The sequence below is a fragment of the Mytilus californianus genome, unplaced genomic scaffold (genome assembly GCF_021869535.1).
Source record: "Mytilus californianus isolate M0D057914Y unplaced genomic scaffold, xbMytCali1.0.p SCAF_1, whole genome shotgun sequence".
In the NCBI taxonomy this organism is placed as follows: Eukaryota; Metazoa; Mollusca; class Bivalvia; order Mytilida; family Mytilidae; genus Mytilus; species Mytilus californianus.
The window spans coordinates 17,123,699-17,412,056 of NW_026262581.1; the positions used below are offsets into that span (position 1 = coordinate 17,123,699).

Consider the following 288,358-nt stretch of genomic DNA (forward strand, 5'->3'; position numbering starts at 1 on the left):
CATTTTTTTTATTCATAAATATATATGAAAAGGTTAATTGGCACAATTAAATTCCGAATTCCGAAAATTGGATTCAGGATTCTTTTGCCTTAATTTATGTATAATTGATACATTTTGAAGGCTGTACCTGAAGAGTTCTTATCCTAATTTTTACGGTGATTTTGTTTATAAAGCCCTTAAACTTAGTTACGATCCATGTAAACTAATTGATCCTTTGAATAAACCTATTCTTACAGTTTATCAATTTATCACAGTAGTAGAAAATATTGTTTTTATTGGTACTCAGATTGATTTTGTTTTTGTAGAAATAAAATATAACTAGATATATATTGTTGTATATATGTACAGCTATGAGAACTCATTATCATACATCTTGTCGATACTGTTTACTTATATTTTGGCTTTGCGCAAGGTCATGCGCTTCTCATACTGTTTATGACGTCTTTACACTAAATCCGTTGGATGTGTACTGATTAATACTTTAGTCTCGGAGAACATGGTTCATTTGTTAGTTGTAATTGGCTTTGATCTATATTTCAGTAACTGCGAGTACTCTTATTTCGGTGCTTTGTGTCTACTGATTTTATGTTAGTTATGTTGTGTCTACTGATTTTTACAGTTTGTTCTTATGTTGTGCTGTTACACCACTGTCTCAGGTAAGGGGAGGGTTGAGCGCTCACACACATGTTTAACCCCGCCACATTTGTATGTGCCTGTCCCAAGTCAGGAGCCTGTAGTTCAGTGGTCGTTGGTTCGTGTCTGTCGTATTTGTTTATGTTAAATTGTATTGTTATCAATTAGGATGTGACGGTGACCTATAATTGCTTTCATCCACTTCATTTGAATTATGTTGGATAGTTTTCTCATTGGCAATCATACCATTAACAGGGGCAGTCTTGTGGATACAAGTATAAATCTAAAATTCAAAATGACACTGAAACCTTTATCCAAAGTTTTGCTATTTGTTATCAACATAATTAAAAACAAATGATATATGTGGCATAAAATTCTTTGAAAACCAAATTAATACGCATGATACAAAACAAAAAAATAGAAATATTTACAACGGCAATATAAATACCATCCTATGAAAAATATCTCAAAGCTAAAAAAATAAAGAACACTGTTACAATGTAAAATTACCGGGGACAGTCTCTTAATAGATATAAAAAACTTAAAATGACATTAAAATTAGAAGAAACTAAAATTGAGTCAACGTAATAAAGCAATTGAACTTACCGTAATAAAAATAGTAAAGTTACTTCTTCGAACCAAATATCTGTCTTTCAATATCAATTTTTACTTAAAATAAATGTTCTGTAACAGTTGATAATATGAAATTTAAAAATAAATATGAACATCCAATCAACATGAGTTTCGTGGTAGTCTTGCCGTAGATTTGTATAAAAGAAGGTTAGGGTTAAATTTTGATATGAGCATTAACATAAAAGCATAAAGTTTATCTAACTAAATGCCAACTCAAAGTACCACATTGAAATGAACAAGCGGGAACGTTCTACGAAATTCGCCCAAATCGCCGGAGTTACTTATATGACCTCACCTTAAGTGAGCTATGTACTAGCTGAAGATGATCCATAAACTGTGATTCCTAAATGTAAATGAATAAGTCTGCGATAAGATCAGGACAGTAAGTCCCATCGCAAAAACATTCGTATAACGGTCTTCTTTACATAACATGTAAGCAAAAAATTATTTACTCTTTCTATTCGCATGTCCAATCGATATTTTTTTGGAAGTTTTATTATTAAAAAAAATGTATTGTTGCAATTACAGATGTATAGTGACACTCAATATTTATAGAACTTTCAAAGAAACAAATAACAGTTGATCAAATATGAATTTTTTTTATTATGAAGTAGTGTAATATACAGAGTAGAAAAACCATATCTTCTAACCTTCAATGGAACGTATCTTATCCAGTTAACCCTTTTTGCGTCTCCCTTTATCAATTACTTAAATGGGCTTCAAAGGCAACTCTCTACATGTGATATTTACACCATTTAACTGATTAATTGCACCAAAAACACGTTACGACAATTAAATAAAGATTGCATAGATATAGTTCACTATGTAAATTTATACTCTGACGTTTCCGTCTGAGTTCTGAAATATCGAATAGTTTATTAAACTATAATTAGAAATATATCTAACTTCAATATATATTTCAATATTATTGATTTTCGTTTGCGTAAGGTTCAGTGACAAACATTTAATGTGTATGTCAGGACGGCATATTCCAATACTCATCATTACTTATACTAAAGTAACACTAATGGTAGTATTGTGTATTTTGTGTGAATGTTTCATTTAAAAGTTGTAAAATATTCTTTATTTGTTGCTGGACGTTCATTGGCAAATATTGTACTTGTACTTGAAACGAAAACAAACTTAAAGCATTCTAATTTGCTATATTGTAATTTCACGGTATTTGGTGGCTGTAACAATTTTTTCCACTAAAAATGAAGAGAGGACAGTAACTTAAAACAAACCCGGGAACAGAATGTTTTTATAATCATTTTAAAATTAATTACAGATAAAAGATGGATCCACCAGACCAAGGAAATTGCAATCTCCCTGACAACTTACTCAATACCTTACAACGAACTGTCAACAACACATCAGATGAAGTCTTACACCTACAAAACCAATTGAAAGCATTTTCCCTTCTGCAAAGCCATCAGCTGAACCCATCATGTCCAATCCATTTGGGTTTGATTTAAAGGAGCCATTACAACAAAAAGTAGCCGCCTCTCTGCTTGAACTTGGTCGTAATCATCATGAACCATGTATTCCTTCACTGGTAACTTCACTACAGAACATTGGTTGGAATGTACGCATACAGAACTGGTCCGTATCAACTATCCACAGCCAAATGACAATAGCAACATCTTTACCACACTGTATCTCAACCAGTAAGTTGCTGTACCTACAAACATCCCAGAATTTGCTACGCCCTCTAGCACCACTCACATGTCAAGAACTTATGCTGGCTCCAGAACATCTGTGACATCAACACAATGCAATTGTCCAAATTCATCAGAAGTTACTACTATTTTTTCCTGCTGTCAAGACTGTATAGATGCTCTTACATTAACCAACATGTTAATAAACCACAAGCTTTCCCGACTAAATGAGATTTGTACTACTATACAAGACATGCTGAATACATCTGTTTTACAGAAAAGCAAACTGATTCAATATCTAGGTAACCAATGTAAAAACCAGATCAGCATCCACAGACAGGTTTCTCAACTGATGATATCAGGGTTCGATGGTATTTATGCTTGCTCTTCCGTTCACTCCACTCAACAACATACCCTAATGTCATCAACCAATACTACGTCGACATCATTGAGACCTGCATTCAATTTGCCTTCATTTACCTCATCCATCAGCGCTGAACAAGGCTTGATGAGAACAAGTAATTTGAACAACAAATCTCCAATACAACTGATGTTAACGAACAACCAACAGTCAACCGGTACAGAAAAAACCACTGTAACACCTTCAAATAAACAAACACCAGATAATCCACCAATACTGACTCCTCATCTACCTGTTCATATCACTATTGATACTCCAGCATCTATCTCACAATCACCTCCGGTTCTGACTCCACAGCTACCTGTTCAGATTACTATAGATACTCCAGCCTCTATCTCACTATCACCTCCGGTTCTGACTCCACAAGTTTGTACAAAGTCTACTTTTGATCTGCGTAATGCAACACCATCATCTTGCAACTACTCTAAGTCACTCAAGTCTACTCTTGAAGATCACATGGAACGAATCCAAAAAAGTGAAATTTCCAACGCCTACAGCATCCTACAAGATTCGGCGTCATCTCAAATTTCTACAGCATAAATGTCACCAGTGCTCTGTAGAAAACGTCTCTTTATCGGTGACGACAGCGATTATGTGGAGCAAATCAAGGTTGTAAAGCGTGCACATTCATCAACCAACGAACCAATTCATAGTCTAACCGATTACTGTATATGTACTTTTTTTCGCGTGTACTTATTTTCGCGCAATCGGTATTGGCGATGAATTCGCGTGTATTTAATTTCGCGGATGTGCCGTAAATATCAAAACATTAATAACGGATTTTCTTTATTAAGTCAATAAAGTGAACAAGAGTTTCGATTTAACAAGGTAAATAGCCTTGAGGCATTAAAGTTCAAAGGGGGTAGAATTTATTTTATAAAATGATTTTTAAAATGATTTCCGATGTATGTGTGCATAAATAAACTATGACATTTGAAACCTTATTACCAGTCAATACATACTTGTGTTCAAAAAAGTTTTGTATTTGTAAATATGTTTATTAAATATTTAAATTTTCATTAATTAAGTCTTAATTTGTTAAACAAAATATAAACTTATGAAAAAAGGACAGTGTAATTGTTTACAAAATAAACAAAGATTACTACTATTTAATCAACAAAACAGTAGGAAAGAGATTATTCTCCGATTAAATTGCAGTTACACAATAAAACTGTCAGATCGGCTTGGGTCATTATTTGTTACCTTTTATCCTTAATTAATTTTCTGTATGGATCACTGGTGTTGTTTTAACAGTTTCACTGTTCAAATGAGGTCATGTTAAGGGAAACCAGGTGAACGTTGTAAACTCCCGAGAAGATTATAGGTTTTGAAGGTTTTACATTTATCTAAGCTGCATTTGTATTCGCGTGTATTTATTTTCGCGGAAATATACCTACCGCGAAATTCGTGAAAATAAGTACACCGCGAAAAAACGTACATATACAGTATCTATCATGACTAGCTGGTATGATTGTAGGGCATAGCTCGTTCAAGGTGACAGACGATTGGCCAAGTTACAAAAGCCGTCAGAATATGGTTAACCTGTGGAACATCAAGCCATTTTATCTAAAGAGAAGCCTGAATCTCTACATATTACACTTGTATGCCCTCTACTGCGGCACAGAAAAACCAGCCTATGACGTTACTTCAAACAGGGTTTCGGAAGAAGTTTTGTCAGAAGTGTTAGAAAAGAACAGCTCACCTACATTTTTTGCACGAGATTTAGTTTGGCGTGTGCTTACTTTACGAGAGGTTTATCAGCTTCACCATGGAAAAGATAGTTTCAGCATAGTAATGTCAGCTGTTAAAAGAGCTACAATTGATAACTTCAATATCAGCGACAATTTCTGGGACACATCTTGCATTGATTTCATTCACAAATCAAACAACTACTTCTTCAAGAACAAACTCCGTTCTAAGGTGTTTCAGATGTTTCTACGTGGGAATCTTCCTAAAGTCGAACTTAGTCACGACAACAGCTACTGAAAGCTTACTTGACTGTCATACTTTTCTCACTCGGAAGTACATTTGAACGTCCGATTTAAATAGTCTTAACCTTGTATTAAGTACTTAGTATTTTTGTCACTACGTTGTCATTTAGTTACAGAAGAACTTTTTGTTTACCATGGGCTGTATAATGTGATAACGGCTTTTCTTGAATTAAACAAAAATATGTGGTATTTTTTAAAATTTATTTGAACATTTATGTATTTCTTGCATGCTGTGAATTACGTTGACGGTAACTTTACTTAAAGATAAAAGAGTACCAGTTGGTGCAGCAATTGTCAACTATTTGAAGTATCTAATGGATAAGATATTTTTAAAGTGGATATTAACAGATTATAAACAGCATGTTCATGTATACAAATAATAATCTAGTTGATGTTTTAGGTGTCAGGTAAATCATAACCTTGCAGTTGTTATCTTCTCTAAATTATGTTTAAAAAAAGAAATGGTAAAAGAAATGTAAATATTTGCATGAAAAGAATTCGGTTGGTGCTGTATGTGTATATTCATATAAAAATTATTTATTAAATGTGTTAGTTACAGTATATGTAATATATGTAGAAATGAAAATAAATATTTATGTAATATTCGACGTTATTTTTTTTGTTTACTTCATTTTCCTTTTCTTGGTCGATACTTGTGTCCCTCAATTATACCAGTACATGTATATTTATATATATATATCTATCATAAAAAATGAACACCAAATGCGAAACAGAATAAATGTCACCTAATCAAATGTAAATGTACTGGTAAACAGTGGGAAGATGCTTGGCGTCATTTGGCGACAATGAAAGACCCTCAAAGGCATTCAAATTCGTTAGACACCCCAGATTTACAGTAGTGAAAAATGTAATGGAACTAAACATACTAATATATATATGAGCCGGTATGGTATGATTGCAAATGAGACAACTCTCCACCAGAGTTGATGAAGTGGTAGTAAGCAATTATAGACCAGCGTGTAGCCTTCAACAATAAGAAAAAAAACCCATACCGTATACCAGTAGTCTACTATACAAGGCTCCGACATGAAAAATGTGATAGAATTCAAACGAGAAAACTAACGACCTAATTAATTTATAACAAAACAAATATAACAAACATGAATCAACGACAAACACTGTACTACAGGCTCCTGACATGGGACAGACACATGAAGAATGTACTACAGGCTCCTGACATGGGACAGACACATGAAGAATATACTACAGGCTCCTGACATGGGACAGACACATGAAGAATATACTACAGGCTCCTGACATGAATGGGACAGACACACGAAGAATGTACTCCGGCTTCTGACATAGGAAAGACACATGAAGAATGTAATATAAGCTCCTGACATGGGACAGACACATGAAGAATGTACTACAGTGTTTATTTCCCTACGTTTACTTCAGATTGCAGTTCGTTTTCTTTTATTTTATGATAAATTTTTTTATAAATATCGTAAAGGAATTTTGGCAGAATGTGATTTAAAAAAATATGCTATTAACTATATAAAATTCACTTTTGCATACAGAAATCAAACATAACAATGGAGATCAAGAAGTCGTTATTTCGACTACAGTGGGCTGTCCATTACCAAGGCGAAAGATAAAAAGACAGAGAGACAAAAACACAATATACCCAAGAACGTTAAATAGATTAGCATCGATAATAACTGAATTGAAGATCATTACTCCGAGAGGGTTTAGTTGGTATTACAGAAACGGGAACACAGTTTATATTGACTGTAACAATCTACGTTTCACATACATGATTCTAAACTAAACAAACAATGGTTTCGTAATTTAACTGAACATATGAAAATCCCATAATTTCATGGCTTTCATATATATTTCTCTTTTTCTCGAAGCACACATAAAAAAGACATGAAATTATAAAACTATTCGGAAAAAAATAAGGCTCTGACCTAGGAACCCCCATCTGGATCTGCAACTGCCTTCACACGCATCGTATTCTTTTTCATCAACCTCTTCCATTGGCCTCTCTCTGGTTACTTTTTTCATCACATACACTTACTCTTAAAATTTCACAATCGATACAAGCTATCAAGTACTAAATTGCAAGAGCATATCGATCCTGATTTCTGTTGGTCGCTTATCTATTCTTTGACCATTATGATAGTAACTTCCTATCGTCATATCTGTTATGCTAATTGTTAAAGGTTGTACGGTGACCTATTGTTGCTTACATTTCCGTCATTTGAACTCTAGTGGATAGTTGTCTCATTGGCAATCATAAAATCTTACATTCATTTTTTCTCCTTAGGGATAAATATCAGAAGGGAGGACTCCGATATTCCACATCGATCTCCATAGAATTAATTGGATACAAAAAGTTCATATGAAAAAGTAATTTTGATATTGCACAAGGTCACATATTTTCAGACTGTTTATGATGATTTCATTCAAAATCCATGTGATGTGTACCGATTGATTTTTTAGCCTGGGAAACATTTGTCATTGGCCTTGGACTACCTTTCAGTAACTACGAGTACTCTGAGGTTGGTACTTTGTTAGTTGATTTTGTGCTGTGTGTCGATGTGATGAGTCAAGCATTTTTCATCTGATTTTTACTGTGTGTTCTTATGTTGTGTTGATTACTGTCCCATGTGTTGGGAATGGTCGAGCGCTCTAGCCTCATCTACTATGTGTTATACAACACCGGTGTTCCCATATTCTTACAGCGCCAATATAGTCTAAGAATACACTAGAAATACAGTCAAGACGCACTGTCCTAGCGTTTTTGGTCATTTGTTTATTTAACACAAATTTAAGTTTAGATAAATTTTATTTGAGTCGGTATTTGTAGAAAACAACGAAAACATATATATGTATCAGCATTTATTTCTTTTGTTTTTGATTGCTCAAATCTCTTCAATTGCAAACACCAAAACAATTTAAAAAACAAATCAATTTCAATAAAAACATTACAAAACATTAACATTACATAAATTCTTATATCACAATATAACCCTCATTATTTAAGTGTTTGATTCTTTTTTTCTAATTTTTAATAAGATACCAATTTTTCTTCCTTTTTAAAAGAACCACGCAAATTATAAAGAAACTCACTGAATTCGTCTTTAAACAATTATAGCCTTTGTATGAGGTCGATATAACATCGTATTGACACCAACCAAAGGCTACATTTGTTATATTATTAATCAACAACTATCGCATGAACAATGTAAAATTTGGGATTTCTAGAATGTATTCTTAGTAACATGCTGTGCAATATGCTGTTTTTGACCTATGAAAAGCTAAACACAACAGTATTGGTGTGCAAACTGAGTAAATACAAATGTACATGTGATCAAGTTTTAACGAATCAAAAATCCTTAAAAATATTCAATTAATAATATAAGTGAATAACATTTTATCGATTACATATTAATAAAAGGATACCTTTTTATTTTCTTAATTTTTGGAAAGCAACATCTATCCCAAAATTAATGGATGCCCGTTCAGACCTCAAAAAAATATAATTTTGAATTTTATTACGGAATAAGATTAAATAATAAAAAAGAGTTATTTAGACAAAGTTTTCTAATTTGATCAAGGATTAAAATTAGTATCACATATTTATCAATTCATGATCACGAATATATGAGAATACGTCATCCCACATTTTTTAATTATTTACCACGGATTTAATCGATGATTTTAGATAAAACAGATTCTTTACCACGAATTTAATCCTAGATAACGATTTTGTAATTCGGTGTAACAAATTATACAATTCGTGAAAATAATTCCAGTCCATGATCAACATTTTTTTTTATTCGTGATTATTTGTTCTTCATATTTGCTATCATAAATTCAAACTATATCTATTGGAGGCCCAAAATGGGCTTCCATAAATCCCTTCGACATCAATATGAAGCGCTGGATAACATATCAATTTTATAAAAATATGTACTTTTTTTGAAAATGTTAAAATTATATGATCACGACTTTCTAATATTCAAATTCCTGTTGCATTTGACAAATTTTAGATTTTGACCTTTTGAGTGAAATAAATTTAACGTGAGGGTACCCAAATTGCACCTATTTTGAGTTTTTTTTTCACCTTAGTTTATTTTTGATCCAGACAAAAGTTTCCATTCTGTGTTTATTTTGTAGATGTATCATTATTTAATATATGGTTCCACCAATTCAATTTTGAATCCATATTGAATCATAGAAAAATGGGTTTGAACCGACCTCCAAACGATCCGTGATTCTGTAATGAGGAGGACCCAAATTGCATCCATGCTTAAATTAATATCCTTAAAAGTTGAATAACAGATATTTTGTTTTATGTCTTCAAATATTTAGAACATTTTTACATTAGTCTATGCTTACTATTCATTTTTTATGAAATGAATGCTTGTTACATATTTTATTTGCTAATTTTCAAAAGATGACTTTTTGTGGACGTCGCATGGCGACGTTTCCGTACATTTTACTTTTCCCAGTGAACACTTCATCTGTTGATATATACTGTGAACGTTTTGTGTATATTTAAATATATTTACCTATTTTGAAAGACATGCATAGTGTCAAATCATAAAAATACAAATTGTTTAGTCTCTAGGAAAACTTGTAAGATTTCCGCTGCTTTTTTGATATATAGGTGCAATTTGGATACTCGGTGCAATTTGGGTACCGCGACGTTAGAGGAAATAAGCCATACGTCTTTGTTGAATGCTACTGTGAATGTGATATAAATGTACCATGAACAATTACGAGCTTATATTTTAGCTTGCAGTTCTTCAAAAATAATATATGAAAAAAGAAAGAATAAAAAATTACTGAAACCAGTCCTCAAATAAAGACATTAAGCCGGATATTGTAAATTGTTAATTTGTTATGTACAATATTGCATTTCATTTTGCCCTGAAACGGACAGTCAAGATGCAAATACTTTATCCTGTTGTCTGGTCTGGTTTTGGCGTCTACAGGTAACCAGTAATACGATAAACTGGACGATATTCAGGACGAAAAGAACAGAAAACATACCACCAAACAGCAACTTTGTATTTTCATCTAGAAAAAGAAAGAACAATTATTTTCCAAAAATTAAATTGCAACGTTCGTCTTTACCAAGTCTACATGCTTGCAGCATGAAAAAATTTGATCAAAAACATCTTGAGAAGTAATAAAACATTGAATCAAGTTATTTGTCATCATCACAGGACTCAATTCGAACATACTTATAACTTAAAGTAAGCCAACAATACACCTTATCGCTATTTGTCCGCCATTACTGGACATCACAAAGGTTCCCGTAAAATGTTGACGTCATAATAGAAAACATCTAACGCCACAATCGAAAAGTGATTGTTGTATTACGTCAATAGTTCAAGAGGCGCAGATTTCCAAATAGTGATAGGGTCTATTTTAGAGGTAACTGTATTGTATTTGAAGCTTTGCGGACGTCCATCGGTAGTTTTACTGTCGCAAATTTAGTTTACCTGGCGACGCGCAAAGCTTCAAATACAATACAGTTATCTCTATTCTAATGCAAAATAAACAAATCATTCAATTTTAGTCATCATCCTAGTGTAAATTTTCATTTAACAAAAATTCGGCGAAATGATGTTATCTTTTTTAGATCCTAAACTAGGTGACGTCATAGGTATGCTTCCGGCATCAAACGTCAACGCCGGGCGTTTTCTGGCATCTTGTCCGCTTCAGAATGTAATAAAATTTGATAAAAAGAAGATTTATAGGTGCAAAATGTGAGTTTTTTGGCTTATTTTTGGAGAAATTACATGTCAATACATTCCGGAATTCAAAATGTGTGTTTTCTTACTTACAGACAGGGAGATAGAGAATTTTACGCTTATTGTCATCCAATCAGAACCATTGATACAAAATAATTGCATTATAATTGTATATAATGTACATGAATTCATTTCTTCAGGGTTTGTCTTCGTCTGATTTTGTCATGGACGAGTTGAACACTTTGTGCAGTTTGTTGTAATGTCCAGTATTTTTTGTAATGTTTGCCTATTTTTGTGTTTATGTCAGATATAAAGGAACTGTTTAAAGTACTACTGGGTTTAACTTGCAACGTCCATACCAGTACAGGTAGGAACGTCGTATTATCGGTATATTAAACGTCATTGGTGGGTCCTGAAAGTGATTCCGGGGTTAAAACACTTCTCTTTATTTGTTTTTTTTCCTTTATAATTACACAAAACTCGACAAAATGTGCAGGAATCCTCGGGGGTCCACTTCAATACTTAATTGATAGGGGGTGCCGCTGGGGTTCTGTTACCCCAATTTTTTCATATAATTTAGATTTTAAAAATGTATACCTTTTCATATATTGCGGAGGTAAAAATGTTACCTTTTCCCATATTCTTTGGGTTTCATGTGGTGTGTAATTAATGTATGAGTGGAATACCATGACAAACGAGACGATTTTAATTTTAAAATTATAAATTTCCCCCACCTTAGTAGCAATATACCAACTTCACCTGCATATGGGATATACATTTCCCAACTTATTCGATATTCAAGAGCTTGCAGCTCCTACTCAGACTTTGTAAAACGTCACCAGTGTCTGAGCAGAAAGTTGATGAACCAGGGGTATGTCAAAGAACGTCTCGTCCTTTTTCTAAAAAAGTTCATCGGAAGGTACCAAGACCTTGTTGGTAAATATTCCGTATCAACTTCACAAATAATACATGATGGTCTTGAAGTATAGATTCTGCATACTGACGTTGTTTATCATCTTAACAACGTGTAATATTGTTCTTTCATTTGTCTTTGTTCTATTATTAATATTACTTTTACTGTTTGGTTTGTTTTCTGTGATATCCATTTGACGTGGCTAGGTACTTATACATCCCGTCAATGTGTTTGTATTATCTTTCATTTTTGCTGGTGTGTTTTGTATATGCGACTTTTTGTGTTTCTGTGGTTCTTATAACGTGACTCTGTACTTTAAAAGATCCCGTCATTATGTTATTGTTCTATTATTTGTCATTATGTTATTGTTCTATTAAAAATTTGAAAATACTTTGAACGACAAACGACAAATTTATTTTACTCCCGTAGTGGTATTAACCATATGTGGATTCTTAAAAATTCTAAAGAACTTCTGGACAATTTTAAATCTCGGTCTATTTCTGAAATTAATTCTAACATAACTTTTGATTTTTTAACCCTGTATACCAACATTCCCCATGTGAAATTATAAAATTGTTTTGAATAAACATTGAATGACAAAATTTCTTCTTATGTGACGTTTACATTTTCTGACGTCAGACACGCGAAGCAATGAATGTGGTTTTCAATTTGATAGATGCTTTTGTGCTTTTTTGTAAATAATTGTTTGTTTTGATATTGTAACACAGTGATGACTGCTGTACCCATATTTTGACAATTTTATTTATAATGTCTGTTTTGTTCACGCATCGTTGTAAATATAACGGAATTTGATAAGACTGTCGTACAAGTGAGAGGTTTAGCGCTATAAAACCAGGTTCAATCCACCATTTTCTACATTTGAAAATGCCAGTACCAAGTCAGGAATATGACAGTTGTTGTCCATTCGTTTGATGTGTTTTGTCATTTGATTTTGCCATGTGATTAGGGACTTTCCGATTGAATTTTCCTCGGAGTTCAGTATTTTTGTGATTTTACCTTATACCAAAGTGTCAAAAGAGAGAAAATTGGTTGATAAAAACACAGCCGGGAACACCAAGAAAGATAACAGACAAAGAAGTTATGGGAATTTATTGACCTTATAATATATTTCTGATAGTTTTCCCGACATATTCACATATTTGTTAACCTTGAAAAGGTGACGTATTCCAGCGGCACGTCCTATAACCTTGTATATATGAAGTAACCCCCCCCCCCCCCCGAGAGGAATCCTCATTTCTGGTTCAGTTATTAATATTTTATTAAAAAATAAGATGCAGGCAAGAATATTCATGAAAATCTGAAACCCTTTTCCTTCCCCCTCAACCCGCTTATTATATCTGCTACGTTATATCTGTCCACATAAAATATATAGGATTTGATGACACACTGATATAAATGAACAAATTTGTTTTGCTTTTATCAACTTGTAAACAAACAAAATGTCGACTATCCCAATAAACCAAATCAAACCCAGACCGTAGCACTTCATCTGTTCGAGGAAGAGGCAACTTTTTAATGCATCTGACAAAGAGAACAAATCCACGACCACGCTCACAACAAGAAAACAAGAAAAAAAGAAATTTACCAAGTTATTTTTAAGAAACAAAGATAACCTTTAAAATGATACAGTTTATTAAACGTAATCTTATGAACCAAAATGTCCCCTATTATATAAATATATTCTACCAGTAACCATAATAAAAGGAATTTCTCTTCAAATTTAAAATACTCAAAAAAGCCCATTGCCATGTAGCGTCGATGAAAAAAAAAAGTTGAAAGGTTTTGTAGTGTGAATTCATTTGCATCGCTTGCATTTCCTATCATGATTTCCTTGATAGAGGGCTGCTACTCACAAGGAAGCTATTAAACCAAGAGTTCCAAGTGGTGAAGTTGAAATCATCCCTTCGTAAATTTTACGGACGCCATCACGAGTTGGTTGACCGTTATGGAATATCTGTTTCACAGATGACGACAGATATGTTTCAATTGTAGTAACCACAATCCCGTCCTCTTTTCCTCGAACGTGACCTACATACTTATACTTATCACCGGGGTTGTACTTAAATGAACAACACGACGGGTGCCACATGTGGAGCAGGAGGTTTTGTGTACAGTTGTCTGTCTTTTGATCTTTTCCTATTTTTGCCATGGTGTTGTCAGTTTATTTTCGACTTATGAGTTTGAATGTCCCTTTGGGATCTTTCGCCTCTCTTTCAGAAGGTAACGATATGTGTAAATTCAGCCCGGGTTAATATTCAAAGTCGTTTAAAATAACTTAAACTATAAAAAATGTTATACTTTGTAAACATTCATATTTACCTTTATCTGATTCACTTTGTTCATCTTTGACAACATGATCATTGATGTTTTCCACAGGGTCATTTGTATCACTCACGTCCGATACATCGTCGTTACCGAGGTAACTTCCACATTTTGGTAAACCAGATGGTGGTTTAGGGATACTTGTGAAGGACTCGTTCAAGACCAGCGCCATTCCATTGTTAGAATGCATATCAATGTGGCAATGTAGAAACCAAATTCCAGGAATTGTAGCTGGAAACCTTACAACAACGTATCCTCCACTGGGTACAATTACAGTGTTTTTTAATACCGCCCCTTGTTGTACAATACCTGGGACATTTCCATTCAACCATGATGAATTGCTCCAAGTGGCACTGTTACACATACTCATTCCTGGTTTGGGTTTTCCCCTACAGTCGACATCATAGTTATCTTGAATTAATGCTCCTGTAATTTGATTAAATACGCCATATCCAACCTTCAATACCATGAAGGCATGCCCGTGCATATGTACCGGGTGGTCATCAACTCGTCCTTGACCCATATTAAGGAATGTCATCTGAATTGTGTCGCCCGAATTAATTGTCAAAGAGTTCATACATTCGCATAGTTTTTCCTCCCCACATTCCTGATCTGAACATTGATGTGTTAATTCGTCGGGTTGTGTAAGTGCGGAAACAACTGGTAGCTTAAACTGTCGTCCATTTATGGAAGCAGGTCCGTTTTCTCCATTATAGCCAGGAAGAGCAAAATTGAGAAAATACTCTTTAAATTTTCCTTTAACCGGAAGGGGAGTTGGAATATTAAGCACAGCACGGAGCTCGGTCAGTCGAGTACAGTTTACATTTGTATTTTCAGGGTAAAAGGGAAACGGGCAATTTACAACTATGCATTTGTTTGTAGACGTACAGTTGGACTTTGAGGATGTAGGTTCTGATAACGTGGCTCCTTCATACTGCAATATAGCCTCAGCCTTGGTCGTATATCTCCTCTCTAAAGTTTCAGCACGTATCATATATGTTTCTATTGGCTGGTTAGCTTCCAAAATAAAATTGAATCGTTCACCCGGAGCTATGACAAATGACTCTGCTACGACTGGTACAGTTTCAAAACCATCAGCCCCAACAATTGTTAAGTTATGTTGATCAACTGATACTCTCCATGGATAGAGAGCACCAGGTCCAATAACCCTAAATAAGTATTGTTTTCCTTTTGTAACTTTAAATGTTTCAAGCGGCGAACCGTTATGAGATGTATTTCTCCAGAATCGTCCACGTCCATTTATAAGCCCTGCATGAGTTCTATAGGGCGCGAATAGAGTCATGTCAAGTTGCATTGAAGGAAGTAGTTTCTTTCGATTTTTGTACACGCTTCCTTCGACATCGAACAAAATATCAGTATCTGAACCATATTCATGGTTCCATTCAAAAACTTGCATTATATGTTCTTCAAGCTGATTTTTATTTGATATTTTTGGCCTTATTATAAATGCACCAAATAAACCATTCAATCTTTGGTTTCCCATGTGTGAGTGGTACCAGAATGTTCCTGGTGGATTAGCTGTGAATTTATATTTAAAGGTTTGTCCCGGTGTTATTGGGCATTGTGTAATATAAGGTGGACCATCCATCCACGGAGTATCTTTCATGTCTACACCGTGCCAATGAATCGACACCGCTTCAGACAACTGATTGTTATGTACATTGATAATGACTGTTTGTCCCTCATATACTATTATTGGGGGACCAGGGAGGCTTCCGTTTGCGGCAACTACCAGTCTACCAGACGAGCCTTCCCATCCATCTGCTGTAATTATTTCATTCATGTTGACCGGAGAGGCGTTTGATGTGTCGGTGACATTATAAAGGAACAGATTGCCGTTATACGGATAGACAGGACCATCTGCTGACATCATTGCTATTTTATAATGTATGTTGAGGGATGTTTCACAGATCTTTGCATGAGGATCACATTCAAATGCAGTACTGAATGTTGCAAAGAGAAGAAATAGCAGTAGCTTCATGATGTCGATTCTGAAAAGTGCAAATTTAGAAAAAAAATGAATGGGAAATCACAGATAGAGGATCATTAAGTGCCAGTCTTTGTAAGAATCATGCAATTTAGAAGAATATCAAAACATGGCCGAAAAAAAAACCCGCCGACCTTACTATCCTATTTTAAAGTTACTCTCATCTCGAACGGTTAGAAATGCAAATTACGGAGCTAGCTCCCCTTAATTGTGAATTTCTAATGCATTTCAACCAAATTATATCTTGATTTATCAGATCAGGTTAGAGAAACGAATGTTATATTCATGCACAATTGAACATGTTGAACTTGAATTAATGCAAACTTCAGCGGGTTTTTGTTTGTCATGGTTTCACCACTGCCTGAATCTTAGGCAGATTGGCACTTAAAATATCATGTACTCCCTTAAATATGTGATGGTCTGTAAAATGTGCCCTCTGCTTTCCTTTTAATTATCTTAATATAATGAATTTATTCTTGAATTGATTTTACTCTGTTACCTATAGATTGAGAGTATAAAACGTTTAAATTTAAATTCTGGATAATTTAAGTTTTTATGGCAAGCTGAAGCCGTTGTGGAATTTATTCCCTATTTATTGATATCAAAAACTAATTTTTTAGTATTAAAAAATGTTACGATATTTTTTTTTATATTAAAAATTCGATTTATTAATATTACAAATTTTGTAATATTAAAAAATCATTTTTTTAATATTATAAATATTCAGTTGGATTTATTGATATTAATAAATGAATTTTTAATATTAAAAAATATGCTGATTTTTTTAATATTAAAAAATCAACATCAATATTACCTTAACGTTTAATATCAGGCAAAATAATCATGATCTGCCAAACGCTCTAACGATGAATATGAGACAAGTCGGTCAGGAGAAATTTGGACCGATCATGTTATTAATAAGTAAACTCGAACCATCTTATATCAACCCAGACAACTATTTAAAGAAATTTTTGACTATTAAGTGATTATTAACTATTAAATGTTAAATTTTACATAAAAGTATCAATTTAATGTTGCTGAATTTCCAAAAAAAAAAATAATAATTTAATCAATGTGAATCCAAATTTCTACTGATCTTTTTTTTAAATGAAACTTAATTTATTCCCCAAACACTAGTGAAGTGGATGCTGAATATGGTTTGTGATACACACCGTTATCATCATGATAACGCACAATTATACAAATAAAATTGATTAAAAAAGAGTTTTTTTTTAGATTGTTCTTATGTTGTGCTGTAATTCCACTGTCCATGGTTAGTGAGTTGAGCGCTCGCATACATGTTTAATGTTTAACCCCGCCATATTCTCGATGTGCCTGTCTAAGTCAGGAGCCTGTAGTTCAGTGGTTGTCGTTGGTTCATGTCTGTCATTTTTGTTTCGTGAATTATTTTGTTATTAATTATGCCGTTAGTTTTCTCAGTTACATTGTTTCATATTTTTTAAGTCGGGGCCTTTTATAGCCGACTATACGGTATGGATTTCTCTCATTGTTGATGGCCGTATGGTTGCCTATAATTGCTTGCATCCACTTTATTTGAACTTTGGTGAATAGTTGTCTCACATTTCCTAATATTTTATATTGCTATGAAAAAAATTAGATATGGACGTTATTTTTTTTTATAAGAGAAACAAGGTTACTTTAGGCATGGGACTAATAGTTTGTTTCCTTTTTGGTAATATAGCTCTTCAACTGTTTTAGTTTTTATACAGCCTTGGCTTTCAAATATTCTGCTTTGAGCGTTCCAGATGAAGGTGAATCAAGAAAAGCACTTCGGACGCATGAAATTTATAACGTGTTGTTTTCATCTTTTACAGCACTGGGTCGATACCTCTGCTGGCGGACTATCAGTCCCCAAGGGTATCATCAGCTCAGTAGTCAGTACTTCGGTACTGACATGGTTTATAACAAACCTTTCTAAAAATTATCCGTTGATAAATTTTGAAATTATTAGAAAGTAAGGTTTCAACTCCCTCAGGCAAAGTTGACTTAAGATGGATTTGGCTATTTTTTTTTTCTTTTAGGTCATTTTTGGTAAAATAGCTCTTCAACTGTTTCTGTTCTTATACAGCCTTGAGTTTCAAATACTCAGCTTAGAGCGTTCCTGATGAAGGTAAATCCAGAAAAGCGCTTCGGACGCATGAAATTTATAACCTGTTGTTTTCATTTTTTTTTTGCATAGTCCTGACTCCAGGTAATGGAAATCGTATTAAAATACTCTAAGCTGGCTCGGCCCTTTAACAGTGTGCAGTTTTTAACGCATGTTTCTAACGACGAGCGCGTGCTCTTCATCTTGGAAACGATGGCTTTGGGGGGTTTTCTTAAAAATAGTTTCGACGACATCGTTTATTCCGAATAAAATTGAGAATGGAAATGGAGAATATGTCAAAGAGACAACAACCCGACCAAAGAGCAGACAACAGCCGAAGACCACCAATGGGTCTTCAACGCAGCGAGGAAATCCTGCAAAAATGCAGCGGGGTTAAACATGTTTTGTGAGATCTCAACCCTCCCCCTATACCTCGGTAGAATAAAGAAACACATAGCAATACGCACAGTAAAACTCAGTTCAAAAGAAGTCCGAGTCCGATGTCAGAATAGGTAACAAAAGAAACTAAGCAAAATGACAATGATACATAAATGAACAAAGGACTACTAGCAGTTACTGACATGCCAGCTCCAGACCTCAATCAAACTGATTGAAAGATTATGTCTTCATCATATGAAAATCAAGTACAATCCCTCCCGTAAGGGGTTTAGTATCATACCATCATAAAATATATGAGAAGAACATAACCCGTATCATGCCAATAACTGGTTTTAGAATAAATGTGTTTATTTCCGTTGCAAAGACCATGTGAGTGAATCAATATTAATCCCAAAATATGCAATCATTAATGACTTGACAAAAGTATCGTAACTATATCCTTTCCGAATAAGTCTGTTTAAAGATTTGGATATCTTTTGCGGTGAATGCCGACATTTTTGTGCTTTGTAAAGAATATTATCATAAATATTGGATGTGAAATACCCGAACGTATAAGATGTCTGCATGTAGATTTATATTTACGAATGATGTCCTTGTACCAATGATAAAATTTAGTTAATGTTCTGACTAGTTTGTGATATCGAAAAACCCTGGTGTAATAATTTTTCAGTAATACAGAGATTTCTTTCGTTGAAATCAAATACGAAGTATATAAAATATTTTCCCACTACAAAATTTTGGTAATAATTAAAAATATTTTTCATTAAACAAAAATAGTTTTCAATATAACAATTTTCAAGTAAAATATTCCATACCTTACAGTCACGTACAACATTTTAATATTACACATTTACATTCTTTATCATATCATGGGCACGAATAAACACTTAAAAACTATGGAAAGCCAACGGGGTCAACATTCTTAATTCCTAAATTGTCAATTTGTAACTTGTAACTGTGTTTTTAAAAATTATTAATTGATAAATTGTCAATTTGCCACTTGTTACTTTGTAACTTAAAAATTCGTATATTGAAAATCTTGAAAATCTGTATTTGCAACTTTGAAATTCAACATTTGTAACTTTGAGGTTCTTTATTTGCGACTTTGTAGTTCATTAAATCTAACATTCGTATACTATTTCTTTTTTGCCATTCTTCATTCAACCACGTCACTTAAATACTCGCCATAGACACGCTGAAATTCGTATATTGATGTTTTGTAACTTGAAACATGTCGATTCGTTAAATGTCATCGTTGTATTATTTTAACGATCATTATGACGACAGATGGCGCTCAGTTTTCTTCTTCTGTGTATAAGCATCTTGTAAGTAGGAGCACCTCCATATGGAGTATATACCCTTAGTATTTTAAATCAATTATGTACAGCACATGCATATAAAAGAAAACAAATAGATAAATAACATTTTTGTTTTTATATGGCATATACACAGGAACTCGGTTTTATTTTGTTTTCTGAAGACGACATGTAGCGCTGCGTCCGAGAACGGAAACTACATCATTACTGGAAAACCCAGGTAACAAACGGTTTCTATTAATCCTAAAATGCGATTATTGAACCATTTGATTCTGACTGAGTGGGAAGGGCTGACAGATATATATATATATACATGCCTACTAAACTTTACTGGCCAAGAAGTAATGGTCGCCATTCGGTTTTTCGTCCTATAAAAATTTACAAAATGTGTTGCAGACAAAACTTCCCACAGGGTGTTCACCAAATATTCCCGATTCCCGATTCCCTCCCCTCAACTCCGGCTTCACTCCCCCTACTCCCGGGATCCCGCCCCTTGCCACCCCTCCTCACAGTTTGTCACCATTTTACAAATGTTGAATTTCAAAGTTGCAAATACAGATTTTCAATATACGAATTTTGAAATTACACAGTTACAAGTGGCAAATTGACAATTTACGAATTAAGAATTTTGACCCAGTTGGCTTTCCATATAAAACTACCACCATTTTCTAACCTGAAAGTTTTTTTTTAATTATTGCATTTGTTAGCGTAAAGAGGATATCTATCAACCTCTTTCATAACATAATTCGATGATTTCCGGAACTATTGTCCTATAACATATTACATCGGGGGCAATGTTTTCTATTCTGATATTTTCTTTTTACTAATTTTGTTATTTTGTTATTTTGTATTTTAACTATCAATGTGCCAACCGAGTTCCCATGTAAAAAAGAAAATATCAGCGTAAACACGTTAAAAATTGAATAAGAATGTGTTATATACTACCGAAACTCAAGCAACACATTTTACTAAATTAATTATTTGTTTTACACACACACACATAAAAAAACCCAAAAAACCTTTTTGTGTGTTTTTGCTGTGCATGCACTGATTTTGTTTCATTGATGTATACCCCATATCCTTTGTTTTTCTAATACTTCATTAAATTGCTGTTTTTCATCTTCAGTCATAAATGAAAATTGGTTAAATGTAAACCTGGACCTATTATTCAGACCTTGTTTATATATGATAAAATTGAGAATGGAAATGGGGAATGTGTCAAAGAGACAACAATACATATCGTCTATGCTGTTATCCCCCAATGTGGCATGTTTTGCAGAGAAGCGCTAAATCTTTTTTTCTGTGCAATATGTACAAAAGAACTTTCACGCATCTCTCCGACCTTTGTAAATGAAAGTTTACTTTGAAAAAATTTTCAAAGACAAATCTATTAATTTCATGGTGAAAAGATTTCTATTAAAACCTTGAATATCACAGTTGTCATCTCTGCACGACAAACACAATGTACCAAATTTGAAAATGGTGCCGAATATACAGACTTGTTGGTGTTGTTACGGTCAGAAATCACCTTTTAATTGTAGCCAACAAAAGACAAAAAACAAATAATAAATTTAACAAGATTGATTATACAATTTTACTAAAAATATTATACAAATTGAAATGTCAACTTAACTGTTAAAATATATGTCCGATCCTTAGTCTTTTCTTTATCCGGAATTCTTCTCTTAACTGTAACGAAATATGTCTAATAAGTCCACAATCTAGAATGATGTAGTTGACGTAAATAAAAGTGTCAACCCAACAACTCCAGAGATCTTTAAAAATCCAAGTATATTAATATCTGATCTGATCTGAAAGTCTAACTTTGGTGTCTGTATATATATATATATATATATATATATATATATAAAAGTCTAAATTGAAAACAACGTTCAAACCTATGATTGCGTTGGATAAAAACCACAATTTTTATACGTGTTCATGTAAAACAAATTTCTTGGTAGAGGGGTCTAAATACAGCACAAACAACAATTTCCAAAAGACCAAAAAAAGTGAAAAAGTCTATTTTAACAAAACGCATTTGACTAACAGGTCGAACAACTGATGTTCTTAAACCCTGCTGACTGCCATTGGCAATTGCCAAATAAATTGATCACAAGATCTAACAAAATGGATCTTAATATTAATTTAATACCAAACAGAAAACAATAAACTTGTGGAACAGATGGTATACAACAAACATGAGGTGCAAAAATTTGTACACCATATCCGGATTTCGACAGTTAATGTCTCTTCAGTGATGTTAGGGATCGAAACGGTATTTGGAAGGCCATATAATTTACCTCAATTACGAAAGACTCTTGAATTTGAAAGAGTCGAAATAGGATGAACGGATCATATAAACCCGAAGGAAAATACAATACAAGCCCAAACGAAAAAGTATATAAAAGTCTAAATTGAAAACAACGTTCAAACCTATGATTACGTTGGATAAAAACCGCAATTTTTATACGTGTGCATGTAAAACAAATTTCTTGGTAGAAGGGTCTAAATACAGCAGAAACAACAATTTCCAAAAGACCAAAAAAAAGTGAAAAAGTCTATTTTAACAAAACGCATTTGACTAACAGGTCGAACAACTGATGTTCTTAAACCCTGCTGACTGCCATTGGCGATTGCCAAATAAATTAATCACCAGATCTAACAAAATGGATCTTAATATTAATTTAATACCAAAGAGAAAACAATTAACTTGTGGAACAGATGGTATACCACAAACATGAGGTGCAAAAATTTGTACACCATATCCGGATTTCGACAGTTAATGTCTCTTCACTGATGTTAGGGATCGAAACGGTATTTGGAAGGCCATATAATTTACCTCAATTTACGAAAGACTCTTGAATTTTAAAGAGTCGAAATAGGATGAACGGATCATATAAACCCAATGGAAAATATAATACAAGCCCAAACGAAAAAATATATAAAAGCCTAATTGAAAACAACGTTCAAACCTATGATTGCGTTGGATAAAAACCGCAATTTTTATACGTGTGCATGTAAAACAAATTTCTTGGTAGAGGGGTCTAAATACAGCACAAACAACAATTTCCAAAAGACCAAAAAAAGTGAAAAAGTCTATTTTAACAAAACGCATTTGACTAACAGGTCGAACAACTGATGTTCTTAAACCCTGCTGACTGCCATTGGCGATTGCCAAATAAACGGATCTCCGATGTAATAAATAGATCTTAATTATAAATTTAATACTAAACAGAAAACAAAATACTTGCGGAAAAGATGATATACCGCAAACAAAAGGTGAAAAGGTTTTTGAACGACATTTCCGAATTTCGACAATTAAAGTCTCTTCAGTGATGTCAATAATCGAAACGGTATTTGGAAAGGCATACAATTTACCTTAATTTAGGATAGACTCTTGAATTTTGAGGAGTCAAAATAGGATGAACGGATCATATAAACCCGACGACAAATATAATACAAGCCCAAACGAAAAAACATAAACAAGTCTAAGTTGAAAACAACGTTCAAACCTATGATTGCGTTGGATAAAAACCGCAAATTTAATACGTGTTCATGCAAAATAAATTTCTTGTTAGAGGGGTCTAAATACAGCACAAACAACATTTTCCAAAAGACCAAAAAAGTGAAAAAGTATATTTTAACAAAACGCATTTGACTAACAGGTCGAACAAAAAATGTTCTTAAAACCTGCTGACTGCCATTGGCGATTGCCAAATAAACGGATCACCGATGTAATAAATGGATCTTAATTAAAAATTTAATACTAAGCAGAAAACAAAATACTTGCGGAAAAGATGATATACCGCAAACAAAAGGTGCAAAGGTGTTTGTACACCATATCCGGATCTCGACAATTAATGTCTCTTCAGTGATGTTAGGAATCGAAACGGTATTTGGAAAGCCATACAATTTACCTCAATTTAGGATAGACTCTTGAATTTTGAGGAGTCAAAATAGGATGAACGGATCATATAAACCCGAAGGCAAATATAATACAAGCCCAAACGAAAAAATATAAACAAGTCTAAATTGAAAACAACGTTCAAACCTATGATTGCGTTGGATAAAAACCGCAATTTTTATACGTGTGCATGCAAAACAAATTTCTTGTTAGAGGTGTCTAAATACAGCACAAACAACATTTTCCAAAAGACCAAAAAAGTGAAAAAGTATATTTTAACAAAACGCAATTGATTAACAGGTCGAACAACAAATGTTCTTAAACTCTGCTGACTGCCATTGGCGATTGCCAAATAAACGGATCACCGATGTAATAAATGGATCTTAATTAAAAATTTAATACTAAACAAAAAACAAAATATTTGCGGAAACGATGATATACCGCAAACAAAAGGTGCAAAGGTTTTTGTACACCATATCCGGATTTCGACAACTAATGTCTCATCAGTCATGTTAGGAATCGAAACGGTATTTGGAAAGCCATACAATTTACCTCAATTTAGGATAGACTCTTGAATTTTGAGGAGTCAAAATAGGATGAACGGATCATATAAACCCGAAGGCAAATATAATACAAGCCCAAACGAAAAAATATAAACAAGTCTTAATTGAAAACAATGTTCAAACCTATGATTGCGTTTGATAAAACCCGCAATTTTTAAACGTGTGCATGCAAAACAAATTTCTTGCTAGAGGGGTCTAAATACAGCACAAACAACATTTTTCAAAAGACCAAAAAAGTGAAAAAGTATATTTTAACAAAACGCATTTAACTTACAGGTCGAACAACAAATGTTCTTAAACCCTGCTGACTGCCACTGGCGATTGCCAAATAAACGGATCACCGATGTAATAAATGGATCTTAATTAAAAATTTTATACTAAACATAAAACAAAATACTATATATATAAGTCTAGAGATTTGCACAACGATACTAATATAAGATGGTATTATACGAAGATGTTGTTATCAAATCGTGTAGACAAATATTTCGGCTTAACAAATAGCCTTCTTTAGTGTCAATAATTATATATATATAGTTGTCACGTAAACTTCTAGAACACTGTAAAAGGGAAACTCCTGGAAAACTGTAGAACGAAAACTTCTAGAATATTGTAGATGTTAAATTACACATCGTAGATTATAATCATTCCAGAATTATTATGTAAGTCAAATGGAAAGTTCTAATCATTCCATCAGTTTCTAGGATTGTTCCAGTGATTTCTTAAATGCACAATTATAACATTATTTTGTAAACAAATAAATAAATAGTAAACACCCAAATTAGGTATCTCATAAGGCCACACAAAACAAATTAGGCCAAGATAAATAAACATGATAATTACAATATCATAAGAGTGTTACAAAGATATTTTCCTTTCAACCATGACAGCTGTTTTGTAACATCTTGTTAAAGGCGTCCTCACCCTTTTTCTTAAAAACTATGCTTACAAGCAAACGGTGTGGACTATTATTGTTTCAATACAAACAAGAAGTATATTAGGATAGATGACATATTTTTAAAGTTGTTACCACAGATTCCTAGATACATCTACATGTATGGTACATTTATGTAGTTGTAGTTTTCAACACATTGTTTTAGTCAACAAGAGTGCACAAGCTGAAATGTCTCACCTGCTTTACTTATGAATCATGATTCACAGATTGATTTTATGTTGATATTCCTAAAGATAAAGTTTAACTTTTACTCAAGTATCACAAACACTTGTGTGATCAATGATCCATGAAAATGAGGCCAAGGTCAGATAAACCAAGCCAGCCTTACAATCATTGTAGTTATAATGGAAGGATTGAAATTCCTTACCTTATTTGACTAATAAAAAACATACCTACAAATCGTTTATGTCGGCACAAGTATCGATCGGGTATTTAGTCGGTGGTATACATGAATGTTACGTTTTGAACTCTTCCTAAGCTTTAATATTGATATGAATGGATCTTTTTAAAGCTGTGCGAGGGACAATACGGAATATTTGACCACGTAGCTATCGCCAGAAGAGTAAAAATTTAACATCCAGTGGTGTTCCCACTTAATATTCTCTCTGAAAACTTGATAATATGATAAATTTTAATCTTCGAAAATGGATGCCGATTTAACTTATAAAGAACTATTTTTATTCTGCAAAAATATAGATCATATACATGTACATAATTTACCAGGTAAAAGTTAAAAATGCATTTTCAATATACTTACTACATGTAAACTGTATAAATGGTGATTAAATCCTAAACACAATTCTAATTACATTGTACATTGTTTGCGCATTGTTTAAACATGTGTAATTCCGTAACATAAGTGTTTATGATTTTTTTAGGATCATGTTTAGCTTTAAAATTAGTGTTTAAGTCCTAATACCTATAATTCTAAAATACATTTAAAAGTGTTTATATCTTTTAAACGGAGATTATTTGGCCCTGCAACTTCAGTCATGTTTCATTAACTTTGAAAATTTTGCATAATAAATGCACGATAAAATATTTTCATTTTCATTTCAACAATTGCATTTAACTATTAAAATTACATATAGACATTACAGATGATACATATGTCTGTGCTAACACTTTATTATTCTAGAGACACACTACCCTGACATTTTTTTTCAGCGGAAGTTAGAAGGTGGTAAATACCGTGCAATATTGATTTGAAAAACCAAAATTGATCGCCGGGCAGGGAATATTGAACATAGTGTCTGCTTCTTCATAAGCGTATAATTGGTTTATTATGTACTTACATCAATTTTCATCTATACGCAATTTTAGTGATACTTTGCCTGTACCATCGAACCTGTCGTGAATAATTGTCGATGTTTCTACTTTGTTTGAATGTTTTGTGCAATATTATCGTATTTTTTCATATGAAAAATCTATCGCATTTCGATTAGAAAAATATCGCATTGGAAACATTTTTCATAATAGAAGCATATCGCTATTCTATTAAGAAAACGTAGCATCATTATCCTATTACAAGTGACTATGGCATAGAATGCAATCGAATAAGTTCTACTGTTTTTGGTACATCACTCAAAGTATTTGGACACCTTAAAAATATAGATCGTTCAAAAATAGTTCTATTTAATGCAAATGCATATTTATGTGTATTTACTTGTATAAATACAACACACTTGGGAAAAAATGTTCAAAATACATGGCAAGTTGTCTATACGTCTGTCCTGTTAAATTCGTCTATGTTTTAAAAAGAATAAACAAGTACTTTCCGATGAATTTTATTCCTTCAAATGTAAAAAGTCGTCTGAGATTTCCCCACAATGCATCTCATTTACAAAAGAAAATATCGCTACTCCACATAAGAAACGGATTTCTCGATTCGCACTTTCCATAGACTGCTTCCTATGTTTGCATTATAACGTAAACTTTTGCGAAATAACCCAAACCTTTACGTTATAACGCACACCTCTGCAAACTAACGCAAACCTTTGCGTTATAACGCCAATTATTTTGATTATAATTAATCATTAAGTTTTAAATATTTTATAATCAAAAACTATATTGAATTTTCATTTTATGATCATCATATAATTTGAAAAAAGCAGAGTTTTGTAAATATTGACATTTGAATGTCCGCCTGCCAGAAAAAATTTGGTTGTAATTTAGTTAAGAGAAGGATCATGAACACAAGGCCAAATCATTATAATAAATATAGATAGGAATAAGAAAATACTTGTATCGCAATAATACACAAATAACGAAAACATTTTGTATCAGAAAATTATAAAAATTTAATGTCAAAATAGATATGTTAAAAGAAAATTTGAATTGAAGTGCCAAGATTTTGAAAATTTTAATTTTTTTATTTACGGGAAGTGGCAAAGTAGAGAAGAGCAAAAAAAATATATATAAAATGATCTTTCGGCTTTAAAATGAATGATTTTGAATAAGAAGGAATGTTGGTGTAAGAAATCGCTTGTTGAAATCTCATAATATAATAAAGGATCTTTGGTAAACAACCATAGGTTTTTAATTTCAATCTAGTGAGGTGAGGTAGCTATTCAAGATGTTTGGGTAGCAATTTAGAGTACATAATTATAATAATGAAAAGTCTTCATCTACTACATTTATTTCAATAGGGTAGCTTGTTTGGATCCACCCAATCTTACACAATGCTCAAACGACCGCTTACTTCGGAAGTTTCTTTCAATTCGGCTACATTAGAAGGGTTGATATTTTTCTTCGGAATTACTTCATTTACTCAATTGTCTTTGTAATATATATATATACACATGTATTAGTTTAAACATTATTTTATTTTTCAAAAGTGCACAAATAACAATTATACAATAGAAATACAGGGATTCTGAAACAAGAGGAACATATATAAATCCGTCTGCCTCGCAAAGGTTTGCATCATTTCGCAAAGGTTTGCGTTATTTCTCAAAAGTTTGCGTTATATCGCAAATATTTGTGTAATAACGCAAAGGTTTGCGTTGTAACGCAAACATAGGAAGAAATATATATATATATATATATATATATATATATATATATATATTCTACCACTGCATCAAGTGTGATACGATATTTATCCACTCGAGACAGTTAAATTTTCACATTTAAAACGCGAGACTCGCCGAGCGTTTTAAATATTTAAAATTTAACTGTCGAGAATAAATATCGTATTACACGAGATTTTGTGGTGGAATCTGTTTCTGTAATGATTTTCAAACAATATGCAGGCAAACTTATTCCGTCATTTCGAATGATCTGTAAAAAGATGTGTTCTTTCTATGTGACGTCATCAGGCATGGTCGCCTTTTTTATGCCGTCACAATAGGAAATTCAGAGGAAAGCAAGTAAATTCGACGTCTTAATCGGATTTTAACCAATGAAGAACTGAGATCAAACGAACCATACGTTGATTAATTTTTTTTTTATACAATGGGTGCAGAAAAGGATAAATTGACGAAGAATTAGAGAAATATATATATAGGTAAATTGAATGGCTTTCCAAATACCGTTTCGATTCCTAACATCACTGAAGAGACATTAATTGCCCCCACATGAAAATTATGAAACAATTCAATTGAGAAAACTAACGGCCTAATTTATAACAAAACAAGTAACGAAAAACAAATATGACAGACATAAACCAACGACAACCACTGAACTACAGGCTACTGACTTGGGACAGACACATAAAGAATGTGGCGGGGTTAAACATGTTTGTGAGCGCTCAACCCTTCCACTAACCTGGGACAGTGGTGTAACAGCACAACATAAGAGCAAACTATAAAAATCAGTTGAAAAAGGCTTAACTCATCAGATCGATACAATGAAGAAAAACATCAAACATAAACACAGACCGGACGTAGCAGGGTATTCAAAAGTTCATTTTGACATTTAGCAGTGGGCTAAAAACTGCTACATCAAAAATCATGAAACGTATAGTTACAATTAAAAAATATAGCGCAATTACATTAAAAAAACATCGCATCTACAATAAAATAGATAGCATTCAATTATTTATTTACAAAAGAAAAACGTAGCAGTTTAATTTTTACAAGGACATAAACTTTTGCTATTACTTTGATATTGAGCATATTTCAAGATTAATTTTCGTTTATATTTCATTGATAGATCAATAGTGTATATGTTCATAAAGAAATCTTCCCTTGTTGCCTGTTTAACTTGTCCACTTGACTTTTTCTCTTTAAACCGACCGTGAAAGGCTGGTAATAGGCTTCAGACCACAATTAATTCCTTTTCTTCGTGGTCAAGGAATGTAGTTCCCAACTATTATATGGGGTAGTTCTTCCTGAGTGTTCTGACTACTGTTTTCTTAGAAAAGTTTACTATTTAAGTGGTCCTATCAGTTGCATATATATTGAAATAAGTAAAACATGTGGGAAAAATTTATTGTTGAAATTGAAAGTAGTGATTTGGCCAAAATGAAAATAGGGTAGAAATTAGACTTCGTCATTTATTCAAGATTCAAATCCTACCATTGGAATGTTAATAGGGCTATCAAAAGAAAAATCAGAGATGGATTGTCCTGGGACAAGAATAATTTATAAAGGACTTTCCGTTTTGAATTTCACTTGAAGTTCGGTATTTTTGTTATTTCATTTTTTTACTACAACCAAATCGATGTCAAGTTTCTTCCTAGAAGAAACTTTACTGCTGGTGGATTATTCCTCGAGGGCATCATTAACTTGGTTTTTGACGTTTTTACCTATTAACTCTGTTTGTTTTGCTCACACATTGTTGTCAATATAATGGAATTCTATGCGACTGGCATAAGTGAGAGGTTAAGCTAGCTATAAAACCAGGTTCCACCATTGTCTACATAAGAAAATGCCTGTACCAAGTCAGGAATATGACAGTTGTTTTCCATTCGTTTGATGTGTTTGAGCTTTTGATTTTGCCAATTGTTAAGGGACTTTCCGTTTTGAATTTTCCTTGGAGTTCGGTATTTTTGTTGTTTTACTTTTTATTAGAATAATAATGGTCTATAAGCAGTTAAATTTATTGCATGTTTGACCCGGTGCAAATTTTTTAATTCAATTTGACTTTTACAAAGAAATGCATTGTAACCAATGAGAAGAATAATTGTGAAACGAGGCCAACAATCGATTTCACACGCTATTGTTTAAAGGTAATACATAAAACTCTTCTGTTTGTCGCGTGAATTAATTCCGGACGTATCTATATATTTTAATATCAAACATTTTTTTTATTGCAAAAAACATCTTTTTTCTCATTGAGTGTCTGCATATTTACAATTTCATATTAGAAAATATCGCGTCTCCACATAAGAAACGGTTTTCACGATTCGCACTTTCCAAAGACTGGTTACTGTTAGGTAATGCGGTTTTTGTTTAAAAATTGACGTGTTAAGCCATTTTCTATATATTGAAGATAATAAAAAAAATCTTACATCCTTTTTTCTCCTTTGGGATAAATATCAAAAGGGAGAACTTTGATATTCCACATCTCCATATAATTGGATACCAAAAGTTCATATGAAAAAGTAATTTTGGCATTGCACACGGTCACATATTTTCAGACTGTTTGATGATTTCATTCAATATCCATGTGATGTGTACGGATTGATTTTTTAGACTGGGAAACATTTGTAATTGGCCTTGGACTACCTTTCAGTAACTACGAGTACTCTGAGATTTGTACTTTGTTAGTTGTTTTTGTGCTGTGTGTCGATGTGATGAGTCTAGCATTTTTCATCTGATTTTTACTGTGTGTTCTTATGTTGTGTTGATTACTGTCACATGTGTTGGGAAGGGTCGAGCGCTCTAGCCTCATCTACTATGTCTTATACAACACCAGTGTTTCCATATTCTTACAGCGTCAATATAGTCTAAGAATAAACTAAAAAACGGTCAAGACGTATTGTCCTAGCGTTTTTGATCATTGTTTATTTTAAATAAATTTAAGTTTATATAAATTTTATTTGAGTCGGTATTTGTAGAAAAAACAAAAACAGATATATATCAAAATTAAATTCTTAAAAACCAAATGATTGCTCGAATCTCTTCAATTGCAAACACCAACACAACATAAACAATTCAATACAAAACATTACTTAAATTCTTATATCAAAAGATAACCCTCATCATTCAAGTGTTTGATTTTTTTTTCGAATTTTAGAATAAGATACCAATTTTGCATTCTTTTTTTGGAAGATCCATGCAAATTATATACAAACACACTGAAATCGTCATTATACAATTAAAGCCTTTGTATGAGGTCGATACGAGTTTATATCGCCGTAAGAGAAGCACATAGACTGAGGACGAAGCCCGAGGTCGATATGTTTCTCTAGGTCGATATAACATCGTATTGACCTCAACCAATGGCTACAATTGTTATATTATTAATCAACAACCATTGCATGAACAATGTAAAATTGGGGATTTCTAGAATGAATTTTTAGTAACATGCTGTATACCCTGTACAATATGCTGTTTTTGACCTACGGAAAGCTAAACACAACAGTATTGGTGTGCAAACTGAGTAAATACAAATGTACATGTGATCAAGTTTTAACGAATCACAAATCCTTAAAAATATTCAATTAAAAAAATGAATGCTTCTTTTTGAAATTTTATTGGGGTGTAAAAGTGTTGACCGAAGCACAATGTGTATGAAGCGCGTAAGCGCTTCATTCTTAAAATGTGTGCACGATCAACACTTTTACAACCCTATCAAATTACTAAAAGAAGCAAGCATTTCTTATAATAACATTTTTATGCTAAGACCATGAAAAAAAGGTTAATCAAGTTTTTCTTTTATTTACCTGTGCACTTTATTTGTTGAAGCACGTGTCATTACGAATGTAACATTTCATTTTGATATGAAGGTTAATTTTTGAATGACGGGCGATTGTTGTTAGCCAATCAAACTAACGGATTCTCGTGAAACATGCATGTAATGTAATTATTTAATAATATTAGTGAATAACATTTTACTGATTACATATTAATAAAAGGATGATACTATTTTATTTTCTTAATTTGGCAAGCAACGTCTATCCCAAAATCTATGGATGCCCGTTCAGGACCTCCAAAAATATGATTTTGAATTTTATCACGGAAAAAGTTCGTATTATAATGAATTATTTGCACAAAGTTTTCTAATTTGATCAAGGATTCATGACTATTTATACTTCGGATTTGTTATCATGAATTCAAACTATATCAATGCGAGGCCCTAAATGGGCTTCCAGAAATCCCTTCAACATGAATATGAAGCGCCGGACAACATGTCAATTTTATAAATATATGTACTATTGTTGAAAATGTTAAAATTATATGATAAAGACTCTCTAATTTTCAAATTCCTGTTGCATTTGACAAATTTTAGATTTTGGCCTTTTGAGTGAAATAAATTTAAAGGAAATAAGCCATACGTCTTTGTTGGATGCTACTGTGATATAAATGTACCATGAATTATTACGAGCTTATATTTTAGAAAAGCTTGCAGTTCTTCAAAAATAACATATAAAAAAAGAAAGAATAAAACAATAATGAAACCAGTCCTTAAATAAAAACATTAAGCCGGATATTGTAAATTGTTAATTTGCTATGTACAATATTGCATCTCATTATGCCCTGAAACGGACAGTCAAACTTTTATTATATTTACACAAACTCAAGATGCAAATACTTTATCCTTTTGTCTCTCCTGGTTTTGGCGTCTACAGGTAACCAGTAATACGATGAACTGGACGATATTCAGGACGAAAAGAACAGAAAACATACCACCAAACAGCAACGTTGTATTTTCATCTACAAACAGAAAGAACAATTAATTCCAAAAATTAAATTGCAACATTAGTCTTTAACAAGTCTACATGCTTGCACTATGAAAAAATTCGCTCTTACTCGGGCTCTCAAAAACATCATGAGAAGTAATCAAACTATTGAATCAAGTTATTTGTCATTATCACAGGACTCAATTTGCACATGATAATAACTGACAGTAAGCCAACAATCTGTATATAATGTACATGAAATTATTCTTTATGGTTTGTCTTCGTCTGATTTTTGTCATGGAGGAGTTGAACACTTTGTGCAGTTTGTTATAATGTCCAGTATTTTTTTTAATGTTTGCCTATTTTTGTGTATATGTCAGATATGAATAAAACTGTTTTATTCTCTACTTGGTTTAACTTGCAACGTCCATACCAGTAGGAACGTCGTATTATCGGTATATAGAACGTCACTGGTGGGTCCAGAGGGGATTCCGGGGTTAGAACACTTCTCTTTATTTTGGTCTTTTTTTTTATAATACACAAAACTCGACAAATTGTGCAGGAATCCTCATTTCTGGCTCAAGCTGCTACTAATATTAAAAAAAAATAAAATGCAGGCAAGAATTTTCATGAAAATCTTAAACCCTTTTCCTTCCCCCACGACCCGCCTATTGTATCTGCTACGTTATATCTGATATATAGGTTTTGATGAAATAATGAAAAAAAAAGAACAATTTTTTGATGCATTTACTAAATTGTAAATAAACAAAATGTCGGCTATCCCAATACACCATATCAAACCCAGGCCGTAGCACTTCACCTGTTCGAGGAATAATCAACTTTTTAATGCATCTGAGAAAGAGAAGAAATCCAAGACCACGCTCAAAACAAGAAAATAAGAAAAATGGATATTTACCAAGTTATTTTCATAGAAATAAAGATCATCTTTAAAAATGAAACATTTCATTGAAAGTACTCTTATGAACCAAAATGTCCCCAATAATATAACTATATTGTACCAATGACCATAATAAAAGGAATTTCCATATAAATTTAGAATACCCAATAAAGCCAATTGCCATGTAGCGTCGATGAAAAAGAGTTGGTTGACCGTTATCTGTTTAAAAGATGACGACAGATATGTATCAATTGTAGTAGCCACGATCTCGTTCTCTCTTCCCCGAATGTGACCTACAGAATTAGACTTATCACCGGGGTTGTACCTTCATGAGCAACACGACACATGTGGAGCAGGATCTGATTAATCTTCTGTAGCATCTGAGATCACACCAGTTTTTGGTGGGGTTCGTGTTGCCCAGTCTTTAGTTTTTTCTATCTTGAGTTTTGTGTAAAGTTGTGTCTTTTGGTCTTTTTCTTTTTTTGCCATAGCGTTGTCAGTTTATTTTCGACTTATGAGTTTGAATGTCCCTTTGATATCTTTCGCCTCTCTTTCAGAAAGTAATGATATGTGTAAATTCAGCCCGGGTTAATATTCAAAGTCGTATAAAATAATTTAAACCATAAAAAAATGTTACACTTTGCAAACATTCATATTTACCTTTATCTGATTCCCTTTGCTCATCTTTGACAACATGATCATTGATGTCTTCCACAGGGTCATTTGCATCACTCACGTCCGATACATCGTCGTTACCGAGGTAACTTCCACATTTTGGTAAACCAGGTGGTGGTTTAGGGATACTTGTGAAGGACTCGTTCAAGACCAGCGCCATTCCATCGTTAGAATGCATATCAATGTGGCAATGTAAAAACCAGATTCCAGGAATTGTAGCTAGAAACCTTACAACAACGTATCCTCCACTGGGTACAATTACAGTGTCTTTTAATACCGCCCCTTGTTGTACAATACTTGGGACATTTCCATTCAACCATGATGAATTGCTCCAAGTGGCACTGTTACACATACTACTTCCTGGTTTGGTATTTCCCCTACAGTCGACATCATAGTTATCTTGAATTAATGCTCCTGTAATTTGATTAAATACGCCATATCCAACCTTCAATACCATGAAGGCATGCCCGTGCATATGTACCGGGTGGTCATCAACTCGTCCTTGACCCATATTAAGGAATGTCATCTGAATTGTGTCGCCCGAATTAATTGTCAAAGAGTTCATACATTCGCATAGTTTTTCCTCCCCACATTCCTGATCTGAACATTGATGTGTTAATTCGTCGGGTTGTGTAAGTGCGGAAACAACTGGTAGCTTGAACTGTCGTCCATTTACGGAAGCCGGTCCTTCTTCGTTATAGCCAGGAAAAGCAAAATTGAGAAAATACTCTTTGAATTTTCCTTTAACTGGAAGGGGAGTTGGAATATTAAGCACAGTACGGAGCTCGGTCAGTCGAGTACAGTTTACATTTTCATTTTCAGGGTAAAAAGGAAACGGGCAATTTACAACTATGCATTTGTTTTCAGACGTACAGTTGGACTTTGAGGATGTAGGTTCTGATAACATTGCTCCTTGATACTGCAATATAGCCTCAGCCTTTGTCGTATATCTCCTATCTAAAGTTTCAGCACGTACCATATAGGTTCCTATTGGCTGGTCGGCTTTCAAAATAAAATTGAATCGTTCACCTGGAGCTATGACAAATGACTCTGCTACAACTGGTACAGTTTCATAACCATCAGCCCCAACAATTGTTAAGTTATGTTGATCAACTGATACTCTCCATGGATAGAGAGCACCAGGTCCAATAACCCTAAATAAGTATTGTTTTCCTTTTGTAACTTTAAATGTTTCAAGCGGCGAACCGTTATGAGATGTATTACTCCAGAATCGTCCACGTCCATTTATAAGCCCTGCATGAGTTCTATAGGGCGTAAATCGAGACATGTCAAGTTGCATTGAAGGAAGTAATTTTTTTCGGTTTTTGTACACACCTCCTTCCTCTTCGAACAAATCATCAGCATCTGAACCATATTCATGGTTCCATTCAAAAACTTGCATTATATGTTCTTCAAGCTGAATTTTATTTGATATTTTTGGCTTTATTATAAATGCACCAAATAAACCATTCAATCTTTGGTGGCCCATGTGTGAATGGTACCAGAATGTTCCTGGTGGATTAGCTGTGAATTTATATTTAAAGGTTTGTCCCGGTGTTATTGGGCATTGTGTAATATAAGGCGGACCATCCATCCATGGAGTATCTTTCATGTCTACGCCGTGCCAATGAATCGACACCGCTTCAGACAACTGCTTGTTATGTACATTGATAATGACTGTTTGTCCCTCATATACTATTATTGGAGGACCAGGGAGGCTTCCGTTTGCGGCAACTACCAGTCTACCAGACGAGCCTTCCCATCCATCTGCTGTAATTATGTCATCCAAGTTGACCGGGGAGGCGTTTGATGTGTCGATGACATTATAAAGGAACAGATTGCCGTTATATGGATAGACAGGACCATCTTCAGACATCATTGCTAGTTTATAATGTATGTTGAGGGATGTTTCACAGATCTTTGCATGGGGATCACATTCAAATGCAGTACTTAATGTTGCAAAAAGAAAAAATAGCAGTAGCTTCATGATGTCGATTCTGAAAAGTGCAAATTTACTTTAGAAGAAGAAAAAAAATATGAATGGGATATCATATATGGAGGATCATTAAAATATCATGTACTTCCTTAAATACGTGATGGTCTGTTAAATGTGCCCTCTGCTTTCCTATTAATAATCTAAATGACATGAATGTATTCTTGAATTGATTTCACTATATAGATTGAGAGTATAAAATGTCAGAAACCTGTTGTTCAGTGGTTGTCGTTTGTTGATGTGGTTCTTAAGTGTTTCTCGTTTCTCGTATTTTATAAAGATTAGACTGTTGGTTTTCCTGTTTGAATTGTTTTACACTAGTCATTTTGTGGCCCTTTATAGCTTTGCTGTTCAGTGTTCAGTGTGAGCCAAGGCTCCGTGTTGAAGGCCGTACTTTGACCTATAATTGTTTACTTTCTACGCATTGTGACTTGGATGGAGAGTTGTCTCATTGGCATGCACTCATACCACATCTTCTTATTTCTATTGAATTTGAAATGTAGTCTTCTTTCAATGACAGACCAAAAATTGCTCGTTGCTCGAGGCTATATCTCCTGTGAAGCCCGAATAACAATTATTTTATACTGGAGTGTCTAGATCAACACCAAATACCATTTTTATCTTTGTTTTCCTTCACAGGGGATATGGGCTCATACCCCTGTTAAGGTAACCAAGCAAATTGCAGGAATAACCAGGATATTTCACCCCAGTATAATGTGGCGTGGTCAATTACATCATAGAGTTGATGGTCAATACTTAATCAGTTTAATGATCATCTTCATTGATGTGACAGTTTATACGGTACATGTATAAGACCATAAAGCAGTGTGTTTAGTCTAAATTAAGAACAGATGTTAATAGCACGATCTTGTGAGAAACTTTATATTGATTGAGTGCGCATGTTTACTCTGTCCTAAGTCAGTAACATTCTAGTTTTGATAATGAAACATAGCTACATAAAGCAGTGTGTTTAGTCTAAATTAAGAACAGATGTTAATAGCACGATCTTGTGAGAAACTTTATATTGATTGAGTGCGCATGTTTACTCTGTCCTAAGTCAGTAACATTCTAGTTTTGATAATGAAACATAGCTACATAAAGCAGTGTGTTTAGTCTAAATTAAGAACAGATGTTAATAGCACGATCTTGTGAGAAACTTTATATTGATTGAGTGCGCATGTTTACTCTGTCCTAAGTCAGTAACATTCTAGTTTTGATAATGAAACATAGCTACATAAAGCAGTGTGTTTAGTCTAAATTAAGAACAGATGTTAATAGCACGATCTTGTGAGAAACTTTATATTGGTCAGTAGTTTTAAAGATGAGTTTAAAGTAATAAGTGGTATGCACGAATGTTATTTGGAAATTATAATCAGTGTGAACCTTTAAATAGATTATACATGTACTGTTATATGAAGATCTATAAACATTAAACATGTGAACATTAAATAGACTTAGTTATAGACAGTAGTGAGCTTATGAAGAAACATTACATTATAGCTGGTTCCCTACGCTAACGGGCAAAACATGGAATATTCGATCCGGGATACATAGATCCGAGAAATCGAAATACACAGAATAAACACCCGTTACAATAATATAACTCAGTAGGTAGAATATAGCTATACAGCTATGAACACTTATGGTTCTACATCCTGGTGATACCAGTTTTTGTACTTATATTTTATCATTGCACAATTAATGTCATGCTTTACTCAGACTTATACAAAAGGTTATTAATTTAACATTGTAGTGATATTTTTGAATATTTTCTTTATCTGTACTATAAAATATAGGAGATGTGGTATGATTGCCAATGAGACAACTATGCAGCAGATACCAAATGACGTAGATGTTCGCGATACCATTTGTTTTGTTTAATTTGATAATTTAAATCAAAATCTAATGAATTCAAACATTAATATGTATTGCTATATACAGTTATGAACACTCATTGTCCTACGTCCTGACAATAGTTAGAAGTCAAGGTTTTGCTTTTCTCAGACTATATTTATGACGTCTTTATACCAAATCCAATGGTTGTATACTGATTGATGATTTAGTTTGGGAAACTTTGTTTCTTCATTAGTTGAAATTGGCCTTTACTTAGATTTAGTAATTGCGAGATTTGTTAGCTAGCTACATTGTGTTTTTTTGTCTCTTTGTTAAGATTCTGTGTGTGTTTAGTGCCGACCTGATGAATCGAGCCTTTTTCAACATATTTCTATAGTTTGATTTAATGCTGTGCTGTTAAACAACTGTCCCAGGTTATGGGTGGCGGTTGAGCTCTCACAAAATGGTCCAACGAAGCCACATTATGTATGCACCTGTCCCAAGTCATGATGCCTGTAATGCAGTGGCTGTAGTTAGTTGCTGGCGGCCATATTGTTTTTTGTTTATTGTTCTTTAGCAAAAATCAAATATTTGGGCTCCTTTTTTGAATTGTTTCACAATTATACTGTCCTGCATAAGCTCGGTAAATATACTATTTCTTTTCTCTGTAGTAGCGAATAACAAATTAATCGTATGTTAGGTAATGCGGTTTTTATTTTAAAATTGACGTGTTAAGCCATTTTTTATATATTGAAGATTATAAAACATTTTACTGAAATAGTGCCTGTAGAAAGTAACATATCTTGTCTCCTATTTTTAAAATAACCCTGCGTAAAGTATGTTCATGATCTTAAAATATACACATGTCTTCACCGGGGCAAACTTTAATCAAATATACGCTGAATATTTACATATTTTACATCAAAATGATCATGCAATAACGAATTTGTTATATTTACATCATCAATTGTAGCTGGAACACATTCAATGTTCACGTCAAATTGTGTAATCCGCTATTAAATTTGAAAGACTCGTTCTTTTAGAATCTACACCGAGCTCGTTTTTGACAGCAAGATAAATATAATTATCATAAAGCTCGTCAATAACAAATCTCTGTTGTAATGAAATAAAAAAATAATACTGCATATATAAAGTGGACATTTGTGCGTGAAAATAACGAAAACAATTATTAATAAATTACAATTGTTAACTGTAGAGATCGTCAAATTGTGCGATATAGTCTAAGTGAAGTACCGGCAGGTAAGTACCGACAGGTGGCTGGACTAACAATAATACAAACGTTTGTTTAACTTACATTTTCCTTATTCTCTTTCAACCAAGCTCCGTAGTCATTACTAGCCTACAAACAAAATCTTATTTATTATATATAATTTAATTTCTTTCGTAATGCGCAGAGTCCTTATCTGATGACCTCCGTTTTGAACAGTTATAAGAAACCTTGAATTAAATTTTAAAGCTTGAATTTTTAAGTTGCCTGGAAGTTAGCCCCATGATGAAAGAATGTCGCTTACACAATTATTGAAGTTCAGATGTACTCAAATGACCCAATGACGATTAAATAACGTACTTTGGGTAGGTCGTAAACAAGAGAAAATGGAATCAACCCAGTAAGGTGGTAGTTGACTTTGGCTAATTAGGAACAGGGTAATTCAGTATTTCTAATAAGAACAAAATGTGAATTTTTTATCCTTGCTCTTATACAAATTCCTTTTCATCCATCTTTTGAAACTGTACAGCATTGCAATGACATTTAACAACCAGATATGGGAAGTTACAGCAACAAATAATTCCCGGCTCTAATATAATATATTTCTTCTGTGATGGGACGTAGAAATTTGTCGTAAAATCGTCAGAAAGCTCACGAGACAGTGTTTAGAAATTTATATATATTTATGTCAAATTAGATAACGAATATTTATCCATGATAGTATACCTTTGATAGTCAATTAGGTATTTTTTATAGTTTGTTTGTTTACTCTATACGCGAAGATACCACATAAGCTACTCAACAGATGTGTTTCACACATAGGGTGGAAACGTGTCCAAACGTGTACTTAAAATTACATTGCGTCCAATCATGACCAATTATATTTCCCCAAACTTTTAATATTCTCTTTGCTTTAATGTGTCCGAGTTCTTACCTCGCCCAACACGAATCTGCAAAAACGTACCAGACAAATTTTTAGCGAAATTGTGTTTCTATGTATCTGTTTTATTTCACTTAACAATACCAAAAGGAGATTGCGACTGTCCTAAGACAGGAACTTCCGTCAGTTTGCTTGAGTGCTAATTTTTATGCGACTGTTCCAAGTCAGGAACCTCATCAGTTTAAATGGAGCGCTCTTGAGTTTGATTGAGTGCGCATGATTACTCTGTCCTAAGTCAGTAACATTCTAGTTTTGATAAGTGCTCATGCTTACGCGACTATCCCAAGTCAGCAATCTCCTCAGTTTGGTTGAGTATTCAAGTTTACGCGAACTATAATTTATTGTATCGTAAATGACTTCCAACAACAAAACCACAATTTCTTATTGTTTGTGTAACTTTGGATTCATTCTAATAGATATAAGAAGAAGATGTAAGAAGATGTAGTATGAGTTGCCAATGAGACAACTCTCCATCCAAGTTACAATTTGTAAAAGTAAACCATTATAGATCAAAGTACGGCCTTCAACACGGAGCCTTGGCTTACAGCAAGATATAAAGAGCCCCAAAAATGACTAGTGTAAAACCATTCAAACAGGAAAACAAACGACACATGTGTTAAAGCAGTCTCATGTGTTAAAGCAGTCTCATGCGTTAAAGCAGTCTCATGTGTTAAAGCATTCTCATGTGTTAAAGCAGTCTCATGTGTTAAAGCATTCTCATGTTTTAAAGCAGTCTCATGTTCACTGTAGTCTACTTCAAAGGATTTCTTTTCATGGTTCATTAGACCACACACTTTTACTAATTTTTCTAATGCTATTGAAGGCGTGAATATATACGTGACTGAACATCTTATCATCCAGTAACAAACATCAGCTGTACAAACAATGCTGGATGAACAAAAAATGTAAAACCATATACAATTGAACCATCCAAAATATATATAACCAGGAACAGAAGTACTCAAAGACTCATTTTACTCTTACTGAGTCGCATAGAGCCAAACCCAGCCAGCGACAACAGCGATTTCCAGAAAACGGAATTTGCAGCTTGCGACACGTTGACAAGTCGACACACAGATATTTAAATGAAATGGCATCATCAGAATTGAGCACGGTAGGCAAAAGTGAAGACACATTGACTTGTCCATCCTATTCCAAACCAAAAAACTCTTCAACAAAATTTATTTTTTACCAAATACAGATGACAGCAAGTATTTTTAGCATTAAATACATCAACCAATCCATTAATGACAGACAGTTTAGCATTCATCCCGTCAACATCAGGATCAAGCATTAACTCCCAATAGTTTCTGTCAGTCCAGATATACCGGACTTCATCCCCAAAACCAACTAAAATCAAACCAGCCATCAAGAAACTATTCAGATTATTGAACCTCAATTCCCTAAGTCTTAAGAAAAAGGGAAAACTGCTGGAAGTAATTATTGAGTCAACTTACACAGACATAATAATGGTCATAGAAAATGGTTAGATTCAAACATCAAATCAGGTGAGGTTATACCAGATTACAGCCACTATCATATGGAACGCAGAGATGATCTACTCCTCCATAAAAACATGGTTAGATTCAAACATCAAATCAGGTGAGATTATACCAGATTACAGCCACTATCATATGGAACGCAGAGATGATCTACTCCTCCGTAGAAACATGGTTAGATTCAAACATCAAATCAGGTGAGATTATACCAGATTACAGCCACTATCATATGGAACGCAGAGATGATCTACTCCTCTATAGAAACATGGTTAGATTCAAACATCAAAGCAGGTGAGATTATACCAGATTACAGCCACTATCATATGGAACGCAGAGATGATCTACTCCTCCGTAGAAACATGGTTAGATTCAAACATCAAATCAGGTGAGATTATACCAGATTACAGCCACTATCATATGGAACGCAGAGATGTTCTACTCCTCCATAGAAACATGGTTAGATTCAAACATCAAATCAGGTGAGATTATACCAGATTACAGCCACTATCATATGGAACGCAGAGATGATCTACTCCTCTATAGAAACATGGTTAGATTCAAACATCAAAGCAGGTGAGATTATACCAGATTACAGCCACTATCATATGGAACGCAGAGATGATCTATTCCTCCATAGAAACATGGTTAGATTCAAACATCAAATCAGGTGAGATTATACCAGATTACAGCCACTATCATATGGAACGCAGAGATGATCTACTCCTCCATAGAAACATGGTTAGATTCAAACATCAAATCAGGTGAGATTATACCAGATTACAGCCACTATCATATGGAACGCAGAGATGATCTACTCCTCCGTAGAAACATGGTTAGATTCAAACATCAAATCAGGTGAGATTATACCAGATTACAGCCACTATCATATGGAACGCAGAGATGATCTACTCCTCTATAGAAACATGGTTAGATTCAAACATCAAAGCAGGTGAGATTATACCAGATTACAGCCACTATCATATGGAACGCAGAGATGATCTACTCCTCCGTAGAAACATGGTTAGATTCAAACATCAAATCAGGTGAGATTATACCAGATTACAGCCACTATCATATGGAACGCAGAGATGTTCTACTCCTCCATAGAAACATGGTTAGATTCAAACATCAAATCAGGTGAGATTATACCAGATTACAGCCACTATCATATGGAACGCAGAGATGATCTACTCCTCTATAGAAACATGGTTAGATTCAAACATCAAAGCAGGTGAGATTATACCAGATTACAGCCACTATCATATGGAACGCAGAGATGATCTATTCCTCCATAGAAACATGGTTAGATTCAAACATCAAATCAGGTGAGATTATACCAGATTACAGCCACTATCATATGGAACGCAGAGATGATCTACTCCTCCATAGAAACATGGTTAGATTCAAACATCAAATCAGGTGAGATTATACCAGATTACAGCCACTATCATATGGAACGCAGAGATGATCTACTCCTCCGTAGAAACATGGTTAGATTCAAACATCAAATCAGGTGAGATTATACCAGATTACTTCAACTATCATATGGAATGTAGAGATGATCTACTCCTCCATAGAAACATGGTTAGATTCAAACATCAAATCAGGTGAGATTATACCAGATTACCTCCACTATCATATGGAACGCAGAGATGATCTACTCCTCCGTATTTTTTTTTTTTTGCGATCTTATCGCCCCAAAAAGACTCATAGAAGAGTAATGATAGTAGCTAAACAAGCACTACAACCGGGGAACATCATAAAAGCACAGATATAGAACTGCGCACGATTGACCTAGAAGGGAAACAATGATTATACCTTTATTTTGGCATTCCACAAGGTCGTGTTTTTCTCTGACTGTTAATGACATCTTTACACTAAATCATTGGATGTTGGTTGTGTAATGATTGATATTTTAGACTTAGATACAGGTTTTTTTTTAATTAGTTGTTATTGGCTTTGAACTCGCTGTCAGTAACTGTTAGTAATGTCAAATCTTTACTTAGTGTCTTTCTTGTTGCGGGATGTATATATACGCTGCCACGTCCGGTATGTGTTTTCGTTAAATGTTTTCTGCTTTGTATCAATCTGATGAGTTCCGTACTCATGTTGTACTGTTACACCACTGTCCCAGAATAGGCGGAAGGGGGTTTGTGCCAGCAAACTAGTTTAACCCTGCCAAATTCTATATGTGCCTGTCCCAAGTTAGTAGTTTGTAGTTTAGTGGTTGTCATTAGTTCATGTCTGTCATATATGTTTTTCGTAAATTGTTTTGTTATAAATTAGGCCGTAAATTTTTCTCAATTGAATTGTTTCATATTTTTCATGTGGGGGCCTTTTATAGCCGACTATACGGTATGAGTTTTTCTCATTGTTGAAGGCTGTACGGTTGCCTGTAATTGCTTTTATCTGCTTCATTTGAAACTTGGTGAATAGTTGTCTCATTGGCAATCATACCACATCTCCTTATTCTTATATTATAGGTCCATTATATCGTCCTCCAGATAAAACAGACGACATTTAACAGAACAAAATTAAGGTCAAAATAAACACAATCAGAGCGATATATCAAAATGATATGTTCCTAATTGCAGGCTACTTCAACTGACCTGATATTAACTAGCGAGAACAGAGATTGTAGCTGACAACGGAATTAAACAAATTGTGGACTTTCAACGTATGAAGATAACACTTTGGATCTAATACTAACCTCTCATCCATCATTTAAATAATGACGCAAACCTTTACCATCAGACCATGAGATTGATCTACTAGATGTTAATGTAACCCACTAAAACCAAAACCAGTCAGAAAGTAAATATACATAGTTTACTCCTAACAACAACCATAATAGCTCTATTTCTCGTATCAAACATAAGCTAAAAGAACTCGCCAAGGAATTTGTTTTTGTCCCGGCTGATAAGGCTGCTAACAATATCATTATTGTTTGACGTAAATTTTACATTGAGGTTCTAAAAAAGGAAATCACGAATTCACCAACATTCCAACTGACTCCATTTTCGGAAAATGACATCTGTAACAAACATAAACTTTTACCTCTTAACAAGCAGAACCAAATACAATGAAAGTTCCAACTATGTACTGGCTTCCGAAGCTGCACAAAACTCCTTACAAATATAGATTTATTTCGTCTTCAAGCCATTGTTTCACTACTAAACTATCTATTCTACTTACTAGTACACTTGGTACAATCAAAAACCTGGTAATAAATTGTTCAAATAAGGCCTTTGAAAATAGTGGAATTAATTACTTTTGGAGTGTCAAAAATTCGTTGGAAGTACTTGATAAATTGCATGCTTATATTGATGATTTCGAATCTGTTCGAAGTTTTGATTTTTCTTCCCTATATACCACTTTGCCTCATAATCTTTTTAAGAAAAAAAGTCACACACCTGATTAAATGGGCATTTAAAAAGTCATGATCAGATTGCGAATATATATGTTCAAACTCTTTTAGGTCATTTTTTAGTAACAACAAACAAAAGAACTATGTCAATTGGACCTGCTTTGATACTATAACTGCCTTTGAACTTTACTAGATAACATTTTTGTTCGCTATGGAGATTCCGTATATCGTCAAGTTATTGGAATTCCCATGGGGCCTAACTGTGCACCACTTATTGCGGACCTGTTTCTGTATTGTTATGAGTTACAATTTATGACTAAAATCAGCAAAGACCCATCGAAACAACATCTGATTCAAAAATTTAATAACACTTTTAGATATTTAGATGATATATTGGCTCTCAATAATGACGACTTCAGTATGTACACTAAGGAGATTTATCCTGCCGAACTGACCTTAAATAAAGCTAATACTAACAATGAACACTGCCCTTTCCTGGATCTTGATATCTATATCTTTAACGGGAAGCTTAATACCAAAATTTATGACAAAAGAGGTGATTTTTCATTTCCTATTGTTAATTATACATTTTTAGATGGTGACGTTCCCTTATCACCACCTTATGGTGTTTATATATCTCAACTTGTTCGATTCGCTCGTGTATGTAACAACGTATTTGATTTTAACGAAAGAAATCTCTGTATTACTGAAAATTTATTACACCAGGGTTTTTGATATCACTAACTAGTCAAAACATTTACTAAATCTTATCATCGATACAAGGACATCATTCGTAAATATAGATTAACATGCAGACATCTTATACGTTCAGGTATTTCACATCCAATCTTTTGTGGTAATATTCTTTACAAAGCACAAAAAAGTCGGAATTCACCTCAAAAGCTAACCAAACCTCTAAACAGACTTATTCGGAAGGGATATAGTTACGATACTGTTGTCAAGTCATTAAGGATTGCATATTTTGGTATTAATATTGATTCACTCATAGGGTCTTTGCATCGGAAATAAACACATTTATTCTAAAACCAGTTGTTGGCATGATACGGGTTATGTTCTTCTCATATATTTTATGATGGTATGATACTAAACCCCTAACGGGAGGGATTGTACTTGATTTTCATATGACGAAGACATAATCTTTCAATCAGTTTAATTGAGGTCTGGAGCTGGCATGTCAGTAACTGCTAGTAGTCTTTTGTTAATTTATGTATCATTGTCATTTTGCTTAGTTTCTTTTGTTACCTATTCTGACATCGGACTCGGACTTCTTTTAAACTGAGTTTTACTGTGCGTATCGCTGTGTGTTTCTTTATTCTACATTGGCTAGAGGTATAGGGGGAGGTTGAGATCTCACAAAACATGTTTAACCCCGCCGCATTTATATATTGTCCCAAGTAAGGAGCCTCTGGCCTTTGTTAGTCTTGTGTGTTTTTTAATTTTAGTTCATTTATATGTTTTGGAGTTTAGTGTAACGTCCATTTTCACTGAACTAGTACACATTTTTATTTAGGGGCCAGCTGAGGACCACCTCCGGGTGCGGGATTTTCTCGCTGCGTTGAAGACCCATTTGTGTCTGCTCTTTGGCCGGTTGTTGTCTCTTTGACATATTCCCCATTTCCATTCTCAATTTTATATGGAAAAAAAACAGAAATATACAAAATAGAGGGAGACCTTAAAACTTTCATAACAAAATTCAAATCAATTAGAGACAGAAATGTTGAACATTTGTGACAGGCTTTCAAAACAGCCATAAAATATACTATAGAAAAGAGAGTACCGTTAACAATGATTAAAGGAACACACACCAATCCATGGATTAATTCAACCATTAGACACAAAATATAAAAGAAACGAAAAAGCACTCAAGAAGGCCAGAAAAACTAAAGAGAAGAGAGACATGGTTAGGTATAAGAGGCTACAACAAAAAGTACAATGGAAAATTAGGCAAGCAAATAAGAAGTACATGGAGGAAGTCAGCTCTGATTATAAAGACAATTGCAAAAAAAAAAATCTGGTCATATAAGAAGAGCAAAGACCAAGAATGGACGGGAGCAGCACCTTAAAAATATAAAATGGGATTTCTCCAAAGTAACAACAAACCTAACATTCTAAATGATCAATGTCAATCAGTATTTTCCAAAGAAAACTTTACTAACTTTCCAAATAAAGGGAGAAGTCCATATTCCACCATGAAGGATATTACAATAAGCACAAAGTACTAATGCAAATCGTGCACAGTTGGGGACGTACAGTATTATATGGATTACAATAGGTTTATTTGTTATACAGGTATATTCTATAATCCTGAAAGAATGTAATCCAAAACTCATGTAGAACTATTCAGGGTGCCTTTGCACCTCGTGCGAAGTAAGCTTTTAAAGTGATGTTTTTGAAATGTTCATATTTTTGTTTGTTGCTATTTTTATGCTTACCGCATTGACACAGCAAACAGCTTTTGTTCAGAGTTTTGTTAATTTGCTTATTTTAATCATTACCGTTTATTGTTTTTTTGCGCGTGTGGACTAAACTGTCAGATACGCTCATCAATATAAACATATGTTTAAAAACACGATGAGAACACATTTATTTATATTTTTATAAGTAAAACATTTGTTTATCATATTACACGAATAGTAAAACCTATGTACTAAAGTATTAACTTGATATATGGTCTGAATCTTCTTCTTGTTTTTATTTTTTCAGGGTATTTATTATTATCCTGATTTATGAACAGATATGAAACGAATCCATCTCAAAATATAAGCCTAGAAAGTTCTTCTACATGGATGCTGATGAATACCACAAACAACCCGATAAAACACAATTTAATTGATAACTTTAATAGCACATTTAAATAATCTTTAAATATTTTTTCTATATATGCTGGTTTCTACGAAAGCCTATTAGGGTCACAAAAAAAAAATATTTATCGCGTAATTACGAGATAAATATTTCGTAATTACGAGAAAACTATCGCGTAATTACGAGATAATTATCGCGTAATTACGAGAAAACTATCGCGTAATTACGAGATAATCCTTTTTTATCTCGTAATTACGAGATAAATATTTTTTTGTGTGACCCTAATAGGCTTTCGTAGGTTTCGATATCATAAATTGCTAATTTTCTTTTATAAATTTGGTCATAAGTTAAGAGACTTACTGTGGAAGTAGAATTCAAGTTGTCCGAGTTCGATATAAATGACGTTTTTGTATCAGGTTTGGTTTTTCAGTAGTACTGTCAGAACAACAAAAAAAACAATCTTTTGCATTATTTAACACTATTGACAAAGGTTGTTGCTATGCTGTTAGATCTAAACATTATGTATTTTGGGGATTTCTATTGATTTTGTTTGCTCTCTATAATACACATTCGAGGTTGAAATAAGACAGTACATATTTTAACTGGGTCAAACAGTCTGGATAAATAATTTAAAGTATAAAGGATTATTTTTTTGATTAATATTACAAGGATGCAGTGCATTGTGTATTTTCTATGGCGGTGTTAAATACAACATAGTTAGAAGCAATGGGTCGATATTAGATTGTCATTTTAAAAGAAATCTTCTAACTTACAGTACTTTTTTCTAGCATTCTTTGATACGGCAAATTTATCCTTTTGTGTGATTTTAACTTTAATGTACTAAGTATGTAACCGATGATAAAAATGAAAGATGATCATCCAAGATACATTGTCGTCCTCAACATGCATGAAATATTATTTGCCACTGGACGTTAAGCAACCAACAATCAATCAATCAATCCAAGATACATTGTAATAACTCAAAGCGTTACTTGAACTTGCCTTGAATTGAATCGAAGGTAAATAGAAAGTGTGCTTCTTTAGAATGAATTTTGTTTTCTATCTAATATGAGGATATACCTGGTCCTCATTGTTTTATGATACAACGGTTAAAAAGACATACTATCCAGTACAATACGCATAACATATACATTGGAATAAAACAGCTACTTCGAAGAGTAAAATGCAAATATTGCTTTGATCCAAAAAGAGCATTAATTGTAGATGTAAAGGAGACAAAAAAACTCATGAAATACTAGAATAAGTAGCATATCTAATAGACAATGCTTTTTGCTGTTATTTATTTTTGTTATTTATGACAAATGACAAAATGGAGGTCAAGCTCGGTTTTGATGATTTCTCTTTTACCGTTCAAGAGTTATGGTCCTTGATCTATTGGAAATAACACTTTATGTCGTTTCTGTGCTTTTACACAGAAACCATTTGTCCAATTCTTTTAAAATTTTGATATGTTGTTTCTGATAAAAAAAATGGAGGTCAAGTTCGATATTGATGATTATCACTTATGCCGTCCAGGAGTTGTGGTCCACGATAGATTGGAAAATAGGCATAGAATGTGGCAGGTAAAAATATGCTGAAAGCGTCTTCCAAAATACAGAAACCCCAGTTTGCTGTAAATTTGCCAGCTCATTCCTGGTTTTATCTCACCAGATTCTTGTTTCAAAGTTCACAGAAAAATCAATAAAGCTTCCATAAAATGCCTATACATTTTTCTTAAATTTGAACGCGCCGTGAAAAGGGTTCGTTATTCATGTGTTTCGTGAAATCGGTAAAAAGATCAACGTGCAAGACATTTTTAATTGTTCGTTCATCGTGAAATGGCCATTTTATTTCGCGTTCTTCCGTGCAGATACCCCCCCCCCCCCCTTTTACGCCCCTCACTTAATATCCCCCTCCCATCATATATATTATTTTCAACGCTTTTGTCTACATAAATTTGTCACGAACCGTAAAATACTGTAGGTTCCATAAGAATACAAGCTTCTTAGATGGATTTAAAGAAATAAAATGCATTTATCTATACTAGGGACAGTCGTTTGGTATAAAACGATTGACGTGAATATATGCGATGTACAGTTACCCCATAGATAAGTAAACATAAAAGACCAGACACAGTATTTATCATAAAAGTCCAAAGATGTCGTAAAATAGGTTTGCATCGTAGATTTAAAATATGTTAGTAATTAACTTCTAGGTGCAGTTCAAAGATTTTGAAAAGGGTGGGATACCATGACAACGTTAGGAGTGGCATTTAAAAAAAGTTTATGCATTTACCATATACGTAGCTGCTGCCCACCCCCAAAACTAAAAGAAAAGGAATAGATATAAAAATCCGGCTCTGACTTCATAAGTTGACGTCATTGTTAGAAAAACGCCGTTAAATATCATATATAAACGTTATGTAAAATTTCGTATGGGGACATACACATTTATTTATATACTGAATTTATGTTTTGGATGCTTTTTACCAATGTAACTAATGTATAAATTGAAAGTTAATCAATCATTTACCAATTTATAACTGTTTTCAGTTGGTTCCTTCAATTTCCTCGAGATTCAATTGAATACGTATTTGTGAAGAAGAGATTAACACTTTACTTTGGCTTCTTTTTGTTGCGGGCACTGAGCTATACATCCTATATAAGTCCTGAAGAAGTTTTACTTTATCGTTTGAAGTGAAAAATATTTGAATCTACATATGAAATTAATAAAAAAAAATCAAAATTCTCTGCTCTATAGATTTTCATGAATGGAGTCTTAAATATATCTATGATAAATGCACCGTATCAAATGCATATAATATATGATATATGAGAACAACTACTTATAAACTGTTAAACTATGTGGTGTAGAGACATGCATCATGAATCTAAGTTCTAAAAGCTTTCTTTCACAGACTCTATACTAAATTCATTACAACTTGTAATTTTTGATAATTAAGTTTTTGAATATTTTTTGTGATCACTTTGGTTTCAAAGACTTTCAGTACGCTAGTCGTAATCACTAAGCGGGCAAGACATTTCAACCAGTCTACGATTGTTTATAAATCTTCGAAACATAGATTCATGTATATGGCGACTATACCCTTCTTAAGTTCTTACCGTTATCGTCAAATTCAATATTTCTGAATTTATGTTTTGGATGCTTTTTACCATTACATATGGAATTTATATAATTTAAAGCTTTTAGCAAAGCAAGCGAACTAATCATAAACTTCAAAAAATTTTGGGGCCTTTTTTAGATTACTATGCTGTATGGATTTTGCTCAATGTTGAAGGCCGTACGGTGACCTGTAGTTGTTAACTTCAACGTCATTTGGTCCCTGGTGGAGATCATACCACATTTTCTTATTTTTATAAAATCATAGCCACTTAAGAGGGTGGTAAAGGGTTATTTTCGTGCAACGTGTTTTGCCATTTTTATTTCACGTGCAGCCGTGAAAAGGGTTCGTTATTCATGTGTTTCGTGAAATCGGTAAAAAGATCAACGTGCAAGACATTTTTAATTGTTCGTTCATCGTGAAATGGCAATTTTATTTCGCGTTCTTCGGTGCAGATACCCCCCCCCCCCCTTTTACGCCCCTCACTTAATACCCCCCTCCCATCATATATTATTTTCAACGCTTTTGTCTACATAAATTTGTCACGAACCGTAAAATACTGTAGGTTCCATAAGAATACAAGCTTCTTAGATGGATTTAAAGAAATAAAATGCATTTTTTTTTTAGAAATTTCTAATTTGTGGGCGGGGATGTTATATTTATCTTTTTAATACTGGTTAATGAAATCAATTCAGTGTGTACTGGCTGGTCATTATCGCGTATGATACGGTTTTGACACGCCTACATACCTGTTGAATATGCATGACTATAGATAAGAACAGCACGTGTAGCCTAAAACTGAGAGTTGAGTTGTAGATTTGTAGCATAACTGTACATATGTAGTTTTGAAAATACAAAATAGTTACAAAGATATAGTTTTTAAAAATTAATAATCCGAGCAAGTAAAACACGGATCTTTCATGGTAGAGGACCTAAAGTTATATTTTGAATTGTTATGTTTTGTATATTAATATTCTGATCGGTGAACTTTAATTGTTTAGAAAAACACTATGCACAACGGTAAGATACAACTTTAATTTCGTAGCAGTTGCTGAAATCAGTTCACAATGGCTTGTTTTTCTCCAGGAAGTATTAACGTTTTTTCTTTTGATTTACATGGATTTTTGCTGATTGTATAACATTTCGGAATCTGTTAATTAATATCGGAGGTGCTATCGTCGGACCAGCACGGTGATTAAAACAATTACGTGAGACATATTTGCTAACCATAATTTTTCAACTAATATATATAGTGGGAACTATATTAATAAAGCAGTGGGATTTCAATATTATCATGGAAGTGCATCTAAACAAGTGAGACATATTAGCCAACCATAACATTTCAGGAACTTTATATACAGCAACGGAATTTTCAATAGTATTATGGACATGTATCTTTATTATTTCTAAACTTTACATTTAACGATGGATTTGCATCTTCATATTAGAAGTAGGACGGCTTACCAAACACTCTGGAATTTTGCGCTTTATCTACTAGTGCCAAATTATTTCTAAATATGAAAAAACGATAACCGCTCAGCTGTTTAATATTGGATTAAGTGTATGTTTTTTTTAACCCGTTTGCTCCGATGATAATGTGATTTTATTTTTGTGTGTGAAAATTGTTTCGCCACAACCAACATTGTTTCATATGTTTCTTACTGATCTGTGTGTGAGAATTGCCTCGCCACAGCTAGTCAAGATGAAAAGTTTATACTTGTGTGTGAGAATTGCCTCGCCACAGCTAGTCAAGATAAAAAGTTTATTCTTGTGTGTGAGAATTGCCTCGCCACAAGATTCTGAAATTGAGTGTGTGAAAATTGTCTCGCCACTCCTTATAGATGTACCTTAAATTAATACCAAAACCCCAGATACCACAGATGACGATGGAAGAATATTTTTGTGATAATATTAAATAACTTTGACATTTTGTTGATATCATTTGTGTTAATTGATTTACATTGAACTGTTAGTGACATTTACTTCATTTGTGTATTATATTTGATCTTATTGAAATTTTTTTTGCATGCTTATATATAATTATATAGGGCTACACGTGACTGCATTTAGAAGTACTATTATATTTGTTGTTAATACTGAAATCGTGCTGATAAGGTTATATTTAAAAGTTATTTTTTGCTATTTGAGTGACTTATTGTATTAGGAATATTTGGTGAAATCAAATGATAGAAGAGGTAAAAAGTGTAATAGTGGCCAAAAATTGGTGGCCGGGATTTTGTTATAGTGGCCAAAAATTGGTGGCCAGGATTTTGTTAGAGGGGCCAAAAATTGATGGCCGGTATTTTGTTATAATGACCAAAAATTGGTGGCCGGGATTTGGTATAGTGGCCAAAAATTGGTGGCCGGGATTTCGTTATAGGGGTCAAAAATTGGTGGCCGGGATTTTGTTAAATGTTTAAACGTTGAACAACAGATGTAGTAGCGCAAAAGATGTTATGCTAGAAATAACCTTTGTTTTCATATATTAATATCTATTTTGACTGAATGTTGTGTGAATCTTTAAATCTACTGATCATAGAATATAATAGTGATTATGTGAGTGAATGATAATAGACTAGTTATTATTATTTGAAATATATTAAGAGTCACGGGTCTCTGCTAGTGTCATCACTTTGAAACATGTATGTTTAATTTGAAAGCTACAATTTATGCATCGCAGGTGTTCACTTGAGCAAAGTTGACAGTTGTAATCTGTCGTGCTCTTGGAAGTATCCGTTAGATAAACAAGTGAAAGTTTAATGGTCAAGATTTTACGACCGCTGGTATCGAACATCTGCGTCTGAATATTCACAGAGATATTAATGGTGTTGTGGTTTCTTGTGTAATGAGTTATAATGAGCTTTGGTGGTTAGATTTGTTGATTTGTAACCATAAAATTTATGCACACTTGTCATTTTGATAAATCAGATAAACAGAATTTCCGTTTCAAAAATTGAAAATAAAACTGTAAGTGAATTACACTGGTCATTAAGTTTAAACCATGATCATTGATTCTAATTAAAGAATGTTTTATAGTTTTCTGTTTTCATATACATTTTGACGTAATATTTTTTTTACTGCATATTTTAACGAAGAGAAGAAACCTTTTATTCTAGATCTTTCAAAACTTTCTTGTTTATTTTTAGTATCCACATTTCGCAGTTACTAAATTTAAAACATAGTATTTTAATGAGAACTTTTGGTTTTTTTTTTAATGTGTGTATATTAAAGTACAGTTTATTTGCATATAGATTGTTTCAGATTTTTTTTTAGTTATTATTCATAATTTTTATATTTACAGATTTCATCTACCAGTAAGAAATTTTTAGAAATTTCTAAATTGTGGGCGGGGATGTTATATTTATCTTTTTAATACTGGTTAATGAAATCAATACAGTGTGTACTGGCTGGTCATTATCGCGTATGATACGATTTTGACACGCCTACATACCTGTTGAATATGCATGACTATAGATAAGAACAGCACGTGTAGCCTAAAACTGAGAGTTGAGTTGTAGATTTGTAGCATAACTGTACATATGTAGTTTTGAAAATACAAAATAGTTACAAAGATATGGTTTTTAATATTAATAATCCGAGCAAGTAAAACACGGATCTTTCACTAAACTAGGGACAGTCGTTTGGTACAAAACGATTGACGTGAACATATGCGATGTACAGTTACTGCATAGATAAGTAAACATAAGAGACCAGACACAGTATTTATCATAAAAGTCCAAAGATGTCGTAAAATAGGTTTGCATCGTAGATTTAAAATATGTTAGTAATTAACTTTTAGGTGCAGTTCAAAGATTTTGAAAAGGGTGGGATACCATGACAACGTTAGGAGTGGCATTTAAAAAAAGTTTATGCATTTACCATATATGTAGCTGCTGCCCACCACCCCCAAAACTAAAAGAAAGGGAATTGATATAAAAATCCGCCTCTGACTTCATAAGTTGACGTCATTGTTAGAAAAACGCCGTTAAATATCATATATAAACGTTATGTAAAATTTCGTATGGGGACATACACATTTATTTATATACTGAATTTATGTTTTGGATGCTTTTTACCAATGTAACTAATGTATAAATTGAAAGTAAATCAATCATTTACCAATTTATAACTGTTTTCAGTTGGTTCCTTCAATTTCCTCGAGATTCAATTGAATACGTATTTGTGAAGAAGAGATTAACACTTTACCTTGGCTTCTTTTTGTTGCGGGCACTGAGCTATACATCCTATATAAGTCCTGAAGAAGTTTTACTTTATCGTTTGAAGTGAAAAATATTTGAATCTACATATGAAATAAATAAAAAAAAATCAAAATTCTCTGCTCTATAGATTTTCATGAATGGAGTCTTAAATATATCTATGATAAATGCACCGTATCAAATGCATATAATATATGATATATGAGAACAACTACTTATAAACTGTTAAACTATGTGGTGTAGAGGCATGCATCATGAATCTAAGTTCTAAAAGCTTTCTTTCACAGACTCTATACTAAATTCATTACAACTTGTAATTTTTGATAATTAAGTTTTTGAATATTTTTTGTGATCACTTTGGTTTCAAAGACTTTCAGTACGCTAGTCGTAATCACTAAGCGGGCAAGACATTTCAACCAGTCTACGATTGTTTATAAATCTTCGAAACACAGATTCATGTATATGGCGACTATACCTTTCTTTAATTCTTACCATAACGTCAAATTCAATATTTCTGAATTTATGTTTTGGATGCTTTTTACCATTACATATGGAATTTATATAATTTAAAGCTTTTAGCAAAGCAAGCGAACTAATCATAAACTTCAAAAAATGTTGGGGCCTTTTTTAGATTACTATGCTGTATGGATTTTGCTCAATGTTGAAGGCCGTACGGTGACCTGTAGTTGTTAACTTCAACGTCATTTGGTCTCTGGTGGAGATCATACCACATCTTCTTATTTTTATAAAATCATAGCCACTTAAGAGGGTGGTAAAGGGTTATTTTCGTGCAACGTGTTTTGCCATTTTTATTTCACGTGCAGCCGTGAAAAGGGTTCGTTATTCATGTGTTTCGTGAAATCGGTAAAAAGATCAACGTGCAAGACATTTTTAATTGTTCGTTCATCGTGAAATGGCAATTTTATTTCGCGTTCTTCGGTGCAGATACCCCCCCCCCCTTTTACGCCCCTCACTTAATACCCCTCTCCCATCATATATTATTTTCAACGCTTTTGTCTACATAAATTTGTCACGAACCGTAAAATACTGTAGGTTCCATAAGAATACAAGCTTCTTAGATGGATTAAAAGAAATAAAATGCATTTTTTTTAGAAATTTCTAATTTGTGGGCGGGGATGTTATATTTATCTTTTTAATACTGGTTAATGAAATCAATACAGTGTGTACTGGCTGGTCATTATCGCGTATGATACGATTTTGACACGCCTACATACCTGTTGAATATGCATGACTATAGATAAGAACAACACGTGTAGCCTAAAACTGAGAGTTGAGTTGTAGATTTGTAGCATAACTGTACATATGTAGTTTTGAAAATACAAAATAGTTACAAAGATATAGTTTTTAATATTAATAATCCGAGCAAGTAAAACACGGATCTTTCATGGTAGAGGACCTAAATTAAGTTATATTTTGAATTGTTAAGTTTTGTATATTAATATTCTGATCGGTGCACTTTAATTGTTTAAAAAAACACTATGCACAACGGCAAGATACAACTTTAATTTCGTAGCAGTTGCTGAAATCAGTTCACAATGGCTTGTTTTTCTCCAGGAAGTATTAACGTTTTTTCTTTTGATTAACATGGATTTTTGCTGATTGTATAACATTTCGGAATCTGTTAATTAATATCGGAGGTGCTATCGTCGGACCAGCACGGTGATTAAAACAATTACGTGAGACATATTTGCTAACCATAATTTTTCAACTAATATATATATTGGGAACTATATTAATAAAGCAGTGGGATTTCAATATTATCATGGAAGTGCATCTAAACAAGTGAGACATATTAGCTAACCATAACATTTCAGGAACTTTATATACAGCAACGGAATTTTCAATAGTATTATGGACATGTATCTTTATTATTTCTAAACTTTACATTTAACGATGGATTTGCATCTTCATATTAGAAGTAGGACGGCTTACCAAACACTCTGGAATTTTGCGCTTTATCTACTAGTGCCAAATTATTTCTAAATATGAAAAAACGATAACCGCTCAGCTGTTTAATATTGGATCAAGTGTATGTTTTTTTTTTAACCCATTTGCTCCGATGATAATGTGATTTTATTTTTGTGTGTGAAAATTGTTTCGCCACAACCAACATTGTTTCATATGTTTCTTACTGATCTGTGTGTGAGAATTGCCTCGCCACAGCTAGTCAAGATGAAAAGTTTATACTTGTGTGTGAGAATTGCCTCGCCACAGCTAGTCAAGATAAAAAGTTTATTCTTGTGTGTGAGAATTGCCTCGCCACAAGATTCTGAAATTGAGTGTGTGAAAATTGTCTCGCCACTCCTTATAGATGCACCTTAAATTAATACCAAAACCACGGATACCACAGATGACGATGAAAGAATATTTTTGTGATAATATTAAATAACTTTGACATTTTGTTGATATCATTTGTGTTAATTGATTTACATTGAACTGTTAGTGACATTTACTTCATTTGTGTATTATATTTGATCTTATTGAAATTTTTTTTGCATGCTTATATATAATTATATAGGGCTACACGTGACTGCATTTAGAAGTACTATTATATTTGTTGTTAATACTGAAATCGTGCTGATATGGTTATATTTAAAAGTTATTTTTTGCTATTTGAGTGACTTATTGTATTAGGAATATTTGGTGAAATCAAATGATAGAAGAGGTAAAAAGTGTAATAGTGGCCAAAAATTGGTGGCCGGGATTTTGTTATAGTGGCCAAAAATTGGTGGCCAGGATTTTGTTAGAGGGGCCAAAAATTGGTGGCCGGTAGATGTAGTAGCGCAAAAGATGTTATGCTAGAAATAACCTTTGTTTTCATATATTAATATCTATTTTGACTGAATGTTGTGTGAATCTTTAAATCTACTGATCATAGAATATAATAGTGATTATGTGAGTGAATGAGAATAGACTAGTTATTATTATTTGAAATATATTAAGAGTCACGGGTCTCTGCTAGTGTCATCACTTTGAAACATGTATGTTTAATTTGAAAGCTACAATTTATGCATCGCAGGTGTTCACTTGAGCAAAGTTGACAGTTGTAATCTGTCGTGCTCTTGGAAGTATCCGTTAGATAAACAAGTGAAAGTTTAATGGTCAAGATTTTACGACCTCTGGTATCGAACATCTGCGTCTGAATATTCACAGAGATATTAATGGTGTTGTGGTTTCTTGTATAATGAGTTATAATGAGCTTTGGTGGTTAGATTTGTTGATTTGTAACCATAAAATTTATGCACACTTGTCATTTTGATAAATCAGATAAACAGAATTTCCGTTTAAAAAATTGAAAATGAAACTGTAAGTGAATTACACTGGTCATTAAGTTTAAACCATGATCATTGATTCTAATTAAAAAATGTTTTATAGTTTTCTGTTTTCATACACATTTTGACGTAATATTTTTTTTACTGCATATTTTAACGAAGAAAAAGAAACCTTTTATTCTAGATCTTTCAAAACTTTCTTGTTTATTTTTAGTATCCACATTTCGCAGTTACTAAATTTAAAACATAGTATTTTAATGAGAACTTTTGGTTTTTTTTTTAATGTGTGTATATTAAAGTACAATTTATTTGCATAAATATTGTTTCAGATTTTTTTTTAGTTATTATTCATAATTTTTATATTTACAGATTTCATCTACCAGTGAGAAATTTTTAGAAATTTCTAAATTGTGGGCGGGGATGTTATATTTATCTTTTTAATACTGGTTAATGAAATCAATACAGTGTGTACTGGCTGGTCATTATCGCGTATGATACGATTTTGACACGCCTACATACCTGTTGAATATGCATGACTATAGATAAGAACAGCACGTGTAGCCTAAAACTGAGAGTTGAGTTGTAGATTTGTAGCATAACTGTACATATGTAGTTTTGAAAAAACAAAATAGTTACAAAGATATAGTTTTTAATATTAATAATCCGAGCAAGTAAAACACGGATCTTTCACTAAACTAGGGACAGTCGTTTGGTACAAAACGATTGACGTGAACATATGCGATGTACAGTTACTGCATAGATAAGTAAACATAAGAGACCAGACACAGTATTTATCATAAAAGTCCAAAGATGTCGTAAAATAGGTTTGCATCGTAGATTTAAAATATGTTAGTAATAAACTTTTAGGTGCAGTTCAAAGATTTTGAAAAGGGTGGGATACCATGACAATGTTAGGAGTGGTATTTAAAAAAAGTTTATGCATTTACCATATATGTAGCTGCTGCCCACCATCCCCAAAATTAAAAGGAAAGGAATAGATATAAAAATCCGCCTGACTTTAAAAGTTGACGTCATTGTTAGAAAAACGCCGTTAATTATCATATATAAACGTTATGTAAAATTTCGTATGGGGACATACACATTTATTTATATACTGAATTTATGTTTTGGATGCTTTTTACCAATGTAACTAATGTATAAATTGAAAGTAAATCAATCATTTACCAATTTATAACTGTTTTCAGTTGGTTCCTTCAATTTCCTCGAGATTCAATTGAATACGTATTTGTGAAGAAGAGATTAACACTTTACCTTGGCTTCTTTTTGTTGCGGGCACTGAGCTATACATCCTATATAAGTCCTGAAGAAGTTTTACTTTATCGTTTGAAGTGAAAAATATTTGAATCTACATATGAAATTGATACAAAAAAAATCAAAATTCTCTGCTCTATAGATTTTCATAAATGGAGATTAAAATATATCTATGATAAATGCACCGTATCAAATGCATACAATATATCATATATCAGAACAACTACTTATAAACTGTTAAACTATGTGGTGTAAAGACATGCATCATGAATCTAAGTTCTGAAAGCTTTCTTTGACAGACACTATACTAACTTCATTACAACTTGTAATTTTTGATAATTAAGTTTTTGAATATTTTTTGTGATCACTTTGGTTTCAAAGATTTTCAGTACGCTAGGCATAATCACTAAGCGGGCAAGACATTTCAGCCAGTCTACTATTGTTGATAAAGCTTCGGAACACAGATGCATGTATATGGCGACTATACCAGAATGAAAATTTGTGTACGTAAAGAAGATATAAAAATACAATATTGACTTATATTCATATTAATACATGATTTAGGACGTGTACCTGCTCCGCTTATACAGTTAAAACATCCCAAACATGGACGAAATGCTTAAGTTTATGGTACACATAAACTACTACTAGAGGGTGTTTAACAACCTTGACTACCCATGAGGGTTCGCACAGTCGGTCGACACATATGCGATATGGTATATAAAAATCTAATGATAATGGGTTCCCTAGATTTTAAGGCTTTCTGTTCTGTATGAGTATAGACATGTATCCAACTACTTGCAAACATGTTTCTTTTTATCAGAAACCTAATAGAATTGTGTACGTATACGAGTTTAAAAACAAAGTGCATCTTTTAACTGGGTCAAGCAGTCTATATAGATAATTTAAAGTGTAAAGCTCTTCAATGCATTTTTGAATCTAATTTTAGTCAATGAGTGTCCATAATTCAAAAGTACAGAAACTAGAATAAAGATAAACGAAAAGACGAAGAACCGTCTGTCATTTCATCTAATTTATATTTATAAACATTAAAAAAGTCTTATCCAATGTTAATTTGTTATTTAAATTGTACGTGTTGACAGGAAATGTTTATTTTCTATTTATAAAATGTTGAATTATTCAAAACATTAAGGTCTTCTATTCCGAGCCTATATTGGCTTAGTCGTATTTGGAACAACTTTTCGGAATTTCCGTATTTAATTTGGGCTTTTAACTGTTTTAACTCGAACGCCACTGATGAGTCTCGTGTAGACGAAACGCGCGTCTGTCGCACTTTAAAATTATCAGCCTGGTATCTTTGATGGTTTTTTTAAGATAAGAGTTATAGTTTCATCAGATTGTCTTTGCTGAAATTTAAAATTGAAGGAATGAGTGTTTTCACTGTTGTTAGATCTTAAATATTGTCTTCATCATTACAAACATTAATATTGTTTTCATCATTACAAACATTGATTTTGTTTTTGATAAATTAATACATACCTTAATATGTATGCTAAACAGTTTGTATTTACATTGTATCATAGATCAAATTTATTTGTTCAGTGTATGTTCACTGGTGTTAATATGTCTTTTGATAGAGTTAAACCATTTCAATTGATATTTTATAGTGTGTCTATCTATGTTGTGAAGTTACACTATTGTTTCAGATCAGGGTGAAGGTTTGGTACCATTAAAACGTTTAAACCCGCTGCAATTGTTTGCAACTGTCCAAAGTCAGGAATCTGATGTTCAGTAGTTGTCATTTGTTGATGTGGTTCATAAGTGTTTCTCGTTTTTTATATAGATTAGACCGTTGGTTTTCCCGTTTGAATGGTTTTACATTAGGCATGTTAACATATTCAATTCTTTGGGGCCCTTTATAGCTTGCTGTTTGGTGTGAGCCAAGGCTCCGTGCTGAAGACCGTACTTTGACCTATAATGGTTTACTTTTATAAATTGTGACTTGGATGGAGAGTTGTCTCATTGACACTTTTACCACATCTTCTTATATCTATGAACACTTTTGGTCCTACATCTTGTAGATACTTATATTTTGACATTGCAAAACTCCATGCTTTTCATAAACTGTTTATGATGGTTTTTTTTAAACTAAATCAATTAGAAGTGTATAAACTGACATTCTAGTCTGCATGGGAAAATAGGGTTTATTTGTTAGTTTGAATTGGCTTTGATGTATCTTCCAGTAACTTCGAGTACTTTTAGATCAATACTTTTTTTTATATTTTTGTCAGTTTTTTTTTTCGTAGGTTAGTATCTAGCTTTTTTCAATTAATTTTAGTAGTTTGTTGTTATTTTATGCTGTTACATTACTGTTCCAGGTTAGGAGGGTTGTTTTGCGCTCACAAACACGTTTAGCCCTGTCACATTAACTATGTGCTTGTCTCAGTTCTGGAGCCTGTAATTCAGTGGTTGCCGTTGATTAATATCTATCATACCGCTATTTGTTTTTCGTAAATTGTATTGTTATGAATTAGGTCATTAGTTTTTCTCGTTTGGTTTGTTTCACATTTTTCATGTCAGGACCTTCATAGCTGACTAGCTATAAGGTATGGGTTTTTCTCATTGTTGAAGGCCTGATTGTTACCTATAATTGCTTATATCTTCGTCATTTGAACTCTGGTGAATAGTTGTCTCATTGACAATCGAACCACATGTCCTTATTTTTATACTGTTTTCATTGAATTTCCTGCGACATTGACATTTATGCTAATTTTGACGTCATGTAAGGAACGCTAATATATACAAAAATACGAAGATGTGGTATGATTGCCAATAAGTAAAGCCCATACCGCTTAGCCAGCTATACAAGGCCCCGAAATGACAAATGTAAATTAATTCAAACGAGAAAACTGACGACCTAATAACTGAACAAAATAATGAAAGAAAAACAAATATGTTACACAGTAACAAACGAAAACCACTGAATTACAGGCTCTTGACTTGGGACAGGTACATACAGAATGTGGCGGGGTTAAACTAGTTTGAAGGCGCCAACCCTCCCCTAACGTGGGAAAGTGGTGTAACAGTACAACATAAGAACAAACTATAAAACTCATCAGATGGATACAAATAGAAATACATCTAACAAAAACACAGAGTGGATGTGGTATGGTATTTATACATCCCCACAACAAAAAGACACTAAGTACAGATCTGAGATTACTCGCAGTTACTGACAGCTAGTTCAAAGCCAATAACAACTAATAAAAAAAATCATACATATAAGGCTAATATATTCCTTTTCCAAAATAGGCCAGGAGAAGAGTTATTTCCTATCTTATAATTGTTTTAACTATGATACATTGCAATAATGGACATACAATTCTAGTTTGAAATATAAGCTTGAAATAACTAAAGGATCATAGTTTGGGCCTCATCAAACCTACTTCTTTGATGCCCCTATCCAAGTCTAAATGTCCCAACCGTGACCATAATTTACCCTCTTTGCAAAAACTGCATAATTGATTTAGTATTTGAATTGATCTGTCATTAATATTCTTGAAGTATTTGCCACTTAACATTAAACTTAAGGTGTTTGAAAAGTAAGTTTACTTGTACCGGGTATTTGTACTCCAAAATTTCTAACCAAGGTATCAGAATGTGTTGTATGTTTCATAATATAATATCAGATATGTGACGAAGATTTATTTGTGAAAAACAATTACAATACTTGCCGAAATGTTTATTGGTTTTACCTTATAAATACACCATTAGAATGAAAATAACACTTTATGGATGAGAAGACACGTTAGTAGCCATAAGGGGCCTAGAAATAAAAGCTAAATTCATGTAACGTAAACTTTGCACGAGAGAGTTAGAACCTTAATTTCTGAGATATTTCTTAATTTATCAACGGGGCATTTCCGATGAGTAAAATATAATGTGTCTTGACCGATATTTCGTTCCATACTTTCTCTTTTATGTGTGTTATGCAGGGAGGTTATGGAGGGTCCGAGTAAAACGATATATATCCGCAAGCAAACGGGATAAAAAGAAGATGGCGAAAATGGACATTGTGTCTACTGATCTGCAGTATTTGACAAAGTTCTTAGATATTTGGTACTGTATTATAAAAAGGTTTTGACACTAATAATGAGCTCGTGCAATATGATATACTACTCGGGACAATTTTCCTCAGTATTTTCGTGCAATATCCCTATAATGCCCGGTATTGCATTAATTATGTCATGGCAGGGAATGCGCAAGTTATGCGTAACAAGAAGTATTATACCGAATATTTTATAATTTTATGAACTGTGGCACGAATACAGTTTTACATATTTTTTTACGTTTCTACAGAGGAGTTTGGAATGAGGAAGAAGTTGCATGTTACCCTCCAATTAAATACAAAGAATGGACTCTTTTTCCTTGGCCACACTGGAAAGAGGACACTGACAAATATTTTGAACAACTCAAAAACTTTAAGTCTCGAGAGGATGATATCCTGCTCTGTACGGTTCAGAAAGGAGGTATTAAACTTAGTTATTTTTATTTATTTTTTTAAACAAATTGATCTTCTCATCTATTAGTCAGGTTAACATATTAGAGAGTGTTTTATGCTAGAGTTTATTATTGACAACATATTTGTTGAATTTGGAGGTAGACTTTTTAAACAAATTGTCGCCATTCCTATGGGTACGAACTCTCCTTGCTGACCTCTTCGTATTTTCATATGAGTCGGAGTTCCTTCAGACACTTGTCAAAAACAAGAAGATAAAAAAGTGAGATCATTTCACATTCAGATATATAGATGATATTCTTTCCATCAACAATCTAAACTTTTCTGATTGGGTTCCATTAATATATCCTCCAGAACTGAAAATTAAAGAAACAACAGACACGGCTTCCTCCACCTCATTTTTAGACTTATACCTCGAATTTGACAAAAGCTTTCGTCTTAGTACCAGAATCTAGGACGAACGGGACAATTTTAGTTTTGAAATTATAAATTTCAATTTCCCCCACCTTAACAGCAATATACCAACTTCACCTGCATATGGGATATATATTTCCCAACTCATTTGGTATTCAAGAGCTTGCAGCTGCTACTCAGACTTTAGTAAACGTCACCAGTGTCTGAGTAGAAAGTTGATGAACCAGGGTTATGTCAAAGAACGTCTCGTCCTTTTCCTAAAAAAGTTCATGGGAAGATACCAAGACCTTGTTGATAAATATTCCTTATCAACTTCACAAATAATACATGATGGTCTTGAAGTATAGATTCTAGGTCCTGACGTTGTTTATCATCTTACTTACGTGTAATAGTGTTTTTTTATTTGCCTTTGTTTATTTTTAACTTTTACTGTTTAGTCCATTTTTGGTAATATTCTTTTGGCGTGGCTCGGTAATTATACATTCCACCATTGTGTTATTGTGCTATGGTCATATTTTGTATTCTTGTCTTTCTTTTTGCTTATGTGCTTTGTCTATAGAGTGTCTATATGCCATTTTTGTTTTTCTTTGATGACATTGTTGTTTGTTTTTATAGTAATTAAGAAAGTAACACAATGTTGACTGCTGTACCCCAATTTTTGACATTTTTACCAATTATGTCTGTTTGTTTTGCTCACACATTGTTGTCATTATAATGGAATTCTATGCAACTGTCATACAAGTGAGATGTTTAGCTAGCTATAAACCCAGGTTTAACCCACCATTTTATACATAAGGAAATGCATGTACCAAGTCAGGAACATGACAGTTGTTTTCCATTCATTTGATGTGTTTGAGCTTTTGATTTTGCCATTTGTTAAAGAACTTTCCGTTTTGAAATTTCCTTGGAGTCCAGTATTTTTGTTATTTTACTTTTTATTGACTTGTTAATGAAAATTACGCTTGATAAATTTCATGAGTCCGAAGCACTTCTCTGGATTTACTTTCATTAGAAACTTCCAACTGAAACTTTTGAAAGCCAAGGATGTATAAATATATATAAAAGTGAGGGGCTATATGGCCAAAAGTGATTAAAAAGTAAAGTCAAATTCATCTTTGATCAACATTGCCTGAGGGGTTGGAACCTTAGTTTCCTAATAATGTCTTAATTTATCAACCGAAATATATGAAAAGTATGTTATTAATCACACCAAAACACAGACACTGAGCTGATGATAGCCATCGGGGACTAACAATCCACCAGCATGGTATTGACCCAGTGCTTGTACAATAAAATAACACCTTAAAAAGTTCGTGCATCGCGTTACAAGTGTTTTTTACTGGAGTAGGTACGATAATGTTCAAAAGTTGGGAACACTGAATTAAAATTTAAAATATCAAATGCAAGAAAACTAAGCAAGGTCATGAAATACACGTTAACTTGAAGATTCTTCTACAGTAATCTTTGACAGAATGAGTGAACACCAACACTATGAATTATTTAGGAAAACATGATTCATAATCACATAAACGGTACCTATTTTAGTGCACCTAATGCGCATTTCTACAATTAATGTCTCTTCAGTGATGCCCGAGGCCAAAATATTTTAATATCCCAAATCTAATACAAATGTTGAAGAACGGATCAAACCAAAATGAACCTAAAGAATAGACAAATGCGGACAAGGAGCTTTGCACGAGGGAGATATATTCCTTAATTGAAAATTACTTCCAAATTTTATAACAACAAACTGTTCCATTTATCTAACGTTGCACAGCGATTGAATTACATATTTAACGTTTGAAAATATCAATACCAAAAACTATCGTCTAGACTGAAATAAAAACAACTGAAGGAGTTGTTTTTCACTGATTTCATAGTTTTTAAACTGTGTCACCAAACACAAACATTTGCCTGCAAGAGCTACAAGATAAACAATTCCTCAAATACAAGTACCTATTAAAACACATTAAAATTATTGCTGTTCGGTGTGAGCCAAGGCTCCGTGTTGAAGGCCGTACTTTGACCTATAATGGTTTACTTTTACAAATTGTGACTTGGATGGAGTGTTGTCTCATTGGCACTCATACCACATCTTCTTATATCTATAGATCTTCAAAAACAAGCTAATACCGCGAACAATGCTTCTAATAAATTATAATGGAAGCGAAGAATTAGTAACCCATGGAAAGCAGTATTCCAGCAGTTGTATCGACTCAGGGATAGAAATTAAAATACCAAAATTTCGAATCCATTCCTAACAAAGAACTTTTCAGGAATGATCGTCACTTGTTTTTTTTTCATGAAAAAAATATGGAAAACCCACTTGTAAATACCTGCATTAACAGAATAACCGGGTTAAGTCATGTATGTCTAAAGTAAGAGGGTAGGTTGAATCATGTCACACGTTAATTTACATTCCTGTTTGCAGATGGACCCCTTAAGCATTTATAAGAAACCAAATTTATGACATGAAACATCATAGTTGTGATAATTTTCTGTGAATTTAATGTACATGAATCGAAATAGTAATTGATTCGGTCTTCCAACTGAATGTGGATTGAACGCGCATTTGGTGTACTACATGATAACCCGGATGTCTTTGATTATTTTATACAACCACTGGGTTGATAACAATTTTGGTGTACGTTTCGACCGCAAATGTATCACCAGACTTAGAAGTAATCACCGCTGTGTTGATGTAACATAGCCTAAATGCGTTTTTGTACATTTACTGTTCATTGGATGTTAAAATCATTCTTAACAATAAGATTTTCTCTCCACATGCATAAATGACTAAAGCCACACTTAGCACAACTTTCGGAAATTTTGGTTTTCAATGTTTTTCAACTTCGTTTTTGATTCTGATTTGGTTCGAGTATCACCGATGAGTCTTATGTAGAAGAAACGTGCGCCTGGCATACTAAATAAGCCTTGTATCTTTGGTTTTTCTTCTGAACTCTTAGCATATTCATCTCTTATATTAATAAAATAACTAAATAAGATATTCATAACAAATATAAAAATTTGCATTTGTATTTTCGTTGCTGTATATATATTAACATCATCTGATTATGGTATTTCAAGCCAATTAGTGATATATTAACCATGCAATAGTGTTGTTTCGTTTCGTGGGTGCTTTCACGGATGAGTTACTTGTACTACAAATAAACACGCATACAATTGACTCGGTTGTTTCGGTTTTGCTCAGTTAACCCTTTTAGATTTATAGAATAACTAATCGAAGAATTCAAATAGAGAAAAATATTCAACGAGTGACCGAACAACACATTAATTCACGAATGCGCGTAGTGCATGAGTTAATTATCAGTGTTGTTCGGTCACGAGTTGAATATTTTTCGATATTTGAATTCTTTGATTAGTTATTCTTTTCATTACATTGGCAAATGGCTTTTTTTAATGAAATTAATGTAGAAAATGTAAGGAACTATATCTTTTTTCTACGCACTCACAATTTGTTTTGATCCGACGTTATCGACGTCTTGACAACGCCTATTGTTGTATGACGTCAGAGAGTGAATTAACCACGTTTATTTCACATGTGAAATTATCGGTTTTTATTTGACTGGGAAATCAATGTATTCAATGCTATCAATGTAATAATACTTAATATCACAAGAGAGAATGGGAGTGAGATGCCTTGTTTATTATTATAAATTTTGATGCTGTTTTTATTGTGTATGTTTGATATGTATGTATATATGTTTATTGTGTTAATACATGTTGGTCACAAACTGTACAGTTTATACGACAATAAAATATTTTATTTGATTTGATTTGATTAATATATTACTTTCTGACCACCTTCACCTTTTTATTTTTTAGATTACAAATTCTACTCGTTTATGTTAATGTCTTTTTAAATAAAAAGAGTTTAGATAAATACAATTACAAAAATAATCGACACTTTATCTAACTTTTCATTTATATATCCGTTGTAAAATTTTAATTGACGAAACTGCCATCTAGAAACAATGTTGTTTTAACAACTTAAAAAAACAAGAAAACTCGTTTAACAAATATTCATTATTTCAGGTTCACATTGGGTTCATGAAATTGTTTGCATGCTGGTTGACCAAACGACGAAATATAACAGCAGAGGAAGTTCATTGGACGATGTTCATTTAGATACTATGACTGATTTTGATTCTTTGGAGAAGGAGACGAAAAGACGAATTATACACACACATTTACCATTTCAATGTATTCCATCACAGCACATGGAGAAAAAAGGGAAAACTATTTTTGTCAACAGAAACCCAAAAGATCGACATGTTTCGCAATACGTATTTTTTAAGAAAATGCTCGGCACGCCACCTGACTATTCTTGGGATCAGTATTTCCAGGAGATGGTTATCAATGGTAAATATAAAGACAGCCCACTAATATAAATTTACAATCATGACTACTTGAATTCATAGTTGGTCAAAAAGTCAATTGATGCAAGCGGAATAAAGGGTACTCTTTAGTCTGACAAGTTGGTAAGTATGTGATTGTGGTGTTTGTCTGTTCATTTGTTTCAATAGAAGAACGGTTGCATTTCCCTTTTTAATCAGTGCATTGACTCTACTTAGTTTTAAACAAAAATGTAAAGTTTGTCACTTTAAACGCCAAGTTTCATCCGAGTTTTTAACGATATATACACGTATGTCGAACATTTTCTTTTTACACGTTTTAGACACATTTATGAGCGGCTGGTTTAACTACACAAGAGAAATGGTATCTGCTGTAGAGAAGTACAGTAATGTTATACATGTGCTCTTTGATGACTTGAAACTGGTAAATAGAATTATCAATAAACTAGTATATAGAGAGATAAAAAAACAAACAATTTTTATGAACAAAATCACCCAACCGAACAAAGAACAGAAACACAGAGGTTTAATGAACCAGTCAATCGTACACACACACCCGCGTTAAAATCACTTCCTCGGGAAAAGCACTTTTGTTCTGCATCTTGCAATTGGAAATTTTGGTAATTAGTTACAAATGAAGAAAAAAGTGGAGTTCAAAGCTCCGACAATGGACTAGAATCAACCATGTCATGAAGGCAGTAGTACCGTTAAGACATTCGAAAAATTACATTAAAAAAATGACCCCAACTTTACAGTGGCTGACCAAATTTGTACCGCCTTTCGTCCCGGTTTATCACTTTGAAGAACTTCTTATTGTAAGGATTGACAATTTGTTCACAACTTGAATTTGTATCAGAGATTTTACAATACCGTTAACGCAGCAATAGTTCTTTGCGGGTACCTGAAATTAGCTAAATTTGCCCAAACAATTTTTATGTATCTTCCAGTTTTCTTTATTTAGCACGCTTTGTTATTGTTTGGATAAGCAGCTTTCGGTTCTTTTAATCTGTAATGTTTGGTCGCCTTGGGCGATGCTTATGATTGTCAGGTTAACAACTCAACAAACCAAACGATGTTGTTTAAAAAAAAGGCAATGCTTAGATTATGTGCAATCTTCTACTATAGGTAAATAGGATTGATAATATCGAGTCTGTCTATGTGTGTATGTGAGTTAACAAAGTGTGTTGGTTTAAAAGGTCCGTTCTAAACCCTTATGGGTGTCCTAGAAAACTTCATAGATTTTAGGCTTATCAAATAGACGAAATATAAAGGAAGGTGGTACAAATCTACAGGTTAAACCGGAGTTAAGAATTAAAACCGGAACAAAAGCAACCTTAGCACCCAAAAGAAAAAAATAACAGTCGTAAATATGTACGTTTATAGATTCGTACATGTAAACTTCTATAGAACCCACGTATCGTGGGATTGAGAGCGTTTCCGTATATCATTCCTCCTCGGGGATATTACAAGTGTGAACTGTATTAGGCATGGATGTATTTTTATTTCTGAACAACTATTGTTAATTGTTTCTTTTATGTAATCAATATTTAATTTTCTGCGACCCAAAATCATATTACCTTTTTTTTCTTTCAGAATCAAATTGCCGAAATAAAACGAATTGCAGAATTTTTAGAAGTTCCATATACTAACAAATTAATCGGTGAAATAGCCGATAAATGTGAATTTGATAAACTAAAGACCAATAAGTTAGATGGTACAGCGGAGTATGCCAAAGATAATAAGTCAACACTATTTAGGAAAGGTATTTACAAGTCATGATTGGTAAAGAAATGAAGAGTAAATTTTGAAATAAACAAAATACCCCAACAAGTCTAATTCGTTTGATCATGGTTACTAATACCAGTAAATCAAAGTAACAGAGATTTAGTTATAATTTGATTGAATTCAAAGTAACACCAAATTTGAAACAAACACAAAAGCAACAAGAAGAAAAAAAGGAGGTTTCAATCTATTGTGACAACTTTTTATCAGAACAGATGTTTGTGTAAAATTCCGGGGGTATTTAAAAAGTTTTCATTTGCTAAACATTACCTTCGTCAACCGAAAAAGAAACTTAGATTACTAAATTCTATATTCTAGATTTTGTTATAGTATGCACGTTAAAGTGTCATACATCAACACGAACACCGCCAGCCATGTGATTTTGTATGTGAAAATGTGTTTTGGCACGGAAAAAGAAAATATAACTTTTGTCGAAACTTTTATTTCGTCACTTGGCCATGATGGTGTTTCTTTTCTTTGACTAATGGTTCTTGATTGCCCCCTTGGTACCTTTATAAAATCTGTCCATGATGGTTTTTGTTGTTTTAAGTTGTAAATTTACACAAAATTGGACTGTTATAATGATACGTAACAACAAATTGTCAGGTAATGTAAAGGAATCGTGTCAAACCAAAAGCCATCAGGTGACATAAACATCGTGTGTACACGTGTATTTCCAGAGTTTAGTTTTAGTGATATGCACAAGTTTTCTAAAATGTACAAATAGATAAGTCTCTTTCCCGTGTGCACTACCGAAGAAATGTATATCATAAAGAACTTTAAGAAAATGTGAACATCATGAACAATTCTTCGATCAGTTGATTTTTGCTTAAAAAATAACCAAATATTAATGTTTCACGATAATTGTTTAAAAAAAATCCTGTAATTCAAATTTTATATTTAAGAGATATTTTTTATTTCATAGAAAATTAAACGAGACTTCATTGCATATGATTTTTGTCATTTATTTTTTTAATTCAATGTTTTAAGCAAAATCCTGGCATTAAAAAAAAACCAATATTGAAATTTTAACTTGTGTACAAAAATATGGCATTGATACATTTCAACATTGTATACCCGCCAATATTTATAGACAGAGTTATGGGTTCTGAATAGGACTGATATAGTTGGGTATCCCAAGTTAAATCTGAGTTAACCTGTTTGTATATTGGTCATGGTGGTCATAAAAACTTTAAAGGGACATTAACTTTAAAAGGTACAGAGCATTTATCTATTGTTGTGCATTTTTTTTTTCTCTCGAGACGAAAATGTATTTTTTTCTTAAAAGAATATATTATTTTTCTATATACAGATAAATCATACAGAAAAAAGGGAAAATCTTTAAAAAATTTCAGTGGTAACTATTTTTTTCACTTCACACTTAAAATTATTAACTTTTTATGAAGAAATTTAGAAATAAAACATACCAGAAAATCAACGAAGAAAATAACAGAAACAGCACAAATTCTGCATGAAAAATACAGGTGTTTAAGAAGTATGTAGGACAGATATTCACTGGACAAAAAGTCACAGACAAAAAGTCACGGACAAAAAGTCACAGGACAAAAAATCACAATTCAGTTTTGAGATTATTGTTCTTTGAATAAGAAAATACTTATTTTTAAAAGCACGAATTGTATTTTTATTAAATTATTACGTATAAAGGAACTTTGTTAACAAAATTTATTCTGAAAAAAAACCCAATAATGATCAATATAATTGTTAAGAAAACAATTTGTCAAAGTGGCTTGGTACTTAAATGGCTTCATGGTGTCAAGAATTATATCCTTTGCATGTTTAATATTTGATAAATCTTCATTTATCAAGGATTATGAACGATTTCCTTAACTGTAAAATGAATATAAATAATGAAAAGAAATTATTTCAAGAACTTTCTCTTATATATTCAAACAATTTTAAACAAATTATGTGTGACTTTTTGTTTTGTGACTTTTCGTCCTGTGACTTTCTGTCCGTTTACCGTTTAAGAATACATTTGACACTTCCAAACCCATCCGTCATTTTGAAAAATCCCGAAAAAATCGATTTTTCAAATCGATGTGGGACGTAATTTGCCCTCGATTTCAACTGTTTAAAGTAGAATATTTCGCCAGATATATGTTTTAATATTCTCAATCGAGTTGCAAAGTATTACTTTTATTTACGGAATTTGTGAATTTGATGTACAAGTAGACATAGGGTCGCTAAAATTACCATTGAGTCAACGAGGAAATGACCAGAAAAAGTACGATTTTAACGAATCTACAAGGACGTAATTTAATAAAAAATTAAACCGTCAGAACCAACATTTTTAGGTAGAATTATGTTCGAATACCAAGGATGTAGTTGCAAAAGTTAGAAAACGGGTCAGATTAATGAGAAAATTGACCTTTATTGAAGCACCTATGCATTTTATATGGGACAAAAAGATACAAAATGGCGGCTCGCTACGTCACCAAGGTCACGTGATGTCTTTCTTAGTTGGATATGATGATAATTGTTTTATCTATAAATTCTAAATTCATTAAAATGACATGAAACTAAACATTTTTTAATGTCAAAATGTTTACCTACTATTTTCCTTGATCTTGATCTTGATATTGTACGGTGATACGTCAAATATACATTATTACATCGGCGTCCGTCAAAAATGACCCGAACATGTTTATTGGTAATGAGTCAAGTCATTTATAGTATTAGGGGCCAACTGAATTCGAGCGAGTCTGTTCTGGTTTGAAGTCTGAGGAAATGATACCTGTGAATATATTTGGTGAGCTTAGTAGTTCATTCTTTTATGTAAAAGTAAGTAAAAGTAAAACATGTATAATACAAATTTCGTACGCGTGACACATGTTTAATTGATTAAAAATCAACATGTAAGCTGATAAAATACTTAGAACGTTTTCGAACATCAAAACAGAAAAAGTATTTAACAAATCAGTTAAATCCTAAAAGCATTACATAATGCGCTAATCAATATTATCACTCGATAATGGAAGGTACAAGGGTGGTGTCAGGTTGGTTAGAGGCAACAGTATTCCACCGAAGTTCAAATCTCAAAAATTCATTTTGAAAATACAAATCAAGGTAAAAAAGATAATAATACTCAGGGAATGACATGAACTCCAAAACAGAGCGAGACCGGGTCTTCTGCTATCAGAACTAGCTATTTGTTTAGAGATTTGAAAATTAATGAATGAAGTTAATGTGTAAGACGTATATCAAAATTGTATATTGTATATTGCTTTGTAGGGATCATTGGTGATTGGAAAAACTGGTTTACAGTAGCGCAAAATGAACAGTTTGATGAAATGTACAAGCACGAAATGAAAGACGTCAGCATATCATTTATATATGAAGATCCCTCAGGAAAAAAAAATTAAAAAATGAGTGATAGTTCTGTTGTAAAATAAGCTAATTCATACGTGTTTCTCGTTTCTCGTTTTTATATAGATTAGACCGTTGGTTTTTCCGTTTGAATGGTTTTACACTAGTAATTTTTTTGGGGCCCTTTATAGCTTGCTGTTCGGTGTGAGCCAATGCTCCGTGTTGAAGGCTGTACCTTGATCTATACTGGTTTACTTTTATAAATTGTAACTTGGATGGAGAGTTGTCTCATTGGCATTCATACCACATCTTCCTATATCTATAAACAATAAATTTTTGAACTTAAGTTTTATTACTAGTTTCGCCAGTAATGCTTTTTATTACAACATTGATTGGTGAATACATTGCCTCATCAACTTCTTATAATGTTTTAGACTAAAACTTCATTTTGCAAGTAGTTCAAATATTATGTAATGAATAATGAGTTCAAAAACAAATGAATCTTATACATATGATGCGTGCACAATAGGAGATATTTTCCGATATCCTATCGGGTGTTGACGGGTGTACTCTTTATGCTGTTCCAATTGTTTGCAATCCCATGTTTGTCAGCTAATACCTATACTAAGAGGTTTCAACAAATGTTTGAATCTCAAACAAATTCAAAAGGAGCTGCTAGCAGTCAATATGAACTTCAATGTATGTACCGGCGACAAAGCAGCCAACAATGTGGCCTCTTCTGAACATTTGAAGGTCCCTACTATGTATTGGTTACCGAAACTAGATAAAAAACCAGTAAAAGATCGCTTCATCTAGGCTTCTAGTAAGTGTTCTACAACTAATCTTTCAGTGCTTTTAACTAGTCCCTTAACTACTATCAAAGAACTTATCATTTACTTTTGTAATAAAATATATGAAAATAGTGGAATTAACTATTTTTGAAGTGTAAAAATTCTTTGGATGTTTTAGATAAATTACGTGCTTTTGATGGTCCTTTTGATTCTGTTGACAGTTTTGAATTTTCAACTCTTTACACTACACTACCACACAATCTTATCAAACAAAAGTTTTCCTATTAAATCAAATGCTCGTTTGGTAAATCTGAATGCAAATATATTTGTTGCAACTCATTTAAAACCTTCTCTAATGAGAAAGATAACTATGCTAGATATACTTACTGGAGGTGTGATGAGATGATTGAAGCAGTTAACTTTTTCCTTGATAATATTTATGTACGTTTCGGCAATAAAATTTATCGACAGGTTGTAGGTATTCCTATGGGCACCAATTGCGCCCCTTTAATAGCAGACTTGTTCTTGTATTGTTATGAATCACAGTTTATGACCAAACTCATGACCCATCTAAATTGCATTTAATTGATAAATTCAACAACACTTACCGTTATCTTGATGACATTTTTTCGTTAAATAATCAAAATTGTTCTAAATATACTGCCGAAATTTACCCAAAGGAACTAACTTTAAATAAATCAAATATAAACGGTAATAACTGTCCTTTCCTAGATTTAGATATTTCAGTTTTACACGGAAAACTCTACACTAAAATTTACGACAAAAGGGACGATTTTTCGTTCCCTATTGTTAATTTTCCCTTTTTTTGACCGTGATGTTCCTTTGGCACCATCTTACGGTGTTTCTATATCACAACTCGTTCGCTATGCCGTGTCTGTTGTGACATTTTGGATTTCAATTAACGTAATCTATGTATTACTGGTAAATTATTAAGTCAGGGATTTCTTTAACACAAATTACTTAAAGCCTTTACTAAATTCTTCCATAGATATAAAGATTTAGTTTTGAAGTTTGGTTGTACCTTTAGAAAACTTATTTCAAACGGGATAGCACATCCTAATTTTAACGGAGATGTTGTTTACCGAGCCCGGAAATTTAAATACGATCCGGGAAAACTTATCGATCCTTTAAATAAACTTATTTTAAAAGGTTACCAATTCAACACTGTAATTAGATCTTTGAATATTGTTTTTATTGGTATTAATATTAATTTTGTTATCAGTAAATTAAATTCAAACAATTTAGTATTTTTATATACATATAGATATAAGAAGATGTGATATGAGTGCCAATGAGACAACTCTCCGTCCAAGTCACAATTTGTAAAAGTAAACCGTTATAGGTCAAAGTACGACCTTCAACACGGAGCCTTGGCTCACACCGAACAGCAAGCTATAAAAGGCCCCAAAAATGATATGCAAATTCATGGCTCTACAATCTGTCGATATCGGTATCTTGGCATTGCACAAGGTCATATTGTTCTCTGACTTTTAATGACGTCTTTACACTAAATCCACCAGATGTTGGATGTGTACTGATTGATATTTTAGTCTTAGATGAATACTTTGTTTTATTAGTTCTTTTTGGCTTTGAACTAGCTGTCAGTAACTGCGAGTACTCTCAAATCTGTACTTAGTGTCATTTTGTTGTGGGGATGTATAAGTACCATGCCACGTCCACTCTGTTTTTGTTATATGTACTTTTGTGTGTATCCATCTGATGAGTTAAGCCTTTTTCAACTGATTTCTATATTTGGTCTTATATAGAAATAAGGAAACGTGGTATGAGTGCCAATTAGACAACACTCCATCCAAGTCACAATGTGTAAAAAGTTAACAATTATAGGTCAAAGTACGGCCTTCAACACAGAGCCTTGGCTCACACCGAGAAACACTTATGAACCGCATCAACAAACGACAACCAATGAACAACAGGTTCCTGACTTAGGATAGGTGCAAACAAATACAGCGGGTTTAAACGTTTTAACAGGCGCCAACCTTCACCCTACCCTGAAACAGTAGTGTAACATTACAACATAGAAAGACACACTATAAAATGTCAATTGAAATGGCTTAACTCGACATATTAACAAAAACAAATAAACATACACTGAACGAATAAATTTGATCTATGACACAATATAAATACAATATCAATAAAAAACGGGGGATGTAAAACAATATCAAAAAGACAACAATAACCTGGGACAAAACATATGTTGTCTTGTTACACCACTGTCCCAGGTTAGGGGGAAGGTTGAGCGCCCGCTAACATGTTTAACACCGCCACATTCTGTATGTGCCTGTCCCAAGTCAGAAGCCTGTAATTCAGTGGTTGTCGTTTGTTTCTGTGTATCATATTTGTTTTTCGTTCATTATTTTGAACATGAATTAGGCCATACGTTTTCTCGTTTGAATTGTTTTGCATTTGTCATTTCGGGGCCTTTTATAGCTGACTATGCGGTATGGGTTTTGTTTATTGTTGAAGGCCGTACGGTGATCTATAGTTGTTAATTTCTGTGTCATTTGGTCTCCAGTGGAGAGTTGTCTCGTTGGCAATCATATGACATCTTATTTTTATATTCAAACATGGTTTTAGAGATGTTGTTTGTGTCGAAATTGTCTGCTGAACCATAACATTTTTTTAGCATGTTGTGTACTAGCATATAACAATCCGTCTTCAACAAGGGAAAATCGTTCATGAAATGTTAAAATGTTCAAAACGCTGAAGTTTTTCTATCCCCAAGTATATATTAACTTAGTCGTATCTAGTACAACTTTTAATAATTTCGGTTATTAATGCTCTTTTATTTTGTATTTAATATTATTTGCAACTGTTGTGTTCGAGAGCCACGGATGAGTCTTATGTAAACGAAATGCACTTTTTAGACTGTATTAGAGACTACTTTTTAAGCAGATGATAGACAAACCAAAGAGAAACTGTAAACACAAAGAGCTTTCAATATGACTCAAAGGGGCCTTCTATGAACAGCCAAAATGATCTAAAGTTAAGCTTGCATAAGGGAGTTGAGACCTTAATTTCTGAAGAATTTCTAAATTGATCAACCGAAAACTTAAGGTTTCTTATAAATCATATCAGTGGCAAAGAACTGAGCTTATGAAATTCTCCCAGGGACCAAAAGTCCACCAGCAGTGGTATTGTAGACGAAACATACGTCTGACACAACCAATTGCAAGCCTGGTATCTTTGATGAGTTTATTTATCGAACCAGTGCCAAAGAATGGAAATAACAAGTAGTGGTGCTCCCGAAGCGCTTTCCTGGATTTACCTTCATCAGGAACGCTTTAAACAAAAAAAGGAAAGTTGAATATGTATGAATACTTGATGATCTTTATAACAAAATGGGGCCTAAAATGAATGACAGAAACCATCTTAGGTCAACTGTGCCTGAAAAAGTTGAAACCTTGGAATGTTAAGTTCTAGAAATCAAAAAAAAAAAAAAATAATTACTTCACAGCAGAATTTCGAATGTTATATCAAAATTTAAATTTGAATGGGAAGAAATGCTAGAAGAAACGGATAAAGAGACGGTCACTAATTTTGTATCAATGAACAAATATATGTATTTAAAAAAAAAGGTATCGAGCAAGAATTATGATGATATCCCTAAAGCATAGAACTGCCACTTGGAAGAGACTCATGGCATTGAAGTTTTCGAACAAAAGAGAAATTGTTAGTACCAAAGATAGAAGCAAAGCAAAATCAACTGCTAAGTATCAGAAGAGAGAGTATGAAAGAACATAGCTGAGTCAGCTAAATCAACTGATTAAATGCATGGTCATTTGTAAATTCTAAATGAAAAAAAAATGGTATATCTGAGTAACAAAACATAAGAGATAGTAAAGTTATGATACATTAAAATCTGAATTCTTTACCCGAATATTTACAAAGGAGTGACGAAGCCAATACGTTGTTAAAGAATATAAAGACTTTTGTCTGAGATTATTTTTAATAGCCCGCATGCAGCTCTATATTATGAACTTTTGTAAGATAGAAGTGTTTCTCTGACTTAACATGGACAACTATAATGCCATGAAAGCAGGATCCATTACGTGTTGTATGTATGCAATTTTAGCATTATACATCACCTACTTTGCATGACGTCTCTATTAATGACTTGCTGCCATTTATACAAAAGCCGTTAGGTATTCATCACATTCGCACGAAACTGTATTCATTACCCCTTTCAAAACTTCATTCTCTGTTCAATTTATGTTTGGAAACCACTGTTACAAACCCTCATTCAAACCAATACAAACTTACAGCTATTATTTCGGATATTGCAAGTCACAGACTTTTCAAACCAGTTCACATTGGAAAAGATGAAAAAGAAAAAGATCTTTTCTTAAACTTTCCTTTGCCAACAAAGGTCTCGATGGCGTCAACTTAGGCAATATCCTTCATCATAAATTAGTTCAGTCGAAAATACCTCCTTATTTTAAAGATCAGTCTGTACCAATAATTTCTTATACCTATACCAAACCAATTGCAACTAAAACTTTCAATTACTAACACGTTTTGCAGGATCTCAACATTGACGACTTCAAGTCTAAACCTCCTGATTGCACCTGTGCTAGTTCCCAATTCACATATAATCCGACTGGCCACGTTATTACCGGAGACCTCAACATTGTCAATAACACTTCCCTGCGAAATTTGTTATCCAAAGGTCCGAAATATCGCGAGCCTAAATCCATCAATTGGAAATACAACTTCAAAATACTGATGGATTCAGTCGAGGATTATGCCAGGCAATGGGCTAAACGCGAGAAAGAAGACGTAGATACTCTTTCCGAATGGATTAAGGCTGTGAGGTCGTTGATACAAATCCGAATTAAGAAACTAAATGGGCATATCAATACCCACGCTACATCAATTTTTAAAGACCTAAATGTTGCAAAACACTTGTCCTACCTCCATGACAAATATGTTGTTGTCCCCGCAGATAAAGCCCCAAACAACATCGTTTTTGTGTGTAAATATCATTACATAAACTGCTTGATAAATGAATTAGGTATTGACAATTTACTTGGAAACTCAACATATACCCTCACGACACTTACCAAAGAGGAAATCCTAGATAATCATAGGTCTGTTCTATGTTCCTTTGGAATTTCAACCAAAGACGAAGAACTGGATCTTCCATCACTGTATTGGATACCTAAACTACATAAGTGTCCTTACAAACAACGGTATATTGCTGGGTCTTCCAAGTGCTCAACGAAACCTCTTTCTAAATTATTAACATCTATGTTATCAGCAATCAAAGCCGGGCTCCAAAGTTATTGTGAAACTGCCTATTCTAAAGGTGGCGTGAATCAGATGTGGATACTAAAAAATTCCAAAGATCTTTTAGAGTACATACAATCTAAGACTCTCTCATCTTGCAATAGTATTAAAACATTTGACTTTTCTACACTTTACACAAGTATTCCCCATTCCAAACTAAAAGACAAATTGAAAGAGTTGGTATTACTTTGTTTCATTAAAAAGAATGGCGAACGTAGATACAAGTATCTTGTCTTAGGGAGGGATAAATCCTACTTTGTAAAGAATCACTCTGATTCAAACAAAAAATTCTCTGAAACTGACATTATCAAGATGTTTGATTTCTTGATTGACAACATATTTGTTACGTTTGGAGGACGTGTTTTTCAACAGACTGTCGGAATTCCAATGGGAACCAATTGTGCCCCTCTTCTTGCCGACTTGTTTCTTTATTATTATGAGGCTGACTTCATACAGGAGCTTCTTAGGAAGAGAGATAAGAAGTTAGCAATATCCTTTAACTCTACGTTCCGCTATATAGATGATGTTCTCTCACTAAATAATACAAAATTTGGTGACTATGTTGAACGAATCTATCCCATCGAACTAGAGATAAAGGATACTACAGATACAGTTAAGTCTGCCTCATATCTTGACTTACATCTAGAAATTGACAATGAGGGTCGGTTGAAAACAAAACTTTACAGCTTCCCTATTGTGAACTTTCCATTTCTATGTAGCAACATTCCAGCAGCGCCTGCATACGGAGTATATATCTCCCAATTGATACGATATTCCCAGGCTTGTGTTTCCTATCATGATTTCCTTGATAGAGGATTGCTGCTCACAAGGAAGCTATTAAACCAAGAGTTCCAAATGGTGAAGTTGAAGTCATCCCTTCGTAAATTTTACGGACGCCATCACGAGTTGGTTGACCGTTATGGAATAACCGTTTCACAGATGATATCGGATATGTTCCTTATGTCGTAACTACAATACCCTTCCCTTTTCACGAATGTGACTTACCGAATTAGACTATTTCCCGGATTTGTAATAACATAAGCAGCACGACGGGTGCCACATGTGGAGCAGGATCTGCTTACTCTTCCGGAGCACCTGAGATCACCCCCAGTTTTTGGTGGGGTTCGTGTTGCTTAGTCGTTAGTTTTCTTTGTTGTGTCATCTGTACTATTATTTGTCTGTTTGTCTTTTTATTTTTTGCCATGATGTTGTCAGTTTGTTTTCGATCTATGAGTTTGACTGTCCCTCTGGTATCTTTCGTCCCTCTTTTTTAGCAGAGGACAACTTGAAGTTCCTGTCAAATGGGTTCATGGTATTTAAGACATAACATTAGGAACTTAAAAATATATGAGTATATGATAAATAAATATAACAACACTGCAGTTTAGTATTTATTGTAAAAATTACATGATGGCATCAGTAATGAAAACGTGTTACCTTACAAGATGGAGGCCTGTAATGGTATTTATACGGAAATGTAATAACGTAAGTATGCACTTTTTAGACTGAATGAGAGACTACTTTTTAAGCAGATTTTAGATTAACCAACAAGAAACTGTGAAAACCAAGAGCCTCCAATCAACTAATAGGGTCCTTCTATGAACAGTCAAAATGATCTAAAGGTAGTCTTGCCTGAGGGAGTTCACACCTTAATTTCTAAAATTTTCTTAATTGATCAACCGAAAATTTAAGTTTTTTTATAAATCATATCAGTGGCAAAGAACTGAGCTTATGAAATTCTCATTGGGACCAAAAGTCCACCAGCAGTGGTATTGTAGACGAAACGCGCGTTTGGCATAACCAATTGTAAGCCTGGTATCTATGATGAGTTTTTTTTATCGAAATAGTGCCAACGAATGATAAAAAAAATCATAAGAGGTTCCGCGGAACCCTGTGTCTCACCTTGATTGCTGCTGTCAGTGTAAAAGTGTAATGTTGACATAAAAAGTGAGTCCATTTATCAGTAAAATACAGAATTTAAAAAAAAAATCAAACTTTTTTCTTTAGATACTATTTCATAGTCTAGAAAAAGAGAGTCGAAAGATAACAAAGGGACATTCAAACTCATAAGTCAAAAATAAACTGATAACGTTAACGCCATGGCTAAAAAAGAAATAGACAAACAGACAAACAACAGTACACAAAACACAACACAAAAAAAAGAAAAAAAAAACACGAACCCCACCAAAAACTGGGGGTGATCTCAGGTGCTCCGGAAGGGTAAGCACATCCTGCTCCACATGTGGCACCCGCCGTGTTGCTCATGTAAGTACAAACCCGGTAATAAGTCTAATTCGGTAGGTCACATTCTGAGAAAAAGGGACGGGGTTGTAGTTATGACAATTGGAACATATCCACTGTCATCTGTGAAACGGATATTCTCTAACGGTCAATCAACTCGTGATGGCGTCCGTAAAATTTACGAAGGGATGATTTTAACTTCATCACTTGGTAGCTTCTATCCAAGTTTCATAATCAATACAGGTTTACAAATTCATTATGTGAAAAGAGTTTAATACCAGACCGTGTGTAAATATTAACTTTAAAAACCAAGTCCATCTATCAGATAAATACTGAAATGACAAAAAATATATTTTCAAAAGTTTGCTTCGGACATTATTTCTTAATCATAAAAAAGCTTCTGCCAAACTTTCATAAAATTCAATGAATGTTTGATAAAGTAATTGATGTGTAACAAACTTTAACCCCAGATTGTATCTATTTGTTAAATTAAATCAAAGCGCGAAAGCGCTGTAAAGGCAGTTAATTACAGGTTGTGTGTATTTTTAGTCCAGTTATATCATTATCTTGCATAGTACATTGTACTTATCAGAGGTGGCTTTCAGTATTTAAGATTTAGAGTTCTCTAATGATATTGAACAAGTTTTATGAATGTCATATTCTGAGCACTATATGAAGGCGATTGTTCTCACTTGTTTATGAACTAGTGCATTATGTCCAGTTTGTACCTTTTTTATCTATGTTTATAGTCAAATACTGTTTAAAATAGTTTGGCATTTTCTTTTAAGTAATAAGTAAATGTTATCAACTGAATTTTATTCAACTTTGCAAATGTGGTTTGTTACTGGTAAGTACAATGTATGGATGATAGTTGTTTCATTGGCAATCATAACACATCTCCTTATTTATATAATGATCTATATTCAACGACCTCAGGTACAAAAAAAATGTATGTAACTAAACTATGATGGGAAACCTTTGACTTCTTTCTTTAATATAAACTTTTGATTTGGTACCATAGAACTATGTAGAATAAATGTACATTGCAACATGTCAACTCTTTCAATGACAATACTTTTTTTAGAAACTATAACTCCAAGCAAAATTATATTTCCAAGTATAAAGTAATTTATGAATGAAACAAGAGTGCACACGCTGAAATGTCTCGCCTTCTTTACTAATCATTGATATTATGTTGATAGTCCTAAATATAAAGCTTTATTACAACTGTCACATAAACTCAACATTAACCAAGTAAACTAAACATTGACCAATGAACCAAGAAAATGAGGTCAAGGTCAGATGAACCATGCTAGGCAGGCATGTACAGCTAACAATTCTTCCATACAACAAATATAGTTGACCTATTGCTTATAGTTTAAGAAAAACAGACCAAAACACAAAAACTTAAAACTGAGCAATGAACCTTGAAAATGAGGTCAAGGTAAAAAAAAACCTGCGTGACTGACATATAGATCATAAAATATTTCCATACACCAAATATAGTTGAACTATTGCATATAGTATTAGAAAAAAAGACAAAACTCAAAAACTTAACTTTGACCACTGAACCGTGTAAATGAGGTCAAGGTCAGATGACACCTGCCAGCTAGACATGTACACCTTACAATCATTCCATACACCAAATATAGTAGACCTATTGCATACAGTATCACAAAAACAGACCAAAACACAAAAACTTAACTATAACCACTGAACCATGAAAATGAGGTCAAGATCAGATGACACCTGCCAGTTGGACATGTACACCTTACAGTCCTTCCATACACCGAATATACTAGACCTATTGCTTATAGTATCTGAGATATGGACTTGACCACCAAAACTTAACCTTGTTCACTGATCCATGAAATGAGGTAGAGGTCAAGTGAAAACTGTCTGACGGGCATGAGGACCTTGCAAGGTGTGCACATACCAAATATACTTATCCTATTACTTATAATAAGAGAGAATTCAACATTACAAAAAATCTTAACTTTTTTTTCAAGTAGTCACTGAACCATGAAAATGAGGTCAAGGACATTGGACATGTGACTGACGGAAACTTCGTAACATGAGGCATCCATATACAAAGTATGAAGCATCCAGACCTTCCACCTTCTAAAATATAAAGCTTTTAAGAAGTTAGCTAACACTGCCGCCGGATCACTATCCCTATGTCAAGCTTTCTGCGACAAAAGTCGCAGGCTCGACAAAAAGGAGTTCTTAATTAAGTAATAAACTGATTCGCTGAGCGCAGCTGGATACACCCACAGAGGACCAACCCTGAACAATTGGGGCAAAAATGGACACAATATTCAAGCTTGATACAGGTCTGAATTTGGATTGTAATTAAATATTTGACATATTATAGTTTCTGAATAAATGTAGTCAAAGAACTTGAAATCGGTTATATGAATTGAATTTATATTCAATTAAAGATTTCTTGCTGTTGTGCAATACACTGTGCTGTTGCGCAATACTTAATAAATCTGTTGCCAGACTATAAACAAATAAAGTTCAATTTCTTCTCAATGTCATATTTGAAATTTATGAAAATCAATAGGGAGATTACATCAATAGCTATAAATAATTCACCAAAGTTTCATGCGAACTGCTTAAAGCATTTTTGAGTTGTTGTCCAAAAACTGGAAAATCCCCCCCTTTTTAATGAATAAAACCCCATAACTCAGAAATGTAAAATCTAAAATTTATAAAATTCTAAAGGGAGCTTACGGATTGATAATTTAGTCTTAGATGCAAGATTTTTTTATCAGTTGTTTGTGGCTTTGAACTAGCTGTCAGTAAATGCGAGTACTCTCAGATCTGTACTTAGTGTCTTTTTGTTGTTTGGATGTACAACTACCTGGCCACGTCCACTTGTATTTGTATTTATCCATCTGATGAGTTAAGCCTCTTTCGACTGATTTTTATAGTTCGCTCTTATATTGTACTGTTACACCACTGTCCCAGGTTAGGGGGTGGGTTGGGATCCCGCGAACATGTTTAACCCCGCCACATTCTGTATGTAAATGTATGTGCCTGTCCCAAGTCAGGAGCTTGTAATTCAGTGGTTGTCGTTTGTTTATGTGTTGCATATTTGTTATTCGTTCATTTTTTGTACATAAATGAGGCCTTTAGTTTTCTTGTTTGAATTGTTTTACATTGTCATTTCGGGGCCTTTTATAGCTCACTGTGCGGTATGTGCTTTGCTCATTGTTGAAGGCCGTACTGTGACCTATACAGCTGTTAATTTCTGTGTCATTTGGTCTCTTGTGGAGAGTTGTCTCATTGGCAATCATACCACATCTTCTTTTTTATATTTACATCAACAGATATAAACAATTCACCATAGTCAAGGTGAGACAAAAAACTTAGTTGTAAGATCTCTGAAATTTTTTACACGGTACAAGTTATTCTAATTGTTGGAGATTGTATGGTGACAGTAACACCTGTAACTGCTTAACCCATTTCTTATGCACTTGGGTTCGATAAACTCACTGAATATCATACCACATCTCCTTATTTTTATATGCATTACAATTTACATGTGCATGTAATTGTAAATAATATTTATATATATATATCAGAACAAACTTCATTGCGTCACTTTTATTTATGCATCCTTTGGCACAATACAAGTTCTAAAATTACACAACATAAAACAACTAAATGTTATTTCAGATGAAAGTTTTGTTTCAGTTCCATTCATAGGATTTATTAGAATTTTGTATGTTTTGCCAAGTCCAATAATTAGCTCTATGTGCACGTGTTAATTGGAGACTTTTCTATCCCGTATAAGAGTTTTGGAACTAATTCTGTTTCTTTTTTTGAAAAAAGTGAGCAAACAAATCTTGCACATTTAAACCTTTGTCTGCCATCACACTGTCACCTGGATCACATAATTGAACTATTCTACATCTTTCAACTATTTCACAGTCACTGGTACAACCAACATATGCATTAGAGACATAGTTGACTAAACCACCAGGTGTCGAACATACAAGTATTTTCAGTGTTTCTGTTTTTATATGATGAAAAGGTTGCCTGAGCTCTAGGAGCTTTAGGTTTTATCACGGGATATTCTGTGCTGTCAATAATAATCCAAGTTGTAGGAAACTTTAATTTGAAGTTGGATGGCGAAAAATACCTGACTAAACCACTAAATGGCCAAGTGTTAGCCTCACGCCACTGTTTAGACATAAAAACAATCCATGTTTACACAATATTCTTAACACTAGTTTCAATCTAGAATCTAGACAGTTCAAAGTTGGTTGTATAATGCATCAATTTCATCAAAGTCATAAAAAAACTGATTTTCAAATGACACCCTATCAATTTGAAAATATATGTATCTCAAACAATGTGCTGTTGGACCAAGTGTGGTCAAAACAAATAAAAATTTAGTATACAACTCTAAACCGGTATAAAAATGCATGGCTGTGTCACGTGTCTTCATTTCAAAATTCTCTGCTGAAAATATAGGCATTGATGGTGTTTGCGTAATTCCATCTGTGAAGCTCAACATTAGCTCGGCAGTTGGTGGTGGACAGTCATAAATCCTGTCTGCAGTATGAATTACTTCTTCAGGAAAACCAACTTTACAATCAAAACTTTCCTCTAGATTTCTACTACAATATTCATCAAGTTTAGTTCTTTTGTTTTCACAGGAAACTGCCCTGATTTTTCTTTTTGCGGACGATTCAGTCTCTTGCTTGGTCCAGGAAAATAGGCTGGGATTGGCAGTAGACTTAAGTCTCTGTATGGTGGGTTTGTGCCCTGAAAAAGGTTATAAAACATTAGTTTTTTGATAATTAAATGAACTTCCATTAGCAATGCATACTTTGTATGGAAGCAAGTTAACTCGTACCATTGTAAACTCGTACCACGTAAACTCGTACCAACGTAAACTCGTACCACTGGGAAGTCGTACCAATCAGAACTCGTACCACTGCAAACTCGTACCATTAAAAATATATTCAAAAATACGAAAGTTTTATGATTTTTTTTTTGGTAAACTAAATAAAAAAAGTTGAATTACTTGAATTTTATACTAGATTTAAATGAAAACTTAGACAAAAATACGAATGTTTTATGATTATTTATTTTTTAAGCTTTATACAAAAAATTAAAATATCTTTGAAATTTATACCAGATTTTAATGAAAACTTAGACAAAAATATGAATGTAATTTCTTAATTACCATGCTAATAAATATATTAAATTCCTTTGATTGTGTGATTATTGGTTGATTATTAACTAATCAACTTGGTTTTTTTTATCTTTAACTAATCAACTTGTATAATCATATAAGCATGGTCATATTCTGCTGAAATGTGCTGAATATTGTATAAAAATAAATTTCATACTTTCTAACTGTTGGTCATAAACAATTTTAAACCTTTAAAACACAATCAATAAATTCTTTCATTAAATAAAATTCCTTTTAGAAACAATAGAAAAATACCCAAATCTTTTCAATGTTACTGATTTGGAATGATTAAAAATTAAATCAAATAGTTGTCAGTAAAAGTTTAAAAAAGAGTCTATTCAAGGGAGACAACAAAGCCAATCTGCCACGGTTTTCTCTATCCAATTGGACAAGGAAAATTAGCTACAAATTGGCTATTGTAATTTCAAATTATATACATTTTACAGACTTAAGAGGTATTGAGTGAAATTAAAGTATATATTCATCAATAAACACCATTTGAATGCATTTAAATAAGTTGGTACGAGTTTACAATGGTATGAATTTACCATGGTACGAGTTAGCAGTGGTACGAGTTTGCATTGGAACGAGTTTTTGTTTAGTGGTACGAGTTGACATTGGTACGAGTTTACAATGGTACGAGATAACTATAATTCCTTTGTACTCGTAACCTGGCAAAATATAAACTAGATTTATTCATTACAATCTGGATAAAACTATGTTAGCCTGATTCAATGTACATCAAAATGTATGTTATGTAAATCCAAAGGACAAACAATGAGAGACGTATGCAACAAACATACATTGTTTGTACCTAAATAACTATAATATAGATGAGAGCATGTCATTGTTTTGTTCCTGTTAACATTGCCATTGATATTTTTCAAGAAAGTCTATGAGGCATAGCTTATGCATTCCTGTCATTACTACATAAGCATAATTACTGCTAAAATAATTCTCAGTATGATATACCTCTTGTAAGAAATCATTATAATTGTAGCACGCACCAAAAAATCTCAAACAGATCACATTGAATCGTAATCCAAAAAATTATGACGTCTTGAATTAACCACCCCCTTTTATTCTAAAACGATAATCGCGGTTGTAAACAGACTTTGGTTTATTCGCATGGCGATTACATATATAACTATATATTTTAAAAAGAAAATAGAGTTTTACCATGAATAGTTTTCTGCACGTAGTCTTTTTCAGTAAAATGTGCCTTGCAAACAACAGCTGATTGAGATGGACTCCGCGTGCACGATTTCATCGTGTTCTCGTCCAATCTTCGTATGGGCCATGGCGTTGATCCAACTTTTCCTTCTTTTTAAGTCATTTGGAAATGCATGTCCTGAATCCGGAAGTTGAAGTACAGGATCGGCTACCACGGCGCCACCTATTCAGGAACGATAATTTGCTACTTTATATAACTGCGAAATAACAATAACGTTAGACGGGTTCGCGTGCATAAACAGAAATGCGCTTTAAATTGTATAATATAATTCATGTTCAGTCGACCTTTAATTATTATATCAACGACTGAAATGATTTATAAACATCTAGATTGCAGATAACACTCGAAATTAACCCGACCTCTTTCCACAAGGAGTTCAAATAATTCTAGTTTGTCAATCGGTTGACTGCTTATAATGTAAAATACAAATATATCAAAAGTTTTTAAAACTAACAAAACACAATGATCGTTTCTCTATTTCCCAATGTAAATGAAATGAGACAAAAAACATTTTATACCACAATAAGAAGAGGAGAGAATCAACATTTTCCGGATCTACTTGGAGCTAAATGACCCCCCACGTAGATAAGTTGGATATCGCGGAAAGAAATATTAACACGGCAGCTAGAAAGGCATTAAAGCACTGCCTTTAAAAAATGAAGTCCATTTACCAGTTAAATACGGAAAAATGAAAATAAATATTTTCAAAATTTTGCTCTGAATACTGTATTTTGGTCAGTAACCAGGGCAAAATTTGAAAATATTTACTTTTTGAATTTTTCCTTATCTACTGATAAATGGACTTAGTTTTTTTTACAGTTATCAAGTAAATACAGTCTGAGGTTTAAGTTTTTCAATCATCAATAACTTTGTCAAAACGTCATGGAATTTTAGGAAATTTGGACAGAAGCTTGTTTATAATCAAAAGACAGTATCCAGAGCAAAATTTGGAAAATATTTATTTTCATTTTCCCTTATTTTACTGATAAATGGACTTAGTTTGTTTACAGTTAAAATTCGGATTTAGTCTTAGGTTAAAGTTGTTCAGTGAGTCATCAATAACTTTGTCAAACCTTCATGGAATTTTAGGAAATTTGGACAGAAGCTTAGTTAAGGCTTTCGTTCTAAACAAGCTCCTGTCCAAATTTCTTTATATCATGAGAACTTCATATAGATTCCGTAGTCTACAAACCATGCAAATAAGATAGAAGACAACTCACATGACATACTTCAAACTTAAGAATATAAGGCAAATACACATAGGTCATCTTTTCCACCTTTTTGATATTTATTATTTTATTTGGTAGTACTTTTTAACATCTCTAATACTGCTGAAATAACATCTGATTCAAAAATTTAATAACACTTTTAGATATTTAGATGATATATTGGCCCTTAATAATGAGGACTTCAGTATGTACACTAAAGAGATTTATCCTGCCGAACTGACTTTAAATAAAGCTAATACTAACAATCCATTTCCTGGATCTTGATATCTATATCTTTAACAGGAAGCTTAATACCAAAATTTATGACAAAAGAGATGATTTTTCATTTCCTATTGTTAATTATCCATTTTTAGACGGTGACGTTCTCTTGTCACCATCTTATGGTGTTCATATATCTCAACTTGTTCGATTCGCTCGTGTATGTAACAACGTATTTGATTTCAACGAAAGAAATCTCTGTATTACTGAAAAATTATTACACCAGGGTTTTTGATATCACAAACTAGTCAAAACATTTACTAAATTTTATCATCGGTACAAGGACATCATTCGTAAATATAAATCAACATGCAGACATCTTATACGTTCAGGTATTTCACATCCAATATTTGATGGTAATATTCTTTACAAAGCACAAAAATGTCGGCATTCACCTCAAAAGCTAACCAAACCTTTAAACAGACTTATTCGGAAGGGTAATAGTTACGATACTGTTGTCAGATCATTAAGGATTGCATATTGTGGTATTAATATTGATTCACTCATAGGGTCTTTGCATCGGAAATAAACACATTTATTCTAAAACCAGTTATTGGCATGATACGGGTTATGTTCTTCTCATTTATGTTATGATGGTATGATACTAAACCCCTAACGGGAGGGATTGTACCTGATTTTCATATGATAAAGACATAATCTTTCAATCAGTTTAGTTGAGGTCTAGAGCTGGCATGTCGGTAACTGCTAGTAGTCCTTTGTTAATTTATGTATCATTGTCATTTTGCTTAGTTTCTTTTGTTACCTATTCTGACATCGGACTCAGACTTCCTTTAAACTGAGTTTTACTGTACGTATTGCTATGTGTCTCTTTATTCTACACTGGCTTGAGGTATAGGGGGAGGGTTGAGATCTCACAAAACATGTTTAACCCCGCTGCATTTTTGCGCCTGTCCCAAGTCAGGAGCCTCTGGCCTTTGTTAGTCTTAAGCTTGTATGTTTTTTTAATTTTAGTTCCTTTATATGTTTTGGAGTTTAGTGTGACGTCCAGTTTCACTGAACTAGTACACAATTTTATTTAGGGGCCAGCTGAGGACCACCTCCGTGTGCAGGATTTTCTCGCTGCGTTGAAGACCCATTGGAGGCCTTCGGCTGTTATCTGCTCTTTGGTCGGATTGTTGTCTCTTTGACATATTCCCCATTTCCATCCTCAATTTTATTATTGTTCCATCTTCAGTGAGATTTGAGATAGGCAAACAATATTGTTTGCTAGCTATAATGGGAATGAAAGACTGAAGGTATTGTATAACTGATGATCATTTTGTGACAGAAATCAAATAAAATAAACGGTAAAACTGAAGTCATTCTTATAATTGATTCAATTTGTTTTTACTTTAAACCATATAATTTTATGAGTTTCATAAAACATGATTGCTTCGTTACAATGAATTATTTCTCTTAATATGCAATTCATTTTAAAATGGTATTCTTTGAAGCATTGTATTAACTTTACCCAAACAACATATGGTCCTTTAATAATGATATGATCATTTCCGTGCATACAATACATTTCTGGACCAACCTTCAGACGGGTGCCACATGTGGAGCAGGATCTGCTTACCCTTCTGGAGCACCTGCTATCACCCCCAGTTTTTGGTGGGTTTTTTTTGTTTCTGAGTCTTTAGTTTTCTATGTTGTGTTTTGTGTACTGTTGTTTATTTGTCTTTTTTTTTCTTATTTTAGCCATGACTTTGTCAATTTTTTTTAGACTTGTGAGTTTGAATGTCCCTTTGGTATCTTTCACCTCTCCTCATCAAATTGCTCAACACAAAAAAATTTGTAAAAGCCAAAAATATAAAATATTAAACAGACACAATGTTTGTTGTACCAATACATGTAGCAATTCAGGTTCTAAATGTGCAGTAAAACTTTTGTCTGAGACCGCACTCAGCTCTATATTATGAACTTTGGTAAGATAAAAGTTTCTCACTGACTAATCATGGACAATCATAATGTCATGAAAGCAGGATCAATGACGTCTTGTATGTATGAAATTGTTTTCAATACAATGGAATTCTATGTCACTGTCAGACTCAGACAAGTGAGAGCTTTAGCTAGCTATAAAACCAGGTTTAATCCACCATTTTCTACATAAGGAAATGCCTGTACCGCGTAAGGAATATGACAGTTGTTTTCCATTTGTTTGATGTGCTTGAGCTTTTGATTTTGCCATGTGATAAAGGACTTTCCATTTTGAATTTTCCTTGGAGTTCGGTCCTTTTGTTATTTTACTTTTTAGTACAGGATAACTTGAAGTTCGGTTCATGGTATTTACAACATAACTTTAAGACATAAAAATATGATATGAGTATATGATAAATAAATGTTACAACATTGCAGTTTAGCATTTATTGTAAAAATGACATGATGGCATCAGTAATGAAAACGTGTTACTTTGTTACAAAATGGAGGCATGATATGGTATTTATACAGACATTGTAACTGCTATATGTGCATCACATCGAAGGACAAATACACATTTACATACAACAGATAGACAGATAGAATATCGATGGTTTATCATCAAAATGACCAGATACAAACTGCTCATTTTTTTATACAGTTGAATAAATTTATATGGTTTGGAAAAAGTTCATTTTTTTCATAGAACACCTTAAAAAAGAGGATAAAAAACTGGTAAATAGAAAATTAATCTGGCATGTTAACAGAGCGGGCTGGATTAAGACTTAATTATTTGATGCTTAAAAAACTTTTGCAAGGCATGATTTTATTGAAAAAAAACTCTTTTTGTGAATTCTAATTTTGAAAAATAATTGATATTGTACTTTAATAAAAACATCGCCCAGTAAAAAATATTCTTATCTTTAAATAAAAAAAGAAATCTGAAAATTATTTTGCCTTGTATGCATTCAAATCAAGCCATGCACAATTTTCTCAATATTTATCCAGATTTATTTTACAAAATTTTACTTTGATATGAGGTGAAAAAAAAATTGAATAAGAGTTGTAAAAAATTGACAGTGTCTTTTTTTTATATCTTACATGCAAGAGTTATCATAAAAGCCGAACTATTTGGTATCAACAGATTATGATGTGATTTATATGTTATGTGAATACAAATGTGATGTTATGGCTTGCATGCATGTCAGAAACTACAAAATGGTATAATTAACACAAATAGAGGGAGGGGATATAGTTGAGTGTCAAAATAAACTTAAGAAGTTTTCTTGTTAAATGTTTAGGTACATTTTGGTGTATACCCATCGTTCTTTTAGTGAGCCATTTTAAAGAAAAACAAATGTAGTAGTCATGAAATAAATGATTTTTTTCGTTTTTCATTTGTGTAACCACAAATTAGCCAAAATATTTTGATTTTAAAACATATAATATTTTTAATATAAACTGAAATCAACAAGTATTTTAGAAATCGTCTGTATTGTCTGAGGTGTAAATTTAATACACATTTAATTAAGTACACTGACTGATTACTGAAATTAGAAGATCAATTACACTAAATATTTCCAGTAAAACTGTATGGATTGTGTCAATCATAACAAACTGTAACTCTAGACTGTCATACTATACAACTGAAATGACCATATCATTATTTTTATACAAAAATTTATTTGCAACTTTGTTGCTCTAGGATGGTACTGTATATCCTTTCTCCTTTTGTATACAATTAAATAAATAAAAACAAGTAAACATGTTTCAAACTCTGCCAGAGAGTGTGCATTATAAATAAATCTGCATTCACAACAATCAATCTTTTGAAATATATAATTAGAAAAACAAAATCATTGTTAGCTTAAAAATACCTTTTAATAATGACACATTTAATACTGAATCAGATACTTAATAAACTCTGTACCAGCTTAATAGTAAAATAGAATTATCTTGATAAACGTAATTAAAACTTCAGCACAAAGTTCACTTAACAGACTGCATGTTTAATTCTGGGAAGAATTTCTTTTTTGAATCATACCAATTTGTATTTCTGTAATGTTTTCAAAATTATATATTTTATGTTCAAATTAATATAAAGTCTAAGTAATTCAACTTGTTGAGTACACTAAAATGATAGAATAAACATACTGATAAAAATTTATAAATATGTAGCAATTCAGATAAAAATTCAAATATATTTCTCAAAAGTATTTCTTTATATCATAGGCGGGAGCAAGTTTTAATTGAAGATTTTAACCTAAACCTGAATATGAAAAATTAATTTATATTCGACCAGAATTATAGTTTTTTTTTAGACAATACAGAAAAGGTAAATAACACCAAGTTATATCAAATGGTCTATAAACATGATAAAAGGTCACATTTACAATATACTGAAAAAATAAATTAGTAATACATTTATACACATTCTTTACAAAATTATACAAAGTAGTGGTACAAAATTTCTGGGCTAAAATACAAAATTCTTCTTTCTGTCTAAAAATGATTCCTTTTTTAAATTGTTAGAAAACCTTTTCAATTATTAAGAAAATTAAATATTCATCAGAAAATGTCAAAAAATCATTTCCATTATAGGTTAAGCTACTTTAAAAGATATAACTGGCATATCATTGGTAAGCATATATTTTGTAGACACTTTTAACTTTTCTCAATACAACATTATATGTTTTCTCAGTTATTTTCTTTAAATATTGTGTAACCTTTGAACTATTGAAGTATTATTATGAACATTAAGGCATTGGTAGTATTCAATTAATGCAACCATAAAAAATGAAAAAGAACAAAATTGTCACTGTCTTTAGACCTCAATTTGTGTGAAAAAAAACTTTGCATTTTCGAATACCAGTAATTAAATAATATAAAAAATGTGCTATCAGTGGTTTGGAATCTTGTACAAGAATTAAACAGAAATTTGATCAAGTGTCTTTTTACTTTGGCATCAAAAATTCCATAGACGTTGTGTTTTGATTTGTCTGGAAGACAGTTATCAATAAAATAAACCAAGTTCATTTGATCTGAGTATCCCTAAGCTATCTTGATAACATGGATTAGTGCCAATCAATTGAATTGGTTTAACAAATTTTAGTTTTTCTAAAGAGTTAATTTAATACACAAAATGAGGTAAAAGGAGAATGATGATAGTACAAGCCAGCTTTTTATAGCAAGATCTTTCATATACAAGTTGCAGTGAGATGACCACATATGTACAACATTGACCATGTTGAAAAGATATCATGTACCTGTAATATGGTATAGATACCTTTAATATTTCTTATAGCTAGCGGAATAGTTATATGTACACACACTTTCTTGTTTAGAAACAGCAACTTAATTTTCATGATGTATAACATAATTCTATTGTATTAAGTGAGATCTACATGTGAATGTTATTTATTACTACAAAGTTGTGTTTATACAGTTTTCATAACTTGTTATAATTTCCTAGTAATATCTATATGACGCATGCTATACTATTCATTTATGTTATAATTGTACTGAATACAACCAGGTCCTTAAAATCAATGGAGAAACTGACTGATTTGTTTGCCTATAGCTATCGAGATGAAATAAGAATTTTTTCAGGTTTTATGTTTATTGTCATTGCAATGGTTTTATTGACTTTCAGCATGCACCCCATTCTCTGTGTAAAGCTGTCTATAATCATCCATTGATTGTTCAATCCCAGTTAAAATTACATAGACAGGATCCAGTATAGTAAACTGGATTCTTGTTATCTACTTCTATTGCTGCAGCCAACAATCTTTTAGTGACCAGTTAACAGCAATATCCAATGCCATATGATTATTCACAGTTTACGAAAAAAAATTAAAGCTTTTGTCACTACCTCTTAAAAAATCAATCAAAAAGTTGTCTTTCCCTGCAAATTAAATGCAAGGTTTTCTTGTATATCTCTGTTACTAGTATACAATGCTAGGTTTCCATGTACATCTCAAATCCTAGTATACAATGCTAAATAATGAATCCACTGTATATAACTCCTGAGAGCAAGGTATAAATAGTTACTATTATTCTCCATTGTAAAAAATTATGATCATTGGTGTTATCAAAAGTTTAATATAAACTTTAAAAAAAAAAAGACTATAAAAACATTATTTGTTTTTTCAAAGCACGTCATAGTCCATGCAATATTAGGCTATGTTCTATGCCTTTAAATGTTTTCATTTCATGTCATAATATGCTTGTGTATTATTTCATAATTTGTTGTGTTCTATGTCATTATTTGTTGTGTTACAATTTATGTTACAATCCTACATTACAATACAATGAACAAATACATCACATGGCACAGTAAATATGACCAATGATGAAAAATCGGTGGTTTCTTTTCAATATACACAGATCAAGAAGAATCATAATAATTAATAACAGCCTTTAAAATGTTTGCCTGAGTTAAACAAATTGTTACATGGTCGGATGAAGATGAAGTTCAATATGGCAGCTACCGATTTCTGTCTATTGATAATGATAAGCCAGTCAAATTAGAACCTGGAGAGTTATCTATCTTAATAAAGAAAGCCATTCGAATTCATTTCTTGTGTTTAATACAATTTATTTCTTCAAATTTTCATTCATTATGTAAACTTTCTTAAAGGATAAGAATTGAAAATTTCACTCATGACACCTTTAAATGCAAATTTTATCATCAATCGAGTCGTAACTAGCTTCTCTTTTTCAGCACTTTCAAAATATCTCTTATACTATATGGCTTTATATGATATAATTTTTCTAGAATATTAACAAATCTCTTCACTAATGCAGAAAAATCAAGAACTCCAAAATTATTTTGTTAGAGCTTGTCCGCAATCTTATTTATAAAACGACTGATTCTGTGCATTATTAAAGTAGAATTATTCTAAAGCACTTAAAGCAAAAAAAAAGTTCTGTCATAAAAAATTGCAATTATATGAGAAGCACCAAGCATGATATGTTATTTCATAAAATACAAAAAATATCTACTGTTCAACTTTAAAATATTTTATCTTTTATTGAAAACCAGCATAGCAATCAACATATAATTGCTATCTTTATACATGCTACTTAAAACTGTCAAAGGGGTATTTTTATAAACTAATGTCAACTTGGCTCCTAATAACTTTATTCTAAATATTGATGAAATTCATATGTCTCATATTTGTTTTGACAAAGTAAAAATTTAAAATAAAAATACAAGACCTTGTTATGTTTGAATTTCATTTTTAAGATAACTTAAAAATGAGAGGTAACTAGTAAAAATCGTAATTTCAGCATGCACACACTATTTTTTACTAAAAAATCAATTAACAGCAATTATCATATGTATAGTTTGTCATTCAACAGCACTGTTTTGCACATTAGAAAATTTTGCTTTGATTATCACATGAAATGTATCACATGTCAGTCACATGATCTAATCACATGACATGGATTAAAACAGCAAGCTCATTTAAATACATAATCTAATCATGTCACATGGATCAAAACAGCATACTCTGTCTTCTTATTTTTCCTACAATGACAAGAAATTAATAATAGAATTAATTTATCTCAATTAAGTTTTTTTGAATAACTGTAAACCTGCAACTGTCAGTGGCAGATCCAGGATTTTCCAAAACGGAGTTACATAGGGCCCATTGAAAAAAAGGGGCTAGGCAGTAAAATAATGTACATACTTTTTTTTTTAGTCAAAAGGCCTATGCTCCTTCTGGATCTGTTCCTGACTGTATTGCAAAATAATCCTATACCTAAATATTAGTTCTATATGGATATGGTATATATCACTTACACCTTGAACCCCATACAGTTTATCAAATCGTCATTCATTTTCGATCACATATTTGTTGTGTAGGACTGCACTTATAAATAAGCATTTTTTATTTAACCTCTGGGGGTAAAAGGCAAAGGCACTTTTATTTAAATTTAACCCCTCCATGCATTAAATTTTAATTGATTATTAAATATTATTGTTAAGGCTACCAGTCCAAAATAACCGCCAACCATCAAATTTTAATAAAAGTGCCTTCTGACACCCCCGCCCCCCCCCCCCCCCCCCCCAAATCCCCATTCAATTAATTCTGGAAAACTATATAAGCCCTTAACATTTCCTAAATTTAGAGTCCATAATCTGTTGTAAGTAAAATAAACTGCTTTGCAGAGTGCAGCGGGATACAACCGCAGAGGTCCAACCCTGAATAGTTGGGGCAAAAATGGACACATATTCAAGCTTGATACAGGTCTGAATTTGGATTGTAATTAAATATATTTGACACATTATAGGTTTCTGACACAGAATAAATGTAGTCAAAAAACTTGAAATTAGTTATATGATTTGAATTTATATTCAATTGAAGATCTTTGCTGTTGTGAAATACACTGTGCTGTTGCACAATATATACCAAGTAAATCTGTTTTCAGACTGTATACAAAGAATTAGCAAAAAAATTGTGACTCCCAATTTTTCTATGGAAAATTGAAATTTCTTAAATCTTGAAGGAAAAAAAAAGTGATACAATTTAAGAGACATCCATACACTTAAACACAAGATATTGTTTGAAAACTAAAAAAATGCTTGTTTTAGACCCTTTTTGGCCCCTAATTCCTGAACGGTTTGGGCAATTACCCGCAAAATGAATCTGAACCTTCTACTTGTGGTATTGAACCTTGTGGTACAATTTTAGAGCAATCAAAATACTTATACACAAGTAATTGTCCTGAAACTACAAAAATGCTTGTTTTTGGCCCCTTTTTAGCCCCTAATTCCTTAACGGTTGGGACAATCACCCCCAAAAACAATCCCAACCTTTCTTTTGTGGTATTAAACCTTTTGATAAAATTTCATAGAGATCCATACACTTAAACTAAAGTTATTGTCCAGAAACCAAATGTCTTCGGACGACGCCGACGACGTGATAGCAATATACAACCGCAAAATTTTTTTGCCGTCTTATAAAAATGTAGTCTTGAGTGGAAGGAAGAGAAGACAAGAATCTAGCTATTTATATTGGGAGAGGGCAAGATAAAAAAGGAGCTTTACTCCTCCACATGGAATATTTATGTATTCACAAACATTGAAGGGAAGGCGAGTAATATGGGTTTCCTCTGAAATTGTGCAGAAGTGCAGGAAAGAATTTCAGACTTTTGAATAATGCTTCTGCGATGCAAAGAATGTGAAATAAATGGGGAATGTGTCCATTGGACACAGATGATGCCCCAGCTTGCATATAACGTTATAAAGGGACATAACTCAAGAACAGTAAAAGTGATGCTACTCAAATTTGTACTTGACCTGTGTTTTGTGGTAATAAGCATTTTGTATAAGTTTCATAACATTTGGTTAAAGCAAACTTAAGTTAGAGAACGGAAACAAAAAATTCAGCAATTTTTCCGTTTGTAAAGGACATAACTCTAGAATGGTAAAAAAGACACCACCAAAATTCAAACTTGAACTGTGTTTTGTGGTAATAAGCATTGTGTATAAGATTCATAACTATTGGTGAAGGCAAACTTAAGTTAGAGAATGGAAACGAAAAATTCAGCAATATTTCCATTTGTTAAGAGGCATAACTCTAGAAAGGTAAAAGTGACGCCACCCAAATTCTGTGTTTTGTGGAACTAAGCATTTTGTATAAGTTTCATAACATTTGGTTGAGGCAAACTTAAGTTAGAGAACGGAAACCAATTTCAGGATGTATAGACGTACGGACGGACAAGGGTAAAACTTAATGCCCCCTCCACTACGGGGGGGGGATAAAAAAAACTCCAGCTGATAAATTTAAGTGACAACTTTGGTGCATACATGTTGGGAGGGAAAATACCAAAGTGGGTTAAATTTTAAGAAGTGTGAACTGGGGAAATGAATTCAGGTTAACTATCGAGTTTCGACCCAGAGCAGATTTCATAGTGTGAACATGGTAATAGTCTGCTCAATTCAAAGATCTCTCCATATACCCTTTAAAATAAATTTTGGCATTCTGTCCTTATTTGGTTCAATCTTATATCTAAGTACTAAACAGTTTAAAGTTCACACATGTTCATGAAATAAAAATATAACCATATAAACATTTTATGAATTTGTTTCAAACTTTAATTTGATACATAAATTTTTCTCCTTTGTTATCAAAATAAAATAAAAGAACAGAGTTCCAATGTCCCCCTGGTTGCACATATTTTATGTATCAAAGGTACAAGGGCAATAACTAAATAAAAAACTTTTTTTTTGGAGCGTTAACGAGGCCATTTTCCATAAATCTAATATTTCCAGGGGGCATAACTCTTTTAAAAAAAGTCGATCGTCCACCATTATAGAACTTGTTCGAGATATTGCTGATACTAACCTGTAGCATAAGTTTTATAAAAATCTGGCAAGAATTGTACCCATGAGATCGCTAACAAGGCCATTTTCCATAAATTTAATATTTCCAAGGGGCATAACTCTTTAGAAATAAATGGGGAATGTGTCCATGGGACACAGATGATGCCCCCGCTTGCATATCATATAAAGTTATAAAGGGACATAACTGAAGAACGGTAAAAGTGACACTACCCAAATTTGTACTTGATCTGTGTTTTGTGGTAATAAGCAATGTGTATAAGATTCATAACATTTGGTGGAGGCAAACTTAAGTTAGAGAAGGGAAACGAAAAATTCAGTAATATTTCCATTTGTAAACAGGCATAACTCTAGATCGGTAAATGTGACACCACCAAAATTCAAACTTGATCTGTAATTTGTGGTAATAAGCATTGTGTATAAGTTTCATAACATTTGGTTGAGGCAAACTAAAGTTATAGAAAGAAAACGAAAAATTCAGCAATTCGTATGTTTATAAAGGGACATAACTCAAGAACGGTAAAAGTGACACCCCCCCATTTTCAAACATTGTCTGTATTATGTGGTAATAAGCACTGTGTATAAGTTTCATAACATTTGGTTGAGGCAAACTAAAGAATGAGAACGGAAACGAAAAATTCAGCAATTTTTCTAAATGTAAAGGGGCATAACTCTAGAACGATTATAGTGACGCCACCAAAATTCAAACTTGATCTGTGTTTTGTGGTAATAAGTATTGTGTATAAGTTTCATAACATTTGGTTGAGGCAAGCTCAAGTTAGAGAATGGAAACCAACTTTGGGATGTACGTCCACCATTATACAACTTGTCCGAGATATTGCTGATATTAACCTATAGTATAAGTTTTATAAAGATCTGGCAAGAATTGTACCTGTGAGAGGGCTAACAAGACCGGATGGGCGGACACACGGACAGACGCCTGGTATTTCCATGTCCCCGCAAAGCATTGCGCGGGGGACAAAAAGTGTCCATTGCTAGAACACCATTCCCTATTCAGTGAACTTGCAATCTGTATCATAACCATAATTTGGCATATATTTCAAAAACTTCACATCACAGTAACATATGTACTAAGTTTTAAGTTCATGTTAAATTTCATGGAAGACTACCTTAAAAATAACATGATATAGGATGAATGAACTGACACACAGGCCAAAAAACATAATGCTCCCTATTATCATATGTGGGGCATGAAAAAAATACACCTTGAATAGACTATTTTCATATTAACAACTTGACTCTGTGGTATACAATTTTTTGGCATGTTACCTACTCTATGGTAGGACAAACTGGTACTCGGTCAAGTAAGAGCAACATAATGAAGTAAAATCAAACTTACAATCGATTCAATTTGGAGAAAAATAAAAAATTGTTTTGTGTTTTCTATACACAACAAAATCACCTGAAAACAGTTAGTTTTTTCCCTACATTGCAGAGATTGTAAGCTTGATTTACCTTCCTTTAATTGCTCTTACTTGACTGAGTACTAGAATGTCCTACCACAGAGAAGTAGAATGTCCTACCACAGAGAAGCTAACGTACTAGAATGTCCTACCACAGAGAAGCCAACGTACTAGAATTTCCTACCACAGAGAAGCTAACATGTCCTACCACAGAGAAGCTAACGTACTAGTATTTCCTACCACAGAGAGGCTAACGTGTCCAAAAAATTATATACTGCAGATTTAAAAATTATTTGATATGAAAAAAGTCTATTGGCTAGGAATAACAACTGAAATACTGAATTATAGTTGACTCAGTAGCATTAGTACAAAATATTTGTTAAGTTAAATGTGATTGATTGTTGACTATGGTTACTTCATGTTTATAGTCACATATTATACTTCAGACAAGAAAGTGACATGTGTGTTACATGTAGCACAACTAATGAATGGTTCCCCATCATGGACCATAGTTCTAAACGATACCAGTTGAAGTAGCCATTTCAATTATCAAGCTGTACTTTAAGTAGATATTGATATGAAAAACATGATCTTATATGAAGCCTACCTGTAGATGATAATGATGAGGATCTCATTCCAGGATCTTTGTGTAATATTATACCAGGTAGTGTAAATATAGATACAGCTGAAATAAATATCATAATGGTTAATATACCATATCATTACATCATTTATTTTGTATTTTTAAAGAAAATAATCAGATTTCAATTTTTTTTTCTAGCAGAGAAACCACAAAGAAATATCAAAATATAATTTCTGTGTTTTCAATAAAAAAAAAATTAAATAATATTTGGTTTTTACATATTGAATAAATTTAGTACTTCCTTTTTCATCAAATCGAGCATATCCTCTCTCAATTGTACATTCAAAGTAATTTAATTATCTTTTTAAAATGTTTTCAAGTGTATCTTTATGTATCCTTCCAGTTTTTATCAACATTTTTATAAATGGCTTATTTCACTCAGTTGAATAAGTTTAATACTTCCTTTTTCAACAAATTGAGGACATCCTTCCTCAATTGTATATTCAAAGAAATTTAATTATCTTTTTAAAATGTTTTCAAGAGTATCTTCATGTATCCTTTCAGTTTTTAACAACATTTTTAAAAATGAATAAAATTCAATCAGTTTAACATTTTTACACATATATATTTTCTATTAAGAAATGACTGCCACAATCAATTTGATACTATAAAATTTTTTTCAAATTAGACTTCTTTTTTTCATTTTTCATTGTCTAGACATTTATTTATCTAGCCACCGACACACAATTGTTCAACCATTGCCACTTTTTAGGGCACTTCTTTTATACCAATTTCATTTGCTATATTTTTTCAAAAAGGTCTGTTTCAAAGCAATGTTAAAACAATTAATTGCATTCAAACAACATTTGAACCTAGTAAACAATCTTTGGCTTTGGTATAGACATCCTGATTGTTGACCTTTGTGATATGCATTGTATGGAAAATGAAAATAACACCTGATAGATTTTTTGCGACCGGAACCCTTTTCTGGATTAACCTTCATCAGGAATACTCAAAGACAAACATTTGAAAGCTGTATAAGAACTAAAAACTAGTGAAGAGCTATATGATCAAAAGGAATAATCAATGAGGTCAAAATCTAAACATAAAGGTTGTTGACCCTTCAAAGTAATATATGGTTGTTCTAAACAGTGGTGGCAGTTGTTTCAAGCAAATATATGTGGTCGATGGTCAGTAAATATACAGGGATATCTATTGGTGGGATTGAAAAATGATTGTATACATCAGTCGATTGAATAATACAGGTGGTTGTTTAGGCAGGTTTCACTGTATGTATATAACTTAAATAGGTATTTTCCGAATATAAACAGATCAATACAGTAGAAGATGTATACTACCTAATATGCACTTGGACACTTGCCAGTGGGACTCAATACCATTCTCAAACTGAATATTTCTCAGTCACACATAATCATGTGATATTTATAAGTTATAACATAAACTTACTGTCTGGTAACCTATGTACACTTGGTCCCAAACTGTTGAAGAAAGGATATTTCATCGCCTCTGCAGCTGAGCACCTTTTGTTAGCTGTATACTGAAAAATATAAAAGTTGTAGGTTTGAGTGCTAAAAAAGAATTTTGCCCAGTCAGGAACCTCACCAGTAGTTTTCTTCAGTAAAACCTCAATGTATTTTGTTTGGCCTTTTGAGAATTTGGTGTTTATGGAAGATCTTTGATAGTTTCTATTAAATTTGTTAACAACTTATCTACTTTAAATTCAGAAAATTATGGCGACGTTTTTATTTATGCGAAAATAATGCGACTCTGTGAGTATCGCAATAATAAGAACTCGCATTCTGATATCTGATCTAAATATATGTACCGGTTTGCAGTTTTTTTCTGCAATCGCAATACTTAATTTCGCATTATTGTCCATTCTTCAAAAATCGCAATAATAAATGCACGCAATAATTTTTGAATTTACAGTATATTGGACACCACTTAAAGTCTGACATATTGTATAGACACTAGTCTTTTTTTGTGTGACATCTGGTTCCAGTCACATTAATGTATACCACTCATCTCCATTGCATATCAATGTACAATTCTTTCATCTCTTCATTCTCATTTTAGAAGCTTGGCATTTAAAGAATTTTTTACAGATGCCATCATACATTGGTTGACGGCTGTGGAAGATTTTTTTTGTCACAGATGATAAAGGATATATATTCCACTTGTCATAGCCTCAATCATGATCACTTAACCTCAATTGTTACAATACTGAGTATGACCTATCACTATTTTTCTTTTCCATATGCAACATGAAGGGTACTACTAGTGAAGCAGAGACAGCATACAGTTTCAGAGAACCTGAGTTTTAGTTTTTGTTAGGGTTAGTATTGCTAAATCTTTTATTGTAAGTGTATTGTTTTGTTGACTGCATTTTGAGTGTTTCAGTTTTTTTCCCTACAGAGAGACTAGAAGCTATATCAAGCTTGTCATTTTGGCTAAAAATCACAATGTAAAAATGGCCATATGGAAATTTGCCTAAACAACACTACTTATGAAAAACAAATATGAACCATGCTATATATATGGTCATTATAGAGATAAAAAGTTAATGGTACAATAAGTGTATTCTTCAGCACAGACATTACAAATACAGTATATGTTATCATATAAATATGACATACATATGTAAAGTAATGTCAGGTTGCTTCCTAAGAATTTTCTATTAAATTGTAGTAATCAAAGCTGTATTGTCTCCTTAGTGCATACAACTTACCAGTAAATGTTTTGATAACAAATCTAAACCATCTCCATCTAATCTGTAATATAACAGATCAAAGAATTTTAATTATAGAATAACTAATCGAAGAATTCAAATAGAGAAAAATATTCAACGAGTGACCAAACAACACATTAATTCACGAATGCGCGTAGCGCATGAGTTAATTATCAGTGTTGTTCGGTCACGAGTTGAATATTTTTCGATATTTGAATTCTTTGATTAGTTATTCTTTTTATTACATTGGCAAATGTTTTTTTTTAATGAAATTAATGAAGAAAATGTAAGGAACTATATCTTTTTTCTACGCATTCACAATTTGTTTTGATCCGACGTTATCGACGTCTTGACAACGCCTATTGTTGTATGACGTCAGAGAGTGAAATAACCACGTTTATTTCACATGTGAAATTATCGGTTTTTATTTGACTGGGAAATCAATGTAATTCATTGCTACCAATGTAATAATGTAGCATATCATGGGGTTTAAGCATCAACTAAATATTGCACTTAGTCAGGAACAAAAAAGACACTATGTGTCCCTGCCACTGAGAGATGGGCAGCATGAAAACTAAACTAATCTAATTAAATGCAACAAATAATAGCAAATATTTTGTTCATGCAATAAAATAGATTAAACTTGTCATTTCTTTCAATATATATTCTATTTGTTCTTTTTCAAATTCTAGTTTCTGAAATATGACTACCATGAGTAATTCTGCGTGATTATATTTTTGAAATATGAATACCTTGAGTAATTCTTCATTATTATAGAGTAATGAAATACCATAGTTTCTGCTGCATTAAAATCAATGTTATTAAGAAATGTACCTGTATCAAATGCCATATTCATAATAATGTAGACTAAAATGAGATGAAATACTTTACAAAAGCTGAGTCACAGAAAATTGCTATGAAAATGTACAAATACAGATTCTTCAGTTAGAAAATCTTAAATTACCTTGGTGCTACATTAATAAGTGGTTCTGGTTTATAGAAAGGAAAGTTATAAGACAAATAGTCCTCATTTTTACTAAGTCCTGGGAACTGATCTTCTGTTGGTGTTCCCAGAATTTTAAATATGTAATGGAGTTCATCCTCTACTGTTGATCCTGGAAACAATGGCCGACCACATGCCATCTCATAAAATATACAACCAACTCCCCTGTAAAAGTATAAAAGATATAGTTTAACTTCTTTTTATAACAGGTTGTTAATAAGTTACTTTTATAAAAATATATATAGATTTTACGATATTTATCCACTCGAGACAGTTAAGCCGAGCATTTTAAATATTTAAAATTTAACTATTGAGTGGATAAATATTGTATTGCATGAGATTTGGCGGTGGAATCTGTTTCTCTGATGATTTTTAGACGATATGCAGACAAAATTAATTCTTTTTTTGGAATGATCTGCAAAAAGATGTGTTCTTTCTATGTGACATCATCAGGCATGGTCGCCTTTTTTCATGAAGTCACAATAGGAATTTCAGAGAAAAGCAAGAAAATTTGACATCCCAATCGAATTTTGACCAATGAAGAACTGAGATCAAACAAACCACACATTGATTAAACCAAAATAATCAACAGGTTAGGAAAAGGATAAATAGGGTAAAAATTAGAGAAATATATATAAAATATAAGGTCAATGTCGAAAATATCAACTTTTTTTCAATGAGGTTCAGAATCTCTGGAAGGCAAAGTTTACTGAGCTCTTTAACAGTTTCCTGCCGATTACAAAAAAGTGGAATTTTTTTGACATTGACCTACTGTTTTTATACTGCAGCTAAAAATGACGATAATTATAGTTATTGTAATGTTAACACAAAAATAAAAAAATTTTTCCATTCTTAAACAAATCACCAAATTGTGAAGAAAAGTGATGTGACATAAAAATCTACATTGCAGGAAATATCACTTTGTTTCTCTATTCAGGAGATAAAGACAATAGGAAGTGATCTAGCTGCAGTATACACAGGTTTGTTTTCAAAGATTTACAGAACTTACTAGAGCAAATCTACAACTACTAAAATAAGTGAATAGGAATTGGTTGCTTAAATTCAATTTAAATAATACAAAATTTTAAAAAAATACTTGTCCATCTCCTTTTATCTTACTTAATTTTTTTTTTTATTAAAGTTAAGATATGCTCTATGAAATCTAGGTTTTTTTTAATAAATATTTTTCAGAAGCCTTATATTTTGCCTATACATGATATATGTAAAACAAAATAAAAACCTTTAAAATATTCAAAAATTGTAAAATATGACAATAGGTTTCTGTTTTCCATGAATATTAAACAATAAATAAATATCTTTTTTCTTACTTCAAAAAGACATGTTATCTTGCAAAATTGAGAAATCTCATCCACATTTAAGAATAGATACAGTGTATATTTTGACATCCTAAACTTTATACCTCCCACTGATTTTTCTCAAGACATTAAGTTTCAAAATTCACCTGTTACTGTAATTTTCAAATGAACTAATTTGTAGTTTGCTTTTAGTATTCACTGATACCTGTAAGTTATTTATTTTCATTCTACATTTATAAGTAAAGATACACTATCACTGTTCCAATAAAATATAAACTGTTAACACAGAGACATGTCTTACCTTTTTGTTATTTTGATAGTAAAATGCTAATGTTGAAATTAAAATAGCAACAAATACTTTTAATATGTAAATTATGCAAAAATTCAAAGACATTGAACCATGACTGAAGGTACAAGACCAAACAATAATTTTTTTGGAAATGAGATGTGCCAACGCTAATAAATATGCATACCAAAAATCATTGAACTAACACTAGTGGTTCCCCAATAACTGATCTAATAACAACCTAATACATGTAAACTGAGCAAAAGTTTCAAAGTCAATAGACCACGACTGAGAGGCCAGGGCAAAACAATCTCCATGGAAATGAAATGTGCCAATGCTTATACAAATGAAAACAAAATGCCATTCATCTACCACTAATGGTTCCCTATAAACTGACCTAATCACAAACTAATACATGTAAACTAAGCAAAAGTTTCAGTCAATAGACCACGACTGAGGGGACAGGGCCAAATAATCTCCATGGAAATGAGATGTGCCAATGCTTATACAACTGCACACCAAATATCATTGATCTACCACTAGTGGTTCCCCATAAACTGACCTAATCACAAACTAATACCGTAATCGGCTTTGTATAGTTCGCACTGGAACATTGTCTGCACCCCCCTTCTCACCACGAGAATTCGTGAAAATGTCTAATGAATATCCGGTAATTTCAAATCGTGTGTGATCCTTTGCGGTATTTTCATGGAAATAGACCACGACTGAGGGGACAGGGCCAAATAATCTCCATGGAAAAGAGATGTGCCAATGCTAATACAACTTCATGCCAAATATCATTGACCTTCCACTAGTGGTTCCCCACAAATAAACCTAATCACAAACTAATACATCGTTGACGCTACCAACGCTGAAAACAGCACAGTCATGTCTAGCTTTTTGACTCTGTCATGGCAATGCAATAAAACTACAGTCAAACATGTGTAAAGTGAACTCTCATGTGTAACGTGAATCCTGTGTACTGCAAAACACTGACCAATCAAATGCAAAACTACAGTGTGTAAAGTGAATCCTGTGTACTGCAAATCACTGACCAATCAAATGCAAAACTACAGTGTGTAAAGTGAACCCTGTGTACTGCAAAACACTGACCAATCAAATGCAAAACTACAGTGTGTAAAGTGAACCCTATGTACTGCAAAACACTGACCAATCAAATGCAAAACTACAGTGTGTAAAGTGAATCTTGTGTACTGCAAAACACTGACCAATCAAATGCAAAACTAGTGTGTGTAAAGTGAACCCTGTGTACTGCAAATCACTGACCAATCAAATGCAAAACTACAGTGTGTAAAGTGAACTCTGTGTACTGCAAAACACTGACCAATCAAATGCAAAACTACAATGTGTAAAGTGAACCCTGTGTACAGCAAAATACTGACAAAAAAATATATATAACTAGTGAAAAATGTCTATAGTTAAACCTGTGTACAGCAAAATACTCTCCAATCAAATACAAAACTACAGTGAAACATATGTAAAACGAAAACTGTAAAGCAAAATACTGTCCAATCCAAAGCAAATCTTCTTGTCCGAAGGTATTTTCTTTAGACTAGTTCCACTAAATAAGACGGTAAATCAAACTTACCACATATCAATTGGAGTAGAATACTCTGTTGAACCTAATAAAACATCTGGTGGTCGGTACCTAAAATAATAACTTCATTATAAACATTGTTCAAGCCCTGTCAGGAAAATTATTTCCCTTTACTCATGTTCATACTGTTTTTTTAAAGATTTTTTCCCAAGAAGCCAAGTAGGCACTCTGTCAAAAGATGTTAATTTTTAGTATGAAAATATGTCATACCGTATGTTTAATTTTGTGACACAACTAGTTTGAATTGAATTGGAACTTATATTTTTTTCTTTCTATATATAGAGTGCCTGCTTATTTTAAAGACAATATCTTAACCTCTAAACCATAATTTCTGGTTGGAATTGTTGAATCTATATGTACCACATTTATATTTGTATCTCTTTATAGATAAACAGGTCTTTGTTTATAAGAATAATTTTGAAATATGAAGTAGCAGAAATAGCAGTACTTGTTGTGTGAATTGAATGAGATTATAGCAGAAAATAAATTTTAGAACTAAATCTAATGGAAAAGAAGGGATGGGTGTACTAATTCATGAAACAAAATCCCTATATGCATTCAAAAGGGAAAAATGCTTTTATTGCCGTTCTTCATTTTAAAAGCACATAAAGGCCTCAAACAAAAAGCAAAAGCTCACACCTCACTCAGAGTTCATTGCAACCTCTAGCTCTAGTTGAAAATAATTCTTTGTTACTTACTTAAGAAAGTTTTTATTATGTAAGATGAATACTTGGTGATTAACGTATGGTGTTTCTTGACTATAAAGGTTACAAAGCAAATATGGTAAAAACAACTCACCATAATGTGACGACTTCATTGGAATATGTTTTAGTAGGTATTGACTTGGCACGGGCTAAACCTGAAATAGAAGTAGATAAACTTACTTTAGTTAGTTTTCTCGTTTGAATTGTTTTACATTTGTCTTTTCTGGGCCTTTTATAGCTGACTAGGCGGTATGAGCTTTGCTCATTGTTGAAGGCTGTACGGTGACCTATAGCTGTTAATTTCTGTGTCATTTGGTCTCTTGTGAAGAGTTGTCTCATTTGCAATCATACCACATCCTCTTTTTTATATTTACTATTCAAATTTAATTTTCATGATTTCTTATACTCTTATAACACTCATCTTATACATGCTGAGTATATGCTAAAAATGTATCTGATTTACCCATGTAAAACTTCCTGTTCATTTCTATTTTAAGCAGACCTTGAACACATTTTCAAATTTTTGAGTCCCATCCAAGTTTTTACATTGTTTATAAAATATGAAATTATGAATGTCGATTGTTTTCTGACAAATATTCCAGTAATATTAATTGCTGTTATTCATTAAGCAAATAATAATCAGTTAATCAGTTACTGTTGAGTAAAATATATTTGTCCTTTTGACTTCTATAGGATCTTAACTCACTTTATATGTACTAAGTACTGTTAGTTTTAGACTATTGTATCCCAATCCAAAAAGGGTCAATAGTATAGAGTCACAACCATGTATCAGACTCGGACTTCTCTTGAACTGAATTGTAATGTGCGTATTGTTATGCGTTTACTTTTCTACATTGGCTAGAGGTATAGGGGGAGGGTTGAGATCTCATAAACATGTTTAACCCCGCCGCATTTTTGCGCCTGTCCCAAGTCAGGAGCCTCTAGCCTTTGTTAGTCTTGTATTATTTTTAATTTTAGTTTCTTGTGTACAATTTGGAGATTAGTATGGCGTTCATTATCACTGAACTAGTATATATATTTGTTTAGGGGCCAGCTGAAGGACGCCTCCGGATGTGGGAATTTCTCGCTGCATTGAAGACCTGTTGGTGATCTTCTGCTGTTGTCTGTTCTATGGTCGGGTTGTTGTCTCTTTGACACATTCCCCATTTCCATTCTCAATTTTATCTAAATACTGAGAGTTTTCTACATGATTCCAAAAGTATGCTTTAAGCAAAACTTTTATATAATTTACCTCATTGATTTTTCATAAGTAACAATTGTTGCGGATTGAGGAGAAATCATTTTTTCATGGATATTCAATTTCGTGGTTTTGCCAAAGCCTGCATACAAGCCTATAGAAACTTGTACTTTGTTGAATATTTAAATTCTTGGTTCACCTATACCCACGAAATCCACAAAAAATTGATATCCTATGAATAAAATGAATTCACAGTAAATAATAAAATAAAAATGTTTAATATTCACATACTGGAAACTAATGAAATATTAACTATAGCAATAATACTAACCAAAATCAGCTAATTTAAGTTCTCCTCTTTCATTAATTAGAAGATTTTGTGGTTTAAGATCTCTATGTAGCACTTGTTTTTTATGGCAATAGGCAAGGCCTCGTAGTAATTGGAATAAAAACAACTGAAAAAAGAAGAATAAATAATAAATAAAAACAAACATTTATTGTATTTATATTAGTATAAAAAATTAAAAGCTCATCCATAAATTTTTTAAAACTAGAGATTTGTTGCCATAAAATTTTTAATGTCTTCAGTACATAATGACCTCTGTATTAATGTCATTTTCTACCATAACATTGACAGTATATGATTAGTTGAGTAGAGCTTAGTTTTGTTTTGACCAAAGCACTTCATAAGCTTTTCCCTGCACAGATCAACATAAATATCCTATTGATGAAGACAGGCATATTGTGGTCTCTTGTTATCTTGTCATATCAATGTATCTAAAAGATACCAGAGGAACCAACAAATACCAAATTTATGTTAGAATGGTATATTTTTTTATAGTCAATAGATATAAGAAGATGTGGTATGAGTGCCAATGAGACAACTCTCCATCCAAGTCACAATTTGTAAAAGTAAACCCTAATAGGTTAAAGTACGGCCTTCAACACAGAGCCTTAGCTCACACCGAACAGCAGGCTTTAAAGGGTCCCAAAAATGACTAGCGTAAAACCAACGGTCTAATCTATATAAAATCTGAGAAACAAGACACACTTATGAACCACACCAACAAACGACAACCACTGAACATCAGGCTCCTGACCTAGGTCTGGAAGCTGATGGTTATTTTGTTTTGTTTTGTTTTGTTTTGGGTATTTGGTTTTGTTGTTTTATTAACTTGATGTGAACTATCTAGTTAATTTCCTACCTTTACATTATTCATACTCATTATATTACCACAGTCATCCATATACTGTTTGAGATCACGATCCTACAAATACAATACATATCGTATAAAATCATATTACCACAGTCATCCATATACTGTTTGAGATCACGATCCTACAAATACAATACATATGGTATAAAATCATATTACCACAGTCATCCATATACTGTTTGAGATCACGATCCTACAAATACAATACATATGGTATAAAATCATATTACCACAGTCATCCATATACTGTTTGAGATCACGATCCTACAAATACAATACATATGGTATAAAATCATATTACCACAGTCATCCATATACTGTTTGAGATCACGATCCTACAAATACAATACATATGGTATAAAATCATATTACCACAGTCATCCATATACTGTTTGAGATCACGATCCTACAAATACAATACATATGGTATAAAATCATATTACCACAGTCATCCATATACTGTTTGAGATCACGATCCTACAAATACAATACATATCGTATAAAATCATATTACCACAGTCATTCATATACTGTTTGAGATCACGATCCTACAAATACAATACATATCGTATAAAATCATATTACCACAGTCATCCATATACTGTTTGAGATCACGATCCTACAAATACAATACATATCGTATAAAATCATATTACCACAGTCATCCATATACTGTTTGAGATCACGATCCTACAAATACAATACATATGGTATAAAATCATATTACCACAGTCATCCATATACTGTTTGAGATCACGATCCTACAAATACAATACATATGGTATAAAATCATATTACCGCAGTCATCCATATACTGTTTGAGATCACGATCCTACAAATACAATACATATCGTATAAAATCATATTACCACAGTCATCCATATACTGTTTGAGATCACGATCCTACAAATACAATACATATCGTATAAAATCATATTACCACAGTCATCCATATACTGTTTGAGATCACGATCCTACAAATACAATACAAATCGTATAAAATCATATTACCACAGTCATCCATATACTGTTTGAGATCACGATCCTACAAATACAATACATATCGTATAAAATCATATTACCACAGTCATCCATATACTGTTTGAGATCATGATCCTACAAATACAATACATATCGTATAAAAGGTATACATGTCAAAATTTATTCATACCTGCCATCTTTTCGAAATCTCCATGGGGGATTTTAAGCACATGAGGACCTTATGCACCACTTATATTGTCATAAGTGTTTTTAATCTACTATTATATTGTTTCAATGAGTATGTATGTGCTTAAGTACCCTTTTAACTCATTTGAATGCTGTTTTGAGGTATTCAGTTTACATAATAAAGAATCTTAAAATTCAGGTCAAAACTATTCTCTCATGGGGGATATCCCCCATAAACTGGGATAGTTGGCAGGTCTGTATAATATTGCACCAATAAAGTTTAACTAATACACTCTTAATTTTTTTATGATTTATTTAGCACCCCTGTTAATAATTTTACCAAAAGCAAATAAAATTGACTTCCATAAAAATGAAATTGAATAACTCAGAATGTGTGTAAATATGAGTTTTAAAGAAAGTTTACAAAACATTTCACAAAGTGTTGCTTCAAAAAAGCACAGCTGCTATTGTAATGCCACTTTGTAAAGAAAGTCACTATTTTTGTTGGATCAAGGAGAATTGACACCATGTAAAATGTTACCATGTATGCTTTAATCTATTGTATGTTTTTACTTGTTTAAAATTTCATAGAATTCATGTTTTGTATTTTTAAGTTTCTTATTATAGTTTATCAACTGTGAAATGGAACATTCATATCAACCAAAGAGGTTTTGGAAGTTTCTGTGTCAGACATACATTAATATTTGAAATTGATGAAAAAAACAAGAATGTGTCCATAGTACACAGATGCCCCACTCGCACTATCATATTCTATGTTCAGTGGACCGTGAAATTGGGGTCAAAACTCTAATTTGGCATTAAAATGAGAAAGATCATATCATAGGGAACATGTTTACTAAGTTTCAAGTTGATTGGACTTCAACTTCATCAAAAACTACCTTGACCAAAAACTTTTAAACTGAAAAACTTTAACCTGAAGTGGGACAGACGGAGGGACATCAGACGAACGAAGGGACGAATGGATGCACAGACCGACAAACATAATGCCCATAAATGGGACATAAAAAAGTATGTATCCCATGCTATCTAATAACAGCCTTTAATTTTGACATCACAATATTGCATTATTAATATGGTAATATTAAACATCGACAAAAAATTCACTTAGAAGAAAATAGAAAGTATGTATCTTATCAAATGAATCTTCAAAAAATATTTTGGGAACATATTAACAAGTAATGGCATAATATCTTCTTCCACTGTGTGATGGAGTTGGTGTGCATTTATATTTCCAATTGGTTTTGGTTACAATAATACAAACTAAATACTAATAGCATCATCTTTTGAACTTACCAAATATTCAAAGACTAGAGTGAGAGACTTTTCTGTATGAATGATGTCATGGAGAGTGACTATATTTGCATGCTTCAGATCCCTGAGTAATGAGACTGAAAAAAATAAACAAACAATAACAGTAAAGCATAACAATTTTCAATACATTGACTAAACTTTATGTTTAATGACCCACTTATATTGGTTAATTAAAGAGTCTTAGTAAAGAATACCCCATGCCATGGTAATGCCCACTTATTCTAAAATTTCACTTCATTTCTAGTAACAGTCCTAAATCCATGCACAAGAAAGTGAAAATTTCATATCTTCTCTCAATTATAAAATAGTTAAAAAGGACTATAAATCTGTCATTTCATACTGATGAGGCGACTGATAATATTACTTAACAAACAGATGTTTAAAACACAAAATTGTTAACTTTAAAAGTTTTAGGAAAATGCACAGGCAAATGTGGGGTTGACCCCCCTCCCCCTCTTTTTTTTGCGTTTAATTCTTATTTTGGAAACATTCTTTGATGTTGTTTATCCTGACTTTCAAGATTTATTTGAAAACCTAATTATTTTTAAATATGGTTTTTAAAAATATTCTAATCTTGCAATTTATTGAAAAAATCAAATTTTGTAAAAAAAAATCAAAATCACATATAATGAAAAAAAAAGATATATTTCTTGATTGGTATTTTGTATTTCATTGTATCCCTTCTTGCAACAATTGTCACCTATAGATTGAGAAAGAAACCATGTGGTATCTGTGAACTAACATAATATAATTGATGTGACAGTTTAATTTGAAAATATGGTGTTTTCTAAGTGGTGCAGGAGATAAGTTCACTTTTTATTCAACATCATTTTGATGCAAATTCTTGGGCTTAGTTGTAAAACTGGTAAGTGTGATCTTGACCTTGGTTGTACAGAGCTAAAGGTGTAATACCACCATTAATTTTCCCCTATTAGTCTTTGTTAAATTTGCACTTTTCAAAAAATTGTGCAGAATTTATCTTTGTTTCAAATAAAGAAATACTAGGCATGAGTAAAGTTTTATCCTGTTCAGTACTATAGAAAAAATTTCACATAACATTTCATTGCATATAAGAAAATAACCATCACTGGAAGTTAACCAATCAAATTTTCTTACTTTTTTAACCTGTGTACAAGCTTTAGTAACCATGTAACCTCAAGTTTCCAAAATATTCTATAGAAACCCAAAATAAAAATATAATGGTGCTTTGAAATACCCAAGATATATGTTTATGACCCAGAAATGTTTTACTGCAATGAAATGTAGGATTAATTACCTACAACTGTCAAATTCAAGGGAATATTTTTTTCGACCTATTTTCGTATGCAACAGGATGTGACATACTATGATTTGGTGGTATTACACCTAAAACCAATTGGGATATCTCTACCTTTATATGTTACCTTCTATACAAGTTTTGTTACAATACCATGAAGGGTCCTGAAGTTATCATCAGGAAACCCATTTTCTGAACTAATTTCATTGATTTCAAATCAAAATGGAACTTCTATCATTATATGTGACCAGATATGCAAGTATTGTTCCAATACCATGTAAGCTTCTGTGACTATTATCTGGAAATCCCTTTTCAGCACTAATTCCAGACTAAAGGTTTTTGCTTTAACTGTGCCTTTGGAAGCAATGATCTCAAAATCAATAGGCATTTTTCTCTCATTATATGTGACCATTTACAGATGTTTCATTACAATCCCATGTAAGGTTCTAAGAGTTATATCCTGAAATTCCTTTTCTGCACTAATTTTTTGGTCTATTAGTATTTCAGCAACTATTACCTTGACCTTAGGTGTTGTAACAATTTCTTTTTATAAAATCAAAATAAAATAACTTTCTTTTATCTAATCAAATGTTCTGGAAATTATGTACTACTAAAAAATTATTCCTCTTAAAATGAAGATTTGGTTAATATCAGTCAAACTGACTGGTTCCTTTTCAAGTTTTGTCTCCTGTATACCTGCCTTTCACTATGATTCTTTTAATGCCAAGATATCTCACCCTTACATGATATTACTTTTAAACTGGGATCAAACTTTTACCTTCTCTAATGGCTGTACATGGTGCTCCTTCTTCATGTTCTAGTCGTATTTCTTTCAGAGCTACAAGATTGTCTGTTAGTCGACTCTTACCCTTGAACACAGTAGCATATGTTCCCTGGAAAAATAATTTCATAACTTTAATATTTGACTTTTAAAACTGTTTTCTTTTATCAACATGATCAAAGGAACTTGATTTGACCAACTCTATAAAAGATATGTTATCTTTTCTTAGGACATTAACAGTAATTGTTTTAAATATCTGCACTTTTGTATTTTACATTTCTATTGATGTTTGGGGTGTTACATATAAAACTGCATGATTGGGTAACAGAAATAAGTCTCCTTACAACTGATCTAGCTCTGCTGTCCAGTACCTTTTAGGAATTCATCTTTTCAGAATTGAAAGCATTCTGGATGATGTTTTTAAAAGTACACCAAAACATTCTGATTGGCTAACAATGTCCCAAACAATGGAAACTGAACCAATGGCTTTACTATATTTTTATTTTGAAGTACAAACAATAAAATTACTCATAGTCCTTTAGATTTTGAAAAGGCTAATTGCATACTAAGAATTGTATGTACATAGGTTAACCAGAACAAAAGAATGAAACAAATGGCTAATTATATACTTAGAATAATATGTACAAAGGTTAACCAGAACAAAAGAATGAAACAAATGGCTAATTGTATATTTAGAATAATATGCACAAAGCTTAACCAGAACAAAATAATGAAACAAATGCTATATTTGTTTACCAGTTTACAGAACAATCAATTATTGAAAACAAGCGTCTAAAACAGTTATACTTAGAAGGCCATACATAATGATTATGGAGTTCTCTTGTATCAGTCGGAGTCTCACTTCATTATCTTTCAATAATCATCATTAATCCAAAACTAATCTTTAGAATTCTGATTAGATTTAGTTCTTATATATTTTCCCAGTTATAACATCTGTCCAACAGCAAGAGATTTATACCAAACAAGTAACAAACAATTTAATTTACGCAAAATTTCAAAAAATAATTATTTTCCTTAACACTTAAAATATAAAAAAAACAGCTTAATAGTTAAACACACTGATTGAAAAACAGATTTTGACCTTGTCATTACTTGTTTATTTCCTGAAAATAATGTAAACAAAAACTCAAGGCTCCTTAGACCCAATATTGCCCAGCTGAAGAAAATATATTATTACATAAACTGTTAACACAGATTTATGTCTCACTTTTTTGTTATTTTGATAGTAAAATGCAAATGTTGAAATTAAAATAGCAATACTTTAACATGTAAGTTATGCAAAATATTCAAAGTCAATGAACCATGACTGAAGGTACAGGGCCAAACAATCTCCTTGGGAATGAGAAATAAGAATGTTTATTTCACTTGTAAAGTCACTGAAAAAAAAGCAGGAAATCCTCATATAAAGTCTAGGCTGTGACTACCATCAACTATCTGTTTTACATTTATCATTTCAGGCCTTTTATAGCTTGCTATGCCGTATGGGTTTGGCTCATTGTTGAAGCACTTTAAGACATATCTTCTATAATGTTCATCTGAAGACATGATCATGTAAGGAAATGTAACCAAAATTATCAGAAAATTAGATTTTTTGGCAAAAACGTTGTTGGAGGCATATTTTAATCCTAATTTAAGATCAGTAAACACTGTCTTTGCACTTCACTCACATTGTTTTTATCTTTATCATATTTTCAAGGTAATTTGAATGTATTTCAATCGTGTCTTTTATTATAAAAACCTGATCAAAAACAATTAAGAATCTTTTTTAAACCCTACAACTATTTCCTCTGTTAAATCTACAGGATTTGACTATTTTTGCCAGTCAGCAAGTTATTACCAAGAACTTTGTGATAATAAATGAGTTTGTTGTCTCATAAACATGTATTAATCTAAAGTAAGCATACCTCTCCTAATTTGTCTAATTTCGTGTAGGATTCTATCTTTCCAAATCCAATTTCAGACTGCAAATAGAAAATAGTTTTATGGTCATGTTCATTTCATCCACAAGAAAATAACAACATTATTATTACATGTGTTTCCTATAATTGCTTTTTTAGTGAAAAAGTAGCACCAAAAAACAAAATTGGGAAAATACGCAAATTGAAGAAGGACAATAATTATGCTCTATTTCAAATAAATAAAATAAACCTTTTGTTATGTAATGAGAATAAAGTATCTGTTAGATGAAAGGTAATTATTCATGGGTGCAGTGATCAATGTTAATTGGTGATTTACAAAACTAATGAACTCAAAAATTGGATTCATTTCTCTTATGTATGAATATAAAATTTTGAGATATTTCTTTGTAATTAGAAATTTGTGTTGTATCATTAATCATTAACACTTTATTAAGTTTATTTGTTTTTCTAATTAATATCATCACTTCTAGTTTGTATGAGAATTGTTTACGATTAATAATTGTCTTTTGTTCTGTATATGCAAATGTCTATGGTTTTTATTTTGTACCATTAATTGTCTATTTTTAGGTTGTCTTATCCTAAATGTGTCCTAAATTGTTTTCTTGTAGCTCAGTTGTTTCTATTACCTTGCTTACATAGAAGTATTCTATTATCTCTCGTAAACATTTGCATTAACAATATAACACAGGAAAGAGTTACACGAGGAGGAAGTTTAACACCCAAGGGTAAGATTTCCTGTTTCATGCAAGACTAGTGCAACAAGGTCAGTAATGTAAGACCCTGTTTACAGTTGTATGAAATTGAACTGATCTTTATTTGAATCAATTTTAAAAAAGACCAGTCCATGTTAGTATTTGTACAAACATCGATCTTTTCAGATCCAGTACTTTTACACTGCATCATAAAAAGAACAAGTCTGACTAAATTACCTCACCTATCGTAAACAAACAATGGTAAAAATAAAATGTGATAATGTAATGTATTTCATGCAGAAATCACACACTGCAAAAAAGGTGGTGGAAATAGTTGAGTCATTGGAATTACTTGTGCAGTTATTAATATTATGAAATCACATGTCAAAAGTCATTAAATAAAGATCCTGGGTCTACACTAGTCATAAAACTTTATACTCAGTACTAAGAGTACAAACCTTGTGTTCAAAACACCAAATCCAGAATTTTGATTGGTTGAATTCTGAGTCTGAGTACAATAATCATACTCCAAAATTTTATGACCACAAGGCCTGGAGGTGGACTTATTTAGTCCAATTGAAGATCTATCTTTCTTTAATTGATCTCAGGAAAAAATCGAACTTTATTTTAATCGATCTCACGAAAAATTATCTTTTTTTGCTAATGTAAACAGGGTATTGGGAAATCCTACCAGATGGTACTGTTAAGTAGGATATTTTTCGTGGAATTTAAACCAAACAAAATCATGAGGGTTTATATTCACATTTTGTTTTTACACTATCTGAGATTCTATCAGCATTTAATTTTTTTTCCATATGAAAATTTTCAAATATTATTGCAGAAAAGAACTTATGTATGCTATCTCACCAAGTAGTTTGAATGAAATATGTCCACAATCACGAAAGATACTTATAACAGTAGAGTGAAAAATAATTATCAGTGTTCATGACAATAATTTTCACAGTAAATATAATAAAAATCAAAAGTCATGTGACATAAAAAAAGATGATGATGATGGATGGCTGCTTAACGTCCAGCAGCTTATTGAATATTCAGGAAGAGCACATGTTAATGTATTATGAATATTTACCCTGCTTTGTACTAGACTGACACTCTGAGCTGGATTTGTAACATGCTAGTTCACAAGGTAACAGTCCGCAGGAAGACATGTCACCTTTCCCCGGGCACATTATTCTGACTCCAAGCTGACCAGTCTTTGCTCTTACTCCTTAATGCCACACACTTAGTGAGGAAGCAGAAAATTCCAATTTTAAAGACTTTGGTTTGACCCGACTGGGTCCAAAAAAAAAAAAAAGACAGCAAGAAAAATAAATTGCTTCGCCGAGCGCAGCTGGATACGACTGCAGAGGTCCAACCCTGAACAGTTGGGGCAAAAATGGACACAATATTCGCACTTTATATACAGGTCTGAATTTGGATTGTAATTAAATATTTGACACAGAATAACTGTAGTCAAAGAACTTAGAACTGATTATATGATTTGAATTTATATTCAATTTTTTGCTTTTGTGCAATACACTATGCTGTTGCAAATTGCCCCCCCCCCCCCCCTTTTTTTTGCTTTTGTGCAATACACTATGCTGTTGCGAATTGAGCCCCCCCCTTTTTTTCGCAAAAAAAAAAAATATTTGAAGAAATTTTCTTCTTTTAATTTCTGAAATCTGAAATGAGAAAAAATTGCCCCCCACCCCCCAATTTTTTTTCACCTCCCTCCCATTTTTCCAAAAAAAAAAAAATTCTTTCCCACAAGATATGGTCATAATCTCAATTCAAATTTCAAATGGAGCTTGCAACCATAATTACCCATTTAAATACATCATAAAAGTCTTAAAATAGAAAATGACATACATAATCATGGCTAAAATTAATATTCCTTAATCAGCATTTTTAAATAGTAACTTCTAAAAATAAATTGACAGCTAATCACCTCAAGACAATACAACATTTCTTTATACATAATTTAAAAGCAGTGTAAGGGAGGTAATCCAAACATAACATTGTACTTTTTTAATTGTCCATTAAACAGGAAACCCTTGTTTTTCCCCCTTTTTTGCCCCTAATTCCTAAACGATTTGAGCCATAACCCCCCAAAGCCAATCCTAACCATCCCTTTGTGGTATGGAAACTTGTGGTATAATTTCAGAGAGATCCATACACCGTTCCACAAGTTATTGTCTGGAAACTAGAAAAATGCTTATTTGGGCCCCTTTTTTGCCCCTAATTCCTAAACTGTTAGGACTATAACCCCCAAAATCAATCCCAACCTACCATTTGTGGTTATAAACCTTGTGTTTAAATTTCATAGATTTCTATTTACATTTTATTGTCCGGAAAAAAATGTCTTCGGACGACGCTGACGACGACAACATGATACCAATATGTAACGACCGCGGTCGTATAAAAAAACCCCAACTTTTTCAGTACTATAGTGACAAAAAGTACACTGATAAACATTTGTTTCAATACTTTAGAATATAAAAGCTGACATGCAGAATATGTATGTATAACTATTGCCATGCTAAATATTTAATACATTCCCTAAAAGCAATTTCTACCAACAGTCTTCAACTTGAATCATTTTAATATCTGAAACCCTTAAGCTATACAGATAAAAACTTCCATCTGTTTTTCATTTAGCATCAAAACATAATAAATTTGTTAATCTTGTCTTATTTTAAAAACACCATCAAGTCATCAACAGCATTTATCTCTCAAACTAACCACTTTAAAAGATAACCTCTGAATGGAGTTAAATTACATGACTTCCTGTTTGCTTTGGTTCTGCCTTTCTACAAGTCTGTTCTCAATTATATAACAACACCACACATTTTATTATTTGGCAATCTTTCCTATAGATTTTAATTTAGCCTGTCCCAATTTTCTCCCATCTCCTGCATAAAATGCAGTTATTTCAATCAATTTTCATGATGATAATCATTTATAGACACTTATGAATGAACTGAACACAGGATTGACTAGGATGTACAAATGATGTACAGATTCAATGAAAAGACATAACATTGCAAACCAATATAAAAATTTTATTGTGGAAATAATGCATTCTTTGGGGGTCACATTTTTCGACTGAACTAAACTAAATGATAGTCTGAAATAAAACTTTCAATACAGTTGTCTTTGCCAAATTTAATCAATATTGGCCAAAAATATTTCAGAGAAAAAAGATGAAAACGTGATTTAATTCTAATGTATGCCACCCAAACAACATGTGCTAAGTCTGACCCAACCATCATTCCTATAAAATTTGAAAATATTTTAACTTGTACTTTGTTACTAACTACCAATGCTATATCCATGTTTTTATATGCATATTCAGGATGAGAACATGTTAATGTAAAATGAATATTAACCCTACTTTGTACTAGACTAACATTTAGAGTCGTATGTTTTAACGTGCTAGTTCACAAGATAACAGTCTGCAAGAAGACACGTCACACTACCCAGACACATTAGTGTGGGTCTCATTGGGGTCTAAGCGTGACGCGGGATTGCTGATTTTTTGTAAGCGTGACACGTGAAAGTCAAATTATTGTGCCGTGAAAACGGGAAATGAAGTCTAGCGGGACACAGGAAATTACAAAAAAATGAGAATTGCTTACGTACATAGTGTAAGCAGGATACGGGAATCTGACAAAACAATAAGCAGGATCTGGGATCTGAACACCCCAATGATACCCCCATTAGTCTGACTCTGAGCCAACCAGTCTTTACTCTTACTCATTAATGCTGGGTGCTAAGCAGAGAAGCAGCAAATACTAATGTTATTGATAGATGGATGTCAAGTGATGACAACATGTCACAGTGATAATGAGCAAATAAAGTATATATTGCTTATTACCTAGTGATCCATGAGATTGTTGTTTCATGTAAATATCCTCTATGGAACTATTTTATATAAACAGCATTCTAAAATATTTGATTACTTCCCAACAGTTTAAAAATAAAGAACAATTCCTGAATTACATAATCTAAATTTAAAATAAATTGTAAACATAAATGATAACACATGCAGCATCTTCCCGCGTGCACTTGTGAGCATCCTTTACCTTTGTGAATCTAAATAAAACATCTTAAAGTCATGCCTTGATAGGGTGACCTTGACAAAGTAGGATCATGGTCTTCATCATTTTATTTTTATGATTCAGAGACCTTGATGGGTGCAATTATACATAGTTTGAAAAATTAAGAAAACTACTTGACAATTAATTTTAGAATTATGTTGTAAGAAAAATATCCCCTTTGAATTATTCTATGTGATTAAGTTCCCTGAATTTCACTTAAGATCTAAAGCACATTCCAAGAAAATCACAATAGTGTGTGAGCTATTCCTCGATAACTCATATTGAAATAGAAGTTCCATCATAATATAAGTTGAAATTGAAAGAAATATTCTGTAATATCATTTCCACTGGCCTTATGGAATAAGGGGTATAGAATATTTGTTTCAACTGGAACATGTATTATGGCCTGACTCCTGCTTTTGAATTAAAGGAGATATATTTACAACAAAATGTGGAAGCAGTAAGTAGATTAGCACCATTTGGCTTACCAACATTTAAATTTGGTAACAAATATCGAGAAGATAAGATTTGTAATCGCTGAGAAAAATGCAACAAATTTTGTTGACATATGAATCTATGTACAGAACTTACATGTATCTTACAAACAAGAAGAGAAGTGATATATCTGAAAAAGTACCACCCTATACAGCTAACCAATACGAAGTTCAGTACCAAAAATCAAACTAGTTGCTGAGAATAATTTGACAATTTTTTTTATCTCAGAGGACACGACCAATCAATGTGACAAGAATATAAATATATTTCTCTAATTCTTCGTCAATTTATCCCTTTCTGCACCCATTGTATAAAAAAAATTTAATCAACGTGTGGTTCGTTTGATCTCAGTTCTTCATTGGTTTAAATCCGATTATGACGTCAAATTTTCTTGCTTTCCTCTGAATTTCCTATTGTGACGGCATGAAAAAAGGCGACCATGCCTGATGACGTCACATAGAAAGAACACATCTTTTTGCAGATCATTCGAAAAGAAGGAATAAATTTGCCTGCGTATTGTTTGAAAATCATTAGAGAAACAGATTCCACCACCAAATCTCGTGTAATACGATATTTATCCACTCTCGACAGTTAAATTTTAAATATTTAAAACGCTCGGCAAGCCTCGCGTTTTAAATTTGAAAATTTAACTGTCTTGAGTGGATAAATATGGTATCACACTCGATGCAGTGGTAGAATCTATATGTAGCAAATAAGAAGTTGATATGTGACAGATCTTAAAATGTGTCAAACAATATGTGTTACATATATGAAGCTTTAAGTACCAAATATTATTCAGCTATAAACCTTCTTTTGGAGGACAATCATATTTTATGCAGAATATGTTAAAATGATGAAAATACATGTACAATTAAAATTTGCCAATGATCAGGTCAGATAAAAGTAACTATCCTTTTTATTGCACTCATATGTTGGCAATACCACTTTATTAGGCCTACAGCTAATAGGTCTAAAGAAAAATTATCATCAAACTAACTAAATATTAAATTGTAATGCTTACAAGAGACTTCCTCCTGGACCGTCGACTCAGCTGACCTTCAGGACTACTTAGGTTTGTTCTAGACCTATGGCTTGGTAGTCGCATATCGGCTGGAAGAGACAGGCGTTTGTTTGCCTCCTGTAACAAAAACATAAAAGTTTTTAATAAATCACTGCATATGAATTTTTAGTACTGCTAAATGTGGTTAGAGTTTCCTACCATATCTTATTTTAACTTGTTTTTCTGCACTTATCTCCAAAAGTAGTACCATTTTATCATAAATGAACCACTAAAGAAGCCATATTTATCTATTTTTTTAAGAAAAAATATGTCTTGACACTTTTAGTATCCATTTGTTTAGGAAGGTCTGGCAAAACGTTTGCACTAATGTCCAGTATAAATCTAAGTAGTGAGTGAGTTACCAAAGTAGAAATCCTTTTTAAAAATTTCAATTCATATCAAACAATAATTGATTAAAAAGTTCTATACTTGAGGTCCAATAGTTGTATCAAAATGCATAAAAGGAGATGTGGAGTAATCACTTCTGTTTGTATGTTGGTGTTTAACATCCATATAAGGAGATATGGAGTAATCACTACTGTTTGTATGTTGGTGTTTGACATCCATATAAGGAGATGTGGAGTAATCACTACTGTTTGTATGTTGGTGTTTAACATCCATATAAGGAGATGTGGAGTAATCACTACTGTTTGTATGTTGGTGTTTGACATCCATATAAGGAGATGTGGAGTAATCACTACTGTTTGTATGTTGATGTATGTTGATGTTTAACATCACTTCCAGCAACTTTGGCTAGAGCATAGTGTCCAGTTATGTTTTTTTTGGGTGGAGGAAACCGGAGTACCCAGAGAGAACCACAACCTTAAGCAGAAAATCTACCATGAGGGGGGTTCAAACTCACAACCTCAGAGTTGGCAGACTATCAATCAATCACTGTAGATGAACTATGTAGACCACTCAGCCATGGAGGCTCATAATCTTCGATGAGACAGCAACTTAACATCACTAGTAAATATCATGATAATAAGAATGTATGGTTGCCTGTATGCTTTAGCATGAATGAGAATACTGCTTTATTATGGGACTTCATTTGATTCATATTAGAGCCCAAAGAAAACTTTCAGTCAAATTTGTTATCATTTGTTGAACAAGAAGTTAAGATAAAGATGGATGGTGCAGACTGTATGTCAATGCTTAGATGGCTTTTGTTTTTTTGTGTCATTTGGTTGGCGTCTAATTGATATTTACCCTTGTTGAGAAGGCCGCAGGACCGGCAATGTCTTGAATAACCTTTGTATCCAAGGTCGACATCACATCAGTGACGTCGCCTTAGCTTTGATTAGTAACAAGTAAAACGTCAAACTGAATAGATGTTGCTTATTACATTAAAATATGTTATTATGTTAGTCAGATGATAAGAAATCGTCCCCAAATTTATGTTGACCTGACTAATGGAGTTACCTAAGCTCAAGTCGATTAGAACTGGCAATCGTAGTGCTGTTACAAGACTTTTACAAAAATTTGCCGAGGCAAAGGAAAATTCTGAATTTCAATAGAGAGGAGCTGTTAGCCATGTATGATAAATTACAACAGAAGAAGTTACTCCACACACTGAATGAACAAATTGTAAATGCATCGGAAACAGAGGATATAGAGACTGAAATTGTAGACACAGATGAGTATACTACAAATTTTGTTACTAAACTGAGACATTTTAGAAAATTTATAGATAAACAACACAACCTATTTCAAATCAAACATCACATTCATCTTATGAAGTTTTAAATGTAGACAATCTACGGTTTATCCCTACTAGTTCACCTGAAATTGTACAGACAAATTATGTCGCCCCATCATTGCCACAGTCAAGTAATGTCGTTCGAATTTTAACAGAGACAAGCCACATTGCTTCATCAATTCCTATGTCATGCTATGCTGTCCCATTCGCTATATCTAGCAATCACCGTTTGCCAAAATTAACATTACCAACAATCAATGGCAATATATTAGAATGGCAAAGCTTCCGGGATTCTTATGAATCAGCAATTCATAACAACCCAACATTAACAGATGTACAAAAGTTCTATTATTTGAGTACCCAATTTGAAAACAAAGTCGCACAGACAATTGCCGGATTTTCTTTCACTAACACTAATTATTCTGAAGCCGTAAATGTTCTTAAAGAGAGATTTGGACAGACACATAAAATTACGCAAGCTCACCTACAAGCACTTCTTGATATTATGCCACCTCAAAATAACCTCATAAGCGTGAGAACCTTTTATGACAAAATGGAGAGTTTAGTTAGACGACTTGAATTGCTTGGACAAACACAGGACTGATACTGTAATTTATTACTTCCTATTATATTAAACTGCCCAGAGAAATCAGAAAAATCTCGCTCAGGAACATGGTACGACAAATTGGCTATTACAAGATCTCTGAAGAAGTATACACAAAGAGATACAAATTATAAAAGCCGGACAAGTTACGCAGACAGAAAGTGATATTTCGACTTCAACTTTTTTCGCCGGTGTTAAATCACAAAGAAAACACAATACTACTACTAGAAATGTACATCAGCATTTCACAGCTAAGCCATGCATTTTCTGCAAAGATATTCATTCGCCTACCAATTGCCTGCAAATATGTGAATCAGAAACTTGGCTTAGCTTGCTATCGTTAAACGTAACAATTTATGTTTCAACTGCCTCAGTAGACATCGCATAAAGGAATGCAAATCGAAAGCTCATGTGATAACTGTAGTAAACAACCAAACTAGTTTATGTAGTGAAGTTGTACACACCGAGAACCCTGACAAGGTAAGTAACAACTGTTTTACTTACACGAATAATACTGCTAACAGTTGCAAGAATGAAAGTACGCCATCTACACACAACTATAGTAAATCTTGTGAAGGATACTGAGATACAAGAAGACTCAACAATTTTACACTTGTTAGCATAATTTTGCTCAAATGTACTGCTGAAAACCGCTGTGGCCCCCAATTGGTCAGATTGTCATTGCACAGATGCGAACATTTTGTTTGATGAAGGCGCTCAAAGATCTTTTGTAACGGAGAATCTTGCGCGTAAATTGAACTTGCAGAGAGAAAGAGCTGATAATATTCAATTTTCATCATTTGGAGGAACCAACATGAATGCTAGGCGACTTGATAAAGCTACAGAATATGTTGTAACTGAAACAGAACATAAAATTCCAATAGAGGTTTTAATCGTTCCTATGATAGCTACACCGTTACAGAACCACATTCGTTACATAAACAGAACAGTAACTATTTGAAAGGACTAAAGTTTGCACACCCAGTTACGCAACAGGATACCTTAGAAATTTCATTGTTAATTGGAGCTGATTTTTATTGGGAAATAGTTGGAAGATAAATTTGTACGTGGAAACGGACCCAACGCAGTCAAATTGAAACTCAGGTACCACTGCTTTCTGGACCGTTGCATTCAGGAAAATCACAGTTATCAACAGCCTCAAGTATTTTCAATGTATTTATTTCACATAAAACCAAGGAACTCAACTTTGAAGCGTTTTGGAAGCTTAAAGCTATGGAAATTGAATCTCAAGAAGTACACGAAAAAGAGAATTATTATATAAGATGTTATCAAGAATCTTCAATATAGTTTCGAGACAACAAGTATTATGCAAAGTTACCTTGGAAACACGACAATGATTAAAGAGAAAATCTTTATGGACTTTCGAAGTAAAGTGATCAAGTATATTTGTTTAAAAATGTCTGACCCTATGAATATGGACTGTTATATGATTTATTATATGAACTACGTTTAGTTTAACCGTGAAAGATCTGTGAAAAATGTTAAGTTGAGAGACTCTAATTTTAATTTAATTTAATTTATATATATTTTGTAATTCAATTTCCTTTTCTACTTAAAGCACCTTTTTTGAGGAACCGAGAATGTTGAGAAGATGGCAGGACTGGCAACGTCTTGAATTACCTTTGTATCCAAGGTCGTGGTTATCTTAGCTTTGTAACAAGTAAAACATCAAACTGAATAGCCTTTGTTTGTTATGTTAGAGTCAGATACTAAGAAATCGTCCCCACAACCCTACATCTCCTTTCATTCATAAGTAGACAGAGTTCTGACAGACTTCAGTTGATGTGCTATACTATAAAAGTAACTGTCCTTTCCCAAATTGATGTCTATGAGATATGATGGTCTTTAAAACTAAGACCTTATTATGGCAAGGTATATTAGCTATCATGAGATTTAAAGATATAAATACTAACACAAAATTTACATTTTCATCTTTAAATAACAGTTAAACTGCTTTATCATCTCCTTACAAAAACCACTGTACCATCAATAAATTCTAGATTTATACATTTAAATTAAATCAAATATGCATATACTACATGTACAAAATATCAAATACCTGGGCACACCTGCTTATTTATCAAACTGAAATGAGTGAATATGCCATTTAAAAGTATGAAAACGAACTTGACCGAAGTGTTGCACTTATGTGAATGCCAGCAGACCTTTTACAATATACAACAGTCCATAAGTACTTAAGAACATGTTCTATAACTGCCTTCAATACAATTAGATTCCATTCTGATATAGACATATTTCTATTTTATCAACATTATCTGTTCAATAGGGATTCTTCCCTAGGCACAAAGGAAAAATAAGTGTTATAGAAATTTAGAGACAAAATCAAAACAGATTTTTTTTTAAAGAATTTGAAGATAATTAACCAATTAAATCCACTTCTGAGAGAGAAAACTGTTATTTGAAATATGATTTTTTTCAATGTTCATGGAGTTAAGCTTGAGAAGGAAAATTTTTCTATTACTAAAATGAATTTCTCATTTTAAAAATGCTGGTATTTGTATTCCCATTTGCTTTATTATTGTTGAATGTTTTTCTGTAATAGAAACTATGGTCCAATAATTGATTGAATCCCTACCAGTTGACCCTTAATTGTAAGTTCTAACAGAATTTCTCTCCTCTGTTTGAATTCATCATCAAGTACAATTTTATATGATTTTCCAAGAAGCAATATCCGCAATCTGAAGTTGAGACAAACAGTTCTAAAAGTATCTCAGAGGACACGATCAATACGTGGAGACCCTTTTCACATTAATAACCACATCATGTAATGACTTCATTGATGAAAAAGGTTAAATTAAAAGTTCATACCTTGTAAACCAATAAATATCTTTTGTCTTCTGGACTACTAAGGTCCCTAGGAGAACTCATTTCAATTTGTCTAACATTGGAAACTCCCATTGTATCACTTAAAAATGTTCCAAATTGAGGTTTCTAACCATCTAACTAACTTTAATCCTAGACAAGTTTTATTTTAGTGATATCAATATATGTGAATCTCTTCTTTATGTTACAATAACAATTAAAGCATCTGTGTTAAATTTATCTACGTTACATTTTTACAGTAAATTGTAAAATTACATCTGTGGATGCTTCCAATATTTGAAAGCAACATTTGAAGAAGGCCAGAGATACAAATTAACTTTTATTCTGATGCCAAACCAATTTACAATTATTTGCAAGAATATTTTGCCAAGGTTCAAACTATAAACAGTTACAGCAGATGATATACCAAATAACCAAAGTAAAATTTGTAAACAATCTACTTAAAATTCAATAAAATGCGTTCTTTTATTTTGAGAATTGTTAAACAGCATAGGAAGATAGGTTTATTTTGAGAATTGTTAAACAGCCTAGGAAAATAGGTTTATAGGGTTTACATCAGCAATATTCACATCAAACAAATGTGTATTCCGTATACTAAATGACCCTTATATTCATCAATAAGGCAAAGATCAACATATCAATATTTTTGACAAAGTTATGATGAAACCTGCCACAGGGACAAGTACACCTTACAATTATTCCATACAACAAATAGTGGCCCTACTGCTGATTGTATCTGAGAAATGCTGAAATGTCTCCCTGCTATACTGACCTTTGATTTTATATTGATAGTCCTAAATATAAAGTTCTACTACAAGTTTCACATTAACATTTATGATCCAAGAAAATGAGGTCAAGGTCAGATAAACCAAGCCGGAAATACATGTACACCATTAATACAATCATTCCATAAACCGAATATAGATGACCTATTGCTTATAGTATAAAAGAAACAGACCAAACCATGGAAACTTTATATTGACCAATGAACCACAAAAATGAGGTGAAGGTCAGATGATACCTGCCAGACAGTCATATACACCTTACAATCATTCCATACACCAAATATAGTTGACCTATTGCTTAAAGTTGAAGAAAAAACAGACCAAAACACAAAAACTTAACATTGAGCAATGAACCGTGAAAATGAGGTCAAGGTCAAATAAAACCTGCCAGACTGACATCATCACAAAATATTTCCAAACACCAAATATAGCTGACCTATTGCAAACAGTATTAGAAAAACAGACCAAAACACAAAAACTTAACTTTTACCATTGAACTATGAAAACGAGGTCAAGGTGAGATGACACCTGCCAGTTGGACATGTACACCTTACAATCATTATACACACCTAATATAGAAGACCTATTGGTTATAATATCTGAGATATGGACTTGACCATGAAAACTTAACCTTGTTCACTGATCCATGAAATGAGGTCGAGGTCAAGTGAAAAATGTCTGACAGGCATGAGGACCTTGCAAGGTACGCACATATAGTTATCCTATTACTCATAATAAAAGAGAAATTAACAATACAAAAAAATCTGAACTTTTTTTCAAGTAGCCACTGAACCATGAAAATGAGGTCAAGGACAATGGACATATGACAGACAGAAACTTCATATCATAAGGCATCTATATACAAAGTATGAAGCATCCAGGTCTTCCACCTTCTGAAATATTAAGCTTTTAAGAAGTTAGTTAATGGCGCTATTGCCAATGCCGGATCACTATCCTTATGTCGAGCTTTCTGCGACTAAAGTCACAGGCTCGACAAAAACTAAACATTGTCAAATGAAACGTGAAATTGAGATCAATATCAGATTGATTTTGCAAGTCTGACATGTACACCTTACAATCATTCCATACACCAAATATAGTTGACCTATTGCTTAAAGTATCTGAGATACGGACTTGACCACATAACTTTAACCTTGATCACTGATCCATGGAATGAGGTCGAGGTCAGGTGAACTATACCTTACTCATAATAAAAGAGAAATTTAAAACATTACAAAAAATCTGAACTTTTTTTTTCAATCAGTCACTGAACCCTGAAAATGAGGTCAAGGACAATAGACATATGACAGACAAAATCTTCGTTACATGAGGTATCTGCACACAAGGTATGAAACATCCTGGTCTTCAACCTTCTGAAATATAAAGCTTTATAAACAAATAGTTTATGCCGTCGCCGCTGGATTGTAATAACTATGTCTCGCATACTGCAAATTTCATCGCAGTGTCCACAGATATGAGTGCAAAAAAATTCAAAACATATTAATATAGCATCTAAAACCATTTACTGGTCTTGCATAAACTACTCTTAAATAAAAAAAATTTAATTACCAACATGATTTGGAGGTGGTAACAAAAATAAATGATAGTCAACAAAAAAACAGCTTATTACAATCAACAAGAAAGGACCTAAATTAGTGACAGTTACAATCTACCACGAAGGACAAGCACTGGCACCATTAACTTATTGACAGTTATTTGTCAAAGACCACTATGAATTGATTATTTCAATCTAACCTCTATGTGTGTCAATAGCCAGGAAATTGGAATAATATTCAATCATTTCATAGAAAAAATGAGTTATTATGACAGAATTGGTTTCATATTTCTTCATGCAGGCTTTTGAGGTCTTTATCAATTGAAAAAATAAGGAGTTGGAGATATGTTGACAGCAATAAATCATGATAATTTGTTAAGGTCATCTTACAGTCTTTAAAATGGGTCGAAAATAAACATAAAGAAATTCAAGGAAATATCTTTTTTATGAACAGTTTAATTCATGAATTCAAAGTAATTTTTTATATCGATCAAACAGAACTTCTGAAATTTATATTTGTACAACAGTGTACACAAAAAGCAGGAGCCTGTAAAATTATCATGACACACTTAATGACAAAACTAGCTAAGGTACGGTGCCCAGCAAGACAGGTTGAACTCAACACACAGAGACATTTGTAGCCCACATGATTGAAATTAGTTTAAAAAAACTAACAGTTTCTATTTTTCACTAGAAATTAATCACCTTCTGACACCTCTTATTATTAATCAAGTTAGACGGATAGAATCCATAATGGACAATTCCCTTACATTAACTATCGCTTAACTTCTCACATTTTGACTAATTTTACAACTTTGAAACAAAGTCCAATCAATCCCCATCGGGGTTTCTATGACAACTGTGATGTAACACATCTCTGAAAACTGTTCTTCATTTAATAACTTTAGATAAAAAGATAGTCAGATTTATATCTTGATCTAATTATTTATGCAAGAAAAGGGATTCGGCTGATTTGTATTATAAAATGTTTGTATTGAGGATTTGTAAAGATATATGACATAAATATAGAACAGATTACTGCAATCTTACATCTAAAAATAATCAATGATTAACTAGTTCTTTGGCATAAAAACATCCAAACTTTTCATATAGATGAAATTATTTTTAATGCTGGCACCTCTCCTGCATTCTTAAGTACAAAATGTACAAAGTAATGAAGTAGCCTTTGGTCTTTAACCAATCATACAATTGATGAAAAATATGATTCACTTGAAAAATGGCTACTTATTTTTAATTGTGATATTTTACTCATTGGTGAACATCATCAAATGGAGAATAATTCTTTCCTAACCTGCATGATCATGAAAGAAAATTGACTTGATGTCAACAATTGACTGTACTGCATATTATGGAGTTATTTCCCTCTGGTCTTTTCATATTGAATTTCATATAATTTATATTTCCCATCGTCATGACCATAGGTAAACGAAAATTTCAATTGATACACTATATCTTTTGTTATCCTCCATATGGGGTGTTCTTATCCAGTGAAAAAGTGAGGTTTTTAGTCAAAAGCTGTATTATGAAATTTATACAATAAGAAACAACTGATCCTTCAAAAGCCCCTACCCCCTTCCTCCCCACCCCCATAAAAAATATATAGACTTTTGCAATGGCAGGTAAATTTGGAGAAATTGAAATTTTGTTTTATTGTGTATATTATCTTCATGAATCAGACAGAATCATTAACTATTTCACAAGTTGAAGGAAAAGACAGTAAAATTGTTTACTCTGAATAGGAACTTAACTTTTGTTCTAGGAAAGCACTGTGCAATCTTCCTTCAGAAAACAATTCCCATTAACCTAATTTATTAGATAGAAGAAGAGTTCATTGAGGAAATTACTTTTGAAATATTTCTACCGGAATTAGTGAAGTCAGCTGGAAACAGGAATTCCAACTGAACAAGGAAGCAAAAGGAAACATCCAATCAACAGTTTCCAAATATGGGTAGAAATAACATTGCTTTTCATGGAATCTCAAATAAATCATATATTGCACTTTCCTTCTATTTGTTTTTTTTTTAAAAAAAGCTTAAGTACAAAATTCAAAACAACAGGGCAATCACACTTCTTGTTATTGAAAACATGTGGCTTGGAAATACAGCCTTCTTAAAAGGGGTAATAAAAATGTCTAAACCCTATAGAAAATTCATTGTTCAATCTGCAATATGGGCTTAGATCAGATCTTTATATCACTGTCTTGATTTTTATGAGAAATAAAGCACTTTTAATTCAAAGGGAGTATTGAGTCATCATCCAGGGAATAGACATAATAAGGCAAAAGGGCTCTTCAAATTTATATACTGTAGTTCTGTATCAGGCAGAACTATTGAGGATGTGAACAAAATGATCACAAAGCGAGCCCATTTCAGGAGTTTTTGCATTTTTTTCAATAAGAAAATAACTTTTCAAAAATATAAAAATTAATGTTAGTCTGGATTTTCTCTTTTGAATTGTTTCACATTTTGTCCTGCCAAGGCCTTTTATAGCTTACTGTAGAGAATTGGTTTTGCTCATTGTTGAAGGTTAAACAGTGACTTGTATTTGTTTACAATCCATGTCATTTGGTCTTTATAGATAGTTGTTTCTTGGCAATCAATCAACATCTCCTTATCTTTATACTGTTAAATATGATTCTTGATATTAGATCAATTGTACTTTATGACTTTTGAGTTCAAGGTGCCCAAAACATGGCCTTATCATGCCTTCTGTTTAAATATATCACATATACATATAGAAAAAGAACCATCATATTTGAAGTCAATAACTATTTCTAAGACAACTTCTTATCATCCTTTAAAATTTTTTTTCTTTCTTCAGAGGAAATCTACATTATTTCAAGGTCTTAATGGACATTGATGGATTCTAAAACTATTACAGAGAGGAAAGAATTGACTCGTGTCATAATTACACAGTGAATAATCAAAGCAGTTCTAATTCATTGACCATCAATCTGACCATCTATATCATTGTACTACAAACAATTTATCATTACCAGTAATCAGCTGATAACAAAAAAGAAAATGAGGCATTTTGTGTATTGACAAAAATGCAAAGAATTGCTAATTAATGTGTAGGAGGGTAAAGTAAGGTTAACTCCTCATTAATCTCATGCATTCTTCTCTTGTTAACTATTGATTCAAAGGCATACTGTAAAATATGGGTAGGTTATAAATATTGTAACTAATGGTTTACTCCTTTCTAGTATCATGGTAGTGTGTGAAATATGGTAGTATTACTGAAGTTTGTATCAGCTCATCATAGAGCGAGAGGGATTTCCATTCTATTAGCCTGTCATAAGCCTATTCAATCAAGATTGGTCTGCATGTTACAATATGCCTAACATATCATACTTGTATCATCATTAAGAGGTTTTCTTACTGATAGAGATCTAACCAAGGAAATGACCCTAACTCTGACAGAACTAATTACACTATCATCATTAACAATTAGTTTTTCTCCATAAACAATGTAAAGGGTCTACTGAATAGCTAGCCATGTGTTTTCAACACAAACCACATCAAAACTTTCATTTCAAATAAATTAAAAGAATTACACTTAGTTATACTGGGCATCAATAACCAATTCCAATCCAAAACTTCCATTATAAAGTAGTTTGGTTTGGTTGGGTTGCAATTAAAGTATAACTATGTCTTGTAAATATGTTGCCTCTAGCCTTTGTTAGTCTTGTATTATTTTTAATTTTAGTTTCTTGTGTACAATTTGGAGTTTAGTATGGCGTTCATTATCACTGAACTAGTATATATATTTGTTTAGGGGCCAGCTGAAGGACACCTCCGGGTGCGGGAATTTCTCGCTGCATTGAAGACCTGTTGGTGGCCTTCTGCTGTTGTCTGTTCTGTGGTCGGGTTGTTGTCTCTTTGACACATTCCCCATTTCCATTCTCAATTTTATGTAAGTTTGATCAGTTAGTTTTTCCTTTATTTGTACAGAGTCAAAGCAGTCCTTGACCTATGTCCACTTATACACTTGCTTTTGTTCTCTTAAAAATGCCTGGACACTGAACTTATTATCCATCAAACCCATTACTCTACACATTTAGGAGTATGCGATGTCTCCTCAATTGACTAGTTTCCAATTTCTGTTTTATTTATGATTACTGCCCCAGTTGACCTGGGGTCATTTGAGGAAAAATGTGTCATAGGACATTGTGAAGTGAAGATATTTACTACACTAATTGGGAGGTTATGTGTATTCAGGAATCTTATAAAGGACATGGTGTAACCATATCACCTACCTGGCTATATCTTCTTTGGCGGTTCCTCATTCTTACTGCTGAGACAACGTCCTCCCTGCTGCCAGGATTGGATGTGATTGAGATTTCTTCACTTTCTCCATCTGATAATATTCTGGGATTTTCATGTACTATACCTGTAATATAAAAATGTAATTTTTCAATTTTGTTTTAAGTAGTTATGGTTGTTATATTTGTATACCAATAATGAACATTGTGCAATCATGGATAAACTGAACGTTTTAATATGGACAGATAATAACTGTGATCTTGACTAGAGATATCAACTTCAATAGGGAACTGCCTCTGAGAATACAGCAGAAAAATATTGAGACATGAAAGATTATGGCAGGCTGGTAGAATAATGTTTGTAACTTTTATGATAATTAGGTGTTTTGTTAGGACAATATATGATAGAATATGTAGACATACCACACCAGTTTTATTGATTACTCCTCAATATAACATATATATTCATAAAAGTGTTTACGAACATGGAGTATACTCAAATATGAAAGGATTCCAACATCTATTCTACATGTATATTGTATAAATATTATGATGCTAGTCAACAAAAAATAGATTAAATTTGATGCTGCAAAAGAATTTATAAAATGATTTTGTTGTAAAATGGGATTATACATAAGAATCATCTTTAATCATCGAAATATTGCAATAGTTATCTTTTATAGTAGTATTAATCACAAGCCTTTTATCTATACTACTAAAATAACGAGGTGCAATTTGTTAGCCGGCATGACGTAAAAACAACAAATGAAAGAATTCAACTGTATATATAATACTATAAGTAATTAATATAGGATAATGGTGTTGATTAAAAATTACACCATTCCTGGGACTTTTGTTTTCCACATAATTAATATAACCAATAATTAACAAGTTCTGGGTCAAATCCGATACCGATACCAATAGTATATGTCACATGTAGTTTCTGGTTGTAGTAAGAAAACCAAGATGGGTTCAAAGCAGAGAAAACTGTGCACATTATAATCAGCATGACTTTATCAGATGACAATACGAATACTAAAAAAATCCAGGCTAAAAATGAGGCGTAGGCACTTTAATTCAGTCACGGATCTGGGTGTGTTCTAGTTCTTTTTTTCTTTGACCTGAAGTTCATGCAGTGGATAATTTGCTCAATGTAACAAAACAGAAGAGAAAATTAAATAGAATGAACTAAATAGAACTTCCCCCACCAAAAAAATAAGAAAGAAGACCTAAAAAACCTAACCCCAATAATAAGAACAACTAATGTGTGATGACTTATTGAAAAGGAGAATATGACTGATGTAATTTCTTGTACTGATAATTTATTGGTGTTAAAAAAAAAAGAGTTTAAGGATGTTCACTACTCTTGTCTTTGACTTATTGTCAGAATTTCGGAATCCTCTAGTTTTATCCATGAAGTGCCAATCAAAATTTTGCCCACTAACCTCTACTTTTCTTTTCATAATTTTATTACATTATAGTTTAAAATACATTTGTGAAAAGCTAATAAAATCCTTGTTATTTTTTCATAGTTTCTGAACGAAAAAAAAAGTGCCAATGTTAAATGTATGAAAAATCTAGAGAGAATTATTTCCTGCAAAATTTTAAATTGGTTATTTATATATCTCAACAAGAGTGGACACACAGAAATGTCTCGCCTGTCGTGTATTTCTAATTGAAGTTATGTTGAAAGTAAACGCTATCAGACATATATTATAAATTTTAAGCTGTAAATAATGAGATAATGTCGCTGCTGCTGATGCCTGTATGAACAATAAAGCTGCTGCCAGGCCCGCTGAAGACAACTATCCTAGTGTCTTCATACTACTAATTGTATAGGTTATTATCCGCTATATCATTGTATATGAAGATATGCTGGATAACTGTGGTTAAGAGTGAAATAACTTACTGATATACCATTGATATTGATTATTGTGATAAAGATGGCAGTGAAGAATGAAAAAAACTAACATTGACCTATGAACCATGAAAATAAGGCCAAGGTCATATGAACCCTGCCAGACAGACAGATACCCCTTACAATCATTCCATACACCAAATATAGTTGACCTATTGCTTACATTTTCTAAGAAACAAAGTTCAGCATTAAAACTTAACATTGACCAATGAGCCATGTAAAAGGGGTTAAGGTCATATGATACCTGGCGGACAGACATAAACACCTTATAAACATTCCATACACCAAATATAGTTGACCTTTTGCTTATAGTTGAACAAAAATAGACCAAAACACCAAATTTTAACACTCAGCAATAAACCGTGAAAATCAGGTCAAGGTCAGATAAAACCTGCGAGACAGACATGTACATCCTAAAATATTTCCATACACCAAATATAGTTCACCTATTGCATATAGTATAAGAAAAAAGGACCAAGCTAAAAGACTTAACTTTGACCACTGAACCATGAAAATGAGGTTAAGGTCAGATGACACCTGCCAGTTGGACATGTACACCTTACAATCATTCCATAATCCAAATATAGTTGACCTATTGCTGAAAGTATTAGAAAAATAGACCAAAAAACAAAAACTTAACGTTGAGCAATGAACAGTAAAATGAGGTCAAGGTCAAATAAAACATGCCAGACTGACATGTACATTGTAAAATATTTTCATACACCAAATATAGTTGATTTATTTTATACAGTATAAGAAAAACAGACCAAAACACAAAAACTTAACTTCAACCAATGAACCATGAAAATGAGGTCAAGGTCAGATGACACCTGCCAGTTTGACATGTACACCTTACACTCATTCCATACACCAAACACAGTAGACCTATTGCATACAGTACAAGAAAAACAGACCAAAACACAAAAACTTAACTATAACCACTGAACCATGAAAATGAGGTCAAGGTCAGATGACATCTGCCACCCTATGTCGAGCTTTCTGTGACAAAAGTCGCAGGCTCTACAAAAACTAAGACACAGACATGTCATTTTTTCTTCTTTTTAAGTTCTGTTTTTTAAATACTATCAATTTATTACAGTCCTTTAAACAGCTTGTTATTTTTAAACAGAGGAACAAACATCCTTAAAAAGCATTGGTACTTCCCTGTTTACTTTATCCTGTTTACCTTAAAGAAACTTCTACAATATTAGGGTAATATTTATCACTGATTATAAATTTGTCCCAATTTCTTGTGCATTATGTAGTGTTTTTAAATCAGCTTGTATTTTAAAGGAAAAAGTTTGATACTTTGACTTTGTAAATAATTTTAAAACCTAATCTCAGGTTTTATAAAAATCTCTAAGAATAAAAGAAATGTTGGGTATATGTCAAAGAGACAGCAACCTCACTACAAAATACAACCAAAAGACTTTTACAGGTTAACATACTTTCTTCATATATATACAGGTGTCTTTACAATACATTGTATTATAAGCTCTCAACTGCTGCAAGTCTATAATAGTTGTAAATAAAATTAAGCCGAGCCTATCAAAGATAAGCCATGTACACCAAATTTTCCAAATGACAACACAAACATTAAAATATGACAAAAGACAACCCTATCCTCTTTCCTTTTCCTAAGTCAGAAACATCTTCAGTGGTTCATCTAGTTTTTTAAGATATCAATCCTACATACACAAATATACCCTTTCAATCTTAATCAGCAGAACAACAAAAGAGATATATAAAACATTCAATAACTAGAGGCTCTCTAGAGCCTGTGTCGCTCACCTGATTCTACTTTGGTTTTGGAAATAATGTTAAAATAGATTAAAATCATAACAGATACCCTAATAATGAGTGAGGCCAAATTTGGTTTAATATTGGCCCTGTAATTTAATAAAAAATCCTGGTGGCCATCTTGTACAGTAAATCAGCAACAAAGTCGCAACACTTCATCAGCACCTCATAAGAAACATTTATGCCATGTTTGGTTTCATTCCATTCAGTGCACCTCTAGAAGAAGCATTTGTATGTATTTCCAATAGGATCTTATGTTAAACTAAGTCCCCCCGCTGGCGCCATCGTGGATGAAGGATCAGCTTCAAAGTAACAACACTTAGTCAGCACCTCATAAGGAACATTTATGCGATGTTTGGTTTCAATCCATTCAGTGGTTCTCTAAAAAGAAGACATTTGTATGTATTGTCCATAGGGTCCTTTGTTAAACACTGTCCCCAGCTGGTGGCCATCTTGGATGATGGATCGGCTTCAAAGTAACAACACTTGGTCAGCACCTCATAAGGAACATTCATGCCATGTTTGGTTTCATTCCATTCAGTGCTTCTCTAAAAGAAGACATTTGTATGCATTTCCCATAGGGTCCTATGTTAAACTAAGTCCCCCGCTGGCGGCCATCTTGGATGATGGATTGGCTTCAAAGTAACAACACTTGGTCAGAAAATCAAAAGGCACATTCATGCAATATTTGGTTTCATTCCATTCAGTGGTTCTTTAAAAGAAGACATTTGTATGTATTTCCCATAGGCTCCTATATTAAACTAAGTCCCCCGCTGGTGGCCATCTTGGATGATGGATCAGCTTCAAAGTAACAACACTTGGTCAGCACCTCATAAGGAACATTCAGGCCATGTTTGGTTTCATTCCATTCAGTGGTTCTTTAAAAGAAGACATTTGTATGTATTTCCCATAGGGTCCTATGTTAAACTAAGTCCCCCGCTGGCGGTCATCTTGGATGATGGATCGGCTTCAAAGTAACAACACTTGGTCAGAACCTCATAAGGAACATTCATATCATGTTTGGTTTCATTCCATTCAGTGGTTCTCTAAAAGAAGACATTTGTATGTATTTCCCATAGGGTCCTATGTTAAACTAAGTCCCCCGCTGGCAGCCATCTTGGATGATGGATCGGCTTCAAAGTAACAACACTTGGTCAGCACCTCATAAGGAACATTCAGGCCATGTTTGGTTTCATTCCATTCAGTGGTTCTTTAAAAGAAGACATTTGTATGTATTTCCCATAGGGTCCTATGTTAAACTAAGTCCCCCGCAGGCGGCCATTTTGGATTATGGATCGGCTTCAAAGTAACAACACTTGGTCAGAACCTCATAAGGAACATTCATATCATGTTTGGTTACATTCCATTCAGTGGTTCTCTAAAAGAAGACATTTGTATGTATTTCCCATAGGGTCCTATGTTAAACTAAGTCCCCCGTTGGCGGCCATCTTGGATGATAGATCGGCTTCAAAGTAACAACACTTGGTCGCACCTCATAAGGAACATTCATGCCATGTTTGGTTTCATTCCATTCAGTGCTTCTCTAAAAGAAGACATTTGTATGCATTTCCCCATAGGGTCATATGTTAAACTAAGTCCCCTGAAGGCGGCCATCTTGGATGATGGATCGGCTTTAAAGTAACAACACTTGGTCAGCACCTCATAAGGAACATTCATGCCATGTTTGGTTTCATTCCATTCAGTGGTTCTCTAGAAGAAGTTCAAAATGTAAAAAGTTAACGACGACGACGGACGACGGACGCCAAGTGATGAGAAAAGCTCACTTGGCCCTTTCGGGCCAGGTGAGCTAAAAAACAGTAGAGGTAACAAGTGAAACTGCGAGCTACTGCTCACTGATGATCCCCCCAGCGGCAAGTGGATAATTTTAATAGTGTAAAAATATGTAAGTGTTCGGTAAACAGGAAGTTGTTGAGTGATGAATCTGAAAACACATCACACAGTATAGCCGACTTAAATAAACCCTGAAACCAAATTTTAGAAATACTTATGATGTAGTTCCTGAGAAAGATGCGATGAAAAATATTCATGGGACAGACGGACAGACGGACTGACAGAAGGACTGACGGATGGATGGACGGACGGACGGATGGATGGAAGGACGGACGAACAGACAGAGGTAAAACAGTATACCCCACTTTTTTACAGCGGGGTATAAAAAAGCACTTAACTCTATAATAAAAGAAAAATGGAAAAAAAAAAAACACCTACGAAATAATAGCGAACAATACCATATCAAAGCATGCTTACAGTCACTGAACGCAAGCTCTTAGTTACAATAAGCAAGCTCAAGTTGCTTACATCTTCATCATTTGGTCTCTGGTGGACAGTTGTCTCAGTGGCAATCATACCACATCTCATTATTTTTATATTAAAGTGATTACAACCTGCTGATATCATACCATACTTCACTATCATATTGTTGGCTGTACTTTATAGTACAGGAAGAACACAATGAGTTAGTTAAATACTGAATGTTTCTAGGTTTATAGTGTCCCTGTTATTGTAGAACAGTAAATAGTTTTAAATGTTTAACCATAATATTATGTTTCATATTCAATTATCTACCCATAATGCTATTTGATACATTAACAGCTGCTCTGTTTCTCTTAATAATACCTCACCATGGAACATCTGAACAATCAGGGAGACATTTATGGTCAGAAAACTATAGAATAAAAATTGGTTAATCACCATTCAAGCAATTTATGACCAGAAAAACCTGATCGCCTTTAATGAAGTCAACAGACAAAACCAATCTACAGACAATGATGTAACTCTTCTTACAAACTCATGCAATGTAGCATGACAAAGGTTAATTTTACTGTAATTTAACCTTAGCTTCAGCTTAAACAAGGCCTTAGTATTACTTCATATTTAATGAGGAAATTTACACACATAAAGTTAAAAGAAAACTTAGTAAAATCAATTGGGAAGCAAAGAGTTCCTTGAACAGGTTAATGTTATGATTGCATGTCTTTTTACATAATACAAAGCATATCCTTTGATTTTTAGAAAAGTACATTTATCAGGAAAGTAAAATGTCAGATGTAACATTTCAGGGAAATATCAAGTCACAAATTCTATTCCATTATCCAATGTAAATTCTAAAATTATTAGATTTATTTGAGACAGACATAAAACGGAGTGATTAGTCAATTCCTACAAGGCAAATCAAATGTTCTTCAAGTATTCACAGGCAAGTTTTAACTTAAAACCACAGTTATTTTAATGTATTATGTCCTGTAGCACATCTTTCAATCAGTTGACATCTGCCCTCAATTCCAATGTTCAATACCAGAGTGATTGTTAACAACATTGTGCAATCACATACCAGAGTGATTGTTAACAACCAGTGGCGTAGCTAGGCGGAAGCTCGGAAGCCAAGGCTTCAACATCGTTTTGTCAAAAAAAAAAAAAAAAAAATAAAAAAATTGAAAACTAAAATAAAAATGAGCTAGAGGTATGAGAGAGAGGGGGAGACTTCGAGTGAGAGAGAGTAAAGGGGAAGATAAATGGGCACTGTGCGGTTAAATATAAAAAAAAGTTGTAGAAGTCAACAAGTCGATATCACTTCTCAGACTCCCGGTGTTCGTTCCCACCACCAGCGCTTTATTTCCTCTCTTTTCATAGCAGACGAATATTGTGTCTGCGGGGTGCTCTGCTTGCTACAATGCAACGCAGAATTGGCAATGCCTGTGACCAATACCACCGCTGAATCAACGCAGTTTCAGTGTTGTGGCCATGTTAAAACATGTCTGCGTTCTATGATGACAACCGAACAACTTTCGGGGCTATGTATCCTTCACACGAACAAGGAGACGCCCATTGATAAAGTAACTGACTGTTTTGCAACCAACAATGACAGCAGGCTTGCTTTTTTGTTTTAAGTCACTGGTGTGAGAGATTGAGTCTGACTCTTTTAATAATGCATATCCACACAGAAGGTTTCGACTGGCTGTATCTACTTAGTGAAATATTCCTCGAACAATTACCCTACTACAGTGTTTGTATTTTTGAAATAAAACAAGACATTTTTTTAGTTCATTCACTGACAAACATGGCAGGAAATTCTAAATCATATATAATGTTGTATCATAAATTTTGCTCAGCTTTTGAACGATGTTAAACTTTGCCCAATACAGCAAAAGGCAAGGATGAGCCATCACATTCGTTTATTTTCATTTAGTTGACCTCGTAAGTTGTATTCCGCTGCCTATCAAAATATAAAAAAAATAAGATGTGGTAATGATTGCCAATGAGACAACTCTTTACAAGAGACCAAATGACACAGAAATTAACAACTATAGATCACTGTACGGTCTTCAACAATGACCAAAGTCCATACAGCATAATCAGCTATACAAGGCCCCGAAATGACAAATGTAAAACAATTCAAACGAGAAAACTAACGGCCTGATTTATGTACAAAATAAAGATTGAAAAACAAATACGATATACAGCAACAAACGACAACCATAACACTGAATTACATGCTCCTGACTTGGAACAGGCATATACCGAATGTGGCTGGGCTAAACTAATTTGAAGTCGCCATCCTGCCCTAACCTGGGTACCCACTATATTAAACTGAATATATTTATTACATTTCATCTCCAAGCAATATATAATGGTGTGGTTTTTGACGAGCCTGCGACTTTTGTCACAAAAGCGAGACACAGCGATCCTACATTCCGTTTCTGCCTGTTAACATTACATCCACTCTGTGGTTTAAGTTTTTTAAATTTTAATAACTTTCTTAAACTATCATGGATTTTTATCAAACTTGGACAGAAGCTTGATTATGCCAGATCAAAAGCTAGTATCTAGATGGAAATTTTGTAAAAATATATTTCCTGTTTTTCCGTATATTAATTATATATGGAATTAGTTTCAGTTAACACTGCATACAGTCTACAGTTAAAGTTCTTAAAACATTTATTAGATTCTTAAAGTAGGCAAGACACTGGGGTCCGCGGGACCCTTAATTTTTTTATTATACTGATCTTTGTAAATATAACTTATTTACCCCTCTCGAATCTCCTGGTTTTTCCTTTTTCTTCGAGGAACAATATATATCTTTTCACAAAATTATCTGACTTGTATCAAACAAAAATGCTTTTATCTACACCTTAACATTCAATATTTTCAGTTAATATTTGTGGGTTTAAAACCCTAAAATCCAGGAGCTTAAGGGGGCCCCCAGACCCCCTGCCGATTTGGGCTTCACCTTTAACATTTGTCTAGCTACGCCACTGACAACATTGTGCAATCACATTCACATTTTCAGAATATTTATATTATTTCATTTTTGGGCATTTTATTAGGATAGAAATACCAGCACTGTATTTAAAAAGAGTTTATATATTGTATGAACACTTTTGAAATATAATTTTGTGCTTCTGAAGCACTTCTTTCAATTTAGTTTCATCAGGAAATGCTAAAATCTAGACATTTGAAAGCCAGGAATTGCCACTGCCAAATCTCCAATTGATGGTGGAAACTCTTCACATACAAAACAGTTTAATTGAATTATCTGAATACCCATTTATATGCAAATTTTAGAAATATTCATTATTACAGTGGATTAATGGTGAAGAGAGAAAATTGTCACTGTAATACCATGAATGCCACATGACAATTCTAAAACATACTTAAATACTGACCATAGTATATCTATTTCAAGTAAGAGCATGTAGAAATATGAAGTTAACCGATATCCTTCATGTTATCAGTGAGACTCATAAAAAGGAAAATATCAAAAATCAAAAACTGAATCATTTTTTTTAAATTTGACAAAATTAAGTTAGTAATGTGTGTTTCACACTTGACATAAATTATTCACATGTATTCATACTTGACACAAATAATTTATGCTACTCATATCGCAACTGGTCCAGTCATTCATATCATACCCAAAAAATTCAGCCATTTGTATCTGACCCAAAAGATTCAACCATTCATAGCTGACCCAAAACATTCAGCCATTCGTATCTTACCTAAAACATTCTGCAATTCATATCTGGTCAACAAAATTCAGCCTTTTATATCTGACAAAAACATTCAGATTCAGTCATTCCTATCTGACTTTAAAACATTCAGCCATTCATATTTGACCCTAAACATTCAGCAATTCATATTTGACTCTAAACATTCAGCCATTCATATTTGATCCTAAACATTCAGCTATTCATAGCTGACCTAAAACATTCAGCCATTCATATCTGATCAAAAGATTCAGATTCAGCCATTTACATGACCCAAAACGTTCATAAATTCATATCTGACCAAAAACGTCAGCCATTCATAGCTGACCCAAAACATTCAGTCATTGCTTCTTATCGAAATATTCAGTCATTCATTTCTGGTTTAAAAACATTCAGATTCAGCCATTCACATCTGACATAATACATTCAGATACAGCCATTCACATCTGACTTTAAATATACAGACTTTCATATCTGAGCCAAAACAATTTCAGCCATTCATATTTGACCCTAAATATTCAGTTCTCAATTTTCAAGACATACAATGCAGTTTTGTATGCTTGACACACAGTTTCACTTATTATCATGACTATGAATTTATAATGAAATGATAGAGGGTGTGCTATTCTAGCATCGTCCTATGATAGAGGGCGTGCTATTCTAGCATCATCTTATGATAGAGGGTGTGCCATTCTAGCATCGTCCTATGATTGAGCATGTGCTATTCCAGCAACATCTTATGATAGATGGTGTGCTATTCCAACATCGTCCTATGAAAGAGGGTGTGCTATTCCAGCATTGTCTTATGATAGAGGGTGTGCTTATCCAGCATCGTCCTATGATTGAGGTGTGCTATTCCAGCATTGTCTTATGATAGAGAGTGTGTGCTTAACCAGCATCGTCCTATGATAGAGGGTGTCCTGATGGTATGCTATTCCAACATCGTCTTATGAAAAAGGGTACGCTATTCCTACGTATCCTATGATAGAGGGTGTGCAATTCCAGCATCATCCTATGATAGAGAATGTGCTATTCCAGCATTGTCCTATGATAGAGTGTGTGCTAGTCCAGCATCGTCCTATGATAAAGGATGTGCTTATCCAGCATTGTCTTATGATAGAGGATGTGCAATTCCAGCATTGTCCTATGACAGAGGGTGTGCTATTTCAGCATCATCCCATGATAGATGGTGTGCTAATCAATCATCGTCCTATGATAGAGGGTGACACGGGGTGTGCTATTCCACCATCATCTTATGATAGAGGGTGTGCTATTCCAGCATCATCCTATGATAGAGGGTGTGCTATTCTAGCATCGTCCTATGATAGAGGGTTTGCTATTCCAGCATTGTCTTATGATAGAGGGTGTGTGCTTATCCAGCATCGTCCTATGATAGAGGGTGTCCTATTCCACCATCATCTTATGATAGAGGGTGTGCTATTCCACTATCGTCTTATGATAGAGGGTGTGCTTTTCCAGCATCGTCTTATGATAGAGGGTGTGCTTATCAAGCATCGTCCTATGATAGAGGGTGTGCTATTCCAGCTTTGTCTTATGATAGAGGGTGTGGTAATCCAGCATCTTCTATGATAGAGGGTGTGTTATTGCAGCATCGTCTTATGATAGAGGGTGAGCTGTTCCAGCATCGTCCTATGATTGAGGGTGTGCTATTCTAGCATCATCTTATAATAGAAGGTGTGCTATTCCAGCATCGTACTATGATAGAGGGTGTGCTTTTCCAGCATAGTCCTATGATAGAGGGCTTGCTATTCCAGCATTGTCTCATGATAAAGGGTGTGTGCTTAACCAGCATCGTCCTATGATAGAGGGTGTCCTATTCCAGCATCATCTTATGATAGAGGGTGTACTATTCCAACATCATCCTATGATAGAGGGTGTGCTTTTCCAGCATCGTCTTATGATAGAGGGTGTGTTTATCCAGTACAGTTCTATGATAGAGGGTGTGCTATTTCAGCATCATCTTATGATAGAAGGTGTGCTTATCCAGCAGCGTCCTATGATAGAGGGTGTGCTATTCCAGCTTTGTCTTATGATAGAGGGTGTGCTATTCCAGCATTATCCTATGATAGAGGGTGTGCTATTCCAGCATCGTCCTATGATTGAGGTGTGCTATTCCAGCATCATCCTATGATAGAGGGTGTCCTATTCCAGCATCGTCCTATGATTGAGGTGTGCTATTCCAGCATCATCTTATGATAGAGGGTGTGCTATTCCAGCATCATCCTATGATAGAAGGTGTGCTATTCCAGCATCGTCCTATGACAGAGGGTGTGCTATTCCAGCATCATCTTATGATAGAGGGTGTGCTATTCCACTATCGTCTTATGATAGAAGGTGTACTATTCCAACATCATCCTATGATAGAGGGTGTGCTTTTCCAGCATAGTCCTATGATAGAGGGTGTGCTTATCCAGTATCGTCCTATGATAGAGGGTGTGCTATTCCAGCATCATCTTATGATAGAAGGTGTGCTTATCCAGCATCGTCCTATTATAGATGGTGTGCTATTCTAGCATTTTCCTATGAGAGAGGGTGTGCTTAACCAGCATCGTCCTATGATAGAGGGTGTCCTGATGGTATGCTATTCCAACATTGTCTTATGAAAAAGGGTACGCTATTCCTGCATCCTCCTATGATAGAGGGTGTGCAGTTCCAGCATCATCCTATGATAGAGAATGTGCTATTCCAGCATTGTCCTATGATTGAGGGTGTGCTATTCCAGCATCGTCCTATGATAGAGGATGTGCTTATCCAGCATTGTCTTATGATAGAGGATGTGCAATTCCAGCATTGTCCTATGACAGAGGGTGTGCTATTTCAGCATCATCCCATGATAGATGGTGTGCTAATCCATCATCGTCCTATGATAGAGGGTGACACAGGGTGTGTTATTCCAGCATCATCCCATGATAGATGGTGTGCTATTCCAGAATTGTCCTATGATAGAGGGTGTGCTTATCAAACATTGTCCTATGATAGATGGTGTGCTATAATCCAGCATCTTCCTATTATAGAGGGTGTGCTATTTCAGCATCAATTCTAGTTCTGGTTTCGACTGTAAACTTCTGACTTTATTGCAATACGAGGTAGAACATTGACACCAAACAAAAACAGACTAAACCATGATTGACAGCTGCAACAATAATATAGATGCATCAGATATAATTTTCTTCCTGCCAAGAAAGATGATTAAACACCTTCCGACAATTTCTACCCAATCATTTCTAGTTTAACACTGGAGACCTTACACACATATTTTATCATTGTGGTTCCTTCCTTCAAGACAGACTGAGAATTTTGTGCTTCACTATTTCATAATATATATGACAAGCTTATCAAAAAGGATAGTAATAATTTTAACGAAATAATCAGGATGATAAAATTGATGATATGTTTATACTGGAAATGATACTATATATTATGTAATGGCTCACTCCCAGTTCTACAAGATTCTAAAAAGTGCAAGAAAATCAATTTAAAATTGTTCCAGTTAAAAGATGAATCTTATACATATAGCATGTTGACATGCACGTAACCGTTCAAGGTATTTATCAGTTGCTTTTTTCAATTTAAAAATCAAAATGCTGATGATTGAGGAAGGTTTACATTATTTCTTTCTCTAAAACAGAAATTTTGTTATGTGTATAGTTCATGATAAAAAATAACAATTATCAGTTTAGGATTTATAAAATGACCAGAAGCAAAAGATTTAAAAAGATACACATTAAAATTAATTTTCATGAATTGAAGAAAAATTGTATGTTCGTGGATACTGAATTTCGTTGTTTTTGCAAAAGCTTGCATTCAAGCCCAAAGAAAACGTGTATTTCACTGATTATTTGAATTCATGGTTTTCCTATACCCACAAAATACAAAAAAAATGGTATCCAACAAATAATAATGAATCCACAGTTTAATGTAAGATCATTGATAGTCACTAAAATTTATTCACAATTTTTCTAGACTCTGGACAAATGAAACCGTGACAAATTGTTTTGACATTAATCTCTTGTTAATGACTGTATGTGGATCTATTGGTTTGTTTGTGTTCATTGATTGCTGTCTCATTGATGTTTCCCTCACATCGCCTTTTATTAAAAAAAAACCTCTACTTCTGTTTTATATTCATTCATTTTTTTCGATACCATTACTAATTATTTGTTCAACTGATGAACCCTGATGATAAGGTACACCAAATCAATGCTATGTTATGAGAATGAAGGAATTTAATTTCAAAATGGTTGCAGAGATATCCATATTAAGTTTGATATCTGTATGTGTTTTGACAGATACCGGACATCAAAGAGCTGAAATCAACATTCTTATTATCCTTGACCTAGAGGTTAAACATTATCTTAATGTTCCACTTTTATAACTTCTGTCATAAACTTTGTACAAACTTATAAGAAATCAAACGTTTGATCTCAGTAGGGAACATAGAACATATCTATGGACACTGCAGGATACCTGGACATAAAACAATGACCCATATCAGTAGTTATGTAGGTCTTCATGTTTACAAACATGTTTATCCTTGATGGAATATTTATATTCATATCACTGATTCTAGCTAAACTAAACTGCATTAACTAAATTACCCTATTTCATTAAGTCTGAAGTCGAATTTATCATCATCAAAATCTTCCAAGGGCATTATGGTGCATCAGTAAATAGGATCATTGTTGACAATGTATCAGGACAATTTATCAAAAATCCCTGAATTTTACTTCAACAGTAATAAGACTGATTAAATGATTGATTAATTGTTGGTGTTAAATGGCACTTTCAGTACTCTTGGCTATATCATGGAGGTCAGATTTTATTGGTTGAGGAAGCCTAAGTGCTGTGAGAGATCTGCAACCATCAGCTGTAGACTGATTTGAGGACAGGACAGTGCAGGTTACACTTTAAGAATAATGTTGTGTCTGTGACTTTGTTGATATAAAACTTTTACCTTGAAAAGCACATTATCCACAATAGTAGTCTGTTCCAATCAATGAGTTAAAATTTTTACAATGGCCTTAAATGTTAATTGCCTCCTGCTTATTCTGCTATGTGAAAGCCATCTAGACAATGACAACATTTGGAATGTCCCCACTGGGTCTTGTTAGTTAAAAGGTATCATGTATTGAAAAATCTTATTAAACTGTTCAAACCCCTCCACAAAAAAAGATCAATCAATCTTATTATTCCATTTAAGGTCCTTCAGGGGGCAAAGATACAATCATACAAAAATAAGGCAGATCAAACTTTTGTAAGTATAATTTGTGGTATCGCCTCTCTTTCAGTAGTAATCACAGGTTAATGTTAATGTCAGGTATACATGATTTAATAGAGAAATCTAACAATACAAAAACAAAAGGCATCTAAAGCATCTCTTTCATTAGTAACAGCATAATAACATTAATCTTCCATTTTTCAAATTATTTTTGTTCTTAAATCTGAAAAATAAAATTTGCCAATGTGTAAAATTCAACAACATTATTTTTTTTTCCTTTAGTAATCTTTCTATTCATAACTTTTCTATGTCAACCTCTTCCATTCATGTAACTGAGAGATTAATAGAATTTTAAAAATTGCAAAGTTCAATAATGAGTTATTTTTTGAGACATGCATGTGCTACTAAGTTAAAGCAGGTAATAATCCATAAATTAACCTTGACATAGAAAGCACCTTAAGTATCAGATCTTATGGCTAATATTTCTATTACAAACAGGAAATCAGCTGTATACATTTCAAGGTTTATTTACTTTAAAAAGATGACATAATTATATTGCTCTATCATTAGTTTTTTAATGTCAAGATGAAATAGGATTATTTACACTTCAAAATCCACACATTTTGATTACTGATTACTCCAAAAACTATTCAAATGGTTTCTGAACTACAAAAATGTGCCATTTCAAGATAAGTCAATGCTAAAAATATATTTAGTGCTAGTGCCCTATATATATGATAGCTTCCTTGGTCTCATGGTAGCAAGCTCACCTCAAGTAGTGACAGGTCAAACCAATGACTTGAAAATTTGTATTTGATGCTTCTCTGCTTAGCATTGAAAAATCTTATTTACCTGTTGAAGTGTTCAAACCCCTCCACAAAAATAGATCAATCAATCTTATTATTCCATTTAAGGTCTCAGGGAAGATTAGTAATTGTAACTAACTGTGTTTACTCTCTTTAAATAAAGAATTTATTATTATTATTATTATTATTATTATAGCAAGCTGCATTTAAGATTGGTAGGCTTGGCGTGAGATTTATGTGTCAAAGTAGGGTGACATGCATTCCTGCTGACTATTACCTTGTGAACTAGCTAGTTAAAAATAAGGCTCAGCATGTCAGTCTATTTTAAAGCAGGGTTCAAATTCAAACACATAAACATATTCTCATCCTGATATGCATGTAATATTTGACACTGTACATCAATATTAATCCCAAACAAGGGAAATAACTCTTTAACATCAAATTTCCACACCTATAAATAACCTATCTTGGCTACCTGATACTATTTGAACTGAATAATGCAATAAAAGCCAGGTGTGGAGTGTTGGTATTTTTTTTAAGAACACATAATCTATCAAACTATCATGCAAGCATGTGCACACAAGCATTTTTGTTGCACTTCATTTCCATGATAAATCAGGATGTTATTCAAATACTATCTTAAAATGTCATCCAATATGCAAACAACTAAAATAGGGTGAGAGCATTATGATGCATTTTCAATCATTTGAGGCCATTCAAGATGATGCATAGATTTGTATTGTACAGAGGGCATAGCACCTTACCTGCTTAAGGCATCATAATTTTACGCCCATATTTACAAAGGGACATTTGTTATTTGTTATAAGTAGCTGTATAACAATATCACAGTTCATACAATATAACATGTATTCAGCAGTTGTTGTACAATATAAAAATAAGATTGCCAAGAGACGAATTATCAACTAAAGACCAAAGAAGAAGGTTGTAAACAACTATTGGTTCACCATAGCCTTCAACAATGAACAAAACCCATACCATATAGTAAGCTATTAAAGGTAACAGATTTATCTGGATTTGATTATTCTGGTACAAATATGGTGCATATAAAATCATTCAGCAGGTGAGGTTAAAACCGTGGTAAGAGTTCTATCATCATATATAACGAATGTTCCTAGAGTAATGAGGATATTGCACTTTAAATATGGAAAAAAATGTATACTCCAACAACTATGCAATTTAATTTTTAGTTTCTTTAATATTATGATTATTATTTAATATAACACTAAATGACAGCAAACTTGCATTGATCTTGTTGTAAGATTAGCAATGCTCCTCAGAAATTTTCTTGACAGTTTAATAGAGAAGATTCAATAAATAGGTCAAAGATGAAACCTAAGACATGTAAGAAGAATTCCATAGAATAGGTCAAAATGATAAGGCCTCACATGAATTATCTCTACAGGAAATGTCTAGATGATATTCAGCATGGATTTTGGTTTGTGTCTTATCTTTCTATGATACACAACACTTAGCTTACATTCAATATCAATTAATCAACTAAAACTGATATAAAACATATTTTAGGGTCAAGGTGAAATAAATATTGCACTTATTAAGTGCAATATTTATCAATAATTAATTAATAAATAACCAAACATTGCTGAATTCAGCATTATCAAATGTGATAAAACCTGCAGTAACTAAGTTACTTCATTGTACCATACAAAGTTACTGTTCAAATCATATTTCAAATTGATTTTCTTGAGAAAGATTTGAATCTTATTCTTTATAAAACTTTTTATCATCTACAGCTTTCATTATGAAGTCAGCAAATTTAATCTATATTATTGATAACTAAGTTTAAAAAAATGTTTTTAAAATATTAAACATTCTTTATTCAGTTATGGCAATTTCATCTCTTTCTTTGTCTGAAATATATCAACATTTCTTGAAGGAGAACATTATATACAGTCTTCCTTTGGTATATGGGTGCTTTCCAAATATGTTATATAGAAAAATGAAGAAATTTGGTATGATTGGCAATGAGACAACTATCCACCTGAGAGACCAGAAAGGAAAATCAAGGATGTAAGCACTTTACATCTTCATCAATGAGCAAACCCATACTTCATAGTAAGCTATAAAAGCCCTGGCATGACAAAATGTGAAACAATTCAAAAGAGAAAACCAACAACCTACATAGTGCTAAAAACCAACAAACAAAAAATAAATACGGCAGACAGCAACCAGCGACAAACACTGAATTACCTGCTCTTGACTTGTGACAGGCACATAAAGAATGTGAAGGGGTGAAACATGTATCTGGGAGCTCAACCTTCCCCTAACCTAGGACAGTTGAATATTGTTTCAGGTACAGCTGCCCAACAATTTTGCTTTATCCCAGTGCTTTGAATTATCTATAACATAAACTGTTGACACAGAGATATGTCTCGCCTGTCGGCATGAAATTTAAAAAAAACAATCTGAAGGACAGTAACATTGCTTATTAATTTAGTTGCTGGACCATGATCTAGTGGGCATGGCCTTAAAATTGTCAACAGACTGAGATGTACAGACAGTAATGTAACTTTATGCAAAATGTAGTTGTAAGTAGTTCCTATCAATCTAACTTACGCAGAAAACTTAACATTGAAAATTGCTAATTAATTCAAATTTAAGTCACTAGACCATGTCCAAGGGGGCAGGGCCTCAAAATAGTCATCATACTGATTTGTACTGATAGTAATGCAACTTTTATAAAATATCATTGATCTATCACAACTAGATCCTATCAAACTAACTTAAGCAGAAACCTTAACATTGAAAATTGCTAATTTATTCAAAGTCACTGAACCATGTCCAAAAGGGGCAGTGCCTCAAAATAGTCATCAAACTGATATGTACTGATAGTAATTCAACTTCATACAAAATATCATTGATCTATCAAAAGTAGATCCCTATGGAACTAACTTAAGCAGAAAACTTAACATTGAAAATTGCTAATTAATTCAAAGTCACTGGACCATGATCTAGGGGACAGGGCTACACAACAGACGTCAAACTGATATGTACTGATAGTAATGCAACTTTATATCAAATATCAATGATCTATCACAAGTAGTTCCTATCAAACTAACTTAAGCAGAAAACTTGTTGACAAAAATTGTCTTTGTCACAGCCGTCGCCGGAAAAGCAATCCCTACTAATATGTCTTGCTTTCCGCGACTTTTGTCACAGGCGAGACAAAAAACTCCTAAATTCATATTGAGCAAAGAGATTGCTAGCTTAATAAGGAAGAAGATTTTATTTTACTTCCTTATAATTTTCTCTTTATCAATGCAGTGTTTATTTTAATTGAAGCTCAGCATTCAATTATGGTTTACAATCAATGAAAAGAAAGATATCTATATTATATAAATGTAGTTATGGTAGTCAAAACTCACTACCTAGAACTGGTACTCATCATGTTCCAGAATTTGGAAATTATATTTCTGTATTATTTATTAAAATGAACATTTCCTTGTGGAGTAATGTTTTCTTAACGACTACCCAGTTTTGAATGCCAAGCTAAGCTGATGTCACTACAGTCTTTGGGAAATGACACAATAGTCAATAAATGAAAATAACACATAAACTTTGTGCATCAAATTGCTTTTCTGGAATGACCTTCATCAGGAACACTCCAACCCCAACATTTGAAGGTCAAGAATGTAATACTTGAATATTTATCGCACTGCAGGTAAATTATCACGTTGTGATTGGTTTAACGCCGTCACGTGGTGACCCCCTATGGATCCGTAGGGAGTTAGTAAATTTCATAGGGGGTTCCTGACGTCACTGTCTACTGTTAATGGTGATGTCATCTATTAATGTTGTTGTGTTTCATTGTTTATTTTTCTACAAAACGCAGCAGAAAAATTCCAGCCTTCAGCCTCACCCCCTATGGGTTTTACAAACCCTCTATTGATCCGTAGGGGGTCAGTAGCGAACCATATAACTTATAGTATGGAGCTATACGACCAAAATGTCATAAAAAGAATAGCAACTCATCTAAGGTCAACTTTACCTGGGAGAATTTCCTTCTTTATGGATGGAGTATTTCAGAAAAGTATGTTATAAATCATTTCAGTACTGAAGCACTGACTACTGACTAATGAACTGATGATACACATAAAAAAGTTCTGTAAATATTCATGACATCACAGTATGTTATAATCATTGACCCACAATATATGATTGACCCACTGAAGTTCAATAGATGAATAGGAACAATAACTATATGAATTATGATATTAAACAAATAATTCATGCCCCTAAATGCCATATGGCAATCTATGGATTAGGTGTTAATCTCCAAGAAATAATTGACTTAAACTGTGAATGTAAGGTCCATATAGTTTTGAAGATGACCAAAACAGTCTTAAAACTGCCAGACCACAGTGACAAATTTATTTGATGTATCAAAATGAACTATTACAGTGTTCAAACAATTTAGTAAGCTTTCATTTATCACAGAAAATACAAATGTATTCTAAGCCATATCTATGTTCAAATGGCACAAAAACAATTTAAAGAACTTAAATGCAATTGCTCTATTTTTGACTGCATTTAACATGTTTTAATAGAAGAATTGTTTATTTATATATGGACCAACTGATGTTCATTACATTAATAGGAGCAAAATAACTATATACTAATAAGTATAATATCTAGAGATGACAATAAATTTGCGAAATATATAAAGTATATTTCCCTTTACCCTTGGTTTAAAATTGAACTTTCTGTACCTCCAAAGTGTTCTCAATATATTTTTAAATGATAATTTACAGAATTGCTGTAAAAGCTGATGGTCTATTCTTAAAATAGTAATATCTTTAAATACTATGATACTGTTGATAAATTTCAAATAGAAAACAATTATATATTTATAAACAAAATTACCTAATCTTGCATTTCTAGGTAGTGTATGATTCTTGTCCTGTTCTTCCTTTGGAGGTGTAACAGCAATGTTAGTTGTGGGAACAGGTGATCTCTGTGACGAACTATCCGACCTGGACCAAAGATTTCTAATCCGACTTATTAAAGACAAAGACCGACTAAACGGTTTCTTTTTTTCTAACTTCTGTAATGTGAGCACTTTCCTATGGCGGAAACTACGACTTTCAAATTGATGCATTTTCTCCATGTGTCTGATGTAAATTTAAGTCCTTTTTCTTTTTTATTTAATTAAATAAAACACACTTTCATTTTTGACAAATACTTCCTGATTCTTTTTATGTATATCCTTTCACAATTATTTGTACTTAAATTATGTAACTTCCATTTCCAGTAAAATTATAATATAAGCTGAAGGTCCATAATCACTAAATCTGGTTAATCTTTTATAACTATTTTCCAATCAAGAAACTCTTTTAACTCATGTAAAAAAACAATTTCATCTACACACCAGGACTTTATGTGTAAAATTAGTCTTGTCAATTTCCTGGGAGGAAGTGACCAATTTGCAAGGAAACAATATTGTATCACCATTCATGAAACAAACATATACAGATGTAAGTAGCAGATGTTATAATAAATGACCAGTAATGTCCATTTCCAAGGATTGGTCACTATCCATTTGAACTAATCACAGTCAGATGCATATTAGGGACCATATTACATGTCAATAGTTTAAATTATCTCCTATTATTTACAATATCCTAATGACAATACTTTATATTGATTATTGCTCCCTCAAGGTTTGTTTCTAATAATTATCACACAATTATTATGCTTCTGTTTCAATAAAAATTGTCATCAAACCGTAATATATACCGTATATTGCTGGACAGTTTTCTTGAAACTACCTTCCAATAATTCTTTTGGGAAATGAAAATTTAAAACATTCACCAATATTCAATTTTTTTTCAAATTAAGTTTTTAAACTTTTTTATCATTTAAATTTGTGTCTTGTTCAATATCCTCTTCACTTTCATTTATACAATATTAGTAAATTTTTAACTGATCACTGATAACATGATATTTCTCTATAGTATAGTAAAATCATCCTGTTTTTTCATCCTTGTAATTTCATTCACTATTATCCTTTATTACAGCTTCATGATTCAAAAATAATTTGATAAAAGCTTGTTCAGAAAATCTAAAACATTTTTTTCAATTTATCCATCACACAGCTGAAAGAAGAGTGGACTTCCCGGAAAATCTGCCTCCATTTACCTCGAAGTTTGTACACAAACAAACATTAAACGAAACAGTAATCAAGTATTGCATTTTGATTTTAGATAGAATGAAATCTAAACCTTTCTTCAAAGACCTGTGGTAACTTCTGCCATGGCCAAGATGCTTCAGTTGATAATTGTACAGATAGGAAACAGATAGAGTATCAGGTTGTTTTATATGTTTAATCTTGTCTTATCTTGTACAGAACATTCTGCCATGAAAATCTGTTTTAACATTAACTTCATTTAAAATAAATCCGCTGTTTAAACTCATTTTCATCCATGTGCATTATGACTTTTCTGCACTGCTCTTTAAATTAATTCTTATGAAAGCAATTGAGATTAATATCTAAATGCCTGATTATTATATTATGATAATTCCTATTAACCACATTAAAAACAGACATTTAACATGAATTTAAAAGTCAGGAGATAAATAACTCCTACAGGAGTTACCAGAAATGTAGAAAATGATTTGCAAGATTTAAGACAAGTTTACTATATCTTAATATATCATCAAGAAAGTTAACCACATGTATAGAATGTGTAAATAGCACTCAAAACAAAGAAATGAAATATAAAAATAAGAAGATGTGGTATGATTGCCAATGAGACAACTCTCCACCAGAGACCAAATGACATAGAAGTTAACAACTATAGGCCTTCAACAATGAGCAAAACCCATACCGCATAGTCAGCTATAAAAGGCCCGAAATGACAAATGCAAAACAATTCAAACGAGAAAAAACTAACGGCCCGATTTATGTACAAACAATGAACCAAAAACAAATATGATATACGGCAACAAATGACAACTGCTGATTTACAGGCTCCTGACTTGGACAGGCACATACAGAATGCGGAGGGGTTAAACAAAATTGCCGGCGCCCAACCCTCCTCTACCCTGGGAGAGTGGTGTAAACGCACAACATATGAACAAACTACAAACATCAGTTAAAAAAGGGCTTAAATCATCAGATCGATATAAAGCAGAAAAACAAGTAACAAAAACACAGACTGGACATGGTAGGGTATTTATACATCCCCACTAAGTACATATCTGAGAGTACTCACAATTACTGACAGCTAGTTCATAGCCAATAACAACTAGTAAAAATAGTCCTGTATCTAAGTCTAAACATGCCAAAGTATCAATCAGTTACACATCCAACATCCATTGGATTTAGTGTAATGACATCATTAACAGTCAGAGAAAAACATGACCTTGAAAGTTCATTCAGAAAATATTTACTTGTGAACTAGTGTTATAGAGTATATTGTTAGGAACTGGTGTTTTAACTTTGTTGCAGTTAAGATGATATCAAAACATGTTTCTCCCTATATTTAATGAGAGGCTCTTGAGGACAGTAAATATAAATATGTCAATGAAGTGTAAACTGTAGATCATTGCAATCTTTTTTTTTTTTGACATACTCCCAAGATGACTCTTTATACATTGTTTTTAATTGTGGGACACTTAGTTTCTGAGAAAGTAACTGAAGTGTCTTCCTTGCCATAAATATATCCTTAGATTAAATAATAATATTGAAGGTTCCTTAGTATCTGGGACCTACCCCCAGGAGTAAAACATCATGTAAGTCAATGTACCATAAAATGTAATACATATGTTGATAAGTTCAGGTGTGGATCCAGGATTTTGAAAAAAGGAGCGGTACACTAGCAAGCCAACGTTTAGAGTATTACTTGTAAAAAGTATTTAAAGGCCCCTTAAATCTGCCTCTGAAGTTTCTAATAACTAACAGATGGATGCTGAATGTTTAAAAAATAAATCTCACTCAACTTCATTCAACACAAACTAAATGCTTGTGCAATATATAAACATATCTGAGGTCATTATATCAGTCTTAAGGTTTGACGAAGCTATAGGAATTCATATAAATGGAGCAAGTTAGATGAAAGGAAGAAGAAATCATACCTGAACCAAACAATAGTGTGTCACACTGAAATGTCTTTCTTGCCTGCTTGACTTATCATGAGGCTTCCTCCATCAATAAAAACTAACAACCACGAGATAGAATAATAGTGCTGAAAGTGGCTTTAAACACACATCAATCAATCACTTATCATGATTGAATTTTATGTTGAATTTAAGTCTGTTATATGAAGGTTTTATAAACTGAACATTATAAAATGATTCATGTAAATGAGATCTAGGTCAACAGGCCTTGCAGTCATAAAACTTTCGAGCACGATTTTCGTACTCAGACTCAGAAATCAACCAATCAAAATCATGGATTTGGTGTTTCGAGCACAAATTTTGTACTCCGAGTTCTGAGTAAAGTTTCGTGACCGAGAGCCCTGAACCCAGCCAGACAGATATATACACCTTACAATCATACCATACACCAAATATAGTTAGCCTATTGCTCAGAGTATTTGAGAAACAGACCTTATGAAAACTGACCAATGAACCATGAAAATGTGGTCAAGGTCAGATGAACCCTGACAACATGTATGCCATTCAATCATTCCATACACCAAATAAAATTGACCTATTGCTTATTATAGTATCTGAGAAACAGATATAACCATGAAAACTTAACGTTGACTAATAAACCAAGAAAATGAGGCAAAGGTCAGATGAACCCTGCCAGACAGACATGTACACCTTACAATCATTCCCTATACCAAATATAGGTCAACATACTCTCTATTATAGTATCGGAGAAACAGACATAACCATGAAAACTTAACGTTGCCTAATGAACCAAGAAAATCAGGCAAAGGTCAGATAAACCCTGCCAGACAGACATGTACACCTTACAATCATTCCATACACCAAATATAGGTCAACATACTTTCTAATCACAAAGGACAAGTGTAAAGTGCTTGTTTCTGAAGATATTGAATGAACTTTGGTATTACAATTATGTAAATTGTATCTGTTTTTTTTTTTTTGGCTTTCAGTTTTCACTTCCTTTCTTTTTACTTTGAATTTGTTTGTAGTACACATGATTGTTTTCTTTCTTGCAAAAGTAATGTAAATGGTATTCTAGTTTCAAATTTCATACAAATTTAATATTTTTAATGTTGTAATAATTCTTATGTAATATTTTAAATGGCATGTATTCACTACAATGACCCCTGACCTCTATAATGAGATTTTAATACTAGATATATATGTGATATTTTAAATATAGAATAACCATTTAAAATTTTCTAAAAGTTAACAACAGATCTACTTTTTCTTCCAAGGTTACAGAACATAAGGGCAAACATTTCTGTTATATAACAAACAGAATGTGTAACTTTTGAATATTGAACTATGCAAACCTAATTATTTTTAAATATGGTTTTTAAAAATATTCTAATCTTGCAATTTATTGAAAAAATCAAATTTTGTAAAAAAAAATCAAAATCACATATAATGAAAAAAAAAAGATTTATTTCTTGATTGGTATTTTGTATTTCATTGTATCCCTTCTTGCAACAATTGTCACCTATAGATTGAGAAAGAAACCATGTGGTATCTGTGAACTAACATAATATAATTGATGTGACAGTTTAATTTGAAAATATGGTGTTTTCTAAGTGGTGCAGGAGATAAGTTCACTTTTTATTCAACATCATTTTGATGCAAATTCTTGGGCTTAGTTGTAAAACTGTATGGAGTAGATGAAAGTCAGCCACAAAAAGCAATCAATTATGCACTAGGTACCATTTAGTTTGTCTTCAGGAATTGTTTTGATCAAATTTACCACCTCACTAGTATGTTGTTTGTCTTGGAAAATACATTTTCATTCATAAAAACCTGCCTCATGAGATTAACAGATACTTCACAACCAATCCCATAGCATCGATTCCTGATTGTACCACTGCCATTCACAAATACCTTATTGATAGAATTCATCATGTAAACATACAGATAACAGATTGTTTACATATGCAGCAGCAAACTGAATTGTTGTCTTTTATTCTGGTTTATTTCAATTAAAATTAGTATTTTTCAATTTCTGGAGTTCATCAAACTCTGACTGCTGATAATTACTGTAGTAAATCATAAAAAAGGATGTTTAACACAAGATTACATAATACCATTCTTTACGCCACTTTATTTATCAATGGAAATATGTCATTGTCGTTTCTACTTAGCTTAAAGACTTATGTTTCTAGATATATCTATACATGTGTAGACAGTATTCTATAATATCAGTATAACACAATGTTTATAACTTCACAATATGGAATATCTTATAGGGAGGTATAAAAGCAGACATAGCAAGAATCATGACTACATGTATTTGGTATTTTTCTTAATTCTTTTCTGGAAATATACTTTTTATTGCCTAAGTGGCCAACTTCAAACTACCTATAAGACTGACCAAAACAAAATACACATTTGATTTCTAGAACATGCTTATATAAAAAGTTCATATAATTCCTATATTGATATTTACATATTTAACGTATAAACTATGGTTCCACAAAGCTGAACAGCCCACTCAAAATCCTATATATTTTCAAATTGCAATTTCAATGGAAATTAAAGTTTCAGTGTTTGTAATTTGCATAATTTTTACACACATGTAAATGTATTTTAGGTCTTTGGCCTACTTTGAGTTTACAAAATGTTGAAATGAGCCCTTAAGTAAACCTTGAAAATCAACAAGTCTATGGTCTTTGCCTCCTTGTATTTTTAAAGGGGAGCTATTTTTCTTCTTTTTCTTTTGCTTCATGGAATTGCATGTCACACAATATAAAAATAATATGCTGACATTTACAAACCAATTATTACAAAAAAGACACTGAGAAATCAAGCTGCTTCAATGAGCTATTTTTTTATTTTAAAATAAAATGAAATTTCAACCTCCTTATATCTCATCAATAAAAAATAAATGGGGAATGTGTCCATGGGACACAGATGATGTGCCCACTTGCATATAAATTTATAAAGGGACATAACTCAAGAACTGTAAAAGTGCAGCTACCCAAATCTGTACTTGATCTGAGTTTTGTGGTAATAAGTATTGTGTATAAGTTTCATAACATTTATTTGAGGCAAACTTAAGTTAGAGAACGGAAACGAAAAATTCAGCAATTTTTCCATTTGTAAAGGGGCATAACTCTAGAACGATAAAAGTGACACCACCAAAACTAAAACTTGACCAGTGTTTTGTGGTAATAAGCAGTGTGTATAAGTTTCATAACATTTGGTTGAGGCAAACTAAAGTTAGAGAACGGAAACCAATTTTGGGATGTATGTACCTACAGCAGACAAGGGTAAAACTTAATGCGCCCTCCGCTACGGCGGGGGCATAAAAATGAACATAAACCACCATGTCCCAGGGCCTTTCATAGTTAACTACATGGTATGGGTTTTGCTCATTGTTGAAGGTGGTATAGCGGCCTATAGTTGTTTACATTCTTTTCCTTTAGTCTCTGGTGGATAACTGTCCTATTGACAATCATTCAACATCTCTTTGTGTTATACATGTGATAATATAAAGGAGAATGTTATCTGCAATTGGGACTTTGTAGCCGTCCGTTATAATTCATTTTTATATTTGTTTTGTCATAATTCAGGCTGTTGGTTTTCTCCTTAATGGATTGTTTCCCATATTGGCATGTCAGAGCTTTTTATAGCTGACTATACGGTTTGGGTTTTGCTCTATGTTGAAGGTCATACGGTGACTGATAGTTGCTTACATGCATGTCATTTGGACTCGAGTGGAGAGCTGTCTTATTGGCAATCATACCACATTTCCTTATTTCTATAAAAGCCATAAATTAAAAAAAAAACATTTGAGAACATAAAACTAAAAGGACCTAAATAGAACCGCCAAAATTTCCCTGTGCTTTGTTTACCTAAATATGCCCAATGTTTAGTTGTAAGGTTTGGTTGAAACAACTTATTATATTCACTTGGCCTAATTCTTACTACACTGAATGACCTACAGCAAGATCATAACTAATAACTGCATGTTCATGATGATTTGCCTTTTGTACTCCATTTGTTGAGTGTAAGAATGTCTAATCTAATAAACTGTAATCAATACAAAAGGAGGACATTTATGGGTAAACTTCTTTTTCCTGACCACATCAAAAGCATACACTCACTTTCTAACAAAAGTCATCTTTATGCACTAAGTTTAATATGGGATATGATGTCATATAGGTTAATCTATAATGTCCTTATGACATGGTGACAAGCTGAAAAATCAATTAATGTAAAGCTAGTAAAAACTCATAAATCAATAAACTTAAGATGCTCCATAATGCAATCATTAGGTTTTTTAATTGGAAACTGAATTCCAACTTAATTGCTTTTTGAATAAAACCAGAGACTAAATATCTTATAAAATTGGTGTTATTTTTTGGCTTTTGTCCTCAGAACGGCCAGTTTAATAGTCACTGTGTTCAGTATTTGGGTTTCATTGCATGGCACAATGCATTTTTAAAAGTGGACCGTGAAATGTTCGCATAGGTTCAATTTCGTGGTAAAGTGCCTACTACTTAGACCAACGCAAATTTTTTACAATAAACTGTACAACCAAGTTTTCTAAAAGGTTATAGCAACTTCTCAAAGAGTGGTGTAAATTCCATATGAAACATGCCAACAGAAATCAAACAAATTTATAACTACCACAAAATACAGAAAACCAATTAATTTTCATGAACGATTGATTAACAATTTTGATTGATTAACAATTTACAAGAAGAAAACTAAAATTGTTGTGAATAGGTCAAGCTTGAATCTTGTTTTTATCAATATAGCAGAACTATATACAACTGTCATACAAGTGGGATGTTTAGCTAGCTATAAAACCAGGTTTAACTCCCCATTTTCTTCAGAAAATGCCTATAGAAGTCAGGAATATGACAGTTGTTTTCCAGTCTTTCCATTGGTTGATATTGTCAAGTGTTTGGTTTTGTCAGGATTTTTATGGACTTCCCCATTTTTGAATTTACCTAGGAGTTTGGTATTTTTGTTCATACTTTTTTTATGAATACAACAACAACAAAAAACATAATGACATAGTTGGATGTCATAACACTGGAAAATACATACAGATGTATATGAGAGGCGTCACAATTAGTAAATATCAAAGGCTTACATTTTCTGCTTTATCAGCTAGAATCTTGAAGCTACAGTATGTTGAACAGCAACAGCCATTACAAAATAAGACCCTGTGAGCAGATTTAATTCTTCAAGGTATCAAGTAAACTATATTGGCTGGTTTAGGTTAGTAATGTTTTTACCTATTTTATTCTTTAGCTGACATCAGCGGAAAGTAATCTAGAATTCACTGCAATGTTAAATAAAATGTATAGACTTTGTGCAGAAACATACAAAGATCACTCCTAATTCATGCAAATTAAGCTTAACTGTCTACCTGTATGTACCAGATATTTTTTTTCTAATAAAAAAAAAAATAAAAATGCATATATATTATTCATGACAGTCAAGTTAAACCATTCTCATATTTCAAACCTGAAGCAATATGGAAGGGCATAATTTTTATTATTAGGATAAAAACTAAATGGGGAATGTGTCCATGGGAAACAGATGATGCCCCCGCTTGCATATCATATAAATTTATAAAGGGACATAACTCAAGAACGGTAAAAGTGAGGCTACCTAAATTTGTACTTGATCTGAGTTTTGTGGTAATAAGTATTATGTATAAGTTTCACAACATATTGTTGAGGCAAACTTAAGTTAGAGAACGGAAACGAAAATTCAGCAATTTTTCCATTTGTAAAGGGGCATAACTCTAGAACAGTAAAAGTGACACCACCAAAATTCAAAATTGATCTGTATTTTGTGGTAATAAGCATTGTGTATAAGTTTCATAACATTTGGTTGAGGCTAACTTAAGTTAGAGAACGGAAACGAAAAATTCAGCAATTTTTCCATTTGTAAAGGGACATAACTCTAGAATGGTTAAAATGACGCCACCAAAATTCAAACTTGATATGTGTTTTGTGGTAATAAGAATTGTGTGTAAGTTTTATAACATTTGGTTGAGGCAAACTAAAGTTAGAGAACAGAAACAAAAAAAATTCAGCATTTTTTCTATTTGTAAAGGGGCATAACTCTGGAAAGGTTAAAGTGACGCCACCAAAATTCAAACTTGATCTGTGTTTTGTGGTAATAAGCATTTTGTATAAAGTTCATAACATTTGGTTGAGGCAAACTAAAGTTAGAGAACGGAAACCAACTTTGGGACGTACATATAAGTATGTACGTACGGACGGACAAGGGTAAAACGGCAGGGACATAAAAACATATATTTCTAATTTCTAATTATATCAGATTCCTCCAGCACAAGACTTAATTGAGCCTTTTTGGTTCTATTTTATAGAGTCTGTAAAATAATCACAAACTAGAGCCAAGTAAATATCTTCTCATGGGACCATTCTTGCCTTTGATTTAGTAACACTGGCCTATTGACTTAAAGTATCATTGGCAATGACAAAGTAATCCAGAGTCTTACGTTGAATAATTTAGTTTAAAAGCATATTTATTTATTACATATTTAACACTGGTTTAGAGTCTGTGAAAACATTGTATGATGAATACTTAATATTGTATAATTTCTATTACAGTGGCTCAAAAGGTGTTAGTGCCAAAACCATTCCAGTTTACCAAGTACTATGTAACAGTTTAAACTATTCAATCTGAAGGCCAAAATGGCTTTAAAGATGTTATTGAACAGGCTAACTACCATATAATAAAATACTCAAGACAGAGTTGCTGTCAACTGCATTAATATTATGACATACATTCTGCCATTAAAATCTGATAATAGAAATGTATTACACTCTATGTTGGATTGACCTTTTCAACAAAATGACCAATTACTGGTTATGAGGGAACATTTGTGCCTTCATTACTTGCAAAGTCTAGACAACAATGCCTTCCTTTCCGAATCATAACTTAATTTTATCTTTTAATGTCTCTTACACAATACAGAATAATTTCCATTATTACAGTATATTACTTGAACATCCTGTGGCCTTATAATACCCATCCTCATTTGATAGATCCTTCTATCAATGATTATTGAGTACTAAATTCATCTAATGATCCTACTTCTGTATTATTAAAGGAAATATAACCCCTCTATTAAGGCCAAGGCAAAAAGTAATCCCTGAATCTATACCATACCAGCTGGTGTATTAGTATAATGGTACTTGAGTTTGACATATAAGTCTAGTGGGCTTCTGATCCATGATCCAAACGTCAACCTTTGCTTTATAATGCTCCTTTTCAAACGGAATGTTTGTTTGAATAAAAGCTTTATTCATCTGATATTCAACATCATATCTGATGATACCAAAATGCTGTGCAAATATACATGATATAAGGGAATTCCAGTTAAAAAGAAATTATTTTAAGTAACATGATTTATTTATATTCATTAGGCACAGGTCAATCAAATTAAAGAAATAAAACCATAAAAAAAGACAGCTAATCCCTTCCCTTTTCTGTTATTCATTTATATCTGTATTTTATTTCAGTCATTATTATAAATGATGGTTAAAGTGACCCTAAGCCAAATCTTAACGAAACTATTCAATAGCCATGCATAAAATGAAGGTGATCAAAGGTCATAGTCACCTTATTTGGTGATCAAAGGTCATAGTGACCTTATTTTAGTTTGGACTTACATCACTTAATATGATGCATCGACTGACAAAAGATAATTCTGGTGTGAATTGTAGTTGCTTGGATCTGGAATTCACTAGATGGAGATAAACAAACAAATGAAAAGACAAACAGACAAAACATTATATCCCCTCCTAAGCTTGTTGGTTGATGGGATACAAGGCACAACCAGGAAGTTCTTTTAATGTATATATATACAAGATCATAGAATTTTGTATCCAAAAAATTGAATAAAAAAAAAATTGAATTTTCACATATTGTGTGAATAAGTTTAAAAATCTATCTTTCAAGACATACTCGCGGTAACAGTTTGTATCTTCCAAACGTAAACAAGGAAGTTTATCTAATTAAATTTAAAATCCGTTTATTCATACACAACAAACAAATATTGAACAATGACAGTATTTCAAATAGGATATTGTGTTTGCACATTTTTTGGACACACAATTTTTGTTGTTGACAAAAATGTAGCAGCCAACTGAACATCAAATACAGTGTGATTTTCAGTGGCACTCGACTTCAAATGAAAGCCCTGATAATCATATATTTCTTAAGCAAATGAATACTAAAATATCAGTAAACACGTACATGTGGATTAATTTATTTTCCTGGATGCCAATTTTCATGGTTTGAAGAAAAATTGTATTTTAGTTGATATTTGAATTAGTGGTTTTGTCAAAGTGTGCTTGATAGCCTTTGGAAAATGTACTTATTTGAACATTTAAATTTGTGGTTCAGTTTTACCCACAAAATCAATGAAAATTGGTATCCCATGAATTAAACTCTGAATCCACATTATTTGGTCTTCATCACAACTTGTGAAAATAAAAGAGGGATGTAAAGGGGAGGTATCTGCACGGGAGAACGCGAAATAAAATTATCATTTCACGATGAACGAATAATTAAAAATTTCTTGCACGTTGATCTTTTTACCGATTTCACGAAACATGGTGAATAACGAACCTTTTTCACGGCTGCACGTGAAATAAAAATGGCAAAACACGTTGCACGAAAATAACCCTTTACCACCCTCAATAAACTACACCATTTTTGACTTGTCCTATATATACAATATGTATAAACCTTATTTATTCCTGAGACTCCTCCATAATTGTCTTCTCAAGATATTGAACAATTATAAGGGACTTGAAGTTTTGTGACAAGTAAAATCCAATAGAATCATTAAGCTATCAGATAAACAGCTGATGTCCTTCAAATCAATACAACCAGAAAATCTATAACCATTTGTCAATTCCACTAGATCTACTAATAGATTAAAATCAATTTTAATGTTAATTTTTAAAGTTAGATTATTTTTATGGGATAATATTACATGAGAATTGATAAAGTTAAAAGTAAGTTGAACACAAGTATTCTATGAAGGCTGTGCGAGAAACTTTTTTAATTTTGATAATTTAGTTAGGATTCACTTTCCTCTCTTAAATCGATAAAACTATTTTCTCCAGAATTTTGCATCATTCATTGTATTTTAATTATAATCAAATCATTGCTGAGACTATTTTCTTGATCAAAGAAAATTTTTCAAAGTTGAAGGCTATATTAGAAATAGAAATGTTTGACAAAAATACATGTATGTAAAAAAAACACTTTAATATAATACCTGAGCCAACAGGTCAAAATAGTACCCGCACACTTGCCTATATGGCCATTGACTAGAATCCCAATCAATTTTGTTTGAAACAAGCCCTATAACACTTTCAATTTCAGTAGACTAGGATAATTAGACACACTTCTACTTATAGAACTGCAGTTCATCTGTCAAAACAATGTGAAAGGATAGTAGACAATCCTAACAATGTTGTGGAAAACTTCAAAATCAATGTGTACAGAGTTCACGGTGCTTCTGTTATTACATGTCTTTTATGACCAACCAGCTGCTGTTTTGTTAAACTTATATCATAAGAAACAAACATCCAAATGCATGAGTGCAAACAGAAATTATGCATTCAGTAAACAATAATATTAACATATGGTACTAATGCTTGACCAACTGTTCAGTCTAGACTAAAACATCCTGACAATAATTTAAGTAGGAACTATTGACTAAACATGTTTGCAAGAAAACTTATTTATTCTCATAATTGCATTGTTTGTTATCCAATACTTATCTTGAAATATTACTTCAAAACACGTCATTTTGTTACATGATTATGGTTTCTGTATAGATAGTGTCACTGACATTGATGTGACAAGACATAATCCCAATCCCTTAACAAAACTTCCTCCTCTCACTTTCTTATATGTGACAAAACAACATTTACAAATTCCTGCAAAAAGTCATATCTTTCTCTTAAAATAACATAAAAAAGATGAAATAATTGTGAAACTGGGATTAGACAATTGCATGAAACAGGCTTATTACTCAATGTTTCAATGAGTCACAATCTGTCAATATTTTGAAGATCTATAACTTTTCTATTGCAATTCATACCAATTTAAGTCCAAATAAAAGGATGTAAAGTATGACTTCTACAGCTATAGATATAATCCCTAATGGAACAGCAATTATTAATTTTCGATTCAATTACAGTTATCATAGCCAGGCTGCCTTAGTCTAGACTTGTCAATTTCCACCCCAGATCATCTTTGAAATACAATCTGAACATTTTCTTAGCTTTTCAATTAAGACTTTGAAGTGAGCAATATAATAAAGTTCTATAAGACTGTACTCTTAACTATTTTTCTTTCTTCTAAGTGACTTCTGATCTTAATGACAGATTTTCATAATTTCAAATACCTACAGCCTTTACTGTGTGATATCATAATACACTGGAAAGGAACATTTTTATAGAAAGAATGAACTGATTTTTTGTCTCTGAATATTTTGCTTCTTCCATTTTATTGTGTAATGTTGATTGAGTTCAAGATTAATAGTTTTTTAAAGCAACAACAGCTTAATTTTTTTTCTAAATTTATACAATAGAAAACAAGGGAAGTAATGGTTTTATGAAGACACATTTTAACATGTTGAAAAGATCTACATGTACAACAAATCCAAGAATATTTGGAATATATATGCAGGCCAGTTTTGACAATATAAAATGTTTTGAATCTTATTATTTCAAAAAGTTGCTTTATAAAAAGCAATATGTGAACCCTACTGTTATTTTTGACAAGAATTTAATGAGCTATGAAGACAATTGTACCAGGAGAGTTAGCAGTATCTCCGTCATGGCTGTTAGACTAGAAAGAAATAAAATGTTTGAGACCAAAGACATATATCAATATAAAAATAAGGAGATGTGGTATGATTTCCGATAATCAAATATATATATAACATTAACAGAACCAATTTTACTGCACCAGATGTGCATTTCAACAATTGATGTCTCTTCATTTATGATCAAGGCCAAAATATTTGAAAATCAAAAACACATATACAGGAATCAGAGCTATGCATGAGGCAGATACACCTTAAAGGAGTGGGCTCTGGAACATTAACAGCAGCAACAATCCGTTTCCTAAATATATCTATCTCTGAAGTTAACATAAATAATCCTGCCTCCAATGAAAGGAAATAAAATACCTTTCAAAATAGATGTTACATATATATAGGTCATACATCATTTATGTGTTACATCTCAAATGGATTACATACTAATCAATTAGGACAATCTGATGCATGCTGATCAACCCCAAACTCTCAAGATAACTACGTATACAGTAGGAGAATGATCATGGCATGAGGAAAACATTTTGATATGATGCAACTGATCAAAAATATTTGCATGTGCAATTTAGCTTTACAAAAAGCAATTTTTCATCATTTTCTTTGAGGCATAAAATGAAATCATAATCTGAGAATATAGCATTTTTTATCTCAATCTATAAACAAATGAAGGGTTCCATCTGTTGAATTAAATGTTCCATTGGTTAAAGAAAGGTTCATTGGCTGAATAAAGCTTTCAATAGTTGAATGAATAGCTTCTTGCTACGGTTGAATGAATAGCTTCTTCTATGGTTGAATGAATAGCTTCTTTTATGGTTGAATGAATGGCTTCTTCACTGGTTAAATGAAATTGCTCAGTGGTTGAATAAAAAATTTCAATGGCTGCATGAAATAATTCATAGTCCGAATGAAAGGTTCCAATGGCTGAATGAAAGTTTTCAATTATTGAATTTTGAATGCAATTTTAGATGGTTGAATGAAAGGTGTTAATGATTGAGAAAGAGTTCTATCACTGACAACATTATAAGAAACTACACCATATTTAATTACATAAAAAATTCTGTGAAAAACACTGTCCATCCTTACAATAACCAATGATAGGTTCAATAAATGGAGGCTTTCCAACATTAAGCTTTGTGTTTCCTGTCAGTTTGTCTATAATTATTGGTGTTGGCATAAAAACAGCACAGATTCTAATCAGACTGACAATGGCAGGAAATACTACATAAACAACAATTTAACATGATTAAATACAAAATCTGAGGCAAGCTGTGGGTCAAAGAAATAATGCTTTATAAAATATAAACACAAGTACAACTGTAAGTTTAGTGTAAATATCTTTGTTGTTTCCCTGTATATAAATAGTACAAGTATCTAAACATAAACAAAATAAATTAAAAGGAATCTTGAATAATATAGAACTGAAAATTTACTGCATATGATACATATTATTACTGCGTAACCACTGATCTAGCATTTGAAATGAACAAGATTTATCAAGATGGTAGGCAGGCAACAAACTTCTTCAGTTAGATCAGCGACATTACTCTTTATTGTCAATTTATTTGGGGACAGCAAGAATAACGAACTAAATCTTCTATCAGGAAGTTCAGAATAAATACAAATTTGCTCTAGTGCTTATATGACCTCTGGTATTAGCAAACAAACTGTAGGTTGACTCTGTATTGATCTAAAAGTAAGGTACAAATAAGAATTTTAATTTAGCTTAATCATATAGGTGAACAGCATAAAAATGATACCCATTCATGAAAAACACCTCCTTTGTATCAATTACACACACAAACCTATGAGGGGGTGGACAGGGGGGTACCCTTCTCCCACCTCCCGCCCCCCTATCTCCCACCTCCCACTTTTAGAATCTTTTTTTTTTCTCCCACCTATTTTTTGTAGTAAGTTGTAAAAGTTTGATAAAATTGATCCTGTAAGGCAAACCTCCTCTTCTTAGTTTAGTTTCAACGGTAATAGAAATAATACAGTTAATCAACAATAGAAAACATTATATCAACATGAAAATGTGAATTGAATACACACTTCGAATAACTTTAAATTTTGAAATCATTAGAAACTAAGGTTTCAACTCCTTCAGGCAAAGTTAACCTTAGATGGATTTTGCTATTTTTTTATGTCCTTTTTGGTAAGATAGCTCCTCAACTGTTTCGGTTCTTATACATCCTTAGCTTTCAAATATTCGGCTTTGAGCATTCCTGGTGAAGGTAAATCCAGAAAAGTGCTTCAAACGCATGAAATTTATAACATGCTGTTTTCATTTTTTCGATGTTATACAATTGGGCATTAAGCAAGCAACAATCAATCAATCAATCAATCTGGTATTATATGTAACACAGTTCCCACAATAACAAGGTACAGTACTACAACAAAGGGGATATTCAAATAAGTTACTTAGCTTTTGATTCTTAAGATTAAGATTATCCACAGATTAAAGTAAAACATGAATACGTCCATAGGGCACCACGCACCACTGACACTATTACATTTCCATGTTCAGTGAACAACAACATTTGGATCAAAAACCTTTATTTGGCATATATTATAAAAAGTTCACATTATGTTAACTAAATTTCAAGTTTGATATAGTGACCACAACATAATGGTTAACTACATAAACACAAAAAGTTAAACTTGATACAGGATGGACCAATGTACGGACTAACAGATGGAAATACAAAATGCATGCTACTATCTTATACAGGGCATAAAATACCATGTTTAGATCCAATTTATACCAAAAAATTCAAGAATAGGATCATTCACAAAAATATGGTTTAGGCTTTTAATAAAAAAAAATAATTCAAATAAACTTCAATCACAGGCTTGTCAAAATTTTAGTTAAAAATGTAACAGACTTCCATTGCTGAGAAATTCCTGACAATACTTGATCTCATACAAATACAACAGAGAATTGAAGACCAATTCTGGACACTTCAATTATCTGTTCTCTATCAAAGCAGATGAAAACTTTTTTAAATGGTATCCCAAGAGGGCAGATGCAATCTGATAAAAAATTGTAAAGATGATCAAAACTTATCACCTATTGATAGATAGAAACTTTAAAGATAACCTAAAACCTAGAGACCTACATTCTACAAACCAAAATATCCTTCTAAAATTACAGCCAAATTGTATTGGAATAACTTGTTTATCTATGGCTCAATTCTTAACATCATCTTTACTACAAAGTCATTATGATATGTCAAAACAAAAAGTGTTTTATCATAACCTCCTCATGTCTGAAATAGTTTCTGAGAAGAATAGATAACTTTCACACACCAGTATAACTGTCCCGAAAGAACTTGAAATACTTATCAACAAAGAAGCTTCCAGGTTCAGAATATTAAGAAGATTTTCAGTTTAACACAATAAGAATAAAAGTAAATGTAAAACTCAGGTAAAGGAGACAGCAACCAACCAAACAACACAATGGCACTAATTATAGACATCTAGAAGTGTACACATCATATGCCAAACCTTAATGTGTCCCGAGTTTAGACTTTTTGGAATCAATTCAGCAAAGTGGGAGGTGCACTTAGGACCCTTTTCAGCCTACAGCAATGAAGTATTACAAAGTTTCAATGGTGATTTTAGCTTAAAATTATCATAAAGTATAGGCATAGTTAAAAGTGTTATATCTTTGAAAAATCATAAATTTTTCCAGATATTTTATAGTCTAAAGATAGAACAATTCTAATTTAAGTACAAAAAGGACAAAATTTGCATATTTTCACACATATTTGCTATTGGGAAATATTGAGCGCATGCAAGTACCACAAAAGAAGTTACATGTGGTAAATTATTCAGTTGGAACTTGCATGCACTCTATCTATGTGGCTATATATAATGCCGGTCCAAAACTGCAAAAAATTATCAATATCTATGTATTTTCACAAAAACACATAGGAGGGCCTTTTTCGTGACTTCAAAAAACTGCATTTCATGTGAAGTCATGGGTAAAAACCAACTTTAAATTAGACATAAATTGAAATCTTGAATTAAAAGTTCAATTACAGTCAAAAGTAAGGCCAAATTAGGCCATTATCACACCCTGCCCTGTGAGCTAAAATCTGACATTGCTTCTCTTTAATGAATTTACTGTATGTTCCTGGTGACAAGTAAACTGCTGGTGATGGTCTGAGGCAGATAACTCTCTTTTGTCCCTTTCATATTATACCTTCTGAGCATACATGAAAGATATTTCCAAGTGAATCAACCCCTGATGAAATCTTCACAAGAATAAACTGTGAGATATTTCCACTAAGATACAGTCAGCGGTCAAAAGTATTCATGATTTTCAATATGGTAAACGGGAAATGTGTTTCTGATGAGATTTTATGCTATCATAATAAAGATAAGATACAGATATGTGTTACTTGAAAATATGATGTCACCTGCATTGTGACATAATTTTACATCTGATGTGTCCCTTTTTCCTAAAAATCTCTTATAACCAATGTCATGTGAGGTAAAAGGAGGTAGACAAATTAGTACTGTTATCAAAATATTTTGTAAATATTTGAATAAATTAAATCCATTCTCATTTTTGAATATTTTTATGTGACCAGACAGAAGGGCACAATTTTACAATTTTAAGAATGTTGGGTGTGGGGTACATAACAATTCTCATTAATATTCTTGTCATCCTGTGTGTAACACTGCAGCAACCTGAACAAGCTACTGTTCTTAAAAGTACATACATTAAACATTACTCTATATGTTACCAAGATATCAACTTTAATCCATGTAAAAACCTTTTGTTATTCTATGAAATTTTGATAACCAAACCAGGTTTTTTTTCAAATAAGAATCCATGAAATGTTTTTGTCCTCTGTTCAGATAATTGAGATCAAGGTTATGTGACATGTCAGATAGACAAGTGCTCCTTACAAATTAATCCTGATTTAATATAATGATGACCTGTCATACATAGAGAAACAGACCTATTTCAAAAACTTGACCTGACAAAAGAACTAAGAAGCATGAAAGTGTGTTCAATGTCATAAGGTACCTATCAATATGGCATAGTACTGCATCAAAACAATAACATTATTGACCCATCATACATTATATACTACATGTACTACTAGAAACAACTTTCTAATGCCAGAAAAATACTTCAGAAAGGAAATAAGATCAAGGCTACATGTTATACATGTACAAGACATATGTAAGACTGGCATAGTGGATAATACATGTATAACCAAATATTATCTGCCATGCACTGTCACAATAAATGAACTTATATCAATTCTGACAAAATGAGCACCGAATGGGTCAAGCCATGACATCTTTGTACCAAACTGACATATACCACATACTAAATATTGTTGATATGTCATACAAATGATATGCTCAGAATAGATCTAATCCACAAAACCAAAACTGTCACTACTGGAGCTTCGACAAAAGGTGAAGTCTATAAGGCATGTCAATAATAATAGAAAAACAAGTAAACAAATTTCAAATCTTGCAGAGAGCTATTGAGACTCATATCGTATAAAAAATTCAATCATGTAGCTAGCCTAGGGGGAACTGTTTAAAGCGATCTCACTTAAATGTCTCCCTTTCATCAATAGGAGTCACTCTGATAAAGGAAAAGTACAACAAACACATTCTAGTGCTGGAAAAGTATTCTTGTGGCAAATAAGAATATATATATATATGTTATACATATTATGTATGCTTAATGCTTAACTGTTTTCAATATATTTTATAATCTATATTATGAGGGGACGGGTATGACTGTCACATCCAACTCCCCACCACCACCCTTTTGGAAAATCTATATATAGTGCGTTACAAAAGTCTTGTCATGGCATTTACGAATATATGGTGTTCAAGGTTGGAAATCAGAATAGTTGACAAGACATTTAAACAATTATGATATGAGAGGGGTGGGGCATAGCCTAAGGAACGAATATGTGGACTTTCGGTGCACAGAAAGGTCTTATCATGGAAATTAAACTATGGTTCAATTCTTTGGCCAAGAACAATGTTTAAATTCACTGACTATGAAGTATGACAGAAGCTATATATGCAGAACTACAAAGTCAGACAGATTATAGAACAAAAACCCTGCTTGAGGGAGATACATTTTGTACATAACATGAAATGACAGAGGTCAAACACATTTGGGACACTTTCAACAATCTGGTTCCCTACAAGAATATGCAGATTTTGATTTTTCTTGTCATCAGGTTGCTGTCTCTGCATTGATGTTTACCATTTTTTATCTTTTTATTTCATTAAAACATGTAAAAAAGGTTATGTATGCATATACACATATTACCCAATTCAGAAATCTGAAATTTTACCATTCTTACTTGATCCATTTTCTTTTGCTCCATGGTCCTCTATAGTCAAATCTGACAAACTGTCATCAACATTCTGGTCTTTACTGAAGCTATGTGATAAACGTCGTTTGATTCTTTTGATCATTGTGGGGTCACCGGTGGGCTGGTTTACACCAATACAGTGCTTGGTGATTTCTTAAAAAATTCATGGACTTCATAGAGAATAATCTGAAGAAAAATAATTTATTATCACAGATGGTGACTATTTATAAGATTTTTGTACTACATACATTTTTTTGTAGCATAATATATAAAAGTTCTGTTTTTAAAAAAAAATGTAATTTGTAATACATGTATTTACAAACTTACCTTGAGTGCCATCAAACTACGACTATTCTTTCAAACTGATTTTTAAGAAACTTCTATAGACAAGAGTTCTCGAAATCTTTTTTTACCTGGTGGTGCTTCAGGAAAATCTGCTGGTCCTCACTAGTATTGTTTCTATTGAAGAATACCAAAATTATGTCTGTCCTTTATAAATTTTAGTGGTCAAAACCTTCAGACCACCACTTTTCGAGAACTCTGCCTGCTGATGACTTTATAGGACTTTTTTCTGTCCTGACATGCAGGAAAGTTTGGCTAAACTGATCATGATTTTCCAGTAAAATGTGAATGCTGACAAAGTTATTTTAAATTATTTTTGTCAGATTAATTACCAAAAGGCTAGTCTCCAACATTATTGACTTTTCCTTTCACTGAATATTATTTGTAATTGGAAACATTAATTAATCACAAATGATAATATATATATAACACTCTCAAACGTGTCCATCCCCCCAAACATGTCCTGTTCTCCCAATCTCTTATTTGCCAAAATGTTTCACATATATATATGTTTTTTTTTTTTTAAATATGGACACGATTGAGGGTTCATAAAAGGGAGACATTTTGGCTTCATATGGACATGTTTGGGCATTTTTTTTAAATGGACATAATTTGGATGTTCATAAAAATGACAAGCTTTGGCACCCTTTAGCACTAGTATAATGATACATTACAATAATAAGACACCAAAAGTTATAGTGTATGACCTGAATGTATAAATGTACAGTATTGCTGATATAAATTGTACCATTAGTTGATGTAGGTACACAAAAATGTAGCATATAATATGGCCAAATATAAAATATTCATTTACAGCAGCACTCAGCCAATGAAACATTGAGAATTTTGTAAGTAAAGGGATTAAGCTACATTTATATATTTGCTACCTATTCAGCTTCATCCAGAATTCTAAAAAGGACTGGAACTCATTACCACAGGACTTAGACAAGATTAAGTTTTCAACAGACCAAGTCAGATAATTAGCAGATATTGTTAGGGCGTGTATTTGGATTAATTGCTACATGATGATGGATGAGTGGTGTAATAATGTCCATCAGACATGTATATGTACCATATCAATATATTTATTAAACATTACCACTAGATATCTTTTTTTGTGGTTGGGCTGCTGTCTCATTGATGTATAGTTAACATCTCATATTGTTCTTTTACCTCATCATGATACTGCCAGTAATTTTAAACAAAAATCCGAGTGTTTCACCATTTCTTGTTTCTTTCAGGGGGTGTAGAGAGTTCAAACTTTAGTTGGCCCAATGTCAATTTCCCCATAGAATATCATGAATACTGAAGAGACCCACTAAAATTTGCAAATGTGTTTGGGCCCATGACCAAATAAGAAATAGCAAACATACAATGTACATTTGTATAATTGTATATGTCACTGATAATGTTCATCAGAAGGAATTGACAAAAATGGCTGTGTTTACACCACAAAAATTAATCTGAGTACAGACAAAGCTGTGCATCTTGAATTTTTTTTAAAGCAAAGCAGGGACTAGATAATTAAATTTCAAATGCATTTGATGCTTCAGAAATTTTTTAACTTTTCCAGATTTTGATATTCCTTTTTTTGTTTGTTCTCACCATGCTCACAGAAGGTACAAAAAATAAACTAATGTAAACATAAGAAGATGTGGTATGATTGCCAATGAGACAACTCTCCACCAGACACCAAATGAAGTTATCACCTATAGGTCATCATATACAGCACCAACAGTGAGCAAAACCCATACTGCATAGTAAGCTAAAAATGACACCGAAATTGCAAATGTAAAAACACTCAAAACGAGAAAACTAACAGCCTGACAATGGACAAAACAATAGATGAAAAACAATTATGATATACAGCAACAAACAACAACCACTGAATTACAGGCTCTTGACTTGGGACAGGCACATACAGAATGTGGCCAGGTTAAACATGATTGCTGGAGCCAAACACTCTCACTAATCTGGGATAGTGTTGTAACATGTGCTGAACAACATCAGACTAAACTATAATAAAAGAAGAGAGTTCCAAAGTCCCCTGTGTTTGCACATATTTTATCTGTCCAAGGTCCAAGGGCAATAACTAAAAATAAAATTTTTTGTTCTTTAAAACTTTTTTTAAATATCTTTGTGAAATGAAAGCTTGAGAGCAAATGCAACGCAATTCCCGATATAATATTTCCAAGGGGCATAACTCATTAAAAATTACTTTTCAGAAATTATTTCTGAAATTGTTCGAGACATTGATGATATAAACATATGATATAAATTTCATAAAAATCTGGCAAGAATTGCACACATGAGAGCACTAACAATGCAATTTTCCATATAACCAATATTTTCAAGGGGCATAACTCGTTAAAAAGTAATGGATCAGCACTGATTTTCAATCTTGTCCGAGACATTGCTGATATAAACATATGATATAAATTTCACAAAAATCTGGCAAGAATTGTACACACGAGAGCACTCACAATGCATCTTTCCATATAATTAATGTTAAAAATAGTTCATCAGCACTGATTTTAGAACTTGTCCGAGACATTGCTGATATAAATGTATGATATAAGTTTTATATAATTCAGGCAAGAATTGTACACGTGAGAGCGCTAACAAGACCAGACGGACGGACAGCTGATATTTCTATGTCCCCCTCAACGCCTTGCGCGGGGGACAAAATTCAGTTGAAAAGGGCATAACTCATGATCACCAGATCGATACAAAGCACAAAAAAAACCTAACAAAAATAAATGTGGATAGTGTCCACATGTGGACACAGATGAGGCCCCCGCTTGCATATCATATAGTTGTAAAGGGACATATGGTAAAAGTGACGCTACCCAAATTTGAACTTGATCTAAGACCAAAATATCAATCAGTACACATCCAACATCCAGTGGATTTAGTATAAAGATGTGATTAACAGATAGAGAAAAACATGACCTTGTGCAATGACAAAATATAGGTATCAAAAGATTGTAGGACCGTGAATATACATATGTCACCGTTATGTGTATAATAGTTTCGTTTTAATTTACTACTGATAAAAAAATCAATACATTTATTTATACAGATAAAAACAAAATTTAAAGATCTAATTACAGTGTTGATTAGGTAACCTTTTAGGATAAGTTTATTTAAAGGATCACCTTAAAAATTAGGAAGTGCTATCCCGTTTGGAATAAGTTTTCTGCAGGTACATTTGTACAGCCAATCTTCCAAACCACATCTTCGTATCTATAGAAGAATTTAGTAAAGGTTTTAAGTAATTTGTGGTAACTAAATCCTTGATTTAATAATTCACCAGTAATACATAGATTACGTTAATTGAAATCCAAAATGTCACTAGAGACACGGACATAGTGAACGAGTTGGTATTTATAACCACCGTAAGATGGTGCCTTTAGGAACATCTCAGTCCAAAAAAGGAAAATTTACAATAGGGAACTAAAAATCATCCATTTGTCGTAAATTTTTGTGTAGAGCTTCTGTGTAAAACTGAAATATCTAAATCTCTGAAAAGACGGTTATTGCTGTTTATATTTGATCTATTTAAAGTAAGTTCCTTTGGGAAAATTTTGGGTCTTTACTGAGTTTGGCCATAAACTGTGATTCATAACAGTACAGGAACAATTCTGCTATTAAAAGGGCGCAATTGGTGCCAATAGGAATACCTACAACCTGTTAATAAACTTAATTGCCGAAACATACACAAGTTTGGATGCTCCTCCTTAATAAAAGTAGTGAGTTGTTTTGATTGACATGAACAATAGAAGGACAAAAGATATCTGCACAACAATAGCTCATGCCTCATCTAAATTGTATAAGTGAGTGAACTGTATCATATAAAAGTCAGGTGTTTTTTTTTTTTGCATCTTCTGTGGAAATAAAAAAAAGAATCTTTAAACATGTTAAACCAAGGTAAGTTTATAATTTTCTGAAACATAAAATGCATTTAAAATTTGTTATCTAGTTCCTACCATACATTAAAACTTTTCCAGGTTAACAGGTATGTCTGTACTTTCAGAAAATTTTGTGGTGTAAACACAACTGTAATGTGTAACCAGTAACTGAGTAAGGCGTTTATATCTTAAACGAACGTTCCAGTAAATACTTGGATTCAAGCTGTCGATAAACAATACGGTATTACCAAAAACCTCTAACTATTGTATCTATGTTATGCACAATGAACTAAAATATACACACTGACTCTTTGTCAATATAAAGTAACAATGAACAATAATATATATATACAAGTATTATACAATCTAACAGCCTGTCCTCCAGATGGGACGGTCTGTCACTAGCAGACAGTGAGGGCTGGTACAGCCTGTCTTCCGAGTGAGACAGTCTGCTCTGTCAACTTAGAATAGCCAATCCAACCTGTATGTTTACTTTGTACCCAGTACAAAGTGCCCTTTCAATATTATTGCTCGGTATGCAACAATATCTACACCACGTAACTCTGTTGGTTTACTGGTCTTCTTCTATATAAGATCATTGACAGCACCCGAAATGTATTCCTCACCTGCTTATATACTCTAGGGCAAATACAATATTTCCTGGATGGGGTGTTCCCTAAATGTTCCTCTTACTGAACACGAGAATCCCTCACAAACACCCCTAAAACCTTCGACCCGGCCACTAACTTTCCCGCCAAACGTCTAAATCTACACAACGCTTTCTCCAGCGTAAACCATGTATTGCTAAAATAAGATCCTTCTTATTTGTAATCATAACGACCAATAAACATCACACAACCATAATAATCTCATTACTGATTAATTTGGAGACAGGATGTAAAAACCATGTGGTAGAAATTAAACAAAAAAATTAAAGAACAGTCTGAATCTTGTTTGTCATGTATGATGACTTTGCCCACTACTGGCGTATGATCATTATGATCTTACATGTTACTGTTAATAACATCAATATAAAATTAAAATGAGAAATTTGAGATGAATAATATTACAATGTTACAGGTGCCAGATATAAGAGTATATAAAACATCAGGGGAGTAGGGTCAGCAGAATGTTCTTGACAATGTTTTTTTCAAACCCACGAAATCAGTATAAAGTAAAATTATATAGACAAAGGAGGTCTTTTTGTGTGGGCAATATTGATACTACAGTAGAAAGGAATGTAGTTTTCAGACATCAGATATTATTCAGAGAGAATTTTTTATCATTCAGAGATAAAATTAATTGTATGAAGTAGAATCTTGATAATATGCTATATGTTTACCTTCGTGAAATTTTACATTTTTAGGTGACAGACAGTCTTGAAAGATGTAAATCTGGAATCCCTTACATCAATGAAAATATAATCATATTATAAAGTTTTTTATTAGAATATTCTGTTTCAATCTAAAAATCGTAAAGCATCATCTTCTTCAAATTTTTGTAATTTATGTATAATATATCTTGAAGGAATGAGAGAAAAAGTTAAATAATTGTTTTCTTTTTCGATGTTAGAAGAGGTTACACATCTTCTTCCGGTGCCGGCGTCGACGTCTGAAAATTTTCAATCATTTCCAACTTTCCTTTTATTGTAGAAAAATTCAATTATGCATCCTGCAATCCCCATCACACTTGTATTCCTTGGTTGTTGCAGTAATGTTGTATTTCTCGAATACTTGATAAGGTACACTACTTCGAAATACGATTTTAGAAAATAGAAAAGGGAGGGGGTGCATAATTTGGGGGGCCATTGCCATAATTTTTGTATAAGTGTGAGGCAGGTGTTTTATGTCTGTGAAAGAGGACGAAGTCTGTAAAAGAGGCAATTTGGAACCATATAACTTCTGTCAATCATTTGTACATGTGTAATAACATTACAAAAAATCATTTAACAAATAATTGGTTACACAAAATTATTTAAGTTACTGAATACTGTAAATTCAAAATTATTGCGATTTTTGTAGAATAGACAAAAATGCAAGATTAATTTATTGCGATTTCAGAAAAATCTGTACACAGATATATGTACAATGATGTAATGATGTAACAAATTCAGAATGCAAGTTCTAATCATTGCATTATTCGCAATTATAAATTCCTCGCAATAATTTCTGAATTTACAGTGTGAGGCTACATTATGTTCATTGGGATTACAAAATTTCGCAACGTTGGAATATCTCCAAGACAAAAATGACGTTCATCAAGTTTACAAACCCTTTACATGGTATTGATGATATCAACTGGATGAATCTTTTTACTTTAGCAGCATCTTATACAACTAGATGTCACTCTTTAAAACATTTTAAGAAACAGTGTTGGACGACACATTGATTAAATGCTTTTTCCATTAGAGTAGATGATCAGTGGCATAACCTGTCAGATTTAATAGTAATGACTTTAAATGATGAGAACTGGAACCTGTATAAGTTCATGTGTATTGCACACACCTATATAAGTTTATATTGGCATCACTTAGCGTCACTTGTCGTCGTAAACTTTTTCAGAAGATCTTCTCTTAAACTTCAGAACCAATTTCAACCAAACTTTGGGTGAATGATCCTTATGGTATCCAGTATTAAGTTTGTGTTTTTTATTCCGGTAAAATGCAGTTTTTGCCTTATATTTCAAAAACCAAAACAATTAAAGCAATACTGACATGGAGTAAAAAAGAGGTCTGCCAGTCAGGATCTTTGTGAGAGGAAATTTTTAGACAAATTGGACAATCCAATTCAGACCAATTACCACTAAAATATAAATTTTGATGAAATTTCTGTTTTCGGTTGTTATCATGGTTATCTTAACAACTATTGTAGATAAGAGAAATTTGAAACAGCGAAAATGTTCAGCAAAGCAAGACCTATTAATAAGTCAACATGACCAAAAGTTGTCAATTGATCCCTTGTCAGAGTTATTGCCCTTGACAGATGATTTTTACCAATTTGTTAATTTTTTGCAGAAACTATGATAGATATAGAGAATCTTTTCTTAACATATTAAAATTAAAGATGCATTAATATACATTAAACAGCAAAATAATCAATGATGCAAGATCTACACAAAAGATTCCAGGTGGCCCAAAGTTGGTCATCAGGTGCAAAAAGCGTCAAAATGAAGGGCACCAAGGGCGTGGCACCCTTCTATTTTTGGCTAACAAGACTGATCAGTAAGACAGTTACAGAATACATAACCAAAAAGCAACTAACAGTCTTCAACAATAGACCAGTATCTATACAATATGTCAAGCTCTAAATCATCCAGTCTGTTAAAGTTGTGAATACATCAAACAGAAACAAAGAACTGCAATCAACACCATATACTCCAAATAACAAAAAACTTTGACATATGATATACAACAACTACTGATGAGGTTCATGATTTGAATTTTCTATTTATTATTGATTTTTCTACTGCATCAACTTAAATTACATGTATTACCAATCTTTTTAATTTAAGCTACCTAAATAAAAAAATATTTTAAACTATTACTAATGCAATCTGGTTGAAAAACTGATTCTGTGTCCATAATTTGCAAGAAGGATCCGACAATCATGACAGTACTCAACTCTTTTCTGTTGTGTTAATTATTACTTCAACCAATGAAGTATTTGCATTGAAATTTTTTTGAAGATACATATAAGTATCATGACAATAAATCCCAATGATCATGAAGATCCCCAAAAAGTCTCCACAACAGAAAAAAAAGACAGTGCATTGCCAGAATCTTGTAAGAAAAGCAAGGACACATGATCTTATCTTGTAATTTTCAATGTCAGACAGCAAACTTTATTTTGCTCAGATTCATTGAAAAATGTTGCACACTGCCTCTATTTTCATCAGAAAAATATGAAGAACAATTGTTTTGATAGTGTGGCCTTATTGTACAATTCTGTGACTCATTTCACAAAAAATCTAACAAGAAAAAATACGTGTAAGTCATGAACGTTTCAGTATAACAATCAATTTTTATCGTAAGTACTTTTGTGAAAAGAGCCCCTGTTGTTTATTTTTTGACATTATATGTTCTCATCATGCTTATACCAGCATGTTTTTTTTAACTGATTTGACCTTCCAATATCACAATAATTCCAAGGTGAGAAAAATGCAATAATTCCTCTCATAACCATTGAAACAAATATAACTTGAACAATGTACTTGAAATTGTTATATGTATCTGTGCTTTTATTACAATGTACTATATGGGGTTCTGGTCTATCTATTTGTCCTATGAGCTGTTTTGTGGTGTTTATAAAATTATCATGTGACTAGCTGTGGGTTATTAAATTTAAAAGGCCATTTTGATGGGATCTTCAATATTCTGCTGTGAGAAATTGCATATATTGTGTGCCTCTTTTGTAATTATAAATGAAAGGAGATGTTTGTATCCACCAAAAGACCAAATGATGTAGATGTCACTGTATGACCTTTAACAATGAGAAAAACTATAGTATGCTATTAAAAAATATCAAACAATTCAAAGAGAAAACCAACAGCCTGATTTATGTACAGAACAATAAACGAAAAAAAAATATGATATATGACAGCAACTTATGACAACCACTGAATTACATGCTCCTGGAGAGGCACATATAGAAACCTGTTGGAAAAGGCTTGATTCATCAGATAGACACAAACCACAAAAAATCTAACAAACTTCGTTTATTGAAAAAACCTACTAACAAACTGTTGACAAAGTTCCTGACTTAGAACAGCCCTACTGTGAGTTCAGATAGTTTGTTATTGTATTTAAAAGGGACTTTATAAAAAAACTGACATCAGTTTTGTATGATCAGTACAATATACTTTTTCTTTTTCCAGTGATATTCCTACCTGTGGAAACCTGATAACATTTATGCAGTTTGCCTTCATTGCAGTAGAAGGTTTAATATTCACAGCTAGATTTGGAATGATAAAACCCAAAATTCCTATACGGTATGATTGAAAAGTTGAAATTCAATAATAACATTTATTTTACACTATGTAGATTTAGTCAAATTGGTGACTTTAATGCTTAATGCTAACACTTCAGCTATGATATATACTACATAGTTTTATTGTAAACTAATCAGTATTAACTCATGATCCGGTTCATCAGATACACATATAAAACACTATAACTATGATTTATTTCAATATTGCACTTTTTTCCTAGCATACAATGATACACATTTTCCTTTATATTTTGCTACCCCTCTTGCTTTTTTTCCTAGGCTATGGGGTAAAAAATGTACTCACAAACACCTTAATTTTACCATATTTTGCCAAAAATTGCATGTTATGGGTAAGAGTTAATGTGACTGCAGCTGAACTAGCACAGAACAACACAATGAAAAACATCTACATGTCAAAATTTTAATTTTGTTGTGTTGCATTATCAGTCAGGGGTGCTACTTAAACAAGTGATTTCATCATCACTTATTTCAGTGATTTGATAAATTCAGTTATCACCTATTTAAGTGATTTTAGTGTTTTCTTTGATCTTCAAATGCTAATTTCATTGATTTTCCATATTTTCACAGTCTTTTTTATAATTTTCCTACATAAATCAATTATCCCTTTTTCTTTGTATATTAATTTCACCAGTGCGCTTGGGTAGTAAGTTAGTGCACTAAAGCTTTTAAAAGTACCCTTGGGAATTTTTCTGTAATCAAAAATTCATTAACTACTCTTACTATCAGGCAAAGATCAACAATATTAGGTAACCTGATTGGTTTTCTTTAGAGTTAGAATGATCTACTTCAAGGTTATGACCTGATCTACAAACTATTCCAGTTTTTGCATATTTTAAAAAAACTGTAAAAGTGTCAGGCTTATCAAGCAAAAGACAATTTCTGCATGTACATAGTTGTTTTTTCAATGGAATTGTTGTCTTTTTACCAATAAAAAAATCAAGCTTGTGGGAAAAATATCAAGAAAATGTTATAAACACTTATTAAAGTGATTACATTTTAATTTCTAAAATTACTTGTTTCAGTGATTTTAAAAAGTCTGTGTGAAAATTTTTAATATTTCACAGCCAAAATCACTCGAGGAAGTGATTCTGAAATCACTTGTTTAAGTAGTACCCCTGACTGATTATTCATACTGGTAATAGTTCTTCCTAACATGGAAATGGTAGTCACATCCTTTTGTATGTAGACTTACATAGGTTGCTTAAAATTACAGTGTGTTGCTTATTAATTTCATGACAGTAACCACTCATTTATAGATTTTAAGTATTTTCTATCATTCATGCTGGTGTGTCTGAAAAAAAAAGCATAGTTTGTAAAGTAGAATACACTTTAGAAAGGAAACGGTATTATAAGAACACTAATATGACTAAGATTTCCACTAAAATGAGACTTTTCAAATTTTACAAAATCTGTATAAAAAGTAGACCATGAATCTTTTTTAATAGATTACACAACTTTAGAAAAGAAGTTACGATCTACATGTATAATGTTATGAGATCAAAAATTGATATCACAATCCATTGTTTTCCATCCAATGTTTCAAATTTATGCCTTTTTTCCACACAATTTTACATATTACACATACCATTTTTATTGACCGATGCATTGACTGACCTTACACCGTACAATATATATCATCAGAACAGATTCATCTTTTCAAAAATATATGGCATGAAAGAGTCCTTATCATACCTTTTCCTTTGATGCACTTACAATGTAAATGTAAGTATGACTGTTGTCAAATTAAGCAATTTCATAGATTACTGAAGAATAGAAGAATAAATTTGTGCATGCATATACAAAAAGGATTAAATTTTACTTTATGGAAAATTAGAAAATTAAGTATTTATATTTTTCAGTATATATGGAACAATGGTGTCACTTTTCTTTCTTGTGCAAGTGGCCAATAATGCGGCATATTCATTCAATATATCTATGCCACTCCAGATGATATTCAGGGCAGTAAGTATGTCATGCTAACATTCCTATTTTTCAGCATCTACACAGTAATGGTGGCATTCTTCTTTGTTGTGCAAGTTGCCAATAATTATTCCTTGTCATTCAATGTCTCTTTGCCATTACAGATGATATTTAGAGCAGTAAGTATTCAATTAAGTGGTAAAATTTTTACCTTTTGGTACATCACGTATGTCATGAATTTTAAATTTTCATCCTTTTTATCGATCCATTTATATATCCTTTTATCAAAACCAAACTTATACTTAATTCTTGGATTATTAATTTTACGGAAAGATGTTTAAAGAATATATCAGATGTTGAAACCAAAATTGCCTTTGTGGAACTGATGTTCGTCATAGGTATAAAGTCATTGATGAAAGCTGTTTGACAAGAGCAACATTGATTTCAATACCTAATTAATATTTGAATAGCAGTATGTAAAATTTAAATTGTACTGACCATGGCCAGTTGCAAGAAAATCAGTTAACACTGTTTTATTGGTTGGATGTACTTTAGAGTAATATTCAATATTCAAATGTTGGGTTTTTTTTCTAAACATGATTGCAGTATAATATTTTCACTCAAGAGAAAAGGGATTTTTTTTTTAATATATAAAATTGCGATTGTTATGTTAATTGAGAAAATATTTACTTCAATATTAAAAAAAAATTTAAATATTTAACTCAAGTATATACCAGTAGTGCAAAAAATTATCTAAGAGTAAAAGCTGGAAAGCAGTATATTGAAGATTAGAAAAGACCTATTGAATATAGACCTACTGAAAATCATTATGTATCAATCATTCAACACAATAGGAATTATATTTTTATGATCTTGAATTCAACGTTAAAAAGATGTACAAGCATAAGTAATGGAGATATATGGAAATAAGAAAATATTTTATAAAAAGGTGTATACTGTTGACATCCACTCTGACAAAATCTTTATCGGTAAAAATGTGGCTTTCTGCAGTGTACTGCTGCCCTTAGGTAGGGAAAATATCACACATGGAGGTACTTTATTGAGACATTTGAATGGCATGTAGCAGTCTGTTATTTAAGTATACACTTTACACTACGTGTGGATTCATTATTATTTTAGGGGTACTTATTTTTGTGAATTTTGTCAATAATCATGAAACACAAATTCGAATGCAAAAAGAAATATAAATTTCCTATAGACTTGAAAACCACAAAATCAAGTATCCAGACTCCACAAAAATTGTTACCCACGAAAAATAATGAATCCACAGTATTGGTAGTTAGAAATTTCAATGTACAGCTAGTGAGTATAAGCTTCTCTGTTTTCCTATAATCCTTTTGAAATTTTCATGAAAATTAAATGAAATGGATTTTCTCCTCCATTGTAAGCCCCTCTGCAGACATTGAGCTGATATTTAATGTATAATTCTGTAATGAGAAGTTGATTACTGTTAACATATAAATATCTTTGTTTGATATGAATAAAAAGCATTATGGATTATACATCAATGAGACAGCAACCTAATGACAAAAACAATCTAGAAATCTATAGATCTACATACAGTCTTTGTCAATAGAAAAATTGTCTATACAAAATATCACACTCTAAATCACTTTACTAAAGTGATGAATGAATTTCAGAAATCATGAAAAATCTGCTAGCAAAAAGTACATAGATAAACATACAGTAAAAATTGTAACATAACTTAAAATCTATGAATGATAAAGAATATTTTGTGGAGATGTTAAATGAGAGATAAAGGCTCCTTAAAGCCTTACACTTGCATTTATCTGCTCTTGCAATATTGTATCATGTGCAGCATGTATTCAGCTATACCAGTTCTATCTTGTAATCAGGCCAGTAAAACAGAATTGTATTAGCTTTAGCTTTACATGGAAAGGAATAAAGAAATTTATGATATATAACAGGATATTACACAAGACATCCATATAGCATCGTTACAGCATGTTAAGGTTATCTTTATGGAAAATAGAATTATTTTGAAGTAGAGAATAACAAAAGTTTTTTGCAGATGTTTTTTTTTTCTGTCTAAATTTAATAAAATCCTGCAGATTAGCATTTTCCACTTCACAAAATTTAGGTGTCTTAATCATAGAAAATGTCCTGTAGTAACCAAAACTTTGACTTGATCCATTTTAGTTTAAGACTAAATGGATCAAACATCCATGCATATGAAAATAAATTTAGATTTTTGTTATTCTCTGTAAAAAAATTGTAATATTCTACTCATTTAATGATATTGATGTGGAAAGAAATTTAAAAGATGAATACATTTTTCAGATTAATTCATTGGGAAATATGGCCCTTTTTAATGTACCATTTTTATTTTGTAATAATGCATGTTTTGTGTAATGATTTGAATTGGTTTCTATGCAAAGATTTTTGTGACAACTTTAAATCATTGTATTTGAATTTTTATCACAATAAATATAATTTCTTATAGGTAATTTGCTTTATAAATATCACATATTTGACTAAATTAGGCAGTTATTCTCAAGTTTAAGGACATTGTCAAAACTTTATAACAATGATTAGAAATGGATTAAAAAACTTTATAACAATGATTAGAAATGGATTAAAAAACTTTATAACAATGATTAGAAATGGATTAAAAAACTTTATAATAATGATTAGAAATGGATTAAAAAACTTTATAACAATGATTAGAAATTGATTAAAAAACTTTATTACAATGATTAGAAATGTATTAAAAAACTTTATAACAATGATTAGAAATGGATTAAAAAAATGTCCTTCCTTCTGTTTGGGTTTTGAGGAATGCAGTTGGATTACTTCAAGTGTCATAAATTGTTTATAAAACAAATAAATAAAAAAGAATGATGCCTTTGAATCCCTCAAATATCATCTTTTTACACAGAACAATTTAATTTGCGATGTAAAGTAGGGTCTATTTTACACAACACTGCAAGTGCAGTGATTTTCTGCTTATGTACTATTTTCACTGCGAGTGACAATTTCATTTGTTGGTATTAAATCTATGCCATAAATCCATTTTGCCTTCTAATTGTCAATATCAGTGGTAATAAAATAAGTGGTTTGAGTGAATATAATTTGTTTATGTATTTGTTTCTTACAGTATTGAATCAATTTTAAGATTTAATCAACCAGAGTTTTTCAATATTTAATTTTAAATTTTACAGGGATCCCTGATAGCTAATTTGACATTAGGAATGATTATAATGAAGAAAAGGTAAGAGTTGCGATTAATATTTTGGGAAAACTAGAATGCTTTACATAAATACTAGTGATTAGGATTAGCTTCTAATACTGAATTGGTTTTTGTTTGTGTTAATATACCTTAATTGATTGATAGATACATTCTGTGTATGTTGATATACCTTGGTGAATTGCTTCTGCTTGGGATTATGGGTAACTACTAGTGGTAGGTTTATGATATTTGGATGCAGTTGTATTAGCATTGGCATATGTCATTTCCATGAAGATTATTTGGCCCCGCCCACACATTGACTTTGAAAATTTTGCTTCGTTAACATGATTAAGTTTTTGATTAGTTCAGTTTAAGGAGATACACTAGTGGAAGATATGCAGTTGTATTAGCATTGGCACTATTATATCCATGAAGATTATTTGGCCCTCCATTTCCCTCAGTCATGATCTTTTGACTTTGAAACTTTTGCATTGTTTCAATGTTAAAGTTTGTGATTAGGTCAGTTTAAGATGAACCACTAATGGTGAGTCAATTATTTTATATATGCAGTTGTATTAGCACTGGTATTTCCCATTTTAACGGAGGTTATTTGGCCCTGCTCCTTCAAATCTACAAGATCTTCAAATAAGTCAACAATGCAGAAATCGTTAGTCATCTCCTTAATATTGGAGTTATTGCCCTTATTGAGGTTTATTTTTGCATTTTCATACGACCGCAAAATTTTTTTATGTAGGAATTAGGGGCCAAAAAAGGGCCAAAGACAAGCATTTTTCTAGTTTCCAGACAAACACTTGTGTGTAAGTGTATGGATCTCTCTGAAATTGTACTACAAGGTTCCATACTACAAAGGAAAGGCTGGGATTGAGTTTTGGGGTTATTGCTCCAAGGGGGGTTTCAAAAAGTTGGGGGGGGGGGTTTCCCAATTTTTTTAAGGGATTCATATTTTTTTTTCAAAATTTTTAAAATTTCGAATTTTTGAAAAGTTTCAAGAAGAAATCTTCAATTGCACAGTATTGGGCAATAAATTTATAAGATCTTTGACCACATTTATTTTGTGTCAGAAACCTATATTATGTCAAAAATTTTATCACAATCCAAATTCAGACAGTATCAAGCTTGAATATTGTGTCCAAATTTGCCCCAACTGTTCAGGGTTCGACCTCTGCGATTGTATCAGGCTGCGCTCAGCGAAGCATTTTATTGCCTATTAACTTGAAAGCTATAATAGATAGATAGAAATTTTGAAAAGCAAAAGAGATCCAAATTCATTGCTTCTTTTAATGTTTATATGCTTTGACGGAATGCTTTCATTTATGTGGATGTACATTGATTGATTGTTTGGAATTACATGTGGATATACATTTATTGATTCATTATTTACCCCTTCCCCAGAGGATTTACTGGTTTACATCTTGTCCATTGGTCCATAACACATTTGGATCACATTTTTTCAGTAACTATAAATCAGAGTTTCTTAATATTTGGTCCCAAGTTTTTGATATTGGTTATGATTAGTTATACCATGTGATGCATTTTCGGATCAGTCACTTTCTATTTCCTGTTATCAGAAAATACATGTGTCCTCTATAGTGATGCAGGTTTGTGAAATTTTCGTTACTTTTAACTTAGCAACTACAAATCATAACTTGTTTTTGTACTTTTGTATTTTTTACAGAGTTTGATTTTGGAAAGCTAATCTGTGTGCTAACCTACTTTCTATTGTCTGCTTACACATTGATAGGTGTATATATTTTATTTCATCCACAAGCAAAAGCAGGGTATAAATTAGTGAATAGTAATTCACACTACGTCTTGTTAGTCTGTTTGTGTTGATTTCTTTGGTTTGTGTTGATATACATTGATTATTAACTTAGTGTTGAAGTACATTGATTGATTTTGATCTTGTTCATATTGGTCACGGCACTAATGTGACAGATGGATACGGTCTAAATATGGAGAGACAGTAAACAGTGTCTAATCTATTTCTTTTGACTGTGTAATCTCAAATTCAATATCATTACATTTTAGTAATGATAGAAAAAAAAATATAAAATGATGTTAACAATGTATAAATAGAAAATTGTGCTAAACATTATATTAAAGGATTCATTCTGTGTATGTAAAAATATCTTTATTGATGTGATTCAGTTGATTAAATAGAGCTTGGTTATAAATGTGTCTGAACCACAAACAAGTTCACCAGTGTATTGTAATATTGAAATAGGATACATATTGGAAGTTATTGGTTAAAAATCTGTCACCTTTAGTATGGGATATTTTATCGACACAAATCTTATGTTTAAATATTAGTTGCTTTCCTACTAACAACTGGGAAAACAACATATAATGAATTTCAGGAAACAACAATGGAAGTATACAATTAAATTTTGTTTATTGCTGAATGCATTTGGAATATTTGTAAATCTTTATAAATATTTTGAGTTTCATTATTGACATTCTGCATAAATATACTGGTAGTGTTCTTGATTGCAGGCTGGTTCAAAACAAAGACTATAAAATTATTTTTTTCTGGTTCTCCACTAAGCACTGCTGCATTTAGAAGTTAGAGCAAAGACTGTTCAGTTAAGAGAGACAGTTAAGGCTTATGAAATTGACTTTATTATATTTTAACTGTTTAAAATGTCTCATATTCACAACTTGTCTATGGTAGATGGTCTATTATCTTTCAAGGATAATTAGTACAAGGGTAGAAGATCATATGAAGAAACATAACTTTATTTTATGATCTGTACTTGATGTTTAGTATGGGTTTTGCTCATTGTTAAAGGCCATACAGTGACCAATAGTTGCTAACATTCTACATCATTTGGTCTCTGGTGGAGAGCTGTCTCATTGGCAATCATACCACATCTTCTGATTTTGATATTGTGAAATGTTAGCTTTGCCAATCTTTGAGCTGGAACTTGGGGTATACATGTGAGCTCTGGTCACTGTATTATTTTCTTTTTATATAGTATCAGTGTTATATAATATGGTAGGATAAGAATAAAAATATCCTATACAATTACAGGTGTACAAATAAATAGTATACAAAATATTGGCAACTGATATTTCATATTTGAAGGGTCAGTATTAAATTTCAGGATAAAACAGTATACACGGCCCAGTTGTTCAAAAGTGTCTTTAGGATAGTTTCTTGCTTTATTGGAAAATATAGAATCTATTTGTGCTGTCTACAACTTCTCTAAATGTAGTACAAATAGATTGTAAATTTTTTCGACAATTTACTTATATTGTATATATGAACTTGGTAATGAACTAATGCAGTTGATTTTAATTTGTATATATATTTCTATTACTTAGATATACTACAGGGAAGTATATCTCTGTTGTGTTGATTACAGCAGGGATCATTCTATGTACTATAGCATCAGCTCAACAAGTTGTAAGTATATTTATAGAATAACTAATCGAAGAATTCAAATATAGAAAAATATTCAACGAGTGACGGAATAACACATTAACACGAATACGCGTAGCTCATGAGTTAATTATCAGTGTTGTTCGGTCACGAGTTGAATATTTTTTGATATTTGAATTCTTTGATTAGTTATTCTTTTTATTACATTGACAATGGGCTTTTTAATGTAATTAAAGTAGAAAATGCAAGGAACTATATCTTCACAATTTACTTTGACAACGTCTTAACACCTATTGTTGTATGACGTCAGATGAGTGAAATAACCAAGTTTATTTCACATGTGAAATTATCATTTTTATACGACCGCAAAAAAATTTTTGTGGTCGTATATTGGTATGACGTTGGCGTCGTCGTCGTCTAGCGTCGTCCGGCGTCGTCCGAAGACACATTGGTTTTCGCACTCTAACTTTAGTTTAAGTAAATGGATCTCTATGAAATTTTACCACAAGGTTCAATACCACAAAAGGAAGGTTGGGAATGATTTTGGGGGTTATGGTACCAACAGTAAAGGAATTAGGGGCCAAAAAGGGGCCAAAAATAAGCATTTTTGTAACTTCCAGACATAACTTCTGTGTTAGTGTATGGATCTCTCTGATATTGTACCACAAGGTTCCATATCACAAAAGGAATGCTGGGATTGATTTTGGGGGTAATTGCCTCAAAATTTTTAGGAATTAGGGGCCAAAAAAGGGGCAAAAAACAAGCATTTTTCTAGTTTCATGACAATAACTTGTGTGTAAGTGTATGGATCTTTCTGAAATTGTACTACAAGGTTCCATATCACAAAGAGAAAGCTGGAATTGAGTTTGGGGGTAATTGCCGAAACGTTAAGGAATTGGGTGCCAAAAAGGGGCCAAAAATAAGCATTTTTCTAGTTTCCAGACAATAACTTGTGTTCAAGTGTATGGATCTCTCTGAAATTGTACTGCAAGGTACCATACCACAAAGGGAAGGCTGGGATTGATGATGGGGGTAATTGCCTCAAAATTTTAGGAAATAGGGGCCAAAAAGGGGCAAAAAACAAGCATTTTTCTAGTTTCAGGACAATAACTTGTGTGTTAGTGTATGGATCTTTCTGAAGTTGTACTACAAGGTTCCATATCACAAAGGGAAAGCTGTGTTTGAGTTTGGGGGTAATTGCCCAAAACGTTTAGGAATTTGGGGCCAAAAAGGGGCCAAAAAACACATTTTTCTAGTTTCCAGACAATAACTTGTGTTCAAGTGTATGGATCTCTCTGAAATTGTACTGCAAGGTACCATACCACAAAGGGAAGGCTGGGATTGAGTTTGGGGGTGATGAATCATAAGGGGGTTCAAAAAATTTGGGGGGGGGGGGATTTTTTTTTTCTTTTTTTTCTTATTTTTTTCTTTTAAAATTTTCCATTTTAAGTTGGTTATTTCTGATTTATATTTAAAAGCAAATAATAATGATATGGTAGGAGATACACACCAAACAGGATGTGTAAATTATTATATAATAAGTATTGTGCAATAGCAAGAAATTTTCAATTGCACAGTATTGCACAATAGCAAGAAATCTTCAATTGCACAGTATTGCGCAATAGCAAGAAATCTTCAATTGCACAGTATTGCGCAATAGCAAGAAATATCCAATAGCACAATATTGCACAATAGCAAGAAATTGTCAATTGTACAGTATTGCGCAATAGCAAGAAATATTTAATTACACAGTATTGTGCAAAAGAAGATACTTCGAATAAATTGCTTATTTCTTGACCAATTTCAATGGGGTTTTATTCTTGAATTCTTGGGGTTCTTTAATATGCTGAATCTAACCGTGTATTTAATTTTTGGATTTTGGGCCCCGTTTTTAAATTGGTCCACATTGAGGTCCAAAGGGTCCAAAATTAAACTTTGTTTGATTTCATCAAAAATTGAATTATTGGGGTTCTTTGATATGCCGAATCTAACCATGTATTTAGATTCTTAATTTTTGGTTCCGTTTTCAAATTGGTCTACATTAAGGTCCAAAGGGTCCAAAATTAAACTTAGTTTGATTTTAACAAAAATTGAATTCTTAGGGTTCTTTGATATGCTGAATCTAAACATGTATTTAGATTTTTGATTATGGGCCCAGTTTTCAAGTTGGTCCAAATCGGGGTCCAAAATTAAACTTTGTTTGATTTCAACAAAAATTGAATATATGGGGTTCTTTGATATGCTGAATCTAACCATGTATTTAGATTTTTGTTTTTGTGGCCCCGTTATCAACTTTGTCCACATTGAGGTCAAAAGGGTCCAAAATTAAACTTTGTTAGATTTCATCAAAAATTGAATTCTTGGGGTTCTTTGATATGCTGAATCTAACCATGTATTTAGATTTTGGATATTGGGCCATAATAGGTGAATGTCCAATTTAAAATTTTTAAGTTTTTAGACCACATTCATTCTGTGTCAGAAACCTATGCTGTGTCAAATATTTAATCACAATCCAAATGCAAAGCTGTATCAAGCTTGAATGTTGTGTCCATACTTGCCCCAACTGTTCAGGGTTCGACCTCTGTGGTCGTATCAAGCTGCGCCCTGCGGAGCATTTTATTTAATTTCACTGGGAAATCACGGTAATTCATTGCAACCAATGTAATGATATATTTTCTACAATCTTTGGAATGATCCTGTTTGATTTATCACAATAGTTTGCTATCACAGATGAATGCAACTAGCAATTTAAAATTCCTTTTCTTACTTTACAGTAATTATTGTGAAAATATGTGAGGTCTAAATTAGCATTGATTTTGTTTCCGCTTGCCTGGTTGACAATAAAAAATCCCCACTTCTGATATCAAAAATTTTTTTAAACAGATTTCTTTTTCTCTCCTGTTTATCAAAAAAAAAAAGATTAGTTGACTGACGCAGAAAGAAATATTTTTATGTCTCTCCATTTTAAGGCTCAACCTGTTTTTTTATGTGTACAAATAAAAAAATGTACTGTTATCAAAGTTTACTAGCTTTGGAGTGTAGGACACATGATTTCATATCATCAGGTTCAGTAGTTTTAGCTTGCTTATAGTAACTGGGAGCATCTTATAGTAACTGGGAGCATTCTTTGATATGGTATTGTTAATTTTTGTTGTATATCCTGCAAACAAAGTTTTATGGGTAAAATTGGAATTCCCATGTCTGTCCATGGACCTTTTCAGCAAAACTCCTCCTGAACAGCTAGACATTTATTAATTAATATTTACATAGTTGTACAACACTACCTTTGGATATGCATAAAGGAATTTAATCCCTGTCCAACAAGGGGAAATAATCAAATTTACTTACTTTGTCTGTCAGTCCATGTGCCTTGTAAGCACAGCCCCTTTTAAATTTACAGACTATGTCTCTATTTTTTGTTGTTTTCATGTTTTAAACTGACAAACCATTGATTGTACATGTTACTTTTTACTTTTTGTTAGGAAGACAACAAAGCAACATCAACAGGAGACCTGATATATGATTTGGCAATATGGTTTACTGGTGAGTGGCAGCTTTATTTCCTCTCATATCAAAAACTATGTACTCTGCAACCTTTATAAGGGGTTTTTGATGAAAATAAAACATTTATGATACATTTACAATTTTATTTTAGAAATTATGGACATTTTTCAAATTTGTAAAAACCTTACATTTTGAACTAGCAGCTGTTGCATGGTAATGTTTTTTATGTATGATCTGATGTTATGTATGCTGATAAAACGAACATCAAAATGCATGTGATGAGAATAAAAAAATGTGTATGATAATGATTACAGGATTACAGAAAAAAAACAAAGGATTGTTACCCAGTCTTGGATATCATTCAGACAATTTTCTTTCACATGAACTCCAAAACATATATGGAACACCTTAATCCTCCAATGTTAACTAGGACAATTATAAATCTATGTATAATTAAGCATTAGATAACATTGAAAATCGTTTAGAAAAACATCAAAATCAAAGATGAATAAAATGATCCACAAATGAAATTTAATTTGTTTACTCTAATGTGATTGTAAACATGTGATGTTATGTTTCAGGTATATTGATATTGACAGCTGCTTTGTTTATGACAGCTGGTATGGGTATCTACCAAGAAGGGGTGTACAAACAGTATGGTAAACATCCAAAAGAAAGTTTGTTCTTTAATGTAAGCAGATTATTTTTTTTTTGCAACATTTTTAAATGGGACTGGTAACAGTTGGATATATAAGACAGTGTTTTGATTTAAATAATACATGATTTGTCTTTTCACCACCATTTTTATGACTTCTTTTTGATATTATCGAATTATTCATTATGAGGTAATCCCAGATGTAATTTTCATTTCAGAAAAAAAATCACTCTGACGTGTTTTATTTGGTTTAATGTCGTATTGCTTTCTCATGACTGATGCCTAATATCTCTTATTTTTTATACTCACTCTCAAATACTAAATATTAGAGCACAATACAGTAAACTTTATTTGTTCAAAGTGTTTATAAAAGAGGCCTACATTTAGTCAAAGACAAGCATTACATAATATTTTACAGTAGTGTAACAGCACAAGATTAGAAAAAGTGTAAAAATCAGGGCTTGACTCATCAGTTCATATCTAAGCACAAAAGAACTAACAAAAAGACAAAGGACACAAAGTACTGATCTGAGATTACCCGCAGCTACTGAATATAAAAATAACATGTGGTATGATTGTTGATGAGACAACTATCCACCAGAGTTCAAATGAAGTAGATGTATGCAATTATAGACCACCGTACAGGCTTCAACAATGAGAAAAACTAATACTGTATACTTGCCCGTAAGTGTTCCTGACATAAAAATGTGAAACAATTCAGACAAGAAAACTAATGCCCTAATTTATAACTAACAATTTACCAAAAAAATGAACCATCAACAACCACTGAACTACAGGCACCTGACTTTGGACAGGCACATAAAAAATGTGGTATGTGTCTTGTTCAAAGGTAAAAGCCCAATTTAAACTTATAAATAGACCATGTTTTTTGGAACTCTTGCTTTTAACTAATATTTAAACCTGAAGTCATTTTATATATTAAGTTTGCTTGAGTTTGCTGCTGTTGTTTTTCATGCTGAAGCATGTTTGAACCTAGTACAGTTGTGTTCACTGTCTTGGTCACACTGATATCTAGAAATTTGTTTTTGGTGCTTCTCTGCTATGCACAAAATATTTAGGAGCATGGCCAAGGACTTCTTCCCTTCATGAGTTTGATTAGGGTGACATATTGCAGACTGTTATGAGCTACTCAAGGGACAAACATATTTGAAAAATACATTTTTGGACTATTTATTCTATATAAAACTGTACTTTGTAAACAAATTATTGTAACTAGATTTCTTATGGGACCTTCAAAAAAGTATAGATGGCTGATCTTAATTTTAACATTTCAGAAGTTTTGATTTACAATTAAGAAATGTTTCATGTTCATCAATATAATAAAAGATGACAATTTTATTTTTGTACAGCATGCTCTACCTCTACCAGGTTTTCTGTTATTAGCGACAGATATTTACAGTCATATACAGAAGTTTAATAATTCAGGTATGATCATATATACAACTCATTCTAATGTTAATTTGAAAAGTAAGAACATGGATTAAATATGCATAAAATATTAGGAAGACAGCTATATTACAAGACCTTGTTTATATCATAGATATGTTATGTGATGTTATTATTGTAAGGAATTATGATCTCTAACATTCTGATGTTGATAAAATGATTGTTGAGAGTGCAAAAGCTGATATTAGGTAGGCAAGACGTCTTGTGTAGAGAGAGTGCAACGGATCGCCTCTATTACTTACAGGACCTACCTATTGTATTTATTGTCAATTTGTTCTAGTCCTGAACATGCATGAAATATTTGGCACTGGACATTAAGCAACCAATCAATTAATCAATCTTTCATTAGTGATTATTTTACTTATTGCCATTGAACATTTCATACATTTGAATGTCATTTTAATTTTAATTTATGATTTATTCTTTTCTAGCACCTTTGGAATTAGCTTTAGGAATAACTTTACCAAGATTGTGGTTTTTCCAAATTTTCAATGTTATAACACAGTATCCTTTTACAATGGTTGAAGATTACACCAATGTTGTACAGTAAAATAAACAGGTCAAATAACCAATTGATTACAAGATGGGTGTGAATTACAATGTGTTTTATACATCATCTGCTTATTTTGTCTTTGTTTATTACCCATTTGCAGCTGAGTTAACGTTACTGTAGTAATGTCAATAACCTTCTTACTAAGACTATAGAGTTATAGTGTTAAATAAATGGAGAATGTGTCCATGGGACACAGATGATGCCCACCCTTGCATATAACGTTATAAATAATAAAGGGACATAACTAGAGATCTGTAAAAGTGATGCCACCCAAATTCAAACTTATTTTATAGTGTGTCTTTCTATGTTGTGATGTGACACTATTGTTTCAGAAAAAGGGTGAAGGTTTGGTACCATTAAAATGTTTAAACCTGCTGCATTTGTTTGCACCTGAATCTGATGTTCAGTAGTTGTCGTTTGTTGATGTGGTTCATAAGTGTTTCTCATTTCTCGTTTTTTATATAGATTAGACCGTTGGTTTTCCCGTTTGAATGGTTTTACACTAGTAATTTTTTGGGGCCCTTTATAGCTTACTGTTCGGTGTGAGCCAAGGCTCTGTGTTGAAGACCGTACTGTGACCTATAACGGTTTACTTTTATAAATTTTGACTTGGATGGAGAGTTGTCTCATTGGCACTCATACCACATCTTCTTATATCTATTAATCTGTGTTTTATGATAATAAGCATTGTGTATAAGTTTCATAACATTTGGTTGAGGCAAACTTAAGTTAGAGAACGGAAACTAATTTTAGGACGTACGACGGACAAGGGTTACACTTAATGCCCCCTCTGCCTCTGTGGGGGCATACCAATATCTTAATTCCACACACTACACAGACCCAATTGAACTTTTAACGATAAATCAAGAATCAAAAGTAAAGAAAAGCCGGTAAATTTTAAAATGTTGCTAATCTTCTTTTCTCAATCAATAAAAAGACAGCTTTTAATATATCTTCAGGACAAGCATTTCTCAAAATCTTTTAGATGTAACCTTTATTTGCAACTGCTTTTGAATGGGAGGGAATATTATTATTGTTCCCTTAAAAGAAAAACAATAATAAAGCAAAAAAGTACTTATTTATAAATTATATTGATTAAAATAGGCAGATAACTAATACATTATGAAAAAAAACCAAGAACAAAAAAGAAAAAAACTTCAGGAGCAAAAATGAAAGGACAACCTAAGATTGCATATTATACAAGTCTATGAAAGTTTGAACAGAGTAGAAATAAAGAGAAAATAGATTAATACCATTTTTAGTGTGCTCTCCCTTATGTATAACATTTAAAATGCTGAAGGAAACTCAAATAAAAAAAATGCAAAACATCAGTTTAATTGGTATTCCATGAATAAAATAAGGCTACTCTGTATTAGTTATTGTGTCCCTATCCAATATACCCTCATTTTCCAGTGGCAGTCCAAATTTCCCAACCTTTATCCCAGAAGGCCTTTATAACAGGACCTATCTATTATATTTATTGTTAAATTGTTCTCGTCATGAACATGAATGCAGTATTTGCTACTGAATGTGAAGCAACCAACATCAATCGGTCTAAGTTCTTGTCTTCAAGATAGATGTTTAAGAACTAACACAGGGTTTGTTTTATTCCAAGAAGCATACTAATTTGTATTGAATTATTTAATTTCTCCTTAACTCTTGACCAGATATATATGTATAAGAAGTGTATTTGTGCTGACCACAGAGTGTTCCTCGTTAACTGTTACATTAGTTGTTACACTCAGGAAATTTGTTAGTCTTATATTTTCTATATGGTACTTCCAGAATCCATTTACACCAACACACTGGTGTGGTACCTTGTTGGTATTTATAGGAACTCTTATCTTCACAGAAGTACTGCCTCTAGATAAGCTACTACCACAGAAGAAGAAAGAAGATTAATTTTTGAAGGTTTTAAGGTCTTACTTTCAGTATGTAACCATGCTATCAACTAGCTTCTTTTTTTTCTATTTGAATTACCAGCATATTTTTACTGATAAACACAAAAAGTGTCATTATTTTTCACAACAACTATTTAAAGGGGTATTCGCTGTCAAATTCATGTACTCTCATATTTGATTTATAACATACTAAAATGTATATCCAAATTACAAAAAGTCTAAAATAAACAATTAACAATGCATGGACTTGATAATATGTATCAACATTTTTTAGACGTCATGGAATGTGATGACCTCCAAAACTGCAGACGGTCCTATAAACATAAATATAAACATAAACTGATAGCGACCACGTACAATTGGATTGTTCTAGGTCTGTTTGATTTCATATTGTAGGTTAAAAAGTATGTTTGTCATCGCTTTTATCTGTGTTCGAATGATTTTTTTGTGGATCGAATCAGTCAACCAAATGATTCATCCTTGTTTCACTTTCAATGTTGACATTCTTTTCCTTTTAATAGCTGAATACATGTGTAACCCATCTTGAATACGGATTCAATGAGGTCGAATTATTCACTTGCAAGTGAATAATTCAGCAGCGATGTTATTTATCTTATTTTGGCAAAATTGAACCAAATTGGCTGCTAAAAGCAAATTAGTATTTCACTATATCACTTTCATTAATGATTGAACAAAAAAAAATCATATTTTAATTTTTTGTATATCTCATAGCTAATGCCCTTTTAAGTATATTTTTAAATATCATTCATATAGTTCGTAACAGGACAAATGCATTATTTATTATCAAATTAGTGCAATTATCAAATGGAAGGACATTACGTTGAAAAGAGACTATTGTTGCAAGAATTTTTTTCAATTTCAATTTTTGATTCTAGACTAACAGACATAGATGTCCAGATCTATTTTACAGTCTGACACAGTAAAACCAAGAGCAAATAACAGAACCTAATGTATTGATTTTGCTTTACTAATTCTGAAAGATCTCTTTATTTTACTACTTTATTTTTTTATTATGCATGTACCAGTGAAGCTTTTTTTTCCCAGTGAAATCAAAGTATTTTGACCAATAGCTTTAATATCTTCTGGACACTGTATGGTTAATATTTATTTATTTGACAAATGAGTATTGATTAATTCTTACAGGTTGTATGTTCTTTATTCTGTACAATAATAACCAACTGTAATGCCACCAAACCTGAAAATTTATTATGTGTGTACAGTTAGCAAGTGATGTGTGACTGATATATAAAATACATTTGGCATCAAAACCAATCTCTTTATCATGACTTTTATGACGGCAGTCACATTGGTTTTATGAATTTGTTGACCTGTGTTCAGAAGAATTAGAAATCCATTATTAAATTGTGTTACATGTAGTATGTTAGTATCATAATAGTATAAATGTAGGTTACAGAATGTTTTTAGATTATATTTAATGTATCTTATACAGGAACCTGCCATAAATGTTCTTGTCCATGTGATCTCTTAAATGTTGGGGTGAAAGTGCAAATATATATAACATGACTTTGTATTTCTTTAAGAAGATCTATATATACATGTATGCATCTGACTTACTATGTTGTGCACATGGTCCAGTGAAACAGCCTTCTTTAAAGAACTATTTTAAAAAGGTTGGGTTTCAAAAATGGAATTGATATGGTGGATTCTATGTTAATCAAGATACAGTGATATCTTTTTCCAAATAGCATCTGTGAAAATTGAATTAAAATTCAAAGAATTCATTTAAAAATGAAAGACCTGTGGTCTACGCCCTATGTTAGAATTGTTATTTGTTAATGCTTTGTTCAAATATAGATTTATTGTTAGAAATGCATTAACAATTTTCTTCTCATTATTGTAGTTGATATATTTTATACTATTATTATTATTATTTCATCAGTGTACTAAATATGCACAGAATATCTGTTGTTTAACATTAAGCGGCCAACAATCAATTATGTTTTATTTCTGCACAATTATACAATGATTTTCACTTTACTACAATCATTAAATTTGTATTGCTTGGATTTTGTTAACCATAACAAATAGTATATTGCTTTTAGAAAAGTTTTCAAGACATTTTATAGTAGCACATTAACTGTATTAATGGCCAGTTTCTTTTATAATATTTCAAATGTAAAATGTATCTGTGCTCAAATTGTGGTATGAATATTGTGATTCTCTTGTCCATTACATATTTACTGAAGATTTGTTTACAAAAATTGTTTCTGTACCGGTACACTAATTTTCTTTAAAAGAATTGATTAGCAATGATGATTATAATTTCATTGAACAATAAAAAACATACATGTTTACTACCTACCTATATATACATGAAATATTTGCCACTCAGGATTAAGCTAACAACAATCAATCAATCAATTAGTACCTATGTTTTTTTTCTACTTAATAGATTCACCAGTTACATTTTAAAGTATTTAAGTGTCTCTGTTTAGAAAAAAAAGTAATTTTCATGTCTAACTTCAACAGTTTCAAAACTACTTACTTCAAAACTTTTCATTGAAATATTTTGTGATGTTATACTGTGAATGTTGAATAATTTAATGCTCTCTACATTACACTGGTGGTACAAACAACCAGTGTAATGTGCTTCCAGTATTTCTCTTATGTTGTTCTTGTCCATTTGGTTCCTTGGCCAACTGACAAAGCTACAGATATATATAACATAAGATGATGAAACCCCAATTTTAAACTACTTCTTAGAAATGACTGTGGCTCTTATGGCCAAATGTTGTTGAATGGTCCATTAATGATACTCTTTTAAAATTATGACTGTCTTTAAACCTCAACTTGTGTAATGGATCTTTGCCATTCAGACAGCCTATGTGCAGGATTTTTATATAGTTTTTGTCAGTTTTCCAAACCTTTCGATAATAATATTGAATCTCTATTGTACAGCACCAGCCAGTCAAACATTTAAAAAATGATAATTAGTGATGTCCTTTCAGATTTACTTCTTGTGATTCCTAACTGCACACAAAGATGGCCATGGTAACTAAAAGTACAGAAATACAAAGTTACTTATACAGGCTTCACAAAACTTCTAGGCTTGATTTTGCATTTTGGTTTCTTCAAAATGTTGAGAGTCAAAGTTTTTGAAAGGAGTAAATTTCTGTTCTATCTTATAAACTGCTGCTTAGCAATATTACTTTTCATAAGGTTAACAACCCCTTGTAGTTTTTCTCAGAATTTGTTGAGGAGTAATAAAATATTTAGTTGTTACAACCAAACCCATGCATGTGTTTAACAATTCCTTTGCAAATAGTGTTGAAATTGTATTTTGTCTAGATCTGCTTAAAAAAAATTTAAGATATTGAAATCAACATTGTTCAAGTGATATAGGCTCTTTCATGTGATTTTACCTTAATTTTACCACACCTCAATCCGAGCTATTTGTTGGTTTCAACAAGGGATAAATAATTAAATAACTCTTGATAGAATTAGAACAGAATTGACCTGGAAAAATAATTGACTCATGTATGGATTTTTGATGTATTTAGAAAAATCACAGAATTTTGTCTGACAGTGCTGAAAAATCTTTATTAAAAATGAATAAATATGTGATTTTTTTGTGTTTGATTTTCGACAAATTTAGACTAAAATAGATTTAGAGTACATTTTATCATTATTTCTGAATAAGAAAAAAAAACACAAATTGGTATGTATATGTTTCATACTTAATATCAACATGATTTGAAATGCCAGTTCATAGATGACGGCTTATATTTGACAGGCATTTAAAATACCTCAGGCATTTTTTGTTTACACAATCATTTGTGTAATGACTGGCTTAAGAATTTGTAGACTTTGATGATTACATTTTTCAAAGGGTTTTCTGACTGAAAACCAGTTATTGATTTGGGATTGTACAGTGTTTGAGCGGGCAGCTCCAGCTGTTTAACCTCTCAGCTATTGCTTTTCTAATTTTAATATAATGTTGTTTTGCTTACATTGAATTGATTATTCATTGTTATTTAAAAAAAAATTTAAATTGTGCAATCTACCATTTAAGTATACAAATAAAGATTTACCAACAGTCTTTTTGTCCTGCTTGTACCCTTGCTCTGATAAGGAGCTGATGACAATGGAAAAAATACTGCATACATTATAGTTCATTTTTCTACTCTTTTTTCAAAGTATTTACCAACAAAGTTTTTAAATTCAGTTTTTATAGAAGTACTGCATATTTAAGTGGCTAAATGAAATTGCACAACAGAGATAAAATATCTACACCATTCAAAGATTGAACAAAAAATATCTATACATTTACTTGCTAAAAACAAGAAAGAAAACTTGTAAAATGCTATTACCAAAGAGGGTACAAATTGCATATGGATGAATATATGAATAAAGGGGATAAAGACAGCAACTGAGCAACACAATTAAACAAAAATTATTTTAAAGGTCAACTGTATTCAACAATTAACTGAAGTATCTATATCATATGTCAATCTTTGAATTGCCATGGGTGTAGACAAGTGAAGAAGAAATTTAACAGAGACGCGATAAGATTTAAAATCAAGATTCTCATTATTGAAAGAATCAAACTTGGTAATAAGACAACAACTAAAGAGGTTCTAAAATTGGGACAAATTCATTAACATGTTTTTGATTGCTCAACCCTAATTAATATATTTTTTGAGTATTTAATTGATAAATACACACTTGGTTAGTTTAAATTTTTGTTAGGTTTATCTTTTGTGATTTTATAAGGAAAATGAAAAAAGGAATAGGAAATCCAGTAGAACTGTTTAGAGGTAAAGCCTTTTGGTCATAAAGCTTAACTCAGTACTCGGAGTACAACATTTGTGTTTAAAACACCAAATCCAGTATTTTGATTGGTTTATTTCTGTGTCTAATTACAATAATCATACTCAAAATTTTGATGACTAACCAAAGATCTAATCAAATGAAATATTGTTGTTGTCTCTCAGACTTATCCTTAAAATGTCAGGATTTTTGCTATAGATGTACATGTTCTAATCTTGGGCAAATCATTAGACAGCAGTATTTTTTGACGATCTTAATTATTTTTGAAAAAGTACAATATTTATTTTATATTTTCAGTTGTATTATGTTTTGATGTTTTAAAATACATTCGAATGGGTGTAAGTGTAGAATAAAACATTGCATTAAATTTGTGCATGTTATTATAGTTCTTATTGCTCACCTATAAGCAATTATTTACTTTTTAAAAGCAACAAAAAATTATTTTTCAAATGTTTTCAATTTGCAAAATTAAAAGTTGAATCTATGTTCTTTAAAATATTTGAAATAATTAACTTTTGATGAGTTATACCGTCTCCAAATGACAGTTTTACATTGAAATAATAATAAATTCAGATTCATGGATAAATTACCAACAATCTTCAGTTTTCCTTAAACATGTTGAGAAATAATATATCCTCTCCTTAAAAGATATTTTCTGAAGGAAGTGTATTCTGTTCGTATCTATTTACTGGCAAAAAAAGAACTCTTCTAAAATTTACCTTATTTTGCACAAACTTCATTATGATTTCACAGGTAAATTGTAACCCGAATAATTCAGTCCCACCCCGTGATTGACTCTCCCACTTGCGAGGGCCTGAATTCTTAATACAATAAAAACGTGTCACGAATCGAGGATTTTGATTGGTGCCCTCTGGGTGAGAGAGCCAATCAGCTAATAGCTCAATGTTATCGAGATAGGTAAATCCCGAGCTAATTCCGAATGATTATTTGACGATTTTTTATTGACAAGGCCTTCAGGCGTTAATGTAGCCATCGTAGAGCAGTGGAATATAACGACTGAATTATTCAGGTTAAGGGATCATAGATTTATTCTTACGAGGAAGCTCCGAGCATGCTCGGAGGATGCTCAGAGCTTTTTCAGTAGGCTCTTTTCTGCAGTTTATGTGAAAATAATTATCATGATCCATTAAGATGTCAATCAAATCTACACCACTTCTATAATAAGGAAAGTTGAGCATTATAGAGGAAGCTCAATTAACACCTGTGTAAACAACTGATCTATTCAAATACATTTTGCATGACATTTACAAATTATAGAAAAGATAAGAAATTCTTCAACAGTACTGTGTAATGCTTGGAAAGAAATCTCAAGTCTCCACAAAAAAGTGAAAGTCATTTAACAAAAAATATACAATTATTATATTTATTAATCATTTCTTTTTTTATAATAAAAAAAATTCTCAAATCTTATAATTAGATGATATGATTTAAATATAGTTTATATTATATAATATGCTACATAAAAGTTATCAAGACACAAACAACAGTCAGGGGACGATACTAAACAAGATATTTTTTTTAGTTACTTAATATATATTAATAGGTATTTTTTGTTTTTTTAAATTATTTGATATAAACTCAATAGTTATTTTAAATGTCAAAAGTGGACTAAATGAAGTTTTTAAGAATTTTTTCATCATTTCATTAAGTAAAATTAAGTATTTATCCAACATGAGATGAGTATAGAGAGATTACTTTAAAAATAATGACAAAAATATTACTTTTATAAATTATTTTATACATCTTCGAAAAACTAAGCATACTTACAATTATTTAAGGAACATATGTAATTGTTTTTGATAAAGATTTCAAATTATAAATAACTTCAAGTCTTAATTAAATCACAAAGTTCCATCCATTTATATTTGTTCATCTCTAAGATTTTAAAGGAAAATGTTATTTTAATAGCCCCAAGAGACCAATCTATGACCAAGAAGTGTGGCATCAGAAAGGCAATTAGTGTTTCAGGAGGATTTAAATAGTTTTATACTGCATGGGGAAAATAACCAGATGTGAAAATTTGGTAAAGCTTGTAAAACCTGTATGAATGGACACCTATAGAAATATTATTAAAGCTATTAACAGAAGTTACTTATTCATGATATACAAGTAATATTTGAAACAACCTTGTTTTCAATGTAACTTGTATAAGTAATTTTGAAAATTACTTGTTTAAGTAATGCCCCTAACTATTAAAACAATGATATTTTTTTTTTTTATAAAATAGCAAAGTTAGTTTTTTATTAAACAAATTATGGCTACTCTAAGAAAAGTTGAGGAGGTAATACCACCATTGTTTTCCCTCTAGTACGTCTCACTTTAATTGTCATTTTTTTTTATAATTGTGCAGATTTGGTTTTATTTTAAATAAAGAAATACTTGGCATAATTATATAAGTGAAGTTTTATCCTGACCTGTACTTGAATGAAAATCTAATATAAAATTGTTTCCCCCTATCAGTCTTTGTTTAATTGGTATTTATCCAAAAATATGTGCAGAATTTATCTATGTTTTAAAAAGAAATACTTGACATGAGTCAAGTTTTTTCTTGTCCTGTACTATAGTAAAAAAACAACATAATTTTTCAGTGCATATAAGAAAGAAGACATCACCAGAATTAACCAACCAAATTCTATCCCCCTTTTTTTTCTCTGTTTACAAGCTTTAGTAGCCATGTCCCCTAAAATTGCAAAAATATTTTATATAAAAAAACTAACTTTGCTATTTAAAAAAAAAAATACCATTGTTTAGTTAAGGGCATTACTTAAACTAGTAATTTTCAAAATAACCTATACAAGTTATATTGAAAACAAGGTTGTTTCAAATATTACTTATATATCATGAATAAGTAACTTCTGTTAATATTATTTCTATAGGTGTCCATTCATACAGGTTTTACAAGCTTTAACAAATTTTCACATCCGGTTATTTTCCCCATGCAGTATAAAACTATTTAAATCCTCCTGAAACACTAATTGCCTTTCTGATGCCATACTTCTTGGTCATATATTGGTCTCTTGGGGCTATTAAAATAACATTTTCCTTCAAAACCTTAGAGATGAACAAATATAAATGGATGGAACCTTGTGATTTAATTAAGACTTGAAGTTATTTATAATTTGAAATATTTATCAAAAACAATTACATATGTTCCTTAAATAATTGTAAGTATGCTTAGTTTTTCGAAGATGTATAAAATAATTTATAAAAGTAATATTTTTGTCATTATTTTTAAAGTAATCTCTCTATACTCATCTCAAGTTGGATAAATACTTAATTTTACTTAATGAAATGATATAAAAATTCTTAAAAACTACATTTAGTCCACTTTTGACATTTAAAATAACAATTGAGATTATATCAAATAATTTAAAAAAACAAAAAATACCTATTAATATAAGTAACTAAAAAAAATAACTTGTTTAGTATCGCCCCCTGACTGTTGTTTGTGTCTTGATAACTTTTATGTAGCATATTATATAATATAAACTATATTTAAATCATATCATCTAATTATAAAATTTGAGAATTTTTTTTATTATAAAAAAAGAAATGATTATTTTAAAAATATAATAATTGTATATTTTTTGTTAAATGACTTTCACTTTTTGTGGAGACATGAGATTTCTTTCCAAGCATTACACAGTGCTGTTGAAGAATTTCTAATCTATTCTATAGTTTTGTAAAATTTCAGGCAAAATGTATTTGAATAGATTAGATGTTTACACAGGTGTTAATTGAGCTTCCTCTATAATGCTCAACTTTCTTTATTATAGAAGTGGTGTAGATTTGATTGACATCTTAATGGATCATGATAATTATTTTCACATAAACTGCAGAGAAGAGCCTACTGAAAAAGCTCTGAGCATCCTCCGAGCATGCTCGGAGCTTCCTCGTAAGAATAAATCTATGATCCCTAAGGTAAATTGTAAATCATCACCTCAATTTTAATATGTACATTATCTGAAAGGTTTTATCCTGAAGTTTAAGAAAAATTGTGAATTATAACGATGTCATACAATTTTTTATATTATTTAGTAGATATACAGGGCCAAATAAACCCCAAAATGTATCTCTCCTTTGAATTTGTTGCTGGTAAAAAGTTAATTATGGCTTCTAGGTGAGCAATACAGCCTCTTGTTGCTCATTGACATTTATAACATGTTCGTCTATTTGTGCAATTATGTACCTTGACAGTTCAAATGAGATAGTACACACATAATTACAGAATAATATTATACAAGTTTGACTGTCAAATATATTCATTGTGAGTTCACTCTCAATAGTACTACTATGTCATTTTGTTATATCAATTAAATTTGCCCTAACCCTCACTTTTTAACATATAATAATATATAAACGTGGTCTAATTTTTAAGTCTTATGTAAACAATATTCATTCTATTTCTGATTTATATCTATAAATGTATATGTAGAAACCATGTTATTTGTGTGCAGCTCTATAACTGTTATTTCTGCCAGAAGTTGTTTATATTTATGGTTTGTTTGTTGCTTTATTTGTATTGTTAATATTCTTGGCAAATATTGTGTATATTAATTAATTGTTATATGATTAAATGATTGGTTTAGTTACCTGTATTCTTAAAATGTTGCCATCAGTTACTGCCAATTCATTAAAAACTATATGTTACAACAATCCATCAAAAGTTGCCATCTGTTACAATAATCCATCAAAAGTTGCCATCTGTTACAGCAAATCCATTCAAAAGTTGCCATCTGTTGCAACAAATCCATTTAAATGTTGACCTCTGATAAACAAATCCATTCAAAGGTTGCCCTCTGGTACAGCCAATTTGTTCAAAGAACCAATTCATTGAAAGGTTGCCATAATTTACAGCCAGTTCATTCAAAGGATCCAAAGGTTGCCATCAGTAACACAATTTGTTTTAAGGTTGCTATCTGTATCAACCAATTCATTCAAAGGTCGTCATCAGCAACAGCAAGTAAATCAAGAGTTCCCTTACTAACAACCAATCCATTCAAAGATTGGCCACATTTATATCCTATTCATTCAATGGTTGCCATTATGTATGTCCAATTCATTCAAAGATTGTCATCTATTACTACCAATTCATGCAAAGGTTGCCATATTTTACAACCAATGCATTCATATGTTGCCATCTTTTATGGCCAATCCGTTTAGAATTTGATATCTTTTATGGCCAATTCATTCAAAGTTACCATCTTTATAGACATTTCATTCATTGGTTGGTACCTGTAAGGGCCAATCCGTTTAAAATTTGATATCTTTTATGGCCAATTCATTCAAAGGTTGCCATCTTTTATGGCCAATACATTAGAAGGTTGCCATCTTTTATGGCCAATTCATTTAGTTTGTCGTCTGTTATGGCCAATTCGTTCAAAGGTTAATATTCGTTACAGCCAATTCATTCAAAGGTTTCCACCTGTAACAGAGAATGCATTTGAAGTTTGTCATTTATTACTCAATCAGTTACAGTTGATCTAACTGTAGTATAGTTTAGGGATGGATCTAGTAGTTTTGTAAAGAGCCTTTGTATGAGTTATATTCTAGTGGTTGGATGTCTGCCTATTTATTTTGCCAATTTAACTTAACAGGAATATCAAATACAAGTATTAAATGTCTGATTTTAAATTGATTTGGACCCTTGTATTAAATGTAGTATACCTTACAATCAATAAAAATCATTTCTTTGGACATTCATGTCTAGGCTGATGAAAGTTATCTTTCTTGCAGAGTTCTGCTATCAGTTATTGTTGTTCACTTTTTTATACCATCTTTTCTAGTGATGGTCTAGCAATATGCGTATCTTGTGCTTATAGTGTTGGCATTATCCACAGATTTCCTTAAAACGGTATACAGTGTTATAAAATTTCAGTATAGTAATAAATTGTATATATTTGTTTGATTTAAGAGGCTATTATATTTTCTATTGAATGGAACGATGGGACCAATTTCCCTTGAGTTATATAACAACAGGGCCATCTTCAAACAGTATTCCTAAATGCCTCAGTAGTATCATGCTCGCATTGGGTGGAATAATCATTGTCATGGGTTTTTTCACCGTCTTTGTCAAACCAAACCCTTCAAAACTGGTATTTGCTGCTTCTCTGAAATGTTTTTTACTGTAAAAGCAACTGGTTGGCTTGGAGTCATAGAAAAATGAACCCGATTTTGGACAACAGGTCTTCAAGCCTGTGGTCTGTTACCTTATGAGCTATCACGGCAAACATGTGACTCCTCGTGTCTGTCTAGTATAAAACGGGCTGTTTCCTTACCTCATTAACAGAATATGCAATTGTTGGTTGATTTGAACTGTTGTAAATTTCCAATATTTTTTATATTTTCTGTTCAAGTATTATTATATTTGCTGCTGGACTGCTATCAATAAATCGATACATCAAAAGGTCATCTTATATTTACTAAAATGCACAATATCACAGCTTTATGTCTGTAATTTGAGGCTCTAACAATATCATTTCGTATCTGAACGTGTATACAAATTATAATTTGCCGAAAGAATGTTCAAAGCTGCAATTTTGATAGATGTGGTCGAAATTGATTGTGTAAAAGTGAGTAAATAAGAATGTCATGCCTACCCAAAACCAAAATGGTACCGGAAGTAGAGCTATGTTATGTCTTGCAAATACAATATATCGGCACACAGGAAGACGCTTGCACAGCAGATGTAAAAAAAAAAAATGCCCACACGGTACAACACCCGTATCAAGCTGCAGATCAAATATAAACTCATTCCATTTCAAAGAAACCAAGAAAAGTTTGACGAAAGTTTCAACTCAAGGTTTTTTGGACGGAATAACGGACGGAGTCGAGCGCTTACCAAACCCGCTTTCGGCTTATTATTATACCTAAATAATAGGCGCTTAAAGTCTGAATTGATTTGGTTATTCAATTTTAAATAAGAAATGAACATTGACAATCAGAATCAAGGAATGCTACTTACATCCTACATTATCACATGACCAGAACGAAACGTGATGACTTTTTCACAAAGGACCTCTCACAGATCACCTAGTTTGGTTTTGTTTTGTAGTTTAAGAGGTTTAATAGAAAATGTAATTGTTAAAGGATTGAACCGTCAACGGGGGTTTATGTGGAACAATAGCCACAATGTATATGTCACCATGATGAGGAATTTGTATCGAGTCTCCCTATAATGGCACCTACAAAATTCGATAAGAGTAACATAAAAATAATCTGAAGATTTAATTAATTGCCTATTGCATTAAGTGAGTTTTTCAGATGTGAACGAAATAAGATAATAACTGCCGTGTTGTTTCAGAGGGGACAAAAATATGATTTCCCTAAAGATTCAGTGGGAACCTATGTATTAATTTGGCGCCATGCATATAGTTCTGTCAGTGTAAAATATATTTTAGTAGAAGCTTTGCCTCCTAATTTTCAAATCCATAAACCTTAAAAAGGGTTTGCCATGTGGTTTCAAGCACAAAACATTTAAAAACCGACTATAAAGGAAAACTTCTGGCAGTCATGTGATTTTTCAGGACGGAAAAATGAGAAATTCTAATAAAATGGACATGTGTAAGTTGCACTGGAAATTACATATGCATGATGGTACAAGCCCTGATATAACCAGTATAAGATAATGGATATGTGGTATGATTGTCAATGAGACAACAATCTAAGAGAACAAATGACGTGGATGTGAGCAACTATATAGGTCAATGTACGGCCTTCAACAATGAGCAAAACTCATACCGTATAGCAATCTATAATAAGCTCCAATATGACAAAATGTAAAACAATTCAAACGATCAAAGTAACGGCCTGATTATGATAAAACAAAGTATGGGAAAAACTAGAGACAGCAACCAACGACAACCACTGAATTACATGCTCCTGATTTTGGCAAGGCAGATACAGATTGCACAGGCGCTTAGGGAAAGCCCCTTTCAAAAATTCATTTAATGTAAAATTTCTTAATTTCTTTAGTATTTTTACTTATTTTCCCATTTTTGACGTATTCTTGCAATTATCTTTACGATTTAAGAAAAATGACAGTATTATATGACCTATGCCCCTCTATTCTTAAAATATTTTACATGAAAAATTAACAATTTTTACAGTACTGTGAATACATTTTTAAATTTTTAAAATGCTTAAAAAAAGGGGAGTCCATCCCCCAAGCGCCTGTGACAAAATGTAGCGGGTCTAAACAGATTCCCTTTTTAGAAGTAGACATATCTATCAGGCTTTCTGTGACATGTTCTGACGGGATTATTTTTAAATCGAACCGCCACTTACCACTTTTAAAAGATTAAAGGTTACAACACCGGAAGTGTACAATTTTTTATTTATATTGACAACGAACCTGCTCATGTACGGTTTCTGTTAAAGAAATATGGGGAATGTTGTAACACCACATGGAAGAAAGGAGTAGAGGTATTTATTCTCATATTCAATGTGACAGTAGAATAAGCAGACCAAAATGAACTTAATATGGGACTAATGCAGTATAGATAATCTATTGGTCCCAGCTTACATGTTGTGGTCGGTTACGCAGAAATATTCTTTTTCAGTTACTTTGTTTTCTTTTTATTAATTTTTAAATTTCTTCATCTGTATTTTCTAAGCGACAAGCGAATTTTGCTATTCTTTTTGTAAGCATTCCTTCATAATCCATTATATTCTAGGGTGATTTATAATGCGTAAATGTTATCATAACATTTAAATATTTCTATACGTTATATTTAAAGGGGATGTACATTACGGAGAATATGTAAGGCAACACCTTGGCGAACCTTTATCATGGGCTTTAGCCGAAATTATAGAAAGCAGACCTAGAGACCCGATAGAGTATCTGGCCCACTGGCTGTACAAGTCAAAGGTATGTACACAAAGGGTTCAGGATAGAGTATCTGGCCCACTGGCTGTACAAGTCAATGGTATGTACACAAAGGGTTCAGGATAGAGTATCTGGCCCACTGGCTGTACAAGTCAAAGGTATGTACACAAGGGGTTCCGGATAGAGTATCTGGCCCACTGGCTGTACAAGTCAAAGGAATGTACACAAGGGGTTCGGGATATAAAGTATCTAGCCCATTGGCTGTATAAGTCAAAGGTATGTGCACAAATGGTTCAGGATAGAGTATCTGGCCTACTGGCTGTACAAGTCAAAGGTATGTACACAAAGGAGTACTTGATTTATGTTATTGAAGGTATATACGTATTTATAGCAAATGGAACTTCAACGGTTGTCGTGGGTGTAGAAATGTGGTCATTTCTTGAATTCTCCCATGGGTCCGGCAATAAAACTTGGGAAAAAGGGCCGTCTGTTATGATATACTGGAATGTCTAACTTGTTGAGGTAATTGGCCTCAGTGTTGTCAGGCAAAATGTTTGCAGAACCCACCTATTGTATTTATTTTTAATTTGTTCTCGTATTGAATATATGAATATGGAATATTTGCAAACAATAATCAATCATTAAATCGAAACTTGAGGTGGGGTCATGCCTGTTCAATAGCCATAGTCTGAAAGGTCAGCTGTCGGATGTTGAAAATAAATAGCATCGATAAATAAATGAATAGATGTCAAAACTGGAATATGTTAATAATTTATAGATGCAACTTGAAATACATTATACAACATGTTTTCGACTTTGACGTTGGTTATCCATTTGTTTAGACAAATAAACTATATCCATTGGATGTTGGATGTGTACGGATTGATAATTTAGTCTTAGATGCATGATTTTTTTTATTAGTTGTTAGTGGCTTTGAACTAGCTGTCAGTAACTGCGAGTACTCTCAGATCTGTACTTAGTGTCTTTTTGTTGTTTGGATGTACAAGTACCCGGCCACGTCCACTTGTATTTGTAGTATTTGTATTTTTATCCAACTGATGAGTTAAGCCTCTTTCAACTGATTTTTATAGTTCGTTCTTATGTTGTACTGTAAAATCACTGTCCCAGGTTAGGGGGAGGGTTGGGATCCCGCTAACATGTTTAACCCGCCACATTCTGTATGTATGTGCCTGTCCCAAGTCAGGAGCCTGTAATTCAGTGGTTGTCGTTTGTTTATGTGTTACATATTTGTTTTTCGTTCATTTTTTGTACATAAATTAGGCCGTTAGTTTTCTCGTATGAATTGTTTTACATTGTCATTTCGGGGCCTTTTATAGCTGACTGTGCGGTATGGGCTTTGCTCATTGTTGAAGGCCGTACGGTGACCTATAGTTGTTAATTTCTGTGTCATTTGGTCTCTTGTGGAGAGTTGTCTCATTGGCAATCATACCACATCTCCCTTTTTAGCTCACCGGGGCCCGAAGGGCCCCATGTGAGCTTATGCCATCACTTGGCGTCCGTCGTCGTCCGTCGTCTGTCGTCGTCGTATGTCGTCGTCGTCGTCTGCCGTCGTCTGCCCATGCCAAGAAATCCTCGCTAAAAATTCCGGTCGACCTCCTACGGCATCCATTAGTAGTTAAAGATTTGATTTCATTCAATAAATTAATTTATGACCCGCGTGTACGTCTCACTTAAAACACAGCCATATACCAAATGGTCAAAATTAATCATCCATGTAATTTGCTCTATGGGATGTTTGCAAAATTTCAACGGAGGCAATTTCTTGGCATGGGAGAAAGGAAGAAAGACCATTCACTATTTGTCTTACATTTGTTTTTCTCTCTTTCAATTAAATAAAAAAAAAATTAAACCTTTCAGATGTAGAGTTCATAAGAAGGAAATATTCCCTGTGGAACACCCCCACCCACCCCCATCCCCCTTTTTTGTGCTCTCTTTTTTTAACCCTCTAATCTAATTAAAATTAAAACTTTGATTTCTAACCCATTTTTTCATGTACCGGACCGGCAACTTTTTTTATTTAATAAGAAAATCGTCAGTGCCGTTCTACACATGCATGTTGATTGCTTGGAGTCCCCGCCCGAAAAGAAAGAAATAGTCTAACTCCAAGATACTATATTCCTGAATCACGTGATTTTTACTACGTGGAGCTTAAATTAGAATAAATACCGAATATGGAAAGTGAAACTACAATTCATGACATAAAGTCCGTTGGCAAATAGAAGAAAAAGAAGATAATTTTTGGCAAAGGGTACCGTGGTAATCCTCTTTGTGTTCAAAATATACATGAAATATTTGCCACTGCCCCTTGTCTCGGTTCTATGAATGTTTACCCTGAGTTTTCTATCTGTTACGGGAGAAAGGAAGAAAGACCATTCACTATTTGTCTTACATTTGTTTTTCTCTCTTTCAATTAAATAAAAAAAAAATTAAACCTTTCAGATGTAGAGTTCATAAGAAGGAAATATTCCCTGTGGAACACCCCCACCCACCCCCATCCCCCTTTTTTGTGCTCTCTTTTTTTTAACCCTCTAATCTAATTAAAATTAAAACTTTGATTTCTAACCGATTTTTTCATGTACCGGACCGGCAACTTTTTTTATTTAATAAGAAAATCGTCAGTGCCGTTCTACACATGCATGTTGATTGCTTGGAGTCCCCGCCCGAAAAGAAAGAAATAGTCTAACTCCAAGATACTATATTCCTGAATCACGTGATTTTTACTACGTGGAGCTTAAATTAGAATAAATACCGAATATGGAAAGTGAAACTACAATTCATGACATAAAGTCCGTTGGCAAATAGAAGAAAAAGAAGATAATTTTTGGCAAAGGGTACCGTGGTAATCCTCTTTGTGTTCAAAATATACATGAAATATTTGCCACTGCCCCTTGTCTCGGTTCTATGAATGTTTACCCTGAGTTTTCTATCTGTTACATGCCAAGAAATCCTCGCTAAAAATTCCGGTCGACCTCCTACGGCATCCATTAGTAGTTAAAGATTTGATTTCATTCAATAAATTAATTTATGACCCGCGTGTACGTCTCACTTAAAACACAGCCATATACCAAATGGTCAAAATTAATCATCCATGTAATTTGCTCTATGGGATGTTTGCAAAATTTCAACGGAGGCAATTTCTTGGCATGGTCGTGAACTATTTCAAAAATCTTCTCCTCTGAAACTACTGGGCCAAATACCTTCAAACTTTCACTGAATGTTCCTTAGGGTATCTAGTTTATAAATTTTATCCGAAGTTTTGATCCATCGACAAACATGGCCGCCATGGCTAAAAATAGAACATAGGGGTCAAATGCAGTTTTTTGCTTATATCTCAAAAACTAAAGCTTTTAGAGCAAATCTGACATGGGGTAAAATTGTTCAATTGGTCAAGATCTATCAGCCCTGAAATTTTCAGACGAATCGAACAACTCATTGTTGGGTTGCTGCCACTAAATTGGTAGTTTTAAGGAAATTTTGCAGTTTTTTGTTATTATCTTGAATATTATTATAGATAGATATAAACTGTAAACAGCAATAATGTTCAGCAAAATAAGATCTACAAAAATGTTTATCTGACCAAAATTGTCAATCGACCCCTTAAGGAGTTATTGCCCTTTAAAGACAATTTTACACAATTTGTTCATCAAGTTTGCTAACATTTAAAAATCTTCTCCTCTGAAACTACTGGGCCAAATACCTTCAAACTTCATCTAAATGTTCCTTAGGATATCTAGTTTATAAATTGTATCCGAAGTTTTAATCCATCGACAAACATGGCTGCCATGGCTAAAAATAGAACATAGGGGTCAAATGCAGTTTTTGGCTTATATCTCCAAAACTAAAGCTTTTAGAGCAAATCTGACATGGGTTAAAATGTTCAATTGGTCAAGATCTATCAGCCCTGATATTTTTAGACAAATCGAACAACCCATTGTTGGGTTGCTGCCACTAAATTGGTAGTTTTGAGGAAATTTTGCAGTTTTTTGTTGTTATCTTGAATATTATTATAGATAGATATAAACTGTAAACAGCAATAATGTTCAGCAAAGTAAGATCTACAGAGAAGTTAAATGATCAAATTTGTCAATTGACCCCTTAAGGAGTTATTGTCCTTTAAAGACAATTTTACGAAATGTGTTCATCAAGTTTGCTAACATTTAAAAATCTTCTCTTCGGAAACTAATGTGCCTAATAACTTTGAATGAATGTTCCTTTAGGAATCTAGTTTATGAATTGTATCCGAAATTTTGATCCATCAACAAACATGGCCGCCATGGCTAAAAATAGAACATATTGGTGTAATGCAGTTTTTGGCTTATATCTCAGAAACTAAAGCATTTAGAGCAAATCTCACAAGGAATTAAAATGTTCAAAAGGTCAAGATTTATCAGCCCTGAAATTTTCAGACACACCGAACAACCCATTGTTGGGTTGCTGCCACTAAATTGGTTGTTTTGAGGAAATTTTGCAGTTTTTGGTTATTATCTTGAATATTATTGAAGATAAAGATAAACTGTAAACAGCAAAAATATTCAGCAAAGTAAGATCTTCAAAAAAGTTTAATATGACCAAAATTGTTAATTGACCCCTTAAGGAGTTATTGCCCTTTAGGGACAATTTTACACAAGTTGTTTTATGTTTTTTAACTTTAAAAATCTTCTCAAATGAATCTCGTATAAATTTTGTATTTCATTTCCTTGTACGTCAAGAAATATAGACACTATGGCTAAAATTGAACATATGGGTAAAAAGCAAAAATAATCATTGATGAAAGATTTAAGCAAAAAAAATTACAGGTGAGCGATTCAGGCTCTTGAGAGCCTCTTGTTATATATACATTACCAGATCAGTTATTAATCGATAAACATTTAACTATAGTTTTACAACTTATGTTTTTTTAGGGTATGAACCCAGAAGGAGGAATTATGTCCTCAAGAGAACACGGCTCTTCCTCAGCCCGAGTTCAGAACATTAGACCGGAAGGATCTACCTCAAGAAATTCTCGTCACGCAAATACCGTTTCAAGTAGTTCAATACAAAAATCTGGCAGAAGTGAAATGGCAGCCAACATAATGACCTCTTCAAGAATAAATGCTGTACCGGAAGGCACAGCACAAGTAGTTAATCGGTTTGATAATGAAGACGATGATTTTATCGATGAAGATATCTCCAATATATCGACATACAATTCTACGATGGCACATGTTCACACCGATTTTAACAGGATACCAGTAGATTTGTTCGATAATGATGACATTATTTGATCATGATATGAGTTAATGAGTTCAGGGATACTTATGTAATACCATTTTATGTAGTGCAACCATTTTTTTTTTTTTTTATTATTTTATGAATAGTCAGATTATTCACAAGTGAAACATTCAAGTCTTTCATTATGTGCATTTTAGATAGTTAATAAAGTTTTTTTTTAAACAACTTTGACATTCAGAAATTTCTGTCGCTAAAAACCTATATATGTATATTACAGATGTTGGTAAATATGGGCCATTTTTCGAAGTCATATTTTAAACTCGTTTTAAACCGCTAACATGAATATATTCTATATTATTACTAATTTATTATTCCATCTATTGTTCCATTGGTTGATAGATAGTGTAACCTCTTACACTTCATAGACATAGTAATTTGTTGGTTTTTATGCCCCCGTCCGTCTTTCCGTCTTTCCAACCTTTCGTCCGTCCAATTTTCGTTTCCTTTTTAACTTGGAAAATTGCTAAGCTCGAGCGGAGGTATTTGTGTATTCAGACACATTCTTCTTTTATTTCTTAAAAGGATGTTTCAATTTATTATAATTGATACACAATACGATTTTAATAATGTTGTGTTTGGAACAAACTGTGTGATTTTTTAATGTGATATCCGAGACGATGTTAATTTTTCAAACATGTGACAAGAGTAACGAAGGGAGACAAAATATATAAAATGCACAAAAAATTGAGAATGGAAATGGGGAATATGTCAAAGAGACAACAACCCGGCCAAAGAGCAGATAACAACCGAAGGCCATGCACCAATGGGTCTTCAACGCAGCGAGAAAATCCCGCACCCGGTCCTCAGCTGGCCCCTAAATAAAAATGTGTACTAGTTCAGTGAAAATGGACGTCATACTAAACTCCAAAACATATAAATGAACTAGAATTAAAAAACATACAAGACTAACAAAGAACAGAGGCTCCTGACTTGGGACAGGCACAAAAATGCGGCACAACGATATTGGAATGTCAAAACTCCAGCAAAACCTTGCGATATCATCAGGTCCATCAAATGCTAGTTTGCGACGGTGCTAATTTTTGAGAGAGAGGATAATTTTGATATGGTGTTAATATAGTTTACCAACATTCATGCAATGATTTTCTAAACCTTAATTTAAATTTTATTAAGCGAAGTCATGTTTCAATCATTTATTTATTTTCATGTTTACTCAAATGAATTTCGCGGCCTGTCAGATATTATTTTGAAAGTGATAATAGAGTTCTGCCTCTTTGTATAACGTCTAATATTTAAACACGAATATTATCACATAAAGTCTCAAGCTGAATTCAGTAGATATGATTTTATTTTTTATTAATTTGTCTCATAATGGTGTAACACCGGAATTAACGTTTGCTAGTTGCACTGTCTAATATTAAAGAGAAGTGTGGTCGATTGTGTATAGAACATGTATGTAAGACAGGAACACAGGCACTGTTATGTAAAGGTATATAGGTATAAGTGCCTGTTTGCAGGAAGAACTAACAGTTCTTGAATAGTTGAGTTCAACGTTGATTTTTGTTGATCGTTCTTAATTATACAAAGGAGTAGGTCCAGTAAGACCCCTTTTTGGCCCAAAATATAGTAGTTTTACAAAATTGCTAAAATGTAAACTTTAAGCTATTTATTGGAAAGTACAATACTTCTGCTACATAAATATGGGCAGTTTTTAACAATACAATGCATCTATATCGGGTACTAGCATCATTAAGTCATGCTAAATTACGGAAATCTTCACAATTTTAGCATTTGAGTTAAATTTTAGACGGTTTCCGTCTTAAATGGAAGTGGCCGCATTTGTGTTCATTCTTAATATTTAAATGCAAGTTGTATTTGATGATAATACATAACATATAGAATCATGTGCATAACAGTGTAGCCGAGACCATTGATTGGCGCGCAAAAATATCCCATTGACTGGGTCAGATTAGGTGAACGTTCGTCTGTAACGCCCAAAACTCACGACGTATTTATTATAGACATTTAAACTGTGAGGTCACCAAAGGGTCTCAACGCCTAAATAAAATAATTCGAAAAACTAATCAGGAATAACCTTTGTGTTTTGATTTATATTGAATACTTACACTGAACTGCGGTCAAGCTTAGCGAAAGGTCGTGCAACATAATCAGTCAAACAAACTTTATTAGATTAACTCGTTAAGGAACGATCGTTTTCATTGGTCAATTCAAACATTCGACCTCACACCTGCGAAAATAGAACACGCGTACTATAAAGCTGAATGGACTGATCAATATTCACGTAGCCGGTCAAGGTCGTTAAAAACTTCCATCGTCGTATTCCCGAACATAATTGTGTTCTTGATTATCGCATGGCAATTCTAGCTTTTATACATGTGCATGTAAAATTTTAAACTTTAATTTTGAACAGTCACGTCGAAATATTTAATTCAACTGTCTCCTCTCAATTGGTCCTGGATTAAGGGAGCTACCATTTTATTTTGATTGGGGGTGAAGGACTTGGATGAAACATTTTGTCCTGCATTTTTTTTAGTTGTTATCTCTGTCCTGTCTTTCTATTTTTCAGTCTGTTAGGTCCTGACTATATTTATTCGTTTATCCTGAATTTTTACATAAATCGTCATCCTGCCTTTTTTTGTCACCCTGTCTTATCTTTTATTCAATGGACTTGATGAATTAACGTTGTACTTGAAATGAAACCGTACTTAACTTCAAAAATAACCAAATTACATACTAAAGATATTGCTCGATTTTTATAGTAAATGGGTTTGTGTTATAAACTGTCATGTTCATTATTCATATTCTGTCATAAGTTTTAGGATAGTGTGATTTTTTTTCTGATTTAGTTTACTTGATTTTGAAAAAAAAATCCCGAAATTCTAAGTAAATTCAGAACATGTAACCAGCCATGCTTTGTTTAGAGAAAAAATGGAGATGGCAAACCATGGCACAGTGGAAGGAAATGTACTTTATAAACTCCAGCGATATACTTTCTTAATTTATAATTAACTGTTTTGCTATCCTCGGTTGAAAATTATATATTGTAAATATTTAAATAGTTGCATAGAAAACAATCAGTTTTAAACAGTGTGGTTATTCACTAAATGTATTGATAAAAGGTGACTCCATTTTTGTACATACTTTTACAGTAGTCATCCTAAATTTCTTAATATTTCGTTTATAAGTTTATCATACATGTATGATTTTGTATTTCATTTTAATACGCACGCATGCCACACGTTACTTTGGCGGATTGTTCAACAATGGTATGCAAAGCTCTATTCTTACGGTATGAAATTAAAGGATAAATTTTCAAACAATCAAAATCGAAAACAGTACATTTATATAGTTTCTTATAAACTACGACATTTCTCACAAGTATTTATTGATTTTTTAGTTCCACACATGCAAAAATAAAATCTTCGCCGATGAAACATTTCAAACCTTTTTACACCAACATGCATTCACTGAATTCATTTGAATTTCGTGGTGACCATGATAGTACATTGCATAGTACATCTATATTTACGTGCACACATGGTACGATCTTTCGGGAACAATTTGCTCGTTTATGACACGTCATTTCTGAATGACCAAACGCTTAGCTTCTTTATTTTCGTTTTATAGCATGAAAACAATAAAAGAGGAATGTGCAACCCATCATAAATTTGAAATGGATCAGTATTATGAGATCCTTATTATAAGTAACTACGACATTGTCAGGATAATAACCTAGCGTCAATATGAAAGAAATTAAAGTGGTTCATACATTCATCCGTATAAAAGCGGCACATGTATTTTATTTTATCCTTATATTTTTCATAGTGCGGTATAAGTGCTGCATGCATACAGAATATTACTTAACACAAATTATTAGTATAATATTTCGACCCCACTATTTGAAATTCACAAAATACTTATTTAAATATTTCGACCAAAAATCATTGTTTTTTACGTTCGTAGTAACGTAGTACATTCCATTGTCGGTCACCTGTGTCAATTCATGTGCACACAACAATTGTTGTTGTATTTAAATCTTTCGGCCAATGAAATGAGACGTTACAAGTTGTTTGTTTGTGATACGCCAGAATGTTATCAATGAATTATCAATCGCTAAACTTGACTGCATTTCAGTGTAAACGTTCTTTACTTGTGTTTTCGTTATGTTTTGATAATCAATTTTTATGACATCGCAACAAAAAAAAAAAGTATTTAACTGGCTTTAAAAGTTACAATGCATGTGTTGATTATTATCTTTTTTTTCGGACGTCAAAGCGATTTAACAATTGCGGTTGCATGTCCAATTATGTCATCTTTTAACTTTTATCTGGTCAAAATTTTATTTTAGAACGAATGCATGATCAACTATAAAAAGTGTGCGTACACAAAACATATAGACAAAATATACTTCTGTCCTGTCTTTTTCGTACTTGCAAGTTATTAGACAATAAAAAGGCTATTTGGATCAAGCCTTGTGGAATTTGCATTTACGTTTTTGAATAGGTAAAATGTATAGTTTGGTGAACTTTTCTGCTAACTACTATACTTGTGAAAAACCCTTGGCAACAGAAACATTTTCAGCTTTTTTTTTAATCGACCCAATTTACATAGTAATGGACGACTTCGTACATTTTATGATCGCAAATAAAATATGTATATAATATACTGTGCACTGTAGTTCGTATATATACTGAAACCCTTTGGCAACCCCACAGTATAAATGTTTATAATAAATACGTCGTGAGTTGTGGGCGTTACAGACGAACGTTCACCTAATCTGACCCAGTCAATGGGATATTTTAGCGCGCCAATCAATGGTCTCGCCTACACTGTTTTGCACATGATTCTATAAAGGTTGAGAGTGAACACGGATGCGGCCACTTTCATTTTTGACAAAAACCGTCTGAAAAGTGACATATTATGGCATATTTGATAGATTTTTCATATCTAAGCTTGAATCTGAGCGTCTTTAATGATAAAATCAGTTCAAATCAGTCACATAAACTAATTGAATCGACTGAAGTAGACACTTAAGTGTTTAAAAAGTGACCAAAATCTTTCATCAGATGAACCTGAAATTTGAGGCCAAAATCGGCCCTTACCGGACCTACTCCTTTATTTTATCTGCTCTGACTATTACAAGTTGTTCAAGCAGATCTTGGATTTTCAACAAAATTTTCAAAATACTGACAATTCTGTAAAGGTCTGGAGTCATTCTGTGATTTGATTTTTAAAAGAAACTGTGAACATAATTATCAATAAGGTGACTCTTACAAACAGGTGAAAGTATAACACTGCTGTTTCTTTCATCGTCTGACATATAAACCATATGCCGTAAAAGTAAAACACCATGAAAACGGTCCTCCACGGTCAAGCTACCAACAGGACGAACACTTACTTCAATAAGTTGCCCATCAACATGTTAAAAATTTGTAGATGTGGATGTTAGGTTTTCAATAACATTTAAAAAGCGGGCTTGGTGAGCATCTAAACATTCTGTAAATGGAAAGGGGACTGTCAACGGTTTTTGTTTCGCCTGCGACGAAAGTTGCAGTATGCGAGACATAGGTATTACTATCCGGCGGCGGCGTTCACTATTTGTATAAAGCTTTATATTTCAGAAGATAGAAGACCTGGATGCTTCATACCTTGTATGCAGATACCTTATGTTACGAAGTTTCCGTCTGTCATATGCCCATTGTCATTGACCTCATTTTCATAGTTCAGTTGTCTCTCCCGACCATAGATAACCCTACAATTTAACCAAAACTTTAAATCATGGATTGTACCATTATATATTCCATATTTTTAAATACAAACAAAAAGAAGACTGGAAATTGAAAGCAAAGCTCAATACATGATACTAACATTCCCCCTAAGCCCAGACCCATAAGTAAGCATGGGGGTCACTTATATATATTTTGCATGCATGAGGCTGTGTAGCTTTGAATTTCAATATAACCAACAATTATATATTTCCAATAGAATTTTATTGTTTTCTTGAAACTACCATCATTCAATTAATGAATATATAATGTAAAAGCCCCCCCCCCTTATATTTGACAGCTCAAAAACGGGCCCATTACAGTGGCACTTCTGTTTATGGAACTTTAATGGAATATAAGAACCAGTGACCCCCCCCTTTCCCGGAATTTGAGCCTCCCCATGGGGTTTTTGATTTATGATTACTTAGCCTTTTTAGTGGTGATATTGCCAAAACATGTGAAAAAACAATATTTGTACCTAGATGGAAACGGGTATTTATAATCCCAGGAATGATCCGTCGCACTCTGTCACAAATTGAGTTTTGATCAATTCGTCTTTCATGTCACAGGAAGCGATATCAGGATATGGTGGTTTATTTGGTGATAACGTTGTTGCTTCGTCAGATGTTGAAGCCATTGCTCCGCTTGGCTCAATTTCAGACGAAACTTGTCCGTGGGTCTGCGTATCATCATCCTCTGCGCTTGTAGTAGCCGATGACGTAGACTTTTTACGAAAAAAGTCGAGAACACTTTTCTGTTTTTCCATCTTGTTTACATAAACTAAATGAAGAACACATGCTTCGGAAATGATTTGGCGTTGTTCTCATATCCTTACCCCTGTAACATTCGGAGACCTACGCGTTTATCTGCTGCGAACATATGCGATTATATGCAATTATATATTTTCTTTATTTTTTATTTTTTTTTGTCAAAATGATGTGGATGCTTGAGCATCTGAGCATACATGCAAGCTACGCCACTGACGTGCGCTCTTAGTTTCTGACGATAATTTTCTATCTCAAAAAAGATCAAAGGAAAAATACACAAAATAGCGATAAAAGTATTAATTAATGAAAAAATGTAATAACCAGCAATTTCACCGTAAGGGTAATGGTACATTTTTCTACTCCTAGATGGACTCTAGAAGCGCATTTCGTTACCACATTCTCTTGAAGAATTACTATTGTTTGTCTGTAGTTTTGTTTGTTGATATTTCAGCATTGATTTTTATCCTTGACATTTTCTTTGGAGTTTTTACTTTTTTTACAATGTGGATCTTGAATTATCTTTTTGTTGCAACATATCAAAAGTTAAATCTTGTAAAATAGAAAACAAATTGCTGTGCTATGAGCAAAGATTTGTTGCTAGGGAGAAATTACAATGATTTTGCCAAGAAATGTGCATTATATTGTATTACAATAAGACAATGTATAAGACTTAGTGTAAAATTCACTGCATGTTAAACAGGTTTGATTTCAAATATAAATAGAATTAAGCTGTATATTTAGCAAATTTAATGAGTTTATCTCCACCATTATACTGGTTGCTAGGCAACGGAATATACGAGAGAGACCCAAAATGCCACCATTTTCAGAAGGTCCGTGGTATAGAGTTACAACATGACAAATGAAATTTGGGGGTAGGGCCAAAAATGGCCCTTATCGCCCCTTTTCCAAATTTAGAGTTGTATGTACAATACCAAGAGGATGTGAGTAGCAATAAGTTACATATTTTTTCGGAACCGCCTCAATTGTTCTGGAAATTTAATTCCGGTGAGCTAATAGTGTGCATATCATTTGGTAAAGAAGTAAATTAAGGTTGGCGGAATATTTTTGTGTAAAATAGTCGAAAAATTACAGTAGTATTTTACTTGACTCGAAACGAAAATAGCATCGTAATAGATAACTCATCCACTCTTTGTTCTTGTGTAATACTGTTACACCAATGTCCCAGGTAAAGGGAGGATTTGGCACCAGCAAACAAGTTAAGCCCCGCAACATTATGTATGTGCCTGTCCCAAGTCTGGAGCCTGTAATTTAGTGGTTGTCGTTTGTTGCTGTATATCATATTTGTTAATCGGTCATACATCAGGCCGTTATACTTCTCATTTGAATTGTTTTACATTTGTCAATTCGGGGCCTTTTATAGCTTACTATGTGGTATGGGTTTTGCTCATTGTTAAAGGCCGTATGGTGACCTATAGTTGTTAACTTCTATGTCATTTGGCCTCTGGTGTAGAGTTGTCTCATTGGCAATCATACCACATATACAAAGATTTGGTTGTGGAAGTTTGGTTTTACCTGTAGAAACCTTATTACAAACGGGATATCGCATCCTAATTTTTACAGTGGTGTTTTTTATCGAGCCTGTAAATTTTGATTCGATCCTGATAAACTTATCGTTCCTTTTAATAAACTTAATCTAAAAGGTTACCAATTTAACACTGTAATTATGTCTTTGAATATTGTTTTTATCGGTATCAATATTGATGTTGTTATAAATGATTAAAACCCAACTGAATATTACTGCTATACAAATGTGACTGAATTTCAACGGTCCTACATTCTGTCGAAACCTATATTTTGGCATTGCACAAGATCATATTTTTCTCCGATTGCTGATTACGTATTTACTCTAAATCCATTTGATGTTGGATGTGTACTGAATGATTTTTTAGTCTTAAAAACATGATTGTTTTACTATAATTGTTATTGGCTTTGAACTAGCTTTCAGTAACTGCGAGTACTCTTAGATTGGTACTTTGTGTCTTTGGTGTTTTTGTGCTTTGTAACTATCTGATGAGGTAAGACCTTTTTCTACTGATTTTTATAGTTTGTTCTTATGTTGTGCTGTTGCACCACTATCCCAAGTTAGGGGAGGATTGTCCGCCCGCAAATATGTTTAACCCCGCCTCATTCTGTAATTGCCTGTTTTGAGCAATATAATAGTAGGTCACTAGAGACGGTTGTTTGTACTCGAGATAACACCGGAATAAACATTTATTAAGATTTTTTCGTTGACGTATAACTTTATGAGTTCATCTGCAGAGCCGTGTGGACGTTTACTGCCAGTCCTGTCAGACGGCCAGTATGCACTATTGACATTTATTTTTTTTAAATAAATATATGCGATTACTTGGACCAAACATAGTCATATTTTTCTTTGACGTCTGCTTCAGAGTTCTAGTTCGTCGTCACTATCCTTATACCCATGGGTATTTTAGCGAGGCTGGCATCATTAAAAATAACAAAGTGGTAAAATACTGAAAATAGGAATTTAATCAGTAATTACACAAAATGGTGGGTATAAATACTGCTGATATGGGCTTGTGCTGCTGCTCTCTCTCTCTCTCTAAACTTTGTCGAAATATATATATGACAGCCATTACATAATACTCTTTTGGCATGATCACTGATCAGATTCTTGGCACATACGAATATATTAAACAAAATAATAAATAATCTCTTATAATTTCCTTTATACTTTTATAGCATAAAATATGATGAATGTCGTCGGGCGTCCGGCCGTCCGGCCGTCAACATTCAATTCAAATATATCAATGGACAATGTCTATACCAAATTTGTTTTGACAATGCTCAAAGGGTGATGATAGCCTCTTTTGATTATGAGATCACTTAACAATGTAACAGCAGCAATTGACAAACTGTAATTGGGACAAAGTATTTGGTTTCCGGATGATATTTTTTTCACCATATGTCCAACCTTGACCAAACTAAGAATGAACTGACCTTTGAAAGAACAAAAGCACCATCGATTTTTAATCAGTCAGTCAAAGATCACGATCACATTGCCTATAAGTAGACAGCAATATTTTTTTCTTTTCTGGACAATATCTTTTGAGGCAGATATCACCTCTATAACAATCTTTGTTGGATAGTCTGCTTTGGGTCGAAAAAGTCCCTCTAATAATTTTTGAGGTCACTTGGTTAAAGGTCAAAGTCACAGTAGAAATTAATAGACTGAAGTTGGGTAAATGTTTGTATTTCCGATAATATCACTTAAAACATTCATCTTATCATTACCACAGCTAGTTTGATTATGTCCCTTGGGCAGAGAACATTTTGGTAAAGTTTTGTACCTGGACAAAAAGAAATTCTTCTACTACAAACAAAGGAGTAGGTCCGGTAAGGGCCGATTTTGGCCTCAAATTTCAAGTTCATCTTACGAAAGTTTTTAGACACTTTTTAAACACTTAAGTGTCTATTTCAATTGATTCGATTAGTTTATGTGAAAGATTTTGACTGATTTAGTCATTAAAAAACGCGCCGATTCAAGCTTAAATATGAAAAATCTATCAAATATGCCAAAAAACGTCACTTTTCAGATGGTTTTTGTCAAAAATGAAAGTGGCCGCATCCGTGTTCATCCTCAACCTTTATATATATTATGTATTATCATCAAATGCAACTTACATTTCAATATTATGAATGAACACGAATGCGGCCACTTTCATTTAAGACGAAAACCGTCTAAAATTTAACTAAAATGCTAAAATTTTGAAGATTTCAGTAATTTAGCATGACTTAATGATGTTAGTACCCGATATATGTGCATTGTATTGTCAAAAACAGCCCATATTTATGTAGCAGAAGCATTCTTCTTTACAATAAATAGCTTAAAGATTACATTTTCACAATTTTGTAAAACTGCTATATTTTGGGGCCAAAAAGGGGTCTTACTGAACCTACTCCTTTATAAAGATTGCAACTTAGCTTTTGCACCTATGTTGTATCTGCAAGTTTTTCAATTATCTATTAGTGCTTGGCATACAATTATAGCTATAATTTATTGTATTTTCCGTGTGGGCACTTGGAAAGTATTCTATTCTGTCTTAATGAATTCTAAATTTGACAACAGTGTCATGGTGATAAAACCGATTAACTTTAACGCAAGTTGTTATTTAAAGGGCAATGGAAGAAAAATATCAAATGATGATAATTCTATTAAAGAATGACTTTTCTTACTTGAATAACCTAAACACATTCGCGTATAGTGTTTACGTGCAGTTGTAGTCATATGGAAGAAATTAGACTAATCGTTGCAGTAAAGTTTATTTTGAAATCCATTAAGATATTTCATATACTAGAATACTTTAAATTGATAATCATTTGCTCCGAACTACATATTTCCTTGAGGGGAAAAATGCAAAATTTGATTAATGGAAAATACATGTAGTATTTACAGATGAAAGAATACGGTCATATTTGAATGGCATAACCATGTATAAAGTACAACGTGTTAAACCATATATTCTTACCCTGTGATAAATGAAACTTTTCCTTTCAGAAATAGAACACAATTAAATACAGCAACACACACACTCATGCATAAATTGTTCAGACGAAAGGTTTACTAATAGGAACAATTTACTCTATTAAGCAAATAATGTTGTCACCATAAATTAAAAATCTTCATGATGCATGTTTTCAAAATACCGGTACATCCATCCATATAAGAGGCAGAAATAGTCAAGAAGTTGCTGTTATTTGATTGTGCACTAATAAGACACTGGTGCATTTTTTTACGTCACATATTTATCAAACACACTAAAGGCAATGACTATTTGTTGTTTTTACGTAGAATTCAATTATGCAATCGAAATATATGTTGTCCGATTCCATTAGTATAATTCAATGCTATAAAACTAGTAAAACAAAGGGGAACACACTGGTCAAATCCCTAACCATCAATCATCATCCTCGTCATCATTTGCAGCACAGGCAGTGTCATGTAATGCTGCAAGTCTTCTTATCTCTGCCAATTCTGCAGGATCTGGAATTCCAGAAGCACGCCTTATACCTCTGATTTCAGCTCTCTTTTGGTCAACATAATCTTGTCTCACATCAAGACGTGCCATCAGTTTGTCTGTTCGAACATCACATTCATCCATCGCTTTTTGTCTTGACTCTTCTATTCCTTTAGCTAGCTCTCTACCTTGTTCTTGTATTTTTTGAATATTGTCAAATGTCTCCACTGCTTTTTGTTTGTTTACCTTAAGGCGGCCACTTACATCTTCTAACATTTTCTTTAAATCAGTTATATCGTCATCAAGTTCTAATTTACTTAGTTTGGACGCTATTTCCAGTTTATACGTAATTTGTTTGATTCTCTTCTTCAGTAAAAATATATCACCTTCTTTACGTGTAACGTCATGGTGGATGTGTCTTACGTCTTTTTTAAGTTTACCATCAGCAGATTCCCCTTGTCTGTCAAGTTCCTCCAACAGCTCTGTTCTTCTATGCACGATTTTTGCCAGATCGTTTTCTACATCAATCAGTTTTGTCTTTAGTGTAGCAAGTTCTTCTTCCATTTTGTGTACTAAGTATTTTTTTCCTTTTTTATCCGAAACTACTGTTACTGAAATTCAGAAAACTTTTAAATTAGACTGTCAGTCTGAGATGCCAGTGAAGGAATGTTATATGTTGTTTTTATTTCAAGAATCTTAGATTATTTTTTCACACTAATGAATGGTAAATGATAATGCATTTATCTTTAAAATTCTAAGTAGCTTTAAAATCTACATTATGTTTGTTTTTTCGTATAATTGAAAACGCATGTTAGTATCTTAGAAACACTCAAGATTCCCGTCTTTTTAGCAGAAGTTTAACACGGAAAGAAGGCTTACAAAATACTGTTTCCTTCAACAGAGCACTATGAAATTTATGGAAATAATCATTTGTATTAGGCTGTGGCAGTAAAATGAGTAAAATCTTTCATCATTTTTTTCACCAATTACTAACTACTTGAAACTGCTACACGTCAAACGACTTCACGATATGATACTTTCAAGTAACAGTAAACAAACTGCCAAATCAAACCCCCAAACTGCATAAAATTCAATAGTATGAAGTGTTTAAGCTTGAGAACAGCATACTCGTTCAAACCAAGCCACAAAATGAAAATAACACTAATAAATTTCGTGCGTCCGGAGGGCTTTTCTTGTTTTACCTTCACCAGAAACGCTCAACCCAAAACATTGGAAAGCCAGGGATGTATAAATATGCAGACACGTTAGGAGTAATATGACCAGAAGGGACATAAAAAGAAGAGCCAAAATTCGTCTAAGGTCAACTTTGATTGAGGGTAGTTGGAACCTTAGTTTCTTAGTAATTGCTGTATTTATCTACGGGGAATTCAATTTTCTTGATCAATTTTGATAAAAAGTTTAGTAATGGCGAACAGTTTTATCAATATTTTACGAAACGATCAAATCAAAGCGAAAACAATATCGACATCAAGTTTAAATGACCTGCAAATCTGGACTCCATAATAATTAAATAGGCAGCACACAACGAGAGAGAAAAAAACAAATGTATAAACCAAATAGTTATCACTGATGGAACAATCAACAAAAGTCGGAATCTATTATTTATTATGTAGTAGTGTTCTTGCAATATGGCGGATATTTGTAATTCGTTATTCTCGGTAATTTTTACATAAGTAAAGAAGAAATGTTGTTTTGTCATATATGTCCCCTTTTACCCAAAAAAAAAATGGCTTACAAAAACAAAAAACAACCTAAATGAAAGGCAAAATAAAGTGCAAAGGAATTCAAAAAAAATACAGCAAAATAATGTTAAATAAAAAATGCTTCATCAATAGACGCAAGCTTTTTGTGCTAAAAAGTTTTAATATATACCAAAATTACCGACAATAGTTTAGGTAGTAACAGCATATGTTGCTTGTGATACATAATATATTTGTGTATCATATCTTTTCTAAGGAAGGACATATACACATAGGTAACATGAATTTACCGAGCCAGTTAAAGTAATCAACAATAATCCAAGTACAGTTGTAGTGAAAAAGATTCAAAACCTTTTTTCTTCATCTATAAGTTTCCTTACGAAGCACCTGAGATCACCCTGGTGGGTATCGTATTGCTTTAGTTTACTATGTTGTGTTTTGTGTGCTGTTGTTTTGTTTTGTCTTTTGTCGTCGCTATTCATTTTTTTCTTGCCATGGCATTGTCGGTTTGTTTTTTCGCCTTTCTTTTTAAAAGAAGGACACTCACTTATACATAAAACAGATCAAAAGCAACATTTGTGATACTATATTGGATGATATAACTATACTTGAGTTCCTTTTTGGTTTGATCCACTCTTCAACAAGTGTATTAGATTTTAGATTCCAATTTTTAGATTCCAATATATTTTGGCCTCGAGCATCACCGAGGAGACATTATTTGTCGATTGACCAGAAATGCTCTTCTGGTGCATCAACAATGGTACTGTTTATGTTATTTCATTGAAGAACAAATATGACACCTCAACGTACCTGCTTCAATATGTGCTGACAACATTTGTTGGAACACTAATTGTGACACAGGTTTACAAAGAACTTTACTATAAGTCTAGTTCATTTCATGTCTCCATATTAATATTGTATATGATGTTATTCACATGTATTTTATTTTGTTCAGTTATTTATTATTTGTATGTAATGGAGAAGACGTTCTAATCTTGCAAAACGTGTGTCTGATCCCATTATCAATGTTAATGGACAATAAAATATGTTTAAATTAAATTAAGTCGGGAAATTTGTTTAAAAAGTAATACCTTCATAGATAAATAGATAATTCCCCTAATTTGGAAATTAGTCCATGGAATCTCTGTAGCAAAATCATTACTGATATTGAAATTCCCATGCACTTAAAAATCCAATACGAATGTGTGTTCAGAGTTTTGTAATTGTATAAGATATCATAGGCGGATCCAGGGGGCCCGGCCCCCCCCCCCTTTTCGTGGGAAAAATTTGGTTGATTATATAGGGAATCACTGAAGCATGACTGTAGCGGGCCCCCTCTTATGGCAGTCAGTGGGCCCCCCTTATAAAAAGTTCTGGATCCGCCACTTGATATAATATAAAAGATGGAATAATATTTAAAGCTAATTCGTAGCTAGTATAACGGATTCAGATAGGAGCAGATTTAAAGATTTTCATATCTATCTTGAAGCTTTTGGTTGTCTCTAGGATGTTCAATGGGTTTTGAAGTATACTTAATATATCAAAGACTGTCAGATAAAAAAATTCTACTGGAACAATTCAAAATGAGTTTAAATAAAGACTTATGCCTTACAAATCTGCAAATATGCTGCCTTTCAACCAATAGATTCTGAATTGAAAGATTCTCACAAAATATTGCTAATTTATGAAAGACAATGAAATGTTAGGATTTTCCATTGTACAAAGACAGATAGAGATGATACGATATTCAAGTGCATTTTCTATCGTGATTTTCTCGATAGAGGATTGCTGCTTCCTTGGGTTCTACGTGGTTAAGTTGTAGTCGTCCATTCAAAAGTTTAAAATACGTTATCAGCAGTTGGTTGACGGGTATGGAATAGCTGTGCTACAGATGACCATGGATATGTTCCAATTGTCCTCTTTTTCTCGATTGTGATATCACCGACTGAGACTTATCACTAAATTTGTGTATAACTTGATCAACATGACGGGTGCCACTAGTGAAGCAAGATCTGCTTACCCTTCCGGAGCACCTTAGACCACCCCAGTTTTGGTGGGGTTCGAGATACTCAGTCTTTAGTGTATTGATGATGTCCTGTCACTCAATAACCCACATTGCAGTGAGTGCTTGCTACTCATATATTCCTGTGAAGTTGAGATGAAGGATACTAACGAAACTAGTAGGTCTGCTTCATATCTTGATATATTTGTCGAGATTGACACAAATGGACGACTTCAAACTAGAATATATCACAAAAGTGATGATTTCAACTTTCCAATCGTATATCTTCCCGTTTCTCAGCAGTAACATATCCTCTACCGAATCGTAAATGAACACTACACAAGTGTAACGGTCACCATCACGAATTGGTTTACCAATACAATGTCTGTGTGTCAACTCACTAGCGACATGTCTCGCAGTCTAATTTCTTTAGATATCAGAATAGACAGCTAACCTGTAATTTTACCGAATTTTGACTGAGTGTGGATTCGCAAAGCGGTGATGCATGTATAGCAGGATACGCTTACCCTGTCGACGTATTCCGGTCTCGCTCCATTTGGAGTTCATGCGATTCCGTCGGCTTTTGTTTGATACCTTGATTTGTCTTCTTAATCGATTTATGAGATAGGAAAATCGGTAAACTACTGTTACATTAATTTACTACTATTTATAAGTCTTGAATGTCCCTTTGGTATCTTCCGCCTCTTCACTGTCTAAGACGTTTAAAATCCACAGCTATTTTTGTGGCAGCTTAATGCCAATAGGTGTTTAAAAATATAGGACTTTAGATTTGAAGTGACATATGAGAAAACTAAGATCACATAGTAAAGATATTGATTGTTGATCCAAGGCGATATGAAGTCTACGATAGTTGCAAGCTTCCTGATTGTTCTGAAACGTTTATTTCTTAAGGGAAGTCCATCGAAAAGGAGGTTTGAAAATTTGAATGACTGTTCGCCAAACAAGATTGGAATTTACGTTCAAAGGAATTTATTAGTTTGGAATTCGAAGTGAGAGTTGAAGCTAGGGTCGGGTTTCGGTTTTAAAGTTTTTCATAAGGTAATTGTAGTGATTTTTTTTTATTCCTATTTGTTTGAAGTCAGAGTGAAATTGTATGTAATTTGAAATGCAAGCACTGGTTAATTGTCTAAAAGTTGAAATTTCGTGTTCCAATAGAAGTTTAGAAAGATGAAAAAAGTGTTTTACTATACCGAGATTATTTAAAAACAAAATATACCACTCCATCGGGGAAATCATGAAGTCAAAGCGAATGGTGTAAATTTGAGAGACATTTTCTTATCACCAAAATAAAAATATGGAAACACCGGATTGACCTGTCTTGCATAAAACTTTAAAACAATAATACGCCAAAAACTGAAACCTGATTATTGGCGTGTGAAAACGATGTAAAGAAAAAAAGCGTGAAACTGAGGTCACCATAAGATACTTCCAGATACTAGATTTGATGAAGATTTGCGATCAAATCGTAAGTGTGAACATCGACTTTGTTTTATTACTTTTTCGAACAAAAGTATATATTAATAGTAAATCAGTTTACCACCAGACTAGCTAGCTATGTCGTAAATACTAGAGACACCGCGAGTGAAAAAGTATAGTTTTGAAAACCCGCCAAATATTCATGTGCCTGTTCCAACTGTCAAGAACCTTGTCCTTTGTTTTCTTATGTCATACCTTCATGTGTTTTTAGTATTTAGATACTTTGGTGGTAAATCTTTGATTGTTTGTTTTTTTAATATATTGACAACTTTTATAGACCAAGGAACATTTATATTTAGATTAAGAGCTGATATATTGTAATGACACCTGTCTCAGTATTGTTGAAGACTGTATGTTGCCCTCAAGATGTCTTTGTTAATTTTGTAGTTGGGCTGCTGTTTCTCGTATAACCCACTTCTCCATTTATTTATAGAATTATGATTTTGGATGTTTGGTTTTAGAAATTGAAAATTCGTTGCCATCTTTATGTGATTTTTTTTTTGTAAGTTGAAATATTTTTTTTGTGTTTATTGTGAATCAATTTGTGCGAGTTTCTAAATTACTTTGATAGATGCTTTAGGGAGCTACCATTTGATTTTTATGGGGGCGGGGGTGCTAGGATGAAAAATTTTGTCCTGCCTTTTTATTTTCCCCTCTATTCGGTCTTGCCTTTTTATTTTTCACTCTATTCGGTCCTGCCTTTTTTTTTTTTTAATTTATCCTGACTTTTTTTTTACATAAATTGTCATCCCGCCTTTTTTTTTTTGCAAATAATCTCATCCTGCCTTTTTTTTTCTTAAAACTCCTGTCCTGCCTATTTTTTTCAAATTTCATCCTAGCCCCCCCATAAAAATCAAATGGTAGCTCCCTTACCTTGCGATAATAAAAGTAGCACGCTGCGTTGAATGAGCTACATACATTATAAACTGATTTCCTTTCTTCATGCAGTAAAGAAATTATTTTCATAGCTTCACGAGCATGCGCGATGAACTCGTGTCAAGCATCGCAATAACAGCAGAACAGCGCCACATACAACATCACAGCATATATTAAAAAGCAATTATAAAAAGTTTTACATTGTTAGCGTTTTATGGATAAATACAAATAAACATGATTGACTGAAATATATATCAGATGTCATATACTCAATACATTTTTGAACAACTTATTCAATGTATAACTTTGAAAACTTTATTAATATTTCATAGTCCTATGTTGATACACGTTCTTATGTTTTTTCGACAATAATAATTTAGTGTGTCACCATTCCAGTCACTTAACTATTTGATTCGTTTGACATTTGAATGATTCAATGTACTTCTCAGGATTATATATGACGTCACGCAAAACAGAAAATGTAACAAAAGTCTACTACACTATTTATTAACACACTATAAGATGCATAGCGAATGTGTCATGAAAAGACAGAAATATTATTAACAGAAACTATTCTTCAACGTGGTAGACATGAATGATGTTTTAATACTTGGCACTCTTTTTCGCGTTAATTATTATCCATATCATCAATTCGACTTGTTTTTCAATTTTTCTATATCAGCTTTCAATTCTGCTTCGCGTTCCTTCAACTTGGCTAAAATGTCTTCAGTCTGACTTGTGACGTCTTCATTTTTCTTGAGTCGGTCTTCCACATTATCTAAATTGGTCTTCATGCCTTTTATGTTTTCCTCAAGTTTCATTTCTTCTAGCTTGGTATCGATTGATGCTTTTTCTAATTTACTCTTTTCGCATTGTAGCATTAAAATTTTATCTTTTCTTTGCTTGATTCTCTTTTTCATCATGCAGATGTCTGTTTCCCGGAGAAGAATTTCATGTTCTTTGTCTTTTAATGCTTTTTTAAGATTTGTATCGGCTCCTTTTGCGCGTTTAAGATCTTCCTCTAAACTGATTTTTTCTTTCATCAACAGTGATAGTCCACGTTCCTGTTTTACAAGATTCTGCTCAAGTTCTCCGATATCACCTTCCATCTTCAGTTAGATTGTATTTATCTTTGCGTTTGTTGTTATTCAGTTTCCTTCCTGTACCTAAATAAAATATAACATCAAACTTAAACTACCTGAACAAAAACAATATGACCGATATAATTAACCATGGAAGTTTGGGTTTAGCGTTATTATTTTGTGAGGACGTAAGCTATACAATATGAGTCGATTTTATTTTATTGCCTTTACCATTACTATAGTCTCTGGTAGGTTTTCCAAATTGTTTTACATCTCTTATGATTATAATGATTCGTTTTACTTAGTGTACTTATAGAAGAGACTGTATAATGAACTTCTGGTGTGCATCTCTTGGTAGAAGAGACTGTATAATGAGCTTCTGGTTTGCATCTTTTTAACTTTTGTTTTTTTGTAAGGTTGTTGTCTCATTAACAATTACGTCACATTTCCCTGTTAACTGCCACCATATAGAATTTCTCTGTTTGATTTATAAGCCCTTTTCACTTTCATATATATGTATATATGTAGGACTCTAAAGTGCGATGGGCACGCTAAAACGCGATGGTCACGCTAAAGTGCGATGGCCTACGCTTAAGTGCCATGGTTTGATACGCTGAAGTGCGATGGTCTGTTCGATTCATTTGAACACGCTAAAATGCGTTTTCCGACTTTAGCAACGTTAAACAGCATTATGACGAGAATGTTTGTCCAGATTAAGGATTTTTATTACACAAGAAAAGAAAGAAGAGAGAAACAAATGATCACAATCGGAAACTTTTTTTTCGTAGCTGGAAGAGGCTAACTTAATATGTAAAATTGTAGAAAGAAATTTAATCAAAACAGCTGGGGTGCCAAAAAAGTCTTCTTTTTTACTTTCTAACTGAATATTTCTATTAAAAAATTACAATATGGTTTGTTATTTCTGTTAAATAATGAATATACGTCAACTAGACAGCAACCTAATGGACAGATGTGTAGTATCAACATATGATTGCCAATAAGACAACTCTCTATCGAAGACCTAATGTCATTAATGTATGCAACTTTAGGTTATAGTATGACCTTTAACGCGGAACATTCAATTTGGCTTACACCGCATAGTATTCTATTAAGACCAAACGGCCTCAAAACAACCAGTATGAAACAATTCAAACAAGAAAACTGAAAAATAGCAACATGATTTAAATACAAAACAATAAACGAACATGCAAAGTAACATAAACAAATGCGATACCGGTAGTGGACGCCGAATGACAATGTTGTGTCAAGAAAATAAAACCTCGCATGAAACGCTGCCTCGTTTCTGCATTTTTAATAAATTGTTCATTAAAAAACAAGCTGTACGATATAAACAAAGCTGTAGCCGATTCTGAGAGTCGATTGTGTATAGCGAGTGAATTCCTTGTACCATAGACGGTAAAATATTATCATAAAGATGAAGATATTAAGAACTTATTTTAAGCACACCAGTGATTAACTATAACGATAGAAAAACAAATTATTTCCTAAAGGTACTTTGCAATTTGGCAAGGCGTTTTCAAATCCTGTGATGCGTGAAAATTGTTGGCTGATGAAATGCGTGCTGATGCACGATCTTGAACTTGGATGGAATGTAGCCAAGTTTTGTCTTCACAAACAGACATTTCTTCTTTTTTACAAGAGATCTATATTTAATTTCTATTAACTTTGTTAAGTTGTATGCATACTATCTTTACTTTCTGATGTAAAACATAAATATCATATCAGCTGACAAAAACATTCTGTTTTCTCATTAGTATACCTCAGTGCAGAAAACTTTGGCGAGTAATCCAAATAATATTATGCTTCTAGTAATTAGAAATGACATTGTTTTGCTAATATTCACTAATAAACAATCTAAACATGCAAATCGAATTATACATCATCCGTACTGAAAACGACTTCTTTGTAGTCAAACACCGCCAACAAAAACGTGTTAATTTTTCTGTTGTACCTAATACACCAAATAATGTCATGGTCATCATTCGGTTATCGAATTTGAAAGAAAACAAAAAGAATTCTATTGATATTGATTTAACATTTACATGAATTGATACAATTCATATTGGTAAAGGGAAGGGGGAAAGAATAAACACAGTTTGACAACAGTTACATTTCTTGGATTTTAAGCACTGCATCTTGGGTTAATTCTTTTGCTTATCAGTAAAAAACTTCTCTTTGTTACGGTTGCACTACAGGATGACTTTTCTTACTGCAACCTTCAGTACTGAACCATTAACTCGAAGAAACAAACAACAAAATTGATAAAAACGAGTAAATACAGTTTTAGATCAGTTACAATTTTAAAAGTACAGTAACTTATTAAGACAGGTAATCAAAGAATTGAAAGAAAAATGTAAACTATATCTGGGAGAAAGGGTTTTACTCTTGCAGTCATGTGTTTTACGCTAAAGCATACACAAATTGATTTAAACAGTGGCGGATTCAGCTGGGGAAAAACATAGTTGGGGCTTTTGGGGACTCGATCCCCTCATAGCTCCGTCAGTAATGCATTGTTACATTCGTTTTATCTCATTTTTAGAATCAGTGATCTAATGAATCCGGTCGTACCTAATAAAATGAAAAGTTAAACACAGTAAAGAGAATATTATGTGGATAAAAATAATTAAAACCGTCGAAAAAAATAATAAATTTTAGTACGAGAACTCATTAACAATGAATCTAATAGGATGCACGCAAACCATTACGACAAACCCGGTCTCGCTCCATTAGGTTTTTTTTTAATTTTGATTTGTATATGTAATAGATTTTCGTGATTTGATCATCGGTAAAAGAGAGGTGAAAGATACCAGAGGGACATTCAAACTCATAAGTCGAAAATAAACTGACAACGCCATGGCCAAAAAAAGAAAAAGACCAACAGACAAACAGACAAACAGACAAACAATAGTACACAAAACACAACATAGAAAAAATTAAATAATAAATTATTGCTGCTTTAAATAAATTGTGTAGACATTTGGACTGCCACTGGAAAACGAGACAGTCCACCTGAACCAAACGGTCGCCACTTACGTTTAGTCATACCCCTAAGACACCGAAACTGGGACAAATAAATAATTTCCGCGGTGTAAAAATCTCTCAGTGCAGGAAGGGTGTTTTTCTTTTGGTCAGAAGTGTACAGTCGCTAACTTATAAAGTTATTTGTAAACTGTTTTAAACACTACTATTTACTTCTGAAAAATAAGAGAAATCTACCGATGCCTTCTTTTGTTTCCATATCAACAAAATAGGACAAAATAGGTATATTCAATGATTATGTAAATCTGTTTCGAGTAATGAACATTGAAATACTCTCATGGACAAAAGGTACGTAGAGAACATACACCATGGATAATTCGGTGTTTATGTTAGATCCTTGATAGCCTCTGTTAAATTATTCAAACCTTTTTAAAACTCATGTCAATTTAAAGCTTGACACATCGTATAGACGCATGTCTTTTGCTAGAGACTGTATGTTGACCTCTAGATGTCTTTTTGTTACTTGTGTCCTTGAGTTGCTGTACCATTAACGTAGACCCCACATCTTTATTATTCAAATGTATGTCACTTCAATCTCCTTTGTAGTTAAATTTAATTTGAAAGGTATTTTGCAAGTAATTGTCTTTGATGTATTAAATGCATTGACATGTCATGCTTATTTTTACATATTTAAAAACAATTGCGATATGACAAAAGATCCCAACTGACGAGGTTCGTGACTTGTGGCAGACATATGAGTATGGTGAGGGGTTAAACTATATTCTTTATATCATAACCCGGCACCATTTAATCTTAATTAGTGGACTAACAAAAAGTACACAGAATGAGGTGAGAGGATTTTTTTTGGGGTGCTCCGTGTAGGCCTCACTGTGACTTTGAGATGAAGAAGAGCAGTAAAAGCGCTGTTCCTTTGCTTTTTGTGTTTTTTGCTGTGTATGTACTGATTTTGTGTCGTGGATGGACACTCCACATCCTTTCTGTTCTATTATACAATAAAAAGAGCACTGGAAAAGCTCTTTATCTGTAATAACGATATAGAAGTTGACGACAACAATAATGAACAAAACGATTATCAAGAGTCTTTCTAACAAAATGACATAGTGCATGTCCTATTCATTTTTCCCATGAAGATCATATACTTGTTCCTATATATTATTAGCTTTACCAGTAATACATAGATTACATTGGATTTCAATGAACGTTATCTTTGTATTACTGGTAAACTATTAAGTCAGGATTTCGTAACAACAAATTACTTAAAACCTTTACAATTCTTCATAGATACAAAGATTGGGTTTCGAAGTTTGGCTGTACCTGTAGAAAACTTATTCAAACGGGATAGCACATCCATTATTTTACGGAAATGTTGTTTACCACGCGCCGGGAAATTTAGATACGATCCGGATAAATTTATCGATCCTTGAAATAAGCTTATTCTAAAAGGTTACAAATTCAACACTGTAATTAGATCTTTGAATATTGTTTTTATTGGTATAAATATTGATTTTGTTATCGGTAAGATAAAACCAACTAGAAATTATTGTTATATACATATACATATGCACATTCACGGTTCAACAATCTGTCGATACCTGTATTTTAGCATTGTACAAGGTCATGTTTTTCTCTGAATGTCAATGACGTCTTTACACTAAATCCATTGGATGTTGGATGTGAACTGATTGATATTTTAGTCTTAGATACATGATTTTTTTTATTAGTTCTTATTATCTTTGGACTAGCTGTCAGTCACTGCGAGTACTCTCAGATCTGTACTTAGTGTTTTTATTGTAGGGATGTACAAATACCATGCCACGTCCGGTCTATGTTTTTGTTACTTGTTTTTTCTGCTTTGTATCAATCTGATGAGTTTTGCCCCTTTTCAACCGATTTTAGTAGTTTATTCATATGATGTGCTGTCCAAGGTTACGGGATGGTTGGGCGCCTGCAAACATGTTTAACCCCGCCACATTCTGTATGTGCCTGCCCCAAGTCAAGAGCCCGTAATTCTGTGGTTGCCGTTTGTTGCTGTATATCATATTTGTTTTTCTATCGTTGTTTTGTACAAGAATCAGGCCGTTAGTTTTCTCGTTTGATTTGTTTTACATTTTTTATTTCACGGCCTTTTATAGCTGACTATGCGTATGGGTTTTGATCATTGTTGAAGGTCATACGTTGACCAATAATAATTAACTTCTATGCCATTTGGTGTCTGGTGGAGAGTTGTATCATTGTCAATCATGCCACATCTTCTTAGTTTATATTTATTAATTAGCTTATTCTGCTTAAATACTTTATATTAACATTCTTTGTCGGTCACAAGTTTATTTCTCTATGGAATATTAAATTCAAACAACACAATACCATTCACCATTCTGTCAGAGCTTTGATCTGTTGGATTCTCTTTGGAAAACTCAAAAAAACATTTCAAAAAGATATCTTAACAGTTTAGTTCAGTCCTTGGTAGCAATGCTTTAAACAATGTTAACAGCATAACCTTGTTAGTGATCTTTCATTCTAAACAAATTTATAAAAATGCCAAACATTTTCGAAACCAAAATTGAATAAAACTATTGCCTACAATTCTAAATTGACTTAATTTGTTAATAGATATCGTCACACATAGTTTAATAGTTATAGGCAAAGCATATTACTATACTATGAAGCGGCAATCATAAGCTACACTAGGTAATCTAAGCAAGCAATCATTAACTCAAGTATGTTTGTGGTAACTTATTGTCTACATTGTTATGATGGAGAAGATATCAGTAGACATGTATAGGTTAGTAGTTCTGTTGCCTGGATACAGTTTTCGTCATGTCTTCTGCTTATCTGACTATCGGAATTTGATGAAAACAATTCTTCATTTTTTTATTCCCTGGTATATCATATGAATGCACAGAGATAAATGTGTTTCTGTTAACGAAATTATTTTTGCTTTCCACACGTGTCGATCAAACGTTCACCAGCCGGTGATACCATAATAAATTTTGAAAACAAAAAAGTCTGTTATTGAGATAAACTTACCATAAATTCATTCCTATCTGTTGTATAAGTCTTTTGGATAAGTTGGATAACAAAGAAGAACTATCGCGCACCCTGTCGTATTATATCTGACGCGAGTCATCTGTTGCGAATGTGATAGTAATCTTCAAGCTTAGTGCATGACTGATAATAATTCAATTTCCATCTTAGATTTTATATCATAATAAAAGATAAGTAAGTGCTTTATCAAATTGCCGAAAGCTACTACTGTAGTGTGATATTTTCTCTATTTGAAATGGCATAACATGTTCTCACATCGCTTTGTAAATCAAAATCGTCTACATATGTTATAAATTAATTAGTAATTAGTGACAAAAATATATTTCAAATGTATATTTGTAAATATTTGTATAAAAAGTATAAAAAATGACTTTTTTTTTTCAATAATTCTATATCTGAATAATAAAGACGGTACTCAATGCTTCAACTTTAAATGGCGTTTGTCATGTAGCTACCGCCTTTTGAATGGCTATTGCACGCACAACTGTATCGTATATTGACTATTTTGTGTATTTAGTATTTGGTTTAGGGTAGGTTTTTGGAGAAAGGAGACTAAGACGATAAGGGGTCATTTGCTAAGGGAAAGGATCGAATGTTTTAGGTTGATTCTCTTGATATGACTGTTAGTTGAATTAAATTATTTTGGGAATGGTAGGGTGTTTGGTAATTGTGATCTATTCGTGGTATAAGGAAGGGTGTACACATATCAACTATAAAACTATATTGTAGCAATACTACTTGATAACTAAATTATTAGATATAATATGAATTTTACAACATAAATGGTTAATGAAACTCACATAAAAACAAAGATAAACTTTAAGCTATAGCATGAACTATAATAGCAAGTAGCGTAAAACAATTTTGTTTACTGTTCAACTTACCTGATTGAAGATCCTTCACACACAGCTATCTATCTACCACTCGACGCAGACAATGCAAATTAGTCAATCACTTCCGCCTTCCGACATCTGATCGCAGATTAGACAGCACAGTTGCTCTTGGCAACAGATTCTTCTAATAAGAAATACCTTTCTCATCTTCGAAAAATGATAGATTTTTAAGATATGTATACCAAACTTCCCCACCTCTTCATTTCGACAAAAACACGTTATATCAATTTTCTTTATATTGAATTATCATTGCATTCCATTGCTTTTAGATTAGATTCGAGTGCTTAGAATAAAAAAAAACGATTGTTCTATTTATTTTCCAATTAATGTTGACGTCACTGGCACTTTTTATGGTGTTGAAATGTGCACCAACATATTCATTGTTTTTGAAAAAAATTGATTCATACATGATACTTTTCAATGTGGGCTATACATTCGAACAGTAAAACACCTGTTGTCAGAAGATGTACTTTCTAGAAAAAAGTCATGGCGCTTAAAGAAGTTTTAAATTTCTCAATAATTATGTTTTGTTTAAATTATGAATAACAGAAGATGTCTGATAGACATCAACCCAACAACAAAAATAATCAAAAACATCTAGAGGACAATAAATATACAGTAAAATATTCGTTTTGATCTACTGCCACACACAAGTTCTGAACTATAGTTTTATACAGGGTTAATATCTTGTAGCGAATGAAAGATGTTCTCTATTTATTTGGCTTTTAATCTGGTGGTAGCATGCTTGCCTTGAATGCCAAAGCTTGCGGGTTTGATTATTGACCGGGTCAATCCGAAGACTAGACAACTGAGGTGTTAAAAGACTTCTTCCAACTATCAGATTAACCTTTGTACTTTTAAAAATCCGACGTACAGCATCAGTTTTGTCCACAACAGGACATATTCATAAAACATTGACCCATTTATTTGTGTCCTGAATATGTATTTATTATTTACCACTGGACATTAATTTCCATGATTCATCATTATAATTTGACTACTGCATCAAAGATTTGATACAAATTTGAACATATGATTTTTACGTTTGACAAAATATCTTTTTCTGTCTATTCAAGGGGACAAGGTACCTTCAATAATTTTGATATATCAAAATCTTATCTTTTTGAAGTTGCAAGCTGGTGCAATATGATGATATACTGCTCGGGATAATTTTCTTCACGATAAGTGCTATAACTCTATAACGCTAACAATACAGTTTGCATGTGTATCCTAGACCTCATAGATGTAAAAACGAAAAGATGTATTCACGATTACATGATTTTGATTTTTACAATAGTTATACATGGAATTATGCCAAGTCTAATTTATGATTTCTGCATAATAACAATCATTTGTTCTCTCCGAGATACAATTCAAACTGTATGACTTGATGACTTTACACTATTATGATTCATAGAGTGTAAAGTCATCGAGTCATTATTCTTCCTGGTTCGTACTTTTTCTTATTTTTGTTGTTTTTGAAAAGGTTCAAATCTTAACAATTGACCAAACCGGTCTTACTTGTTTATCATGTTTATTAAGAACATAGTCAAATGATGTGTCCTAAACAAAATTCTATAAAACTGAACTAAATTTTGAAAATTTTTAAATACTAAACAAGACTTTGGTAGTTTTCCAAAAGCCGAGTGTTCTTTAATTTTGTTATGAAGATTACAATAACAATTTCTATATTTATCAAATTATTATTATTAGTCTATAAATTGTAAAAACTCAGATATCGAGAGTCTGACAAGAGCATCATTATTCCGCCATTTTACTTTAAACGATGTTGTGCTATTGGGGAATATTTCATTGATATGCAATAAAAGACGAAATGGCAGAGAAGTAAAAATAACTATTTGAAAATAAGCAAAGTTTGATCTTGAGATATAATTCTCCTAATTACATACTGTGTTTCTGTCATTCATCATTTGTCAATGGGAATGTACATTATAAGATTAATCAGATTAAGCTTACATGTGTATGTACAAGCCTAAAGGATGGTTCAACAAAACAACCCAGATGTTCAAGACTTTCATAGATATCTAATTCATTACATTATCTATAATAAGATTAAATACAAATACCACAAGCATTTTACCTATCAATAAATTGTTTCTGTGTAGAAAGCTTCATTAATATAAAGAAACAAGTTTCATCTGGATCAGTTCTTGGAATCTATATTAGCTTTTAATTGGGGAAAGTTTTTCAAAACGTTATTTGATGATTTTCAACGTTGCAGAACCTTAGTGGTATATATTATCATTCATTATTGTGATATATTTACGGAACAGCATAATTTTCCGGTTCATCTATTTATTTTTAACAGTCATAAAAAGAAGCTATTCACTTTATTCTATATTAACTCGGAGTACTTTTATATTGAAAAAATATTATTAAAACATTTACCAAAACATTATAAAGGTGAAATACATTTGTGTTCATCTTTGACACGATTACTCCATTACCGTCAACCAAGTTAAGACAACATAGAAGTCCGTAAAACTTTCAAACAAAAAAACTCTTGGTTCAGTAAAACCAGGTTTTATCCACCATTTTCTACGTAAGGAAATGCCTGTACCAAGTCAGGAACATGACAGTTGTTTTTCTATTCGATTGATGCGTTTAATAGTAGGGTGCCCAGTCAACGAATTTCATCGATTTGGGTTAACAGAGTAACACATGGCTGTATTTGATATCATTGGAAAGAGGAGAACAAGCCTCATTGAACTATTGATGTCGTCGTTGTCTACAGTAGTCATGTTTTTCTTAGATTTGGGTCAAAGGTCAAAGCTAAAATTTCAAAGAAAACGCAGAGTCAAGTTTAGACAGCTGGCCGCCACTACATATATGCGTTTATAGCAAAATAAATTTGAATAATTCAAAGGATTATAACTATAGTTTCTATATTTAGGACTAATTATATATTTATGTTGCCAAATATGGTTCGAGATTGACATTTGTACTTATAGGGTGCACATTTACAATTTTCATTCAGCTGTTAAAAACTGTAACCTTGACCTATTAAAATTTCCAAATTCGGAATTTTTACATAAAATTCGATACAAGTTATCTCTAGAGATGTTTTTTAGATATCAACATTTATAAGTTGTCCTCCCAAAATGTTATTTTTCCGTATTTTGCCTTTCGCCTTTAGCTTCAATACGAAGACATTACATTACATTTTATCTTTAAATGATGCCAATCATCAGAATCATCAACGTTATATAGCATGGTTCTTTGTAAACGACTTTACTAAATTCCTTTCCACGTTTTAACATATTTAACTGCCGTCAAAGGTGACGCTCTAAATTAAATGTGTCATCAGGGGCGGATCCAGAATTTTGCGTTGGCGGAGGAAAGAAAGGATTGGCGGATGAAAAATGTGTGAGTGGTAAGGAATCCGCATAGCCAGATGTTTAGTGTGATGGCCAATGTGGTGAAGCTCCCCGGAAGTACCTGGCATTTCAGGATTTTCATTTTTTTTTCATTTTCTTTAACTTGTCACCCTCTCTCTCTCTCTCTCTCTCTCTCTCTCTCTCTCTCTCTCTCTCTCTTGGTCCTTGCAAACCATGCTTTGGTAGTTTCAGGGGCGCACGCCTGCCATTCCCAGTCTTAATCCGACCCTGATCAGCCGTTTCAATCATATGTTGATTCTTAAAGGAAAATTTTTACTTAGAATGCTGTCACTCAAAGATATTAAACAGTAACAATGCTATTCAACTTCGTACTTTTATTGGCCTTTTAACTTTTATTCCAGCGTCACCGATGAGTCTTTTGTAGACGAAACGCGCGTCTGGCGTACACAATTATAAGCCTGATATCTTTGATGAGTTTGATCATAACATTTAATGGTTGCACAAGTGAGTACAATATCCCGCACAATTTATTTTTAATCAATCACAAGATACTACGCATTTTCATTTTATGTTTCATTGATTAAACCCATTTGCAAACTATTATGATATCCATCATTTCTATATTGGTATTATTGTTATGCATATTCTTTGTATTAGTAATAGTAGTAGTAGTAGTTAAATAAATGATTAAGTTTATAAATAAAACAAGTCTAAAAGCAAATCTGTGCCAACTCCATCAAATTAATAGTAATGTGCTGAAGTATTCCGTCCAGGATAACGCCAGAAAATGGACAAAGGGAGAGTAGGTGAAACTAGATAATGTGCATGAAAGTCTGTATGAACATTCACTTATGACGATACTAAATGTTTCGAGGTTATTTGAAACCACAAGTTTACTTTTCAGATACCAATAAGCTTGGCATGATAAAAGTATATTCTTCTTGAAGCTGCTTGAACGTTTTTTTTAATATATATATTGACCACATTCGAAAAAACACTAAAAAAACTTGTGTTCATATCTTAAATCAACAAGATAATGGTTAGTTCCAATAAAACAGCTTTACCACCATCGAAGTTGACGTTTTAAGAAAACTACAACTCCGTACTTTGGTATAGAGAGAAGGACGTGGTCGTTCCTGTTAAATGACAATTTATAACAGAATTTTGTCAATGTTTTACTGAACTCCTTTTTTGTATTTTAACAAATGAGTTTAATTAAATAAATCCAATCAACTACAATTTTCAGCACCATTGTGAAGTATACTCTACAATCGGCGACAATGAGAAGATGTAGTTTCTTAAAACAAATCGTCGAAAATTCTACAGTTGTCAATATATACGTACATATTGCTTAATCGTCCCGGTGATTCTGATAACACTGTCGTACAAAGTTTTCACTTTATTTTAATTGATACTTTTTATCGATATGAGTTTAAAAGCAAATTTCGATATACTTCTAAGTAGAAAAAGATACATAACATGTCGTTACACCTGCTAAGTGTCGGAAGGTCACTGATTATGGTGGAATTACATTTTGAATAAGAAAGCGGGAGATATGGCAAAGGAACGTTAAAAACCTCATAAGTGGCAAAAAACGAAAAACGACGAAAAGACAAACAAGTTCACAAAACAGACATAGAAAATCAAGGACTGAGCAACACGAACCCATCAAACTCTGAGAGATTCTCATGTGTACTGGAAGGGTAAGCAGAGTTGTATCCGTCGTGTACGGACTTCGTATTTTGCGAATGAGATTATTGATTTTTCATAAATGGGGAAGTGAGAACAAACGAAATACACATGCATGCATTGAATATCAAAATAATTATTTTTGAAAGCAACCAGGTCAAGGAAGGTTAACAACATCTAAAAATATATAGAAATACTTAAATTTCCTTTTATTCATACTTATTCAATGCATGCATTTAAAAACGTATAACACAAATACTGAACTCCAAGGCAAGTCTAAAAAGGGAAAGTCCATAAAATCTGACAAAATCAAACGCTTTTTTTAATCAATCAACGGATTTAACGTTGAGAATGCTAGACACATCATTTTCATTTACTTGTATCACTATTTTTACGTTGTCTTTCCTTGTTTAAATTAAATGACACTTTGGTATCTTCTTATTTCTTTAAGTTTATTTTCAAGGAAGTATATATTTCATATCTTAGAAAACAATTGCTATTTTGTGATCTTTGATTGTCATAATGCTTCTATTGGTTCTATATTTTACACAGAGATGGTCAAATAATTATGGCAGTATCTGTTAGATATTTACTCGTTTATTCGGTGAATTGTTGATATCAACGTGCATGTTCTTTAATTCACAGATATAGCCATATCGAAATCATTAAATGCAGTGTTACTTTGATACATAATTTGTCATGGGCGTTAGGGATTTAATGCCTTGAAATATTATACCTAACCATTCTTTTCTTCCATTTCTTTGGCAGAGTTTTTCCATGTGCGTTGTGGAGGTCGTTTAGAGTTTTCCGTGCTTGAGGTGTATGATCTGATATTTTTACACTAGCCATGTTATTTTTTTCAAAATAACTCATCGTATGTTGCTGGTTTTCTTTTTCTATTTCGGTCTGTTTGTTTATTTAAATAGGAACACAGCCATCCTAAATTTTAAGAATTATTGATAAATACAATAAATAATCTTTATTTCAAGAGGATAATCCAAATAATTAAAACTAATTTTCCCGAAACATTATTTGCTGCAGTGTTACAAACACATATCTAATTAACGTTCGCGATTTGTTAAATCAATTTCCAATCAATTAATCTGTCAGATTTTGACAATATTTATTAGATTTGTTTGCTTATAGTCTTGATTTGCTGATGTTACCATGCATTTACGCTCTTCAAATCATTGCTGTATCTTAAACGACATCTAACAAAGAATTTTATTCCACTGATTGAAGCCGTCTTCAAATTGGAGTGAGGTATGATCTTTTCTTTTGTGTGTCAGGCCTCTTTGTGACTTTGTGATTAGGAGCAGCAATATGAGCACTTTTCCGTTGTTTTTGGCTTTTAGAAAATGTCTGTAATTCTGTTGGTAATGAAATAGTACTTATAATGAAGACATGATGTTATTTCCGCGCATAACATCAGTTTCGGGAAACTTTTTAAAGTCATTGTTAATATTGTATGAGGTTTAATTATTCACAATAACATACGTGTAAATTGTTAACTTTGTGCATATACTGTGTGTTATCTTTTCAAAGTTTTAACAGTATGAAACAAATAAAAAATCTACCATTAGAAAGAGTAATAAAACATAGTTATTTCTGCGGATGCTTGAGCCTTAAGAAATTCTGAATACTGATTGCTGAAAAAAAAAAGATTTGAATTTTGAATATGCCTAATTTGAATGTAATTTGTTTTCTGAGTTTGTCGCTACCCGTACGTTCAATTTGTTTTCAGGTGAGAGTGTTACTGAGTTTGTCGCTATCCTTACGTTCAATCTGTTGTAAGGTGAGAGTTTTTCTCAAAAGTTAAGCAGAATGAAGTCTGAGCTTACTGTCAGTTTAATATTGGCGCTAAGGCCAATATATATTTTTAGTTGATTTATTCGAGCGTTACTTATAAAGATTTGATTGTTTTGTTTTGATGAAATATGAAGCTTAATTTCATTCGTTTTTTCGTAGTCATTTAGTCCTATGTTACACGACATTTCTTAATCTACTTATTTCCTTAAGTCGGAATGTAAACTTGTTCAGTTATAGTAGTAACGCTTATATTCAGATAAAGTACCATAGAGTCAATCCGATATATTTTATTGACCAGTGTCAATATATGCCAACTTTGTCTTAAAGAACGTAGCATGCCAAACTACGTTTTTTTGAATTAAGGAGCTATGCAACAGTAATTTTTATAATTCTAAATAAAGATGACATTTAAAAGTCACGCACATGAGAAATTAGAGGTTTTGTATTACATTGTTGTTATATAATACATAAGCAAATCTTTTCATCAATATAGAACAAAAGTAACTGCTAGTTTGTATTAGGACACCTACTACTATAGGCTTCTGATATAGATATTACATGATCATGTTGAAAATCGCTTTGATTTTCCTTTTGTCCTGCGTTTATTGTCGAGCCGGGAAGCCAGGATGCTTAAAAAACCACCTGATAAAAGAGATTGAGAGAAACTTGAAGGATCTACAATCAATGCATGTTCACAACGGTGGTATGTTTTTTTTTCTTTCTCCTGGCACATAGAGGCTTATTTTTTAAGAACTGAAATTTTCAATAGTTTTACATTATATTGTATGATACAATGATAACTTTGCATTTGCTTGCTGTTTCACAGATGGAAATTTAGAAGATGACAATATCTAAAAATACATTCCTTCAATAAACAATAAAATATTTAATCATGTAGGTAGAATGATAGAAGGTAATGAAATTGTAATAAGAATCTTATGATTTTTATTAACAAAGTGGGTTTTACCGAACAACTTAACATTAAAGCATGGATTTTTCCAGTTTTATCTTACCTTTTTTTTTTACCATATTATTTGTAAAATTTCATTTTACCCATAATTCTACATCTTTATTGTAATGTAGATTTTTCACAAAATTTTATGTTATTATAAAAGTCTAAATATGGTCTGTCTTTTTCTCCAGAAAACCTAGGCGAAACGTACATTAGATGGGGGAAAACAACATGTCCAGATGAGTCTTATCATGTTTATGATGGTAGGTTTGTACTCCGTTTATATTAAAATTTCTCTGTGTATAGAAACAAGTGTAAAACATAAAAAACATATAGATATTTTATTTTGCAAAATTTCTTCGGTGAGTTAGTAGGAAACTGTGCTAAAAGAAAATATAAAAACCCTTTCTATACTTCTATGCAAAACTTGCTAAGGCTTTTTAATATTTTGTTAATCCTTAACTCTGGAACTGATATCTTTTTTGTAAAAAAAATTAAATGCACATGCACATTTCTTGAAATTCTTGCAGGATATGCTGCTGGAAAACACCACAACATTGGTGGGTCTGGTTCAAATCTTCTATGTTTACCAAAGAATCCAGAATGGAAAGATTATAAAGACGGGGAAAACACGTGGACAGGTAAACTATATGGTATCGAATATGAAATCGTTCAGAACAAGCCATATCCAAAGACTTTTCACGATAAAGATATGCCCTGTGCCGTATGCCAGTCTAAAAAATCAATAGTTTTAATGGTACCAGGTAAACTAACATGTTATGACGGATGGCACAAGGAATTTTCTGGATATCTTATGTCGCAGTCAAGTACCAATGGTCGTACTCCATCAGAATACATCTGTGTTGACGAGAAGTTGGAATCTGTGCCCGGTGGAGATTCAAGTCGCAATGAGGCTGTCGTGTATCCAGTGGAATCTGTTTGTGGAAGTTTGAAATGTCCACCGTACGTTAATGGAAGAGAGCTTACTTGTGTTGTATGTTCCAAGTGAAATACAAAGTATAATCTGAAATAAAATATGTAAACACAATCATTTCTATTATATTTTTTTTTCATGTTGTTGGTATTTGAAAATTTCTTTAAGAATATTTTTGTACCTTATGTCTAATGTAAAGTCATTTGTCCTCTGAAATGTAGAAATTTATAGTTTCTGAAAGATAGAAGACATTACCTCTAAGCAGTAACATGCCCTCTGCCTAATTGTATGGCGCTTACATATCTCAATTTATATATTACGCTCGTGCAATTTAACACTTTACGATTTTTTTGTAAGCAAGTTATACACAAAATAAACTTCATGTGTAAAAATCTTTTCAGACTAGGCTACTCTACATTTTTTCTTATCATCTGTTAGTCAAATTGACAAAATCTTTGACAAATTCACAATTTTCTGCATCACGAATTGGTTAACCAATATGATATGTCTGATTCTCAACTCACGAGCGACATGTTTTCGCAGTCTTATATCTTTAGATGCCATAATAGTTGTCTGATCTGTGATGTTTACCGATTGTATCCTTTTCCGATTGTGACATTTTAAATATTATTTCATTTTAGGGCAAATTTGGCTTCAAATCGTACCTTCTCCTTTAGTATAAGTTAGATTGGCTAACTATATATAATTTCCACTTTCATTTAAATATCCATGATGGGTGCTTTGTAAAAATTTTGTTTTATCTAAGGGTTAAACACGTATAAACAATTCGCATCTCTATGATGCCTGATCACTATTTATGGTTATTCATTGGAATTTAAAATGACTAGCACTAGTTATGTCACTAGCGACACAGAAACTACTCATCCTTCAAGATCACATAAGTTCACTGCAGGTTTTTTCTTTATCTCCACCGCTTTTTGGCAGTAGTGCTACTTTCCTTTTTTGACAACGCATTATTCCATGATATCTTCTTACTATTTTGCATTTGATTATTAGCTGCATTCTTCAAAAACGCTTTAATATCACAAAAGAGTGGCGAAAAATACCGAAGGGATAATCAAACTCATAAGTCGAAAACGAACTGACAATGGCATGGTAAAAACGAACTGACAATGCCATGGTAAAAAAACGAACTGATAATGCCATGGCAAAAAACGAACTGACAATGTCATGGCAAAAAACGAACTGACAATGTCATGGCAAAAAACGAACTGACAATGTCATGGCAAAAAACGAACTGACAATGTCATGGCAAAATAACTAACTGACAATGTCATGGCAAAAAACGAAAAACGACCAAAAATCAAACAACAGAATACAAAACTCAACAAAGAAAACTAAAGACTGAGCAAAAAACAACAAAAAAACCAGGGGTGATATCAGGTGCCCCGGAAGGGTTAGCCAACCCTGACCCACATTTGACACCCGTCGTGTTACTCCTCTGAAATATGTTTACAAGTTATTTCAATAGTGGATTGGTAATTGACTTTTTTCTAACATTAAGACATCACCAAATTCATAAACTATCGGTCCTGAAAATACATAACATTGAAACTTGACTTTATTTGACATTTTGAAATTGAAACAAGGTTTTAATGTCAAATGATAGACAAAAAAAATGAGAATGGAAATTGGAATGTGTCAAAGAGTCAACAACCCGACCGAAGAGCAGAAAACAGCCGACGGCCACCAATGGGTCTTCAACACAGCGAGACAATCCCGCATCCGGGGGCGGGTTTCAGCTGGCCCCTCAACAAAAATGTGTACTAGTTCAGTGAAAATGGACGTCATACCAGAGACATATAATACAAGTATTATATGTCTCTGGTCATACTAAACTCCAAAACATATAAATGAAATAAAATTAAAAAACATACAAGACTAACAAAGGCCAGAGGCTTCTGACTTGGGACAGGTGCAAAAATGCGGCGGGGTTAAACATGTTTTGTGAGATCTCAACCCCCCCCCCCCTATACCACTAGCCATTGTAGAATTAACAAACACACAGCAATGCGCACAGTAAAACTCAGTTTAAAAGAAGTCCGAGTCCGATGTCAAAATAGGTAACAAAAGAAATTAAGCAAAATGACAATGATACATAAATTAACAAAGGACTACTAGCAGTTACTGACAGACTGTTACCCGGAAAACAACGCTGACACTAAAAAAATAAAAACCAGAAAAAGCAAGAGTATTACAAATCCCTTTGAAATAAAAACTAGGGGTGGTCTCAGGTTCTCCGAAAGGATAAGTAGATCCTACTCCACATGTGGCACCGTTGGCTTATGGCTAAATAAGTATGAAAGCAAGGTCTAAAGAGTAAAAGGAACATACAATTTCTTCTTGGATCTTAGATGTATGTACAAAATGGTATGCACTGAAAAATTCACTCTAGCCACTTACAAAAATAAATCGATTAAATCAGTAAAATTGAATAGAACCATTTTTCCTATAAAGTTTGATTATGAAATTTTAAAAATTACATTGAAACGAAGGAATATATACTAGTTACTAAAATATCTAATTTCATTTTTTTAGATATTTTTGAGAAAAAATTAAGTCTATATTTTGACATTAATATGTATTTTTATAAAGTTTAAGTTTAAAATTTTTTTTTAAATAATTTAATAATGTCTAACACTAGAAAAAATCCGCGCGAGCGCGGCTTGAAGACTACTTGAAATGTTTATAGAGATACACAGCTTGGGTTCGTGTTTCTCAAACTGTTTTTATGCACTGATGCATTATGTTGATAGTTTTTATTAGTTTGTCAGTTCTTCTTCCATAGGAGTTTGAATGTCCAATTAGTAGATTCTGTCTCGGTGTTACACAGGTGTTCCTAGAACGGAGGAAATAACCAAAAACACTACATTTTTACGTCATATCACAAATATTTCCGACTTTGTATGGTTTCAGAGGAGTTGCGGCTCAATGAAATCGGTCTCTTCCTTTAGTAGTATAGATTGTTCTATCTACCATTTTGTCTTAAACTAAAACAAAAAAACAGTGAAAAAAATTACCTGAATTAACCACATTAGGCAAATGAAAATTATATTTTTTTTATGCTTTAAATGACAAAATATTTCCTTTTTACTATTTTTTTTACTGAAGTGTTTGATGAAGACAATATTCAAACAATTGTCATTGTAGATAATGAAAATATTTCCTTGTACGCGATTTAATGTTCTACCCCAAAATCTTGTGTTCCTTCTTAAATCTCATGAAATTGTCTGTTCGCTCAACATAATCAACATTAAGGTCAAGTTCATATTTTTGATGTTAGGAAATATTAATCTTTCTGTGTCATTCCTTACCAAATAAATGTTCCTGCATTCAGGTGTGTGTCTAAGTGTTTTATTCTTACGATAAAACCAGAGAGCCAATTCAGTAATCGTCATTTTCTTTTCCCGTCAATGAAATAAATAAGGAAAAATCTATAATTGCTTTGATCATTTGACAAATATCGAGTATGAAACAAAAACAACAAAAGGCAGTCAATGGAAGCTGAAAATATATCTTCTTGGTTATCAAAATTCATTATGTAATAAACAGGTGTTAATTCTAAAAATACTTTAGAGATCTACTTCAAAATCTTCAATCACAATTATCATAATTTTGCATTAATATCAGTACATTTTGATGTTTATAGGAAAAGATTTATTTAGAATGCTTTTAATCACAGTTACTAAAATAGCAACAATATTAAACCATTTTAAATGATTACAAAATCCTCAACAATTCATTTTCGCTTATCACAAGATAGTATACATTTAATTTTCATTGATTAAACCCATTTGCAAACTATTATGATATCCATTATTTCTATATTGGCATTATCGTTATACATATCAATTGTATAAGTCATAGTAGAAGTTGTTAGATTTTCGTTTAAACAAGTCTAAAAGTAGTTATATGTGCCATTTTATTCAAAAGAAATGAAATCTGCTGAAGGACTTCGTTGAGGATAGCGCTAGAAAATGGACAAAATATATTTGATAGAACCGGATAGTTGGTCTGAATCTGTGATTGAAGAATTCGGACATACAAAATTAATAGAGGTTTTTTTTTACATGCACTTTGTCGATACCGAGGGTATCATCAGCTCATAGCCAACCCTTAACTTCTGTCATAATGTACACCACTTTCTTCTAAAACTCCATATTGATAAATAAAGAAATTAATAAGAAACTTAAAGAGAGGCGAAAGATACCAAAGGGACATTCAAACTCATAAGTCGAAAAATAAACTGACAACGTTATGGCTAAAATAGAAAAAGACCAACAGACAAACAGACAAACAGTACACAAAACAAAATATAGAAAACTGAAGATTGAGCAACATGAACCCTACCAAATACTGGGGGTAATCTCAGGTGCTAATGAAGGGTAAGCAAATCCTGCTCCACATGTGACACTCGTGGTGTTGCTCATGAAAGTACAAACCTAGCTAAATCGGTAGGTCACATTCGGGGAAAAAGGGACGGGATTGTAGTTACGACAATTTGAACATATCCGTCGTCATCTGTGAAACAGATATTCCATAACGGTCAACTAACTCGTGATGGCGTCCGTAAAATTTACGATGGGATGATTTCAGCTTCACCACTTGTAACTCTTGGTTTAATAGCTTCCTTGTGAGCATCAACATTCTATCAAGGAAATCATGATAGGAAATACAAGCCCTTGATAAACTGGGAGATATATACTCCTTATGCAGGCGCTGCAGGAATGTTCCTACATAGAAATGGAAAGTTCACAATTGGGAAGTCGAATCATCTCTTTCGATGGTATAGATGCGTTCAACATAGTCACCAACGTTTGAAATATTTAGTGAGAAAACATCTATTTATCGGAAAGTGAAGTTAAAGGATACTGCTAACTTCTTTTCTTTCTTCCTAAGAAGTTCCTGTATGAAGTCAACCTCATATAAATCAAGGAACAAGTCGACAAGAAGAGGAGCACAGTTGGTTCACATGGGAATGCAGATTGTTTGTTGAAAAGCACATCCTCCAAACGTAACAAATATGTTGTCATTCAAGAAATAAAGCATCTTGATAATGTTAGTTATCGAGAATTTTTTGTTTGAATCAGAATGATTTTTTCACAAAGTCCCTCCCGAAGACAAGATACTTATTTCTACGTTGGCCATTTATTTTATGGAACAAAACAGGACCAACTCCTTCAATTTGTCTTTTAGTTTGGAATTTTGAATACTTGTGTCAAGTGTAGAAATGTCAAAAGTTTTAATACTATTGCAAGATGAAAGAGTCTTAGATTGTATTTACTCTAAAAGACCTTTCGAATTTCTAAGTATCCACATGTGATTCACGCCACCTCTAGAATAGGTAGTTTAACAATAACTTTGTAGCCCGGTATGTATTGCTGATAAAATTGATGTTAATAATTTAGAAAGAGGTGTCGTGGTGCACTTGGAAGACATATAACGTTGTTTGCAAGGAAACTTACGTAGTTTAGGTACAGTGAAGGAAGATCCATCCATCTTTTGTAACTTTGTTGAAATTACAAAGGAACATAGACCAGACCTATGATTATCCAGGATTTCCTCTTTGGTAAATGTCGTGGGGGTATATGTTGAGTTTCCAAGTGAATTGCAATACCTAATTCATTTATCAGGCAGTTTATGTAATGTGAATTTCAAATGTTGTTTGTGGCTTTATCTGCAGGGAAAACAACATAATTGTCATAGAGGTAGGACAGGTGTTTTGCATCATTTTGGTCTTTAGGTAGCATGGGTATTCATAGACTCATTTAGTTATGTTTCATTCTGATTTGTACCAACGACCTCACAGCCTTAATCCATTCGGAAAGAGTATCTACGTCTTCTATCTAGGGTTTAAACCATTGCCTGGCATAATCTTCGACTGAATCTGTCAGTATTTTGAAGATGTGTTTCAAATTGATAGATTTATGATCACGATATTTCAGGCCTTTGGATAACACATTCTTAGATAATAAATGTTATTGACAATGTTTAGGTCACCAGTAATAACGTGGCCAGTCGGATGATATAGGAATGGGGAACTAGTACAGGTGCAATCAGGAGGTTTAGACTTGAAGTCGTTAATTCGTCAATATTGAAATCCTGCAACACGTGTTGTAATTGAAAAGTTTAGTTGCAATTGGTTTGGTATTGGTATAAGAAATGATAGGTACAGACTGATCTTTAAAATAGGGAGGTATATATGAGTGAACTGATTTATGATGAAGGATATTGCCCAAGTTTATGGCATCGATACCTTTGTATGCAAAAGAAAGTTTCAGAAAGGATATTTTCTCCTTTTCATCTTTTCCAATGCGGACTGGTTTGAAAAGTCTGTGACTGTCAATATCCGATATGATGCCTGTAAGTATGTATTGGTTTGAATAGGGGGTTTTTAACAGTGGTTTCCGAACATAAGTTGTACAGAGAATGCAGTTTTGAAAGTGGAAATAAATAAAGCTTCGTGCGAATGTGATGAATACCTTACGGCTTTTGTATGCATAGCAACACATCATTAATAGAGACACCATGGAGAGTAGGTGATGTATAATGACAAAGACCATCCTTACGTCTACGTCGAGGAGTAGAGTTGAAAATGTTCACCATATTCATCGAGCTACAGGAAGGACTAGATAGAATACCTATACCATCAATCTGTTATTACAACCATATGATGTCGCAGTTCCAGATTGTCGAATCCAGTAGTCTTCCTTTGGTCTACGGAAAGGTGTTGCAAGATGAGGGTTGTTAGTCCTGTGGTTTATTTTTTTTAGTGATACGAACTTGCATAGAAATGATTGAATGAACAGGCTGATTAAAATGCTGGTAAACAGCGTCGCTTGCATTGTTGTTGATGTCTGATCTATGGCTGCACACATGTTTATTCCTTTCGTTTCACAGACAAATACAAATCCGCAAAGGGTAAACTCTAATCCGTTAATGAGATTTGTTTATTTACAATTCAGATCATCGTAGCTACTGTTAAAGTAAGATTTTTTAGTTAAATTGCTTGCGAATTGAGCATCTGTTATTAAACTTTTACCGGTTTTGCAGTTTTTGGTTTTACATTTAGAAATGAGACAGTTTTGTTCAGAGTCATTCAAGTCCAAAATGTCTTGTAGAAGAACTGAACACGGCTGCGTTATTATGTTGATTAATGTTGATAATAGATTATTGCTATTGTCATTAGTATGATGATCTAGAAGTGTCATATTCGAGATATTTGTCATGCATGATGATGACGGGACACCTGTTGTTTCAGACGACAACGTCTCCATGGTGACGTCTGTTTCGAACCTTTATATACTTGGCGACGTCCGAGCCAGTATTCTGTTTGATCTTGGTAAATTCATGCATATTATGCTACTGGGTGGATGATGTGCTCGTGGACAAAGTGTTCATCAGCAGAGGCATCGACCCAGTGGTAGTAAAAGAGAGACGAAAGATACCAAAGGGACATTCAAACTCATTAGTCGAAAATAAACTGACAACACCATGGCTAAAAAAGAAAAAGAGCAACAGACAAACAACAGTACACAAAACAAAACATAAAAAACTAAAGACTGAGCAACACGAACCCCATCAAAAACTGGGAGTGATCTCAGGTAATCTAGAAGGGAAATCAGATTCTGCTCCACATGTGGGACCCGTCGTGTTGCTCATTTGAGTACAAACCTAATTTTGAATAGATAAGTGTAATTCGGTAGGTCACATTCAGGGAAAAGGGGACGGTATTGTACTGTGGATTCATTAATATTCATTGGATACCAATTTTCGTGGGTTTCGTGGGTACAGGTTAATTCAAATGTTCAACAAAGTACAAATTTTCTATAGTCTTTGTACGCAGAGATTGGCAAAACCACGAAATCAAATATCAACGAAAATGCTAGTTTTCCTCAATCAACGAAAATTGATACCCACGAAAATAAATGAATCCACAGTAGTTACAACAATTTGAACATATCCGTCGTCATCTGTGAAACAGTTATTCCATAACGGTCAACTAAAACGTAAGGTTCAAACTCCATCAGGCAAAGTTGACCTTCGCTGAATTTAGCTATTCTTTTTAGTTTTCTTTTAGTCATATGGCATTTCTTCGTATATATACATTTCTTTGAAATGTTAGGGTTTGAGAATTTCCAATGCAGAAAAAAGAGCTTCGGACGCACGAAATTTGTAGAGTGTTGTTTTCATTCATTCAAGACTATATCAAATGTCAATTTATGTTTTTATCAGTACAAGTATTAGAACAAATATTATCATCTGTTGATCATATATGAACGAATAGATTTAGTTTAAATATCATTTACACTGACACTAACACGGGTCAAATTTATTGTGCATTTATTATATCCTACTTTTTAATTACTGTATGAGGTGGAGAAAAACAATGTTTCCCCTGAAAGGGACTTCTGGCTCACGACTGAGGATATTAATGTTGAATTCCATGCTTTCTAAAGTGGGAGGTATATAGGGATGGGGGATCCGTCTGTTTTCTCGTTCATTTTCTCGCCTGTCCGTACTTCTGCTCGTTTGTCTTTCTGTCAAACTTTTGTATCAGCATCTGCTCCTGAAGAGCTAACGGATTTTTTAAAAACTTTCACAGAATCTTACTCATATGATGTACTATTGCAGCTGTTAATTCCTTTCTTCATCTTAATGATTTTTTAGTGTTTACTTGGCATTACCTGGACTTCATCATATCTGCACCCTTCAACGGTTTTTTTTTGTGGCGTTTGTATTGCTCAGTCTTTAGTTTTCTATGTTTTGTTTTGTATACTGTTGCTTATTTTTTTTTGTCGTTTTTTTTATTTATACGATGACGTAGTCAGTTTTTCATCGACTTATGTGTTTGAATATTCATTTGTTATCTTCCGCCCTCTCTTTATAGTTCACATGTGTATCTGCTTCTCCTCCTTAATACCTAATCATTATTTAATAAAACGTTTTTAGAATCTTTACCATATAATGTTATTGTGCACCTTCTATTTAGTTTTTTGATCTGAATCATTCTAAGGGTTTCCCTTATCAAAGCTTGGACTTTGCCATTTCTATATCTAGAGGTAACCATGTTGTATCTACAACGCTTCCTAAACCCCTTATTACATTTTATTCAAACTTCTTCACTGTCTTATATAATGTTATTGTGTACCTCTTATTGTTCTGTTTGATTAATTTTTACGGCTTCCTTGAGCAAATCCTGTGCACACTACAGTACACATGTATATCCCCTTCATCTCCTATATCCCTCATCAAAATTTGCTGAAATATTCACAGAAACTTCAACATAACATGCTTTGCCGTACCTCCTATTTTGATATTGATCTATATTAGTTTTGGGGTTTTCCTTACCAAAGCGTGGATTATGCAAATGTTATCATTTTGATAGCTTTGCCTAAAGTACCTCTTGTCCATAAATGAGGAAAAGCAAAGACACAGATTTATATATACACATTGATTCTCAAAATATCTTGAACGGGTCAAGGAAAGCTTTAATCGACTACGACCTAAAGACACACTTATATTTCCTTTAATGCATCTTAAATAATGCATGTGTTTAGTTTTGATGTTATATTTGTTATTCTCATCGGATTTTGTCAAATGTCTTATCGTTTGTAGTTGTAAATCTTTTTTTTTCTTTTTCTGTTCTATTCGTGTGTTACGGTAAAGATAATTTATCACCCAGTTCATTTATAAGATTTAGTTTGGGTCAACTAAATTTATACGATGGATTTGGTTTACAGTTTGATTTAGAAGAAATACCGACATAGCTTGATAATACAATTAATTATCTAATTACTACCACAATTATATATTAATAAGTATTGTAATTTTCATTGTTATTAATACATGTTATATCAGTATTAAAAACCTAATCTTGAACTCTATCCTATTTTTTGGGAATTTATAGAAATTTAAATGTGACGTCACATTGTGCGTCGATTTCTTCGGCTAACATATAATATGTTGTTCGGCATAATACGTTGTTCGGCTGTGCCTTTTTTAAGTGCTGATTTAGGTTGTTTTATGTATTCGTTTTTTTTCTGTAGTTAGTCACCACATCGGTGTTAACATGTATATCTATTGTATAGTCATTTTTATCAATTAAAGTTTGCAAAAGTATGAATTATTCTAAATACTAAGAATTTTCTTATCCCAGGCATATAACCTTAGCCTTATTTGGTACAACTTTTTGGAACTTTTGGTCCTCAATGCTCTTCAACTTTGTACTTGTTTTGGCTTTCGAACTTTTTTGATCTGAGCGTCACGAATGGGTCTTATGTAGACGAAACGCGCGTCTGGCGTATTAAATTAAAAGCCTGGTACCTTTTGATGGCTATTATTTGTGTGTGTTTCTCCCATTTATTTGTATTGTAGTCCTGTCATGTAATCTTGTCATCCTAATGTTACATTTAACATTGCCATAAAAGCGGGAGGTTTGGCTAGCCACAAAACCAGGTTCAACCCACCATTTTTTCTTAAAATGTCCTGTACTAAGTCAGGAAAATGGCCATTGTTATATTATAGTTCGTTTCTGTGTGTGTTGCATTTTAGTGTTGAGTTTCTGTTGTGTCGTTGTTCTCCTCTTATATTTGATGTGTTTCCCTCAGTTTAAGTTTGTAACCCGGATTTGTTTTTTTCTCAATCGATTTATGAATTTCGAATAGCGGTATACTACTGTTGCCTTTTTTAACAAATGAAATTATTAGACACGTCAGTTTTATTTACTTATAACAGTTTTCAAGGTTTGGGAATACTTTTAACATTACATATATATATTTAAGGAGATGGGGAATTACGTATACGCCAATGCAACAGCAATCAAACGACATCGACAGAAATAACAAAAAGAGAGATCAACATGTTAGCTTAACATCAAATGCGTTCACATCTTATATTTTGTCAGAATGTATTTTTGTTGTAACAGTGGTTTTCATAACTGCTATAAAAACCAAGAGAAGACATTCTCGTTTCATAACTTTTCATAGTTTACTACACTGTAGCAAAAAGAGAACAACAGAAAGGGAAAAGTATGGAACGCCACAGCTGTCTTATGTGGAACTCTGATATTACGTTATGTTGTTCTATTAATACATGATGATAGTTTGTCTTTTCATAATATGGTTTTGACATTACGTAATGATGTTTTGATATAACTCAATATGGAATAGTCATTACATAATGATATTTCGATATTACATGATATGGTTTCACAAACACATCATGTAGTGTAAAATCGTCAAATTTTGAAACATCATTACGTAATGTTAAAGCCATATAAAGAATTGGCAAATCATCATTACGAAATAACAAAACCACATCATGTAATGAAACAACATTACGTTAAGTCACATACACATCAAGTAATATTAAAACCACATTGCCTAATGACACAATCACATTAAATAATGGTGAAACCACATCGAGTAATGACAAAACCATATTAAGTAATGACAAAACTATATCAAGTAAATTCGAAACCATATCATGTAATATCGGAATATCATTAAGTAATGACCTTTCCATATTGAGTTATATCAAAACATCATTACGTAATGTCAAAATCATATTATGTAAAGACAAACTATCATAAAGTAAAATAGAACAACATAACGTAATATCAGAGTTCCACATAAGACAGCTGTGGCGTTCCATAGAAAAGCGTATGACTGTTGGTAGACATAATTTTAGTACAATTCTCCTTTATGTCCAAAAGTGAAAATAAGGTTTTGATTTGTGTTAAGGTAGATGGGAGTATACATTTAAACTGATATAATGTTTAATAATTTGCCTAAATTAAGTTTATATCATGCTTTTTTCACGGTCACGGAGGTTTTTTTACAAAATTTTACAAAATTTAAAGGGAGCTTACTTTGATCAATTCTAACCATATGATAAAATTTCCGTAAATACCATCAGAGGAAAGTTGTTAATAAACATCATTTGTGAAAATGTCCAATGTTCCATGAATAAAGTTCAAAAACATTATATTGTATTTCCGGAAATTTTATCATAGGGTTAGAATTGATCAAATTAAGCTCCCTTTAAATTTTGTATGATTTTCACTTATATCATCGCAGAGGTGTAGGACTTTATTCATGAACATCATTTTCAGATGTCGCTAACGATCTCTAATGTGCTTGGATTGAGTTTCTAAAAAAATTACTCTGTTGTTGAGGTTGATTAAAGAAAGCTCCTTTTCGATTTTGAATGTTCTCTGGTTTGCCGTTCCTGATAAAAGAGACCTTTTTCGTCAAATTTAAGTAAATTTTTCTCATATTGTATCATAACCTGAGTATGCTTGGATTGATTAATTAGAAACTTGACACAACTGTTGGAATTTATAAAAGTAAGACACCTTTTGATTTTGAACATTTTTTATTTATCAATCTAGAGTTATGGGACTTAAACTGTCAGATTTAAGGCAATATTTTACATGTTCCGCACTAGCTCACAGATGATTTTTCTAAATAATGTTTTATTTATCTCTTTGGTGTTCAAACTACAGTGTATACCTACATTGTTACACATAAACTCATCATAGATACCAGGATTAACAGTTTGTACGCCAGACTCGCGTTTCTTCTACAATAGACTCATCAATGACAAAACATGAATAAATAAAATATATGACATTGTTATTATGCGGCTAAGAAATAATAAGGATTTATAAGTCTTCGAGGTGAATATGCAGGAGAGGCGAAGATACCAAAAGGACATTCAAACTCATTCCATACGTTTATTAAGCCTTCCTTTCGTTTCACCAACATATACCAATCCGTGAAGGTTACACTCTAATCCGTAGACAAGAAATTTGTTTAGATCATCGTAGCTTCTGGTAAAGTAAGATTTTTTAGTTAAATTCTAGTGAATTGAGCATCTGTTATTAAACTTTTACCGGTTTTCCAATTTTTGGTTTTACATTTAGAAATGAGACAGTGTTGTTCAGAGCCATTCAAGTCCAAAATATCTTGTAGAAGAACTGAACACGTGTCCATGGTGACGTATGTTTCGGACCTTTTTATACATGGCGACGTCCGAGCCGGTATTCTTTTTGATCTTCCTAAATTCACATATATTATACTACTAGACGGATGATGTTCTCGTGTCGTGGACAAAATGTCCATCAGCAAAGAAATCGACCCAGTGGTAGTAAAAAGAGAGGCGAAAGATACAAAAGGAACATTCAAACTCATAAGTCGAAAACAAACTGACAACGCCATGACTAAAAAAGAAAAAGACCAACAGACAAACAACAGTACACAAAACACAACATAGAAAACTAAAGACTGAGCAACTAGAACCCCACAAAAAACTGGTTGTGATCTTAGGTGCTCCGGAAGGGTAAGCAGATCGATCATGAATTGAATAAATTCTATAACTTCCCCTATCTGTCGATAGATAACTCATGTTTGTTTTAAGAAAGATATAAATATTCTAAAATTTCAAAACGTCTTTTAAAAAATTTAAGGAAAGCTTGCACAGATATTAACAGATGATTGGATCAAATAAATACAAACTTTACACTGTTGTTGGGATTGGTGAATGTAAGCTTGCTTTTGGATTTAATAAAAAAAATTCTAGTTTGTCATTCTGATTATTTGAACTTTTAATAGTCATAATTGAAGGCAATATTCATACACCGAAGAAAATCCTCTTTCAAGTTTTTCTACAGAGCCAAATTTTATCAAAACCTTCGATTTTTTCCCCACCCTTTAAACCACCATTTCGAATGAACTATTGATACCCCGTCTTAACGAAATAATACGTAATGCCTTCCTGCATAAAAATTGTATCATACGCTACAAATTCATTTGGAAAGTTTGTTTAAATGAAGAAAAAAAGCATGATACACCAAAGATCAAGTGATCAGCGTGCTGGAGTTTCTCATTTACAACATTTGTTGAGTTTAGAGGTAGAATTTTCAAGCAGGTTGCCAGCTTTCATATCAGCAATGCACCTTTCCTGGTCGACCTTTTCTTATTTTCATATGAGTCGGGGCTCCTTCAGGCACTTGTTAAAAACAAGAAGATCAAGGAAGCTAGATCATTTAATTTCAAATACAGGTATACTGACGATGCTCTTTCCATTACCCATCCAAAGTTTTCTGCTTTGGTCCCATTTATATATCGTCCTGCACTAGAGATTAAAAAAGTACAGGTTCCCCCACCTCATTTCTAGACATAAACTTCGAATTTGACTACAGCGGTATTCTCAGTAAGATAATATATGACAAACGAAACGGTTTCAATTTTGAAGAAATTATAATTTTTGCTCACCCCAGCGGCAATATACCAACTTCGACCAAGTATAAGGTACCCATTTCTAAACTCATACGATTTTCAAGATTAAGCTTGCAGCTACGACTCAGACTTTGTAAAACGTCATCGATGTATTTTCCCAAACAGTTCTTTAAAAAATGCCAAGACCAAATGGATGAATATTAAGTGTCTACTTCACAAATAATACAAGAAGGTCTAGAGTTATAGATTCTAGGTGCTGAAGTTGTGTATCTTTTTATTAACTTTACAGTTTATGTTCCTTTTGGTCGTATGACACTTGACATAACTCGGTTTTTGTGCATCCAGCTATCAGGTTTTTGGCGTTGGGCGTTCCTGGTGCATGCGGGTCCAGAGGTGCGATTCGGACACAAGAAGTTTTTATAGTGTTGTTTTCATTTTGTTTACTCTTGTATTTTTATTTTACTTAATTTGTACTTTATAAGGAAAGTGTATACTAGTAAGGCCTTATGTTTTAATATATTGTAGGTACTATCAACTACAGAATATTTTTTGTTGGCGTCTTTGTCAGTTTTATTATTAACTACAATATTTTTTGTGTTGGCGTCTCTGTCATATTTATTTGTACGTTTATTTAAAAAAAATTTCAGTTGTGTTGTATGTCTATGATAAATGTTTACAGTTTTGGCTAGTGGGTCCCAATTATTGTCAGTTTGAGTTGATCACCCACCTTTGTCAATATAACGGAACTATAAACAACTGTCATACAAGTGGGAGGTTTATCTAGCATTAAAACCAGTTTTAACCCACCATTTTCTTTGGATAATGCCTATACCAAGTAAAACCTCATCAAAGAATGCAGGCTTATAATTTTGTAAATATAAGATTCTTAAATGACTCTCGAATTGAAACAGTCGTTATGCAAAAATGAAAGCGGAGATGACTGAATTTAGAACATAAAGAGTAATGATATTTTAATTTACTTATTTTTTTTTAATTCGCAATGTAACAAATTCAAATTCTAGAAATTCCCGCATTCATGGAAAGCACAATAGATTCAGTTAATTTAGTCAAATCGATATATTTTATTTTGTGATTTATCGTACATTGATTAAAGGAATGTAGCATGGAAAAACCTTGCTTCATTATCAAGGATCTATGGAACATTCATTTATAGAATCTCAACTTAAGATCACGCACAATAGAAATGAAAGGTTTCGTATTACATAACTGTTACATCAATCCACATAAAAATCTTTTCGCCAATAAAGAAAACAAAAGCAAATTTTCTTTTGTACAAATACACCTTCTTCTAGCTTACTGGTAAAGATATCACATTATCATGCTAAAGATCGGCTTGATTGTCCTTTTGTCCTGTGATTGTTGTCGAGCTGGAAAGCCAGGATGTTTATAAGAACACCTCATAAAAGAAATTGAGACGTCATCTGTGTTGACCAGAAGTTAGAATCTGTGCCAGGCGGGGATTCAAGTCGCAATGAGGCTGTCGTGTATCCAGTGGAAGCCGTTTGTGGATATTTGAAATGTCCACCGAATTCTAGTGGTATAGAGCTTACTTGTTCTGTCTGCTCCAAATGAAATACAAAGTATAATCTGAAATAAATTGTTTTTTTTTCATGTAATTGGCATTTACTATTTTCGTTAAGAAAGTTTTAGGTCTTTAGCTTAAATGTTAAGATATTTGTTATCTGACTTGTAGAAATGTATAAACATTACCTCTAAAAAGTAGCATTCACTCTGCTCAATTATTGTTACATATTTCAATTTGTACGTCACGCTCGTGCAATTACACACTATACGATTTTGTGTTAGCAAGTAGGTATTCACAAAATAAACTTCATGTGCAATATCTTTTCGGACTAGGCTTATACTCTACAAGTTTTCTTATCATCTGTGAGTTAAATTGAAACTATTTTGTTTTTACAAATTCGCAATTTTCTGTCTTTTCATGGCTGTTTGCATATCATATATCCCAGTTAGCCTTTTATTAAGGATACTAGCGAACCTAGAAGATCTGCTCCATATTTTGAACTATCCCCGATATTGATACAGATGGACGACTGAAAACTAAAATCTATGACGAACTTGATGATTTGAACTTTTCAATTGCCAATTTCACAGCAGTAGCCTTACCATTTGCTCAATCGTATGGTGTTTACATATCCCAATTGATGCGTTACGCTCATGAATGTTCAAACTATACGAACTTCATTAGCAGGGTACGCTCCTTACACAAAAACTGCTTCAACAGAATTATTATGTTATCGACACTACCTAAGTTTACGGTCAGCATCACGAATTGGTTGATCGATATGATATGTCTGTTTCTCACTAGCAACATGTTTTCGCAGTTTACATCTTTAGATGACATAATAGTTGTCTAATCTGTGTCCTGTTCCGATTATGACATTTTAAATATAATTTCATTTAAGAGAAATTTAGACCCAAATCGTAAACTCTCTTTTAGTTAAAGGTAGATTGGCTAACGATATAGAATTTCCTCTGTTATTGAAATATCTTTGCGCTGATGTTTAATAAAAATTTGGCTTTATTTAAGGGTTACACACGTATAAAAATTCTATGATGCCTGATCACTGTTTATGGCTGTTCATTGGAATTAAACTACTTATCTCACTAGCGACACAGGAACTGCTCATCCTTCAGGACCACACGAGGTCACTGCAGGTTGTTTTTTATCGACACATCGTTTTGGCAGTAGTGTTACTTTTCCATTTGACAAGGCATTTCTATAATTTCCCTAGTATCTTTTTACTATTTTTGCATTTGACCATTAGCTGGATTCTTCAAAAAACGCGTTAATACCACAAACGATAGGCGAAAGATACAAAAGGGATAATCAAACTCCCAAACTCCAAAGCGGACAGACAATGCCATTGTAAAAAAAACAAAAACGACCAAAAAATAAATAACAGTATACAAAAAACAACAAAGAAAACTAAAGACTGAGCAACAAAAACCCCTCCGAAAACTTGGGTAATCTCAGGTGCCTAGAGTGTTAGCAGATCCGGCTCCACATGTGACACCAGTCGTGTTACACCTCTGAAAAATGTTGACAGTTATTTTAAGTGATTAGGAATCACGCAATATATTGGATTAGTAATTGACTCTTATCTAACCTCTATTCTCTCGATTTCATACACCATTGGTCATGTACATTTTCTAACATTGAAACTTCATTGAATGTGAAATTTTGAAATTGAAACAAGGTTTTAATGTCACAGGAAAAACAAGAATGTTACCGGTAAAACAACACAGACAAAAGATAATAAAAAAAAGCAGTAAGAACAACACTTGAAACTAAAGCAAGAGTAACACGAACCCCTTTTTAACAAAAATAGGGATGATCTCAGGTGTTCCGAAAGGGTAAGCAGATCCTGCTCCACATGAGGCACCCGTCGGCTAATTGCTCAATAGGTATAAAAGCAACGTCTAAAGCGTAAAAGGAACATAAGGTTTCTTCTTGGATCTTTATGTAAAAATGGATATAACATTGCGTTACATTGAAACGAAGAAATATATACTAGTTACTAAAATATCTATTTTCACTTTTTTACATATTTTTGAGAAAACAAATATGTCTTTATATTGACATTACTATGCACTTTTATAAAGTTTGGGTCTTACATAAATTACAAATAATATTATAATAATGAAAACATCATTTTGTCTAAAATTATTTGTTCTACCATTTTGTCTGAATTTAAAACCAAATAGTGAAAAAAATTTCCTTAATTAACTACATTAGACAAATGAATTTTTTTTTTTTATACTTTAAAGGACAAAATAAGACAATATTCAAACAATTGTAATTATAGATAATGTAAATATTCCCTTTTACGCGATTTAATGTTCTGCCTCAAAATCTTTTGTTCCTTCTTAAATCTCATGAAATTGTCTGTTCTCTCGATATAATCAAGATTGAGGGCAAGTGCATATTTTTTAATATTAGGAAATAGTTATTTTTTTTTATGTAATTCCCTTCAAAATAAATTTCCTTGCATTCTAAATCACATAAAGTTGTGTGTCTGAGTATTTTATTCTTACGATAAAACCAGAGACCCAATTCAGTAATCGTCATTGTCTTTTCCCGTCAATGAAATAAATTGGAAAAATGTATAATTGCTTTGACATTGATAAACATCGAGTATGAAACAAATAGAGTAAAAGGCAGTCAATGGAAGCTGAAAACATATCTTCCTGATTATTAAAACTCTTTAAAAAATCCTCATGAAGAAAGATATATCGCAGAGTCGACTAAATGTTCAACTAAACACCTTCCGAAAATTCTTCCTTTCATTTTTTTACAGTAAAAGAGTGCCTTCAAAATGTTTGATGAGATATAAAAAACAGGTGTGAATTCTAAAAATAATTTAGAATCTTCTTTGATATGTTCAATCACAATTACTACAATTTTGCACTAATATCAGTACATTTTGATGTTTATAAGGAAAAGATTTATTTAGAATGCCTTTAATCACAGACATTAAAATAGCAACAATATTAAACCATTTCGAATGAGTAAAAAATCGTCAACAATTCATTTTTTGCCTACCACAAGATAGTATGCATTAAATTTTCATTGATTAAACCCATTGCAAACTATTATGATATCCATTATTTATATATTGGCTTTATCGTTATACATATTAATTCTATTAGTCATAGTAGTAGAAGTTGTTAGATCTTCTTTATGAAAACAAGTCTAAAAGTAGTTATTTGCCATATCATTCAAACGAAATGTTATCTGCTGAAGTACCCTGTTTAGGAAAGAAAAAAAAAAACATACCGTATAATCGGCTATAAAAGGCCTGACATGAAAAATATGAAAGGATTCAATTGAGAAAACTAACGGCCTAATTTATAACAAAACAATCGACGAAAAACAAATATGACAGACATGAACCACAGCCACTGAACTACAAACTCCTGACTTGGGACAGGCACATAAAGAACGTGGCGGGGTTAAATGTGTTTCTGAGCGCTCAACCCTCTTCATAACATGGGACCGTGGTGTTACAGCACAACATAAGAATAAACTATAAAAATTAGTTGAAAAGTACTTAACTCATCAGATCGATACAAAGCAGAAAAACATCTAACAAAAACACAGACCGGAAGTGGCAATACATCCCTACCAACAAAAAAGACACAAAGTAAAGATCTGAGAGTACTCACAGTAACTGACATTTAGTTCAAAGCCAATAACAACTAATTAAAAAATCATGTATCTGAGACTAAAATATCAATCAGTACACATCCAACATCCAATGGATTTAGTGTAAAGACGTCATTAACAGTCAGAGAGAAAAAAACATGACCTTGAAGAATGCCAAAATATAGGTATCGACAGATTGTAGTACCGAAAGTGCATATTTGTAAAACAATAATATTTAGTATGGTTTTTATTTACTGATAACAAAATCAATATTCATACCAATAAAACCAATATTCATAAATCTAATTACAGTGTTGAATTAGTAACCGTTTAGAATAACTTTATTTAAAGGATTGACAAGTTTACCCGGATCATATATAAATTTCCTGTCTCGATAAACAACATCACCGTAAAATTTAGAATGTACTATTTCGTTTGAAATAAGTTTTCGACTGGTACAGCCAAACTTGCAAACCAAATCTTTGTATTGATGCGAGAATTTAGTAATGGGTTTAAGTAATTTGTGGTAACGAAATCCCTGACTTAATAATTTAGCAGTTAGACATAGATTACGCTCATTGAAATCAAAAAGTCACAACAGACACGGGTATAGCGAACGAGCTTGGATATATAAACACCGTTAGACAGTGCCAAAGGAACATTACCGTAAAAAAAAAAGAAAATTAACAATAGGGAAAGACAAATCATCCCTTTTATCGTAAATAATTGTGTAGTGTTTCTGGTGTAAAACTGAAGAGAGGCGAAGGATACCAAAGGGACATTCAAACTCATAACTCGAAAACAAACTGACAACGCAATTGCAAAAAAAGAAAAAGACAAACAAACAACGGTACACAAAACACAACATACAATACCAAAGACTGAGCAACACGAACACCACAAAAACTTGGGGTGATCTCAGGTGCTCCAGGAGGGATCCTGCTCCACATGTGGCATCAGTCGTGTTGCTTATATTAGTACAAACCCGGTGACAAGTCTAATTCGGTAGGTCACATTCTGGGAAAAGGGGACGGGATTGTAGTTACGACAATTAGAATTATCCGTTGTCATCTGTGAAACGGATATTCCATAACGGTTAACCAACTCGTGATGGCGTCTGTAAAATTTACGATGGTACGATTTCAACTTCACGACTTGGAACTCTTGGTTAAATAGCTTTCATGTTAGCAGCAACCTTCTATCAAGGAAATCATGATAGGAAATACAAACCCGGGAATATTGTATCAACTGGGAGATATATACTTCGTATGCAGGCACTGCTGGAATGTTGCTACATATAAATGAAAAGTTCAAAATTGGGAAGCTGAAATCAAACTTTTGTCGTAAAGTTTTATTTTCAACCGACCATCATTGTCAAGTCAAGATATGAGGCAGACTTAACTGTATCTGTTGTATCCTTTATCCCATGTTCGATTTGATAGATGCGTTCAACATAGTCATCAAATGTTGAATTATCTAGTGAGAGAACATCATCTATAGAGCGGAAAGTAAAACTTCTTTTCTGTCTTCCTAAGAATTTCCTGTATGAAGTCAGCCTGAAATATCTTAATGTAGGAGAGGACAGTTATTGCTGTTAATATTTGATTTATTTAAAGTAAGTTCATTTGGGTAAAGTTCAGCAGTATATTTAGAGAATTCTTGATTATTTAACGAAAAAATATCATCCAAATAACGGTAGTTGTTGCTGAATTTATCAATTAAATGGAATTTAGACGGGTCTTTACTGAGTTTGGCAACTGTGATTCAAAACAAAAATGAATGATATGTTCGTTGATAGAAGTTAAGGAACTTGTTATAAGCACCGAAAGATTAGAAGTAAAACAGTTACTAGAGGCCGAGATGAAAATATATTTTACGGGTTTTTTTGTTTTGTAGTTTAAGTAACCAATACATAGTGGGGACCGTCAAGCCTTAAGCTGAGCTGTGGTAGTGACATGATTATTTACTATATGACTTTCTGTGGAGCGTACGGCTTGAATGTAGTTGAATGTATAATTTCATTCTTAAGGACTTCCCCGTAGTATTTACTTCATACCACCACCACATTGTTGCTTTGTCGGCCGGTATGAACACAAAACGCTTTGCGAGTACTTGATTGTTTTTTATCCTAGAAATGGGCATATTACTTTCTCTTTTATTTATTTCTAAATTATTTTCGAAATGTGATATGCGACTATCAACCATATTCAGACATTTATTTAAATAGGAATCAAATGACTTTTTGTCAGATTTCTCCCATTTACACCATTGTGTACAATAGGATGAAAGAGCATCTTTAATAACTAACGGACACTCTTCCCAATTAGTTTTCGACGATGAACGATATGTAAGTCTTTTTTTCGGAAAGATTATAACCTTTCGTCTTGATCGATGTTGAGGTCCCTTGTAATTACATGGCCATAGGGATTATCTAAATTTCGATGTTTCACAGTCTCATGTTGAAGAAGCATTATTTTCTATACTGACGTCTGTTGTAACTGACGTATAATTAAAAATTAAACTTCTACTGTATTTTTTTATATGAATAAGAAATTTTAGGTGGCTCTATGTTATCAAAATATGGAGGTATAAAGTTTTGTACGGTAGAGTCATAAAAAATACAAGACAAATTGATAAAATCAATAACTCTATTTTTAATGTATTTTATTTTTAAGGAAATACTTTTTATGATCTTCTGATTTGTGAATTTGAGGGAACAGTCTTATGGTGAGAAAAAGCTGTAATAATACGTGTACACTCGTATTTTGGACTGAAAAACAATATTGTATCTCACTGGTTATAAATATTATGTAATTTACTAATTGGCATTTGGCCCAGTTTGCATAATAATTGATGTCTACTATTGTTTTTAGATATAGATAAAAAATCATGACGTGTAAATTTAAAACGATGTTAATTTCTTTTATCAATAATAGTCATGGAATCAATATAGGAAGTTTAGATATGTTCCCGTGGCCTATTATATTGTCATTTAGACCTAGAGGATACGTTGTATGTAGTCGTTTAGTCCAAGACAGTTCGCAAATTTTACGGGAGTCTTCAAACTGTTTATGTGACGGATTTAAGTGGTTGGAATTTTATAGATTTAATATTGTGCTTGTGTTTTTCTAAATGTTGGTAAATTTCACTTTTGATTTCTTAGGTCTGCGGAAGCGGTATAGATGTTCTTGTGTTCGTTTGAAAAATTCACGTCCATAACAGTTTTTTAAGATTTGGTTAATACTTTAAATATTTCATATATTTAAAAGAGATCGGAAATTACGTATACGCAAACAAGACAGCAATCGAACGACATACGACAAAAATAACCAAAAGACATATTGGGATCAAAATGTTACAGACTTTTCAAACCAGTTCGCATTGGAAAAGATGAAAAAGAGAAAAGATCTTTTCTTAAACTTTCCTTTGCCAACAAAGGTCTCGATGGCGTCAACTTAGGCAATATCCTTCATCATAAATTAGTTCAGTCGAAAATACCTCCTTATTTTAAAGATCAGTCTGTACCAATAATTTCTTATACCTATACCAAACCAATTGCAACTAAAATTTTCAGTTACAAACACGTTTTACAGGATCTCAACATTGACGACTTCAAGTCTAAACCTCCTGATTGCACCTGTGCTAGTTCCCAATTCACATATAATCCGGCTGGCCACGTTATTACCGGAGACCTCAACATTGTCAATAAAACTTCCCTGCGAGATTTGTTATCCAAAGGTCTGAAATACCGTGAGCAAAAAACCATCAATTGGAAATACAACTTCAAAATACTGATGGATTCAGTCGAGGATTATGCTAGGCAATGGGCTAACCGCGAGAAAGAAGACGTAGATACTCTTTCCGAATGGATTAAGACTATGAGGTCGTTGATACAAATCAGAGTTAAGAAACTAAATGGGTCTATCAATACCCACGCTACGTCAATTTTTAAAGACCCAAATGCTGCAATACACTTTGTCCTACCTCCATGACAAATATGTTGTTGTCCCCGCAGATAAAGCCCCAAACAACATCGTTTTTGTGTGTAAATATCATTACATAAACTGCTTGATAAATGAATTGGGTATTGACAAATCATTTGGAAACTCAACATATACCCTCACGACACTTACCAAAGAGGAAATCCTGGATAATCATAGGTCTGTTCTATGTTCCTTTGGAATTTCAATCAAAGATGAAGAACTGGATCTTCCATCACTGTATTGGATACATAAACTACATAAGTGTCCTTACAAACAACGGTATATTGCTGGGTCTTCCAAGTGCTCCACGAAACCTCTTTCGAAATTATTAACATCTATTTTATCAGCAATCAAAGCCGGGCTCCAAAGTTATTGTGAAACTGCCTGTTCTAGAGGTGGCGTGAATCAGATGTTGATACTAAAAAAATCCAAAGATCTTTTAGAGTACATACAATCTACGACTCTCTCATCTTGCAATAGTATTAAAACATTTGACTTTTCTACACTTTACACAAGTATTCCCCATTCCAAACTAAAAGACGAATTGAAAGAGTTGGTATTACTTTGTTTCATTAAAAAGAATGGCGAACGTAGATACAAGTATCTTGTCTTGGGGAGGGATAAATCCTACTTTGTAAAGAATCACTTTGATTGAAACAAAAAATTCTCTGAAACTGACATTACCAAGATGCTTGATTTCTTGATTGACAACATATTTGTTACGTTTGGAGGACTTGTTTTTAAACAGACTGTCGGAATTCCAATGGGAACCAATTGTGCCCTCTTCTTGCCGACTTGTTTCTTTATTATTATGAGGCTGACTTCATACAGAAACTTCTTAGGAAGAAAGATAAGAAGTTGGCAATATCCTTTAACTTTACGTTCCGCTATATAGATGATGTTCTCTCACTAAATAATACAACATTTGGTGACTATGTTGAACGAATCTATCCCATCGAACTAGAGATAAAGGATACTACAGATACAGTTAAGTCTGCCTCATATCTTGACTTACATCTAGAAATTGACAATGAGGGTCGGTTGAAAACAAAACTTTACAACAAAAGAGATGATTTCAGCTTCCCAATTGTGAACTTTCCATTTCTATGTAGCAACATTCCAGCAGCGCCTGCATACGTAGTATATATCTCCCATTTGATACGATATTCCCGGGTTTGTATTTCCTATCATGATTTCCTTGATAGAGGATTACAATTAAACCAAGAGTTCCAAATGGTGAAGTTGAAATCGTCCCTTCGTAAATTTTACGGACGCAATCACGAGTTGGTTGACCGTTATGGAATAACCGTTTCACAGATGATATCGGATATGTTCCTTATGCCGTAACTACAATACCCTTCCCTTTTCACGAATGTGACCTACCGAATTAGACTATTTACCGGATTTGTAATAAAATAAGCAACACGACGGGTGCCACATGTGGAGCAGGATCTGCTTACCCTTCCGGAGCACCTGAGATCACCCCCAGTTTTTGGTGGGGTTTGTGTTGCTTAGTCTTTAGTTTTTTATGTTGTGTCATCTGTACTATTATTTGTCTGTTTGTCTTTTTATTTTTGGCCATGGCGTTGTCAGTTTGTTTTCGATCTATGAGTTTGACTGTCCCTCTGGTATCTTTCGTCCCTCTTTTCCTTAGCTTTACATCAAATGCGTTCACATCTTATATCTTGTCAGTATGTATTTTTTGTAACAGTGCTTTTCATAACTGCTATACAACCAAGAAGAGAGATTCTCGTTCCATAACTTTTCACAGTATACTCCACCTGGAGCAAAAAGAGAACAGAAGAAAGGGAAAAGCGTATGGATGTTCGTAGACATAATTTTTAATAAAATTCTCCTTTATGTCCAAAAGTGAAAACAAGGTTTGGATATGTGTTAAAGTAGATTGGAGTATACCTTTTAATCGATATAAATTCAAATAATTTGTCAAAATGAAGTTTTTATCATGCTTTTGCAAGAATATGATAAAAAGTATGAGTCACGAGTTTTTTTTTCTTTCTTTCAAGCTACTGGTTGTGCACAAATTGACTGATTTTGTATAGTTTACACATGGAAAAATCAAATATTTTGTAATAAAAAGAAATCCAAATGATATACTTTTAAGATACAGAGAAGATACCTCTAATAATGTCCTTTCAGAAAAAAAAGGGGGTCACATGATTCGTTTTGTTCCCTAAAAAACATAATTGATAATTTATTTGCTACACATTTTGTCTATAGATACTATGTTATCTGATTTATCTCCTCTAATATGGTGAAGTTGAAAAAAAAACTAATCATACAAAAATGTTCTGTATTTAAATGAAAGATGTTTTAATAAGACAACACATATTGTTTTCTTCATTAGTATGAAAAGTCTAACAAATAATTTACATTCCTTCAAAATATGCACATTTTTCAAGATCTAGACCGATTGTCTTCTGCTAAGTTCCAAACCAAGATGGCAAAAGACACCCAATCTATGGTAAATTAAAGGATCTATTGATGAGATGTTGTGTTGTTTTCGTTTAGGGTCCACTCCAAGATTTGTGAGATGTTTGTTGTTTAATCTATATATCACTGTGGGATGTTTTGTATACTTTGGTTCGTCTTATTTTATATTCGTTTGGCATTAATGCTGTCTTCTCTTCTTTCAATGAACTGTGACGTTAGTAATGTTTTTGTTTAAAGTTTATTTTCAAGGATGTATCATCTTAAATCTCAGAACATTTAATACAATTTATAAAAGTCTTATATTGAAATTCATAGTGTCATAATGCTATATTGAAATTCATAGTGTCATAATGCTTGTATTTGTTCTGTACATACTTTATTTTAAACATATATTGTCGGAAACATTCTGATAGTATTTGTTAGATTAGTTGCTCTTTATAGTCAGTTAATTGTTGCTTTTAGCCTGCATGTACTTCAGTGAAGAGATACAGCGTTATCGATACCAAGCAAACAGTTTTAGCACAATCTTAGGATTGACGGGAAAGGTTCCTTTCGAATTTGAGAATTTCAAAAACAATGTATTGGGACCTCATTCATGCAAAATTGGAAATTTTCACAAATGCTGTTCAATAACTCAACTTTGCTCTGATGGTTTTTCCTGAAATTTTATTATAGAGTAAGACTTGATTAAAGTAAGCTCCTTTTAAATTTTGTATAATTTTCATTTGTTCCATTACTGAGTTATAGGATTTTATTTATGAGAAATTTACCAATTTCACATCTCGCGTACTATCTCCAATGCATTTTGATTGGTTTCCTAAAAACTTTACACTGTTGTTGAGATTGATAAAAGGAAGTTTCTCTTCGATTTAACGGAACTATAAACAACTATCATACAAGTGGGAGGTTTATCTAGCTAGAAAACCAGGTTTAACCCACCATATTCTTCGGATAATGCCTGCACCAAGTCAAAAATATGACAGTTGTTTTCCATTTTTACCATTCGTTGAAAAAGTCTAATGTTTGATTTTGTCAGGTTTTATGGACTTACCCCTTTTTGAATTTTCATTGGAGTTCGTTTTTTTTTGTAAAAACGTTTTTAATTACTCCTGATAAAATGCTTTTTTAATATTCCATTTATTCTGGCAACAATTTCAATATGCACATAGGGGCGTATCGTGCACTCTTGGCGCAACTGCTGTTTATACTTACCATGTACTTATTTTTAAAATTACTTATCAAACTTATTCGCTTTACTTTTTCTATTTCGAAATGTTTTTAATTGAAACAATAATATGGTAATCCTAATTATTATTCACCTTATTCATACAGTATTTCTTGTCATGTTACTTAAGACATATCTTAATATTCCCCGTGGTTTTCTGAATTTTGAATTATTCTAATATCTTAAATTGAAATGTCGGTCAAATTTTTGTTAGATTTCATTGCCCGTTATAGTCTTCATTTTTTGTATCTTACCCTGCATCTACGATTCTCAAATCATGGATGTGCCGTGAACGAATTCAAGCAAGGAATGTTTCGGCTTAAGCTGTCTTTCACTGAAAGAGAGATATGATCTTTTTGTTTGTGTTTTGGACCTCCTTGTGGTTTTGTGTCAGATTCTCGAATTTTCACCGTTTCGATGATTTATCTTGTATCGTTATTATGTCAAGTCATTACAAAATTATTGATTAGATTATTCATTTCTGCGGGTCCTTGGACCTTAGAAAATCCTGAATACTGTTGTTGAAAAGAGCACTTTGAAGACGTAAAACCTCATTAAAGACTGCAGGCTTATAATTTTGTATATAAGATTATTTTTTTCGACTTATGAGTTTGAATGTCCCATTGGTATCTTTCGTATCTCTTTTACAATCACTGGGTCGATTTCTCTGCTGGTGGACATTTTGCCCCGAGGACATCATCCGCCCAGTAGTATTTCTATGTTGTGCTTTGTGTACTGTTGTTTTTCTGTTGGTTTTTTCTTTTTTAGCTATGGCGTTGTCAGCTTATTTTCGACTTATGAGTTTGACTGTCCCTTTGGTATCTTTCGCCTCTCTTTCATTAGTGACGCTCGATTCAAAACAGTTGGTATACCAAAATGAAAGTGTAGATGACTGACTTTAGAACATAAAGAGTAATGATATACTTTTTAATTTGCTTATTTGCTTAATACGCAATGTAACAAATTCAATTATAGAAATTCCAGCTTCATGTAAAGCACAATAGATTCAGATACTTTAGTCATTTCGATATACTTTATTTTTATTCATGGGATATTGACTAAAAGAATGTAGCATGGAAAAAACTCGTTTCAGGATTAAGGATCCATGCAACATTCATTCATGGAATCTAAACTAAAGATGACATTTAAAACAATCACGCACAATAGTAATTAAAGGTTTCGTATTACATATCTGTTACATCAACAAACATTAAAATCTTTTAATCAATAATGAAAAAAGTAAATATTCATTTGTATTAGTACACAACTACTAGCCTACTGGTAAAGATATCACATTATCATGTTGAAGATCAGTTTGATTGTCCTTTTGTCCTGTGTTTGCTGTCGAGCTGGAAAGCCAGGATGTTTAAAAGAACACCTCATAAAAGAAATTGAGAGGAACTTGAAAGATCTACAATCTATTCATGTTCACAACGGTGGTATGTTGTTCATTTGCACACACATTGCTGAAGTTATTTTTCTATGAACAGCAATTCTCAATCGTATTTATGCATATTATGTGATATGTTGAAATAATTGTGGTTTTAGGTTGGTTGTAGAACATGATTCGTGCCTTAATTAAAAACAAAATGATTATAAAAAATCTTAAGATGACCTGTTTTTTTTTCTTCAGAAAACTCAGGCGAGACGTATATCAGATGGGGGAAAACATCATGTCCAAAGGAGTCTAATCTTGTTTATGATGGTAAGTTGTTACTGTGGTTCTGATTGAAAGTTTCATCATAGAAACAAGTATAAAGTATATTATATAGTTGTGTTTGATTCTTAAGTGAGGAATTTAAATAGTATACATAAAAGTCAGATGCCTAAAATAAAAACATTTTCTATAATACACAAAGAAAGGCTAATTGAGCTCATGCTACTTGTTTATTTAAAGCCTTAATGCTATTTGATATTAATTTGGTGCAATTTTTTATTTTAAGTATCTGAAATTTTATTGAACTTTTTGTAGGATATGCTGCCGGAAAACACTTCAACATTGGTGGGTCTGGTGCAAATTTTCTATGTTTACCAAAGAATCCTGAATGGAATAGTTATAAAGACGGGGTAAACACGTGGAGGGGTAAAATATATGGTATCGAATATGAAGTAGGCCAGAAGCCATATCCATCCACTTTTCACGATAAAGATATGCCATGTGCTGTATGCCAGTCTAAAAGATCAACAGTTTTAATGGTACCAGGTAAACTAACGTGTCATGACGGATGGCACAAGGAATTTTCTGGATACCTTATGTCGCAATCAAGTACAAATGGTCGTACTCCAGCAGAATACATCTGTGTTGATGAGAAGTTAGAATCTGTGCCTGGTGGAGATTCAGGTCGGAATGAGGCTGTCGTGTATCCAGTGGAAGTTGTTTGTGGAAGTTTGAAATGTCCACCGTACGTCAATGGCAGAGAGCTTACTTGTGTTGTCTGCTCCAACTGAAATAAAAAAAAACTATAATCTGAAATAAAATATGCAAGTACAAACAATTGTTTTTCATGTTATTTTCAATCTGTATAATTAAACATGCTCATCCCGGTTCGTAGTTATGTTCATGGTTGTTGCTTTTGGGATATCACTTTGTTAATATAAAAATAAAAAGATGTGGTATGTGGTATTGCCAATGAGACAACTCTCCATCAGAACAAATGGCGTAGAAGTTAACAACTAT

General features: G+C 32.6%; 6 protein-coding genes and 3 long non-coding RNA genes across 12 annotated transcripts; 6 read left to right on the forward strand and 3 right to left on the reverse strand.

Moving 5' to 3' along the window:
- Nucleotides 1–13,600: 13,600 nt before the first annotated feature.
- LOC127705938 (uncharacterized) lies at nt 13,601–56,039 on the reverse strand. Its single transcript, XM_052210652.1, has 4 exons — nt 55,955–56,039; nt 40,086–40,130; nt 15,739–16,339; nt 13,601–13,618 (listed from the first exon to the last, which is right to left on the reverse strand). Exons 3-4 carry the CDS (start codon nt 16,327–16,329, stop codon nt 13,601–13,603), a joined length of 609 nt encoding a protein of 202 aa, XP_052066612.1. The 5' UTR covers nt 16,330–16,339; nt 40,086–40,130; nt 55,955–56,039.
- An 8,814-nt stretch (nt 56,040–64,853) lies between these two features.
- On the forward strand, nt 64,854–75,010 carry LOC127700371 (sulfotransferase 1C4-like). The gene is made up of 5 exons (XM_052203822.1): nt 64,854–65,020; nt 69,481–69,807; nt 70,124–70,224; nt 71,394–71,562; nt 74,835–75,010. Exons 2-5 carry the CDS (start codon nt 69,510–69,512, stop codon nt 74,963–74,965), a joined length of 699 nt encoding a protein of 232 aa, XP_052059782.1. The 5' UTR covers nt 64,854–65,020; nt 69,481–69,509; the 3' UTR covers nt 74,966–75,010.
- An 18,547-nt stretch (nt 75,011–93,557) lies between these two features.
- Nucleotides 93,558–185,009, reverse strand: LOC127700213 (cyclin-dependent kinase 17-like). Of its 4 annotated transcripts, none has more exons than XM_052203650.1 (16): nt 184,947–185,009; nt 179,340–179,537; nt 138,207–138,340; nt 126,381–126,497; nt 120,058–120,114; nt 118,130–118,244; nt 116,058–116,152; nt 113,565–113,627; nt 112,691–112,814; nt 111,256–111,316; nt 110,449–110,508; nt 107,199–107,402; nt 106,235–106,277; nt 104,953–105,043; nt 103,510–103,587; nt 93,558–98,658 (listed from the first exon to the last, which is right to left on the reverse strand). In XM_052203650.1, exons 2-16 carry the CDS (start codon nt 179,452–179,454, stop codon nt 98,627–98,629), a joined length of 1,389 nt encoding a protein of 462 aa, XP_052059610.1. In that variant the 5' UTR covers nt 179,455–179,537; nt 184,947–185,009; the 3' UTR covers nt 93,558–98,626. The 4 variants fall into 4 exon arrangements, with proteins under 4 accessions (XP_052059610.1, XP_052059604.1, XP_052059597.1 ...); XM_052203644.1 differs by having other exon boundaries at nt 179,331–179,537; XM_052203637.1 differs by lacking the exons at nt 179,340–179,537; nt 184,947–185,009 and adding an exon at nt 158,883–159,266.
- A 187-nt stretch (nt 185,010–185,196) lies between these two features.
- On the forward strand, nt 185,197–207,560 carry LOC127700347 (UDP-xylose and UDP-N-acetylglucosamine transporter-like). Its single transcript, XM_052203775.1, has 10 exons — nt 185,197–185,345; nt 188,477–188,590; nt 190,607–190,709; nt 193,734–193,783; nt 197,087–197,168; nt 200,627–200,687; nt 201,230–201,339; nt 202,674–202,749; nt 203,202–203,274; nt 204,991–207,560. Exons 1-10 carry the CDS (start codon nt 185,269–185,271, stop codon nt 205,223–205,225), a joined length of 981 nt encoding a protein of 326 aa, XP_052059735.1. The 5' UTR covers nt 185,197–185,268; the 3' UTR covers nt 205,226–207,560.
- Nucleotides 207,561–208,927: 1,367 nt separating this feature from the next.
- Nucleotides 208,928–214,649, forward strand: LOC127700518 (uncharacterized). The gene is made up of 2 exons (XR_007981615.1): nt 208,928–210,789; nt 213,979–214,649. It is a non-coding gene; the product is annotated as an uncharacterized LOC127700518 (long non-coding RNA).
- Nucleotides 214,650–218,377: 3,728 nt separating this feature from the next.
- Nucleotides 218,378–224,341, forward strand: LOC127700445 (uncharacterized). Its single transcript, XM_052203919.1, has 3 exons — nt 218,378–218,481; nt 218,796–218,926; nt 223,807–224,341. The coding sequence occupies exons 1-3, from the start codon at nt 218,463–218,465 to the stop codon at nt 224,167–224,169; spliced, it is 513 nt and encodes a 170-aa protein (XP_052059879.1). The 5' UTR covers nt 218,378–218,462; the 3' UTR covers nt 224,170–224,341.
- Nucleotides 224,342–241,977: 17,636 nt separating this feature from the next.
- On the reverse strand, nt 241,978–250,088 carry LOC127700471 (uncharacterized). Its single transcript, XR_007981586.1, has 2 exons — nt 249,816–250,088; nt 241,978–242,949 (listed from the first exon to the last, which is right to left on the reverse strand). It is a non-coding gene; the product is annotated as an uncharacterized LOC127700471 (long non-coding RNA).
- Nucleotides 250,089–257,170: 7,082 nt separating this feature from the next.
- On the forward strand, nt 257,171–258,681 carry LOC127700560 (uncharacterized). The gene is made up of 3 exons (XR_007981637.1): nt 257,171–257,384; nt 257,825–257,896; nt 258,164–258,681. It is a non-coding gene; the product is annotated as an uncharacterized LOC127700560 (long non-coding RNA).
- Nucleotides 258,682–286,932: 28,251 nt separating this feature from the next.
- LOC127700400 (short-chain collagen C4-like) lies at nt 286,933–288,176 on the forward strand. Its single transcript, XM_052203850.1, has 3 exons — nt 286,933–287,120; nt 287,315–287,386; nt 287,654–288,176. The coding sequence occupies exons 1-3, from the start codon at nt 286,982–286,984 to the stop codon at nt 288,127–288,129; spliced, it is 687 nt and encodes a 228-aa protein (XP_052059810.1). The 5' UTR covers nt 286,933–286,981; the 3' UTR covers nt 288,130–288,176.
- Nucleotides 288,177–288,358: the final 182 nt, after the last annotated feature.

What these genes read in the sequence shown, in the direction of transcription:
- LOC127705938 (XM_052210652.1), bottom strand. Translation starts at nt 16,329, where the DNA reads ATGAAGCTACTGCTATTTCTTCTCTTTGCAACATTCAGTACTGCATTT.
- LOC127700371 (XM_052203822.1), top strand. Translation starts at nt 69,510, where the DNA reads ATGCTGGTTGACCAAACGACGAAATATAACAGCAGAGGAAGTTCATTG. An exon ending in TCTTTGATGACTTGAAACTG is followed by an intron (nt 70,225 to 71,393) that starts GTAAATAGAATT and finishes TTTTTCTTTCAG; the next exon opens with AATCAAATTGCCGAAATAAA. An exon ending in GTCAACACTATTTAGGAAAG is followed by an intron (nt 71,563 to 74,834) that starts GTATTTACAAGT and finishes ATTGCTTTGTAG; the next exon opens with GGATCATTGGTGATTGGAAA.
- LOC127700213 (XM_052203637.1), bottom strand. Translation starts at nt 159,126, where the DNA reads ATGGAGAAAATGCATCAATTTGAAAGTCGTAGTTTCCGCCATAGGAAA. An exon ending in ACCTAGAAATGCAAGATTAG is followed by an intron (nt 138,341 to 158,882) that starts GTAATTTTGTTT and finishes TTTATATTACAG; the next exon opens with GTATAGTACATGAAAATCCC. An exon ending in AATGAAGTCGTCACATTATG is followed by an intron (nt 110,509 to 111,255) that starts GTGAGTTGTTTT and finishes TTATTATTTTAG; the next exon opens with GTACCGACCACCAGATGTTT.
- LOC127700347 (XM_052203775.1), top strand. Translation starts at nt 185,269, where the DNA reads ATGCATCCTGCAATCCCCATCACACTTGTATTCCTTGGTTGTTGCAGT. An exon ending in AAGAAAGTTTGTTCTTTAAT is followed by an intron (nt 201,340 to 202,673) that starts GTAAGCAGATTA and finishes ATTTTTGTACAG; the next exon opens with CATGCTCTACCTCTACCAGG. An exon ending in ATTTTCAATGTTATAACACA is followed by an intron (nt 203,275 to 204,990) that starts GTATCCTTTTAC and finishes ACTCTTGACCAG; the next exon opens with ATATATATGTATAAGAAGTG.
- LOC127700445 (XM_052203919.1), top strand. An exon ending in ACTGGCTGTACAAGTCAAAG is followed by an intron (nt 218,927 to 223,806) that starts GTATGTACACAA and finishes ATGTTTTTTTAG; the next exon opens with GGTATGAACCCAGAAGGAGG.
- LOC127700400 (XM_052203850.1), top strand. Translation starts at nt 286,982, where the DNA reads ATGTTGAAGATCAGTTTGATTGTCCTTTTGTCCTGTGTTTGCTGTCGA. An exon ending in TATTCATGTTCACAACGGTG is followed by an intron (nt 287,121 to 287,314) that starts GTATGTTGTTCA and finishes TTTTTTCTTCAG; the next exon opens with AAAACTCAGGCGAGACGTAT. An exon ending in GTCTAATCTTGTTTATGATG is followed by an intron (nt 287,387 to 287,653) that starts GTAAGTTGTTAC and finishes AACTTTTTGTAG; the next exon opens with GATATGCTGCCGGAAAACAC.